Source organism: Orcinus orca, chromosome 1 (genome assembly GCF_937001465.1).
Source record: "Orcinus orca chromosome 1, mOrcOrc1.1, whole genome shotgun sequence".
Taxonomy (NCBI): domain Eukaryota; kingdom Metazoa; phylum Chordata; class Mammalia; order Artiodactyla; family Delphinidae; genus Orcinus; species Orcinus orca.
Genome location: NC_064559.1, coordinates 35,622,318 through 35,866,110, shown reverse-complemented (window position 1 = coordinate 35,866,110; position 243,793 = coordinate 35,622,318). Strand labels below are relative to the sequence as shown.

Sequence of the window (243,793 nt, the reverse complement as noted above, 5' to 3'; positions counted from 1 at the left end):
TTTGCTCATATCAAACATTTCCCTCATTTTATTTACAGCCACACAATGTTAGGCAAGGGTCCCTGACTAGTTAGCAGTCATGGAATGCGTCGAATAATAGTCACTTGTTGCTAATAATCACATTTAAAAAAGAAATAGGTTTTACTACTTCGAAAAGATACATGCACCCCAATGTTCGCAGCAGCATTATTTACAATTGCCAGGAGAGGGAAGCAACCTAAGTGTCCATCAGCAGATGAATGGGTAAAGAAGATGTGATACACAGACACACACACACACATATACATACAGTGGAATACTACTTGGCCATAAAAAAGAACAAAATTTTGCCTTTGCAGCAGCATGGCTGGACTTGGAAACCATTATGCTAAGTGAAATAAGTCAGACAGAGAAAGACCAACACTGTATGATCTCACTTATATGTGGAATCTAAAAAATTCAACAAACCAGTGAATATAACAAAAAAGAAGCAGACTCACAGATATAGAGAACAAACCAGTGGTTACCAGTGGGGAGAGAGTGGGGGAGGGGCAGGATAGGGTAGGGGAGTGGGAGGCACAAACTATTGGGTGTAAGACGGGCTCAAGGATATTGTACAACACGGGGATTAGAGCCAATATTTTGTAATAACTGTAAATGGAAAGTAACCTTTAAAAACTGTATAAAAATTTTTTTAATAAATTTAAAAAAAGAAAGAAGTAGGTTTTGAAATCCTTACTAGCAGTTCTTTCTGTCCCTTTTCCCCACCCCACCTTGGAACTCCAGAGCCAAGTTTCAAAGGGGTTTAGATGAAGGATTTATTCCCTGGCCCATTTTTTTCAAACATCAAGGTCTCAAAGACTGTCAGTGAATTAATTTAGGGCTCTGCCAAGTTAGAGAGAGAAAAATTATATTCACCCTGAAATCCATTTAGAAGAACTAACTACTTCAGGACACTTCAATTTACCCTTCAGAGACTGGGAACAAGAAATGGCAAGTCGTTTGGAAAATTAGCCTTCCTAGGCCTTTAGCGGCAATCAGAGGGCATTGAATAAAAAGGTTTAAGGCCTGAGTTGGGGGGCGGGGGTGGCCTTAGGGAGCTTAACTGCCTGTGGATGCATCAGAGCTGCAGCTGGAGGAGCCCCCAGGCTGGACTTTATTTGCTCTTTCCATTCAGCTCTGACAAGGAGAGAGGCTGCTGTCAGAGGCCTAAAGAGAGCATTCCTCAGGGCGTCCCAGCTTTCATGCCGCTCTCATAAAACGGCTTTTCAGGGAGGATTAGTAAGCAGGTTTTGAAGAGATTGGCATTCCTCTCCGATCTGCTAAACAGATAATGAGGATTTCTAGTCATTAGAGCAATGATACCAGAGCAAAATTCCCATGACACGCACCAGCATGAAACCCCTCTGGGAAGTGCCTGCCGTGTGGGCGGGCATCAAAAGCCCCCCCCCACCGGATCCTTGAAAGCGAACTTGAGGTTTCCCGCCCACCCGCACAACGTGGATCCCCTTGTCTGGAATTTAGTTTTCAGCATATTCAACACAAATTTGGACATGAGGAAGTAAGAGGTTCTCAGAGTGTTGAAAAGAAATCTTACATAGAAAAAAGTCCTCTAATTTCAGGTGTGAACAATTAGTGATGAAGTGACAAGGGCAGCATAATTCGGTGTCCCCAGCTGTCAGAACTGGGATCACAGCTGTGAAGGTCCTCTTAGTTTTACAGAGGCGAAAGCTACCTGTCCTAAGCCACTTAGTAAGTTAGGGGCCGCGCCAAGACTAGGACGCACCCAAGTGTTCTGAGACCCAGCCCTGGGCTCGTTCCTTGCACAAGGGGTTAGTGAGCCCCTTCCATGTTCAGGCAGTACCCACAGAAGCATGGGGGAACCCCTGTAGTCTCATTTCAAATGATGCAGAAATGAAGCCTGTGCTACTGGTCGAGGTGTGGGTGGGTTGGTGGGGGGAGAACTGGCTCTTGAGCGAAACACACCAGGTTTCAAGTTCTGACTCTGCACCTCCTACTAGGTGGGTAATCTTGGGCAACTTACAGGAGCCCTCTGAGCCTCAGTTCATTTATCTGAAAAAGTAAATATGCCCACCACACAGAGCTGTCATGAAAATAAATGTAAAGGAGATTAACATTTCTGAAGTTGGTAGCCCTGGTGCTTAATAAAAGTTGGTCCCCCTCCTATCTGTTGCCACCTGAATTCCTTTATCCTAGAACAAAGGGGGTGGTTACAGACTACATGCATGAACAAAGCATTGCTAAAGTGTAATCAGTGACTTAACAAATAAAAAATACACAGGAGATCCTACTCTGGCCAATAACAGAGTCTGAGGGCTTTAGATGTCCAGGACGAAGGGCATCTCTAGTCTGATTAGAGAGTTGAGGAGAACAGGAAAAGGTGGGAGAAAGGAGGCCAGGGCAGGATAGACCAGAGATGTCCAATAGAAATGTAATGCAAGCCACGTGTGTAATTCTAAAAGTTCTAGTAGCCACATTAAAGAAAATAAAAAGAAACAGATGGCATTCATCTTAATAATATATTTTTTGAACCCAATATATCCAAAATATGATCATTTCAACTTGTACTCATATAAAAATTATGAATGAGATATTTTATGGGGTTTTTTTTCTAAGTCTTCAAAATAAGTATGCACGTTACACCTACAGCACATCTCAATTCAGACTAGCCGCCTTTCAAGGGCTCACCATATTGGACCACGCAGGTGTAGACAAATGCCCATGCGCCAGCCACTGTGCTGGGTTAAGAGGTCTAGGACTAGAGCATCGTTCCTGCCATCAAGGGTCTCGCTGTCTAGTTTAGGATCTAGGACAAATGGGGGAAATTTGTATTCAAAAATATACATTTGTCTGCAGGTTCTCAAGCTACTTATCATTAGGCACTAAACCTGCAGCTCAATCCTTTTCCTAAGAGCCTTAGACACACCTTAACCACATGGACAATATTCTTTCCCATTGTCCACATAAACAGCTGTCAGATTATGCATCTGATTTTGGGGTTTGGGACATCCAGCACCCTAGGGAGCAGTTTAAGGGAAGGGGGAGGTGTCTTGTTCTCTAATCCCTTTAGGCTATAGAGCACCCAGTTCATCCTTGTTGAGCCCAGATTCCAGGCAAGTAGGAAAGAAACTGAAAGCAAAGTCTCAGCCCTCCTTGAACCGGTTACCTGTCTCTTGGGCCAGAAGCAGCTGCAGCAGGAGAAGCCATCCATGCTGAAGAGGCAGCTGCTCTCACCAGCTGCTCTCTACCACCCTACCCTGGCCTCTTTCCCTTGCCCCTCCCTTGAGAGCCTCTTCATTTCCTCCACTGCCTGGCTGGGCTCAGAGGGAAACACACCACCCCCCGAAATGAAACACCAGTGGCTGGCGCTGCTCGCAGAGCAATCTTCATGCTGTGTCGGTGTGGCCTGAGCAAAACCACAAGTTGAGATTTGCTTTAGATTCCCTAGTGGTTTTTTGGAAACCTTTCTCCCTTTCTGCAATTCCACCCCTGCTCCCACCCTGAGGTCCTTCCTTAACTATTCCTGCTGAGAAACTAATTCCTACTAAGGAGTTAATGATGACTCAGTGGGCCATCTTTCCCAGGGGTATTTGCATCTCTAAAAGACCGGATAAAAAGAATAGCTAAAATGTATTGAGTGCTTGCTGGGTGCTAGGTGCTATGCTAAGAAGCTAATGACTTACCCTAGGAATACGTGGACAATGGTGGAATTTCAAGCAAGCCAACACCAGGTGGAACAGAGGTGTCTTCCTGGTTATTTTAAAATCGTACCTTGTAGACAACTGCTATGCAAGCCTCCTAGGGGGAATAGTCAGTGGAGGATGTAGAAGGTCAGCACTGTTTTTTCCTTAACTTTGAAACTTTAGAGCCATCTTCTTTGTTTATGGATTGGGGGTAAATGTATGGATTAGGTTTGTTTGTTTTTATCCACTCATTCAATCAACAAATATTTATTGAGTGCCTACTCTGAGCCAAGCACTGGGTTAGGTGCTGGAGATACAGCAGTGATCCAGACAGCCAGAGCCCTGCTCTCCTGAAGCTCGCAGGACAGTGGGGGGAGACACACAATCAAGAAACAATAAAAGAGAATTACAGGGCTTCCCTGGTGGCGCAGTGGTTGAGAGTCCGCCTGCCGATGTGGGGGACGCGGGTTCGTGCCCCGGTCCAGGAAGATCCCACATGCCGCGGAGCGGCTGGGCCCGTGAGCCATGGCCGCTGAGCCTGCGCGTCCGGAGCCTGTGCTCCGCAACGGGAGAGGCCACAACAGTGAGAGGCCCGCGTAACGCAAAAAAAAAAAAAAAAAAAAGAGAGAGAATTACAGATTGTGCTCATCCCTGCAAACAAAATGGACACGGGAGGGTGATGGAGATAAACCAGGGAGCGGGGAGGAGGCCTCCGGGAGGGGGTACGGTGGTATTTTCCAGCATCATCCCTGTGCTCCTTCTTAGCCCTATCTGCTCCTTCTTCCTCCTTCACCCACCTGTGGCTCTACTCTTCTCCATCCAAGCACACTCCTGGGAGTTCTCGGCCAGTTTCATGGCTTTAACCACCTTCTATACATCTCGCAAATTTATATCTCCAGCCCCAACAAATCCTATGAGAGCACCAAACCCATAAATTCAACTGTCAACCTCATTATCACCCCTGGAAAGGCTACCAGCGTCTCGAAATTAATATGCCGCAAAAAAGACATTGATTCTCCACCTCCCCCAACTTGTTTCTGCTCTCCTGATCCTGTACTCAGAAAAAGACACCACTATCCCCTCCAACAGCTCAAACGAAAAGTTTAGGAATTGTTTCTTTTTTGCATTTTTAAATATTTGGAATAGGTAATTATGATAGGCAGAATAATGGCCCTTAAAGATGTCCATATTCAAATTCCTGGAATCTGCGAATGTTACCTTACATGGCTAAAGGGACTTTGCATGTGGGGTTAAATTAAGAACCTTATGATGGGGAGATTATCCTGGATTGTCTGGGAGGGTTGAATCTAATCACAGGAGTGCTTAAAAGGATCCCTGGCTGGCTTAGCATCACTAATCATTAGGGAAATGCAAATCAAAACCACAATGAGATGTCACCTCACACCTGTCAGAACCGCTATCATCAAAAAGACAACAAATAACAAGTGTTGGTGAGGATGTGGAGAAAAGGGGAGGCTTGTGCACTGTTGGTAGGAATGTAAATTGGGACAGCCAATGTGGAAAACAGTATGGAGATTCCTCAAAAAATTAAAAATAGAACTACCATACAGTCCATCGATTCCACTCCTGGGTATTTATCCAAAGAAAGCAAAAACACTCATTAAGAAAGATATACGAAAAAAAAAAAAAAAGAAAAAAGAAAGATATACGCACCCCTATGTTCATTGCAGCTTTATTTACAATAGCAAGATATGGAAGCAACCTAAGTGCCCATCAGTAGATGAATGTATAAAAAAGATGTGGTATGTATACATACTATCAAATATACTCAGCAATAAAAAAGAATGAAAACTTTGCAACATTTCAACAAGAATGAAATCATTTGCAACAACATGGATGGACCTAGAGGGTACTATGCTAAGTGAAATAAGTCAGAGAAAGACAGATACTGTATGATTTCACTTATATGTGGAATCTAACAAACACAACAAATGAACAGACATAAAATAGAAACAGAGTCATAGATACAAAGAACAAACAGGTGGTTTCCAGAGGGGAACGGGTAAGGGGAGAGGAGAAATAGGTGAGGGAGATTAAGAGATACAAATTTCCAGTCGCAGGGTAAAGGAGTCACAGGTATGAAATGTACAGCGTGGGGAATACAGTCAATAATAATGTAATATCTTTGTATGGAGACAAATGGTAACTACACTTATTGATGACTACACTTATTGTGGTGATCATTTTGAAATGTATAGAAATATCAAATCACTATGTTGTGTAACAGGAACTAACATAGTGCTGTCGGTCAATTATACTACAAAAACAAGCAAACAAACTGATAGAAAAAGAGATCAGATTGGTGGTTACCAGAGACAGTGGGTGGGGGGAGGGGGAATTGGATGAGGGCAGTCAAAAGGTACAAAATTCCAGCTCTAAGATAAATAAGTACTAGGGTGTAATGTACAACATGAGAAATATAACGAACACTGCTGTATGTTACACATGAAAGTTGTTAAGGAGTTAAGGAGTAAGTAAATCCTAAGAGGTCTCATCACAAGGAAAACATTTTTTTCTATTTCTTTAACTTTGTATCTATATGATATGATGGATGTTCACTAAACTTACTGTGGTAATCATTTCATGACGTATGAAAGTCAAATCATTGTGCTGTACACCTTAAACGTATACGGTGCTGTATGTCGATTATATCTCAGTAAAACTGGAAAGAATAAAAAGGACCTCTGGCTGTGGTCAGAGGGATATGACTATGGGAGGACATTGGAGACATGCAACATTGCTGGCCATGAGCCAAGGAAGATGGGCAGCCTCTAGAAGCTAGAAAAGGCAAGGCAACAGATTTTCCTCTACAGCCTCCAGAAAGGAACACAACCTTTCTAACACCTTGATTTTAACCCAGTGAAACCCAGGTCAAACCTCTGACATACAAAACTATATGATAATAAATTTGGGCTGTTTTAAGCCACTGCATTTGTGGTAATTTGTTATAGCAGCAACAGAAAACTAAGAAAGTAACATAGTCACATGATTCAAAATTCAAGAAATACAAAATGATGTACAATGACAAGACTCCTTCTCACGCTGCCCCCACCCACCTAGTTCCCCTCCCCAAAAGTACCCAGTGCTACCAACTTCTTGGTATACTCTTCCAGAGATATTTTTGCATATATAAGCAAATGGGACTAGATGTATTTTTCCCCTTTTATTATATACCAATGGTAGTATACTGTACATACTGTTAAGACATTTTTTAACACAAAGATATATACTAGAGATTTTTCTTCGGAGTTTTTCATTGTTTTATTCCGGTTCCACAGCATTTCATTGAGTAGATATACCATAATTATTCAGACAGTCCCTTTTTGATGCTTATTCCCAAGCTTTCCTATCACAAACAACACTCAATGGAAAAAAAAAAAACAACAACCTTGAACTAGCAGCATTTTGCACAGGACTAAGTGTGTCTGTGGGACAAATTCCAGGAGTCATCCTAGATCCTTCCTTTCCTTCATCCCCATCCAATTCAGTGTCACATCCTATGAGTTCTATCTCCACTTCTTTCCTAGTACTCCATCTCCGTCCGTTTCAAGCCACTATCATCTCTGGCTGGAGACAGCACAGTGGACGCATCTATGTGAGAGTTTGGTATGGAAGTTTGCATCTTGCCTAAGTTTGCATCTTGCCTAAGTTTGCATCTTGCCCTTTCAGGGAAGAGCTCCCTTAGGACCTTGGTTTTCTTGTTTCTGAAATATGATCAATGAGACTAGCTGTCCTGATTTTGTGTGGATAAATGAATGGTGTTTGCCAAGACTTTAGTGATGGAGCTCCAATTAGAGGCTCTCAGATAAAAGAAACTTGCTAAACCTGAAAGGAAGATCAGACAAGTATCTCGGTGTCCTGGAATAGACAACTTTTTTTTTTCTTTTTGAATAACTACTTTGGGAGGGGTCCATAAGCATTAAGAACATACATAAAATGACACACCACCGTTGATAATGAAAAAAACAGCATTTGATCATTTCCAGCTTTATAAATTTTTAAAAAATAATTCAGTTACAACAAAAAAAGTTTAGATACTTTAGCAAGTATCACCTTGCAGGACCATAATCACATTTAAGCCACTGACTTACTCTTAATGGAAAAAAGTCACACTGCATCTAGTTACTGTAGTATTTCTAAGCATAATTACAGCAGATTGAATGCAATGTGATATACACCAAAATTCATATGGATGTCATATAATGACAGCATTGTACAAGTAACATTAATGACCTCCAACAAACACATTTTAAATTAGACTGGTCAAGCTAAACGGAATGTTGGAGCCAAACAGAAATGTAGTGGAATTCAGATTGTCTAGTAAGACTTGAAACTATACATTAGGATGACGTAAAAACTAAATACTGGTAGAGCCCTAACGAAATACCAGCAGTGACAGTTACAGCCCTCTTAAAAGCTTTTAAAAATCTAGCAAATAAAGATAATACCATTTTTGAGAGCGTATAAAACTTTATATACTTCAGCATAACCTATTTGCTTTAAATCAGGCATTTATTTTTAAGACTGGGAGTATATTCCAGCTGTTGCTTTTCATGAAATTTTAAAATTAAGAGGATTTAATGCTGGAATGCAGAATCCTCCTTGGGCATAAAACCCCCAAAATGAACTGTAAATATATCTTGGTTCAGAAAGCAAGATATTTGAATCACTTGAAGTTTGCAGTACTAAATAAAATAGCAGCTAAGCTGTTTGAAGGGCCAAGCAATGATTTGAGGACTGTCCTAATTCAGTGCCCAATGCTGCAAGTAATCTATGTATAAAACTCCTACTTGTGGGCTTCTCTGGTGGCGCAGTGGTTGAGAGTCCGCCTGCCGATGCAGCGGACGCGGGTGCGTGCCGGTCCGGGAAGATCCCACATGCCGCGGAGCGGCTGGGCCCATGAGCCATGGTCGCTGAGCCTGCGCGTCCAGAGCCTGTGCTCCGCAACGGGAGAGGCCACAACAGTGAGAGGCACGCGTACCGCAAAAAAAAAAAAAAACCCAAAACTCCTACTTGTTACAGCGGGCCATGGAGAAAGTCAGAAATACTTTTCGATTTCAGGCATAAATTAAGGAAATAACACCTAATAAGCTCGCTTGCTTACAGCACAAAGAAACACTGGCAAAACTCTTAATTCCTAGATGCATGTGCTGTTCTCAGTTTTATTTTTTGTTTTAAAGTTCATTGAATAAGAGGAAGGGAACTGGGGAAAGGAGGAGGACTAAATGAAAACATTTTAAATGGAATGGAACGAGTTTGGCTCTTAAATATCTGAACAATAAGATTTTTAAAGGAGCTACCTAGGTAGCCAAGCAGATTAAAACAAAGTTGCCTGCACGTAGTTCAAACACAGTTTACCTGGCATAAATGAAGACCATGGAACAAACATCATCTTTTTTTTTTTTTTTTTTTTTTTTGCGGTACGCGGGCCTCTCACTGCTGTGGCCTCTCCCGTTGCAGAATACAGGCTCCGGACGCGCAGGCTCAGTGGCCATGGCTCACGGGCCCAGCCGCTCCACGTCATGTGAGATCCTCCCAGACCGGGGCGCGAACCTGTGTCCCCTGCATCGACAGACGGACTCTCAACCACTTCGCCACCAGGGAAGCCCTACACATCAACTTACTTGCATCTCTAATATGTGTTTTCCTCTTGTGGGTTTCCAAAACATCTAACGGACCAGGAACAAGGTAAGAGTTTTTAGGAGTGGAGACAAATTCACTTCGAATAAGACCCTGAGATTAAAATTCTGCCTTTATTCTATTTAGCTACAGCCTAAACCCTACCCTGAGGGTGCTTGGGGAAATTCCAGGATGGGAACTGGTTCAGAGAGTCCAGTCCTCGTAGAGGAAATAAAAGTAGTCAAGAAAGGAGTACTGCCGAGGTGAGGCCCCTGTCATTAGAAATCTGAAAATGAAAACCCAGGGAGATAACCAAGGAAGGCATCAGATTTATGTCACGTTTGCCTAAGCATAATCTCTCTTCCCTTATAATAAAAATTTTAGCAGGTATTTATTGATCATTTATTGTGTGTCATGCATTTTCACAAATGCTTTTATTTCATCTTCCTAACATCCCCATTTTCCCATTTTACAGATAAGGAAACTAAGGATCAGGGAGAATTTTCATTTTCTAGACTTTAAATGGTTGAGCCCCTGATCACACAGTAAAAACTAAGGACATGTGGAAACCTTGATAACATTCTTGAACAGTTACAATACACATAAGGGTAGATGACCTTCACAATGAATTTCAGTCTGTTAATACGCACAGTAATATACACATATGCTCCAGACAGCAGTGTTGTGTAAGATCGCAGACTCTATAGTGAGACTTCCTGGGTTCAAGCCTGGTTCCATCATTACCAGCTGTGTGGCCTTGGACAAATTCCTTTATCTATCTGGGACTATTTACCTTATGGGGTGGTTGAGAGGATTACATGACTGAAGATATTTAAAGCACTTAGAGCAGTGCGTGGCACTTAGTTAATGTTGGGTACCTGTCCCGGTTCATATGGTTTAGCCCGGGTACCAGCCCTGGGCTGGGTGACACATAGAAAGCACTCACCCCAAGGACGGTCTCCTGGAATCCTCACATCACCCAACAACGAAATCATTCTTCCTTTTCTACAGTAGAGGGGTCTGAAACTCCAAAACTACCCCAATGTCACACAATCATCTAAGTAGCAGCATTGAAATCCAAACCCTGCTTTGCCTGCTTTTGAAGTCTGGGCTCAGTAACAAGCACAGAAGCTGGCGGTGCTGGCGTGTGTCCTGTTCTCTGGCAAATCTGAGACATGATCTGCTCTTCCTGCTTACAAGTACAGGGACCCGTGCACACGCATGCACAGGCACACGCACATGCAATATTCCAGTGGGAAACTTCCCCCGCACCTGTGCCTTTTGCTGACTATACACCCAACAATTTCTGGTCTGAAAGGCACTTTCCCAGAATGGAGTTGACAGCGGTTTGGGAAATGACTCAAACTAATTGAATTCTTGACATGGCGAGATGCTGGGGACATTGGATCCTTCTTATTTCCAGCTGCGTGAAAGCAAGAAGCTTTGCCAAACCAAAGAAGAGCAAGCCATGGGAGAGAATACATGTTCAGTGCCAGATGCTCTTTATAGCAGTAAACAAATGGTTCGACCACCATAAACTTTTGATTTTCATAATTCAGTGTCTGGGTGGGGGAGGGTAACAAGCAGAGGCATGCATGGGAGAATTTTTGCACCTGTCAACAATACAATAATGATACTGTTGAGAGGTCCCTTGAAGACAAAACAGAAACACTTGCAAAAAGTAAGCAATGACAAGATTTCTCGTCACACAGCTCCTTACCACCATACTCCATCCTGCACACACCCCTCTCTCTTACAATTAAAAGGCCTCAAAATTTCCACCATGTAGGAAATTAGTCTCTCTCCCTCTCTTCCCTTTTCCTCCTCCTTCCCATCCTCTCTCTGTTTTTCTCTTCCAGGAAGAAACTCTTGAATGTCAAACGCTAGACATTATCTAGTACAGACCATCAACTTGAAAGTCAGGAAAACCTGGGTTTGAAGCCTTGTTATGGCACATTATGCAAGTTACTTAAACCCTCTGTGATTCAGTTACCTCATCTGTAAAATGGGCTTAAAAATAATACTTACCTGATAGGACTGGTGTGAGTACTGAATGAGCTAATGCTTGTAAGATCCTTAGGGCAGAGGCTGGCACATAGCCTATGCCGCCAACATGTTCCTTGTAGTATCACCCAACCCACCCTCTTCATTTTACAGACAAGGAAACAGGATTTAGAGAAAAGTGATCTATCCAAAGTCATATGGTGAGTGAATGGCAGAGCCAAGTCTGGGTCCAGGCACCCCATCCAGGCCCCCTTCCTGCTGTACTACACATCGCATAGTATATTTCCCGCCAGTCATCAACTTCGAGCAGAACGAGGTTGGGACGTTTTCCAGTTGGCCATGTCCGTGCTGAGCTGCTGATGTCAGCAGAGCCAGGGCCACGAGCATCCTGGGTTGCTGGCCCCACTGTGGTCAGGGGCCGGCTGAGCGTGAGGGCAGGTGCTGCTTATGTCTCATAATGACGCACGGTCTCCAGGACTATCAAACCCTGCTAAAGCCAATTTCCACAGAGCACTGAGCCACCAGCCTCTTATTATTAATTTACATTCTGGAAGCTGAAGCTCCAGAAAAGTTGACTGCACAGTGTCACCCTCAACAGCTTTCAAATGTTCTGGTAACACAAAACCTCTGCTTCCAAAGCAGCCTCCAATCCACATCCGTGAGGCCTGAGGTGCTGCACGCTCTCTGTCTGTCTCTCTCTCTCTCTCTCCCCCCGCTAGGACCCTCTCCCAGTGCTGACAGACTGCAGAGACCGGATCATTGTCTGTACTATGACCTGTTTTTGCCCACATGGTACCATTTCACCCCAAATGCTCTTCCCTCTCCCTTTTCGTAAAGAACACACACACACACACACACATACATACACATGCGAACTCACACCATCACCCACGTGCCCAAGGGCTCTTGTTCCCTAGGGGAAGTGTTCAAATCGTCCACAACAATATTTGGTTCTAGCGTGGGAGGATCAGAAACCTGCAGCCGGGGCAGGTGCGGTTCCGGGTGTTTCCAGAGATAACAGACCCATTAGTTCTGACAAACGTTCCCACGTTCCTGCCTCTAATCTGTGCCAAACTTCCCAGATCCAGCCAGAGCCTGGAGCTCCTCGCAGACCATCCAGGATGTCTCTGATCTAGTCAGTGGCCGGGTGGCCACCGCTGCACAGACCAACAAACTTTTTCTCACGTGTCAGCCAGCCACACCCTCCACTCACAACAAACAGAGGCAAGGGGATATGGGAACTAAGTGGCCTGGAAGATGGGAGGGGACGGAGGGATCATGGTGATGATAATGGTAATTCTGTAGCAGAAAGATCACTGGCCTGGAAGGCAGGAGGCCTGAGTCCCTATCCTGGCCACTGAGTGAAGTGCATGCTCTTGGGCCAGTCACTTAACCTCTCTGTGCCTCAGTGTTCTCACCTGCTATAGAAGTGGGCTTGCCTGGAGGGTCTGAAGGAAATCTCTCAGGGTAAGGTTTCCATAGTGACCATCTTCAGTCCCGAAGGCACATATGGGCAACTAGGGGCAAACCACGGCAGGGCTCAGCGCTAGCCAGAATTCTCACCACTTCCAGCCACTTCTGGCTCACACTTTCTCCCCAATGAAAGGTCAAAAGGACGGACTCCTGGAAAGTGGGTAAATGCCAAAGAGGAGTTGTTCACTTGGGGGCAGGGGTCAAGGGTCTGGGCTGGTCCCCGAGTCCTTTTGATGTCCTTTTTAACATTTTTGGAGCCCAAGGCAGGGCCCAAGTTATCTCCAAGCTCCAAGTCCACCTGCCTCTTGGGCTTCAGAGACGGAAAGCAGAGCTCGCAGCAGCAGTTAAGAGACTTGCCAGATGGCTGGCTGGTCATGGCAGAGCTGACCTAATCCAGGTCCCCTACCTCCTACTCCAGAGCTAGGAAGTGTCGGCATGTGTGACAGCAGTGGTGGCCTCTGTGACAGACAGTGTCAGCTTGTGCTGCAGGCTCCCCCATCACTGAGGCTTAGAGGCGGTGAGGGAACAGTGCAGGTTCCCGTTCCCCTTCAACCTTAAGGATTCAGTTCACCCTTCTTCTCCCACTTGACATCTGCCTTCCCTTGCTGACTGTCCAAACTGTAGACTTGACATTGCAGCACCAGGGCAGAAGCAACATCCTAATGTACTCTGTTAGCCAGGACCTACAATTGCATAGAGTCAAATATCTAGAATATAATCCTTTCTAGATATAGCTCCTAATGACTCTGTTTCTCTTATTAAAAACCTTGACTGATACAGATAATGAAGATATGACACGTCAATATTTGTGAATGCACCTAAGGCAGTCCTTCAAGAACAATTACAGGCTGAAATGTGAGTATTAGAAAAGCTGAAAATCAATGGTCTCAACAACTATTTCAAGTAACAAACAAATAAAAAAACAAGAGAACCACAAAGCAGAGCAAATCAACCCAAAGAAAGTAGAAGGAAGGAAATAATAACTAGAAGAGTGGAACATTCATACAATAGAAAAGTCACACAATAGAGAAAATCAACAAAGCCAGGAATGAACTCTTTACAAAGATTAATCAAACTGGTAAACCTCTAGCAAAACTGTTCAAGAAAAAGCAAGAAAATACACTTAACAATATTAGAAATAAAAAGTAATATGTTACTAAAGACGCTACAGACATTAAAATGATAATAAGAGGATATCAAGAATCATTTTATTTTGATAAATTTGACAATTTTTTAAAATTGGCAAATGCCTTGAGAAACAGAGCATGTCAAAACTGACACAAGAAAAAAATTAGAAAATATAACCCTCCAATATCTATTTAAACATTGAATGAATACTCCAATATCTATTTAACACTGAATGAATACTCCAATATCTATTTAACATTGAATGGATACTCCAGTATCTATTTAAACGTCGACTCTATTATTAAAAACATTTCCACAAAGAAAACTCCAGGTCCAGGCAGCCTCATTGGTAAATTCCCTCAAACATTTAAAAAAGAAATAGCACCAATCTTAGACAGACTCTTTCAGATAATTGATAAAGAAGGGACACTTCATAACTCATTTTATGAGTCCAACATAAATTTAATAACAAACTTGAAAAGGACATTACAAGAAATGAAAATTATAGACCAGTCTCTTTCTCATGAATGTAGACACAAAAGTTGTAAACAAAATATTAGCGAACAGAAACTATTTGTGTTTCAAAAATCACTGAACTGTACACTTAAAAGGGTGAATTATTGTGTATAAATCATATCTCAATAAATCTGACTTCTAATAAAGAAAAAATGGATCTTAACTCACACATTATCAAACTTCCAATAGATTGTAGATATATATAAATGTGAAAAGCAAAACAATAAAGCTCTTAGAAAAAACATAGGAAGATGTCTTCATGACCTTAAGGTAGGCAAAAATTTTTGTAACAAGTTCTTTAAAACTACTAATTATCAATCTAAGATCAATTTGACTACACTGAAATTCATATCTTCTGTTCATCAGAAAGCACCATTAAGAGAGTAAAAACATCTGTCACAATCTGGGAGAAGATATTTCTAGTACATATATCCAACAAAGGACTTTATTCCAGAATAAATAATGAACTCGTACTAATCAACAAGAAAATTGTAGATAACCCACTTCACAAAAGAGGATATCCAAATGTCCAATTTTATTAGTCATCTGGAAATACAAATTACAACCTCAATGTAGCCCACTGCATATTCACTAGAAGACTAAAGTGGAAAAGGTAGGCAACAGCTGGTATTGGTGAGGATACAGAACAACTGGACCTTTCAAAACATTGATATTGGAAATGTTAATTGATACAATCACTTTGGAAAACTGTCAGTATTTACTCAAGCAAAACACTTGCAAACCCTATTATCTAGCAGTTTTACTCCTAGGCATACATCCAACAGTAATAAGTACACATGTTCACCAAAAGACAAGTACAAGCAGCTCTATTAGCAATAGTCAAATACAGGAGACACCCCAAATATCCATCAGTGATAGAATGGATAAATAATGATGATATATTCATACCACGGAATACTAAGGACAATGAAAATTCTACAACAGCATGCAATAACATCATGTTGAGTGACAAAAGCCAGATAAAAAAGAATTCATACCATATGATTCCATTCATATAAAATTCAAAAATAGGCAAAGACAGTATAAGCTGTTAGAAGCCAAGAGATGGGTTATGTTGCTGTTTTGTCTTTTTTTTTTTGAGATTGGTTACTCTTAAGGAAAGTCTCAATGACTGGCAGGGTGGTTGAAGGGGTTTCTGGCAATGGGGTTGTAACGTCTGTGAAAACACTGTACACTTGTGATTTCTGTATTATACTTCAATAAAAAATGTTTACATAGAAAAAATTAAGTGGATGGGATCATGGCAAAAATTGTTGTATCCATTTAACCAAGGAAAATTGAGTAGGGGAAGAATTAGCTTTAGGACAGAAGAAGATTTCAAGAATCTGAGCCCGTTTGCCAAAGATCTGTGTGATTTTCCTTCAGGCTCCACCATTAGGTAGAAGGACTGACTGACGTCGGTCAGCGATTTGAAGAGAGTGTCACAGAGACTGACCAGTCCTTTATGAAGGCAGAGTCTTATGGCATTCTGGGCCTGGGATAACCCTGCTTGGCTGCTGAAAGGGTGACCCCAGTGTTCGACACAATGGCCCAGAAGCTGGTGGATCTACCCGTGTTTTCTGTGTACACGAGTAGGTAAGACCCATCAGCCCCACCAGGTTAAGGTTATGACTATAGGGAAACAACACGTCTAGACTTAGCAGTCACAACACCTGGGTTGGAGCTCTCGCTTGGTCTTGTATCAGCTGTGTGATTTGGGGCAAAACACTTACCCTCTCTGAATATTGAGAAAATGGGGTTTGCCTCAAAGTCGTTGAAAAAAGGACTTTGTAAACTATACCACACTGGAGTAATTAAAGAATCTCTGGGACTGGACATTCATTTATGCAGTGAATAAATATTTATCAAGCCCCTATTATGTGCTCACCATGCTGCTAGGCACTGGGAACACAATGGAACAAGAAAGACAGTCCCTGCCCTCAAAAAGCTTAATTCTAGTGAGAGGAGGTGCGGGAAAAAAAATTCAAATGTTAGCTGACAATAAAATAATTACACATTAATGGCTGGAATAACAAAATGTAGTATATGCATACAGCAGAAAATTATTCAGCCTGAAAGAGGAAGAAAATTCTAACAGTAGTGGAATTCATAGAGACAGAAAGCAGAATGGTGGCTGCCAGGGGCTGGGGAAGGAACAAGCAGGAAGTTATTGAACGGGTATAGAGTTTCAATTTTATAGGATGAAAAGGTTCTGGGGATTGGTTGCACAACCATATGAATATACTTAACACTACTGAACTGTACACTTAAAAATGGCTAAGAGGGTCGATTTTATGTGTTCTTTGCCGATTTATACAATTTTTTACATTGCATGTTGTGGTTGGAAAAGGTCATGAGACTCACCAGCCCTCGGACACATTTACCTGGGGTCCTGGGAGGGTCAGGGAGGAGATTTCTTACCTCTCTGACTCCTTCCCAAGAAAACTTGGCCTGAGCTTACCCTGTTTCAGCAGAAGCGCATTTCTCTCGCTCTCCTCTCTCACATGGAGAGCTTTGAATCTCCTCCATCACATGGCTTCCTCTCCAGCCTGATTGCAGTGGAGACCAGGCCTGGACGGAACTGTGAGTAAGAGGGCAGGCGTCTGGACAACCTCGCTTCTGCCCTTCAGAGCTTCCTGCTCCCTTTCAGCCTGGAAAGATGTGAATTGTGGTGGAAAACAGCAAAGCCTTTGCAGTCAGACTGACCTGGATTTAAATCCCCCCCTCTTGGGACTTCCCTGGGGGCTCAGTGGTTAAGAATCTGCCTGGCAATGCAGGGGACATGGGTTCGAGCCCTGGTCCAGGAAGATCTCACATGCTGCAGAGCAACTAAGCCCGTGCGCCACAACTACTGAGTCTGCGCTCTAGAGCATGGAAGACACAACTACTGAGCCCACGTGCAGCAACTACTGAAGCCCGCTTGCCTAGAGCCCATGTTCCACAACAAAAAGAAGCTACTGCAATGAGAAGCCCGCGCACCAGAACAAAGAGTAGCCCCTGCTCGCCACAACTAAAGAAAGCCTGCGTGCAGCAACGAAGACCCAACACAGTCAAAAATAAATTAATTAATTAAAAAAAATAGAAATCCCCCCTCTTGCATTACTTCATCTCCATGAGCCTCATTTTTCTCAAATGGACACTAGGCTGACATAAGAATAAGATGAGGCAAGAAAAATTCCTAGCACAGCGCCTTGCATAAAGGCCATCAACAAACATCAGCTCCTCCCCCCTCGTGCCTTGAAAACTGTTTTCCTTGGATTCCCACAGATATCCACTTCCCTTCCCCTTTACTGCCCTGCATACAGGGCCCCAAGTTTTGTCTTTCTCTGATCCTTTTCCTCCTGAAAACAAATCATTTTTAGGTCCTATTTCTGCAGGATCCTGCTAGGTGACAGAACATATTCTGAGAAATCAACACAATATTAATAAATATTCAAGCTCCAGTAAGTCACTTCGTGTTCAATGAGCGTCTTTGCCTAACACAAAAGAGTGAATACTGTGGAAATTCCTGGCACCACCATAATAGTGGAGAAGATACTTGGGGCAAAGGAGTCTTTGGGGGTGCCTCAAGTTGCGTGGTGAATGCACACCCCATGATGGTCCTGGCCTTGGTGCTGCATGAGTTCTGTTTGATCAGATCTGTGGTCTCCATTTCTCACCTCCTTACCCCTTCTATCCAAGAAGCTGGAGGATATTCACAAATCATTGAGCAGAGTTGTTTCTATTGTTTGCCCAAGAGGCTCCGACTAATCAGCTTGCAGCAGTCAGAAGCCCTGGTCTCAAAACTCAGGCTGATATTTCTGCCTATCTAGGTACTTGGTGTGAGTGACCAGACCAAGAAGCAGGGGCCTGGCTGAGGCTCGCCCCTGAGGTTTTCCAGTGGCCCTTCCTTGACAATCTGCCTTTCTTTCCATGTAGTGACACAGGAGGTGGTGCAGGTAGCAAGCTGATTTTCAGAGGCTAGGACCACTCCCATCTCTCTGGGAACATAGATTGAGTCCCAGTCACCAAACAAGTCTACTGGCAGATTGCAGTGGACACGTAAGCATCCTCCACAGAGTAGTTACAGAATGAGGGAAGAACTCATAACAGGCTCAGCTGAAATTGGATTAACTAAATTGACCTGAATGAAACTGCTGGTCACTGAGAGAGGATGCTGGGAGCTGGCTGCATGAGGCTAGAATATGGAGGTGCTGAGCAGAGGGGCAGGACGGGGCAGCAGACACATGGTACCAACACTCAGCTTCCTTTCTTGTACATGTGGTGTATCTTCAATTCAACAGAGAGTAAATACTAACACTCGGCCAACTACTCATTCAACATTAATTAACATGTAAGGCAAGGGTTGAATGACACAGGGGTGCAAAAGCGAATTGGACTCAGATTTTGCCTTCACAAATCACTGCAGAAGATGACACCTATACACAAACTACTACCATGTAGAGTAGAAGGTGGTCAGTACTCCATGAGATGGACCACCAAAGTGGCCCAGACCAGAAAGGGCAAGACCACTTCTATCTGAAGAACTCCTCAAGGGTTTCATGGAGGGGGTGGCATTGATTGAGTCTACACACACACACACACACACACACACACACACACACACACACAGAGGCGCGGAGCAATCAGGGAAAGTGGAACTAGATTCCTGCCACATACCTAGCACTATACTAGACAGTGCAGGAATTCAAAGAAATGTAATTCAAGTTTCAATTCAGCTGAAGATAAGTTCCTGCAAGGGGACAGGCATGTGCTAGGCACAGAGATACAAAAGCCAAAAAGGCTCCAATGTTTACTGTCTACTGAGGGTTTTTCAAACTGTAAGGATTTACCCATTTATGGGTCACGACATCATTTTAGGGGATCGTGACCTACATTTTTTAATGAAATGGGCTAAAATAGAAAATATCAGAGTGGACTTCATATATTAAGGTTAAGTACAGTGTCATGAAATTTTTATTTCCTGCGTGTGTGTGTGCATGTGTGTGTGTGTACTGGGTCAAGAAGTAAATATATTTCCTGCTATGCATCTCAGTCAAAAAAAAAAAAAATATATATATATATATTGAGAAACACTCATGTGGTAAGAGAGACCAAAATGCAAATTACTAACGTGCTTCAGCAGATTAGAGAACCCAGCAGAGAGTGAGAGCTGCTGGGGTGCCAGGGAAGCTTAGGGGGAGAAAGGGGAAGGAACAGGTAGGAGTAGCTGACGATGCTTCCTTTGTCCTCAGAATCCAGGTGGGAGGCACCATGATGTTCTTCTCCGAAGGCTGCAGGCCATTGTGGACCCAGGGACCTCCCTCATCACAGGCCCCTCAGGCGGTAGCAAGCAACTGCACAGACCACTGGGGCAGAGCCCATGGACAGGGAATTGGGAGGCCTCTGAATAGATCCTCTGTGTTCTATTTTTGTACACTCTGGAGTGTGTCAACATCAGTGTCTTGCCGGATGTCACCTTCACCATCAATGGGGTCCCCCACACCCACCAACCAACTGCCTACACCCTGCTGGTGAGAACTGTTTCCTTATTCTGCAAGTCACAGGGCCATCCTCACACGGCTGCCACTTCCCCTTTCCAAACAGTTGCCTGTACTCAGGGTGCCTTTACCCCTTGCCCCCCTCCCATCTTATCTAGCTCTGAAAGCATTCCCCTTGGGAGGGGTGGTACTGCCGATGGCAGAAATGCCACTGGGCTGGTTCTAACTTCCTGTTCTGCCATGAAGCAGCAGCAAACCTTGGACAAGCCATTTAATGAGGTTTTCTGACATTGTCAGGTAGGACTTTTCAACTGACAAAACTTAATCTCTTCAACCACCAAGTCAGACTGGGATATTATTAGCCCATTTGATAGATGAGGATACTCAGAGAGTTAAATGGTTCAAGATATGAGCTGCTAGAGGTAGGGGGATACAGAATAAGGTTATATCTCTTCTAACATTCAAGTTAACATTCTCCTCACACAAGAAAATGTCTTGTTGCAGGCGATTGGTAAGTTTGGAGAGTGAGGTAGAAAGGGAACTTCCAGGTGTTTTGGAAACCTATGATCCCAAATTTTCAATATCGCATTTCTTTGGCGACACATTTTAACACACCAACTTTGCCCAAGAGTCACCTGCAGCATCAGGGTGACTGCACCAGGATGGAAACACTAAGGTGTAGACAGAGGGCTTTCCCTACCCCCATAACTTGATCTCCATTCACCCCTTCCCAAAGCCACCAAATATAAACAGACAATGCAAGTGAAAACAAATGTTTTGCTTTAAAACACAAGCTTCATGTCAAGTCTCCTAAGCTCCTCCAACAAAGGAATTGTAGAGCTGCCACTGTGAACATGATGCTGAGGACAAGCTACACATTTCAACTGTGCCAAGTTCATTAGTCTATACACCTTTCCCCACTCCAACACCCCACACTCTCTCCCCTTCACCCTATGTGAGTCCCTGCTCACATGCACACCCTTCCCTGTACCCATTACGGTGCTATTGTCCTTTTATGCTAGCAGTTCTTGATCAGAGCCACCTTAATCCATCAAGGATGCTGTCATAGCTTTGCATTTTTGTCCCCTTCCTCTCAAGAAGACTCTTGAAGCTCTCAGTGAATTTTCCCAAACCCTCATCGGCAACGTCAAATTTCAAATGGTTGTTGGAAAGACAACTTCTGCCTGTTAGACCCCAAGTCTTTACCAAACCAAATAAGGTTGGGACAGTTATACTCCTCTCACGGATCAATGGATACCTACTTGCCTTATAACTTGAAGGAGCCACTCGAATGATTCTTCCCAGAACTCAAGAGAATAGCAGTGGCTAGCCACTTACAGAGCAATTACTCTCCCTTAAAAAATTAAATTGAGCTTTGCTAGAAACTAAAGAAACCAGAATTTAAGCCAAGATCTTCTAATGCCAAACCTTTTGCTGTTCCAGCCATGCAACGAGGTTTCAGTTTTCCCAATCGTTAAGATGGTGGTAAGGAGTGGAGGTGTATAACAGATGAACAATTATCAAAATTGCAGAACTTAGAAGCCAAGACCCACGTATATGAGATTGTGCAAACACTTTTTTGAGTAAACATGTATAGGTATACGAAACGGAAGAAAGAACCAACCAGCCAAAATTGTGAAGCGGCTGTCCAAGGCCATTTGGTATAGCTACCACTACTACACAGTACAGCCTCTAGACAGCACTACTTCCTTCTTTCCCTATACGTCATTTATATTCTTCTTTCCAATTCCAGAAATTCATGGATGGAATGAAGTTCTTAATCAGTGGTTTTCAAGGTTCTGACATCCAACTTCCAGCTTGGTCCTTCTGGACCCTAAGCAATGTATCATTAAACAGTTTTATTGCCTTTGACCATGGGAATAACCATGTGGGGCTGGCCCCAGCAGTCCCCTAAGCAGGGGCCTTGTGTCTGTGCCAGCCCCCCTGGAAATTCACCTGGGCCTATTAGGTTGGAACATTCTCCACAGCTGTCAAAGTTCTTTTCAATAGAATGCAGTTTTTCCAGAGCTGCAACCCAAATTAGAATGAAACAGAGCATGAGAACACACACATACACACTCACACACATACTTCATATACCCACATACACACCAACTCCACCAACATCATAATGGAAGAATTAAGTTGTATGCCCATACTTTTTATCGCTTTTTGCTAATGTTTTATTATGGAAACTTCCGAACATGTGCACAAGCAGAAATTATAGTACAATAAATCCCTGTGCAGCCCCACTCAGTTTCCACAACCCATCAACACATGGCAGGGACTGTTTTATCTGTTTCACCAGCTACTCCTCTCTTCAGCCCCACATACCTGGATTATTTTGAAGTAAAATTCTTAGCATCACATCATAAATCACCACATCAAATATTTATCCATAAACCCTTCTAATACAGGTATCCCCTGCTTTTCAAAAGTTCACTTTATACCACTTTGCTTTTATGAAAGACCTACATTAGTACCTGTTTTCCCTAAACTAAAGGAATCCAAAGAGGATTTTTGCACTTATGAAAAAAAGACAGAAATCGAAAAAAGCAGTCAGTGTTTGTTTTGCAGCAAGCTTTTATAGAGGCAGGGCATACCCAAGCAGTGAGAGTGGTACCACCAAGCTCCTTCATGGGAACTACACTCAGCATCTGGGCATCAAGCCTCCATAGCTTTGAACTGTATCTGTGAGCATCTGAGCTTTATCTTGATTTAATTTGTGTGTCCATTAGCAAGGTGTGTCCATTAGCATATTTTCATAGGAAACTTCTACTTTCAGATAGCGAGGGAAACCAGTATTCTTTTTTTTTTTTTTTTTTGGTTAATTTTATTCAAGCATAGTTGATTTACAATGTTGTGTTAATTTCTGCTGTACAACAAAGTGATTCAGTTATACATATATATATATTCTTTTTCATATTCTTTTCCATTATGATTTATCACAGAATATTGAATACAGGTCCCTGTGTGGGAAACCAGTATTCTTAAATGTGCTGTCCGTGTTCAGATGTTTCCTATTGCCTCATAAATGTTTGGTCATTTTTATGGTTGACTTGTTTGTGTCAGGATTCAAGGTTCACAAAGTACATTTGTTTGAAATGTCTCTTTTCATCCATAGTTGCACGTTCTGAATTTCACTGGTTGAAATCCAGAGCTGTCATGTAACAGGTTTGTCTGAGTTCATTGTTCCTATAAAACGATAGTTAGATCTAGAGGCCTTATTTCGTGGAAGGAACACTTCATAAATGGTGCTGGGTACCTCTACTGTATCCCATCGGGGACAGATAACGCCGGGCGCCTCTCAATTTGTAACGTTAGGACTGATGGGTGGGTTCCCGAGTTGTCAGCCTCATCCACCCACGATAACGTTCCCTTCAGCGTTTGACCTAAAGGTTTCAGCAGCCATTGATGATCCTCGCTTAGATCCACACTATCACTAGGGGCTGAAAACAGGGATTTTTCTAATTCTATTTTTCCTCCTGTATTTGTTAGCTGGAACTCTTCTATAAAAAACAACCCTTTCATTAACTATTGTCCACTATGAGGTACAGCTCATACAAGAAGGGCAAGATTACCTGCTTCTTTCCCTTTATTTATCAGTTTTCAGAATAATGAGTATGTTTCAACTTCCCTGCCATTTTTTAGTGCTCAGATCACCCCACGTTTAGCCAGTGGGCGCCGCTTCAATTTAGCTCCTGTGAACTTTTGACTTGACCTCAATACAAAGAGATGTTCTGGGCCCGTTTTCCCACAGTTCTGGTTCCTTGCAGTGTGTTCATGTGTTTGTTGTAAATGAAAATATTTCACAGTACATGGGAGGGGTGTGGTTGGAGAGAAAGAGAGAGGGAGAGAGAGGCTCTGAACAAATGCTTTTCACCTTTGGGAACCAGGGCCCATCCTAAGTGAGCTGATATGGGGAATCTGGGTCTAAGGACCATCCTTTGCCACTAGGAACAACTTGTCTTTCTGTTCCTTCCTTTCAATGTTGCTTTTTTCAAAATGGAAATATCTTCAGCGTTTTTCTTATTCTAAAATATGTGAAAGTCCCCCATGAGCCTCCTACTCAGAGATAAGCATTACTATCAATCTGAAGTTATCTTATGCAGACTTTTTTCCTTGCATATGTTATCAGAGATGGCTGTTGGTAAGGAAATCTTTTTCTTTTCTCATTTAACAGTAGATTTCCCATCAGTACATTCTTCTAACTCATTCAGCACAGTGTCAATCTATTTATCAAACCCTCTCTTAATAAATATTTGTTCTGTGCCAGGTGCTAAGAGAGACACCCCAAGACCTGCAAGACAACTGGGGCAGGCCCTGGCTGTCACTTCTGGCAGCAGAGGTCGTGGAAAACACACCAGGCTTAACCCTAACCCTAAGCCTGTATCTACATCTGGGCTCCACCCCTCACCAATCTGGCATCCTTGGCTAATTACTTTGTGTCTCTGGGATATTCTCCCTGCAGAGCTCTTGGGAAGAGTTGAGCCTATCTGGATGGAAGCGCTTGGGTCATAATGTTAGCACCCCTTCCCTCTAAGCATCAGGATCCAAGAAGTTCACAGCTACACACATGCACACACTTTTTTTGCTTTGTTTTTACTCTCTTTTTGCCTGTATATATATATATATATATATATATATATATATATATATATATATACACACACACATTTTTTAAACTAAATTATTGCTTTCAGAGCAATATTTAAGCAATTAAGTCAAAAGCATCATAGTGGGGCTTCCCTGGTGGCGCAGTGGTTGAGAGTCCGCCTGACGATGCAGGGGACACAGGTTCGTGCCTCGGTCCGTCGGGAAGATCCCACATGCAGCGGAGCGGCTGGGCCCGTGAGCCATGGCCGCTGAGCCTGCGCATCTGGAGCCTGTGCTCCGCAACGGGAGAGGCCACAACAGTGAGAGGCCCGCGTACCGCAAAAAAAAAAAAAAAAAAAAAAAGCAACATAGTGGAGTGGTCAACAACACAAGCTCTGTGAGGGCGGGCGCCAACCTTTAGAGGGCATCCTGCAGACTTTCTCCTCAAGGGTGACATGGGCAGCAACCCTGATGTGCTGGCCTAGAGCCTGGGGGTCCAGGAGCCTGAGTGGTGGAGGCTGAAGTATGAAAGTGATGCTTCAATCACATCTGTAGGAAGTGAAATCAGCCTCAGTCCCAAGGCTGCCCGAACCCAGTTCTGCTCTGAGCACTCTGGTCCCTCAAGGCAGAAGTGATGCTTTCAGTCAGTGTGGACTAAAATCCTGCTGCCTGTGTAAACCTATTTAACCCTAATAGCTGCTTTGGGTTTTCCACAACTGACCTTGACTCTTTGTGACCTTCACATCATTGGTTATTACCTCTGAAATCCAGGACCGTGTCCCGTGTCCCACGTCTGATACTAGCTCACCACCTCTCAGGGATGGGCCAAGAAGTTTGGCCAAAGCTTCACTGTGCCCTGGGAGCTGTTAAAGGATGCTGTATTCATCTCCTAGGGCTGCCATAACCAAGTACCACAAATTGAGTGGCTTAAGACAACAGAAGTCTATTGTCTCACAGTTCTGGAGGCTAGAAGACCCAGATCAAGGTGTCAGCCAGGCCATGCTCCCTCTGAAATCGTAGGGGAGAAACTTTCCTCACCTATTCCAGACTTCTGGCTGGAATCCTCGGCATTCCTCGGCTTGCAGCTGCATCACTCCAATCTCAGCCTCCGTCATCCCATGGTGCGTCCCTGTGTGTCTCTGTCTCTGTGACTCTTCCCTCTTATGAGGACACCAGTCACATCAGATTAAAGCCCCATACTACCCCACTACGAACTCATCTCAATTTTAATTGCACCTCCAGCGACCCCATTTCCAAATAAGATCATTCTGAGGTACAGGGGTTCAGACTTCAACCTATCTTTTAGGGAAACTCAATTTAACCCGTAACAGATGCTCTGCTAACTGACTGCTCTTATATTTGACTTTTGGCTTCTTAAAATCCTTTTAGGAGTTTTCGGTGTTTTGTTGTTCTTTTCTTGTCTTTTCTCTTCTTTTCTTTTCTCTTCTTTCCCTCACAACAAATCTGTAAATTAGGCAGAGGAGGTTTTCTTACCCTGTTTTGTAGATGGGGAAATTGGGTTATAAAACAATGAAACCATTTATCAAAAGTAGAGATGGGGCTTCCCTGGTGGCGCAGTGGTTGAGAGTCCGCCTGCTGATGCGGGGCACACGGGTTCGTGCCCCGGTCCGGGAAGATCCCACATGCCGCAGAGCAGCTGGGCCCGTGAGCCATGCCCGCTGAGCCTGCGCGTCCGGAGCCTGTGCTCCGCAACGGGAGAGGCCGTAACAGTGAGAGGCCCGCATAACGCAAAAAAAAAAAAAAAAAAAATGTAGAGATGAAGGTAGAATTCATGTCTCCCAGCTCCTAATCCACTGCTTCTGATTCATCCTCCTCCCCCACCCAGGTAGTTGCCAGTTCAGGATATCTCAAAGGCAAGGATGAAAGGTAGATTCTAAACAGTCCCCCTAATAATGTTTACTTGTTAAAATAAAAATGTATAAGCTGCTGAAAAGTTAATGGTTGCTGACCCCCAAAAGGATTCAAACAGCATCCTCATGTCTGCTCCTACATGGAGATAAGACCTTGCCAAAGGGTTCCGGGGAGGCTGCTGTTTTTGTGTGTCGGGCATCACTTCCTTTGAGGAATTGTTCCCCTCCTGTTCTAAGTCCTATGGCCTCTCCTGGTGGTTCCTGGGTTCCCGTCATCACCAGTGACATTACAGGGGAGGACACAGGCCTCAAGTCACACCTGTCAGACTCTCTCTCCTGGCAATGGGAATCTTGAGTGGGACCCCACAGGACAGAGGGGCGCCTGGAGCTGAGCCGTGCATGGCAGGCACACAGAGCGCCAAGGTCTCAGGGCTACCCTGCTTCTGTCCTTCCTACTGTGTCTGTTCTCAGCTAAAGAACTCTGGCACGTGCATCTCACTGTAAGAGGGGGGCTGGGATGACTGTCCCGTGTGAGAGTCGGTGGCCTCAGGACTGTGAAGTCTGCTCTTTTCTCTAAGGAAAGTCCCAAAGCATATCTCAGTGACTTTGGCTGGGGAACCCTTAAAAGAAGAACTTGTGCTTAAGAGGATGGTAAGGGGAGAGAAGCTATGTGAGAACTTACCCAACACCCCACACACTTGGGGTGTGTAAAACACATCAGGGTTTAGAGCTATAAGTCCAGGCCTCAGGACCATAGTGTGCCCCCTCTCCTCAGCTTCAACATCTGCCCTCATCTTTTCAACACTTGCCAGGTTATGACATAACACTAGCTTCTATAACAATGAAACCCCCAAATCACAGTGCCTTAGCACCATCAAAGTGTATTCCTCGTTCATGGAGAGGCCAGTTGAAGAGTCGATGATTCAAAACCCTGGGATCCGTCTGCCTTGTGGTTCCCACATCCCCTAGGACCTCAGAGTCATTCTACTGTCCTGTGGACAGGGATAGAGTATGGCAGCTCCTATAAGAAGTCTTCCCAGGCCAGGTTTGAAAGAGGCCCAGTACCAGCGGGACACTTCTCTATATCCATTTGACTTGAGCTCTATGGGACCAGGGGCTCTGTCTTGTTCACCATTCTGTCCATTGCTAAAATGTGGTCCATGACCATGCCTGTCTATAGGGGGTGGGAAATGGCAGTGAGCTGCGGCCTGGCGGTGTAAGGGGGCTTGAATGAACACTGGTCGTTTCTGCCTCACCAGGCCTCTGGCTGGGATCCTTTCCTTTCTCCTGATTCTTAAATGTGAGTATGTCTCAAGTTCTGCCTCAGCCCTCTTCTCCCTCTCTCATTCTCCCCTCTCCATTTCCTTACCCTCTCCCACATCGGGGATGATGTGTCTCTGCTGAGTGCAACCAATGGAGACAACCCCTGTGTCAACATCTCTAAGCAGACGACCTGTAAATTTATGACCTTTTCAAATTAGCTCCTGTATCTCTGTTTCTCATCCTACACTATCTAGCCTGACCTCTTGTCCTACAATTCATTCATTTACCCAAGAAATATTTATGGAGTCCTATCTTGGGCCTGTTTCCTTAAGGGGAAATTTTTTTTAAAATGCCTGAGTCAGAAGCTTATATTTAACATTTTATTGGGAAGTTCAATTCAAAGGAAGTAAGAAAGGGGGAAAGGGAAGTGAAGAAGAAAGAGAAGGGGAATAGATACAAGGAGGTGAGTTTCCAAGCTGACTACAGATTTGCAGCAAACACAGGCACCTCCAGCAAACTCTCTGCATGGCAGCAAGGCGGTAGACTGAGGGCAGCTCAGAATGCACCATTGGCAGGGAGGTGGTGAGGGCCAGAGGTGAGTTTGAACCATGTCTTATTTCCACTGATAAAATACAAGTATCCATTTTGTGTCCCCCAAAGGGTCTGACACACTCAGATTATTGAATGAATGTGTGCAAGAGGGAAGAAAGGAAGGAACTTCAATGCACAGTGTCAGGGCCTCCCCTGCAGAGTAGAAGCTGGACGCCATTTTCCAGTGGAGCGTGTGTCAGAGGAAGAGAAGGGAAGTTGCTGACTTTTGATCCATGCAGACAGAGGAAGTGGGGACTAGAGCCTGAAGGTGGTTAGTGACTTGGCTTCCAAAGGTGTTAAGGGTAGTTTTCAAACATCCCCTAAAAGTATAAATTTCAGTCCCATATTCAGAGGCTGTAATGACTAGCTGAGGAGAGTTCACTTCCCCTACCCAAAAGCACCCATAGCAGCTGTCGGGCCCATGGTAACTTTTACATGTTCTCTGGAAGAGGCTCAAATGTGCCTCTATACCTCTACAGATACCCGTCTCTCTCCCTCCCTCCCTCTCTCTCTCTCTCTCTCTCTCTCTCTCTCACACACACACACACACGTTCATTTAAAACCTGATCTCAGAAAAGCAGAAGAATGGGGGGCAGGGGATTCCAAAGGGCACCAAATTAAGGGCAAACTGGCTGTCATAAACCAGTGGTTGTCCTGAGGGCGAATGGAGGCATCCTTTCCAAAGTAAACCAAGTGGAATATGTCCTAGAATTTTTCCAAATTTAATGTATCCTGTCCAATACTACACTTCATGGAAATCACTGCACCCTCCCTCCAGGCATGTTTGCTAGTGAAACAAAGAAATGAGCTTCAACTGAAGCTTTTGTTCCACCAAAAACTCCTCTCCGGGGCCTGTATCTAGCACTGCATGTGGCCTAGTGTGGGTTCAGGGATATTAAGTCCACCCTTGAGGAATGTATAGTCTACCCGACCAGACAGACCTAGACAGTAGCAAAGAAGCAGCGTCAGAGACTCAGATTGGAGAAAAGGAAGAACTTTTTGACGGTGAGGACTATTAAACAAAGGATGGAACTCCAAGGAGGAAAAACCCCATCTCAGGAGGACTGTGGGAACGGAGGGGCGCATCAAATGTATTATAAGCCTTAAAGGGATCCATCTGGGCGTGTCTAAACTCACTTTATTCCCGTTTAATCTGCCAGCCATAGTTACCCAAGGCATAGTTCCAGGCAGCTCAAATCTGCCTCACACTAACGTTTTAACTTCCTGTAGTCTCCTAAGAACTTCGGGTTGGGTCACACATTCTCATCTGAGAGGCACAGGGAGATGTCAGGACTTGCCTCCCATCTCACAAGTCTGGTTCTGTGTGTGTGTGTGTGTGTGTTGATGTGGTGTGTTTGTGTATGTGTGTGTAGATGTGGTGAGTGTGTGCGGTTATTAAAGTGAGGGCAAGGTGTGAGGACTAGAGACTCTCCCAACCAGGCTGATGGCAGGAGGGAATCTACTGCACATGTGAGTCTGATAATTCAACCAACAAAAGGGCCCCTTTCCTGGGCGGCTTCCAGCAACAGAGGCAGAAGTTCCTAAAAGCAGCCGGACGCTTTTTATGGTGCCCACAAACTGGTACGTTTCCTTGCAGACCCTCTGACCCACAAGGGCCCACCCTCATGCCTCCTATGCCTCACTCCCCCCAGGACCAGAGTCCCTGTAAACTAAATTCTCAAGGGGCCCCAAATCCAGTCAGCTCGGAAGCCTGGCTTTCCCACCCTCCCACTCCCTCCACCCACACGGCTGAGGTCACCCCAGCCCAGCCTCTTTTGCAGCTTTCCCAAGTTTGTGCACGAGAGGGAGAGGAGGAAAACTCAGAAGGAAGTGGCTTAGCCTCAACAAACTCTTTTTTCCTCCCAAAGCCTTTTTCCTCTGACCCGGCCGAGACTGCTGCTCTAAGAGGAGACCCCGACCCAGAGGGAATCCCCGCCTGCCGTCAGAGGCTGAAAGGGCCCTGGAAGCTTTGCTCGGTTCCCGTCTATTCCAGCAGCCCCAGAGGTATTTGGGTTTTGGGGTATAGGGAGGAGTGGAGGCAAGGGAGGCTTAGAATCTGTCAGCTGCAGGGTTTAGATCCAGCCCAAAGAACACCCACGCCTGAGTAACTCCCAGGGGGTGGCAGCGAGCCAAGGCAGAAAGGACTCCCTGCCCAGCCAGGGGAGTTGGGGCCCGGCTCGGGGCTCTGCACGGCCGGCTGTCAGCAGCAAAGCGATGCAGCTGCCGGCACAGTCAGAGAAGGGCCAAGCAGAGACCGGAGCCCTTCAGCAGGGCTGTGTCCTGCTAGCACCCTGAGTCTCCTCGCCACTTTGACAGGGCACCTTCTGGGAGGGAACCGTGTCAACCCAAGGGTCTCATCGGGGAAGGGGGAACCCCTGGAGTAGGAAAGTGTCCCTCTTGTTCTAAACTGTAAATACGCCTCTCAGCACAGCTCTGTGATGCTTGGGGAGCCAATGAGCAGCGTTGGACAGGCCCGGATGTTAGTCTCAGCTTGCCACAAACTAGCTGTTCCTGACTCTGAAATCCACTGGGCTATGATGGCATGTTTTTAACTGCAAAGTGTCCTATAGTTGCTAGCATTGTATATGAATAAAAATAATTTCTTTGGACTTACAGATCAATCCCCCACCACAGGTCACATGGAGATAGTAACTTACCTATATCCTCAGACCTACATAGTGCGTGGTAGGCATGCAGTCCATGTGCTGGATGGATGGATAGACTGATGGACGATGGACAGATGAATGGATGGATGGATGGACAGAAAGATGGATGGATAGATGACTGTTTATTGAAGACTCAGTATTCCCGGCATGGGTCAGACTCTTTGGGGGGATACTGAGAGGTGTGAGGCATTGTCCTGCCCACTGGGCACTGAGAGTCTACTTGGGGAAATAGAACTAATACCCCCAGAGAACTTAAAGAACAGGAGTGCTGAGCCTCCTGAAACCAGGGCTGTGGGTACACTTCCCGGAGATAGCAGGTCTAAACCTGCTAGGATTTGGGTGGGTGAGGCAGACTTGTAAGCCTTCCTGCGAGGCAATAAAGACGTATGCTCCCCGATAGCCTCTTTTCAAAGGCAAACTTACTTCAAGATTGTAAATCCCATTTATGTTTTAGGGTGGATACATTTGTTATTTTCCAAAGCATGGGAGCAGAGAGGGGAGGCAGTGACGTGGGGTAAGATGGTCTGAGGAGGGGAGGCTTTGCCTGCTTCAGAAATCTCAGCTGCCCCCCTGCTCACTGCCTCTCATCCCTCCCCCCGTCAGCAGAAATGACACCTCACCCAACACCTCTTTTAGGCGGAAGGTTGTGTCTGCATCCCGGTTGGGGCCAGGAGGGTAGAGAGAAGCAAAGTGGGAAGGTAAAAGCATAGCACGTCCAAGAGTTCTTAGAAGACTGACTTTAAAAAGAATGTGTTGCATGGGGTGGGGACACTGAGGAGGCATCAACTGCATCTTTCTCACTCCCTGGGCACTGAGCTACACTGAGCTTTGGCAGATGGGCAAGGCTAGGGCTTAGAGGTCCTGCCAGGCAAGATGGGGAGAAGAGTTAGCCACGTGCAGTGGAGAACAGTCCCCGGCAGACTCTGCTCTGTTCAGACCTGAGCTGGCTGAAGGGGGGCCCTGCATTGCAAACCTGCTTTTCACTGTTACTTAACAGTGGAGGGTGATGACTCAGTCTGGCCTCTAGGAGGATGCACTGGTTTAAAGTATCTGAGTCAGCTGAGTGGGAGGAAGGAGGCTTAAAAGGACAGACATTGCCAAAGCCCAGCCAAGGGCAGAGCCCAAAGCATACAAGAAAGACCTTCAGCCACAGTCTGAAATCTGCACGTGGTTCCCTGGTGAGCCCATCCAGTGTCTACCCTCAAGCCACCCTCCATTGCCAGTGATGTAGTCCTGGTCACCCTCTTGCTGCTAGTTATCCTGGGACCAACGACCAGGCTGTTTTATTTTATTTTATTTTTCAAACAAAAGGGCTCACATATTTACTACTGAACCAACCTGCTAGTGCAGAAGCATAGAAACAAAGAGGAAAATCATTTTTCCCAGTAGAACATGTCCTGCTGTCCAGACAGTGGACAGCTAAATATGGTAAGATGCCAGTGACCTTGATACAGCATCGATATGTGGGCCGTCTCGTGTGTGATTCCTTACAGACCCAGCTTGGCTCTTCTCCAATATCTCCTCTTAGAGTTGTACCTGATTTTATGACCAGTTTTCATGCAAATCCATTGGGAGAGTGGGACAATTCTGTTTTTGTTTCCTGGCCAGGAATTGCTTGATCCTGAATGTCTTGTGAGAAGGCATGGCAAGGAACAGAGTCAACCACACACACCAAGCTGGTGGAGAAGGGAAGAGAGAGACAGGCTATTGCAAACAGCAGCCTCAGCCAATCCCTGCCCTTCTGGCGGGGTGTAGGGGAATCTGCATGGCAGCAGACCTTGAGGGCTCAGCCAGAGGAAGAACTAGGGCAGTGGTGGGTGTAGGGGGCTCAGAGTAAAGGCTGAGGTGAGTTATAAGAATCTGGAGAAGAAAAGACTCAAGTAAAACTCCAAGACTTTAAATCTCAGGAGGGCTGGCAGGTAGCAGAGGAACTGAGCATTCTTTCTGTGGCTTCCAGGAGAAATCCACCCCTAGTGGAGACAAGTTCTGTGGGGCAAGTCTGGCCATCTTTCCATGAATATGGTGCAGGTGGCTCAAGCACTGGGTGGTAGGTCGGACTAGATGAACTTTGGGGTCCTTCTGTAGTGAACTGCAGAATGATCCACACTGGTAGCTTGAAATCAGCCACGGTGGGAGTATTTACACCACAGAAAGCGGCAGGCACTACAAATCAGGTATCTGCCCCCCACCGTGTTTAACCGTTTAACCAGGTCTTTCCAATTTGCTCTAAGAGCATGACACATGCCACACTGCAGAATCAGCCACAGCCATGAGTGATGTCTATTTTACCCACAAGGGAACAGACTCACCAAGGTTAAGAAACTCTCCCAAGGTCACAAATATATGGAGGTGGGATGAAAACTCTGACTCCAAAACTCATGATCACTCTGGAGTCCCAGGAGGCCTCTCTCTCCTGCCCCAGACACAAAAGTGACTTGTCCTGTCAGGAAGTCACACTCAGATGTCTTTGGGCTGCCATCCTTCCACCTGCTCTTTATAAAGAAATGTTGGGCTTCCCTGGTGGTGCAGTGGTTGGGAGTCCACCTGCCGATGCAGGGGATGCGGGTTCGTGCCCCGGTCCGGGAGGATCCCACATGCCGTGGAGCGGCTGTGCCCGTGAGCCATGGCCGCTGGGCCTGCACGTCCGGGGACTGTGCTCTGCAACGGGAGAGGCCACAACAGTGAGAGGCCCACGTACCGCAAAAAAAAAAAAAAAAAAAAAGAAATGTTGTCTTTATTTGATATATATATATATATATATATATATATATATATATATATATATATATATATATTAGATGTAGTGAGGAATTCCAGGAATTTAAGCTAGGAAACTGGAGTTCATGCCACATACACTGAAAAATCCTCACCAGGCTTTTTTTATTTTTTAAAAATATTTATTTATTTATTTTTGGCTACATTGGGTCTTCGTTGCTGCGCGCAGTCTTTCTCTAGTTGCGGTGAGCGGGGTTTACTCTTCGTTGCGGTGCACAGGCTTCTCGTTGCAGTGACCTCTCTTGTTGCAGAGCACGGGCTCTAGGTGCATGGGCTTCAGTAGTTGTGGCTCACGGGCTTAGTTGCTCCGTGGCATGTGGGATCTTCCTGGACCAGGAATCAAACCTGTGTCCCCTGCATTGGCAGGCGGTTTCTTAACCACCGCGCCACCAAGGAAGCCCTATTTGATATTTTTAATTACAATAACAACTTAGACTTGTGTAACAAATTTTAACAGAAGGCATATATAAAATAAAACAATAGCTCCTTGCCTCTAATCTACCTTTCCCCACCTCCTATTAATCATTTAGTATGTATCCATAGCTTTCTATGTATTGCAGGACAAGCATACATATAATATTAAACATATAGTCACACACACAGGGTTGTTGTTTTTATACAATTGGGATCATACTATAAAAAATGTTCAGTGATTTTTTTTCCCTTAAACTGTCATATTTTTCCACTTCATTACTTCACTCATTTAAAAACTGCCTAGTATTTCAGAGTATGTATGGATCATAATTTATGCCAAGGGTCTTTTATTGATGGACATTTAGGTTACAATGTTCTTCAGCAATTATCTTTGTAAAAATGTATGTTTAAGCATACGTGTATTTCTGTTGGATAGACTCCTAGAATTAGAATCTAGGGTATATGCATATTAAATTTTGATACTGTCAAACTGCTGTCCAAAAAAGACAGTGCCAATTCAGAGTCTATCAGCAGTAAACAAGAGTTTTCCCCCACCCACTTGTCAACACTAAATATTATCATCAATCTGTTGAATTTTTGCCACTCTGGTGGGTAAAAAAGTGGTATTTTTTAACTTTGCATGTCCTTAAAAATTAGTAAGTTTAAGTGTCTCCCAAAGCTCACTACTTATCATTTATAAGATCTCTACTGGTTACTTATTCGTATTCTTTGCCCGCTTTTATGTTCTGTGTTGTCTTTGATTGTCTGTAGAGTGCTTTACACATAGTGGATATCGATCCTCTGTTATACGCATGCACTTTCCACCTACCCCGCCCTCAACCCCAGCTTTCCCTTCATACGCACACCAGCTCTGCTGCACCATGTCAAACCCGAACCATCCAGCCCCCCAGACTCTCCGACAGGGGCACCAAGTGGCAGGGTGTGTGATCCTCATTCTAGTTTCACAGAAGGTGGTAAGTAGGACCTAGCAGCTAAGAGCGTGATCTCTGGAGTCAGGCCTGTATTCAAGTCCCAGTTCTGCCACTTACAGACCGTGCTTTTAGAGATGAACTACATACTTAACTTCTCTAAACACCTGTTTCTTCAGTGGTAAAACAGAGATAAGAGTAGTATCAATCCCACAAGATATTTCTGTGTGCTAACGTTTCTTGAGCCCTTAATTAGTGCCATAAATGCATTATAATAATGTACTATGTGTGTTAAATGTAGTATAATAATGTATTCATTTATTAACCTCCCTATGTTTATTTGCATATTCGCAAAGTGCTCTACAACACCACCAGGCGAGTAAACCTTAGCTTATAGTGTGAGCGTTGACGACTCCACATGGCAACGTGTGAATCTGCTCCCCTCTGCCTCAGGATGCTCTTTTGACCCCTGTGGTCAGTCCACACACGACGGCTCCTGTTCAGCAGCCCATTCCCTTGGCTTCCACTGTGGCTCTTGTCACTTTGGCTGCCTTTCTCTCAATCCCCTACAGCTCTACCAGGGTTTTGTTGGGGTTCACCAAACCTGAGCCCAGTGCCCTAGATCCTGTGCACACAGATTCTATGGTTCAAACTCAGGACGTCAGGGGGCAACATGGCACAGAGCAGCCTTCTCTGGCCTTTGACTCACACATTAACTCATCCGTATACTACCTGTGGGGCCTTAGATGAGTTATGAGTGACTTGGCTTCTCTGAGCCCCCGTTGTACTCATCTCATAGCTCATGATTTCCTAAGCCCTACAGAGCAGCCCCTGCAGGTGCTCAGCCAATGCTGGCTCCCTTCCTACTTCCCCTGCCTCCCTTTTGTTCTGACTCCCTTTCCAGGGCACTCTATTGGCCTTTGAGGCTAAGTTAGCGGGTTGTACCAAAGCCTTTAGGAAAGAGCTCACCCTTGCTCCCCTTCCTGACTGGTAACTGATGCTTAGAGACACATGCCTTTCAGAAGCTTCTGAGTCACTTCTCCCTTGGCTGGTTTCCTTCTGGGCGGTGACACCCATTACAAAATACCAGCCCCTGTTAATACTTTGAATTCTCTTCCTCTGCCTGTCTGAAGCGTGGGAAATGTTTGACGAATGAATAAATGAATGACAGAATCCTTGGTCTGTATTCATGACCCATCTTAATCTTGCTTCCTTTCTAGGCTTTTCTCTCTCCACACTCTTCGCCTCACCCTTCCCTGAAGCAAACCATCCACCTTCTCCACTCCCCTGTTCCCAGAGCTTTGATATTTCATTTCCTCCTTGGAAATATCACCCCCAACTACATGTGTCATTTCCTCAGGGCCCAGTTGGATTGGCAGCTTCTCCCCCAGCCCTGAATTCTCACAGCAGTTTCTTGGGGCCTCTGCCGGGACACTTGACATTTTCTCTCTGCTGTAATCACTCACCCCTTTCCTTTCTCCCCTGATGACTCCCTGGAGTGGGCTCCTATTTGCTTTGTCTTTTGCCCTGGGCAAGGCTCTCGTGGCCCAGTCAGTTACACTCCAGTAGATAAAGCATTTTTCAACCAGAAGGGGCCTCGGGTCTTTGGGGCCCAGATGGCTCATCCTCTAGTTGGAAAGCCAAGACTCAAAGAGGGGAAGTAACTGGCCCAAGGTCACACAGTGGCAAAGTGAGAATTAGAACCAAAACCTCAGGACGTCCAATTGAGAGCTTTTTCCCAGTGCCAGGCAAGTTCAAGCTGACCAACTTTTGCTACCTCAACCAGGCAGAGTCAGATCAAGGTTAACTCAATGCATCTACCACATCCAAGGTCAGAAGACCCAGGAGTTGGGAATAGTATACATGTGTGTGCGCATAAGGGTCGAACCAAGGAGCCAGTTAAGCATAATTCCCTGAGACAGTTTTGCTTTATCTTGTTAATAATCATAATATATATACATATATAATTTATATGTATAAAACAGACATACAAGTATTTTTCTCTTATAGGAACAATACATGTTTGACATGTGTGTTGTTAAAAAAAATTGGAACGTACTAAAAAGTATAGAGAACAAAGTTAAAATCATAGTTTCCTACCACCCAGAATTAACCACTTACGTTTTTTATATATTTCTTTCTAGATCTTTTTCCATGCAAGTAGGAATTCATTTCAATACTGGGGGGGCGGTATGGTATGTACAGTTTAGCGTCTTCTGTTTTTCATTTAGATTCTGTGGCGTAAGCATTTTCCCACGTTATTATAATCTCACAAACTCCATTTTAACGACTGCTTAATAGTTCATCGTGTGCCATGATTTTTTTTTCTTTATTGTTGGATGTTTATAAATGACGCTGGGAAAGAACATTCTTGAACAAGAGGATTTGCCTGCGTTTCAGATTATGTTTTTAGGACAAATTCCTAGAAGTGGAGGGCAGGGACATGTTTAAGGCTCTCAATACTCACTGCCAAGCAGCTTTCCAGAAACATGTACCAGTTACACCCTCACCAGCTGCATTAGAGAAGAGCCTTTTGATTCTGCCAATGCAGCAACACCTCGGGCTGAAGGAAGGCCACTCTTCCATCCAAAGCCTCTCAGCAGTCCTAACAATGGACCCCTTGTCCCACCCCCATCTCCTCTTCCCTCCATCCCTGGCTCCAGGCTTGGAACACAGGCTGTCTGCGAGGCCTCTGTTCAGTCCAGTCCAGCCTTGGTGCTCCACGGGGTTGGTAGAGCTGAAAGGTAAGAGGTGTGCCTGTCCTACAGGGCGGGGCCACCATCCTTCCAGCCTCAGGGAGACCCCCAGGGGGGGTGCGGAGGTGGGTGTGTAAGGGTTGCTGAGTCATCCGCCTCTTTTGGCGAACAAACCCATCCGATCCCAGGACAGAGTTCTGCACATGACGAGGGGAAAGTAGAGACCAGCCCCAGTGACAATGGCCACAGGGTTACTCTGGCCAGCATGTAGATGACTTCTGTTTCCCTACAGGCTCTGAAGCCCCTCCATGAATCCTCAGAAGAAGGTGGACCTCAAGCTCATCATCATCGGAGCCCTGGGGTAAGCCAAGTTCAGCTCGGGGTCTGGGGGTTGGGAAGAAGACCCTACCCAAGAACAGTGAGACGTCCTGTATGTGCTCCCACCTTGCATGGGTCCCTTTCTGATTCAGAGTGGCACCAGGGAGGGCATTCCACCCCAGGGAAGGGAACTGAGATGGGAGAAAGAGACTGGGAGTCAGGCTACCTGGTTTCTGACCGCAGCTCTGCACTTAACTCTGCAGTAACTAGGTGTGTGAATTAGGCAAGCCATTTAGCATCTCTCTGCCCTCCTACCTCCTGCCACATTCAGGAAAGACCTGAACCTTTTGCTGTGAGGCACTCAGCTCTCTGCAAACTTCTCTGCTCACTTTGGTCCCTGCTTCTTGTGTCCATTCCCTAGTATTAGCAAGCTACTCAAACTGCAAATGTTAGAAATTCAAAATCTCAGAGAGAGACAGTGGTGAGAGGGTCATGGTAAGATGTTGAGAAAGGTATGGATATGTGTGTGTGTGTGTGTGTGTGTGTGTGTGTCCACATGTGTCTGGGTTTTTTCCTTAGTGTTGGAAAGACTTCCCTCCTCCACCGATTCGTGCACAAGACATTTTATGAGGACTATCAGACCACACTGGGAGCTAGCATCCTCTCCAAGATTATCATACTGGATGACACAACTTTGAAGCTACAGGTGAGCTGCCCTCTCATTCCCTCTTCAATATACACACCTGAATATCACCCCACATTCCCTGGACGGCCACTCACACAGCAATGTGCACCAGGAGCTAGAAGAGTCTAGAGCATAGATCAGAAAACTTTAATTCATGGGCCAAATCTTGTCCGCCATCTGCTTTTGAAAATAAAGTTTTATTGGAACACAGCCCTGCCCGTTTGTTTACTCACGGTCTCTTTGGTTGCTTTCACAGTGCAACAGCAGAATTGAGTAGTGGCAACAGACGGTGTATAGTCTGCAAAGCCTACGTTATTTACTATATGTCCCTTTACGGAAAAATTTACTGATCCCTGATCTAGAAGGAAGAGCATTAATCCAGAATTAAGAGGCCCCACCCTAAGGCTCAGGTTCCCTGGAAAACTTGCCAAGTGGACTTGGGCAAGTCACTCCCAAGGTCCAAATCTATCAGGTGGAAGAACAATGACTGTCCTGACGCCCCAGGTGGAAAATGAGGACTCAAATGTGAAAGTACTCTTGGGATGTTAAATATTACTGCAGAGATTCTGTAGTGTACATGGGTGACAGGGTGTGTGATGCCCATGTGTGAAAGGACCTCGTGCACCTGTGCCAGGGCTATCTGCCCCCTACCCAGAAAAGGAAGCTTTGACATGATGTGACCTGGTTGGGCATACCTTCAGCCACTCATCACAGCCCCATGGAGCCTCTGTTCTTCCCCTCCAGATCTGGGACACAGGAGGACAGGAGCGATTCCGCTCCATGGTGTCTACCTTCTACAAAGGCTCTGATGGCTGCATCCTGGCTTTTGATGTCACTGACCTGGAGACCTTTGAAGCCCTGGAAACCTGGAGGGATGATGTTCTGGCCAAAACCATTCCAATGGAGCAGTCCTACCCCATGGTGGTGCTGGGGAACAAGATCGATCTGGCAGACCGGCAGGTACCGCTGACTCATTCATTCATTCATTTACCAAACATGTGAGGACTGGCTATATGCCAGGCACTGAGTTAAGTCCCACACATACAGAGTTGAATCAGGCAGAGTCCTTACCTTAAGAATTTCACAGTCTAGTAATGGATGCAGATAATTTAAAGACACTTATGATACAATAAGATAAATCATAAGCAATCATAGAGATACACCTTGGATATTTGGGGACCATAGTGAAAGGCCATCTATCTACTTAAGCCCAGAGTATAGAAAGGGCTTCCTATAAGGAAGTGGGTTCCAGGCTGAAGAAACAGCAAGAACAAATGTAAGAAACAGAATGATGTGAGCCGAGAGCCGAAGGCAATTTTGTCTAGAGACAGGGAATGGAAGAATGAAGGCATCAGAAGTAGGCAGGTGGGATTTGAATTAACCTGTAGAACAGTATTTCTACCCAGGGTCAGATAGGGGGTCTGCAGTTATGCATTCTTGAAACTACAAATTTTCTGGGAAAGTAGTAATACAGTATTTATTTCTTATTAGCTTAAGCATATTCTATATCACCTGGCCAGCCACTTGACAAATGATGTGCTTGCTCCATGGCTGCGGTGACCACACTTATGTAGGTGTTCACCACTGCAATGGCATTGAGTAGAGCTCTGTTCATCGTTGCCTACTAATGAGAAAAGAATAAAAGTAGACAATTTATAAAAGATGCTCTTGTGCCAAACAAAGCCCAAAGGACACCAAAAAGAGCGTCTGAACAAGTTGTCTTAGTGTTTCAAATAGAGAAAATAAATGGGGTTCATATTTGAACCACATTTTCACAAGTGTTCAAATGGAGAAAAGTGATAGGAGAACTGAGGCATCATTTGGAATGATGGGTGGATGGGTGGATGAATGGATGGTGGTGCTTCCAACTAAACTATTACCACCATAAAGAAGAGCCTCTTGTTCAGAGAGAGAGATGAGTTTGGTTCTGACACGCTGAGTTGGAGGAGCTTGGAGAACAACTAATTGGGAATGACCAGTAGGCTTTAGAACACATAAGAATGAAATGTCAAAGGAGAAGTCTGTGCTGGAAATAGAAATCTAGAAGTCATCAATTCTATGGGAACTTCAGGTTGCAAATTTAGTGTCAATTCTCTAATTACAAATATCCAATCTCAAATAAGAATCAAAGTCCTAAGTTCATTCACAGCCAAGGGGTCTCTCTTCTTCCCACTGGGGCCAGCTGCAAGTGAGAACACTGTGGTCTAGGAGGGGCATCTCATTGCCAACTTTATGTGTCCACACTTCCTCCCCTTCTCAGGATAATTTTGGTTTCAGACCCCATCAGGAATGAAGCAAAAAGAGGGATAAGAGGTCAGGAGAAGCGAAAACACCCTTATTTGACTGGTACTGTCTTAAGATAGTTTGTGCTCTCCAGGCCCAACAGGTATTTCAAGCTGTCTCTTGGTGGATTACTCCTTTGGGTCCTAAGAAGCCTCCACTGGGAGCATTTAATTGTACCTCCCCTGACAAGGGTCTTGCATATTCTTCCTCAGCTCCTAATGTAGGAGCTTAAGAGCCATCCTCCACTCCATGGGGTCCCCTCCTCCTGCAGACACTCTTCCTGATGGGGTTTACAACAGCTCCAGGCTGGCTAGCTCTCTGTGGAGCCCGCCTCTCTTTCATAAGGCACACCCATGCATTCTGGCTCCATTGTAGGGCCAAGGGTAATTCGTTCTCAGTGCAGTCTGTCCTCTCTCTGCCCTGTTGCCTTTTGCCTTAAATCCCTCAGATGCAATCAGATACCAATCCACTGTAGCCACCAAGCTCCAGGGGTCATATGTTAACCTTTCCAAGTGGCCTCCTTGAAGCCCTCTTTTGGCCAGAGGTGAGGCCTTACATGGTCTCCCTCTTGGGAGGGGTGTCCCCCCAACACAACTCTCTGCCCCCCAAAAAAAATCCTTTCTAACCTCCTTTTCAATCCTTTTATTCCATGCCGGGGTGTTAGAGTCATCTAGCAGATTCTTGGCCATGAACCTTTGGAAATGTGCACGGTCCCAGGGGTGGTCTGTCTCCCAGCCAACTTGATACCTGGCATCGATCACACTGTAGTGTCTCTGCCAAAGCTTCCATTTCACATCTTGCTTCATATACCTGCAAGTCGTGGGGTGGGCAGTCGAGGGAGTTCAAGACTGAGAGCCCGACGTTTCCTCAGTGAAATAAGAGGCACCATCTTCTGTTGAGAAGGGAGCCCAGGAGGAGTCTCAAGAATCATGGTGAAGCTGTGCCAGTCACTCTGCAGAGCAACGGGTGAAGGGGCTAGTCAGGGACAAAGACCAGAGCTGATGGGCAGAGCAACGGGTGAAGGGGCTAGTCAGGGACAAAGACCAGAACTGATGGGCAGAGCAACGGGTGAAGGGGCTAGTCAGGGACAAAGACCAGAACTGATGGGCAGAGCAACGGGTGAAGGGGCTAGTCAGGGACAAAGACCAGAGCTGATGGGCAGAGCAACGGGTGAAGGGGCTAGTCAGGGACAAAGACCAGAGCTGATGGGCAGAGCAACGGGTGAAGGGGCTAGTCAGGGACAAAGACCAGAGCTGATGGGCAGAGCAACGGGTGAAGGGGCTAGTCAGGGACAAAGACCAGAACTGATGGGCAGAGCAACGGGTGAAGGGGCTAGTCAGGGACAAAGACCAGAACTGATGGGCAGAGCAACGGGTGAAGGGGCTAGTCAGGGACAAAGACCAGAGCTGATGGACAGAGCAACGGGTGAAGGGGCTAGTCAGGGACAAAGACCAGAGCTGATGGACAGAGCAACGGGTGAAGGGGCTAGTCAGGGACAAAGACCAGAGCTGATGGGCAGAGCAACGGGTGAAGGGGCCAGTGAGGGACAAAGACGAGAGCTGATGGGCAGAGCAACGGGTGAAGGGGTTAGTCAGGGACAAAGACCAGAGCTGATGGGTGACACCAAGGGCTCGGGAGGCCAGGAGTTTGAAGTGGAGTCTATGTTGTGTTTTTCTTCAACAGTGGTACATGGGGTAAAAGCCAGGGACCTGATGGAAGGTCTTTCCAGACAAGAGTAGCTGAAGAACAGAGCTGCAAGGGGACTCACTGAGAACCCATGGAGGAAAGAGGAGAGACAAGAAGAGGCTGAAGAACCAGGAGGCTGTCAGAGGTTGAGGAACAGGGCAGAAGGAGGGAGGGGAAAGGAGACCAGACAATGGAGGCCCTGGGTCTGGGCCTGGGAAGGAGAGGCTGAGTGGAGAGAAGGTGAAGACGGCTACAGGGGAAGGAAGTATGAGGCTCTCGTGAGCGTTGGGGGCTGCATGCAGAGGAAGCTTCACGAGATCGCAAGTGTTCAGTGAACCAGGGGGTACCTGGCAGGATGGGAGGCATAGGTGACGACTCAGAGGGGTAGAGGGGGTCCAAACCCAGCGGAGGGGGATGAGCTTTGTTCTGCAGAGAGAGGAAGAATAAAAGTTTGAAAGAAGCAGCAAAGACCCAGGCAAGCCCATCCAGGTCTCTGGGGTCTGTACTGAGTAGGGTGTGGAAATAACCCGCACTGGAGAGGGTGACAAGGGAAGGGCTTGAAGGGAGGCAGGAGGAACAGAGGTAAGGAAGTGCTCGCAGCCATGAAATGAGCACAGGGAAGTGGAGAGGAGGAACTGGAAGTGGGGAGAGCAGAGGGACTTCAGTCCAGAGACCCAGGATCGTGGAGCTAGAGGTGAGGCTGGGAAGCGGCTGCCCTCAAACGGCACAGACCCAGCAGGGGACACCGCCAGTCGCTGAGAGGCACACCCTGGGCTTGGAGATCCAGGCTGGAGACGCTCCCCGCTTGCACAGGGTTGAGTGGATAAGAGCTGAGGGCCACCGGAAGGGGCACCTTCTCTGGGCTCAAATTCATGCTCAAATCCGTGTGTGTCCTTGGCCAGTTCCAGCTTCTTTGTGAAATAGAGACCAGACTCAGATTTCATGAGGTTGTTTGAGGATTATAGGCAATGATGCCTACAAAGCACGTGGCAATCTTAATACATGGAAGTGACTGTTACCCTCCTTAATTTAGTATCTCCAAGGTGTGGGCTGGGAAGATCGGGAAGCTCTTCCTACTTAACAAAACGAAAATGAATATTTAAAACATATATGCTAGATGTGGGATGATGAAAAAGCTGTGGAAATGAGCAGTGGTGATGGTTACACAAAGATGTGAATGTACTAATGCCACTGAACTGTACACTTAAATATAGTTAAAATGGTAAATTTTATGTTTATGTATATTTTACCACAATCAATCAATCAATACCTCACCAGGATAATTTTAAAGAAATTACTGACTTAGATTTTTCTTAAAACCCCTACACCTTCTACACAAGGTAAAAGTGAAAAAAAATTAGTTTATTGGAAAGAACAGTTCTGCTAGCATCTATGCTGCAAGGAATTTATTCACTAGGACGTGAATTCTTTGCTCTACACTCAGGCAGTTTCTAACTTACTGCTGATTCATAACACTGGGATTATGTTTTCTTTGTTATTTTTGATTGGTTTAAGATGTATCGGTACACTAATCTTAACACACACAATTGATCATTTTAAATGCATATGAAGTATGGGGATATATGTATATGTAGAGCTGATTCACTTTGTTATAAAGCAGAAACTAACACACCAGTGTAAAGCATTATACCCCAATAAAGAGGTTAAAAAAAAGAAAAAAGGAAAAAATAATAAATAGGGGCTTCCCTGGTGGCGCAGTGGTTGAGAGTCCGCCTGCCGATGCAGGGGACGTGGGTTCGAGCCCCGGTCTGGGAAGATCCCACATGCCGCGGAACAGCTGGGCCCGAGAGCCATGGCCGCTGAGCCTGCGCATCTGGAGCCTGTGCTCCGCAACGGGAGAGGCCACAACAGTGAGAGGCCCACGTACCGAAAAAAAAAAAAAAAAAGTAGTGTATTGTCAGCCAAAACAAAATCAATGGAAGTAACACTTTCAAAATTTTCATACTTCCCATGTCCCCACGGCTGACACCCTGAATTTATTTCCACAGTCAGAGCCTAAATTATAAATAGCTGTTATTTTATAAATAAAGGAAGACAAGATGATTTTAAAAATCATGAAGCTGTAACTAGAATTGGAAGGGAAAAGTGCTGTGTGGGTCATTTTCTTCCCAGGGCGACATTCTGAGGTTGAGTGGGAGAGGTGAGGGATATAAAAGGAATGTTAATTTGCAGCACAATCTCAACTGATATTCTAGAGTGTGTATTTAATCACTCCATAAAAACCAGACAGAGAATGATCGGGGAGAAATGAGAGAAAACGTCTGTCATAACCGGACTCTGGGCAGGCCCAGTCACTGTCAGTGGTTGAGAAAGGACAGACAGATCATCGGGCTGTAGGTGTGGGCTTGTCTTCCTAGCTTTGTCTCTGGGTGACCTTGGGCACCAGTCTGGGCTTCAGCTTCTCATGCCATGGCATATGAAGAATCTCCCTGCCTCTTGGAGAAGCAGAGACACTTGACTTCATTGCAATTTACTTCCATTTTTACTGCAACTCCTGAGCACCAACGATGTGCCCAGAAAAATGCTCATTAGCTGGTGGCAGTAGGATATAAAGAAGGGGGAGCAATAAGAAGGGTAAGTCCAGTCCTTGCCCTAAAGTCTTTTTTTTAAACTTTTTTTCCTTTTCTTTCTTTCTTTAAATTTATTTTTGGCTGCATTGGCTCTTCATTGCTGCGTGTGGCCTTTCTCTAGTCGTGGCGAGCGGGGGCTACTCTTTGTTGCGGTGCACGGGCTTCTCATTGCCATGTCTTCTCTTGTTGCGGAGCACGGGCTCTAGGCACACTGGCTTTAGTAGTTGTGGCGCACAGGCTTAGTTACTCCACAGTACGTGGGATCTTCCTGGACCAGGGCTCGAACCCGTGTCCCCTGCATTGGCAGTTGGATTCTTAACCACTGCACCACCAGGGAAGCCCACCCTAAGGTCTTTTAAAGAACTTTAAAAGATGCAAAACCTTTGGGATTCCAAAGATGCCATCAAGGTATTATTATAACATGTTAATTTCTAATGATTATTTATTTGTGTGTTACTAGTAAGGACAATAATAATCAGCAACTCGGCCATCCTTGATTCCTCATCCACATAGTTTAGGATTTTCCCCGATCTGTTAGGCTTCCTGGTTGTTCACCAGATCAAGGGCATCTATGCTCCACAGAACAGAGCAGCTGTGGCCAGTTCGGGGGCCCCTCGCCCCAAAAGGCAGGAGGACCTTAGAGATCAGAGGCCAAGACCATGGCCTGGACTCTCTCCCTGCTCTGCTGAAGTGCAGCAGCTCCAGGGAGACTGAGCGTGGGGGACCAGAGGTGTCATCTGGGCTCCCCAAAGGGCAGGCTGCTTAGCTACCCCAGTTTCTACCCTGCAGTCTTAGGAAGCGAGCCTCACAATACCAGAGCAATGCCACTGGACAACAGAGGCTTTGTGAAAGAGAGCCATGAGTCCCTGGGGCCTGCTGCCACTCCTGAGGCCAGGACAGCAAGGGCCAAAGAGACAGGGGACAGTGATGGTTCCTTGAATCCCAGTAAGCTAGACTTTCCAGAACCTGCAGGAGACAATGTGACAAGGAACAGTCTCAGATCTCCCCCTGGCTGCCCTGGGTTCAAGGAAAGTGGCAGAATGATTCTTTCTCCATGAGAAAAACCTTGGCTCCCTTAAAGTGAAATAATGGTTAGAAAGTATCAGGCACAGCAAATATCAATATATAGTCATTCCCTCTTCCCCAAAATAATTGATTAGACTAAACTCAGGAACCAATGTCTTTGGAAGTAACCCACTGGCTGCCAGAGCATTCTCCAATCTAACATCCTCAAACTGTGGTTGGCGTTTGCATTTGGGTAGAGCCGTATTCATTCAGCCTGTACTGAGTGGTTCATGGTGCCAGGCCAAGAGCTAAAAGTCCTGACCCTGAGTTCAAGAAACCTGCAGTCCTGTGGGAGAGACAGACCAGCAGAATTCTTGTGCAGTGCCCTGAAGAGGGCAGTGCAGATGCCATGGGACCACTGAGCTGTGGCTGGATCCAAGTTCTGCCTTCCTTAGCTGTGTGATCTGAGGCAAGCTGCTGAACCTCTCTGAGGCTCAGTGTTCTTATCTATAAAGTGAAGCTAAAAAGACCCATTTCACAAGGTTGTTAGAGGATTAAGTGAGTTAATATGATCAGATGTCTAACCTAGTATCTGGCCCAGAGTGGGAGCTTATCAACTGTTCCAAAGACTCTACCCTGGGGAAGAAGGGTTAACAGGGACTGAGTCTCTGCCCAGCAGCGTGGGCCTGGTCAGCCAGCTCAGGAGAAGGAAGTCCTCCCTCCCTGGCTAGTGTCTGTTATGTCCACCTCCCTTTGAAGGGACTGAGGAAGGAGTCAGTGGCAGGAAGAAGCTCCTAGTGTAGGCCTTAAGAAGATGGCATAGTTCAGAGGGCTCTAATTCTTCCAAGCCTGTATTCAAACCCTGCTCAGCCCCACACACTCCAGTCCTCGGACTCCTCATGTGTAAAATGGAGCTAATAGCTACTTCATTGGCTTATGTTAAAAAATAACACGTGGGGCTTCCCTGGTGGCGCAGTGGTTAAGAAGCCGCCTGCCAATGCAGGGGACACGGGCTCGAGCCCTGGTCAAAGAAGATCCCACATGCTGCAGAGCAACTAAGCCCATGCACAACTACTGAGCCCGCGAGCCGCAACTACTGAAGCCCATGTGCCTAGAGCCCGCCCTCCACAACGAGAGAAGCCACCACAGTGAGAAGCCCACACACCGCAACGAAGAGTAGCCCCCATTCGCTGCAACTAGAGAAAAGCCTGCGCACAGCAACGAAGACCCAACACAGCCAAAAATAAATTAATTAACTAATTAATTTTAAAAATAATAATAACACCTGTAAACTTACAGACCCATGGAAGGTTCTTAATAAATAAGAGTGGTGGTGGGGAAGGTGGGACTGTGATGATGGTGGGGATGGTGGAGATGGGGACACAGGAACAGTGATCATTTCTTCCCCTCATGCAGGTGCCACAGGAGGTAGCCCAAGACTGGTGTAAAGAGAAGGATATTCCCTATTTTGAAGTCAGTGCCAAGAATGACATCAATGTGGTACAAGCCTTCGAGATGCTGGCCAGTCGGGCTCTGTCAAGGGTGAGTGGCAGCTGCCAGCTGCCCCCTAGGATGGGGCAACTCAGGAGCGTCCAGAAAAGTATATATTGGGAGGGACGAGGGTGGGACAGGACTGCTCATCATCTTAATTAATCAGTTGTTGAATGGGCTCAACAGTATTCCAATTCTGGAACCACAGAATTCCAGAGGCATAAAGCTTCCTTAGAATCCATCATCAGTGGTCCCTCAATCCGGCTGATTACCATTTGTGGAGTTTCTAAAAAATACAGTTCGATACCTCACCCCTGGGGACTCTAATTTAGTAAGAGTTTGAGAAGTAATGCTCTAGTTCAGTCCTCACTGATGGGAGAGAAGCCCCAAGGTGCCAAGTATTGGTCCAAGTGGAATAAGGAAGCCTGCGGGAGTTGCTGACATCCTCCAATCAAAATGATGGATAGATGTAGACCACTTGGTGCAGTCTCTCAACAAGCATGTGTTGAGTATGTCACGTGTGTCAGGTCCCGTCCAGGGCTCCGAGGTCCCTTGCTCTCATAAGGGAGACAGATCGGCACAGGAGTGGCTGCAGTGCAGGCACTGTATGGTGGGCAAGGACTGGTGATGGGGCCCCAGAGGAGGGACACACAGCCCACACTGCAGGGGAGAGAAGGGGGAGAGAGAATAGGAAGATCGGAGGTCACCTGGAAGTATTAGCAGGGTTTTAATACCATTCTGATATAGAGTTCAGAAACTCTGAAGAGGGTCCGTGAGAGATTTGCACAGGGAGGGGCTCAGCACGTTTCATTATTCTGCCATATGCAATCAAGGTGGGCTTCCTGGAAGTGGGGAGAAGCTCATCACGGCAGTGATTCTGAATTGAGGAAAGGAGCGAATGAGGATGGGCAGTCGGAGGGCTCCCCTCTGTGGAAGGGCCTGCTGCCACGGGTCTGCCTGGCCCTGCCCTGTGGGTTGTCCACAACGGAGAGGGCCAGCAGCCACCCCTAGCAGCTGTCCAGGGAGAGGGCTCGAGCTTGCCACCCTTACACCCCGTTGCCTGCATCTCGGAGGTTGCCCCCGTGTGTTATTATTCATGCTTCCCCTCCCGGCCCCCAGCCCTCACTGTGTCATGTTAAAAGGAAGAAGAGGGGTGTCTATCTCTAGCACATGGTCAAGAAGTGCTGCTCTATCACACAGTCGGGGATACAGGTGTGCCTGCTCGTGCCGTCCCCTGGAAGGTGAGGGATGCTGTTTGACCTCATAGCGTGATACGTGATCACTGATCCTCCACAAACACAGTGCAGTGATCGCCAGGTGCTCGGTCACGGGGAAGATCCCTCAGCCCACAGCCAGTGTCTGTGTGTAGTTAGCAACTGTCCTTTCTGGAGAAGGAGTGTCCTTCATTCTTGAAACTATGTCCTTCCTGCTGTGTCACTTTTATGACACAGTGATGTGAGTGGATGGTAGTTTGTCTGCTGGTTTTTCTTTTCCATTGTCCTTACTTGGCAAAAGAATGGATTGGCGACCCCGTGTCAGTCCCTCACAATGATGGGGGAAATTTACCGATGAGAAGTTTGGCGTTCACGGGTGTGATACCCGCAGTCAGACTGACCTGGGTTTGATCCCGCCCTCATGCTTTCAAGTGGACCCCTGGGCAAGACATATGACTTCTCTGAGCCTCAATTTCCTCATAAGATGGAAATAATTCCATCCCATAAACGTTCTTGAGTTGTCAGGCTAGGGCTGGAGATGTGGACCTCAGTGGCCCCATGGTCAGGTAAAGGAGTAAGGCATCCAAAACCGGAGGTCATGCAGAGAGAACAGGCTTGCGGTTGCCAAGGGGGAGGGCGGAGGGGAGGGAAGGTTTGGGAGTTTGGGACTAGCAGATGCAAACTCGTATATATAGAATGGAGAAACACCAAGGTCCTATTGTATGGCACAGGGAACTGTAGTCAATATCCTGTAATAGGCCATAATGGAAAAGACAGAACATATAGATTTCCAAAAGAAAACAGATAGACTGTCATGGAGTGAGGTAGGTGCCATGGGCTGGGGCGGGGAGGGGACACGGCCAAGGCATCGAGGTGACTCAGAGGTGCTGGTGGCGAGGGCGGGCAAGGATGCCTGCCCAGAGAGGTGATGTGTGAGTTGGAGGTTGAAAGGTCATATGCAGTTTGCGTGGGGGACACCGTAGGCCGTTGAAAGCACAAGCAAGAGCCGCAGAAGGGCGGAGAGAAGGGCGTGGCAGAGGCCCAGGCGTGAGTCCACAGGGCTCACGTGAGGGACCACTGTGGGCTCCGTCTGTAAGAGGAAGAACCGTGGCATGGAGGGAAGTGGGGCCGCTGGGCCGAGGTGAGCGATGGGGCTCTCAAGGCCAACAGCACCAGACCATGAAGGCCTGGTGAGCCCCAGCCAGACCTTGGACTTCATGCTGTAAGCCCATGACCTCTAGACCTGCTACCAGACTCCCAGGGCACACAGGGGCCCAGTACGGACCTGGAGGCCAGCAGGGCGCATCTTCCAGCAATGTCTCTATTATTCAGAAATCTGGAAGGGAAACATTTCACCCTAAAATAAACATAATTACTGGAGCACTGAATGTAAAAACTCACACGGATTTTTAAGGTGAAACTGGAGTTTCCAAATCTATACTTTAAAATCAAACAGGAGTTTTCAAGGACATTTCCTACAAGTAGCTCTCCCCTCCTTCCCAGGGAGGTCATGTGCTCATTCACACCAGCCCAGAGTATTTGGAGAGGAAGACGTGAGAGGTGCTGCTAGAATAAGGAGGGAGCCGCAGCCTGGGGTGGGAAGAGCTGGGCTCTGAAGCCGGGTGGGTCTGGCTTATTTCCTGGCTCTACCTCTTACTCACTGTGTCCCTGACAAGTCATACAGCCTCCCCTAAGCCATCACTTCCTTCCCTTTAAAGTACAAGTAATAGTATCTTCCTCGTGGGGCTGTTGCCAGGGCTAAATAAAATAATATGGTAGCACAGAGAAGGCATTAAATAAAAGGTAGCTATTTTTAAATGAAAGCTATGGCTAAGGGCTTTCAGCAGGGAAGTTTCATGCTGCAGGGAGGATGTGCTTGATGGGTGGTTCAGAAAGGTCCAGGCATGAGAGGATGAAGACGGCAAGGACGGGGTAGATTAAAGAGACTTTGGAGGGAGAACCGTCAGGGATTGATGATGATCAAATGTAGGAGAGAAGGAATCAGGAGCTGTTGAGATTGATACCGAGGTTTCTAGCTTGGCAAACGGAGGGATGATTGATTAGTGATGCTATAGACCAAGATAGAAAAGAGAGGGGAAAGCAAAAGTGTCACACGAGGAGGAGGCAATGGAGCACATGGCATTTGGGGTTCCTTGAGGTTCCTTGGAATGTCTGAGTTCTGCAGTGAGCTCTGGATGGAAAGAGCAGCTTACAGGTAGAGTGTCAGAAGAGGTACTCGGTTTACATTTTGAAAGGAGAGAAGGTAGCTAGTTACTTTAGTTTCCCAATCTGGCCACTTTCAAGGATTAGGGTATTTAGTTATTCCAAAATATGACTAAGAATGCCCTCATAATCAAAGAAGGGACACCCACCTGCTTTGGGGGATTTGGGATGAAGGGATTTTGCTCTTACCAACTTGGCAATACCATCCCTGCTGGGGCCCGGCGTGAACTGCAGCACGGAGGCCGGTTCCTTTTGGATTAATTAGAGAAAGACAAACTTGCCACATCCGGGAGGGAAGCAGGCTGACAGGCAGGTAAGCTTAGTGAAATTATAGGACTTTTATGAGGTCCTCAGGATGTAGGATCTAGAGTCAGGGCTATGAGGTGGCCGGGCTTGGAGGGGCAGACTCCCACAGTCACATCCCCACTGAAATGTGCATTAGGACACTATGGTGTTACTTTACAGTTAGACATGCACATACTTGCTAAGATGACTGGGGTCTGGAGAAAAGAATTACACAGGAAATCTAATAATGGACTGCCAGTGACTTGGAAGGTTTGCAGGAAACCTGAGGAGGGAGATGATGCCCTTATCGAGTGAAATGATGTCATAAATGGGAAGAGCTCAGGGCTGACTTGGACCTGGGGACGATGTGACTCTTATTGGGTAAAGAGAGCTGGCATGAAGACCTCAGGCTTTGCTGGTGTGTAATGAACGAGGGCGTTTCTCACACCCTCAAAGGCAGCATTGTTTGTTCCTCGAATAAAGTGCAAAGCAGCTCAGAAAGCCCTCAGCTTAGACTCTCCCTCCCAAAGGCTGGCCTCGAGGACAAGGCACAGGTTCTGTTCATGATCCCAGCTGGGCCTTCTGTGGACGTGAGGGTGAGGCATACTCAGGGGTGATGAATCAACAGGCCCTGCCCCCTGGGTCCAAAAGACCCAGCTAGGAGAGTTCCTGATCCCAGGCAAGGTCTCTTTGATGTTTATGGTGAGAGGGGGACCAGGAAAACACAAAAAATAAGAGAATCTTTTCAAAAGCCTGTCTTTCTGGGAGAAGTGGATCAGTCAGCTTAAAAAGGGACTTAAACAGCAATGCTCTGCTCCCCCTCATCTCTCCCTGTGAGGCTCAGAGTGTCAGTGGAGTGAGTGGGCCCTGCAGATGGGGCCAGCTGGAGGACTGGATGGTGTCCCGGGCGGTGCAGCCCCGAGCCCGCACAGCAGACCTGGGCAGTCCTGGGGGAAGGAGCCTCAGGAAACTCAGGGGAGGACTCTGCTCTTTCAGGGTGAGGGGCTGGGGAAGGCCTGTGGTGCGCTGGGCCGGCTCTGCCAGCAGTGGGCTAGGATCCTCCCCAGCGGAGGGGAAGATGGAACTGGGGTGTGGAGACATCCCCAGAGGGACAGGCTTTCATTAGGAGACACTGCCCCTGACTCCCCAGCACTAATCTTTCCTAATGAAAAAAATATATATATATAACAAATAAAATTCTAATAGCTCCAAAGAATTTGCTGAGGGCTACTCAAGGCCCATCATCCCGGCTGACTAAGGGTAGCTGGTGCTCTGCTGGCCCGGACACCCTACCAGGGAGCGGGTGAGAAATGGGGGCTCTTCAAGAAGCAAAGGGCTTCCCTGGTGGCGCAGTGGTTGAGAGTCCACCTGCCGATGCAGGGGATGCAGATTCATGGCCCGGTCCGGGAAGATCCCACGTGCCGCGGAGCGGCTGGGCCCGTGAGCCACGACCGCTGAGCCTGCGCGTCCTTTGCCTGTGCTCCGCAACGGGAGAGGCCACAATAGTGAGAGGCCTGCATACAGCAAAAAAGAAAAAGAAAAGAAAAAAGAAGCAAACAGTGGGAAGAAGGGCTGGGTCCCAGGCCCGGTGCCCTGAGCTCTGTGCTGTCAGGCCAAGCAAACAGTGGGAAGAAGGGCTGGGTCCCAGGCCCGGTGCCCTGAGCTCTGTGCTGTCAGGCTAACCTACTGCTTGCTGTATGGCAGCAGCAGCGAGTGACGGGGCATCATGGGACCTTCTCATGTGTCTTGGGGGGTGACCATCATGAGGGTGCCGCAGGCAGGTCTGACACAGCCTCCTGGGGTCCGGAGTCACCGGCACTAAGGGTTTGGTTGACATTCGCCAGCTGGGCACCATAGCCGGAGCCCAGGAGCCACGGAGGAGAAAAAAATCAGTGAAGGCACAACCGCTCTTCTGGAAATTGTCCCCTCAGAGGGGCACTTGAGACAGACAGCCCCACAGGGGGCTCTGTCCAGCTCAGGTCCGCACCAGCGTGTCCACTTACCCACTAACCCTCACACACACACCACCGGCTGCAGGGAGAACATGAATGCTGGGAGCTCGGAGACTGGGGGGAGGCTTGGCCAAGGAAAGAGATGTGATCCCTCGAAGAAGAGACCCTTCAGTGTGTAGAACCCATCTCCTTGAGGAAGGATGCCCTCACCCTTGAACCAAGCTGGGTGGGTCATAGGTGAGGAGTGGCCAGCTGGGTGGGGAGAGGCTTGTTAGACTGAGAAGGGGCTTTCTCTGGACCTCGTTGGGACAGGAGACTTTGGGAGGGTGGGCAAGGAAGCAAAAAGCCCCAGTAGAAACATTGAGTCTATTTTAGGGAGGGATCCCTGGACATGGGAAGTTCAGAGGATGGTGGGAGGTTGAGAGGTGGGCACGGTGAGAGAAGGTTGGGGTGTGGGGACGTTTGCAGGGAGAGGTTTCCTGCAGAAATGAGGAGTGGGCCGTCATCATCTCTGCCTGAGGGCAAACATCACCTCAGTTGTCCCCTCTGGAGAATGGCAAGTTACGGGACCTGGTTGGAGGTCAGGAGACCTGGGCCTCTAATGCAGCCGCCCACCTGCTCTGGGCTCCTGGGAAGGAGCTGGAGGAGGAGGTGAGGAAGGAGGGGGCGGGGAAGACTTCCTCCCCACCGGGCCTCAGTTTCCCAACTGCACAAGGTGGGGGAACAGAAAGCCAGACCACCATCGGCCATTAAGAAATAGAGGGCAGTGCTTCCCTGGTGGCACAGTGGTTGAGAGTCCGCCTGCCGATGCAGGGGACATGGGTTCGTGCCCTGGTCCGGGAAGATCCCACATGCCGCGGAGCGGCTGGGCCCGTGAGCCATGGCCGCTGAGCCTGTGCGTCCGGAGCCTGTGCTCTGCGACGGGAGAGGCCACAACAGTGAGAGGCCCGCATACCGCAAAAAAAAAAAGAAAAGAAATAGAGGGCAGGTGGAGCTCTGCCTGCCAGGATGCGAACGCTGACTCCTCTTTTCCTTCTCCAGTATCGAAGCGTCTTGGAGAATTACCTCACAGACTCCATCAAGCTCTCACCAGAAGACCAGTCCAAGAGCAGTTGCTGCTGACTTTCCAGACTCCCACTCTGCACACCCAGGGACAGAGCACGCGCAGGGCCTGGTCATCCTGGGCCCCCACCAGCCCCACTGCCCACCCAAGCTCAGATGGCAGTCCAGGCTCTGCAGCCAGAGCCCTGAATCCCTCGCATCTGCACTGGACCCAGAACCAGAGGGCGGCCCTGCCTCAGGCTGAGTGTAGAGAGGCCAGGGCTGGGCCCTTGAGCCTGGATGAAACTCCGGATGTCACAGCCAAACCCCAGAAGAGTCACGATTCCCTCGCGGACTCCAGCTTTCTTGCCACACTCCCTTCCCAGCCACACCCCTGCTCTAGAACGCACATCTCTGCAGACAGGCCGCTCTCTCTGGAGTCCTGTTATATTCTCCTATGGACTGGCCTTCCTCAGCCCATCCACCACCACCCCCAAGAGCCACAGCACAGCTTTGGACAAGGGTGCAGCTCAGGCTCCCTCGTAACCGGGGCCAGGGAGTGAGGGTCTACCTCAACCCCTGGCAGCAGCTGTTCAGGCCTGGGACACCCCCTGTTTGTCCCCTCCAGAATGCAGGACTGAGGGAGCGCAGGAAAAACCCACCGGGGACTGGTGCATTTCTCCCTGCTGGTGCTCAGGCAACTCCCATAACTCTCTTTGAGCTTCAACTTATTCATCTGTCAAATGGGAGTTGCATGTGCCCTGCCCACGTCAGTGTGGTTTTGAAGACCAGAACCTCTGCTTGAATCTCAGTTGCTCTTGTTGCGATACATTTACTATTCTTTCAACAAGTATTTCTGAGTATCTACTATGTATGATGCATTGAGGTCCAGTGACAAATGTAACCAACCTTGCTCTCCTGGATCCGACATTCTGGCGAGGGAGAGAGGCAGTAAACACAGAATGTAAACAGGTATTTTCAAACAGCAGGTAAGTGCTCGAACAAAGTGAAACACGGTAATGGGATAGAGAGGGACAGGGGGTGGGGCTGGGTGCTGTTTCAGACAAAGTAGTCCATGAAGGCTTCCCTGGGGAGGCGACATTGACTCAAAGGCTAGAGAATGAGAAAGGGGCTGCCACCTGAACTCGACAAAGAACATTCTGAGGAGAGGTTGCAGCAAGGGCCAAGGCCCCAGGTCGAGGACAAACTTGCGTTCCAGGAACAGTGAAAAGATGAATTTACCTGAGGACTCAAAGCTGCTGTCCCAGAGAAAAGCAAAGGGGACCCCGCCCTCTGGATGACTCCTTGAGTGTCTGTCAACTGGCCAACAGAGGGCAGCAGTGATCCTTTCCTTCCAGCAGAGCAGAAAGCGGAAGCTCCACGGGCCCATGAAGAGCTGCAGTTTTCCTGTGTAGATGCTCAAAGCTTCTTCTCGGGCTCTGGGCATTTTCAACCCTTCGAGATTTGTGGCGCAGGAAAATCCCAGTTTCTTAAGCCTACAGAGAGACGAGCAAAAACTGCAGCATCAGTGATTCAGGCAAGAAATCTGCATCAGTGACAAATACTAGAAGAGGGGCCTGGGAAGCTCACGGAGTCTCTGTCCCTGCAATCTCTACAGCCGTAATCTTCTTTTTCTTCTGGCGATAAACAACACAGATAGAGCCCAACCTGAAGGGAATAGGCAAGATGACCCCGCAGGGTCTCCCATGACCACATCCATGCCCACCACAGAAGTCTCCTGTCTACACAGAAGTATTCTTCCCTGAGCTCCCAGCAGAGCTGGGGATGTTAGCCTATGACTTCCAAGTGTCATCTGACACTGAAGATATGAGGTGGGAGTCAGTAAGAAAGTCTGGGGAACCCCTTCTCCCCACCCAGCTATGAAGGAAGAATTGCTTGTCCTGGGCAGAGGCATGGACCTGACATAGGAGCAGGTGGCCTGGAGCACACTTTTGTCTCTGTGTCCTTCATGGGGGTGGCACCCTGCACATCACACAGGCTCTCCTAGGAGTCTGTCGGACTGTGGATTGGACGTGTGGTGCGTGGGCGTGTATGCAGCAGCCCGTGCGCTGCAATGGACGTAGGAACCATTCTAAACGTGCACAACAAATAACAAGTGTGTCTTTCTTCGTTTTAATCTTTTGTGGTATTTAGTTTTTAAAGTTTTTTTTTTCAATATCCCCATAGTTCAAAATTCAAAAGATAATAAAAGGGAAGACAGAGACAACAAAGAGTATAATAGGAACAGTGATGTAATTGGCAGGGCCCAAAATGAAAATGCCCCACCCCTTGGCCAAAAATCATGAGGAGTTCCGAGACGGTGACACTGGATCATTAAACCAAGCGTGGGGTCCTTCTGAGCGCAGGGGGCACACACCCAGGAAACTGCGCCTGAGTAAGCACTATGTTTTCAGTGCCCTCCGGAATGACAGAGCCCTGGCCAGGCCCACCTGGGCCGCTTGGAGATAAAAGGTTCTGTCTTTGCAAAAGCCACGTGGAGATTCAACACCAGCCCCAAACCACGCATTTTGAATCTTCCCCAGAGTCAGGAGCCAGGACTGAATGTTCACATGGGGGGTGGAGAGTGGGGACCTGAGGCCCACAGCATCCCTCCTATCAAGACTAGGGGACATGCTAGTGACCAATCTCCAGGGCAAATGGAACTGAGCCAAAACACTGTGGGCCGCTCCACACCCCTCCCCCACTCCTGAGTCTGAGACTGACCCTCGGTTCCCAGCCAGTAGGGGCAGGTATTCGCAGAAAGAGGCAGGATGTGGGGCTGCAACTCCCGGCCAAAGGGAGCCCACTAGAGCCTGGCGGGGGCGGGGGGGCGGGGCAGCCTGTCCCAGGGCCCTGTCCTCAGCATTCTTTCAGAGAAGAGGACCTAGATTAACAAGACTGCTCCAACCAGGCTGCTCCTCTACCCACTACAGCCCTCCTCCGAGGGGCAGCTCCAGGCTGCTAGTGAATAAGCAAGAGAATCCAGGCCAGGGCTCTGGGCAGCACACGCCCATGCGGCTTGGAGAAAAACAAACCCAGATCTTCTCGCCAAATAAACCTGGCCGGGCCCTACTGGGCGCCATAGTGCCCAAGGGGATTTGGGGAAATGCTGTTTCTGCATTTGCTCTTTGCTCAGCAGAGGCTCCCACTGCATCCACAGCCACAGGCAGATGCCGCAGTCAGGCCCGTGGCAGGTGCCCACAATGGGGTCTTGTTCCCAGGAGCGCACAGTCCAACGGCAGCCTCAAAGCAGCCACGCTGGCAACAACACCAAAACTAGTTGCCGCGCACAGCAGACACAGCTGCGACAGTGGACCTGCGTGAGGCCAGCCCTGCTGCGTGCGCACCTGGAGGCTCCCTCTGCAGTGTGTGCTGGCAAGGCCGGAAGTTTAGTTCCAGTAGAGGGCAGCGGCCTGTACCAGGACACTCTGTGCATGCCTGTTGGGGGCGTGGGGGGAGCAAGGGCTTAGAAGATCAGACAGTAGTTTTCCCTTGCTGAAGTACAGAAAAATTGTAACTAAGCTCATAGGCTTGGAGGGGAGCAAACAAAAAACCAGGTGAAGGGGTGCTGGCAGTGAGGGGACAGAAACACTGCCAAGAGCCCTCCTCATACCAGTGAGTCCTCCACAACAGTCCACGGAGGAGGGCATTGGCCTCATTTTTCAGATGAGGAGACTGAGGCTTCCTCTCCCGCCACTCACATCCCGCCATGTCCTGTCAACACCTCCTCGTCCTTGTCTTAAATTCATTTCCTTCTCCCCTCATCCTCTGCTCCAATGGGTCCAGCCGATCACAAGCCTTGCCTAGACCACACTTCCCTCCCCTTGAGCCCCCTGCCTGCCCTCTTGTCCCTTCCCTAACCACTCCACATGGCAGCCATCGCAGTGGCCTCCACAGGACAAGTTCCTCTTGTGACCTACAAGGGCCCACCACCGCCAGCCACTGCCTGCTTGTCAGGGCTCAGCTCTGGCCACAGTCTCTCTCGATGCTGCAAAGGGAGGACTTTCTCTCAGTCCCCAGGGATGCCTCTCACCTCCGCGCCCCGCCTGGCAGGGGACCTCTGTTGGGAACTCTGGCCCCTCTCTAGTCCTTCACCAGGCCAATTCCTCCTTAGCTGTTAGTTACCAGCTAAAGCATCATTTCCTTCAGTAAGGATTCCCTGATACCAAGACCAGGTTAGGGACCCCACCATGTGCCCCCCCAGCCCCCCTTATCACAGTGCCAGAACAGTAGCTCCACTAGGGGCAGGGATTTTCATTGGTTTTATTCACCACCGTCTGCCTCATGCCCAGAGCAATGCCTGACAAGGGTTGGGACTGGAGAAATATTTTTGGAAGGAAGAGCTCCTGCAGTATTTTATCATAATTGTTTGTCTGTTTGCCCTTAGACTGTAGTGTCCCTGAGGGCAGGGCTTGTTTTTTTTTTAAATTAACTTCTGTTGAAGTGGGCCTGTTTTGATTAATCATTTTAACCCCAGCACTCAGCATAGAGACTGGTGCATAGTGGATGATAAATAAATACTGTGGAATAGAATAGAATACTGCATAGGTATTTTTTTTAATAACAATAAAATGTTCTATGTAATGACATGGAATAGATAGCTGAGATTCATTGTTATGTGAAAAGGCAATGGCAGAATCATGGGAATAATATGCTATCTCTTCCATAACAGGAGGCTTAAATAAGATTTTATGTTCATCTTTGCTTGTACATAAAGAAAACTCTGGAAGGATGCATGGAAAATGGATAAAAGCAATTCCCTTTCAGAGGGGGACTGGGCAAGTGGGAGTCAAGAGTGAGAGCAAGACTCTTCCTTGTATAATTTTGTACTTTGAACTTTGAACTCTTTGAATTATTACATAATCAATAATTTAAAAGAAGGAAAATTAATATTGGTGGAAAAAAGTACAAGCAGGGAAAGAAGCAAAACTCCAACCAGGACCTAGCTGCCTCCAGTCAGTCCATCCTATGGCCTTGAATCCAAGGCTGACAAACTTGGATTCTGCCACCAGAGGGTACACGACTAAGAAATGCTCCAAGCTTACATGCTCTGGCCAAGATGCCAAGTCCCCTGGGATGTGGTGAGATCATCTCAAGTTCTCTTGGTTCTCGTGTGTCCTATCGGAGGATCCTGTCTCCTGGGATGTTAACTAGTAACTGAGCGATCATTTCCAACATCAGAAGCTCAGTTCTGGAGATAAACTATCAAGTCTGTGCACTCCTTTGTGAATTACCACACTTAGAGGTAGGAATTTCCCAAGGTTAATCTCAGGGCTTACCAGTTTGTCAACACCCTGGAACCCCCTTTCCTAAACCCAGCACTGACCCCTGGAAAGACACTACTCTAGCTTATAGGCTCCAAAGTAAACTGGTACAACAATTTTTTTTGGATATATTGAGTAAGGCACCACATACAGGCCCTCCAAACCTGCAATTCCACCCTGCACATGCACAACCCTTGCTGGTGCACCAGAGGTCATGATCAAGAATTTTCTCCCACAGTCAACATAATACTAAACAGTAAAAAGCTGAAAGCCTTCCTGCTAAATTCTGGAACAAGATAATGTTGCTCACCCTCACCACTTCTATTCAACACAATATTCGAAGTCCTAGCCACAGCAATCAGACAAAAAAAAGAAATAAAAGATATCCAAATCAGAAGGAAGAGGTAAAATTTTCATTATATGCAGATGACATGATACTCTATATAGAAAACCCTAAAGACTCCACACAAAAAACTATTAAAACTGATAAATGAATTCAGCAAGGTAGCAGGATATAAGATTAATATACAGAAATCTGTGGCATTTCTTTACACCAGCAATGAAATATCAGAAAAAGAAAGTTAAAAAAAAAAAAAAAAAGATACTGTTTAAAATTGCATAAAAAAAAAATTCCTAGGAATAAGTCTAACCAAGGAGGTGAAAGACTTATATGCTGAGAACTATATATAAAACATTGATAAAGGAAATCAACAAAGATTCAGTGAAATGGGAAGAGCGTATCCCATGCTCTTGGGTTGGAAGAATTAATATAGTTTAAATGACTATACTACCCAAAGCAATCTACAGATTTAATGTGATCCCTATCGAAGTATCCATGACAATTTCCCCAGAACTAGAACAAATAATTCTCAAACTTATATGGAACCACAAAAGACCCAGAATTGCCAAAGCAATCCTGAGGAAAAAGAACAAAGCTGGAGGCATAACCCTCCCAGACTTCAGACAATACTACAAAGTTACAATAATCAAAACAGCGTGGTATTGGCACAAAAACACATATAGATCAATGGAACAGAATAGGGAGCCTGGAAATAAACCCACACTCCTATGGTCAACTAATCTTTGACAAAGGAGGCAAGAATATACAATGGAGAAAAGACAGTCTCTTCAGCAAGTGGTGCTGGGAAAGATGGACAGCCACATGTAAATCAATGAAGTTACAAAACTCCCTCACACCATACACAAAAATAAACTCAAAATGGCTTAAAGACTTAAATATAAGACATGACACTATAAAGCTCCCAGGAGAGAACATAGGCAAACATTCTCTGACGTAAATCATAGCAATATTTTCTTAGGTCAGTCTCCCAAGGCAAAAGACATAAAAGCAAAACTAAACAAATGGGACCTAATCAAACTTATAAGCTTTTGCACAACAAAGGAAACCATAAACAAAATGAAAAGGCAACCTACGGAATGGGAGAAAATATTTGCAAATGAAGAGACAACAGGGCTTAATTTCCAAAATATACAAACAGTTCATACAGCTCAATATCAAAAAAACAAATGACCCAATCACAAAATGGGCAGAAGACCTAAATGGACATTTCTCCAAAGAGGACATAACATAACATATGGCCAACAGGCACATAAAATATCCTCAACATCACTAATTATCAGAGAAATGCAAATCAAAACTACAATGAGGTATCACCTCACTCCAGTCAGAATGACCATGATTAAGAAGTCTACAAATAATAAATGCTGGAGAGGGTGTGGAGAAAAAGGAACCCTCTTACATTGTTGGTGGGAATTTAAATTGGTGCAGCCGTTATGGAGAACAGTACGGAGGATCCTTAAAAAACTAGAAATAGAGTTACCATATGATCCAGCAATCCCACTCCTGGGCATATATCCTGTAAAAAACATAATTGGAAAAGATACATGCACCCCAAAGTTCATAACAGCACTATTTACAATAGCCAAGACATGGAAGCAACCTAAGTGTCCATCAACAGATGAATGGATAAAGAAGATGTGGTATATATATACAATGGAATATTACTCAGCCATTAAAAAAAGAGTGAAATAATGCCAACTGCAGCAACATGGATGGACTAGAGATTATCATACTAAGTGAAGTAAGTCAGACAGAGAAAAACAAATACTATACGATATCACTTGTATGTGGAATCTAAAAAATAGTACAAGAGAACTTAATTACAAAACAGAAACAGACTCACAGACATAGAAAACAAACTTATGGTTACCAAAGAGGGAAGGGGAGGGGGAGGGATAAATTAAGAATATGGGGGCTTCCCTGGTGGCGCAGTGGTTGAGAGTCCGCCTGCCGATGCAGGGGACGCGGGTTCGTGCCCTGGTCCGGAAGGATCCCACATGCCGCGGAGCGGCTGGGCCCGTGAGCCATGGCCGCTGAGCCTGCGCGTCCGGAGCCTGTGCTCCACAACGGGAGAGGCCACAACAGTGAGAGGCCCGCGTACCGCAAAAAAAAAAAAAAAAAAAAAAAAAAAAAGGCCATAATTATGGACGCCTAAAAAAAAAAAAAAAAAGAATATGGGATTAACAGATACATATCACTATATATAAAATAAACAACAAGGGTTTACTGTATAGCACAGAGAACTACATTCAATATCTTGTAATAACCTATAATGGAAAAGAATAATATATAGATAGATAGATAGATATAGATATATACATACACATATATAACCAAATCACTTTGCTGTACACCTGAAACTAACACAATATTGTAAATCAATTATACGTCAATTTATTTTTTTTAATATTTATTTATTCATTTTGTTTTTGTCTGCATCGGGTCTTAGTTGCAGCACGTGGGATCTTTCGTTGTGGAGTGCAGTCTTCTCTCTAGCTGTGGCGCACAGGCTTCTCTCTAGTTGTGGCACGCAGGCTCAGTAGTTGCAGTGTGCAGGCTCTCCAGTTGTGGCACGCAGGCTCCAGAGAACCTGGGCTCAGTAGTTGCGGTGTGCGGGCTTAGCTGCCCCACGGCATGGGGGATCTTAGTTCTCCAACCAGGGATCGAACCCACGTCCCCTGCATTGGAAGGCGGATTCTTAACCACTGGACCACCAGGGAAGTTCCAACTATATTTCAATTTAAAAAAAAGAATTTTCTTTTTAGTATTGTTTGTAATAGCAAAAGAATTTTTAAAGAAAGAAAGAAACTAGAAATGACCTAGATATCCTACAGGAAATTGGATAAATAAAATGTGGTATATTCAAACAATGGAATTTCACAGCAGTGGAAATAAATAAAGCACATATATCAACTGGGTGAATCTTAGACGCTTATAGAAGATAGCAAGCCATAGAAGACATACTGTAAACCATTTATGTAAAGTTCAAAACTAAAGGATTTATCTTCGTACTTATTTATCACAAATGCATGTGGTAAAACAACATAAAGCAACAAAAGGCATGCAAACAACGGAATAATGGACCCCAAATTTAGACAGTGGTTACCTTGATTGGAGGTCGGAGTGGGGGTAAGCAGAGGGATGCAATAGGGGCCAGACACACAAGGCACCTGGACGATGCTGGGAATGATCTATTTCTGCATAGAGTTGTGGAGCCACAGGCAGTCATTTTATTATTACACCTTGCATCTTAGATGTATGTTACAGGCATTCTTTTTAATGACTCAAGTATTCAAATTTTAAAATTTCAACCACAGCCTGAGCTTTGGCGTCAGGCCCACCTGGGTTTGAATCCTGACCTTCTTTTCTTAGCTGTGTGACCTTGGGCCTGTCACCTGACCTCTCAGAGCTTCCAAGGTCTCATCTGTATGTGGGGATAATAATGCTTACCTTGAAGGGTTATGCATGTGCTATGCCTGCTCGTAGTAGATGCTTAATAAATGGTGGTTATTACTGGATCAGGAAGAATTGCAAGGGTGTTGGTTTAAATCTCTTATTTAAATAATAAAGTGAATAAAGACATAGGATTCTAGGATCACCATTGTAGGTTAAGGGCACAATGAATGAGGATGCAATGAATAAACAAGTGAGGGAACAAACAGAAAAACTCATTCATCCTATTTGTACCTCCACATCTTCTCCCCTCAGTGACTTCTGGGACTCAAGTTGCCTGGTTAGCATTGTGGTCACTTAAAACAAAATCCAATTCTCACGCCTACCCAGGGCATCTGAAAGCAGGCAGCTGACAAGCTTAGCCCCAGGAAGATTCTGTCTCCACCCTCCAATCTGGACCAAAGAGAGGACCTTTGGGAAGAACTCACTGCATTCTCCCTATGCCACGCACCTGGCACAGTTCTGGGCCCATAACAGCTGCTTTTGGGGAGGAGAGGGCTTTGGTCAACAGGGAGCTCCCCAGACATTTGCAGCCTTGGATCCATCACTCTTGAATCTGTGGGAGATTTCCTTGCCCTTAAAGTCTCAGCAACATTTGTTTTGTATACAATGACAGCCCATGATTGGAAAAAATTAAGTGGATTTCCAAATCCTGAAAATGGGAGAGACTGATGTTTTTAGGGCTTCTGAGAATCTCTGCCAGTCTCTGATTTTATTTTATTTTTTTTCCTGGTTCAGGCTAGATCTAGGGGAGAGAGTTACCTGTGGAATCATGGACAGAATCATTGATTTGAAGTCAGGTTATTTCAACCAAGCTTTTGTGTGGACTTGAGCCATTGTGCCTAGCCTCAGTTTTCTCCTCTGTAAAATGGGGACAATAATTATTTCTTGAGGACTTCCCTGGTGGTCCAGTGGTTAAGACCCTGTGCTTCCGTTGCAGGGGGCACAGTTTCCCTGGTAGGGGAACTAGGATCCTGCATGCCGTGCAGCACAGCCAAAAAAATTACTATATCATTATTTCTTGGTCATTTCACAGGGAAAGATAGAAAAATGATAGAAAGATAAAATAAAATCATGAATATGTTAGTCATTTGGAAACTATACAGCTCTACATAACATGGTGTAGAGAGAGAATGCTGGATTTGGAGTCAAAATACCTTCGCTGGTTGGTTGTTTTTAAGCTACCAAATATATTTTGAGGCTTATTATGTACCAGGCACTGTTCTGAGCACTTTATGAATGTTAACTGGGAGATGGAACATACACAGATAATCACGTAAGGTGTCCAGAGGAATGAGTGTAGTGGAAGAAGGATAGAGTGGGTGTCTGAGGCTGTTCAGGCTATTGTAACAGAATACTAGACTAGGTGGCTAATAAACAACAGAAATTTATTTCTCACAGTTCTCGAGGCTGAAAGTCCAAGACCAGGGGGCCAGTATGGTCAGGTTCTGCTAAGGACCCTCTTGTGGGTTGCAGATGGCCACCTTCCTACCGTGTCCTCACAGGGTGGAAGGGACAAGCTTGTTCTCTGGGGTGTCTTCTATAAGGGCACTAATCCCATTCATGAAGGCTCCACCCTCATGACCTAATCACCTCCCAAAGGGTCCACCTCCTAATACCATCAACTTGGGGGTTAGGATTCAGCATATGAATTTTGGGGGAATACAAATAGCAGGGCAAGGAGATATAGTGTGACCATGGGCCAATGATGTCATCTCTTTGAGCCTCTGATCTCTTATTGTAAAATGGAGCTGCTGAGGCCTTGCCTACTCCAACAGTCTAGGAGCCAATCAAATAAATGACAGAAGTGTACATGGTACATAAACTGTAAAATGCTATTCCAATGCAGGGATTGTGGAATTTGTTGTTATTTCCTCTGTTCCTGTGGTACTTGGTTCATATCTCTGTTTTAGTATGTTCACCATTGTTTCATAGTTGGCCATGCAGGTCACTGTGTCTCTCAATAAACTGAATTTTTGAGGGCAGGAACAGACTCATGTGCAAAGTAAGTATGAAACAAAGATGTAATTATCCATATCAATAATCTCTATTTAATGAGCCCCTACTAGTGCCACACACTTCACCTTCAATATATCTTATTATCTCTGTTCCCAGAAAGAGGCTCAGAGGCTCAGGGAGGTGAGTATCTTGCCCGTGGCCATTCACCAGGGAGTGACAAAACCAGGATGCAAACTTGCATCTCTCTGACTCCAAATCTATGATCTGTCACCAACCCCAGTCTGTCACTGGGTGTTATTATCCATCACACAGCAAATATTTAATGAGCACCTGCAATGTTCTAGGTGCTTTACCATGTGCTGGAGACATGGAGATGGATGAGGCAGGTGAGGTATCTGCCCATATGGAAGACAGAATCGGTAAGTTATCAAATAAATAAGAGAGGTACAGCTTTGATACTCTGGGAGTCCTATCCAGGTGGGGAGGCAAAGGAGGGCCTGTCTGAGGAGAGGACTGCAGAGCCGAGCCCTGAGCGATGAAAAGGAGGGAGACGCAAGAGGGAAGAGATATGGGAACATATGTATATGTATAACTGATTCACTTTGTTATAAAGCAGAAGCTAACACACCATTGTAAAGCAATTATACTCCAATAAAGATGTAAAAAAAAAAAAAAAAAAGAATCTGGCTTTCAGAAGACCTTGGAGGAAGAGCCAACAAAGAAAAGAAGCTGAGGTGTGAATGAACTAGGAATGTTCTCCAAGCTGTAGGGCAGCCAGGGGCCTGAAGAGTCATGAGAAAGGGGACAGTGGTAAGAGGTGAAGTAAGAAAGGAAGGCTGGATCTGCACCGTGCAGGGCTTCATAGACTGTGGAAAGGAGCATGGGGACTAACAGAGGCTCCCAGGCAGAAGAGTAATGTGATCTGAATGTGATTATGTTTTAGAAGAGATATTATTATTATTATTAGTTTAAATAGCATTGGAGTTTGTGAATAGTAATTATAACAACGTTTTTTTAAAAACATGTTTAGAAGACAAGAGACAGAGGGGAGAAGAGGTCAGGGAAGGCAGACGTAGGCAGGGAGTAGGGACAGTGGTTCAGCAAATGATTTTTGCAGGTGTTTCCCTTCGCCTGAGCTTCAGCAGAATTCAGCCTCCTTTATCTTATATACCGGGTTAGCCAAAAAGTTTGTTCAGGTTTTTCGTAAGAGTGTACGGGAAAATCCAAACGAGCTTTTTGGCCAATCCAGTATACTAATAATGGGCTGTAAATGGAAAACACTAGATTTCCGGGGCGCCACTGTGAGAGGGATCAGGTTTCTTCCCCTTTCCCTTCCTACCCCGAAGAGAGAGGTGGCCTAGAACCCCAGGGCTGAGGGGACCCATCTGCTGCTGTCTGGAGCAGTCTGGAGGATGCTTCTTAAAACCAGCCCTTTCTCCCCAGGGGCAAGGCTGTTGATTTCTAGATTCAGTTCAGTCTTGGCCAGAATGTGGCCTGGGAGTCAGGCCTTCTGGGTTCTTATTGTGTAGCCTTGGCTGCCCTCTGGGAAATGGGCAGACAAACCCAGCCTCATCCCTGCTCTACTCCCATGAATTTGTGAGTAGAAAGAAGATCCCCACAGAGTAGGGACAACAGAAAGGGGAGATGGTACTGCTGGGACCTGGCAGAGGCCTCAGATGTCTACACCACCCCTTTTCTCCAGTTCAGATGTCTACACTGCCTGTCTTCTCCACCCCATCCCTTTTACTATGCTCCTCCCCAGTCCTCTTCTCCCTCCTGGAGAGGAAGCTGATCCACATCTTAGGAAGCTGACAACAAGCAAAGGAAAGAAAACTCCAAGAAGGAAGAATTTTAAGAAGCAAAAAGATCTAATTTGAAAATTTCTGGACAACTGAGTAATCTCACCCATGCAAATTACACAAGATTATGTGAATTGTAATGTAAATCAGTGTACTGGCACATTTCCTCCTCTATTTCCAATCTCAGCTCTTTGTACCCCTGGAGGTGTCTGGGGTGAGGGGATCCTGGCAGAACCCCCGGTGCTGATGCAAAGCTTGCAGGATTGAGTTTTCCAACCTCTCCCACTCCCAGACTGCAGATTTCTTTTTTTTTTTTTTTAATACATCTTCATTGGAGTATAATTGCTTTACAATGTTGTGTTAGTTTCTGCTGTACAACAAAGTGAATCAACTATATGCATACATATATCACCATATCCCCCCCCCCCTTGAGCCTCCCTCCCACCCTCCCTATCCCACCCCTCTAGGTCATCACAAAGCCTTACTTTGGTTCTGTTTCCCTCCACTCAGGCCACAAGGCATCCCTGGAAGGGACCTAGGAAAAAAGCCTTTACCAACCCCCAGCCCCCAAGACATCCCTTGTCCTAGTGGCTGGACAGCACATTTATGTACCATATTCAGAGATGATGGGGCAATTTTGACGGAGGGAGGAGCTTAAAAGAGACTTATGCAAATAGAGCTTCTTTATGCTAATGATATGCAAATACAGTTGGTTTTCTTTCCTTGGTCCCTGGAGCCAAGCAATGACTTGTCTATGTGCAGTGGACCGAAAAGAGGCCCAGAGAGAGAGCTAGAGAGAAGGAAAGGGAAGAAAGAGGCCTGAGAGCCCTGGCTGACAGCCCCCACCCCAAAGTCATCTGACCCCTGGGCAAAGAACAGCTGACAGGGCAGCCCAGGCCGCCTGGAGGAAGCACAGAGCTCAGATGGGTGGGGGTGGGGAAGTATCACCTGTGCCCTGAGCTTTCGGGACAGGTGCTGTCCCCTTCTTTCCCTGTGGGGAGTGCCTCTCACCACCTCCCTCCATCTGTATAGAGATTGTCTCTCTCTCTCTGCTATTATCTCCTACAATTGCTCATAAATGACAACACCCCCCAGCAGCCCGCCCAGCACTTGAACCCCTTCTGGCCCAGGAGGCTTGCCTGAGGATTAGCTCCTCTTTGGAGAGTCCACAATAGCCCTCCATATCCTTTGTGCCACTGTTTGCTGCAAATATTGAAGCTCTCTCCTGAAACCCCATTACAGGCCATCGGGACAAAGGCTTCCCACGGGTCTCCAGGACAGAGCCAGTGCCAGGATGTTCCTCGATACTATACCCGCTGCCTCACCTGCTGCTTCTTCTCCAGTTACCCCCAAAGGGAAATAATCCACATTCACACCAGGCATCCCTGCGCAAGGCAGTGGGCAGGCAGACGCAATGGTGCTCACTCCCAGGCTTGCCCATCAGAGGGGAAGTGGGGAGCTGGGCATTCTGGGGGTGAAAGGGGTCACAGGCAGTTGGGAAATGGAAAGATCTGGGGCGAGAGAAACTCGGTGGAGTTCTCGGGTGGAGCTGAGGACATAGCAGGTGCACCATGCGCTCCTTTGCCATTGGGCCCTCCCAGATGCTTTACCTCTGCCTGGAACATTCCTCCCTCCCTCTCCCCAGCCTAATTTTCAGGGGCTAGTTTTATTCATCCATCCGGTCTCACCTCAGATTTTGCCTCATCACCTCCTCCAGGAAGCCATCCCTGCTTCCCAAACTTAGGTGTCCTTCCTCAGTACTTGCACCTGGTATTATAACTGCCTGCTCACTCTCTGCTTCCCTTGTCCCTCCATCACCCAGACCTCTGAGGTCCCCAGGGCAGCTCATCATTGCGCCCTCATGTGGCACAGCTCTTAGAGCATGGCAAGTAAATATGGCTGAATAAATGAATGATTGAGTGAATTCAATCAAGTGTGGGCTATGCCTGGTCCTTGAGTCCTCAGAATTCTGACTAAAATGGTGTTTTAGCCCCATAAAGGGGCCTGGGGAGGGAAGGACCAAGAATCTCTCAGTACTTTCTACGGAGACTCCTCCATTTAGTGAAGGGCACTGGACTGAGTCCACCAACCAGGAGACACTGTACAAGTCTCTGATCTCACCAGAGCCTCAGTCCCCTCATCTGGCAAATGGGAAGAATGACACTGGGAAGGTGAAGTGGGAGAATGCTCTGAAAACGGCAAATGAGTTGATACACGAGCGTTACTTGAAGGGATGTGAAGGACCTTGGCTCGGGGTGAGGGGACCACCTCACGAGAGGAAACAGAGCAGTTTTTCAGGTTGGCACCCAGCTGTCACCCAGGAACAGGTGCTGGGTTGGAGACACGGGGTCCTGCTTCCAGGTCTGAAGGTGGCAGGTGCACCTCTTGGGAACCTTGGGAGGCAACCCTGGAGTCTGAAAGCCAGCTGGCCCTGCTTTTCCACCTGCCCTTTCACTCTCCCAGTTACTGTAAGTGAGAAGCCTGGTCAGACGGGCCAGGGGCTGAATCCAGCCACTTAATGGGCAAGTTCTTCATTTCTCTTTGCCTCAGTTTCCTCCTCTGTAAAACAGAAATAATAACAGTGCTACCTCACAAGGTTGTTGTTAAGAAGCTTAGTTGAGTTAACTATACAAAGTATTGAGAACTGCTTCCAGCACCTCACAAGCTCTCCATAAACACAAGCCATTGTTCCTGTCTGTCCCCGTACACACCCTCACTTTGTTTCAAGGAAGCACAGAGATCACCCTCCCATTTTACAGAGGGAGAACCTAGAGAGGTTCCACTGGAACCGGAACTTACTAGAAGTTAACAGTGGTTCAGGAAAGGGAGTTAGACAAAGACCTAAGGTGTCCCAGTTTCTACTCCCATTTCCTTGTGGTTTCGGACTTGAATAAAATTCTCTCATTACTTCATGTCTATTAGTCCTGGCCACCCTATGAGTCAGCGACAGAGGTTTCTCCTGTGTCCCTCTCACCCTCTTAGCAGTGCTGGGCTATAGACACCCTCGAAAGATAAATAGTGGGATGGCTGATGTATTGAGAGATGGACAGCAAAGCAGAAGCAATCCCCTGATCTCACCAGGCTCCCCAGGGAAGCTGAACTATGGAGCCCATCGCTCACCAGGGGTGTCTGGGAGCCCAGATGCCCAGCGGTGGACAGCAGTGCCCAGGTGACTCTGGCAGCCGCAGGGGCTCAGGGAGGGTCCCTGACAGGCCTGGCAAGTTGGGCCAGGGGCACTGGTTCTGAGACAGGAGATTTCCCCAACAGGACTGTCAGAGGTGAGGGCAGCCTGGGCTGCTCAGCCTACCGACAGGTCTTTAGTCATATGGAAGGAGGACCCTGTGGAAATGTGGCGGCATGCCTGAAAACTGGCAAGCAGTCAACTCTCTAGATGTTTCCCTGCAGGAGCACGGGGGTAGTTGGCGGGGAATGGGGCACCGCCACCCAGGAGTCTGCCCTGGGCAAGCTTGCTCCACAAGGAGAAAGGCTTTCCAAACAGAAGGGACTCTCCACTCGACCTCCAGCTCAGGGGGACAAGTCCTTGCTCGTGGCTTCCCCCTATGCTAAGCAAGTACCAGGCATACAGCAGACAACAAAACACACCTGAGGAATGACTGAATGAACTGTCCTCAAAAAACACCGGGATAGACGCTTCCACAGCCTCTTCCTGGACCCGTGTCAGGACCTCACAGGTCCCTTCCTCTCATCTCACCTCAGTCCTTTCAGCTGCCGTTTAATCTCTGATTGCTGGGTCAAGAGTCTAATAAATAAGCCTCTCTAAGTTCTTGGATGGTGATAAGGTGCCCCCTCGGCCTTCTGTGGAATAAGTAATCCTAAAAATATCTTTCATCACTTCCTTGGCTCTCCTCTTGGCCCATCTCCAAGGCCTTCCTCAAATTTCCTCCTTGGACCCAAACCTGAGTGTTCCTGGCTGGCTCTGCCAGGGAGAGAGCTCTTGTGTGAAGAAGCCTGGGGTGCGGGGGGGACGGACCCGGAGGTGAGAGCAATTTTCCGCTTCAAGGGCCTCCAGCCAGGGGATTGCCTCCCTGCCTGGGTTTCTGAAACTCTGCTCATTCAACCGGTCTTATCTAACTGCCACCAACCCAGACTCCTTCCCGGCATCCTGGGAGATGAGTCCCTCCCTGGCAGGGTACAGTGTGATGATCGCATGCCCTGGCTCTCGGCTCTCTCCCTTTACCATTCCTAAGAACTCCCCCAAGGGAGCCTGTTCGAATGCAGATTCCCAAGCCCCATCCTCAAAAATTCTGATTCCAAGGATCTAGGGTGACGCCCAACCAGCTTCGTTTTAGGAAGCCCCCCAGATGCTGACGGTCCAGGAATACTGCTCATGGACCATCTCCCCAGGAGACCAAAGGGTCGAATGAGAGGTGGACAGCTCCTACAAGGAGGCAGAGACCTAGTCTTGCTGCCCATGCCAGGCAAGAGGCAGATGGCGAGCTGGGGGCCAAATAGAAGCAGGATCTTGGAGCTGGCCACCTTGGGAAACGGAAACCCTCTCGCACCAGCCCCCAACTCAGGTCCCAGAGCATCAGGAAGCCAGAGGAGAGAGGAGCAGGAAAGCCCCCAGAGGAGAAAAAATGCTGTGCAGCTTCTGCAGTGACAGAGGTTTTCCTCCATCCCAGGGCAATGACGGGGCAGAGACTGGCTGCCTAGTTGATGAAGTCTGGTTGCTGGGTGATGGGGGAGGATGGGGCAAGGGGAGCGAGTGGCCCCTTGGTGACCTGTAAGGCTGTCCAGTTATCCCTCCAGTCTCTGCCTCTCTGTCTTTTGGAGTCATTCTGATCCCTGAAACTGACAGCCCAGCTCAAGGCTCCTGAGCTTCCTGACTGCCCCTCCAGGTCGCCAGCCCACAGAGGAGCAGCAAACGCCCCACCATCGCCCTTTCACCCCATTGGTCTCAGGACCCTCACCACAGTCCCACAGTCCCGATCCACCCTTGATTCTGTTAGTCTCTGTGCAAACCCACCGCACCCAAGGGGAGCTGCCTTCTGGGCAGCCTGGTGGATTTAGAGTTGGGAGGCCTGGCCCGCTAACTAGCGGTGCGAGCTGGGGCAGCCTCCCGGCATTTCTGAGCCCCAGTTTCTTCATCTGTAAAGTGGGACTAATAATCCCCACCTCCAGAGTGCCCGTGAGGATCAAATGAGTGCTTGGTCAGTCAAATGCACGTTCTGTTGACTAGACATCCCCTGTTCAGCCTCAGCTGGCCCAGCCTCGTCACTCTTCCTCAGATACCCTACCCTCTACACCACCCTCACACCTTCCCTGTACACACCCAAACCCTAAGCATCTCCCGAAGCCTGCAAACTCCAGCCTGCAAGGAGTTCTTCTATTGCTCCCCAAATCAGGGTCACCTGTCAGTCTCCTCTCCCCACCTAGACCCCATGCTCCCCAGGTGCAAACTCTACGACTTGCCAGTTTGATCCCAGCTTAAATGATCAGATTCCAAAGAAGTCAAATGTCATAAAATACACATCACACAAACCATCCCCAAATTCCTCCCTCTCTAGGGACCTGGAAACTAGCTGAGGATTTTATAGTATCAGGTGATCTCATGGTGGGTGGCCCAGCACAGAAATTCAGGGTTGGGGGCATTCCAGTTGGTGGCCTGCCAATCAGTGTTCACGATTCCTATTTGGGGGTTTTGGAGAAAGAAAGAGACCCTCCCTGGTAGTGCTGGCCGCTGGCAGAGACCTTTGTGCTTACAGCCAAATGGACCGGCTATGAGGACCTGGGGCATTTTACTTTACTTCACTTTTCAGAGCACACAGAACGTTAGAGCTGGAAGGAGTCTTAGGGGCCAGCAGGTCCCACAGCCCCTCCCACCTCCACTTTACAGTTGAGGAAACAAGGAGTGTCCGGCCCAAGGTCACCTCAGGAGACAGGGACAGAGCTAAAAGTCTCGATTGCCTAGCACTCTTGTCTCACTGGGAACTCCACTGGGAGGGAGAGAGGCTAAAGAGCTATGAAATGTACAAAGCACTCTAACATTTGTCTTTTATTTAGTCTCCTCTAACCTGTGAGGTAGGTATAATCAGTAGCATTCTAATTTTACTGTTGTGGAAGGAGGCTCAGAGCAGTTATGGTACCTGCCTAAGGTCACACAACTGACACGTCTGGAGCTCTGTCCTTGGAGCCCATCATGGCAAGCTGTATTACAGACCTGAACGCTTTTGTTTCATTGGGCTTAAGGGAAAAGGGCCCTTTGCCTCCTAAGTGGGAGTGGGAGAGTGGCCATTATAGGAGGTGGGAGGAAACCTCACTCCATAAAGTCTTACCTTCACAATATCCTGAGGAGACCGTCCCCAAAGTTACAGAGCCCCTGTAAGTTAGTGAGTGGTAGCTCTTGGAACCAGGCAACATGGAGATCTTCTGTTCTTGGGTGGTTGCCTCTCTCTGTAGTCCTCCACCTGTACATAAAAGTCCCATAGCAGGGACAGCTGCTGTGACCCAGAACCCACTTATTCATTCACTTGCTCATTCAACAAACACCTACTGAATGCCATGCACGTGCCAGGCAGTGTGCTGGCACTGAGGATGCTCAAGTGACTAGGACAGTCAGCAGAGCTCCTGGTGGGGCTGAGGTCCTCCCCGGTCCTCACCTCTTGGCCATTAACCTATATTCTAGTGAGGGAGACAGATACATAAATAAGGACTTGACCATTCACTGTGGTAGGTGCTCTGATAAGGCTGTGCAGGGGCTCTAGGAGCCCAGGGAGGGGCACCTGGTCCAGGCTGGGGGATGACAGATGGAGAAAGTGGGCTGAATTCAGAAGTGTGTGTAAAGGTAAGCCTGGCAAGAGAAAAGAAAGGGCATTCCAGGAAGAGGGTGCAGACAGCATGAGCAAAGGTGTGGGGAAACAAATAGCATGGCATGTGTAAGCTGTTTGTGTACACTTAGAGAAAGATCTGGAAGGGTGTATCCTCAACTGCTAGGGCTGGTTATCTCAGAAAATTAGATTACGGAGGCTTTTGCTTTCTTATTTGCACATTACCATTTTGTTTGAAATTTTTACAGTGAGCAGGAATTACTTTCATAAGCAGAAAAAAACAACACACAAAGAATGTTTTGTGTATGATAGATCTGAAAAAGCACGGTGTTTGGGGAGTGTAAAATTGGAGGAGAAAGTACAGGGAGCTGTCAAAAGTCCCCAGGGCCTGGAACAGCAGCGGGTCTGACTCTAGCCCGCAGGCAGTACCTGGAGTGCTCAGTAACTGGGTGAGTCCTTTCCTGAGAAGGCTCAGGGCAGCTGGAGCTGATGTATTCCACCTAGAGCTCCAGGGAGCAAGCAGATCCCTGGGGTTCTGGTGCCCCTCAGCTAAAGCTCCCACTTTCCTTTAGGTTGGGACCCGTGCTGAGCTCTGGCGGAGAGGTGATTCCACTGGTAGCATGAGGGGTTCTAGGCTCCTAATCGGGGTGTTTCTCTTGGCCCCTGTCTCTGTTTCACTACCTCACTCCCTAGCCTGGAACTGGGCTAGACCAGTGAAGGACGAAATACCTGAAGCTCTTTAAACAAGGTCATTTACAACAAAAAAATATTTTGATCTTACCGACCTTTCAAAGGAGTTTTCTATAGACATCATTTTTTTTTAACACCCTCAGTATTAGTAGGCTCTTTCTCTATTTGTCCTTTGCCAGAGAAGGAGGAAATAACTTGCAAGCTGTAACTCAGGTATATCATTCAAACACACACATACACTTACAGTTCCTTCATCCATTCAGCAGGGTCTGTAGGAAGGGGCTGCAACAATGTCTCCAATCCGGAATAACCTCTCCTTCACTGGTGTTTGGAATTTTATTTTAGGCTTAGGTACTGCTCATCCTCTTCCTATAGCTTCTCCTTTTTCTCCCCCCCTACTACAAATGCCTGGGAAGGTTAGGCTCGGGTTAGATCTCAGCAACTTAACGCAGGTTTGTTGGTGGTGCATATTTTCTCTGCAGAGATCTCAGACCAAATTGGTATTATTGGTTCCCCTGCTTAAAGAGCTCAGAAGGGGGAGGATGCCTGGGGACAGATCAGGGGGGTACGGGTTGGTGTGCCTTACCCATGCCCCCCTCCCAGTGGGGACTGTGAAGAGTCTCCCAAGAAAAGAATGAGAGAGGTCAGCTGTTCAGAGGAGGAGCTTGGTTCAGAACCAGTCCCCAGTATGATCACTTCCCTTTTGGTTAGAACTGGGTGGAACTGCTCCCTCTCCCCTGAGGGGAGGTCTGCCTTCAGAGCCTCAGTAGATGAGGATCAGCTCCAGGAGACAGGGACATGTCTTATTCAATGACACCGCTGATGACAGAGATGACAAGTTGCAGTATCAGGGTGGAAGCAGCACAGGAGACAGAGGGATGTTTCAGAGAATATTTGATTTTAAAAGTGATGATGTGAAAAATCATCCATTACCGATCAAAATCACATCACTTGTGCCAGGAGACAAAACACATATTTGGGAGGCTATTGAGGGAAGAAGGACGGATTAGGGTTAAGGCGGGGTTTCCCTTACCTAGCTGTGTATTTGAATAGTTTACAAAATACTCATGACCATGTCCCCCCAGACACAGGGACTCTGAATATCTGGGAACAAGGCCTAAGAATCTGTACATTTATTTTCTGAACCCTCCGGGTGGTTCTAAAGTACAGCCAAGTTGGACAAACCTAACTGTGGTTAAAGTGAGAGCGGAGGCTGGGGGAAAGAACCACTGGGTTAGGGCAGAAGGGGGAAGGGAGCCCAGGTCTGAGAGGGAAGGACTGGAGGGAGGAGGGAGTTCTGTGTCCCTTTCTGGTGACCTCCTGATGCTGAGATGAACCCGGACTTGTTTCAGAAAGAAATTTCCCACAGCTCATTCAGCACCCCCCACCAGAAGCAGAGGCTATGATGCGGAGGGGGTGGGGATGGGAGTGGGGTTTGCAGAGAGGGGACCAGCCCACTTAGCACACTCTCCCACAACCAACGTCCTGATAAAAGGGCCAATTTGAATTTCCCTTCAGGGCCAGGAGAATGGACTTAGAGTGGTTTTCTGGGTCCCTCGGATCCCACTTCCCATTTCCCGCCAGTGCCTGAAACGCCTTTGCCCAAGTCTCAACCACAGGGCCTCCTGGGGGTAGGGGTCGGGGAGTCAGAGAACCGAAGCCAAGGGGAAAACCTGGCAGATCCCAGAGCCTTGTGTTTACTCAGCGATTCTGCAGGGTGTTAGGCGGGGATGGGGGCCGGGGTGGGGGGGCGCATATTACAAACAAACCTCAACACAGCGGGTAGTGGGATGCCTCATTCACATGAGCTTTTGAGGAAACACACAATGCTTCCCTGACACTTCTCCTGAACCTGTTCGGGTCCCCCCTCCCCCCTTTCCTAACTTTTGTTATTTTGAGTCTTCTGGCAGCTGCCTTTAGGTCTCTCAGTATGTTTAAACCTTTATTTAGTATGACTATTTTTTACATGTCAGCTCTGGATAGTGACACACCTCCCCTCAGGGAAGGACGGGAACCGACACCCGACAGATCAATCCGCCCCCGCGCCCCGCCGCGCATCTTTCTCCCATCACAGCATTGTCTGTATCCCGTCAGAGTTTCCGTGCTGTACCCGTGATTAATTCTAAGAATGACTAAAAATCTATGGCATGTATTTAAAGACGCTGCGCCCACTGAGCACATCGGCCCCTGCGGGGACGCGGTCAGGACTCCCTGTCCTTAGGGAGCCTCGGTGGAAGTCGGAGAGGCACAGGGCCGGGAGCCTGTCGGCCCCATTCGGAGATAAAAGTCGGAACAAGTCAATACCGGTAGAGGCAGCACCTCGGTGGAAGGCGGTCCAGTTACAGTGTAACCGGACTATCAGTTATCTAGTGTAAATGACTGGTTATCAGATCCTCCTGGTGTGGGTTAGGGAGGAGGGGGAGGACGAGAAGAAGGCAGAGTCCTCAGTGCCTGGGGTGGGAAGATGTAAGGGGTGGATGTGCCCGAAAGGGCAGCTCCTTCGCAGCCGCAGGAGGAGGCTGCGGTTGAGAAAGCTTGCACTCCCTCCACGGCACGCTCAGGTCTCCGGAGGGGGTGGGGGTGGGGGGCAGCCCTATTCACCTTTAGCCGTTCAAGGACACACAGAATGGGCGCTGAGATGTTGATCATGCCTTTGTAAACACGGTGTCCCTGCAGGTAATGAAGATTAGATTTGGGGACTTGTTTTCTGGTGGTTAGGAAAAAAGTCTGACTTTATATAAAACAGACTGTTTCACAAAGAATGCAGGACCCATTATGCTAAGGGAAAGAAGCCTTCCCAAGAGTACCTATTGTATGATTTCATTTATGTGAATAAAGTTACAGAAAGGCCAGACTAATCTATGGTAGAAAGAAATCAGAAGAGTTGTTTGGTTTTGGTTTGGGGGGAGGGTGGTACTTATTAGGAAGGGGCCTGAGGGGACTTTCTGGAGTCATCACCGTGTTCTGCAGCTTGATACGGATTTGAGTTGCACAGGTATATGCGTTTGTCAGAACTCATCTCTGGCCCACAAGATTTGTGCGTTTCGTTGTGTGTAAAACTTATCACGAAAGAAAAAGATAACTACAACAAATATTGACCTCTTGTTCATGATATGATGCTGACTGACGTATTGGCCTAGATGGATCCTGATGTCTGCGCCTCACTTTATTTTTTTATTTTGTTTTATATGTAACTATAGCTGATTTACAATATTGTGTTTCAGGTGTGCAGCTTCAGATTCTTTTCCATCGTAGGTTATTACAAGACACTGAACATCGTTCCCTGTGCTATACAGTGTGTATCTATTAATCCCATACTCCTAATTTATCCCTCCCCCTCCCCTTCCCCCGTTGCTAACCATAAGTTTGTTTTCTATGTCTGTGAGTCTGTTTCTGTTTTGTAAATAAGTTGATTTGTCATTTGTTTCATTTTGAACAAATTAGAAAGAAAATTAGAGGAAACTAGAAGGAAAATTAGAAAGGGTGGTGCTAATTATTCATATGGTAATAATTTTACAGTATAAGGAAAACAAGCAAAATATGGCATTTGTGTATACCTATCTTGCTTGTGAATGTTGTAGTCTAATATAATTGGCAAATTAATATTATGAAGTAGTTAGAGGACTGACTTCTAAGACAGACTGCTTGGATTTGAACTGGAACTCCATCATGTGTTACCTTTGCGTGCCACACACGGGGGGTACTCTTCATTGCAGTTTGTGAGCTTCTCATTGCCGTGGCTTCTCTTGTTGCGGAGCACAGGCTTTAGGCGCGTGGGCTTCAGTAGTTGTGGCACATGGGCTCAGTGGTTGTGGCTCGCAGGCTCTAGAGTGCAGGCTCAGTATTTGTGGCTCATGGGCTTAGTGGCTCCGTGGCATGTGGGATCTTCCTGGACCAGGGCTCAAACCCGTGTCCCCTGCATTGGCAGGCGGGTTCTTAACCACTGCACCACCAGGGAAGTCCTGAGCACCATTTCTTCTTAATCTCAGTTAGTAACACAACTCCATTTCTCACCTACTTGCTAGTCCCAGGGAGACTACAAGACTAGAAGCTACCAACCCACAGGGTTCTTTCTCGACCCTAAAGACTCCCAACCCTCCCCCTATCTTCTCATTCTAAGCAGGAGACAGAGGTGAGGCAAGCAGGAGGGCTGAGCCCTCGTCCAAGGAGGCTCTCCTTAACTGGGGATATCAATTATAAAGATTCTGCTGTTGGAGACATAGAGAACCGACATATGGTTGCCAAGGGGGAGATGGGGTGGGGAAGGAAGGATTGGGAGTTTAGGATTAGCAAATGCAAACTATTATAGATAGGATTGGTAAACAACAAGGTCCTACTGTACAGCACAGGGAACTGTATTCAACATCCTATGATAAACCATAATGGAAATAAAACTGAATCACTTTGCTGTATAGCAGAAATTAACGCAGCATTGTAAATCAACTATAATTCAATAATTTTTTTTTTTCAAAAAAGAGAGAAAGGGAAAGGGAAAAAAAGATTCTGCTGTTGGTGAAACACAGGGCTGGGAGTCCCAGCTGCCCCAGACTGGGATCCAGAGACTGGGTGTGTCTGATGAGCTGGTGAATCAGAGGCCCTCCAGTCCTCTATTTACAGGAGAGGAAGAGTTCCTTTGGTCAAGTCTCTGGGGCAGAGAAGGAGAACCCAGGAAATGGGCCTCTACATCCTCTCTTCTGAGCCAAGCCCTGGGGATCAATCCAGCCCTTACACAAACAGGGTGCGGGACTCCAAGCAGAGGCTGAAGGGGCTGTGTTCTCATCACACTCGGGGCCTATGTGTACGTTAAAGCCTAAACTGCCATGCAGTGGAGAGAGAACCCCAGCACAGTGGATGGCAGAATACAGGAGTTCTTCTCTCCTACAGCAGTCTCAAGGTGAGCAGGCTACTGGAGCCCTCAGCTTCATGAGGTCATTGATGAGCTCAGATCCCTTCCGTCTGTTCCTTCCCCACTTGCCAGGCCTTTATCATCATGCATGGTAGGTGCTAGGTCACCAGTATGGCTGGTGGAGGAAAGAGCGTGGAGAAGACACGCCCAGCACCTGAAGGCCCAGACCTGGAAGGCACTCACCTCATTCTAGGCTGCATGCGCGAGGGCTCAGTCACGGGGTGAGGGAGGCTGGGAAATGGAGTCCAGCTTGCTGCTGGGTGCCTCACAGTAATGCTGGCTCTGGTGGTAGAGGGCTAACAGTCTGCACCACGGCATCACCAGGGTTGGGCCAACACAACGTGACACAGACTGGAGAGAAGCCACCACCCATGCTCCTGCGGGACACATGGAGTGGCTGCCAGACACAGCGTGCACTGAGACATTGGAGCCTCGAAGGCGGGAGCTCCGGGAAGCCGCAGAGCAGAACTCCCCGGAGGAGCCATCTCTCCATGGTGAGGGGGCAACAGACAGCAGGGATGAGTTTGGAGCAGAAAAAGCCACCCAGAGACCCCCGGAGACTCCCAAGCCTACCCACAGGAAACTGCAACCCAGGAGGGGATTCAGGCCCTGAGTCATAGGGAGGGGGTTCAAGCAGGCAAAATGTGGGTAAGTCACAGTATTATGGGCTCACCAGCTGGTGGGGTGTGGCTGCAAATGAAGCACCTCTTTGGAACCCTTGGACCTTCACAGAGCAAGGCTGAAACCACAATAAATGATGGTTCTTCTATAAGTGCCCTGCGGCAGGACCCAGGATGGGCTCTCAGTCAATAGGTAAGCGCTCATTTTAATAGGCTTAGTAGATTTTGGTCTGTGAAGGACACAAGAGAAGCAAAACACCCAAATCCTACGCTCCAGGAAGGTAGGCTCGTGTGAGCCATCAGAGCCAAATCCCTAAGAGCACCTGGTCAAGTGGTCAAGTGTCTCGTTGCGGTTATCACCTGAGAGAACTACAGGAGTGTGAGTGCAATCAGAGCAGACAGGGCCGGCTTCACGGAGGAGATGTGGTCTGAGCCGAAAGACCTGGAGAACTGAGAAGGGAAGGGAGAACATTTCAAGCTGCATGGGGACAGCGTATAAGAGAAAGGACAAGGTCGGGGGGGGGGCCTCTGGAAATTGCCAGACCCTGTGCTAAGTGCACTTCGTGCATTACCTTGCTTAATCTTCCCGATATCACTCTGAGGTAGATGCTGTTATTCCTCACATTCTGAAGATGAGGAAACTGAGCTCAGAGAGGTTCCGTAACTTGCCCATAATCACACCGCTTATTCCTAGGGAGCCAGAGCCAATCCCAGGACACTCTGGTGGCAGAGTCTGCTCTCAGCCTCCTTGCCAGGGCCAGCAGTGGCGTCAGAACATCCAGGCGGACTTGCTGCTGCTCTTGGCAAACAGCCCCAAGGGTCACATCGAAGGCCGAGGCCCCACTGCTCTGAGCTCCCTTCTCAGTGGAGCAGTCCAGGTCCTGCCCGCAAGCCTGGCACCCTCCCTGCCCCTGAAGACGTCTTCAGTGGGAATCACAGCCAACGAATGTACCAGCAGGACAAAACAAGCTAAATGCTCAAGAGGCTCCCGGAGAACAATGAGGCTCTGTGAGCAGCCCAGGCCGGAGCGCAGCCCTGGAGGGCTGACAGGAACTAGCCCCGGCCAACTGAGTTGTCCTGAGGATTCCACAGAACCCGTTCATGCTGTGGCCTGTTCCCTGCACTCCAGGGCGACAATGTGTACTTCTTGAGCCTTGGACCCCAGAGCCACTCAGCCACCCTCCGTCATACCCACCTCTGCCTGTTAAGCTGGGAGACCCAGAGAAGTGCTCCCAGCTGAGGTCCCAGCGGGCTGGCCCCTGGTCCCCTCCTGCACCGTCACACTGGGGCCACATTCTCAGGGAACTCCATGAACGTCTCACACCCCCCTGACTCCCAGAGGGAGAATGGGGTTCAGGCTGGTCAGGACTGACCAGGCTGAGAAGCCCCGAATGTGTCCCAGGCTGAAGCCCTGACTTGGTCCCAATCCCCCACCCAGAATGGACAAGCCCTTTCTTCAGGGCTGAAAACCTACCCCTGACCGTGCTCCTACCTCTGCCTGAGCCTGTTGTGAGTGGTTCTGGGGAAGGAGAGGGAGGAATCAGGGTGCTGGGTGCCCTGACCTTGGAGGGTTGAAAAAAACACAGCAAAAGAGGCTTACTTTGGGGATAATTTTCTGGACTTGTCCCCCAAACACAGCCCCTAGGGAAAAACTCAGGGTAGACACCTTCCCCTCAACCATCCCTTCTCTCCAACATGAACTGAGGGGAGTCCCAGCTGCAAGACTCTGTTCTTGCAAGGGCTGCCCACACCGAGTGCAATTCAGCCCTGGAGAGTCTGGTTTATTCCTTAGGCAGGAGGGCTCCAGGACCCAGAGGGTGAGGGGACTCACCCCAGCCCAGCCTCCCTCAGCTACAGCAGGGCAGCAGGGCGAAGCAAAGCACCACAGGCAGAGGGTCATTGGGGAACGTGTGGGATGAGGAGGGAGCAAAAGCAAGGGTGTCCCACTCCCTTTCAGGAAAGCATCCCTGTTCTTGTTCAGCACCCACATCACGGACACAAACACCCGCATCACAGACACAAACACCCACATCACGGACACACACCCCCACATTCCCACTCACACACTCTCCACTTGGCACCTCCCAGAGGCAGGAGGGGCATAGGGGTGGGAGCTCCAAGGCCCAGGTACAGATAATGTCCTGATGGTTTTGCTCTGTTACAGCAACCTGGGAGAAGAGCCTTCTCGAACCTATTCTGCCACTTGGCTGCATCCCTGGGAGACTGGGAGGGCAAGGCCTGCGAGTAGGAGCTCAACACTCCTGGCTCTTGAGACAAGGGAGCAAGGGTCATTCATGGTGCAAAGGTGATAAAGGTTGTCACCTGGCTGGGGTGTGGCCAAAGGGCTGAGAGCAGTGGGTAGTGGAGAGATGATAGAGATGGGCAAACGGCCGGGCGGTCATGCCTGAAGGAAAGGAACTTGCCTTACAAAAGCACTTCCCTTTCTGCCATGTGTCCCCTTTTACAGATGAACAAACTGAGCCTCACAGAGGTTAATACTTTGCCCGCGATCACATGACCAGCAAACCCAGAGTCAGGATCTCAGCCTAAAGTCTTGGTTCTTCCCACTGTGTCCTGATGCTTCTCAAGTACATGTGACACAGTCACTGACTTAAAAGAGCTGTTAGGGAGACAACACCTAGAAGACATAGAACACCTCACCTTTGGCTGGTTGGGGTTCAGGGAGCACAGCTGTCAGCACTTAGAGAAGAGAGGCCTGTGTGGTCAGGGGTGATGGGAAGGATGATTTGGGAGGACTGGACTGGCTGGTGAGTGACAGATACCTTCCAGTTTTACTCTCCTGGAGAATGTGGGATAGGAAAGGGGAGACGAGGAGGCATCATTTTTATCGATAACTTTCCAAGGTCAACAGAACTCCATCTTCTGACCAAATTCTCTTGCTGCCCAAGCTAGACCCTGGAGCTAGGGCAAAGCCCTGGAACCAAGATTGTCAATTCCATGTTTCTCCAGCTATCTCAGTTCTCCTAGAATTGGGGGTTTAGTTCCTCTATACCCCACCCTTGGAGGCAGCCCCTACACCAGGTTAATAAGTGCTTGGCTTACGGGCCCGAAGTCAGAATTGCAGTCAACATGAATCGCCTGGAACTCACCCCCTCCTCACCTCCAGCCTCGTTTGCAGCATTCCCGGGGCAGCGTGAAGTGCCTTGAACACCTTCACCCAGTCCACCAATTTCTGGTTCTGAGCAGAATCGTCTCCGTGCGGAGGCTGCAGGACCAGTGCACCTGGGAGCCGCATCCCCTGGGCTCCCAGGCCCGACACTGTAGACCTGTTTCCCCCAAACCTCTCCCTTAACAAAGTGGCTGGTGCCCGACGAGCAGGGCAGTCCCTCTGCAGCCAGCACTCTGGATATCCAGCGTCTCCGGAGAGTGACCAAGCAATACTGAGAAGGAAGGGGGGAGGGGTCACCAAGTAATCTACCCGCTTTGTGGAGAGAGAGCTTGGTTCGGGCTTCAGGGCCAGGCTGGAGAGCTAGGCTGGGATCCTGGGTCGAGTCCTGCCTTGGCTCTGACATTGCCTCTCTGGGTGACCTTGGGCAGGTCCCTCCCGTCTCTGGGGCCTCAGGTCTCTCATCTGTAAAATGAGGGAGGTGACTCAGAACCCTAAGACCCATTCTTCTTCTCCCAGTTCTATGGTTCAGCGACACTCCCGTTCCTCCGGCCTCAGATGCTGGGGGGTCTTGGCCAGCTCTGGTCTGACTTTCTCCAGACAGTTCCTGTCCTTACCCTCCACCCTTCAGAGCCCACCCTTAGGTTCCTTCCAAAATGCTGTCCCTCAGCCCTGTGACCATGTGTATTCTGGGAAGCCTCCCTCTGCCTACTCTTTTCAGAGTCTTGGCCTCCCGAGGACTGGCTTTCATAGGTCTTGGTCACCAGTACCTAGCACAGTGCCAGGCACATGGCAGGAGCTCAGGTTCTCTGAGTTAAAAGACCAAACACAGGTTGGCGTCACTGCCACTCACCTCACCTCCCCTGTCTCCTGACCGGTCTAAGATGCTCATCGCTGGGGCACTGAGCCCCTGGCTTCCCTGGGAAGAGAGGTGAGAACTGGCTTCTGCTTGGGTATCTCTGCAGACCTGCCAGATCCCGTGCACTCAGGAAACTGGCAGCCACAGGGCCAGGTCAGATCCTGCCACTGCAGGCCAAGGTGCTGAAGATCTTTCTGTCTCCAGCCTTGAGGTGTTTGCTTAAGCCACTGGGCTGCTCTGCCCCAAACATGATCCTGCCCACACCCTTGGCCCAGGCCCCATGCAGGGCACAGGAGCAAGAAGCCAGCAGGTGCAGATAAGGCCAGATGTGGCAGGATTCATCTCCTTCTTGGGGTCTAGCCTCAGTTTGCTAATCTGAAAACTAGCTGTTCCTTAACTGGACCAGCTCGAAGGTGACATGTGTCAGGAGGGAACTTTATCAATACTTTGGCTTTATCTGCGTAACTCAGTAAATCCCCAAAATCTGTTTGGTATGAGTGTATGTGTGTTTGTACACGCGCGCGCTCTGAGATGTGTTGAAGAATAGGGCTGGAGCTCTGGTCAGACGGGAACTCAGGGATGGGCTTTAAAGAGAGAACCTGGAATGGAGTTGGGAGTCAGACTCTTGGGGACAAGATGGGACTCTCCCTATAAAAATAGTGCTTCCAGGACAGTCCCTATCCCACTTCTTCCTGGGAGTGGCCACGTGGAGTTTAGAACTCAGGTCTCAGGCTCTGGACGTGATAGGCCCTGCTATGTCCCCTCCTGGGGAAAGCCTTTCCCAACCTCACCCCATCTCCTCAGCCTCTCCTCTGCATGGCCATGGCACTCTGTGTTCCCATGTGACAATGGTCTCTTCACCTCCCTGTCTTCCCCCCAGAGTGGGATCTTCTCAGGGCAGGGGATGGGCCTTACTGATCTCAGTATCCCCAGGGCAGCATCCTGGCACTGGATAGTGGTTTTTAAGTGAATGAATGAATGGATGAACAAATACAGTTTTCAACTCTAGGGGTGAGGCTGGAGTAGGTTGTTACCAAAGGAGAATCTATACACTCCAGAGAAAGGTATAGGGTTGATGCTTAAATGCCTTCACCATGAAAAACAGGCAATGATTTAACAAAAACCAAGACTGTGAGCTGCTAGGATGTTGATGTGCTCTTTGCCCTTTGCTCTTGGTTTCTGAGTCTGCCTCTTCTTCTCTGTGTTGTCATTTCTGCCATCTGTCTGTCTATCTCTCCATAGCTTTGTTTTCCCTCCACCAGCCCTAACTGTGTCCCATAGTTTAATTCTATCCAAGATACCCTTTTGAGTCATCAGCCTCTCTCCCTCCTGTCCTCTGCTTCTCCAGCCTCTGGTCTGGCTTCCTCCTTCCTGGGCTTCCCTCCCATGACTGTCCCCAGACTCTGAGGCCCCTGCCCATCTCCCTTGGTGACTTCAGAGAACCCTCGTGGCTCATCTATGCTTTCTGTCTCTATTATACAAGATCTACCTGCCCAGAACTTTGCTGAGACAGTTGGAGAAGGATTAGGGAGGACAGTGAACAAGTTCCCAGCCCCAGAACATATTCTGGACGCCTCTGCCATCTTCATCCAAGTTACCTTGGGAGATATACCTCATGGGGAGGCTGAAAGTGTCTAAAAGGTGGAGTTTTATAAGGTGACTGCCATCCTTCGCTTTGTAGGTTCAAAGATTAAAGTGATAATGTGGACTAAGCATAGGATTTGAAGCCATAATATCCAAATTAGATTCCTGCCTCTTCCCTCCAGGTCTTTGTGACCTTGGGTGAGTTATTTCACTTTAGTCAACCTGTTTCCTCCTCTGAAAAATGAGAGTAACATGCCTACCTCACATGGTTGCTATGAGAATTAACCCAGATAACCTGTGTGAAAACCCAGTGTCATTATCAAAAGTCAATCAGACTCAGGGGAGACTGATTCACATGAACAAAACTCACATTAGACCAATCAGTAGACCAGAATGTTCATGGGTCATTTAAAAGAGAGAAAGGTACCTGCAGGCATCCCCAGATGCTCCAGTAATTGGGCAGTGCATTCTCTGCACTGAAGGAAACAAAGTACAACCAAAAGGTTTCCCTGGCAGGCATGGTATCCAAGCAAGGGATCTTAGTTGTTTGATCTTGGTGGCCACTGTCACCTGGCTATAGGGGGAATCTGATAACTTGTCCACTCATAGTTTAGAACAGGTCACGCTACCCATGCCACTGGAGAGTGCTGGAGATGAATGGGCAAATTCTGGCCCTCTGGTTCTACTTTGTTTGAAGATTCCATCACACAGTCATTCACCCATTCCACGAATCTATATTGAGCTTCTACTAAGTGCCAGGCACTCGGCTATGTGGTAAGCATACGGAAGTGAACGAAACAGGCGCTTCCCTGCCCTCCTCATGGAGTTCACAGTCTTTGGAGAAAGACTGACAATTGAATGCATAACTTCCATCCATTGTGATCAGTGTACTATTACCATTGTAGCAGAGGGAGCCATGGGCACATGGCAGCTAAGCCAGTGCAGGGACCTGGGGAAGGGCTGCTGGAGGAAGTGTCCACCTGCCCTCAGCAGGTGGCAGGACACGCTTGGGTGGCTTGCCTTCCAGCTTTCTTCAGTCATGTTCAGGCCCCTAGGTACACCCTGACAACTCTGAGTGACCTTGGGTGTTTCCTTAGTCCCCACAAGCAATGCATCTACAGACTCTCCCTTGGGCTGGGCTTGCAGACAATTCATTCTTTTATTCATTCAACAAATATTTATTGAGTCCCTATAATGTGCCGAAGCTAGCTCATTTCTCAGCGGGACTTTCTCCTTAACTTCCAGGGTGCCTTACTGAAGCCCCCTGTACTGATTCCAGCCCACCTCAGAGCCTCTGTTGTCTTCTGGAGAGGTGGGAGGACAGTTCAGGCTAAGGCAGTGCAGCCCCAGATGCATGAAAGAAGGGGATCCTGGCACCAGTTGGGGAAATATGTCAAGAAACTCCCCCAACCCAGCTGTCTGCCCTTCCTGAGGTTCTCCCACAGTGCTCAGTGAGCACGGGGTGGGTGGGCAGCTCTAACCCAGAAGGCAGGCAGCAGCCTGAGCAGAACCACAACCGAGGTGGACATTCATTCATGGAAGTGACAGAGGCCTATGAATTAGAGATTTGCTAGCCTTCAGGTCACCTTACATATAATTGTTGTAAGTACAGTTTCTTGAGCGCCTTTACCATATCCCAAACCCCCATGCACCCCTTGCACCCTACCTGGGAAGTTAGGAGGGCAAGGAATACTTTCCCCATTGCACTGCTGGATAGATCAAGGCACAGAGCTTACAAGTGACCTAAGGCTGAGGACAGAGCTGGGAACCAGGTCTCCACCACTGCCCCAAACCTCTCAAGGACCCTCAAGGCCTTCCAAAACATGGCTTGTGGCCTTCCTCAGGGGTGTTCAGAGGTCTACTGTCCCCCTTCAACACCCCCCTCTCTCCAACGTTCAAAGCAAGCAGCCCCAGGACCCTACCTCCCTGGGGGCCTCAATGGGTCCCATTGTCCAAGAAGCTATTTGGCTTGACCCCAGCCCCGTAAGCAACAGGACGCAAGCTTGGAGAGGGGTCTGCCTTGTCCCCTGCTCAGCCTCGGCTGGCCGCCTTGGGGGAGCCTGTGAGGCCGGGGGCCCCGCTGAATGTGACCTATTGTCTTCAGGGTGGATTTAGGAAGTGCCAAGCTCCCATCAAACAGCCCTGCTCCTCAGGTAAAACAAAAAAAGGGCTGTTCATTTGGGACCTTTCTTCCCTTATCTCCTTTTCCTATCTCCTCAGGCTTAGCTATGGTGTAGTGTTCAAAACCACTTCCCCTCTGAGCCAATCGGAAGCCGGGGCTCACCCTGTGGCCCTGAGGTAAAGTTATTTATAAACGCCTCCCTGGATTATTTGAGCAGAGCCCTTTCGCACACCTCTGGAACACCTTTCGGCTGCCCGCTCCCCAGACACACCTGCAGCCCTGCCCAGCCGGCTCTGCTCACCCACTGGTAAGCCCCACCCAGCCCACCCCCTGGGCTGGGGGTCATCCCTGGAAGAGGGCGGGCACCGGGGGCAGTGAGAGGAGGGATGACAGGAACCAGCCGATCATGGCGGTGGCTGTTTGCCAACCTGGGCACAAGTGGGAAGGAGGCTCTGGGCCCCCTGGGTCTGAGAGCAGCCCCCAGCCCTTCACCTCGGAGAAGCCCATTGGGTCCTCACTCCCATGTCAGGACCTTAGCTGCAGGGCAGGGGGCCGAAGGGAGCTTGTGGGATGGAAGGTCCGGTGGAGGAGGTCTGCCGGACCCCCAAATGGGGTGAGGAGAAACAGCCAGCTCCTTTGCAAGGGCTTCTTTCCTTTGCAGAGGAAACAACAAAAATATTGGAACTTCCTCGGGGCGCCAGCCTTTGAAGCTGCTGGCTGCACCTCTCCCTTTCTTTTCAAGTCTTGGAAGCCAAAAGCTCTTAATGTTTGGCTCACCGGCCTGCTCTGTGTGGCTGTCTACCCCCTCCTTCTGCCCCCCAGACGTCCTCTTGCACTCGTTCGCTTCTCCACCAGCTCGAGGCCCCTGCATGGGCTGCGTGTGTCCCCAGTGTCTCCATGAGTCCTGAGAGGTTGGAGGAGGTGGAGGGAGGGGAAAGTGAGAATTAGGAGAGGGTGAGCAAGGGACTGGCTCCGTCAGGCAGGCAGGAGCAGGACCCAGGGACCCGACTCCCAGGTGCATGCTTCAACTCAGGAGGGGTGGGACCAGCTCCACTGGCTCCCAGCCTCCTAACTCCTCATCCTGCAGCTCTGAGGGGCCCCAAATCACCCTCAGGCAGTGCCCCCACTCCTCAAAATCAGCCCACGGGCTCCCCAGGCTAGGCCAAGCAAATCTTCTATCATTCTAGCACAACCCACCACCACCACCACCACCCCCTGCCGCCATGACACTTGACTCCACTGGGTCTGAGCACCGGGAGGAAGACCAGCTTTAAGGCCGTGCCCCTCAGGGTGGCACAGCACCCCAAGTCAGGCAGACCAAGAGGGGAGCTATCCCCCCGATGGCTTCACTCACATGGACACCCCTCTCCCAGAGCCCCACGGCCCTCCCCAGCCCTCCCTTGGCCCTGGCGTTCAGAACCCGGCAGGACCCTCCTTGGGCAGCACGCTGGGAGACCAGCGCACATGGCTCCTTCACCACCAGGATGGGCTTCCCGGGCACCTCCCAGAGCCTGGTTGACTGTCCGGAATGCTCAACTGTATAAAGCCTGGGGGTAGAGGTAGACTCTTTTTTTTATCTCTTGATGTCCAGAGTCTTCCCAGGGATGGGCACATACCAGGCACTTAGTGAGCGTGTGCTGAACTGAATCAAACCACCCAAATCTGATTCCAATGAGCTCCCTGAGGGAACGAGGGTCCAGCTCAGCACTGAGCAAGCTCTTCATTCCTTGAACCAGAGCAGCGGGCCCATTACTGGGGTCCTTGTACACTGGCCTACTTCCAAGTGAGACTCACCCTAGTCTCCTTACAGACCTCTAGGCATCTAACCTTAAATGTCCATTTCGGGGACCCATGACCTTGGTCAGGTCTCACTGCTGGAAAATGCCTTTCTGCTGGAGCTTATTTCCTCAGCCCAGCAGCCATCCCCAGCAGGGAAAGCAGAGAGGAAGGGGTGAGCAGGCTTAGAGATAAAGAGTGGGGATTTGGGCAGGTAGCAGTGACTCTCTCCCCTACAGGGGATACCAGTCCCTAGAACAGCCAGAGAGCAGGAAGGCAGAGCAGGGACATCTTGTGCTCCCCTTCTCATTACTGAATTAGGCTGGGGTGAAGAGGGGGTGGGAACTTTTCCCAAGAAACATGGGGACAGTAGAAATAAAAGGAGTAGTGATAAAATGCCTTGGAAACTCACAGGCCTCTATACCCTCACTCCTTCCTGCCAGGGATGTGGTCACCAGCTGAGACCCCAGCTCTCCTCTCCTATCTCCAGCTCTCATCCCACCCACGCTGTCACTCAGAGGTGGCCCTTTCCCTCTGGTTCCCACCCTGGATGAGGCGGGGAGGAACCAGCAGCTAGAGCAAAGGGGAAACCTGAAAGTGACCTTTCCTCTGCCCAGAACACAGCGATCGCCCAGGTAGGGACCAGTGATAAGAAGCCCAAGCTGCATTGGCCGAGCTGGGGTTGCTCCCGTGCCTGGCACATGTGCACATCAAAGAACACCCCCAATCACACACACACACACACACACACACACACACACACACACACACACACTCACTCACCTGGCAAGGCTGAGGAGGAAGCCAACCTGGGCCACAATGACAGGATCACCTCCAGACCTACTGAAACCCCACAGACGGGTTCCTCGTCTCCCTGCTCCCCAGATGTCCTGCCTCTTCTACAAAGATTTTTTTTCCCAGTCCCGGGAAATTTTGAAGGAACAAGGGCATGGGGAAGGCAGGGCGGGCGGCATGTAGAAGCAGATGGGAAAAGGAAGGCCAAGAAAGTCAGAGTGACTTGCCTGAGGTTGCAGAGGAACAAGGAAGAGACCCCTCCAGAATAATTGGAGTAATAATAACAGTCTGAATTTGTTGCTCACGTACTGTGGCCAGGCACCATTCCAAGACTTTCTATGCATTAACTTGGGCACTGTGCCCAAGCCCATCTCTGCCCACTGTATTCTCATGGGCAATGTGACAGACCTAGTCAGAAATATGACTTGGAGGAGATTCCAGTGGGCTTTCTATTGAATGAGTTCACTGTGGGGGAATTAAGATTTTGATGAAGCCCAAGAGGGGGGCCTGCTCTGCTCTGTGCCCTCCCCACAGAGTCCATTTCCCCTTTGTTCCCACCCCCAGCTCCTTAGCTCTGCAAGACTTCCAGATCCCCCTTGCCCCAGATGTGACCCCATTCCCCTGCCAAGCCCGGGGAATTGTCCATACACCCACCTCTCCTCTTCCCTTCTCACCTTCTACTTCCCCTGAGCCTCACGGGCCCCCCTCTAGGTCTCTCCAGCAGCTCAGGACCCGCCCTCCTTACCTCCACAGTGGGGGAGGGGCGGGGGCACCCTTTGTTCCTCAATATTGTCACATGGCCCTGCTGTTTCTCCCTGATCCGGTGGGGGATGGGAAGCAGTGGAGGGGCTGACACCGTTTGACGGGAGGCCAGAGCCGGTGATACACACCTATGGCAGTAGAGCCCTCGACTTTTCAGCCATGCTGACATCATTTGGCAAAGGCCGTGTGTTTGTTTAACTAGGGATCAAGTCTTCACGTTCCCTATACCTCTCTCCCTTTATTGCCCCCTCTCTCACCTTCCCACCCCTAACCTAGCACTGTAGGAGCCCTCTCTGGGGGTCCCCGGGAGCCCCTGAACTCTCTGAGAACGCGGGGATCATCTGGGAGAGGCGGTGCCCCCACCTCGTTGCCAGCTCACCCTTTTCCGCCTCTCCCTCCCATCCCCCTCTCCTCCTAGACCTGAAGGACTGGCTGGGGATGAAGTAACCTCCCCGCCTAAGCCCCACCCTGCCTCAACCCCTATTCTTGGAATGAGTAAGTATGATGAGGGTACCTCCTCACCAGGAGCCGGGGCAGTTGCGTGGTTGCAGATTTGCCACTCTGTCTGTCCCTATCCTGGGAAAGCCAAGGCCAGGAGAGGAGTCAAAACCCCCAGCAGAGCCCTCGCGAAGGTCCTGTATCACTGGCTGGGATGGAAGGTCACCAGGGTTGTCTGATGCCACTCAGGGATGCCAGAGGGCAGGATCAGGGTTGTCTCTGGAAGGTCTGGGCCCCTTCCAACAGGAGCACTTGAGTTGGAGTCAAAGGCCTGGTTCAGTTCCCATCCCGCCTCTGAGACTCAGTTTCCTCATCTACAAAATGAGAGAGCTGGACTTGCCTAGACCTCAGGTTCCCTCTGGGCCAAGCTTTCTGAGGCTGACGGGCTGCTGGGCTCTCATTTTTGTACATAGTGCACACTCAGGATTAGGAAAGCTCCCAGAGCCTTCTCCCCTTCAACACCCTATTTCTGGAATAAGATGAGGAGCGTATGGGAAAAGGGGCAGATTTTGCATTCCAGTAAAGCAAGGGATCTTCTCTCCTCTGTCAGCCTGTGTAAGAGGGAACTCCCGTAGCATCTCACCCCATTTGTATAAAGCCTGCCCACAGGGGCAGAAACAGTCCTGCGTCATCCAAATTCATCTGTGCTCTCAGAAGAATTTCCAACACCGTCACCCGCTTTCCTGCCTCCCTTCCCTGGAAGCCAACGGTGGTGCACAGGCTGGACAGGTCCCAATAAAGGAGATTCAAGGAGAAAGAGATCCCAGGCCAGGGTGGTCAGGAAAGTCTTCATAGAAGAGGAACAGGTAGGCAGGGAGAAGGAAGAGAGGGAGGAGAGGGGAGGAGGAGGAACCTAGCAGGTCTTAAGGAGGGGCAGGGCTAAAAAGGCAGAATGAGTCAGGACATCTCAGGTAAGGAGGAAAGAGTGGACAGAGGCCCTGAGGGGAAACCGAGGAAGCTTGCTCAGGGGATGCTGAGTGGACAGCTTGGATGGAGTGGGCAGACCCAACCTACAAACCTACTGAGCCCACCAAAACAAGGCCAGGTGCTGTAAGGACGAACATGCCAAAATAAGGAGTCTGGGCTTGATCCTCCTGGAAATGAGGAAGCTGAGGTTTTCTGAGCAGGGGGTGTGGGCTGGGGAATCGGTCAGAAGGCTAATGCAGTAGTCCAGGTGTGAGATAAGACCTGAGAGAGACACCGGAAGGAAATAGCAATGGGATTTGATGAACTACTCAATGTGGAGGCTGGTGGGGAGGGAGGGAGAAGTGTGCAGGGTGGGGAAAGGTGCCACTGAGGAAATGGGGGAATGGGGGGGTGGGGAGCCGGGTTAGGAGGTTTAGTACGATCAGACACTGCCAACCCCTCTGCCCACAAACACACCACTGGAACTGGGAGCCTTTGAAAGTAGCCTGGGAAGGGGCTTCGGGTATCACCGCCTGCTGCTTAGCAAGGAAACAAGATCTCCCATCGCCTCCTCTTCCCTCTTCTGCTTCAGCCCCCTTGACAATTCTGGCTATTGCTTTGCAAGTGGTCTGTTCGGTGGCCAGGCATTGACTCCCCAAACGATGAGTCTTCCTCTGAAGCCGGGCTGGAGCTCTGGATTCCTCCAGAGGGTCACGATCCCCACTCATTGCTCCCAAAGGGCCCGCCAGGCAAAGCACCTAGAAAGTCGGACCCTTCCTGATCCGATGAGAGGGTGGGGAGGGGAAGGAGGTGCGAGGCCATCCTGCTTTACCGGGGCAAAGGGCTGGAAGCCTCTGAATAGTCTCTCCCAAGGGGAAGGAAGCGCTCTCCTATCTTAATCATAGTAATCATCGCCGTTCCAATTTACTGGGTGCCCTTAGGAGACCAGCCACTTCACAGACATGATCTCATTGAATCCTCATGGCAAACACCTGGGACTGTTATTATCCCCATTTACAGATGAAGAAACTGAATCTTTGAACCCAGGTCACTCTGGCTCCAAAGCTTGTGCTGTTTACCTTATGCCACTCAGTCTCTCACTTCTCCCATTGAAGTGTCTCACATGCCATTGCTCTTATTCTCTTCTGCCCATGTCTTCTCTGAAACAGCATTTATTGATTCACTCAGCAAGCATTTGTTGGGTGCATATTAAGTGCCCAGGCAAGGGCCTGGGCACAGACACTGTGGGCAGCCTCATTCCCCCACTTCCCTGCCCGTTGGGTAGCATCCGTGGGGTTTTGCCAGACACTCAGCCCAAGCTTACAGGTCCTGGTGGGCCTCAGGGTCCTGCGACCCCCCGAGTGGAATGCACCAGCCTGACCTTCATCCACCTGGGCACAGTCTCATCCACAACAGCAACTCGCGTTTGCATCACTCTTGACATTTTACACAAGGCTTTCCTGTCCATTTATTCATTTGATCCTCAAAAAACCTTGTGAGGTGGCTATGGTACCCCAGTTTTACTGATGAGGAATCTGAGGTTCAGAAAGGCAATGCTGCCCCTTCCACCTCACCAGTAAAGCCAGCACTAGAACCCAGATTTCTGGGCCCTTAGTTAATGCATTTTCCACCTCTTCCCCGGTATTCTCTTCTACAAAAGGCATCAACCAGCCTGCTCCCCTCTGATAACCTCTCATTCACCCAGGTTCTCCCCTAGGAAGCCAGTGGGGGAGCATCCTGAGACCCCCGTGTGGTTTCTCACTCTTAACTCCATCTTGAATCTTTTGCCAAACTGGCCACGGCCATCCCACACTCCCCACCTCGCAGACGTAATCTCCCTCTAAGCCTGTCCCTTCTCTTTCTTCACCCTCCTTCTTCCTCTGAGGTCCTCCAGGTGGGCTTCTCCCAGCTCTGGGGGGCAGGGGACAGGAGAGCGGACCAGCAGTTTGAGGATGGAGGAGGGAAAGATCCCTGCAGGGAGCTCCTCTGGGCCTCAGGGGCCCTGGCACTTAGTCCTGCCCTGCTCAGCTCCTGGAACGCCAGCAAGGTTGCACAAAAAGCTGGGAAGAGAGGCACCAGTACACAAGGGTGGAGGAAAGCTTAGACACAGGAAGCCGCGGGAGAGCCAGCCGCTGCAGACCACCTTGATTTCCCCAAACACACCATTGTCCCCCTGGGGAAATCTGTTGGTGAAGTCCTAGGTGGTTCCTTTAAGAAGGGTCCTCTTGAGGTCACCTCAGCCATCCCCCCCCCCCACCCCCAGGCAGGCTGTTTTCTCTCTTTCTTCCAAGCTGACCGGCTGAATGGTATGAGACATTCTGCCAGGGAAACTGAGGTCTAGGGAGGCAGAGGGGCTTGTGGGGACACCAGGGGACGATGTGGGGAGGGTGGTAAGGGGGAGGGGGCAGAGGATCCACCTGCTGAATCCCAGCTGTGACTCCTGCCCTTGCACTCCCACCTCCTTTTTGCCTGGTGTTCAGCGAGGGTGATGGTGATGTAACAGGTGTGGAGTGCCAGCCACGTGCTGGGCGCCAAGCAAAACAGCCAGGGTGAGTGTATGCATCATCCGTGCCTGGGAGGCAAGGCCACCAAAAGAAGTGAGTCTGGTGGAAAGACTTGAAAGAGGGAAGGGAGGCACCTTGCTGGCTGGGGGCGGGGAAGACAGAATAAAAGTCTGCTGAGCTAGGATTAGAGAGAGAAGGCCCAGGCAGGCGCTGGGAAGGGATGCCCCTCGTTCTTCCCTACTCTGCTTCTCCCAAAGCTTGTAAATGCCCCAGACATGAGCCAGCCCAGGCCCCGCTACGTGGTAGACAGAGCTACCTACTCCCTCACCCTCTTCGATGATGAGTTTGAGAAGAAGGATCGGACGTACCCACTGGGAGAAAAACTTCGCAATGCCTTCAGGTAATGTGGCCCAGAGCCCAGACTCCTCTCTCTTCTACTCCCCACCAAAATCTTCCTATACCAGGCCATGAGTCCGGTACCAGTGTCCCTAAGACAGGACGCGGGGAAGCCTCGGGGAGGTGAGATTCTGAACCCTGAATGTGAGATCCTATGCCTCAGCTCTACTGAGACCCCCAAGGAGGATGGGGAGTGGAAGCAAGGACCATCCACAGGCTCAGAAGGGTTGTAACCATCCCCAACCCCCTGCGTGAGGTCTCGCCATATTCTCAGTCCACTCAAGTCTCTCCTGGGATCTTAAGGGAGCTGGAGAAGGGCATGCTACCATAGGCGGGTGGGGAGCTGCAGAGCCTTTGCTGCTCCTGTCCCTTCTCCTGTCCTTTCCTTATCAAGAAAAATCTGAAGCCTCCCCCACCCCCGTGCACTTTGTCCTCTTTCCCTCCTGGGTGCTCCTTCCTTCTCCTGGTCCAGACAATGCCCAAAGACAGCCCCTAAATTCCTGGGCTCTCCTAAAGGGTACCTGCCAGGATGTGATCTCACCAGCCCCTGGGCTCTTTCCTCTCTCAGATCCCTGGCACTGTGCTGGCGGGTAGTGAGACCATGCCTATGAGGAGGGGGCTCCACAAGGGGATCTATACCCACACTCCAGGAGCCTGAGGCTACGAGCTTTATCTTCCCCCTTCCCAGACGTCTGGCAGACCTCCCTCAGGCTTCACCGGGGTCTGGTTTGCTCTTCCTCACTTCCCTGGGGAAACAGCTGATTCAGTTACCTGAATTGAGGTCACTGGCAATGGCTGAAGTAGAGATGCAGGTGGAACTGGTTCAGACTGGGGGAATCACCCAGCTGAGTCTTCACTAAAAGCCTCAGCCCAACCCTACCTCTCCTGGGAGGCTCCACCTCTGCCCGGTTACAGTCAAGACCTTGGGTGCCACAGCTGTGTCCCTCAGGCAGGCGGGCTCTGCAAGTCTTTGTGCCCAAAGAGTTTAAGTTTGGGTTGTTGCTGTACGGGAGGGATGAGGGTACCTGCTGTTGTCCTAAAAGATTAGGATGATGGATAACATAAGGCGATGCAGGGAGCTAACAATTCCCATGAGGCTGGCAGGAGAGCCTTGAACAGTGCCTGGCACTCAGAAGGTGCTCCAGTAAATATTTGTTTAATGAATGAATGAATGAACGTCTAGAAAACCAACCTCTCTCCGTCCACTTCCCGCCTGGCTTCTGGAACCTCTGTATGGGTGTTTGGCATCTGTTCCCAGTTCTGCTCTCAGGCTTCAGATTGCTTTGCTCAATATATGGCAGGCTTGCAAGTAAGGCTGGGCATGTACAAGCCCTCGAGTGGGTTGTTTTTCTTCCCCAGCCAGCTCTCCATTCACGGGTCCGGTTTTCCCTGCCACAAACAAACATGAGAGAGTTCCTGCAGGCCTGATTCTCTCTTAGGACAAGCCTTTAGAGATACTTTAAGCTATCTACTACCAGTCCAACTCCCCATCCAGCATCCCAGGGATGGGAGAGGCACTACCCACCACAGAGGAGACTGGGGAGTCAGATGGTGATGGTGATGCGGTTCTGTGAAGCGCTGGTTGGGACAGAAAATCTACCCAGACTTTACAGGGTACAAAGCATTGCCTGTGTTGATTTCAGTTTTGGGTGACATCCAGGGGACCCAGTGTCAGGGAAACTATTGTTGAGCAACAGCAAAGAGCAGGAATTTGTGCTGGGCAGGAAAGGAGGCCTAATCAGAGAAGGCCAGTGAGTCACCCGATGGGCCCTGAGTATTTGAGTTCCCTCAGCTGGGAGAAGAAAAGCAAATGCCTGCCCGCCCCCCTTCTAGTCATCAATCCACCAGCTGTCACCCTTGAGATTGAAGGCCCTTGTTTTTACCACTCCTGAGTTTCTAATGAAAGGACTTCAAGGTGTTCAGCAAACAGGGGAGGGATCAACTCTCCCCACCCTGCGTTAACCAACAGTTTCCCCATTCTTCCCTCTCCTGATGAATTAACAGGGGAAAGAACTCCAGCACTCGAGTCATCACACACAAAGGATAGTAGGTCAGCAGAGGTGCACCCTGCAGGGACAGTGGAGCCTTCCTTTGGGGGGAAGTTCTAAGAAATATGGCAGCAGCCCCCACTCAGCCTGAGTTTCAATTCAGGCCCATTCTTTCACTTATTCACTCATTCATTTCTTCAACAGATATTTACTAAGCACCCCAGTGTAATGCACGAAGTATACAAAGAGAGCCAGACTTCTCTCCATGTTGGGTTTACTGTGTAGTGGGAGAGATAGAGGAAAAGCAAGAAATTACAGCACAAGGTACACACAATGCTGCAGGAGCCCAGAAGAGGGTGCCCGGGCCTGTGTTCAGTCAGACCAGAGCAAGGCCATCTGAGGTGGAGGCTGGACTTGACACCTCGGCAGGCTCAGCCACCGCAAAATCCTTGCCTTTAGGCCGAGTCTCATAGACTTCCCAGGTGAGCAGTCAGCGATCAGACCTCCAGCTAGCGCCCAGGGCATGGTGACGGCTCTCAAGAGGAAGTCCTGCCACACAGTGTGGGTGCTCACTGAATTTTGCGTGAATGAGTGAACGAATGGATGAATGACCAAGAACAGGATATTATAATCTATTCCCGACTCAGAGCATCCAAGCTGTGCAGTGCTGACCGGAAACCTGCCCTCTTCCCCTCCAGATGTTCCTCGGCCAAGATCAAAACCGCACTGTTCGGGCTGTTCCCCGTGCTCTCTTGGCTCCCCAAGTACAAGATCAAAGATTACATCGTCCCTGACCTTCTGGGCGGCATCAGCGGTGGATCCATCCAGGTCCCACAAGGTGAGGGGACCCCCTCAGCCAAGCCTATTTCTCTCCCCACCCCACTCTCTGTGACCTCCATAACCCAACCGTGCCCCTGGATGTTCACTGTCTCGGTCTTCTGCAGGCATGGCATTTGCTCTGCTGGCCAACCTTCCTGCTGTCAACGGCCTCTACTCCTCCTTCTTCCCCCTCCTGACCTACTTCTTCCTGGGGGGTATCCACCAGATGGTGCCAGGTAAGGCCTCTCCCCTCTCAGCAGGCAGCTGACCTGGACCACAAGGCTGGGTGGTGGGTGGCGAAGGGGGTTGGGGTGATTTCCCATCTGCATTCTCCTCTAGCTGGTGCTGCTTGGTCCTGGAGGGACCATCACTGTGCATGTCAGTCCCAGGTCTTCTGTGACCTTGGAGAAGCCACTTAGCTTCCGTGAGCTCAGTTAGCATGACCTGTTGGGTCTCCCTCCCTGGAAGGTGGGGAAGACTTGGTGGAATAAGATATGCCGTGAAGTGCTGAACAGATGTGGGAAATTACCATCTAACTCCCAGACTGGTCCCAGCGGACCACTTCAGGGACACATGGAGTTCTCTGGTGCTAAGTGAGATGGAGAAAAAGGGCCTGACCACAAGGCCTGTTTCTGGCGCAGGCTCTGCTTATATTTCCAAGCCCATTTCCTCATGTGTCCAATAAAATAACATTAACAGTTGGGGTGAAAGCACATTGAAGAGTTGTAGATCATGGTTGGATGTGAACGGTTACTGTTATGCTGGAGAGGAGCCTTGGAGGCATGGGGGTCGGGAAGCATTCCTGGGCCCCTTTCTGGTTTCCACGGGTGTGGTCCAAACCTCTGACTCTTGCTGGCTGGGTGGGGCACCACAGGTACATTTGCCGTTATCAGCATCCTGGTGGGTAACATCTGTCTGCAGCTGGCCCCAGAGTCGAAATTCCGGGTCTTCAACAATGCCACCAATGAGAGCCATGTGGACACAGTGGCCATGGAGGCCGAGAGGCTGCACGTGTCGGCAACGCTAGCCTGCCTGACTGCCGTCATCCAGGTGAGGGGGGCGGCCTCCATCTCTGCCGGGGCCCCACCTCAGGAAGGCACCAGCCCACCCTGCCCCTGCCTCAGAGTCCCAGTTTTGACATTAAAGCTGACTTAGGGCTCTACGTCCTCCCTCTTCCCCACTTCGAGGCTACAAAGGACCTTGAAAATTCAGAGCATCTCTCCTTCCCTGTCTCCAGCAGGTGCATAAGACCAGCATCTACACCTAATAAAACTGTCCTGAGCTAATGACTGTCTAAAGGACTTCTGGCCTCTCTCCACTACCCTTTCCAGTGCCCAGCTCTCTGCCAGCACAGTCTTCCAGTTTCTTTAACATCACTTGTCGCCCTCCTTGGAGCTTCTTCTGCTCCAAGCCACAGCATCACCTGCATGACATAAATTACATTTCCACCACATGCAAAGGACTCTGCTAGGTTTTATGAAGGCAAATGCAGCAGCACAGAATGTAAGAGCAGGAAGCAACCTTGGAGGTTTCATTCATTGCTTCATTCAGTTAATGTTTTGTGGTTGTTTCACTGTGCCAGGAACTGGGCTAGGCTCTGGGGATCAAAGATATGTAAGAAAGAGGCCCAGTTCTCAAGGAGCTTACAGCCCAGCAGAGGAAGTAGCCATATCAACAGATAGATGTATAGGCAGTTAGGTCAGCAACATAACGGGGCTATGTACCAATAGCTTCAGGAACGCCAAAGAGAAAGTCAGGGAAGGCCTCTCCTCAAAGAGAGGAGGTGACATCTGAGCTCAGTCTAAAAGGATGAGTAGAAGTTGACCAGTAACCAAATGAACAAGGCATGGAAGGGACAGTCCAGGCAGGGGGAATAACACCCCCAAGGCATTGAGACCTAAGAGAGTGTGAACTGACCAGGGAATGGCAAGACAAGGAGTTTGGTATGGCCAGAGGGGGGGGCCTTTGGGGAATGGACCAGAGAAGAAGCTAGAAAGGTAGGCAGGGGCCAGACAATGAAGTCTGAAGTCCGTCCCCTAAGCAGTGGCTTTGGGTCTGATTGGCGGTCGGTTTGGACCACTCAGACTATGGAGAAGATGACGGACGGGAGGTAGATGAGAATCAAGGCAGGGGACCTGTTGGGAGATTATGCAGAGGTCCAGGCAAGAGTGACAAGGGCCTAGACCAGGGTGGCAGCCAAGGAGATGAGGGGGTAGACTTGCGGAACATTTTGGCAGGAACAAAATGTACAGGGCTTGGTGATAGATTGGAGATGGGGGGTGAGGGATGATGGCTCCCAAGTTTGTGGTTGGCCAGCTGGGTGGGCAGGGGTGTCAATCACTGAGAGAGGAAACACTGGTGAGAACCAGGTTCATTTTACAGATGAGGAAACTGGAGCCAACGAGGTGAGGTGTCAGAGGCTAAAGGTCTGCTGGCAGGAGAGGGCGAGACAAGGTCATGATGGACTCATTTCCCTAGAGCTGCTGCTATCCCAGGGCTGCACGGAACTCCAGCCCTGGGTTTGAGCCAGGCAGGTATGGGAGCTGCTGACCCATCTTGGTCTCTCCCCACCCCTCTCCTCTCAGATGGGCCTGGGCTTTGTGCAGTTCGGTTTTGTGGCCATCTACCTCTCTGAGTCCTTCATCCGGGGCTTCATGACAGCCGCTGGCCTGCAGATCCTGATCTCCGTGCTCAAGTACATCTTCGGACTGACCATCCCCTCCTACACAGGCCCAGGGTCCATCGTCTTTGTAAGTCTAGGAACGCACCCCTGTGAATAGAGAGGGGCTTGAGCAGACACGTGAGCCGAGTTCACTGTCTTAAGAAGTTCAGAGAGGATTCCAAGAAGTTCCCGCTTTGGGAGGGAGTGTCAAACACGTGACCTTGAGGGCTTGCTGAGGTTCTCTGTGGTTAAACCCTGCAGAAAAGCAGAGGTACACTCTCCATCAGCTCCCCGTTCCGGTGCCTCAACCCCTCCCTGCCTGGGAAGTCCTTCCTTATGTCTAATCTCCATCCCTCCTCCTTTAGCTTGAACTCTTTCTAGAGAAAGGGGAAGGGAATCTGCATTCCCATCCCAGTATGAGCTCCAGACATGCCCTTTGGGAGAGGGTGGTGGAAAGTGGAATCCTGAGAAGGATCTGGATTCTGCTTTGGTGAGAGCTGATGACATCCCTTCATTGGCTCAGATGCTGGGTGGGAGCGGTATGGGAGGAAGGGGTGGGAGCCCATGAGCATGATGCTGTCTCCCACAGACCTTCATTGACATTTGCAAAAACCTCCCCCACACCAACATCGCCTCGCTCCTCTTCGCCCTCATCAGCAGCGTGTTCCTGGTGCTGGTGAAGGAGCTCAACACCCGCTTCATGCACAAGATCCGCTTCCCCATCCCTACAGAAATGGTCGTGGTAAGGACCTTGCCCAGGGGTGGAGGGCTGGGCCCCAGGCAAGAGAGGCTGTGAGAAAAGGAATCCGGCTCCAGTCAGAGCCAGGGGAGCCCCTCTACCCACCCGGCCCCCGGCCCACTCGCCCACTGTGAGCCAGTAGGACAGAAGTCAGGGGTGAATCTTCTCCTTCCCCCTGTGTATGGCTCCCACTCTCCCTGATCCTCAGGTTGCCCCCCCTCAAGGAGGCAGGGGAATGGGATCTGGGGTCCCCAAAGAAAAGGGAAGGCTTGAGAGGTACCCCTGCCCTGGCCCCAACTTAGAGCCAATCCCAATTCTCCACTTTGGGGTTTGCAGGTAGTGGTGGCAACAGCTATCTCTGGGGGCTGCAAGATGCCCAAAAAGTATCACATGCAGATCGTGGGAGAGATCCAACGAGGGTGAGTCCAGGTGGCTGGGAAGCCTGACCCCACCCCCACTGCACCGCCCCCAGGTTCAGAGTCAGAGATGAAATGAACTCTATGAAAGTACATTATAAACTCTGACACTGACCAGCTATGAATTATTACTATTACTTACTATGGAGAAGAGCCACACAATGCTGGCTGTTTCCTGACGGTGAGTCGTGAAACACGCCCCGCGAAAGTCTCAGTTGACGGATGCTGTTAAAGCAAAGCCGCTCTGGTCAGCCCTTCTCTGGTTCTTTGCCTTGCTCTAATACATTGGCTCTTTTACCCACGTGGAAAGGAAGCTGTTAGGACTAACAAAATTCACTGAGCGTCTACTCTGTGCCAGGCACCACACTGGGCCCTGGGAGGGGAGGGGAGGTGCTTATGCTGCAGAGTTGGAGCAGGCCATGGAGAAAAGGCCCACAGCACTGGGGGCTGCGGATATGCGGACGAGTGCGCGTAAGGAGTCCAGAATCTGGATGTGAACAAGTAAGGCCCTACCGCTTACTAGCTCTGTGACCTCAGGCAAGTTATGTTCTAAGCCTCGGATTTTTGCTTTGTCAAGGGGAGTGACGGTAGCGGCCCTGCAGCGTGGTACTGAGGATTCAAACCGGAAGGGCTAATTCATGTAAAGGCCCTGGCACAGAGTGGGGCCCAGCCGGTCCCTGTGGGTTGACGAAGGTCGCGGTGCCCTCCCTCTCCTCATACCCTTGGGCCCTGCCTCCTTTCTGGCTCCCTGGCAGGTTCCCCACTCCCGTGTTGCCTGTGGTTTCACAGTGGAAGGACATGATTGGCACAGCTTTCTCCCTGGCCATCGTGGGCTATGTCATCAACTTGGCTGTGGGCCGGACTCTGGCCAGCAAGCACGGCTATGACGTGGATTCTAACCAGGTAGGTCCGGCCACCCCCCAGCAGGGCTGAGCAGGACGGGCCAGGGCCCACAGAGGCCTGGCAAGAGATGTTTGGGGGCTCTGGGCTTAGGTGAGGAAGGCTGCCTGCTAGTGCGGAGAGGGGGACTCGAACACCAAGAGGCTGACTTCTACCTAATTGGGAGTACGTGGCTTTAAAGCAGTCGGGTCACTCTCAAGTTCAAGATCCAGCTTGCAAGGACAACTGTGTTTGGTCTGTACCCTGCACCCCAGCCCCAGCTTCCAATCCTGTGCCCACAGGAGATGATCGCCCTGGGCTGCAGCAACTTCTTCGGCTCCTTCTTTAAAATCCATGTCATTTGCTGTGCTCTCTCTGTCACTCTGGCTGTGGATGGAGCTGGAGGAAAATCCCAGGTGAGCGCTGGACCAGGAGAGTGTGGGAGGGGTGGGGGAGTAGCAGAACAATTGCCCCGGAGAGGCCAGGCCACCTGCTTCTCCAACCTTCCTCTCCCCTCCTTAGCTTCCAGTCCACCAAAGGCATCTATTGGAAACAAGACAAGAGCGAGAATTTCACACCTATGCCCTGTTTCCAAACTCTTTCTCTGAATAGATGTCAAGCCTGTGCGTCTCCCTGGTGGTGATGATCACGATGCTGGTCCTGGGGTCCTATCTCTACCCTCTCCCCAAGGTAAGAGCACAGCACGAGAGCAGAGGCCAGCAAGAGGCTCCAGTAAGAGCAGGCCCTGAGGGCTGTGTGGTACTTTACAGATTACCAAGTGCCATCATTGTCACACGTTGTCCTAGTCACAACCTGAGAAGTAGTAACGCAGGTTTTACTCTCCCCATTGTACAGGTGAGGGAAACTGAGGCTGACAGGGTCTAGGTGATCTGCTTGTGGTGACAAGGCTCACAAGTGCAGGGCTGGTCACAAACTCCAGCCTTCTGACCTCAGAGTCCACACCCAAGGCAGTGTTTACAAGTCAGTGTGGGCGCCTGGCTAGGAGGGCTCTAGGCACGGGCCGTGTGGGGATGAGGGAAAAGAGGACGGGCAAAGATGGGGCCAGGGGCCCTATGACTCTAGCACCTGCACTCCAAGCCTAAGATTGAATGCAGAGCTTTGGGGTCTCTGCCAGCAGAGATGTTCTAGAACTGCAACTCTGTCCTGCCAGGTTTCAGGGTCAGGTGTTTGCAGGAAAGGCAGGAAAAAGGGGACACCCCAGGTGACAAGGAACAATGTTCTGCTTCCCCAGGCTGTGCTAGGAGCCCTGATTGCTGTCAACCTCAAGAACTCCCTCAAGCAACTCGCCGACCCCTACTACCTGTGGAGGAAGAGCAAGCTGGACTGTGTAGGTATTGGGCGGCCTCTGGGTACGCGTTGTGCCCTTACCGCCTCCTCCAATCCCACAGCCCTGTCATTTCTTCTGTCAGTGATCCCTCTGGTCAGCTGCTTGCTGATTAGCATAACCGAGTGCTGACAGCTCAGGTTTTTTTTGTTTGTTTGTTTGTTTTGTTTGTTTTTTGTGTGGTATGCGGGCCTCTCACTGTTGTGGCCTCTCCCGTTGCGGAGCACAGGCTCCGGACGCGCAGGCCCAGCGGCCATGGCTCACGGGCACAGCCGCTCCGCGGCATGTGGGATCCCCTCGGACCGGGGCACGAACCCGTGTTCCCTGCATCGGCAGGCGAACTCCCAACCACTGTGCCACCAGGGAAGCCCCAGACAGCTCAGGTTTTGGAGTGAGACATCTTATGTTCAAATCCTAACTCAGCTGTTCACTGGCTTTATGACCAATGGCAAGTCCCTTAACCTCTCCGAGTCCTGGCTTTCTCATCTGTGAAATGGGTATCTTATACTCTCTAGCCCCCACCTCAGGATGCTTATGAAATGAGATAATACAAGTAAGGAGCACATTGTCGAATTGTATCTTGTGTTCAATAAAATTTAGCTATTATTATTTTTATGATTTATAGTTCCAAAGAAAGCTAAATGAAATCATTTTAAAAAACAAAAAAACCTAGAACATAAAGCCAGCAGACCAGGATCTTAAGCAGATTACCAGACTTCTCTGGAGTTCTGTTTCCTCATCTGTAATGCGGGTGATGGTCATGGCTGCGTCACACACTAGCTCTGAGGATTAAATGAGATCATAATGGGAAAGCCCCATGTAACCATAAAACAATCAGCAAACATGAATTATTGTTTTGATTAGTCACATTCCCAACGCATCTTCCACTGGGCAGTGGAAATGAGGCTACCATATACTGACGACACTGCCTCATCCCCACTTGAGCCCCACCATAAGCTGTGAGAAAGGATTTACTAACCTCCTTTCAAGATGATGAAACCAAGCCTCAGAGAGGTTTAGTAACACATCAAAGGCCACAGAAGTAGTAAGTGCTAGAGTCAGGACTGGAACCCCAAATCTTAGACTCCAAACCTCTGGACTGGACTGTCTCCTAGGGGAGAAGGTACGCTTGCACAGTATGAGAAGGAAATCCTTAAAGCCAGAGAAGTGAGTGGTCCATCTGGGGTCCCCCAGGGAGTGAGGGATGAGGATAGGGAGAAAAATGACGTCCCAGTTCCCACCCCGAAAGATCTGCTTTTATCACATCCCAACAATCCCCCCCACTGTGACAATAATTCCTGATATTTACATAGTGCTTTGGGTTCCCATCTGATCTTCACAATTCTGTACAAGAGTGTGGGCAGATTTATTTCTTTCAGAGGAACATGGGGGACTCTAAAACACCACAGGAGGCAACTGTCAAAACTGCATCCAGGGCTTCCCTGGTGGCGCAGTGGTTGAGAGTCCGCCTGCCGATGCAGGGGACATGGGTTCGTGCCCCGGTCCGGGAAGATCCCACATGCCGCAGAGCGGCTGGGCCCATGAGCCATGGCCGCTGAGCCTGCGCGTCCGGAGGCTGTGCTCTGCAACGGGAGAGGCCGCAACAGTGAGAGGCCCGCGTACTGCAAAAAAAAAACCTGCATCCAATCCTGTCCCCAAACGCACACAACCAGGCCCCAGGCTATCAGATCAGGAAACGTAGCTGAGCACGTGTCCGGCACACAGCTTACTATCAGATGGAGGAATGGAACTCAGGTTTACTGAGCACTCACTGGGCGCCCATCACTAAGGCCAGGACCTTATCTTCCTTAACTCTTTCATGAAGCTGGTATTATTATTCCCCCTTTGTGAATTAGGCAACTAAGGATCACACAGCTAGTAAGTAGGAGAATGAAATTTGGAACCCAGGCATATCTGACCCAAGACTCATACTCTTCTCACTGAGCCATCCTGACTCCCTGTGTATGCTGGGGTTGTCTATTGACAACCAGACAAGATCAGGGAGCCACACTCAATCTAAGGGAAATGGGCAAGTGTAACCGAAGCTCAGTTACATAAAACAGTGCAAAAATGGCATGAAAAGGGAAGGGTGGGTCTGAAGTTGTGCTAGCAGAGAATGACCTAGGCTGGTCCAGGAAGACTTCCCCAAAGGGGCAGTTTTCTCCCCAGGCCTGCTTTGACGTCTCTCTCTTCACAGTGCGTCTGGGTGGTGAGCTTCCTCTCTGCCTTCTTCCTGAGCCTGCCGTATGGTGTGGCAGTGGGTGTCGGCTTCTCCACCCTGGTTGTGATCTTCCAGACCCAATTGTAAGTAACAGCCCCTCACCCCAAGGCACAGCAGTGGGGCCCCTGGGCCAGTCTGCCAAGGGCTCCCACGTGAGGCCTGGCCCAGCCCACTGCATACTGTCACCTTCTGGACCTGGCACTGGAGGGGCTGCCAGGCCCAAGGAGAGCCTGGCCCAGCCAGGACTTTCGGCACAGGCTGGGCTACATGACTTCCCACATCCTGAAAACCCAGGGGAAGCCATCACAGTCTTGGAGGGCTGGGGGACCAGAGAAAGTGGGAGTCAAGCAAGTGGATGAGACTCAGTGTCCTTTCAAGGGTGCTACTAGACCCCAGACCAAATGGAACCCCACCTCAAGGGAACAGCAAGTCAGAGGACAGCTACGTCCTTGCTATAAAAACATTAAGTGGGCTTCTCTGGTGGCGCAGTGGTTAAGAATCCGCCTGCCAATGCAGAGGACACGGGTTTGAGCCCTGGTCCAGGAAGATCCCACAGCTGCGCTCTAGAGCTCTCGAGCCGCAACTACTGAAGCCCGCGCACCTAGAGCCCATGCTCCGCAACAAGAGAAGTCACCTTAATGAGAGGCCTGCGCACCGCAACGAAGAGTAGCCCCCACTGGCCGCAAATAAAAAGAAAGCCTGCCCGCAGCAACAAAGACCCCACGCAGCCATAAATTAATTAATTAATTTATTTATTTTAAAAAAAAATGAAGTGAAACAGACCAGGGGGTCCAGGTCAGGGCAGGAAGGATGCTGAATATCCGGGAAACCCTGTCTTCTCTTCCTGAGAACTCAGAACCAGGAAGTGGTGACTTTAGGGCCCCGTAAGAATGTCACCTTGTTTACTCCCCACCCTTTCTCCCCCCTGAGCCCCAGCCTGGGAGCTACGTCAAGGAGCTACCTGTCAACCCTCTAATTATAGCCCAGACACAGGCCATCAGGCATATGTCTCCAGTGCAGAAAGACAAACACAAAAACCCCAGGGTGAGGAAGGGACCCTCTCCTGGCCTGCCTCTGCCCAGCCCCCAGCCCCAGTGTCCCTCCAGGCCCATCCGCTAATAGCATTCTCTTATGTTTTTCTTTTCCTTCTTCATCCAGTCGAAATGGCTATACTTTGGCCCAAGTCATGGACACTGACATTTATGTGAATCCCAAGACCTATAATAGGGTGGGTAATCCAAGATTGTGACCTCCCTCTTTTGCCCTACCCCCACCCCAAATAAAAGGGTTTTTAAAAAAAAAAAGCCAATAAAGATATTGCTGCTAACTGAACCGAGTCTTCCTGCCACAGGCCCAGGAAATCCAAGGGATAAAGATCATCACTTACTGCTCCCCTCTCTACTTTGCCAACTCAGAAATCTTCAGGCAAAAGGTCACTGCCAAGGTAAGGCTCAGTCCTCTGGTGACCAGAGGGGCTGGACAGAGCGTGCCTGGAAGATGCAAGAAAAGGAGCTGGGAGCTGACAGCAGGCCACTTCCAAAGAGGGTGGAGGTTAAGACTGCTCTCTGCTCTCTCCCTACAGACAGGTGTGGACCCCCAGAAAGTATTGCTGGCCAAGCAAAAATACCTCAAGAGGCAGGAGAAGGGGAGAAGGCTGCCCATACAACAGAGGAAATCCCTATTTATGAAAAACAAGGTGAACTGAGGCTAGAAACAGCCCATGCCCTCTCCCCTGCCGTCTCTGATCTTGTTACCTGGTACCCCACCTCCCAGTATCTTTGAAGTCAAAGATATCAAGTCTCTGTGGCCGCTGCCTAGTGGGTATTGCCTGGTGGATATCTTCTCCTTCGATGAGGAGCTGTCAGCTCTTAGGGTAACCACTGAACTCCCACAGCCCGTCCTCATTTTCTGGCTAAGATAGGATATGCCCGTGGACTTATGAGCAATCCCATACGGGGAGCAGCAGTGAATTTCCTGGGGTACCCAGCCAACCTAGATCTAGCAAGGTGGATGTAGGTGTGGGAGTTCTGCAGAGAAGGCAGACATGGATAAATGCGAAAAAGGAGCTCAATTGTTTCCAGAGGGCCTTTCTCTCAGAGCAGAGTGGGCTGAGGCTTCGGTGCCTCTCTTGGAAGGGTTGTGGGAGACCAAACGTGCAGGCCCCACCTAAGGAAGGGGCTATGGGAGATGCCGGTCCTATGGACTTTTGGGGGCTTATATTCACCACCACCAGGTTCAGTTCCCTCCACCCGCATGCCCCTTGCCCCAGCTTCAGCCACAGCAAAGTCTGACTGAGTGTGATGGCCCCTGACTCTGCCCTCCTACTCCCGCCCTCCAGACTGTCTCCCTGCAGGAGCTTCAGCAGGACTTTGAGAATGGCTCCCCAACGGACCCCAACAACAACCAGACGCCTGCTAATGGCGCCAGCGTGTCCTACATCACCTTCAGCCCTGACAGCTCCACAGCTGCCAGTTGTGAGCCCCCGGCCTCTGCTGAGCCCAGTGACATCCTGGCCAGCGTCCCACCCTTTGTCACCTTCCACACCCTCATCTTCGACATGAGTGGGGTCAGCTTTGTGGATTTGATGGGCATCAAAGCCCTGGCCAAGGTGAGGCCCTCGGGTGGAGGGAGTGCCAGCCCACCCCCCAACCCTAACCGTCACCCCTGCCCCCCTACACTCCCTTTCCTTGGAGCCCTCATTTGAACCAACTGACCGAGACAGCTCACCAAGGAACCTAACAGCTCCTAAGATCCCTTTTCCCCAGATGCTACCAGGACAGAATGCTCTCTGCAGAGCAGGCCCAGACAGCACGAGGCAATGCCTGCCTGGGGAGGGATACCAAAGCCAGGCCGCTGGTCCACCCTGTCCTAGCACCCCTCTGTAACACAGTCCACACCAAGTTCCCTCTCAGGCTGCCAGGAACCCACCCCAGGATCCTCTGAGTAGAGTTCAGCTTGGCCCTGGTTCGTGGTCTGCCCTTCCTTCCCACACTCACCCAGACACTCTAGCGTCAGCCGGTTCTGGCCAACAGAGGAAAGAAGACATTATATCAGTGCCTCACATCCTTAGACCAAACACACAGCTCACAGGATACCTTGAATAAATGTATCCACCCGATAACTTTTCAGCGGCCACTTCCGATGACAAGGAGTCGGTAAACCTCAGAGGCTGGCCCAGAGAGAAGCAGCCCAGAGAAACCGAGGGGTACAGAGAGCACATAGGCTGATGGCATCACCAGCCAGGTGCACAGAAGGCTCCATCCCCAGCCCTGGGCTCAACCTGCTTCCCTAGCCTGGACCTGGCATGAAGCCGGGCAAAGCAGTAGCCTCTCTGGGCCTCGGTCCTCCCCTGCAGTTTCTGCCTGAAGCCACGACGTCAGGAAAGAGGTGGAGTCCAGGACTCTAAGCAACTGAAAGAAAAGATCTGGCCCCATAAGAAGGGGTCATGGGGACTTTAAGTGGCTGCCTCATTGGCAAAGCCCCACGTCCACCCCGCTGTCCAGAGGAGCAGTCAGCCAGCACTCCAGGGAGAAGTGCTGTGCTTTGCTGCTATTTTTATCTTTGGCTGCCAGGGCTCTCGGGGCTACTTATTTGTTTGGCTCCCCCTCTGATGTGCGTTTTGTGAATCGGTTTTCAGGCCCACTCAGAACATTCCTTTCCTTTTGTCTCCCTACCCAACACCCTCCCGACTCCTCTAGCTGAGCTCCACCTACGGGAGGATCGGTGTGAAGGTCTTCTTGGTGAACATTCATGGTAAGAGAAGGAGGACGTGTAGGCGACTGGAGGAAGGCTGGCAAGGGGCTGAGGTGGTAATAGGTGGGTGGGATGCTGAATAGTGAGTGGGGTAGAAATGAGAACAGCCAAATGTTCCCCTAAACTACTGGCTGCTCATAAGCGTTTCGGGTACAAGTTAGAAGAGACTACAGCCGGGTTAGAGAACATCCTAGAGGTCTCAATTAGAGAGTGGGGGGATCATGGAGTTAAGAAATGACAAGTAGGATTCTAATTTGCCCACCACTAATTTGCCATGTATCTTTGGCCAAGTCACTTCATCTGTCTAGGGATCGATTGCCACCTACATAAAATGAGGCCGACTAGATAAATTTGGGAATCTTCTCCAAATCCAAAAGTCTATGAATAAGCACGAAGCATAGATATACCATAACTGTCCAGGGAAGACACAGATAACACAGTGTTATACACACACAGTCTCCAGGGCCCACACACACAGCCCCAAACCGTGTCCACATCGCAGTGGACTTTCACCTCCAGCATGTGTGCAGAGTGCAGGGACACGGACGCACAGCAAGAGCGCACAGACACACAGGAGAAAGGGAAGGGCCACATGCTGGCACACCCCGTTTCCCGCGGAGGGTCAGCAACTTCCAGCAGGCCTAGCCAGCTTCGGCGCTGGCCTGAGCACAGCCCAGGCTCTGTGCAGGCTCCGTTCAGGAAGAGAGTCTGCACTGGCAAGTGACCTGCTCTGTGTGTGCTCCAGAGTTAGAATCAGAAGCTCCCGCCGACCCTCACTAGACACTCCTCAGGAAATCATGTCCAGGATTGGGTAGGAATAAGGGCTCTTCCACACACTGGACATTGTAGGAAAGGTCTGGATAAACAACAGGAAGGACGAACCCTCAAGGGACAGAATGGGCAAACGTTTTAGCCTTTCCCACTCGAATCACCACAAAGTACCAACTCCCTGAATCAAACTGCTTCCTTCTGCCCTGGGGTGAAGGTTCAGCATCTTCAAGCTCATGTTGCCCTCTGCTGTCCAGAACTGATACTGCAAAGCCAATGAGAAGGCTCTAGGATATAGCAAGAGCACAGCCCTCAGGCCTCTCTCTCCATCTCCCTCAGGCCCTCTCACCATTTTCCCCCAACCCCAGGTCCTGTCCACGGTGGTGTTAACCTTTTGAAGGTGATCTTTCCCTCCTTCCAGCCCAGGTGTACAATGACATTAACCATGGTGGCATCTTCGAAGATGGGTGTCTAGAGCGCAACCACGTCTTTCCCAGCATACACGACGCAGTCCTGTTTGCCCAGGCAAAGGCCAGGGAAGTGGCCCCAGCACGCAGCTTCCAAGGGGTAAGGTCCCTGCACCTGAGGAATCCTAGGCCATGGGTCACTGAAGTAGCGGGACGGTTTGGGTTCCAACACCAATTCTGTCAATTAACGTGTCTGAATCTCAGTTTTCTTATCTGTGGAATGGGTACTCTAAGGTAACATTATCTACCACGGGATTTTTCTTTTGTTTTGGTTTCAAGATTAACTGATACTTGTATCTTTTACGTCACTTGAAAGAGCTTTGTATATTACAAAATCCTTATTAATATCAATTTCCAGATCACACAAACACCCAAAGCACAGCGGGTTATGCCTGGCATTCTGGCATTGCTCACCCCTGCTATTCCTTCGCTCTTTCTACAAGAGGCTTTGGGAAAGGGAGGGGAGTAAGCCTGCCTGTTTTAATTTAGCAGAGCTTGGAGATTTCAGGCTGGTGATGGATGAAGAGTGTGGATCAGAGTTTTGTCTCAGCTTCTTGACATTTAATTTACTAGCTCAGTAAGTGGTATGCAAATGAGCTACAAATAACACTGTCTACAAATAACACTCCAGAAAGCTGGGAGGCAGAAAAAGCCCAACCCATTGGGGTCCCTGCCCAGGCATCCCCAGCCGACGCCACCTCCCAGGCTCCCCTGCCAGCTCAGCTTCTACCCTTGGCCTCCCAAGACTCTGTGCCCCAGTCCATGAAACAAACCTCTTCTGCCCTCTGTGGGTCATAAGAAAGGCTTTTCTGGCCCTAGAGCAACCATTTGCTGTTTGCTTTAAGAGACTGATGAAGGTGAAGCCATCTGTTCTAAGCGCTGAAAGCCTGCCCAGGGAAACACGGGGCCTGGCGCCTGCCTACCACACAGAGGGAAACTGTGAGAGCAGCGGCCTTTCTAGCCTCATGCACCCTGTCACCAGAGCAAAGAGAGGGAGATTCCAGAAGAATCCTCATCATCCGTTATTGCACAATGTCTACTATTTACAGTTTATATATTCTTAAAAATGTATATTATATGTATTGTATATTTAACTATTACAGAACATATTCATATCTATAAATGATACACACACACACCCTTTTCAACAGCATGGTGAGGTAGAGAGCCAGCAAAGTGAGTCTGATTATCCTACTTTTACAGATGAGGAAACAGATTCCCAGAGAAGGGAAATGGATTCGCAGGTCAGGCAGCTAGCCAGTGATCCTTGTAAGCTAGGTAAACCTTCCCTGCCTCTGAAATGCCCACCAAGGAAGCCCACCCTGATGTACACCTGTCTGCTGTGAGGAGGAAAACCACAGCTGTGCTGTATTTTGAGAGGCAAATGAGGGAGGTGAGGGAAAAGTCAAGAGGGCAGGTTATGCATCAGAGCACACGGTGCCCCTCACCCACCCCAGAGGCTGCCATTTGTGCCAGACCGTCACTCAGTTACTGCAGCTCATTTTGCACTTGTTTCCCCCATCCAGGCTCCAGTGGACCCCGAGCTCTCTTTGTATGATTCGGAGGAGGACAGTCCCAGCTGCTGGGACTTAGAGCAGGTAAGCTGAAGGCTGGGGGTCAGGAGGAAAAGGAAGGAGACCTTCTCAAACCCAAAGTGTTGGCTGGGCTCTCCCATCTCCAAGCCAGAGCAGTCACCTTGAAGGCAACAATGTATCCTTCTCATCTTTCTTTTAATAGCAGATCTTAATTCTTCTCACTCACTGAAATGCATCATGGGGGAAGGGAGAGTCACTGGACCAAGTCCTGGATAACTAATATCTATACTTAACTCTGCAACACACCTGCTACTTGACCTTCGGCAAGCCACATAACACCACCAGGCCCCAGTGTTTATCATTGTGAAATAAGGGGAATATGGGGAATACCTTGTCCCATCTACCTAACAAGATCAGTGGGGGTTGCTCTTGTTCTCTGTAAATTCAACTGGTATTTATGGAGTGCCTACTACTTGCCTGACACTATCCCAGGGTGGGCACACAGCAGTGAACAACACAAAGACCCCTGCCCTTGGAAAACTTACATTCTGGTAGGATCAGATGAATTCTAGGGATATATGAGGGATACAAATATTACTGCACGTGGATGGGCTTTAAGAGCTAAGAGCTATGCAGGTGTGAAGTCTTACTTCACGTAAAGCCCTATGGTCCTGACATGAAAAGTAGCCCCACCCCAATGCCCTGAATTAAAAGAAACCAGATCACTAGGTTTAGAGGAATTTGGCTCTGGGTCTATTAGAAGTAACATCTCACTTTGTGCCTCTTCCCATTCTTTTGGGTATGAGTTCCATGGTCCTCTAAACATGTCTCTGGGGGTGCTGAGGGCATGCGGGAGGCATTAGGAAAGAGAGCCGGGGCCACAAAGATTTGGCGGATGGATTTCTGGGTCCCTGTGGAATCTCCAGCACATTCCAAAAGCCTGAGTAGGACCAAAATAGCTTATCAGAGCAAGAAAGGACTTCAGAGCTTGTCTGATCTCAACCCTCATTTTACCTAATAAAGAAAGTGGAACGAAAAAGGAGGGCAGGACCTGTGAAAGTCACACAGCACACCAGAGGTGATTCAAAGTTAGATTTCAAGCATCTTCTCTTGTCACCTCTGTACCAGTTCACCTCTTAGGCTGACCCTGCCTCTCCCCGGTTCACATACGCACGTGCACACACTCACACACACTTCCTCAAAATGCCTCTTTCTGGCCGGGGGTTCATAGGGTCACCTGGCGATTGCCACCACTCTGAACCCAACAGGTCTGATGCTGTCTCTCCCCCTCCCACTTCCTCCCTGTGGCCCTGCAGGAGATGTTCGGCAGCATGTTTCACACAGAGACCCTGACCGCCCTGTGAGGGCCCAGCCGGTTCCCATGCTGCCTGCAGAGCACCTGGTACCTGGGACTCCCATGAAGGATGAGCCTGGGATCATGGAGAGTGGCGGGTAGAGGAGAACACCTCCACCGGGACTCCAGTACCTCTCCACCCTCCTCCTCCTCTCTCATTCCCCTCCCGGCATCCCTAGAGCAAGTCAATCTCAATGGCAGGGAGAGACACCTCTTCATCCTTCTGCTGACCCTCAGGGCCCCAGCCAGCAACAAGCAAGCCTCCTTCTCACTCCACCGCTCCCACCCGCGCCCTGCCTGTGGCAGCTGACAGGACCCCCGACTGCTGGACTTTAAGACTGAGCCAGGAACAGAGAGGAAGCCGTGTGCTGACGTAGAGTGCAAGCTTCGAAAGTGTCCTGGCGCCAGCATGGCTTGGTGTCCGATGGTGTCAAGCTGTCACAGGACACAGAGACGAACTTGCTTAGGACTCTGTGGTTGCCCTCTCCAGCTGCCCAGTCTGTCTCTGGCAGCTCTGTACCCCTGGGACCATGTGCTCCCACAACCCAGGTATCTCTGTCTTGGTGACTATGTCCCCTTCTTCCTCATCTTAAGGCTGCTGAGACCTCCACTACTATTTAGCACATCAGACTCTAGCCTGGGGAGTGGCTACCAGAGCTACCTCCCCAGGGGCAGCCCACCAAGGTAGCCACATCAGCCTCCTGAAACATTATCACTCCCCCTGCCCTCAAGGGCTGCTTCCTTCTACTTGAGACCAGGTAGGAAGCCAGAAGGGACAGGGGGGTAGCTGGCAGAATCCTCTGGCAACCCAGCAACAGATACTAGTTATTCTGCACAAAAGCTTTCCCTCTTTGTACTGGAGATGTGGAGGGGCAGGGGGCGCTAGTACCAATCCAGGGCCAACTGGTGGGACCTGGGCCTCGACAGTCTCCCTGACCTTAGAAATGCGTCCCCCCACTTGGGAAATCTGCCTTGTTCTCTTCATTTGGCAAAGAGCCAATGAGTTTAACTCTCCCTTATCAGCTTGGGGCCTGAATCGTTCAGCCAGGAAAGGCAGGACACCCCACCAAGGGCATATCCCAGCTGGGTACCAAGCATGGAGAAGTGCTGATCCAGACTGGGCTTTCCTCCCCAGGGATTCCTTAACAAACTCAGGACCTGAGGCCATCTCCTTCCAGGAGAGATGAGAAGAGGGGTTAAGTTCTCTCTATATATAAGAAGGTAGAGAAACCCCACTGTTGACTTGAAAATAAATAGGTTCCATGTGCAAGTGTTTGAGAAATTTTCCATGGAAGTGCACCAAAAACCTTTTGGCCTCTCCCCACTGATTCTCCCAAGTTCCTTCAATGAATGATCCCTGCCCAACAGGATGGGCTGGCCCAGCCTGGAAAAATGTTCGAATTCCTAACTTCAGCCTGACCTCCACTGTGTGCCTGTGCCTTGAGTGAGCTGGTCAGCTAGCAAGTCTTCGTAGAGTTAAAGGAGGGGGTGCTGGTGAAGAGCCAACAGATTCTTGGCCTACAAGCATTGCTTCTTTGTGAATTCATTATGCCATCTGGCTGCCAATGGAACTCAAAACTTGGAAGGCAGAAGACAATGTTATCTGGGATTTACCGTGCCCAGCACCCGAAGTGCCAGATTTCGAGAGGACAAGAACCATAGCCAATGAAAACTCACCCTCCCCTGCTCCACCTCCTGCAGAGTCCAGCTCAGGCCCAAGAGGTGTGGGAAGAGCACAGAGCCTCAGGACATCCCAAGTTAGAGGCGCCTTGTGAACCAAGTGTCTAGAACCCTTGAGGACTTGATGAAGTGACTGTTAACCCCCAGGCCAGCCCCAGACCAAAAGGTGATTGCTGACTCACAGTGGCCTGGAGCTGGGGGCTCAAGGAGGGATCCTGAACCATGTCCAGGGGTGTAGGTACTCACAGAGACCACAGTGGATGTAAGATCGGAAACACCTGGGGTGGAGGGAGGCCTTGAAGAGAACTTCACTGTTAGAATACTTTGGAAAGAACATAAATTCACCCAGACCACTCACTGGACATGACTGAGGCAGGAAAGGAGAGCAAGATAGTCAAATAATCCAGGATTTCAAAACTTCTGAATGTTCTTAGTTATACTGACCAGCAATGATGTGGTTCCTGGAGAAGACCGGGACTCTTGAGATATTTGTGTAATTTATTTAATTTAAACACCATTCTCCTTTTGTTCATTTTGCTAATAAAGTGGTTTTGAAATGTGAACAAGTGCATGTGTTCGGGTGGTTTTACAGAGAGGCAAAACCAGTCACCTCCAGGAAGAGGTGGCTTGCTTTGCCCTGTCCTGGGGAAAAGAAACAGAAAGCTAAGACTTCTTGAATCTCCCAGCTGCTCTCCAGGTTCCGGTTTTCCACTCCTGAGAAGGAATAAACGTCCATGATCCAGCTGAAGAGCAGAGATTGGGGCACGACACCTGGACTAAGGGATCCCCATACTCAGGACCAATTCCCAGAGCCAACTCTGTGATTTCTGTGGCTATCAGGGAAGTCAAACTTCCACCATCTCTTCTGTATATGCTTCACGTGCTAATTCTTCAACATTCATGAGATGTCTGTTAAGGGCCAGTCCCATCAATACTCAACAAAGCGGGCTTCCCTGGTGGCGCAGTGGTTGAGAGTCCGCCTGCCGATGCAGGGGACACGGGTTCGTGCCCCGGTCCGGGAAGATCCCACATGCCGTGGAGCGGCTGGGCCCATGAGCCATGGCCGCTGAGCCTGCGCGTCCGGAGCCTGTGCTCCGCAACACGAGAGGCCACAATAGTGAGAGGCCCGCATACCACAAAAAAAAAAAGAAAAGAAATACTCAACAAAGCTTTCAGAATCCTTGGTTTGGAGGAGCACACAATCTCCGACATTTCCCTCCCCTGTTTGTGAGACAATGCAAGGAGCAAAAGGCCAAAGGACTCAAGTGTCCAACGAGCTAGGCTGATTCTCAACTTTGTTTGCTAACTGTAGGAAATGGGAGGAAATAAGAGGAATCACAGGGCTTCCCTGGTGGCGCAGTTGTTGAGAGTCCGCCTGCCGATGCAGGGGACGCAAGTTCGTGCCCCAGTCCGGGAAGATCCCACATGCCGCGGAGCGGCTAGGCCCGTGAGCCATGGCCGCTGAGGCTGCGCGTCCGGAGCCTGTGCTCCGCAACGGGAGAGGCCACAACAGTGAGAGGCCCGCGTACCGCAAATAAATAAATAAATAAATAAATAAAATAAAATAAAAAGAGGAATCACAGAAAAAGAGCAAAGGCTTGAGGGAGATAGAAATAGAATGAAGTGGAAAGAGATGGAGGGCTAGAGATAAGAAAGATCAGCGGGATAGATGCATGGAAACAAAGAGATCAGGAGAGCTAGAAAAGGGAGAAACGGGTGAAGGAGGAAGAGGATATATTGCAGAGACAGAGAAGTCACTGAGTTCCAAAATGATAATTTATGTAAAATAAACTAATCTTGCTTTATCATGCTATTCAACTGCCCTGCAAGATCTGAGTAAACTGGCAATTAGCAACCCTCCACTTTGAATTTTATATATGTTTTTAATGATGCTATCTTAGCCTGAACCCCTCCCCCCCACCAAAGTAGAACATGAGACAGAAGCTTCCATATAGGTATTTGGGAGGTGATCCCAGCAAGCGGGAGTGAAAGGCAGGAGGAGTGAAACAGGGAGGGAGGGAAGGCCAACAAAAGAATGAGTTACTGAGATAGCCCCTGTGGAGGGCAACTGGGGCTCCAACCTCCTAGGAGCTCTGCAAAATGCATCTCTAAACTGTCCTGGAGAAACATTTAACCATCATTCCCATCTTCTGTTGGTCAAGGGTGATCCCTTGGATATTAACTCTCCAAAAATTATGGGTTGCATGGACGTGAGCACAGAGCAGTTCCAAAGGGGTCCAATGCTGTGGCATCAGGGAAGCCCCCCAGGACAGGAGGGAAGAGGTGTGCGTGAGACCAGCAGATAAGACTGCTCAGAACTGTTACCCCAAAAGAGGCTTCGTAGGAGAGTTTCAAGTGGCGTAAAAGTGGCATCTAAATCAGATGCATTTCTTTAACTTATCTTTAAAACACATTTTTACCTTTAGTTGTAAAACTACAACATGGCTTTAGCAGTCTTTGGGGGAGTAGTGTCAAAACTTCTATGTTAACTAGACGTTGTGGCGATCATTTTACAATATATACAAATATCAAATCATTATGTTGTACACCTGAAACTAATATAATGTTATATGTCAATTATATCTCAATTTTTAAAATTCTATAAGATGATCATCTCCCCATTCTACAATGGAATGGAGTATTTTAAGACTCTGCCTTCCTAAACATAGTTTCTAATACAATTCCTTGTTAAGAAGAACCAGGCCCCTCAGAGCAATGGCTGGTTCCAGGGCCAGGGTAGGGTAGGCACAAAATGAGTCTGAAACAACTTTTTATGCCAGAAGGCAAGGAACTGTTAAATAAAAAAAAAGATGGAGGCATATCACAAGGACCAGATTCAAGCACCTTCTACTAACTGAATGTAGGGTAATTTGGGCACCAAAACAAACACAATGATGAATTTTAAACCAATAAAAACAAGAATTGATTCTATACCAATACTAGATAGATAGATAGATAGATAGATAGATAGATAGATAGATGGATGGATGGATAGAAGATAATTCTAGAGGATTTCTAGTATTTTGTAACATCTGGAAGCTTTAGTCCCCACCTATAACATTTTTATGATACAGTTTTCTTATTCAAGGATATAATTTTCCATTTTAATCTCCTTTTGATAATCTAAATAGTGTCTTCTCATATAGATCTTACACATTTCTCAAGTATATTCTTAGTTATTTTTTACCTTTTTTATTGCCTTTCCCATTATAAATGGAATCTCTTCTTATATTTTCTAACTCGTTGGTGATTGCATATACAAAGGCTATTGACTGTTGTATATTAACTCTGTACCCAGATTACCTGCTGAATTCTCTTACAGCACTAATAGTTTTGTAGTAGTTTGGCAGTCGATTATTTCAAGTTTGCTAGCTATACATCCTATGTGTACAAGTAATAAACATTATCAATTTATCTCCTTTTCAAATCTTTATAATGCTAATCTCTTTTTCTTGTTTACTTGTCTTGTCTAGTACCTGCAAAACTAATACTAAATAATAGTGGTGATAATAGACATCCTTTTCTTGTCTCTGACTTTAATGCTAAAGTTTCTGCTTTTTTCTCATTAAACATGATTCTGGCTTTAGTACTGGAATATATATTTTATCATTTTAAGACTTTTGTCACAAAAGGATCTAGAACAATCAACGTCTGACATGACAGTGTGAGGAGCTACACTGATCAGCTCCCCAGTGAAACTGGTAACAATTTTTTAAAAAATTTAAGCCTGTAGATATGGTCCTAAGGGCAAACAACATATGAAGAAATATCTATTCAAGAAATAGCTATTAGAAGAATATAGATATAAGACATTAGAAGAAAACACAGAGGTAAATTTTCATGACCTAGGATTTGGCAAAAAAAAAAATTCTTAGATATGACACCAAATGCATGAGCAAGAAAAGAAAACACAGGTACATTGGACTCATCACAATTTAAAACTTCTGTGCTTCAAAGGACACCATCAAGAAAATAAAAAGACAACCCACAGAATGGGATAAAATATTTGCAAATCATACATCTGGTATCTAGAATATATAAAGAACTCTTGCAACTCAAAAATAAAAATACAAATAACCCAATTTTAAAATGGGCTAAATATCCAAATAGACATTTCTCCAAGGAAGATATTCAAATAGCCAATAAGCACATGTAAATATCATCATCATTTGTCACCTGGGAAATGCAAATCAAAACCACAGTGAGTTATACACATACACACATTCTTTTTTTAATATTCTTTTCCATTATGGTTTATCCCAGGAGATTGAGTATAGTTCCCTGGGCTATACAGTAAGACCTTTTTGTTTATATGTGTGTATAACTGAGTCACTTTCCTATACAGCAGAGATTGGCACAACATTGTAAATCAACTCTACTTCAATTTTTAAAAATTAAAAAAAAAAACCACAGTGAGGTACCACTTCACAGCCACTAGGATGACTAGGATCAAAAAGTCAGATAATAAGTATTGACAAGGATGTGGGGAAATCAGAATCCTCATACATTGCTGGTGGGAATGCAAAATGGTACAGCCACTTTGGAAAACAGTATGGAAATATATCAAATGATTAAACATAGAGTTACCATATGACCCATCAATTCCACTCCTAGGTGTATATCCAAGAGAAATTAAAACATAGGTCCACACAAAATCTTGTACATGAAGGTTTATACCAGGATTATTCATAATAGTCAAAAGGTGAAAATCCAAATGTCCACCAATGTATGAAAGGATGAATAAATGAAATGTGGTATATACATACAATGGAATATTATTCAGTCATAAAAAGGAAGTACTGATACATGCTATAATATTGATGAACCTTGAAAAATATAAGTGAAAGAAGCCAGACACAAAAGACCACATATTATATGGTTCCATTTATATGAATGTCCAGAATAGGCAAGTATTGATATACAGAGACAGAAAGTAGATTAGTGATTGCTTAGGTCCAGGGAGAGTAAGATGGGGGGAATTAGGGATGATGGCTAAAGGGTACAGGGTTTCTTTTTGAGGTGATGACAATGTTCTAAAATTGACTGTGTTAATGGTTGCACAGCTCTGTGAACATATTAAAACCATTGAATTGTACACTTTAAAAAAAAAAGAAATTTGACATCTAGACACCTTGTAGTGAAGCTTAAGAACACTAAAAACAAAGAGGAGTCCTTGAAAGGAGCCAGAGAGAAAACAGTTCACTACAAAAGATCAATAATTACATTGTCAGTCAACTTCTCAACAGGAAAGATGGAAGCCAGAAGACAGTAAACTAATGTCTTCAAAATGCTAAGAGAAAACAACCATCAACTTAAAATTGTTTACTCAAGAAAATTATCTTGCAAGAATGAGGATGAAATAAAGATATTTTCAGATAGGCAATAATTGAGAGAGTTGACTGTCATCAGACTTTCAGTAAAGTAGCTTCAAAAGGATGAACACTGGGAAAAAGAAAAATTATTCCAGAAGTAAGGTCTGAGATTCAAGAAGAAAGATTAAACAAGGAAACTGGTAAACATACTGGTAAATATAAAGAAACTGTCTCTATATAATAATAATAACTAATTTGTGGCATTTTAAAAAATAAATTTAAAACCTAAAATAAATAAAAAATAAAATAATGAACAACAATAGCATATAGAGAGAAGGAGACCAGGGTTAAAGCATTCAAATGTCTTCACATTTTTCAGAGGAAAAAGGTTACAATATTAAATTCAAATTTATTAAATATGAGTACTAAAATTTCAATAGTAAATCATAAGACAACAAAGAATATAATTTCCAAACCAGTGGGGCAGAGGAGAATAGAATAAGAAAAAAACCCACATGATGAAAGTTTAATTAATTGTTTAAAAAGGCAATACGTGGGGAGAAAGAAGCATAGAAAAGGTAGTGCTAATAGGAAGATGATAGAAATAAGTCCAAATACAGAAGAAATCACGGAAAAAATGTAACTAAACTAATCTCATTAGTAAAAGAAATTGTTGATTAGATTAAACTTTAAATTCAGAGGTCCTTCTAAAACATAAGGACAGGGATTCCCTGGTGGTCCAGTGGTTAAGATTCCGTGCTTCCAATGCAAGGGGCACAGGTTTGATCCCTGCTCGGGGAACTAAGATCTCACATGTCATGCAGTGTGGCCAAAAATGTTTTTAAAATGAAAAAAATAAACTAATTAATTAATTAATTAATTAAATAAAACATAAGGACACAAAAATGGGAAAAACAACCTATACAAGATAAATATTAACCAAAAGAATGAAATAGCTATATTATTAGCAGACAAATTGGTTTTAAGACAAAGAGATTATGAAGCATAAAAAACCACTATGTCATGATAAAATTTTCATCAATTCTAAACCTGAATGTACCAAATAAAAGTCTCAAAATAAATAAAGCAAAATTGATTTTTTTTAAACTGAAAATATGACAAATCCACCAACAAAATGGAAGATTTCAATATACTGTCTCATTAAGTCATACAGGTTTTTTAAAAGTAAGGTATGAAAGAGTTAAGCAATAAAATAAACAAATTTGATTTAATAAACAGATGGAATTGTACACACAACAATTAAAATTTACACTTCTTAAGTACACATGAAATATTTACACAAATTGATCATACACTAGGTCCTAAAGCAATTCTCAAAAAATTTCAAAGCATAGGTGTCATTCCACATTTTGTGACATAATGCATTGAACTTAAAAATCAGTTACAGGGCTTCCCTGGTGGCGCAGTGGTTGAGAGTCTGCCTGCCGATGCAGGGGACACGGGTTCGTGCCCCGGTCCGGGAAGATCGCACATGCCGCGGAGCGGCTGGGCCCGTGAGCCATGGCCGCTGAGCCTGCGCGTCCGGAGCCTGTGCTCCGCAACGGGAGAGGCCACAACAGTGAGAGGCCCGCGTACCACTAAGAAAAAAAAAAAAAATCAGTTACAAAAACATAACTTGAACAAAAAAAAATAGGCATTTAAAAAGCTTTTAAAAACATTTCTGAAAAACTCATAGTCAAAGAAATTATATGGAAACTTTAAAACACTTAGACCTAAACAATAATGAAAATACTACATATCAAAACTTGTGGTACATAGGGAAGTATGCTTCAAAGTAAACTTATAGCCCTAAAATGCTTTTGTTAGAAAAGAAAAAAGACAAAAATTAATGAGCCAAATATTCAACTATGGTAGTTGGAAAAAAAAACAAAGAAAGCAAAAGAAAGGAGATAGTAATAATAGAATAGCTAACATCCATTGAATGGTTACTATATGCCATGTACTCTTCCAAGCCCTTTACATGTATTAACTCATTTAATCTTTCCAACAATTCTAAGAGGTACATAGTGTTATTATCCCCTTTTTACAGATGAGCAAACTGAGGCTCAAAATTTTAAGTAAAGGGCTTCCCTGGTGGCGCAGTGGTTGAGAGTCCGCCTGCCGATGTAGGGGACACGGGTTCGTGCCCCGGTTCAGAAGGATCCCACGTGCCGCGGAGTGGCTGGGCCCGTGAGCCATGGCCGCTGAGCCTGCGCGTCCGGAGCCTGTGCTCCGCAATGGGAGAGGCCACAACAGTGAGAGGCCCGCGTATCGCACAAAAAAAAAAAAAAAAAAAAAAAAAAAATTTTAAGTAAGGTTCCCAAGATCACTCAGCACAACTCCATGAATGTAGAGCGCCTAGGAATTTAACCCAGGCAATCTGGCTCCAGAGCTTAAACTCTTAGCTAGTATAAAGTTGAAAACTTAAACAAAATGAATAAATTGCTAGTAAATATAATATACCAAAATGGAATCAAGAAAACAGTAGAAAGCCTTAAAAATCCTATAACCATTAAATGAAATCAGCAGTTTAAAAGCTTTCCACAGAGAAAATACCAGGTCCAAATTACTTTATTTTTTAGAATTATTAGAAAAATATCTTAGGTTTTTGGTCCTACTTTACATTCACACTCTTCCAGAGAATGCAAAAAAAGGCGGGGTGGGGAGGAAGGTCAATCCTTTAGTAGTTTAAATGTGGTAGAAATTTCCCTTTCCTTCCCCTTCCCACCTCTCCTTCTCTCTCTCTCTCTCTCCCCCTCCCTCCTTCCCTTCCCCCCCCCCCAGCCATAAAAGCAGATCATCACGGTCCAACATGGCTGCTAGAGCTGCAGCCATCACATATGAGGATGGAGGAAGAAATTTAAGCAGAATGTATCTGCTTATCCTTCATTCTCCACATTCAGTCACATGGCAAACCTGGTTGCAAGGGTCTGGGAAATTTATTCTTTTAGATGGGTATCAATGTGTTGAGCTCAAACTCAGGGTTCTTATTACTTAGAAAGGGGGAAAGAATATTGGGGCAGCTAGAAATCACTACAATATTCTCTAATTAGATTTCTACTATTCACTTGATATCAAACCCAAAACAGAAAAATTACAGGCCAATCAAACTTGCAAACAGAATTGCAAAAATCCTAAAGGAAGATGCAGCAATGGGTTTATCCAAGTTGAGTTTATCCCAGGAATGTCAGGGCAGTTTACATATTTTAAACTTATTAATGTAATTCATTACATTAACAGGCTAAAGGAGAAACATGCTCTACCTGACTTTGAGATGTATTTTAAAGTTATAGTAATTAAGACAGTCATATTAGCATAGAAATAAACAAAGCAACCAATGGAACAAAATAGAGAGCCCAGTTTTCATTCATACATGAAAACTTAATAAATGAGAGAGTTGTCCTTGCAGATCACTGAGGAAAGGACAGACTATTTAATGGATGTTGCTGGGAAAATTGGTTATCTAGTTGGAAAAAAAAAAAATTTGACCTGACCTCATACCATTTACAGAAGAAACAATTCCAGATGGATTAAGATCTTTGATGTAAAAGGCAAAAGTTTAAAATTTTAAAAAGATAGCATTGGGCTTCCCTGGTGGTGCAGTGGTTAAGAATCTGCGTGCCAATGCAGGGGACATAGGTTCAAGCCCTGGTCCAGGAAGATCCCACAGGCCACGGAGCAACTAAGCCTGTGTGCCACAACTACTGAGCCTGCACTCTAGAGCCTGTGAGCCACAACTACTGAGCCCGTGTGCCACAACTACTGAAGCCCGCGTGCCTAGAGCCCGTGCTCCGCAACAAGAGAAGCCACTACAATGAGAAGCCTGCGCACTGCAACGAAAGAATAACACCCGCTCGCCGCAACTAGAGAAAACCCACGCACAGCAATGAAGACCCAACACAGCCAAAAATTAATTAATTAATTAATTAATTTTTTAAAAAAGATAGCATATCCTGGTACTGGCACAAAAACAGAAACATAGACCAATGGAACAGGATAGAAAACCCAGAGATAAACCCATGCACATATGGTCACCTTATCTTTGATAAAGGAGGCAAGAATATGCAATGGAGAAAAGACAGCCTCTTCAATAAGTGGTGCTGGGAAAACTGGACAGCTACATGTAAAAGGATGAAATTAGAGCACTCCCTAACACCATACACAAAAATAAACTCAAAATGGACTAAAGACCTAAATGTAAGGCCAGACACCATCAAACTCTTAGAGAAAAACATAGGCAGAACACTCTATGACATAAATCACAGCAAGATCCTTTTTTGACCTACCCCCTAGAGAAATGGAAATAAAAACAAAAATAAACAAATGGGACCTAATGAAACTTAAAAGCTTTTGCACAGCAAAGGAAACCATAAACAAGACCAAAAGACAACCCTCAGAATGGGAGAAAATATTTGCAAATGAAGCAACTGACAAAGGATTAATCTCCAAAATATACAAGCAGTTCATGCAGCTCAATATCAAAAAAACAAACAACCCGGGCTTCCCTGGTGGCGCAGTGGTTGAGAGTCCGCCTGCCGATGCAGGGGACGCGGGTTCGTGCCCCTGTCCAGGAGGATCCCATATATGCCGCGGAGCGGCTGGGCCCGTGAGCCATGGCCGCTGGGCCTGCGCGTCCGGAGCCTGTGCTCCGCAACGGGAGAGGCCACAACAGTGAGAGGCCCGCGTACCGAGCAAAAAAAAAAACAAACAAACAACCCAATCCAAAAATGGGCAGAAGACCTAAACAGACATTTCTCTAAAGAAGATATACAGATTGCCAACAAACACATGAAAGAATGCTCAACATCATTAATCATTAGAGAAATGCAAATCAAAACTATAATGAGATATCATCTCACACCAGTCAGAATGGCCATCATCAAAAAATCTACAAACAATAAATGCTGGAGAGGGTGTGGAGAAAAGGGAACCCTCTTGCACTGTTGGTGGGAATGTAAATTGATACAGCCACTATGGAGAACAGTATGGAGGTTCCTTAAAAAACTAAAACTAGAACTACCATACGACCCAGCAATCCCACTCCTGGGCATATACCCTGAGAAAACCACAATTCAAAAAGAGTCATGCACAACTGTGTTCATTGCAGCACTATTTACAATAGCCAGAACATGGAAGCAACCTAAGTGTCCACCAGCAGATGAATGGATAAAGAAGATGTGGCACGTATATACAATGGAATATTACTCAGCCATATAAAGGAACGAAACTGAGTTATTTGCAGTAGATAGATGGACCTAGAGACTGTCATACAGAGTGAAGTAAGTCAGAAAGAGAAAAACAAATACCATATGCTAACACATATATATGGAATCTAAAAAAAGAAAAATACAAAATGGTCAGAAGAACCTAGGGGCAAGATGGGAATAAAGATGCAGACCTACTAGAGAATGGATTTGAGGATACGGGGAGGGGGAAGGGTAAGCTGGGACAAAGTGAGAGAGTGGCATGGACATATATACACTACCAAACATAAAGTAGATAGCTAGTGGGAAGCAGCCACATAGCACAGGGAGATCAGCTTGGTGCTTTGTGACCACCTAGAGGGGTGGGATAGGAAGGGTGGGAGGGAGGGAGATGCAAGAGGGAAGAGATATGGGGACATATGTATATGTATAACTGATTCACTTTGTTATAAAGCAGAAACTAACACACCATTGTAAAGCAATTATACTCTAATAAAGATGTTAAAAAAAATAAAATAAAAAATCCTTCAGTCTTAATGTATTTGCCTGGAGTTGCAAAAATGCAGTGTTAACATTGATATCAAAAACACTTTCAGCGAATTCCTAAACAGACGCAAACACTCTCATCTAATATACTTCAAAACAATGTCTATAGACAGAGCAATATTGTTCCAATTCAAATGAAATCAAGCCAGGGGGTGCAGAGCTTCCTCAATGGAATCTAAGGGAATGGTAGTCAAGCCCTAAGCTTCAGAGGAAGCGAGAAGTAGATAAAGGTCTGATAAACTTTGTTCATTTATTTGCCTTTCCCCCTTTTATTTGGTCTGTTGTCATCTAGAAAGGGATTTACGAGTATCTCAAAGCAGAAGATCAAGTGCAGGCAAGACCTTGCACTAACTTGCCTGGAACCCTACGCTACGAGCTACAGGGCGAGAAACCACAACCCCCAAAAGGCCTTGCGGGCCTGGGGCGGGGCCGTCCCGTGGATTGGTTGTCCTGCATCTCCAGGCAAGGGATGATTGGCCAGCCCTGGGAATGGAGTGAGACTAAGGCAGTTGCGGGAATTAGAGCAGTGACAGGCCGAAGATCGCCGGCTGGGTATTTAGGTCCAAACTCCAGCCCGCCGACTGGCAGCGAGGAATTGAGAGAAACATGGCTCGGCCGTACGTTTGCCTGCTGACCCTGGCGGCTGTGCTACTGCTAGGTATCGCCGCCGTCTCCAGATCGAAGGGCCTGCGGGGCAAGGGCAAGGGGCATCAGAGGGCGCCGCGAATCCCTTCTCAGTTCAGCCAAGAGGAGCGCGTCGCAATGAAGGAGGCTCTGAAAGGTGAACCTGGGTCCCCTTCACCACTTATTCTCATATATAGGTCGCTGTCTCCTCGGGCCAACCCGCGACTCCCTTCTGCCGCCACAGAGGTCGGCTACTCGAGCTCGAGCTCCGCAACGCCCCACCGCCGAGCCCTGGCCCCATTCACGGCACCTCGTGCCCGGCTTGGGGAGCCCATTCTTCTCCTAGACCTGGCTTCTGGGGACTCCAGCGTTCCCAGCCTACCCTGGAAGCTTCAACTTTGCCCTTATCCACACTACCCCACCCCCACCTCCGCTTGCCTGGAGCACGGGGGTTGGCCACAATCTGATCTCTTTTGGAAGAGGTGGCTGCCAGTGTGTCAGGGGGTCATCACTGCCTTGGGGAGGACGGGGCAGGGCAAAGAATCCCTCCAACTCCTGCGTGAAATCTCTGGCCCCACCCCTGCTGGAGGTTGGACTGGATACCCTCCTCCCTCATTTGGGGGGTGTTACCCCATCACTGCCCAGCTCCTCTGACTGCCCCCTTGAATTCAGGCTGGGGGTACTGGTCACTGCCAATGTAGGACTTGCTGGAAGATGGGGATTCTTGCCCCTCTCCAGGTCTCCTCCTTAGGTGAAGTGATAAAGGAAGGGTCTAACGTCTTTTTAAATGGCACAATTTTAGGGATCTGAGGGTGCAGTCCCTTAACCTGACACTGGAGGGGACCCCCTAAACTCTTCCCCCCACACTCGAGGTTTCTGTGTGGAGGGGGAGTAGGGAGATCTAAGCTGTGGTGTGAAAGGGTAGGGAGAGATGCTGGGGGTGAGGGTGCTGTGTTCTAGACCCCTCATATTATCCCAGTATCCCCTGCCCCCCCTTCCCTCACCCCATGCCCCCAGTTCTGTGGCAAATCCAGATTGTGAAAATGTACAATAAATGTGTAATGAGTAAAAAAAAAAAATACAACAGCTTTTAACTTTGAGAGTTTTCACTTGTTAAATCACTTAAGACTAAATAATCTGAATCTTATCTACAGATAAGGGAAATTGAAGTTTAGGTCAGTTAAATGATCTTCCCCAGCACCCCGCACCTTGGAGTAAGCACTGGGTGACAACATCTAGTGCCTGTAGTTTCTAGATGGCTCCAAAAAGAGGTGTGGAAGTATTGCCGGGGTGTGAGATGTTCCTAATTTCTTCTCCTAAAGGACATCTCTCCCCTAGACCGCAAACCAAGGCTAAAAATTTATTTACCTTCCCAATCTGCGTTTTCCAGGAGAAAAGAAGAAAGTTTCTGTTGAGTGCTAGATCCTGTGGTATAATGAGATCCTTCCTCACCATTGGGCTTAACGCCAGTCTTTTCCCTTCCATTAAGTGATGGATTAAAAGAAACTGCCTACGTAAACATGTGCCAGCAGATGCAAAAGCTAGCCCTCATTGTTAAATATAAATTGTGTTTGTGCTGGAGCGATAGGCCTGGGAGGCAGAGCAGGGCTTTCCCAAAGCATCATAGTATAAATAGTTCTCTGAAGGGCATTGGGCAAGCAGCTCACTAGAGTCTCCCTGCACAGAAGAAAGCAAAAGCTAGATTAGAACCTAAAAAAGGGGCCTCATAGCAACATGGCTTAGAATGCTGAGCAGGGGACAAAACACCTGAGTTCAGAACTTGAGTCTGCCTCTCCATCTCATGTAGGCAGTTTTAGTCTTTTTGAACCTTGGCTTCCCCAACTATGTGGTAGGCTATGACGCAGGGTTGACTCTTAGCAAAACTGAGTACAGAAGTCAGAGGCCCTCCCTTGACATCAAGCTGCCCTGGGTGCCTTTGTTCCCAGTGTTTTCAGACAGCCATCTAATCAAATAATTTCATGATCCATGTGTTTCTGCGCCCCTCCCCCCCCCCCCCCCCCCCCCCCCCGCTGTTTGCATTTGATAGTGGAACTCTTTAAGAATGTAAAGCCTTCACCAAGGGATCAACCTAGTGGCAACTCAGCAACTGAGACTTCCGGGTAGAGTGGATGAGATTGTTTATGACTGAAGAGCTTGTTTGGGAGCTTCTAAATCCACCCCTTCCCAGGCATCATGTGCCCAAAAAGCTGGCCTTGGCTGAGAGAACAGTGAGACTCTGGATGAGCCAGTCTAAGAGGAATATGCCTACTCTCTGTACAGAAAAGCACACAAAGCTTCATTCTCGTAGGGACCCAGGACAGCGGGCTCCTTAGATTCATTGAAGGGAGGGTGGCTTCAGAGGCAGAGTGAGACCTTAGAAGCAATTTATAGCAGCTTCCCACTCAGGGTCAGGATATAAAATCTACTCCTGTCTGACCTCCCCCACCCCATCCCATCTCGGACTTTATTTTCCTTTAAGAACCATATTAGCCTAAATAAATTCAAAGAACTTGAGTTTAAATCCCAGTTCTACTGCTTGTTTCTGGACGGTCTTGAGCAGCTCACCTAACGCCTGTAAGCTTGTTTCCTCAGTTTCGAATAAGGGAAAACGACAGTGCCTACCTCAAAGGATTGTATTGCCCTCCACCATAAGATAATGAATGCAAGAGAACTTTTTATGTACAGAGGGCTGTGGAAAAATCAATGGTTGTTATCATCTTCCATCTCTGACTCTGATAGGTGCCGTCCAGATTCCAACAGTGTCTTTCAGCCCCGAGGAGCTCAACACGACAGCCCTGGCTCAGTTTGGAGAATACATTCATAAAGGTCAGCCACAAACTGTGCACAAGGGGCAGGAGAGGTAGCGCTGGAGACACGGTGCTTTTACGAAGTGATAAAGAAGTTTAATTTGTGACTGACCACGGGCAACCTAATTTGTATGGGCCTCTTTTGACCAAAGTTTGTACATAGTGGGGAGCAATAGAAGGGAGAGTCCAGGACTTAGAGTGGACACAGAGTAGAGACTATAGATTTGCCCTTTGAAGAACCAAGGCACATAGCTGTTGGGTTGGAGTTTGAACTCTCCCAATCTTTGCCCTAAATATGTCAGTCAATACATATAATCTAATCAAAAGGTAGGACTAGGAATTCCTTCTCCCATAGTTGCCAGAACTATGCTCCATGCTCCTCCCACTCCTACCTCCATACACATACCTACAGCCCACACATGTGCACATCCCACCTACCCAAGCCCTACTCCAGATTCATTACTAACACGTTTCTGAGCTTCTAGGCAGTCGACAGCTTTGAACTATCACATCAGTCCTCTCCCCCTACCCCACTGCCCATGAGCTAAAGAAATATGGGTCAACGGAAAAAAGGAGACTTGGAGCTCCCCCTTCCCATAGAAAAAGCTCATGGAAAGTAGTGAGGCCACTTTCCTAAATCAAATAAAAAACATCCCCCCTCAAGTCTCAGGCGGGAGGGGCTGGCAAAGGCACGGCAAGTAGCCCCCTCTCTAACACTCTGGGGATGGGTGGATCTGGGATCAATCCAGCAGGCTGAAAGTCTTCACTAAATAGGAGATAAAAATCAGGAAAGAAATGTACAGTAAGAGTAGACTAGGTAAGCTGGCTGACAAGAAAAAAGCATATTCTTTGTTTTTGTTTGGTTGGTTGGTTTTAGGTATCCACAGAGGTATATATGGATTCTTCCAACACAGCCCAGAGGGAGATCAAAGTTCTTTCTCCCATGTTTCTAAGGCCGCCTGTGTTAATACTTATCTATAACCAGAATAGTTGACCCTGGGAACACCCACACCTGCACACAAAATTGTGGTCATATGCTAGACAGAATAATCTTTTATCTCCATATAACACAAACATTAAAAGTATTATTTTGTAAAAGAAAACTATCTCTGATTTTTTAATATATATATAGTGGTCATGTTTGGTTCCAAGTAATTTGGATACTGGGGCCTATTATATTTAAAATTTAACACAGTCTTCATCTCCGTCATCCTGTAACATGTATTTGTGACAACATTAGAGGTCAGACCAAGCCAGATATTGAGCTCTTATCTGTCATAAGGGTGGGGTCTTGATATGCAGGTTATTACACAGTAATAGCACATTATAATATAGGGAAGAGGTATTTCAGAGATTGGGCAAATCAGGAATCAGACTGGCTTTGTACCAGAAGGCTTCCTAAAGGAGGCTGCATGTTTTAAAGGGAAAAGAAAAAAGCAGGGAGAATCAAATGGTAGGAAAACCAAAAGCAACTGTTGAATCTGGCTTTCTCTCATTGCTTTTCATCTCTCTGCTTCTAGTCTTTCCTACTGTGTTCAAAACCAGCTTTATCCAGCATGAAGCTGTGGGAGAGTACAGCCACCTGTTCACTGTCCAAGGCTCGGACCCCAGCCTGCAGCCCTACATGCTCCTCGCTCACATTGATGTGGTGCCTGCCCCTGACGAGGGCTGGGACGTGCCCCCGTTCTCTGGGTTGGAGAGTGATGGCTTCATCTATGGTCGAGGCACACTGGACAACAAGAACTCTCTTATGGTCTTGAAACGCTATGTTCCCTCTGCCTTGGAGTCCTAAAGATTAACCCAGGAGGGGGGTGCTTGGCTAACCCCTGGGAGGCAGGAGGCTATGGTAGAAAGAACCTAGGCTTCAGGATACCTCGGTTCCAGTCATCAGTTTGTTACTTCCCTAGGCCCCGATTTCTCAAGTGTGAAATAGGGATTAGAGCAGATGATCCCCAGGTACCCTTTCAGCTCTGACACTGATAAATTTATGCTTTTCTCTAGGTGGTAAAAGTTTCATGCAGAGCTCTGCTTCCCTACATCCCATCCCCTGGGACCATTTTAATTTGTTCTCTCCAAAGAGAGTCTATCACATCCTAGTCCCATCAGCCCTATTGCCAGCAGCCAAATGTCTCTGATGCCCGTTGGTGCCACACCTTAGAGAATAAGCCTTTCTCCTCTTCCATTGTCCTTCTGTCCCCCAGGCAATCCTGCAGGCCTTGGAGCTTCTGCTGATCAGAAACTACGTCCCCCGAAGATCTTTCTTCATCGCTCTGGGCCATGATGAGGAGGTAGAACCCCCTCATCCTATACCTATCTCTGGGTCCCCTATTGGGGGAGGGAGTATGCTTCGCCCTGGTCTGGTTTGCTCCCCGGCTGCACTGTCTCCAGGATATGGCGTGGTAATTTGCCAACTTCTCTGTGTATCTGTCGCCAGAAATATCTAAGGACTTTGACCAAAATGCAGATGCCCGGGCTCTGTGCCATAGATCCGAATTTGTTGTTTTTTAAAGACTTTTTTTTTTTTTTGCGTTACGTGGGCCCCCCACTGCTGCGGCCTCTCCCGCTGCGCGGGCCCAGTGGCCACGGCCCACGGGCCCAGCCGCTTCGCGGCACGCGGATCCTCCCGGACCAGGACACAAACCCGCGCCCCCTGCAACGGCAGGCGGACCCTCAACCACTGCGCCACCAGGGAAGCCCAAGACTTTTTTTCTTAAGAGCAGTTTTAGGTTCACAGCAGAAATGAGAAGATACAGAGATTTCCCTTATTTGCACAAATGCACAGCCTCTGCCAATATCAACATCCCCCACCAGAGTGGTATGTTAGTTACAAATGATGAACCTACACATCATAATCACCCAAAGCTATAGTTTACATTAGGGTTCACTCTTGGTGTTGTACATTCTATGGGTTTGGAAAAATGTGTAATAACATATATGGTATCATTATGGTGTCATACATATTTTCACTGCCCTAAGAAGCCTCTGTGTTCTGCCAATTCATCCCTCTCTCCTTCCCCCAAACCCTGGCAACCACTGATCTTTTTACTGTCTCTATAATTTTGTCTTTTCTAGAATGTTATATAGTTGGAATTATACAGTATATAGTCTTTTCAGATTGGCTTCTTTCACTTAGTGATATGCATAGATCTGAATTTTTAACAGACTCCCTGGTAATACCTGAGGCAGGCACGTAATCCATCAGATATGCCTAGAGAAGGACTGGTGTGATGGGAAGAGAAATAACAGGGAGATCAACGAATGTGTTTTATTTCCAGTGATGCCACTTGCTTTGACCCTGGGCAAATCACTTCACGCTCTGGGTCCCAGTCTCTTCCCTTGTGAAATGAGGGGAATTGGGCCCTTCCAGCTCTGACACTCCAGGATTCTGTGAGGCAGGATTGTCAAGGGCCCTGCCCCCCAGGAAGAAGCCTGGGTGGGGAGGCTCTGGAGCTGCCAGCTATGCTGAATGGGTCTCTATGAGCTACCTCTGGAGGTCAGGCTGAGAAGGACTGTGGCTCTGGGTTCAATGTCTGCAGGTATCAGGGGTAAATGGGGCTCAGAAGATCTCAGCCCTCCTACAGGCAAGGGGCATCCAGCTAGCCTTCATTGTGGATGAGGGGAGCTTCATCTTGGATGGTTTCATTCCCACCCTCCAGAAGCCCTTTGCCATGTGAGTAAAGCACCCCAGCCCCCAGCTTGGAAGGCGTTCTCACCCCATTAGAGTTGACCTCAGCCTGGTGTCTCTAGACCATGAGAAACAACTCTTTATTTTACTCCTCTTGCTTTAATCACCCCGATCTTCGACCAGGTCTGGGCTTCCCTTTCCCTTCCTCCTCTAGAGTACATTTTGTTAAGCAGCATGAAGCTGACCTCCTGGCCCACCAGACACTGCACAGATGGGCCTGGGGCCTATGGGATCATTCAGGGTGGGAGGAGGTCAGGAGGGCCCTCTCTGACCCTCTCCTACAGGGTTTCAGTCTCCGAGAAGGGTGCAATTGACCTCATGCTGCAAGTAAACATGACTCCAGGCCATTCTTCAGCTCCTCCAAAGGAAACAAGCATTGGCATCCTCGCAGCTGCTGTCAGCCGGTAAGCAATTCCTGGCCCTGCTCCCTTGCCAGACTCAGGCTGGAAGACCTGGCATTTTCCCACTTTGAGTGTGAGGAAGCTAAGCTTCTTGTCCTGAAGCTGGGCTGAGAAGCCCCCGTGGGGGCTGCGGGAAGGACAGTGGGTTAGACATCAGAAGAGGATCTATCCATTATGGCAAGTAAGGGCCAGCAGACAAAAGCTAGGTTAGGTAGCTGGAATAGTCCAAAGTCCAGGCCTGAAGTTAGAGCTCACAAGCTGGAAAAGAACTGTCTAAATTCTCCAACTGCCCTGGCAAGATAACTAAGGCAAATAAAGGCTGCTGGCTGTGGGTCCAGGTCTATAACAGCAGAGCTTACCTCTGGCCGGTTTTCTTGCAGAGTAGGAAGAGGAATTATATTCATTCAGTTAAATATTTAACTATCTACCATGTTCAAGACTTTGTGCCCAGTGATGGGCATACAGACAGTCCCTTTCCTCTAGGAACTCAACAGTTAGTGGAAGAAACTGATAATTTGTCTGCAGTGTGGTAGGTGCAATGAGACTGGGGGTGCCTACCTTGGGCTTGGTAGACAGGGACAGCCCCACTTGTGCTTTGAGATCTTGGAACGGTTGGATTGGTGGAGGTGATGGGGAGGTGAGTGGGAGGCCTCCTGGCCAGGCCTGTTGAAACCTCCTATCTCTCTCCTTCTCTTCAGACTCTGCTGGTCTTAGACTGAGTTGAGTGAGTCTTGAGAGCTCCATTTCTCTTCCAGACTGGAGCAGACACCAATGCCGAACATGTTTGGAGGCGGGCCGTTCAAGATGGCATTGCAGCAGCTGGCAAACGAGGTATGAGCAGGAGTCTCACAGACCCCTTGTCAGCTGTGGAAGAGGAAGAAAGGGTGGCGGAGAAGTTGCCTTTCGAGCAATAAAGGAGCCCTACTGCTGACCAGTGCTCTGCCCATTCTCCCCTGTTCCCAGCCTGTGGCTGAGCCCAAGATGCGGGGATCCAGCTTGTTCTTTGGGGCTCTTGGTGCTCAGGCTGAGAACCTGAGATCTAACACCGGGCAGCCTGAGGGAGCTGGTTCCCACTCATCCTTGAGGCTACTGCCAAGTGCCCTCAAGGCAGATCCAAAGTAGGGAGAGATGCAGGCCCCAGAACAGTAAGCCTGTTATGCTGACCCCTCTGAAATCCTGCTGACCTGCTGCTTTCTCTTTCAGTTCCCCTTCCCGACCAACATAGTCCTGAGCAACCTGTGGCTATTTCAGCCCCTTGTAAGCAGGTAAAGTTTTATCTTTCTGTCCCTCATATCCCCCACCCCAAACCTACCCACTTCCCAGTCCCCTCTCTTTGGCTTAACTGGGCCTGACGAACCATCCCTCAGCCACCAGACACTACCTCTAATTCGTACATAGGACATCCCTCCTTGTCTTAAAGATCTCCAAGGTTCAGGAAAGGGGTAGTCCAACAACCCATTCTTTCTTTCCATTGTACAATGTCTTACCTTAGTCCTTCTGCTTTAGGTTGATGGAGAGGAGTTACATAACCAATGCGCTGGTCAGGACCACCACGGCACTCACCATGTTCAATGCAGGGGTCAAGGTAACACCACCTGGTTCCTCCCACACACCCCTCCATCCTTTGGCTTTATCTCCTGGCTTCTCCTTCCTTCTCTGGTTACAATTTGAATAGTAGGAAGGCCCAGTGCTGAACTGTCCTGTGTCATCAGATGGGTAAGCCTCAAGAGCAAGCATTCTAAGCTGACGTCTACAAACTCCGTGAAATTGCTGGACAAGTTTCATATATGTGCATTTCAGGGGCCCCCTCAGGTTCTCTGGGTCTGTACCCCTTCAAAAAAACAACCATTACGCTGGTGTGAAGAGGCATTATTTGGGAGTTAATTCTTGTGACCTATACTCATTCAACATGTAATATATTAATTTAGCATTTTGGTCACATAGGCTTAAAGATTCCCAACCTCCCTACCACATTTTTATTATTCTTCCTCATATTTTGGAAGATTTATTCACCTCACAAATTTAATGAATGATGAATATATTTTCCCCTAGTGTTACCCTGAATTGAATGAGAGAAACTCACCTGCCATTTAAAAAATCTATAACATTTGTGATATACATAACACTTAAAATACATACACTGTCATTCCCCAAAATACAGTAAATATTGGGTGGCCTTTGCAAACGTAAATTCTATGAGGTTTACTTTTTTTTTTGGCCACGCAGCGAGGCTTGTGGGATCCTAGTTCCCCGACCAGGGATCAAACCCCGGGCCCTCAGCAGTGAGAGCGCAGAGTCCTAACCACTGGACCACCAGGAAACTCCCGAGGTTTACATTTTATAGAAATAAGTTTCAGGTGAAGCACTACTTTGATAATTTTTTTTCCAAGAACTACTTTTCAGCAAATTGGTCTACTTCCAGTTGGACCAGCCACTAAGGGGCTTGTCTGTTTGAACTAGCCACGCTAGCTCGCCTGGGCTGAGGCCTTTCTGAAATCTGGAAAGGAGTTAGACCATTCCAATTTCTACCAGTACCACCAGCACACATTCAAGGAGCACCATTCACCTAGAATACAGTGTGGCCTTGTGGAGCCCTGGTACTGTGCAGCCCGGGTTGAGTGTAAGTGAATGGTGCCTCAGAATTCACTCCTGACGTAACTGTGTGTGTCAGCCAGGCCCGAGTGTGTCTGGCGTGTCAGCCAGGCCCGAGCTGGCTTCACCAGCTGCCTAGAGAGTTCACCAAAATAACAGTACTGTGTCCTTGCATTTGAATGGTGTTTTTATCTGTCCAGAATACTTTCACATTTGTTATTCCATTGGGTCCTCCTCACAGAGGATTATTGCCCCAATTGCCAATTGAAAGACAGAGACACAAAGAGGTTGTCATTATTCAAAATCACATGGCTAATTTATAACAGCCAGTTCTCCTGTCCCTAGCCTGGTGCTTTTTTTGCACGATACCAGTTCAAAGAAAGATAGGCAATTGGGGAATCTGTTCTCTCGCGGGCTCTGGGGGAAAATTCCCTCCATAGCTTAACTCTCTTCTCCAATTAGTCTTGGATTTTTCCTGGTCAAACAGAGAACAGAGTCAAATTTTGCAGCTGGATGTGGGAAATCACCATCACCGTCACCACCACCATTATCATGATCAACCCCCTGAGGGCCATGATGCGGCCTCAGATGCTCTGGGTGCCCTATCCTGAGTAAGGACTAACGCTGACCGCTGCAGAAATGTCCTGGGTGCCCTGGGAAAGAGCACACACAGAAGACTGCCTGTGGCACTGCATGGGGCCAAAGCAGAAGTGTCCGTGCACTCCCAGAGAAAGCAGTCTTTCTCTGAGCATCTCTCTGTGACCCCCTCCAGGACCAAGAAGCATGAAAGTCTGGCCTGAAGCAGAGACACACCTCTAGCGTTGAACACATGTCAAGGGCCCAGAGAAGACAGGGGCTGACTGAAAAAATTAAGCCTTGGATTTTTCAATCAAATCAGCTTCCTCTCCCCTTGCAGGTGGTAGTTGGCACTTCCTGGGCAGGGGTCAGGTGTGGGGGGCTTGAGGTCGGCTCAGCCAGGATTTGTGGGTCTCTCTCTAGGTGAATGTCATCCCCCCTGTGGCCCAGGCCACCGTCAACTTCCGAATTCACCCTGCACAGACAGTCCAGGAGGTACGTACCATGTGTTCCTGACAACTGAGTCAGCATCAGTGAGATGTGTCTGTCGGGACTGGGGTGGAGCTGCAATCCCAGGGCTGGCCCAGGCTCTCATTTGTTCAATGATTTTTCAAAGGCTTCCTATGTGCCAGGTGCTTGGCTGGGATAGGAGATCTCTGGCTTGGGGGAACTTGGAGTCTGGGGGTGGGAGATGAATGATAATAATAAGTGACAAATAGGAAATGATAACAATAGTAGCAAACACAGGCAGTGAACTTTCTGTGCTCTTGGCACTGTTCTCAGGTAGACACGTACTCATTTAATCCCTACAACCACTCTATGAAGTAGGAAATATATTATCCTCATTTAACAGGGAAAACAGAGGCACAGATAAACAGAGGAGGTAAATAACATGCCCAGGATTATACATCCAGCACTAGTTCCGGAGTCTGTGCTTTTAGCCACTACACTATACTTGGATTATAACAAATAGGGCTGAACAAATTACCACAGGACCAGTGCACAGAAGGGGGCAGATGCTACCTCTGAGGATCAAGAAAGTCTTTTGTGATCACTAGAAATTTGAACTGGGACTTAAAGACAAATAGGACTTTGCTAGAAGTAAGACATTCAGAATACAAATAAAGTCTAAAGAGTTGGATAACTTGGGGGAGAAGTAATGGAAGATGAAAATGGAGTTGTAGTTTGGGGATCAAGGCCTTGTATGCCATGCCGAGGAGTTTGGGCTCTAATCTGTGGACAAAAGGGAACTGTCAGAGGTCTTCAAACAGGGCTGTGATAGACTCAGATTCTTTTTTAGGGAGACAGTGCTAGTGGTGATGCTGAGGAAGCCCTGGAGTAAGAAGAAACAGTTAAGCTGTTACAACGTCTCAGGCAGTGGGTATAGAGGTTTGAACTAAGGCTGTGGTCATGGGGTGAAGAAGGTACCCACCAGAGGTGGGTGTGAGGGTTGGGTTCAGCAGGTTGTGTGTAATGGATGTGGGGTGAGTGAAAGGCAGGATGGCCCCACGGTTTTAAACCTGGGTAGTTGGCCAGGTGCTGATGCCTTTAACCAAGATTGGGAATTCAGGAAGAAGAGCAAGTTCACAGAGAAATAAAAGGGTTTAGAAATTTGAGAAGCTTCTAATATATTAATAGGCAAGTATAAATACCTCAGATCTAGAGAAAGAATGAACTAGAGATAGAGGCTGGAGTATTATTAATTGAAACCTCTACAGCCAATAAAATCCCGTGGGAAGGGTGTGTGAAGTCTGGAGAGAAGAGGGTTGCGGACAGCGCCTTGCAATGTTCTGCTATGAATATCAACTTTAAAATCATAAAAATGAATGTATAATTGCAAACCGTGATGAGTGCTATGAGGAAAGGGGGCCGGGTGCTATCACAGAATATAACAAGGAACCAGACCTTGTCTGTGGGGTCAGGCAAGGCTTCCCTAAGGATGTGATATTTGAACTGAAAGCTAAAGGGTGAAAAGAAATACACAGAATGTTTGACATCTGTAGGAAAGGCTAGCTTATTTAAACATCAGGTTGAGCTAAAAAGAATTTCGAAGGTAAATCTGATCCTTCTGAAAAGGATCAAAAAAAGCAACCTAACAACTGTCAGATGAATAATATGTTCCAGGATTAAGCAAGGTTAAGGGTCAGGTCATCGAGGGTCTGCCACATTTAGACTTCTGTGGTCCTTTCTCCCTGGGGCCTTCCCTACAGAGGATGTTGTGTGTCCTCACACAGGGTGGGAGGCACACCCCTCATTGCAGGGGTTGGGGGGATGAGTTGACAGCCAGCCCAGAGTCACCCAGCATTGGCAGGGATCTGGGACAGTGTAAGCCCTGGGCTCTGCTGCTTTTCATCCAGTGCCAACCTTTGTCCTCTCCCTGGGGACTCATGGGACCAGGAAATCACTGAATTCCCCTCACTGAGCTTCTTTCCACCAGTTTTTTTTCCATCCTCATTCCAACTCCATGCCCTTTCCACGGGCTGTTTTCCACCAGCTGGGGCTTTCATCTCCCCAGGTTCTGGCACTCTTCCCTCCTCTCCAGTCCCCTGCCACAGTGGCCTTCCTTCCCGGCCTATCTCGTGAAATCTCCGGAATCCTTAGGCCCATCCTGCTCACCTGCCCCAGGGAGGAATGCAAAGCCCCTGTCATCCCAAAAGCACGCAGCACCTCTTTGTCCTGGTCACTCCTCTCCCTCGTGCCCCAATTCCATGCATCAGGCACACTCCCTGCTGGTCTGAGGGCCGAGGGTGCAGAGCCTTGCGCTGGATCCGATGGAAACATAAATGGCTCCCAGAGCCCTCTTCCTCCATCTTTAGCTGGTCTCTCCCATGTCGTGGATGTAGATAGGTCTCCGGCACCCATCTGTGCGGAACAAGCGCCTTCAGAAATGTAACAGGCTTCCATGTAGAAAGGAAAGTTTGTTCTGCATGGGCCTCAGGGAGTAGAAATAAGGCCACTGGGAGATACTTCAGGGAGCCCCCACTTAAAGGAGAGTTTTGGAGTATGGCATCTTGGATGGTAATGAGCTTCTCAGAGGCTGGATGTCCACCTATCTAGAGTGTTTTACAGGAAATTCCTTTCTTCCTTCACTGATTCATTCACCAAGTGTTTATTGAGTGGCCACTATGGGCTAGACATTCTTCCAAGCACTTGGGAAAATGGTGAACAAGCCAAGATTCCCATTCTAAAGGGGCTTAGGTGCTAGTGGGTAGAGACAGCAGGAAGCAAGCGATCAAACTGAAACCCAAGAAGGAGCAAAGACCTGGGGGCAGCATTCAGGCAGCAAGAGCACAGGCCTCTAATCTCAACAGAGATGAAATCCTGCTGATGTGTCTTGTACTATTTTATCCTGTGGACTCTACAGAATATTTAAAAAATAAATAAAAAGAGGTGGGGGGGAGGTTAGATGCTACAGGAAGCCATATCTCAGTTCATTATTAGGAAGACATTCATAACAGGGTTGTTCAAAGGTGGAATATATTAAAACACATGACGGTGAGCTTTCCGCCCCTGGAAATATTCAAGGACAAGCTGATGACAGCCTGTCATAGACGATCTAATGAACAGCCTTTCAGTAGGATAGAAGCTGGTCTTGCTATCAACGAATTCATCATTCACTTGAGAGGAAAATACAGCTTCGCATAAAATAGAAAAGAGCTCAGAGAAATGAGGGATCAATGTGCTCTACAGTGACCCTTGAGGTCCCTCTTACCATTGATGAGTCCCTTCTCTTAGTCCCATCCTTGTGCCTCTGATTATTGCCCAGGGTGGTCCCTCCATTCTAAACAGGCAAATAACAGCTACCATACATGGAGTGCCAGGAACCAGCCTAAGCACGTTACATATATTCCGGTAGTGGTAACAACCACCTTACCAGGTAGGTGCTACTATTATCCTCCTGTTAACAGATGAGCAAGCTGAGGCACAGGGGTTAAGCAGCTTGCCGAACATCACACAGCAGTAAGTGGCTGTCTGTGGCACAAAGTTTGGTGTTACTCCTCAGTTTTTTACATGCCCCTCTCCATGCTCAGACTGCCTCTTGCCTCTTCTCCATCAGTTTCATATCCTTCCTTCAAATTCTGGCTCAAAATTCATACCACAAAGGAATCCATCTTAAATGCACACCACGCTCTTGCTGGCTCTGCTCCACGCCACCTCAACCTGTAGGTACTTTGGAAGCAGTAAAGCATCATCCCGGTGAAGTCAGACCACGTTCAGATACCCAGCCCAGCAATACCAACTGGATAAACCTTGGGCAAAAGCTCCTTAATGAGACAACTCCCATTGTTACTTCTATTGGTTCACATCTTTTAAAATGTGTGTATCCAACGTTCATTGCATGCCTTTTATGTTCTTCGTACTAGAAATACAGAAATGAGGTGTTTGGGTCAGGACCTATCCTAACAGCTGGTGGGAAACCTGGGCTCTTGTGCTCATTGAGGGTGGTCCAATCTGTGTGCCGTCTTCAATTTCTGGAGGCAGGACCCTTAAAGTGAGTTGGGACAGGGAGCAGCAGACACTTCTAGGGATGACTTCAGGAACCTTTCCAGTGGGTCAAGAATATATCCAGACTATATATTAATTCTTGTAGCAGAGTATTAGGGACATAAGTGCTAGAGTGAAAATAAGCTCTGACAAGTGAATTGGCTCCTACCCCTAATCCAACAGCAGGGAATTTGGTTTGCTTTAAATGGTGGTTTCGAAGCCAGAAGTAGGAACCCTCATTTTCTTCCCAGACTCAGCTCATAGCATGCTTCTAGGGGACACTGACCTAAAAAGTGGTCCTCTTGAGATAATGCCCCCAAGCTGTGAGACAGACACTCCCCTTTCTAGGGCAGAGACAGTTCTAAAACAACTGCTGATCAGATGGGTTGAGACTACTGCTGGGACTTTCCCTGGGTGGCTGAGTGGGCTTGGGGGGCCACCCTAAGTCAGCTGCCTGGTCCATTCCCACATGGCTCCACGGGACCTGATCCTCAGGGTCTGGTCTACATCCTGCCTGGGACCAGGACTTTTGCTGAGTTCAGCTCTAGTCATTTCAGACTGAATTTTCTAGAAGCTTCCTCAGGTTCCTTCCTGAGGAAAGGAGGCACAGAGAGAAAACTTGAATACCAGTCCCCCAACTCCTGACTTCTTGTCTGTTGAGCTCATCTTCCTGGCTCCAGTGCAGTCGGTTTCAAAGAGGAAGCAGGGATGCCCAGAGAGAAGAAAGAAAGAAAGTATATGACTCTGTCACCATCCGTCAGAGACTCTCCCTGGCTGAAGTGAGGTCATCACATCTATCCCCCTGTCTCGAGATGGTTGAGATTTCCACTGTGCTGTCTCTTCTACATTTTCACCCAGCCCATGGTTCTCAACCCAAGGGAAAGGACCCAATTTCCTGATTTTCCAATCCCCCACCTGCCTCGTGGCTGTTAAGGCGACCTCCCAAACATTTAACCTAAATCTACCATGCTGTAGATTTCCAGGAAGACCAGCCCTTCTATCTCCTACAACCAGTCGGCTGAAATTGAGGTCCCAGTGCCAAAATGAGTCTCCTCTGTAAACTCCAGGGCTCTGCCTTGCTGGAGAGAAATCAAGACTGTTTAAATTCATACAGTACTTGGATAGCAGATTAATAAATCGAACTCCCTTTGTTTCCCCCCTCAAGGTCCTAAAACTAGCCAAGGACATTGTGGCTGATGACCGGATCCAGTTCCACGTGTTGAATGCCTTTGACCCCCTGCCTGTCAGCCCCTCTGATGATCAGGCCTTGGGCTACCAGCTGCTCCGCCAGACCATACAGTCTGTCTTCCCGGAAGTCAACATTGTTGCCCCAGGTAATGACTTCATCAGCTGTGGCTGGGGGGAGGGGGGGCTGGAACTGTATCCTGTCTAATATCCACTGCCCCACCCCCACCCCAGCTGTTCAGCCTGGAAACAGCTGGCTGCTTCCTCTCCTGATGGGACTGGAGCTGTATTTTCCCCTCTGAGTAGAAGTGAAAAAGCAAACAGGAAAGGATCAGAAACAATAAATTAGGTCAGCCAAGCCTGGGTCCTTGCTTAACCTAGGCCAGCCAGTCTGGCATGGAGGAGAGGATCAGCTCCGACTCCCCCTCCTCTGGAGGAGCCCCAGAGGGGGCCAGGTTCCCCATCTGGTTCTGATCCATTCTAGGATAGCAGCTCAGCAACAGAGCTCAAAATCCGCAGCCCAGAAACTCCTCCTGGCCGTACCATCTGAATTAACCTCCTTCACCTCTCCCAGTAGCAGCGCCGCTACACCCCTTTCCCAGTCTTCTGGCGTACCTTCCAAGTCTATGCTGTATAGACGGTGGTTCTCAAATTTAACAGGAGAAGAGGATCACCTAGGGAATTTATTAAAATGCAGATTATGGGCTTCCCTGGTGGCGCAGTGGTTGAGAGTCCGCCTGCCGATGCAGGGGATGCGGGTTCGTGGCCCGGTCCGGGAAGATCCCACATGCCGCGGAGCGGCTGTGCCCGTGAGCCATGGCCACTGAGCCTGCGCGTCCGGAGCCTGTGCTCCGCAACAGGAGAGGCCCGCATACTGAAAAAAAAAAAAAAAAAAATGCAGATTACCTGGACCCACTCCCAAGGACTCAGGTTAACCAGCTCTGGAGAGGACCCTGGAATCTGCCTTTTTAACAAATACCCCAGGGGATTCTGACACTGGAATGATGACTGACCACAGTTTGAGAATCTGTGGTGTGTGATGTGAGGAAGAGATGCTCTGATGTGAAGACCTGTGTTCACTTTCCTTTTATCTAGCTTTAATCATGGATTCTCTCATTTTCTAAGCTAATATTAATACTTAGGACCTGCCCTTGTGCTAGGCATGGGCCCTTAAAGAGATTACAGTGAAATTCTGCACCCATAAGCTCCTCGGGTGTGGGGAAAAAGAGCAGCCTTGTTTTTTAATCAACTTAAACCAGATCCACTCCTCAGAAATTCAACCTCAGACATTATTGAAGCCTCCAAGCACCACCACCACCACCTGAATCAGGCCCTTGGGGTCTTATGCGACAGCATATCATCAGGATCCCTTAGTCCGTGATCATCGGTCCTTGTGGTTGCCTCTGAGACATCCATTGTCCTGGCCACAAGGTCACTTCAGGTTGCAGATTTCCTCGGATTCCCTGGCCTGTCTAGGGGGTGAGATCTTTGACTCTAGACCCAAGAACATACCCTGAATGTACCCTCTGAGATTTGCTACCTGCTTGGACTCCTGCCACAGAGCAGGGCCTGGGTCCCCACCACCTAGGAACCCTCGCTTGCACACTCCCAGATTCTCCACTCTTGGCCCTCAAAGGCTCCCTATCTTACCCTCTCCTTTCTGGGGCACCTGCCATAATCCCATCAACAGAGTTGGGCTTTTACAGAATAAAGATAGGCAGGCATCAACTGGCAGAAATCCCCAAAGCCAGGAATTGTGAAGGGGCTGATTATCCATTTAAAACCAGGAGTGGAAAGTAGAACAAAACACAAATTACCATCGCAGATCATCCCACCACACTTTAACTGATGTTCCAGGGCGTCTTTCTTTAAAGAACACTCCTACTGGGGAATGGGGTGACCTGCTACCTTCAGGAGAGGGGGACACTAGAGAGTATCCTGGGACTTTCCAAACCTGAAGTTTGACTCTAGGAAGACAGACTCATCCTTCAGAGGACAAGAATAATAGGAAATTGTGTTCTACTTGAAGAAGATTGCATTTTATAGCAGTAAAATTCCCCCAGAGAGTGTTTATTTCTGACCTGGGTGATATACAAGAAAACTCAGGCAATAAGGAAGATGTACTTAGATTTCTGGATATCTAGATTTCTAGAGTAACCTGGCTATGGGTATGAAATGATGCTGTTGGCCTCCATGGTCATCACGGAGAGAGGGCACGTTGGACCATTCAAGGGATGTCTCATTAATGCCTTTGGGAAGATATCCCATGTTCCTGGCTGAAGTGGTGTTTTAGAAAGGTTTTGAGAATGGGTAGCCTGAAGGACAAAAATTCATAGTCTCAGCCTTCCAAGGAAGGGCCAGACATCTTCTGTGGTGACACAGGGGTCCCAATTGCCCAGGTAGCCCACCTGCCACCACTTCCCTGGCTTGGCTGCTCACATAAAGCCCCATTCCTCTTGATTCTCCCTTTCTAGGTACTTGTATTGGCAACACAGACAGCAGACACTATACGAACCTTACCACTGGCATCTACCGGTTCAATCCCATCTACCTGCAGCCTCAGAGCTTCAGCAGGTGAGTGAATGCAACAGGTTTGGACAGCTTGGTGGAGAGAGGAGATACATCTGACCTGTCCCTTTCCCACACCGTTCTTCTGACAGTCCACAGAATGGGAGAAACCCAGGGTTTGCACAAACTAAAATAAAGATATTATGGAACCCAACTGGCCAATTTTCCTGAGCACCAGAGTCTTGCCACTCCCCAGAATGAGTGGAAATTGGTGACTCTTTTCAGGGATGGAGATAATCAGATGACCGGAGAGAACCTGGAAGAATTAGGACCCTTGAGCGCTAATCCCACCTCTTCCTCCCTTTGAGAGAGTGCTTCCCCTCTGGATCTCATTTTCTCCCCCAAGAGGGGGTACTCCAGAGTTCTCAATTTCCAGTCAGTGAAATGCAGACACATTTGAGGTCAAAGGTGGGCTTGTGCTTTGAATTCTCAAAAGAAAGCACAGTGTAGGAGTCTGAGACCTACGCACTAATTTCAACTACTGCATGTGAATTACTACTTTGTGGGTTCTTCAGCAAATTTTTAGTCCTGGGGTATGGGGGGATGATTGCCATTTACCTCTCTGCTCTTTACCATATCCAGCTCCGATTTCCTCATCATAAGTCAGTTACCAATAAAACAAAAATATTTCAATATGAGCTTAAGAACAGATTTCATGGGGGGTGTTCATTTTTTAATGGGGGTAGGGGAAGGTAGCTATTCTTTATTTCCTTTCATCTTTGAGGTTACATGTGTGGTTATGTTGTGTTGTGTTGAGGCAGGTTGTGGGCATCGGATCTGGAGGTGAAGTTCTAGGTGAAGTAGAGAATCCATAGGTACCCTGGGCAGTTGCCCTCCCTATCCACTTGTGCCCCTAGTAATGTGGGGTGGGGGATGGCTGGCTTAGAGATAAGTCTAGCTGGAATTCTGGCCTTAGAATTAAAAGATAACTTTCCCTCAGAGGAGAAATTATCAAATGGATTCCAGAGCAGGAGATGATTTGCAGTCCCCAGGAGTTTATTATTATCTGCCCCCACTGTTCTTCGCCATGGACACGGATCCTGGAGAGATGACCAACATGTCATATGAAACTTCGCTTCCTACAAAGGGCTGCTCCCACCTTGCCCACTTCCTACCCCTGGAGGGTCAAAGGCCAATGGCTTCAGGGGATGTAGGGTGGGGAGTGCTCTGTAATAACACTTGTACTAGAGCAATGGACTCTCCCCCCCAAATCTCTTTCCCTCAGCATCCACGGAATCAATGAGAAAATCTCAGTCCAAGCCTACGAGACCCAGGTGAAGTTCATCTTCGAGTTCCTCCAGAATGCTGACGCAGACCCAAGGCCAGTTCCTCACCTGCACGAACTGTGAGGTCGGGGAGCCAGCTGGATCAGGGATGGCTGATGCTGGGCCAGGACTAACCCAAGGGGGAAGCCAGTGTTGATGAAACTTTGGGTCAAAGTCACATTATAATGACCTCACCCACCTGCCTTGCTCACTCCTAAACTCATTCAACACTCAAGAACAAGGCCAGGGAGAAGGGGAAGGCCAGCAGGAGCCCGGCTTCTCCCTTCCTCCCGGCAACTCCATCCCTCAGCCAACCAGCATTTACTGCCTTCTTGTCACTACCTTAGAAGGTATCTGGCCTGTCTGTCTCACGCTGGTGATTTAACGGCTCCTTGTTAAGTCCTGACTGAACAAATGCAGATTTGAAAAGTATCAACCAGATTTGACCTTCCACAAGTGTTTAATTTAGGGCACGCTTGTTGGGCTGCCTTTTCCATGGCCTATATATTTCTTCTTGCTGTAATTTCCTTTCCTCCCCCAGCCCCCGCCCCGTCTTCTTGGATTGTTTAGCTGGCTCTTCATCTCTCCTCTCCTGCCCCTGCACCCCTCCCCTTATCCTCCCTTTTATTCTACCCCTGGAGGAAGACTTAGTCAAACTATGATACTCCCATAATTGCCACAACAATTGGTCAAATAAAATGGTCTATGCTGCATCAGCTGGGGGGTAAAACAGAGGCAGGGGGCTTTGGAGGAACCCCAGACCTCCTGGTTCTGGAGGCTGGAGCCTGGAGAAGAAAGCCTCTGTCCTCGGGCTCCTCCCAAGGGCTCCCTGGGCTTTGCTCCCTCCCCTGCCCTGTTCCTGCCACCTGCTGCTGCTGTCCCACCCCAGGAGGCACTAATCTGTGGAAACATTTCCCTTGCACATCCCATGGGCTGAGCTCCCAGGAGAAGGGCAGCCTCTCTCTGGAGCCCAGGACCAGCAGGACGCTGGCATCATGTCCTAATTCAGACTTATCAAAGAGAAGTGGAGGACATGGGGTGGGGGACTGCCTGGAGGGGCTCTGCTCTGGCTGGTGGGGCAGGGGGAGGGGCGAGCTGCCCTCCGTTAGGGGACTGCAGAGCTCCTGTTTTTTTTCTCTGGAATCTAAGCCTGAGCATATTGGAATCTGCTCAGTAGCTGTCAGGTGGGGAGCATTGAAAGGCAGCATTTCTTGGCTCAAGGCTGGGAGCTGTGCTTTGTGGATCACAAGGGAGTCAAGGTCATGGAGGGAGACACAGAGGGAGCTGAGACCTGAAAGACTCCCTCTTTTTTTCCTCTCCAGACAAGGACCTTCCATGCCTTCCTGGGGTTTGATGGCAGTGGGCTCCTTTTCCCTCCTCACAATGCCCGGCCCCTCCTGCCTGCCTGTGGATGTGAGCTGTTCTTAGGAGCTGGGGCCTAATGGAAAGTGTTAGAAACACAGTGCAGGAATTATTTGAGGTTTTCTGCTACTCCCCCTAAGATTCACATTCCTTCCCTCACCCTCCCTTTTCTGGCCAATTCAGTACTCATTCAGCCTTTGTTAGAGGGTGAGCTGAAGAACAAAAAGGATTCTTCACATTTGCGCAGAGCTGTACAAAGTGCTTTCACAACACCTTATCTCATCGGAGCCACATAAGAACCCCCGTGAAGAAGGCATCATTTTTCTTACAGAGGAGGAGTTGGTTCTCAGAGAAGTTACGCATCTAGCTGGAGGCAGTTTCAAACCCATGTCACCTGGCCCCAAGCTCATTGTTATCCCATGATCCTTTGTGACTGATGAAATCTACTTCCCATTGATTATCTTATTTAACACTGACAATCACTCCAAAGGGGTTACTGCCCCTGTTTTTAACAGATGAGGCAACTGAGTCTCAGAGGTTAAGTAATTTGTCATGCAGGTGTTAGGGGCAGAGTCTGTCTGCATCCAAAGCCTGTGCTAGTAGTACTGAAGAGGAAACTGAGGCTCGGAGAAGTCATTTGCCCAGATTACACAGTCCTTAAGGGGCAGCCTTAGAATTCAAATGCAGCTCAAAAATCCCCAAGTCCAGTGCTTTTTCAGTCACACCACACTGCCTGCCCCAAGAACCTGTGGTGTCTGGCTCATTCATTCTGACCCAGGGAGATCTCAAGGACAAAGACTGTTCTACTGTTGGATTTGGTTCTTAGCTCAAGCTCTCTGTTCCCCTGGCTGACCTCTCCCTAGTCACATCTCTCCGTCCGTCTGCCAGCATTCCTTACACACCCACCCCCTGCTTCTGGGTTCAGCTCTTCCCCCTTCTTGAGTTTGGGGACAGCCAGGTCTCTAATGATCTGTGGGATAACTGGGAGAAGAGTGAGCAGGGAACCCTGTCCCTGTCTGGTCTCACCACTCTCTTCAAGCATCAGAAACAATAGTGTTCTGAGCCCCCGGAGTGGGAAGGAAAGCCTTGAGAGGGAGCTGCTCCAAATCCTGGCTCTGAGAACACAGAAATTCCAGCCCTGTGTCCCCTGAAGTTTTCTGGAAAGAGCAGCTGAAAGTGCTGGCCAGAACAACGTGAGCCCTAAGATTCTGGGCAGGATGGGCCAATGAACCTGGGACTTTCCTCCACCCCTACCTTCATCCATCTGCCACTCCCCAAGTCCACCTTGAAAGAGCTTCAGCAGATAATCACAAGTGCACAGCACACCCCCATCAAGGAATTAGCTCAAGCTTCTCACTCATACCTCCCTAAGGTTGGAAGGAAGACAAAATATTCATAAGCAAAGAGAGTGGGAAAGGAAAGGAGTAAATTTTGGCTGAAGTCCCTTGATTTTGAGCCTGAGTTGCTGAAAACTTGGCCATTCTAGACCCAGTATTCTTTTCTTCCAGAGGAAATAAGAGAGACAAAGTTCCTACTGAAGAGTTGGACACTTCATTAATTTTTTCAAATTTTAAACCTAATTAAATATTTTAATAACAATGAAACTATTTGCAATTTTTGTGTTCAGTGTCCATGAGGCTATCAATAAAAAGGATAAGTATCATTTCATATATGTGACATCTAGACCTACAAATGTAAGAATGCTATAAATTACTTAATGCTACAAAATGTTCCTCAACCACCATGTGCAATGTTGCAGATATTACACTAATTCATGAGTTCCTACAAAACCAGAAATTGGGACTCAAAGAGGAGCAAGATAATGGTCGCTCAGCACTCCTGGGAAATAACATGTCGTGCAGGAACCTATTACCGTCATGCTATCCAAGAGGAAGGACTTGACAAGTCAATTTTCTTTTCCCTTAGCTAAGCACTTTGACAGCTGAATTCCTCCCTGCACTCCAAAGCTAGTCTGTCTCCAAAGTTCACAGTGACACAACACACAAACCTTCAGGGCATTTCAGATGTAATTTTTTTTTTTTTCTGAAGACACAGGGCAATTTATGTAGAAAAGCGTTTCTCTGGGGCCTGAACTATGTTAGTCTTAGAAATATGTGTTTAGGGTGACAGGTGCTCTGTGCCAGCACTGAGTGCTGAATCCCAAGTGACAGAAACACCTCTAGGTTTTTAATAGATTTAGTTCTTTTGTGGCTGTAATCTATGGTACCTTCTAAAGCATGAAGCCCAGGGCAAGGAGCTCTCTTGCCCAGGTCTAAGAGATAAGGTCTTATTTTATATACCCGATGGTGCCCAGTCGGAGGAATCAGGAAGGCCTCTGTGGTAAGGAGGTCATGAATAAGCTAAGACTTCAAGATTGAATAAGAGTTAACAAGGCAAAGAATTGGGGAGAATGGGGTGGGGTGCGGTGGAAGATGTGCCAGACATAATAGAGTGTGCAAATGAGAGCCTGCTGCCTTCAGGAAACTGAAAGGAGGCCTGTTTGGGCCTTGTAAGTCAGGATAGGAATTCTGGAACTTGACTTAGGGACAATGGGAAAGGGAAGAATAGTTAAGAGGTTATTTTTCCTTCCTTCCATCTTTCCATCCTTCTTTTCTTCCTTTTATTCCTTCTTTCTGACACTTACACAGTGATTACTCTATTCCAGGCACTGTTCTAAATAATTATATGTATGTATATCTATATCTAGATATAGATAGATTTGTGTGTGTATAATCATTTAATACTAATAATTACCCTAGGAAGTAGGCTGTTGCAATGTAACAGTTGAAAAATCGAGTCAGTGGATTGGAGAAAGGTAGGTGTATTAAAAAGTTATTTAGGTTTAGTCATTAGGGAAATGCAAATCGAAACCACAAGCGATACCCCTTCACATCTACTAGGTTAGCCATAATTAAAAAAGAGGAAAACAACAAGTGTTGGTGAGGGTGTGGGGCAATTGGAACCCTGGTGCCTTTGCTGGCAGGAATGCAAAATGGTGCCGCTGCTGTGGAAAACTGTTTATTGTTTCCTCCAAAAGTTAAACATAGAATTACCATATCACCCAGCAATTCCACTCCTAAGCATATACTCAAAAGAACTGAAAACATGTATTCAAACAAAAGTTTGTACTCCTAGCAGTACTATTCACAATAGCCAAAAGGTGGAAACAAACCAAATGTCCATCAACAGGTGAATGGATAAACAAAATACATTGTATCCATACTGTGGACTATTAAGTCGCCATGAAAAGCGATGACACTTGCTTCAACATGGATGAATCTTGAACTCATTATGTTGAGAGAAAGAAGCCAGACACAAAAGGTCACATATTACGTGGTTCCACTTTTACGAAACATCCAAAATAGGAAATCCATAGAGACAGAAATCAGGCTAGTGATTGCCAGGAGCTAGGGGGAGGGGGGAGGGGGGAGTGATTAATGATTAAGTGGTTTCCTTTTGGTGTAATGAAAATGTAACTAAATAGAGGTAATAGTTGCACAATATTGTAAATGTACTAAATGCTAACTGGATCGTATTTTTTTAAATTGAAGTATACTGATTTAAAATGTTTCACGTGTACAGAATAGTGTACACGTGAAACATTTTTCTTTCATTTTAGGTTATTCTATTTTTTTTCAGATTCTTTTCCATTATAGGTTATTACAAGATATTGAATATAGTTCCCTCTGCTATACTCGTTGTTTATTTATTTTATATATAGTAGTGTGTATCTTTTAAACCCAAATTCCTAATTTATCTCCCCCCCTTCCCCTTTGGTAATCATTAGTTTGTTTTCTATGTTGGTGAATTGTATGCTTTTATTTTATTTATTGAAGTATAGTTGATTTACAAAGTTGTGTTAATTTCTGCAGTACAACAAAGTGATTCAGTTATATATACATTCTTTTTTTAAATATTATTTTCCATTATGGTTTATCATAGGATACTGAATATAGTTCTCTGTGCTTTATAGTAGGACCTTGCTGTTTATCCATTAGCAAGTGAATTGTATGCTTTTAAATGGTTGATTTTATGTTATGTGAATTTTACCTCAATTAAAAAAAAAAATCAATCCAACAAAAAGTCTTTAGGAGGTGGAGCCAATGGATGGCACTTGGTGATTGATGGATGGTAGGGAGATGGAGAAATAGAGGAAGGAGTCAAGAATGACTCCCAGCCAGCTGACTTGAGCAAATAGGAGAGTGATTACCTTTACTGAGAAGGGGAAGACTGAAGAAGGAGTAGATATCTAGGAGATGATGAGCTCCATTTCAGATATGACAAGTGGGAAGTGTTGAGGCACCCAAGTCCGGAGCTAAGAAGAAAAGTCTAAGACAAAGATATTTGGGAGTCATCAACATAGCAACATAAATTAACACTACAAGAATAAATGAGACTCAATATCTAAGGGTCTGATCAAGGAAGAAGAACCAAATTTGTAAATTTAAATTAGCATGTTAAAAGACACGTCTGATAAGGGACTGTTATCCAAAACATACAAAGAACTCTTAAAACTGAACAATAAGAACCCAAACAACCCAATTAAAAAATGGGGCTTCCCTGGTGGCGCAGTGGTTGAGAGTCCGCCTGCCGATGCAGGGGACACGGGTTCGTGCCCCGGTCCGGGAAGATCCCACATGCCGCGGAGCGGCTGGGCCCGTGAGCCATGGCCGCTGAGCCTGCGCGTCTGGAGCCTGTGCTCCGCAACAGGAGAGGCCACAGCAGTGAGAGGCCCGCGTACCACAAAAAAAAAAAAAAAAATGGGCCAAAGACCTTAACAGACACCTCACCAAAGATCCACAGATGGCAAATAAACAGGTGAAAAGATGCTCCACATCATATGTCATCAGGGAAATACAAATTGAAACAGTGAGGCACCACTAGACACCTGTTATAATTGTAGGCCAAAATCCAGAACACTGATGACATCAAATGGTATTGGGGATGTGAAGCAACAGAACTCTCTTCCATTGCTGGTGGAAATACAAAATAGTAGTCACTTTGGAAGACAGTTTGTCAGTTTCTCACGAAACTAAACAAACTCTTACCACGTGACCCAACAATCGTGTTCCTTGATATTTACCCAAAGGCGTTGGAAAATTATATCTACACAAAAACCTGCACATGTATGTTGACAACAGCTTCATTCATAATTACCAAAACTTGGAAGCAACCAAGATATCTTTCAGTAGATGAATGGATAAATAACTGTGGTACATCCAGCCAATGGTATATTATTTAGTGCTAAAAAGAAATGAATAGGCAGAGCACAGAGGATTTTTAGGGCAGTGAAAATACTCTGTATGATAGTATAGTGAGAGAGATATATCATTATACATTTGTCCAAACCCGTAGGATGTACAACACCAAGAGTGAACCCTAAGGTAAACTATGGACTTTGGGCGATTATGATGTCGGCGTTCGTTCATCCTTGGTGAAAAATGTACCACACTGATGAGTGGTGTTGATTAACGGGGGAGGTTATGCACATGTGGGGACAAGGGGTATATGGAAAATCTCTGTATCATTCTCTCAACTTTATTGTAAACTTAAAACTGCTCTTAAAAAATAATCTTTGGGCTTCCCTGGTGGCGCAGTGGTTGAGAATCTGCCTGCTAATGCAGGGGACATGGGTTCGAGCCCTGGTATGGGAGGATCCCATATGCCGCGGAGCAACTAGGCCCGTGAGCCACAACTACTGAGCCTGCACATCTGGAGCCTATGCTCCGCAACAAGAGAGGCCGCGATAGTGAGAGGCCCACGCACCGCGATGAACAGTGGCCCCCGCTTGCTGCAACTAGAGAAAGCCCTCGCACAGAAACAAAGACCCAACACAGCAAAAATAAATTAATTAATTAATAAACTCCTACCCCCAACATCTAAAAATAAATAAATAAAATAATCTTTAGGGAATTCCCTGGTGGTCCAGTGGTTAGGACTCGGTGCTTTCACTGCCATGGGCCCAGGTTGGATCCTAGGTCAGGGAACTAAGATCCCATAAGCCACGTGGTGTGGCCAAAAAGAAAATAGTCTTTAAAATAGTAGACGGTGTCAGGAAAGGCATTAAAAATTAATATAAATTTTAAAACATAAAGCCTCTATGTTCAAGGACTTTGTAGCCTAGTTGGGAAAACAAACCCAACACATCAAACAATACGTCTTAAGTTGTGTAACTTAATCATCGAAGACTATATTTCATCTTTCACCCTCCACTTCTCTACATGCGTGCAGCCACACGTTGAAAACTCTGCTGTTCCTGGAAATGCCACAGTCTCCCTTGCTTACCTGCCATGTCACTCAGTTTCCTCTAAATAGAATGCTTTTCTCCTCTGTTTTCAATTCTTCTGGGCATATACTTAGCAGTGGAATTGCTGGGTGATATGGTAATTCTGTGTTAAGCTTTTTGAGGAAATATTGAACTATGTCCACAGCAGCTGCCCCATTTTACATTCCCACCAGCAAACGGACAAGGGTTCCAATTTCTCCACATCCTCACCAAAACTTGTTATATTTTCTGGGTTTTGCTCCTCTTTTTTTAATGAGCAACCTAGTGACTGTGAAGTGGTATCCCTTGTGGGTTTTTTGTTTGTTTGTTTTTAATTTATTTATTTGGCTGCGTTGGGTCTTCGTTGCTGTGCATGGGCTTTCTCTAGTTACGGCAAGCGAGGGCTACTCTTCATTGTGGTGCGCGGGCTTCTCATTGCGGTGGCTTCTCTTGTTGCAAAGCACCGGCTCTAGGCACGCAGGCTCAGTAGTTGTGGCACATGGCCTTAGCTGCTTCGCGGCATGTGGGATCTTACCAGACCAGGACTCGAACCCATGTCCCCTGCATTGGCAGGCAGATTCTTAACCACTGTGCCACCAGGAAAGCCCTCCCTTGTGGTTTTGATTTGCATTTCCCTAGTCACTAACCTAAATAACTTTTGAATACACCTACTTTTCTCCAATCCACAGACTTGGTTTTGAGCTGTTACGTTGAAACAGCCCACTTCATAGAGTAATTATTAGGATTAAATGAGTCAATATGTAAATCCACACAGGAAGATTCAACTGAAGCATCTCCATGTCTTTGAAGACTTCCAGAGCCTTCCAAGTGTTCAGTGTTTCCTCCTATGACAAAGGCATATTGTTCTAATATGTAGCCTTGATTGAGAACCACAGGGTTGGGGCACTGTTCCCCAAACTGGTCAGATCATGGGAGTCATCTCGTGCACTAATTAAAAGGGTGGATTTCCTGGCCTGGCACCAGATCTTTGGAAACAGAATTTCCAGGAGAGAAGCCTGGAAATCTATATTTTAAAAGAAGTGCCCACAGGAGATTCCTATGACCAAGCCTGTTTAGGAAACCCTGGGCTAGCAGACAATCAAAGGGCAGTAAACACAGAGGGCATTTTGAAACTAGATAATCTGGTTTGCAAAATATGATCTTCTTGCATCCTGTCTCTGGAAAGATCAAGCTTACTCATCTTTGGCCGATAACTTACTACAGGAGTGCTGCCCCCCAGACTATCTCCCCACCCACGTCCATGCGACAGAGATGGTCCATCTTTAACACTTTGCAGTTAGGAGTGCCCTCACACTCTGTGAAGTCTAGACCTCAGTGTGAGTCCCAGAGAGAGCCTGAGCTGCCCCTTCCAGATGCCTAATTCTTATTTGTGGCTCTTCCTCTTTGGTGAAATCATACTAGTCCTTACCGTGTGTGGGAAATGTTCCAAATGCTACGGTATCACTAATATTCACAGCATCTCTAAGAAAGAGAGTAGTGTCTCCATTTTTTAGATAATGGCTCAGAGACATAAAGGAGTTTGCTCAAGGTCACATACCTAATATGTGACTGAGCATGGATTCAAACCCATGTGATTGCAAAGCTGTGGCACATTCCACTCTGCAACTCTGCCTCTCTCACAGATTACTTCATCTCCCCAGTTATAGCTCACCAGACTATTTTGCTTGCTGTTAACTCTTCCCAGTTATACCCAGTAATTTCAGAACTGCAGTTCCAAAATACCGGGAACCATCCAGCCTAAAGGAATCCAGGGAGAGTACCCAGGGGGCTTTGGGAAAGGAGAGCTCAGTTAGAAGAAAAGGGGATGGTGAGAGCAACTAGCTTTGAGCACAGATGGCCACACTTCCCCATCCACCCCCATCACTACATCCTCCTAGAACTGAATAAAGCCGGAAGGGGATATCACCTTAGCTCAGGGCAGCAGGAAAGAAGTTGACCTCTGGGAGGGAGATAGCTGGGGAGGGGTTATAGCAAAGGGAAAAATGGGAGGGGGCAACCCTTCCCCAGCAGAAACAAAAGACAGAAAACTTTCCAGCCATGTCAGGCTAGTCTTGTGACTATACCATGCTAGTTAGGGGATCCAGGATTTACAGGGCTCTGGAATTTTGTAACGTTTCAGGATGCGCATCCAGGTAGTTCGTGGAGAAGCCATTGGTAGATAGCGGCTGTTCCTGAAAGAAGGCCAAGGGACCTGGAGGACCTCAGGATGGAAGCTAAATGAACCATATATTAGAAAAGTGCCAAGCAAGACTGAAGAGGGCCGCCCACGGAGGTACTTCCCTCCCAGGCTCCTCCACTGGCCCCTGGCCAGTGATCAACACCTCCTCCTTCCCCCGAATCCTCCACCCCCGCCAACAATCTCATACTCTAAGCGAAGCGCTGTGCCTGCTATACAAGTGCCATTTCATGACACTTCATCAACCCCTCTCCGGCTAAACTGCTAAGTCCCCAAGCTTATCCTATATAGAAAATTCTGGAGCAGCTTCTAGCCTCATTGTCTTCTGGAGGGAGGGGATGCTGTGAGGTTTTTGCAGTGTTGCAAGGGAGCAATTTCTCTTCTGTAGTCATGGGAGTTGGTCAGACTTCTGACCTGACCTGGTATCAGCTATAGCTGAAGGAGGGGAAGGAGAGGACAGTGGAGAGAAAGATGGTGACAGAACACTGTGAGAGAACACAACAGGCCTGGGGAAAGACTTCCTGGAGATGAAGGGGCTGGCAGTGACTCAGTGGTCTTTCATCTTCACGATGGATATTATAGGCCATAACGAAGTTAAAGCCAGTTCTGAAGAAGAAAGTTCCTTATTGGGGAGGTAGGAATGAGACGCCACAACCAGTCTCAAGGCATCTCCTTTGGAAAGGAAAAGTGTAGAAGAGCTCTCTCAACTAACAAGCTTTAAGAGTAAGCAGGAGGAAAGCAATTATACCCCAATAGAGATATCTACAAAAAAGAGTAAGCAGGAGGGAATTCCCTGGCAGTCCAGTAGTTAGGACTCAGTGCTTTCACTGCCGGGGGCCCCAGTTCAATCCCTAGTGGGGGAACTAAGATCCTGCATGCAGAGCGGCTCGGCCAAAAGAAAAACAAGAGTAAGCAGGAGTAGCGCCTGCATGACCTTGGAGGCTTTTGCCATACAAAGGTCCACTGTGATGCTCAGAGACCCTTACTGTCTCTTTGACACCACCGCCCCCTCCACCTCCGAGTCTCTCCTTCTGAAGTATCTGGCTGGCTTGCTACCTGCTTGTAGTTCCTGTCTTTTCAACTGCGCCCTCTGCTCCCTACATCCCTGCTTCTCTCTTCACAGACTGTAGCTGTTTCTGCTTTTTTCAGTAGGGAAGGGCTGGGTGTCTTCCCCTTCCCAAGGTCACAGCTGGCTGGGCTGGAAGGAAATCTGCTCCCTCTATCCCCTTTCAGTGTTTGGCCCTAGGAATCAGCGCAACACAGGGCAGACTACCTGAATGAGTCTCATCCATCATTCATTCCACATATTTATTTAGTACCTACTAAGTGCTGGGAGCTGGGAGTACACTAGTGATCAAAATATAGTCTTGTCCCAGTGGCCCTGAGGCTTTGGAAGACCCCAAAACTGGGGCCTTCTGTATTTATATACTCATAGAAATATCTGCAGTACCCGTAACCAACAAAGAACTCATATCTGAAATGTATAAAGAAATCCTATAGGGCTTCCCTGGTGGAGCAGTGGTTAAGAATCCGCCTGCCAATGTAGGGGACATGGGTTCGAGCCCTGGTCCGAGAAGATCCCACATGCCGCGGAGCTACTAAGCCCATGTGCCACAGCTACTGAACCTGTGCTCTAGAGCTCCTGAGCCACAACTACTGAAGCCCATGCGCCTAGAGCCCATGCTCCGCAACAAGAGAAGCCACCGCAATGAGAAGCCCACACACTGCAACGAAGAGTAGCCCTCGCTCGCCGCAACTAGAGAAAGCCTGCGCACAGCAACGAAGACCCAACACAGCCAAAAATCAATAAATAAAATAAATTAATTTTTTTTAATCCTACAAAGCAATAAGACAGAAAGCCTAATAGAAAGTGGACAAAGAAATGGACAAAGTACTTGAACAGATATCCAAATAGTAAATAAATATATGAGAAGGTGCTTAATCTCACTGGTTACCAAGGAAATGCAAATCTGAACCACCATGAGATACCACCCACCAGAATGGCTAACATTTTTAAATCTTTATAGATCGACAGTACAAAGCGTTGATGATGATGTGGAGCAACTGGAATTCTAAGACGCTGCCAGCAGGAGTGTAAACTAACATGAGCACTCTGGAAAATGATTTAGTAGCATTTATTGACACTAAACATATAAACATAGCCTATGACCCAGTAAGTCTGTTCCTAGGTATATATCCAACAGAAATAGAAACATAAGTGTATCAAAGGACAGAAACAAAACGGTTATAGCAGCATTATTGATAACAATCCCAAACTGAGAACGACCCAAATGTCCACCAGAATAATAGAAAAATAAATTGTGGTATATGCATTTAATGGTGACAAAATAAAATTCATATTTTATTCCAAGACAGGAAAAATTTAAACAAAAAAGTTTTCTCTCCCATTTGGGCCTCCTCCTTCCCCTTTAGTGTGTATCGTGCGTCTGTATTAACCAGACCTCCTTAGGAGATAACATTCCTTCTCAATCTTGTAAGGGGTCATGATGACCCACTGCTTTATACTGCAGATCTGGATTGCGTAAACTGTCAATATGTCATTTGGTGTATAAACCTTTGTCTCAAAAACGTATATAACTGTGCTTTGACCTTTAATGGGCAGAACAGTCCTCAGAGGTTTCTGAAAAACTGTCTCCTGAGTTATAATCCTCAGGTTGCCTCGAATAAAATTTTCTATTTCTTTCTTAGATTGACTATTGATTAATTTTTTCATCAACATCTGCAATGGCATACCATAGAGCAATGAAAATAAATGAGCTACTGCTACCACAACAATATGCATGAATTTCACAAACATACTGAGTGAGAGAAGCCAGACACAAAATAGTACCAACTGAGGGACTTCCCTGGTGGCGCAGTGGTTAAGAATCCGCCTGCCAATGCAGGAGACACAGGTTCGAGCCGTGGTCCGGGAAGATCCCACATCCCACATGCGGAGCAACCAAGCCCGTGTGCCACAACTACTGAGCCTGCGCTCTAGAGCCTGTGAGCCACAACTACTGAGCCCGCATGCCACAACTACTGAGCCCGCATGCCACAACTACTGAAGCTCGTGCACCTAGAGCCCGTGCTCCGCAACAAGAGAAGCCACCGCAATGAGAAGCCCGTGCACCGCAATGAAGAGCAGCCCCCGCTCACCGCAATTAGAGAAAGCCCATGTGCAGCAACGAAGACCCAACGCAGCCAAAAATAATTAATTAATTTAAAAAATAGTACCAACTGAATGGTTTCATTTTATAAAGTTCAAAAGCGGATACAACTAACATATGGGATTAGATAGAGGTTAATTTGGGAAGGAAGGTGGCATAGTGACTGCGAGGAGACATGCGGAGGGCTTTGGGGGTGCTGGTAATGGTCGAATTCCTGATCTGGGTGGCCATTATACAGGTATGTTCACTGTGTCGTAATTTGTTGACCTGCACACTTAGGATTTGTGCACTTTCCCATAGGTCTGGTATACTTCAATTAAAAAAAAAACTCACAGGAAAGGGGGAACTGTTAAAGGGGGATAAAAAAAAATAGGAGGTGGGAAGGGAATAGAAGGCATATCAAGATTTTACATACAGGTGGATTAGCCGCGGCAAGATGAAAAGGGAGCAGGGAAGACTGTTGAATGGAGCAGGAACTGTTTCCAGCCCCTGACTGAAAAGTCTCCAGATACATCAACCTTAATTCCCCACCCATCCCTACACCACCTATTGAAAAACTGATCCTTTGGAAGAAACCCAATGTTTCCTAGTCTAGCAGTTACTTCTGTCTCCAGGCGGAGAGACTCAGTGTTTGTAGCCAAAATTAGAACCCCAGTTTTGACACTGACATTTTCTCTACTAGGTGCTGTGAGACTTCAGGCCCTTGATGCAAATTCCCAGCAGCTAAACTGGAATAATCCTGAGGACTAGAGTGGGAGGTGAGGAGCTAGGTTGTACACGTTTGCCATCCTTGCCCAAGGGAATCACCTGCCTCTGTTGCTGTGTGTGCTGGGGGGTGCGTGTACTTCGGAAAGAGGAAAGCGCAGCCAAAAGCTTCATACCCAGCACTGTGTTCTCTCCCCAGGCACTCCTCTACTCCAAAACCCATCCAGGGGTCTAGAGTCATGCTCGAATGCACCCCTTAGCCACTTTCCGGGAGGAAAATGACAGGAAGGAACCACTGGTCACAGGTTCCACTGACAAGAGGGGAAAACCTGGGGGTGGCGGTTCCTTTATGGGGGAGGCGGTTCCTTTATGGGGGAGGTCACACCCCCTGCACAAAAACATCCCCAAAAGAACCTGTACTGAAATTGCGTTAGAGAGGTAGAGATACCCCAGGGAGGAAGTGGCAAACGGCGAAATGGGAACACCCCTCTTTGATCCCATAAGGTGCGTCAGGGAAAGTTGGACTTCGTTTAGGCAGGGACGGAGACATCTCTTCCCATGCTGCCACCAGGATCAGTGGGTCAGAGGAAGCCAGGCTCCCCCCCGCCCCTACCTCAGTTGCTGCGTGTGGGACCACAGCGGTGAGTCTGACCTCTCTTCCCGCCCCTTTCAAGGCTGGGACTTTATTAAGGCCGGTTCTATCAGGCTGAGCCACGCGCTTGGAGGAATGCGGATTCTGGCGGAAGCGCGAGGAGACTAGCCAGCAGGAGAGGAGCTGTGTCCGAGAACAAGGTAGGGACGGTTCTCTCCGGGAACCAAGCGCGGGGTTAAGAGCACGGGGATGGCTGCTTGAGGCCCGGAGGTCAGAGCTGGCTGGCTCCACGGGGAGGTTTCCCAGTCTCCCCGGCTCAAGGAAACATTCAAGATGCAGGGATAGACGTGCACAGGCGAACACGGCTTTAAAGAGCGAGGAAAGGTCCCAGCGCGGCGGGGCGGGCCCGAGGGAGGTGGCAAGGCGCCTGGAGCGGGAACCTCAGGCAGCCGGCGGATGGGCGCTGGGACCCGCGAGCCAGCCTCTGGCTCCAGTCGCTCCTCGCACTGCGTTTTGCTGGCGCCCCGCCTCCGCGGCTCGAAGCGAAGGAAAGGGGCCAGGCCGAGTCTGAGCCCGCCCCCTCCCCCGCCCCCGATTGGCTGCTGCAGTTGTCCATCCAGAATCTATTTTTGATCGGGGGGGTGCCACCCAGTCTGCCCCAGATCACGTTTGCCCCTAGCAGCCAACCAGTCGGGCCCAAGTCCCCGGGCAAGAAGCGATTGGGGGCGAGTGAGCTCGGCCCCACGGTCCCCCGTCCGGGTCCCCCAGCCCCCGCCCGGGAGCAAGGCGGTATATCCTGCACTCCCTCCCTGACCACCTCCCCTTCGTGGAAGCGGAGCGGCGGCCTCGCAGTAACGCAGAGGCGAAATGTAGCGAGCCGGGTGTCGCGGCTGGACGCTCGCCTTGGCTGGGGGTGTGGGGGGCACGCCGGAGGCCGAGGAGGACTGCCGAGGAGGAGTGATGAGAAGAGGGGGATCCCTGCACCCCCCAAGACCACGGGTCCCTGCTGCCACACGCCAGGCGCCCCTCTTCCTCCCCAGCGAGGGGCAGGTCAGTCCTGTTGGGTCTAGAGGGTGGGTGGCGAGGGCGGGAGACCTGGAGCGCAGCGCATTTGCTGAGTCTGAATCGGGGAAAGGCGGGAGGGCCACCCAGATACCTCTCCCTCCCGGGGTTTGGGGATACTAAGACGGTCTTTTTTGTCCCCTCCTCAGGGCATCCTGGGTCACTTTTGCTTCTTTCATCCCATGGCCTTAGGCCCATCTGAAGTCTCAGTCACTGGAAGGAGTGGTGTGAGGGACTGGCTTCTCTTCCTTCGAGCCCCCCTTTCAGGTTAGGTGACCTGCCAGGAAGACGGGAGGAGGAGGGAGGGTCAAGTTTTAACAGACTCAGAAACTTTTCTGGCAAGGGGCAGTGGACTCTCTTGCTCAGAGGTTTCCTCCTGGATCTCTAGTGAGGGTTTTTGAAAGAACCACAGGACAGTGTTTCAGGAGACTGGAAAAGGGAGTCCTGGTGACGTGAGTGACTAGAAAGAGAAAACAGTTCCCATGGGCCAGTTACTGGAGTTTGATCCACCCTTTCCCAAACAGGAGTTGACTAATTGTGTGTGCTTGGAATACTTAAGGACCTATTCATCTTTCCTAGGGAAATTCTCTTTAAATTTATTTTTTACTTGTGAGAGCTATTCTGGTGAGCTGGAATAGGGTGGGATCAAGGCCTGGGGATTTCTTTAGGCAAGAAAAGTGGGGCCATTACAGCTAAAGAGACATGCAAGTGCATGGGAGCAAGTGCATTTTGGCTTATGCTGCTTTGCTTTTTATTTTGCTTTGTTTTATTTACTTATTTATTTGGATGGTGCTTTTGTTTTTTGTTTTTGTTTTTTAAGAATTACATTATATCCAACTCTCAATAACCCTGGGGAACAGGGTGAACCTAGAGAACTGAAATGTGTGCATAATAACCAATAGTTTTACCGTCTTTCCCTTCAAACTGAGATAACACCCTTGTCCTATCTGACAAGCTCACAAGGCCAAGAGCAGGGGGAGAGAAGTAGGAACAGAGGCCTAGATCCAAGTCAGTGTCTGAGCTTTCTGTAACACTGTTGACTCTCAAGGGCAGGAGTGGGTAGGCCTCTGGCTCTTGGCCTTGGTCTGGCAGCCTTGCCCCATTGCCCAGGAAGTCCTCCCAGTTGTTGGTTTTTTTTCCTCAGGGGCTCAGGGGCTGGGGCTTTTAGGGGTCTGGGGTCCCTCACTCAGTGATCAAATTCTCCCTGCTTATTTGCCCTGTGTGGCTGTAAACAATCACTTTCTACAGCAGGGTGGCTACAGGGAGCTTGTGACTGAATTTGTAACTGACCCCACTGGGAGACCACACCTTAATAATCTTGGGTTCTTAATGGGCATTCAAGAAGGGATCTCCCCCAGGACATCCCTTCCCATCCCCGGTCGCTGAGAAGGCAATGCCAGGGTCTCCTGCGCAGCATCTTCCTAATCCCAGGCTGGCCACATCTCATTGCTGTTGACATCAGTGGTGGTCCCTGTGAGGCAGTGGGTTGCCTGTTGGGAACATGGCAGGGATAGTGCCCTCTGGGCATCTAGATGTCACAGGGCAGGAATGGGTGATTTAATGAAAAAAAGGAAGGCAAATAGCAAACTCTTTATACCTGCCTTGTGGGAGGATTCTCCCAGTAGGAGCTGTCCTTTGCTGTATCATAACATTCTCTTTTTCTTGTCTTCTTTCTTCATACATAAGGTGTTCCATACAGATTCTTGTGACTTTAAGGACCAGGGATTTGGGAAGGTGCAAAGTCTTCCCAGGAAGGAAGGACATCTCTGGAAAAAAGGAGAGAGACAGCAGACAGTGCCCTGGGACCAGCAGAGCCCGAGGAGCTGTGGGAAGCTGAAGGAGCCCAACCAGAGGCGGGGGAAGGAGCCACAGCCCCCGGCCGAGGCTGCCTTCTGAAAGATCTGAACTCAAGCTACTTTAATGAAAGAAGGGCCACCTCAGAGGGCACCCCAGACTTAGCTGGGCTCTTCTACTCTGGATGGCCCTTGCTCTGAGAAGCCTGCACTGAGAACCAAAGAAGTTAAGAGGCCAGAGAAGCTTCCCCCAAGCACAGCGCTGGCCAGCTGGGTCAGGCTTCTGCACCCCTAGTGGCCGGCTGCAGAGTCTGGTGAGGAGTTTCTTGCTCCCCTCCAGCTCGTGGCTTCAGTGCTTGATGGGGCTGCCTGTTGGTGGATCAGTTTTTGCAGCACCTGATAGGAGCGGAGAGCCGTGGGAAGAGGTCCCGCGGCGACCAAGCCTGGGTTCACCCCAAGACTAAGTTCTTTCCAGAGTTAGAAAGGGAGAAAAAGCAAACAAAGAGAGAAGAGTTCCCCCTTCTCCTCCTCCCTTCCCGTCATGTCCTCTAAGCCGGAGCCGAAGGACGTCCACCAGCTGAACGGGACTGGCCCTACTGCCTCACCCTGCCCTTCGGATGGCCCCGGGCGAGAGCCCTTGGCCGGGACCTCAGAGTTCCTGGGGCCTGATGGGGCTGGGGTAGAGGTGGTGGCGATTGAGTCTCGCGCCAACGCCAAGGGGGTTCGGGAGGAGGATGCCCTGCTGGAGAACGGGAGCCAGAGCAATGAAAGTGACGACGTCAGCACAGACCGTGGCCCCGCACCACCCTCCCCGCTCAAGGAGACCTCCTTTTCCATCGGGCTGCAAGTGCTGTTTCCCTTCCTTCTGGCAGGCTTTGGGACTGTGGCTGCCGGCATGGTGCTGGACATCGTACAGGTAGGACCTGGGGAGGGCAGCTCTTGACCCTGAGCCCGGAGCCACCTTTTCCTCCCGGGAAACTGTCTCTTGGAGCTTTTCTTCCACCTCCCTGTCAGAAGCAGCTGCTGTTTCCTGGAGTACTTTTCCCTTTGGATCATGTCCTTGGCTGCTTCTTCGTCTAGTTACTTTCTACAGAAGCCTTGAGGAAGCTCAGTAGTCCCAGGGAGGTGGTCAGGGCAGTATTGCTTAACAGAAGCAGAATTGGTTCCAGAGCTCAGGCTTGGAAGAGGAGAGATGGAATTAGGGTTGTTACCTGCCGTCCCTCCTGGGCATTTCTGCTGAGCCCAGCTCAGTAGGAGACATTTAGATAGGTCTCCTCTTTATACTTTCTTTTCGCTTTACTTTGGGGTTTCAAGGATACCCACAGGAGAAAGCTCAGTTTCAAGTCTCCCCTTCATCCCCCTGCTGGGCAGGAATTTGTCTAGCTGCCAAGAGGGTCTCAAATTAAGTGGGAAGGTTCTTAAAGGCATTTTGTGTTGCTTGTCTGCCTGTAACCTTGGCAGGATCTTGCTGGGGATTGGGGGTGGGCACATGCTGTCTGATACATGATTTGCGGGGGTGGGGGGCGGTGTTGGTGTGATGAGACATAGAAGTGCTAATTGTGTGACATATATGGGGACAAAATATAATCTCTCATGGAATCTCTCAGGAGGACATGGAGTTCAGCATCCCCTCCCCTTTTCCCATCCAACCCTACCAACGATGCATGTGGTAGTACAGAGAGTCCTGCTGGCAGGTCTCACCAGGCCCTTGTCCCAGGAAACAGGGTGGTTGGTTCTAGGTGGTTCTTTCAATGGTGTCTACCTGGACCACTTTGGCTTGAGTCCTTAGGAGAACACTGCAGCTTTGGTTGCTAATGAGGATGACATTTATGTCATTCCGGCTCTCTCCCCTAACCTGTTATCTGGGGGATTGTTCCTCATGCCAGAAGCTAGGAAGGCAGGCTTTGGATTCCTCCCCCTGGTAGCTGCTCCTTCTAGGGCAGCGAGTGGAGGTAATGGGAGGAGGAGAAATGAGACCAGGGTAGCAGTTCTCCACCTCTTCCATCCCTTTCCTGTGGCCTTGGTTTTCATTCTAAGAGTTTTCCAGTTCTGGTTTGGTGCCTCCAAAGGGTATAGAACCAGGATCTGGTGGTGACCTGGGAAGGGGTTGTTTTCTTTTGTGGATAGTAAGAACGGTAGTGGGGAGCATCTGTTGGCCTCTTCTGTGGGCCCATGAGGTAGGAACCGTAACCATCTCCATTGTGTAGATAGGGAACCTGTGGCTCAGAGGGATTAGGTAACTTGTCCCTGGTCATCTGACTCGGAACCTATGCCATTAACCTCTATGGCCTTCACCATGGCTGTGGTTCGCGAGTTGGTTAAAGGCTCTGGGAGGGGTCTGCTCTCTTTGTCTTTCCCCGAAGAACAGCATAGACTGGAATCGGGAACAGCTGGAGTTACATTCTAAAATGAGCAAAGAACAAAAGTTCTTAGAGGGCCCCTCCCTCCCCCCATCTCACACACTGAAAAGACTTCTGACACCTTGCCCACCTCCACCCCTCACCCATGGTCCTGAGACACTGAGAAACCCAGGTAGGGAATCTTTGGAGCCTGACCAGTGTGCCCACAGAGGACCAACATTTGCCCTCAGTGTGGCACCTAGGCCCACCCCAAAGCTAAGGTCCAGCTGGTATGGATGACAATGGCTGGTTTGTTCTTGTCCCCGTCCCCCCAGCCTCCTGCCACAGCTGGTCTGGAGCAGGCCCTGCAGATGGCTGCAGTTATGTCATGGCAGGGGTGGGAGCAGAAAGATCAGGGACCACAGGGAGATTCTTATTCCATATCTAAGGGGGCAAAAGCGGTGTCTGACAATCTCGGATTCAGGAAAAGCAGGACAATTTCTAAGGATTCACACGCATTCCCCCTTCACAAGCTAAGATGACCTTCAGTGGGACAGAATCTGGGGCCCTAAGAGGCTGGGGCCATCAGGAGGAGCTGGCTGTAGAGTATCCCCAGTGTCTCAGAGCAGCTGAGCAGAAGGCCGTGTTGGTACAGATGTCTCCTTGGTCCAGGGCACCCCCCTTTTTTCCCCACTGCTGCAGAAGCCCCAGTCTCTTCCCCAGGCCCATTTCTCTCTCCTCTTATCTGCCCTCCTCTCCACTCAGCCTGTAGAACCAGCCTCTGCAGTGAGATAAGGGGCTGGCGTACTGGCCAAAAGTAGGAAAGGTTTAAGTGGACTGCAGTCTGCTGCAACTTCCCCACCGTGGCTGAAAGTTCCCATAGCATTTGGGAAGGAAAGCAGGACTGGGCCCAGTGTTGGAATTGAAGGGGGTTGGGATCTGGGAGCCTCCATGCTGCAGATGCCCTGCCCCACCTCCTGGTTTGGTCCTAGGCGGCCGCAGAGCATCTCACTCCCCTCTTCTGTCAGCCTTTTGAGGGATGGGGGTGGCAGGAGGTGGTGTGCCAACCTTCACTGGAATCCCCAGCTGTGTTAAAACAGGTGAGACTCCCAGCTCCTTATCCTGACTCACTTCTCGCTTGCTGAGGATCCCAAGGAAAGGAGACACCCCCTCCCCGAAATACCTCCTCCTCTCGCTTTTCTTTCCTGCTGTGTATACAGAAGAGTCTACAAAGGTGAAAGTGGATGGCAAGCATGGGCTTAGGGAAGTGGAGTGGGAAAGAAGCGTTCCTCTCATGGCTGGCCTGCCCCCGTGGCTGCTGGCATTCCTGGCTAGGACACTCAGGTTCCACATGTCCACCCCTTTGATCACACTTTGTACAGCCCTCTGTACCCGGGTGCTGCCCTGAGGCCCTTCTCCTTGGACACCTAGAGGATGTCTGCAGGTGGCGGGGGAAAGCCTCAGGTGAAGGTTGGGTTTACTCTAATCTGAGCTGACTTAGTCCTCACCCTGAAAGGTAACTCCAGCCCACCTTCCCAGGTTCTCCCACAGCCTGGTTCTCAGAGCTGCTGGGGATCTTAGTCTTCTTCATGTCCTTGACTCCAGCTTTTCCAGGCTGTGACTTTCTTCCCTGCTGCTGTCTCCCTGGAGGGGAAGGCTCAGGGCAGAACACTCAGAGGCAGGCAGGGGTCTGTCTTTGAGGCCAGAAGAGGTGAGGGATGGAAGAGGCAAGATGGAAGTATCAGGATGAAGTAGCAGCAGGGCCACTGAGGTGTGAGACTTAGGGTGACTGTTCTGAATTGGGATTATTTCTAAGTGTGAAGGGAACTGATTCATCCCTGAGCCCCAAAATATCAGGGCCCAGTGAGCCCTCACTCCCCTGTATCCACGGACAGAGAAGGAAAGGGAAGAAGAGCTGCATTTCTGAGAAGCAGTGTCGATGTGTTCTGTCCCCGCTTCCCGCCAAGTGCTTCCTGGAACGTGCCCTTTTCCATCCCCAGCAGAGCAGGAAGGTGTGGGTGAAGGCTTGGCTGACTGGTTTGACCTCAGGGGCAGGCACTTCCAGCCTGGATGAACAGGATGGGCCTGAATTAGGCCAAAGGAGGAAGGAGAGACACTGTTGGGCCCCTGCCCATTCTACCCACTCCTCACCTCAGGGCAGCCTGCTTCTCGGGCTCTCTCAGAGCCGTGTGTGTGTGTGTGTGTGTGTGTGTGTGTGTGTGTGTGTGTGTGTACACATACATGTCAGAAGCTCCCCTGTCTGAGCTGTGTCTTTGAGAGGCTTTGGTGGGTGAAGAAAGTATGTGTGTAGGCATTGGCTACTTTGACCCGAGTGCCAGCTCAGGGCGTTGCTGGGTAGGGGCACAGGGGGTGTGAGGTTCCGGGCTGTATCCTGGCTGGCCGGGAAGACTTCTGCATAGGGCTGTCATTGCAGCCGCTGGTTCTCCTTTCCTGTCTGTCCCAAATCTTATCGCTGCTAAAACCCTATCCCTTCTAGGTCCTTGTGTAGTTGAAGGAGAGGGTGCCTGTGAGCTGGGAGACGCAGGGATTTGGGAGTATTTATAGTGGCAGCTGGAGGGGCTTAGCTGAGCTTCATACATTTTTTTTCTTAATCGTAAAGACAAACAATATACCTTACAAACAATTCAGAAAATATTGCTGGCATACACTTGGAGTATTTCTTTCCATGCTCCTTCACTCTGCCAATAAGTACACATATTTTACATTCGCCTACCTGGAGATCAAAGCTTTTCACAGAGCCTGCGGCTTGGAAGCTGGGAGGGGTAGGTGTTATGCAGTGAGGAGGGGATACGAGGCTGGGCTCTGGAGCGGAGCTTCCAAACCACCCTTATGGGTCAGCCACCCTTATGAGGGGCGGGGTGGGGAGCAGAGAGAATTCTTCGTCTCTGGAGCTGCGTGTCCAGTTGAGGTGAGGGAGGAGGAGGTAGAGCTGAGCACAGCCTTGCCTGCTGGGAGCTGGTGCCCCAGAGCTATGTGCTGGCCTTGTCCAAGAGCAACAGTCCCGAGTTCCTCCAGCGTAGACGGGGCTCACTGGGGCTGCCTTCTCTTTGGGGGCCCAGGGATGAAAAGGGATTTGCATCCCTCCTGGCTCTTCCTGTGGGTGCCTGAAAGCTCAGCAACTGTGGCTGGGGGACAGGCGGTTTCTTTCCCATCCTTAGTTTTCAGAAAGAGCCTTCCCTAAAAACGTCCTGCGCCTTCCACCAGTGAGGAGCTAGGCCAGGAGCTCAGGTACAGATACGCTCCAGCCCTAGTGAGATGAGCCCTTCCCCTGGCTCCTGGTAGGGACTCCCCCTGCCATCAACACCCCACACACACCCACAAAAAGAACTCTGACAGGAAAAGAGAGGTCCTTGCCTTTATAGGACTCCCCAATGTCCAGCCTCCCCTGGACTCTAATCCTGGCCTTAGCCCCCTCTGATTTCCGTGCTCCTCTTTTTTTTTAACTGTGGTAACAAACACATAAAATTTATCATCTTAACCATTTTTAATGTATAGTTCAGTGCTGTGAAGTATGTTTTCACATTGTTGTAAAACAGATCTCCAGAACTTTTTTATCTTGCAAAACTGAAACTCTACACCCATTAAACAAACATGAACTTCCCTTTTCCCCCTCCTCCTAGCCCCTGGTAACCACCATGCTACTTCTATTTCTAGGAATTTGAATACTTTAGATGCCTCGTATAAGTGGAATCATATAATATTTGTCTTTTTGTGATTGGCTTATTTCACTTAATATAATGTCCTTTTTTGTTTTTTTTTTTTTGCGGTACGCGGGCCTCTCGCTGTTGTGGCCTCTCCCGTTGCGGAGCACAGGCTCCGGACGCGCAGGCTCAGCGGCCATGGCTCACGGGCCCAGCCGCTCCGCGGCATGTGGGATCTTCCCGGACCGAGGCACAAACCCGTGTCCCCTGCATCGGCAGGCAGACTCTCAACCACTGCGCCACCAGGGAAGCCCAATATAATGTCCTTAAGGTTCATCCATGTTGTTGCATGTAACCGGATTTCCTTCCTTTTAGGGCTGAATAATATTCCCTTGTATGTATAGACCATGTTTTGTTTATTCATTCATCTGTCAGTGGACACTTGTGTTGCTTCTACCTCTTGGCTATTGTGAATAATATTGCTATTATTCATGGATGTACAAATATCTCTTCGAGGGCTTCCCTGGTGGCGCAGTGGTTGAGAGTCTGCCTGCCGATGCAGGGGACACGGGTTCGTGCCCCGGTCCAGGAAGATCCCGCATGCCGCAGAGCGGCTGGGCCCGTGAGCCATGACCGCTGAGCCTGCGCGTCTAGACCCTGTGCTCCGCGACGGGAAAGGCCACAACAGTGAGAGGCCCGCGTACCGAAAAAAAAAAAAATCTCTTCGAGACCCTGCTTTAAGTTATTTTGGGTATATACCAGACGTGAGATCGCTGGATCATATATTAGTTCTCTCCTTAATTTTTTAAGGAACCGCCATATTGTTTTCCATAGTGGTTGTACAATTTTACATTCCATCGACAGTGCACAAGTGCTCCAGTTTCTCCACATCCTCACCAACACTTGTTACTTTCTATTTTGTTTTGTTTTTTAATAGTTGCCATCCTAATGAGTATGAGGTGATATCTCATTGTGGGTTTGATTTGCAGCCTTGCTCATCATTAACTATAGAGCTGTCAGTGCTGGAATTGCCTTTAGGGACCATCTGATCTGGTCCCTGAAGTGTACCTTTTATAGTCAAGAGCTCAAGGCCCTTATAACTTGTCTAAGGTACCCCTGGCTGGTCTCTGTGGGAGGATGTTGGGGACACAGCATGAGGCCTATCCTTGTGGTCTCTTGTGGGAGACCCACGACTCTCAGTCCAGTGCCTTTGCTCATGAGAGCACTTTGCCTCCTGACCTTGATGCTCTGATCAGCCTGCGTACCTCTGTCTGGCCTCCTGACCCCTCGCCTCTCCAAACCTGAAGGCTTTCCATTCTAGAAATGGATAAAGGCACAGGGAAAGGAATCCACATTGCCCTCGGGGGCAACACAGTCCCAGCCTTTTTTGCAAGTCTTCAGTTTCAACTGCAACTAAAGTAGCTTTCAAATAACCAATCCTGGCTCCTACATTTTTCCCACTTAGCACTAAGGAGTGCAGCGCTCTCTGAACCTCAGTTTCCTCATTTACAATGTGGGATAATAATAGCTCCTACCTCACTGGGTTGTTGATAGGATCTAATGAGGAAATGCACGTAGAGCCTTAGGCTGGCACATGGTACAGACTTAAAAGATGTTAGCTGAAGAAATAGGTAGGAGAGCCAGGCCTGATGGTCTCAGGGCTGGAATCCCTGTCTCCTGACTCCCAGTCCAGGGCTCTTCCTTGCAGGGGTACACTTACCTTTCCTAACTGAGAGATTGGGGCAGGTCTGTAGGGTGAGAGAATGCAGAGGAGGAATGAAAAACCTCTTGCAGACCAACACTCTGAGGTTTGGGGGCCTTAATTCAGAGCCTGTTCTAAAGGAGAGCTGCCGTGGCTGAGGCACAAAGCCCTTGGAGATAGATAGAAACCAAACAAACTCTCTAATCTCCTCAACCCCAGCCCCATGGAGCCCAGTGCTCAACAGCTGAGACAACACCGCTCAAGGCTGAGGCCACAGAGAAACCAGACTGAAGACAATTGGAAGGGAGATCGCAAAGGAGTTCTGGGGTGTAAGCCAGCCCGGGGTGACTCAGCTGTGTGGGTCCCTGCCGTCTTCTCCCCCAGCTCCACAAAGCAGGCAGAAGAAGCAGAGACGGGCTAGGGCCTCCTGACTGGAAGGGACCCTCCACGTCTCCCCTGTTCTGGGTGGCAGGAGGGGGGGCTTTGTTGTTTGGAGTACCACGGACTTGGTTTGCTTCCAGGGTTCCTGGAGGAAAGGCGTCTGATGTGCTCACTCCCTGCTGATTCCATTTTCTCCTCAAGCCCCTGCTCCCAGACTATCCAGTTGTAACCGAACAAGGGCTCGTGTGCCCACAGCCCAGAAAGCCAAACTCTGACAGCAGGTTCGCAGCAAAGTAAGGGCTGACTGCAGGGCACCGAGCAAGGGAGTGGGAGACAAGCCTCAGATCCACTCCCACTTGGTCTCTGAGTGAGGGGGATTTAAAGGGGAAGAACAAAGAAGCTGGGGTTAATCATCATCTTGTGACATTTCTTAATTGTACTTTTGGGACTCAGAGTTTAAGAGTCTATGGTCCGGTGGTCCATGACCCAAGGGTCTGTTAGCTCATTTTGACCTAGAGAAACAGCCTGAGTCTGTACGTTAATGATGTTATGATTGACCTCAGCAATCTTAGTCATCTGACTCTGGCTGATTGGTGTTCAGTTAGCACAGGATTGAGGTCAGAAGGGACAAGAAAGGGATTAAAGTTTTGGATAAAGACATTAATCATAACCTTGGAACAGGAACTCGCTTTTAGGAGGACTCAGTTTCACGTTCAACCTCGATGCCAGCCCTTTGGGGCCCTGAAATGCCTGGGTTCTGTTTTCACCTTGCAGCACTGGGAAGTCTTCCAGAAAGTGACAGAGGTCTTCATCCTGGTGCCTGCACTGCTGGGGCTTAAGGGGAACCTGGAAATGACCCTGGCATCAAGGCTTTCCACCGCAGTGAGTGTCCTGGCTGGGAGGAATGGGGCACACAGAGGACTCGGGGGCAGCACAGAGCCTGACTAGGAGATCACCACAGGCCTTTCTCAAATGTCCAGGTCTGCAGTGTGGGTCTGGGGTGGAAAGGAGTAGGGAGACCCCAGGCCGGTTGTCCTGCTCCTGGGCAGGAGCTCCCTGCCCAGAGTGGTTCCCAGGCTCGGTTTCTGGATGTCCCAGCCATCCTTGGCCTCTTGCCCCACCCCCTGCTTCGCAACCCGCCTCGTGACTGTTTGTGCAGCTTTGACAGGCGAGCATCATGCTGGTCCCTCCACCTGCACAGATGGGGGCCTCCTCTGATCTCCAGCCCTACTCTGCAGCTGGGCAGGAGCAGAGCCAGGCCTTCCCAGCCCCCCTCCAATCCCATTCCCTTTCCCCCATGGCAGGCTGCTCTTCTGTAAGGGAATAGATGAAGAGGGGCTTCTCATCACTCCCACCTCCCCAAACTCTTAGATCGGCCTTCATGGTTCGGAGACTGAACCAGATACAGGCCCCATGGGGTGGGAGGCAGGAAGCAGTACAACTCAGGAGCCCAGGGGAGCCAAGTGACAGGGGTGTCCCTGCACGGCCATGAGCCTGGAGAAGGCAGCAGAGAGAAGTGGCAGCCAGCCTAGCCCTCCCCAACTTGCCCTCCTGGCCGATTCCCATGCCGCCTCACTCCTTCCCAAACACTCTCGTGGCCTCCGTCCTGCACCAGCAGCTGACCTTTCTCCCCTAAGATGGCAAGCTGGCTTCAGAGCCAGGGAAGGATCAGGTCATTTTAACCCATGTGGGAATGAGCTGCCCAGGTGAGCAGGGCAGAGCATGGAATCGGCCTCTGCTCAGTGGCTGTACTGAGAGGAGGGGAGAAGAGGAGGCTGCCTTGGGAGCCCCCTTCCCAACCCCAGCCAGAGGCAGGAGCTCAAGGCTCTTTTGCTCCTTCCCTCTCACCCCAGCCCCTCGACCCTGCTTCACTTTCCCTGGGGGTCACGTCCTGTTCCCAGAGTCTTAGGTCACATGCACTGCCTGCTGATCCAGGCAAGGTCCTAATGGATGGAGCTGCAGGCCTTTTCCAGCCTGGAGCTCCAGACCCTCGTCCTCCCTCTCGCAGGCCAACATCGGGCACATGGACACACCCAAGGAGCTCTGGCGGTTGATCACTGGGAATATGGCCCTCATCCAGGTAAGAGAGCAGGGACCAGAGACAGCGGGGCTAAGCTTCCTCCCTGGTCAGGAGTTTGAAAGGCTTAAGTCAGCCCCTGCCGGCTCCTGAGTAAAGCTCCAGCATCCTGCCGAGCTGGCTTCTCCCAAAGGGACTCCAGGAGGTAACCAGGTTTCCCAGGAAAACAGCCAAGATGGGGGAGACCCCAGTATCTCCACTGTCAGTTCTTGGCTTCCGGTGGTGCAGAGGGCTTGCGTCCCCACAGATCAGACTCAGGAGGAGACCCGGGAGTGCTGACGGTCCTTGACTGCTGTTGTCCCATCTCCCCATGAGGCCACACAGGTTCCGAACTGGGAGTCTTCCCCGTTGAGTCCCAGGCCTTGTGTCTGGACTGAAGTCTCAGGCTCTATTGAACCTCCCCCAATCCCCAGAGGGACACTCATTCAGCCAGTAACATGTCCTGGGTTCCTGCAGAGTGCACTACCCAGTACTGGTGTCTGGTGTGAAACTAAATAAATAAAGACATCATTCCCGCCTGGGAGGACTGGACAGGCCAGCCCCGCCTGCCTCCTGGGGCTGCTGAGGGCAGGAAGAGGTCTGGCTAAGTGCACAGTGACCTCAGCTAAGACACGCTCTGCTCTCCGAGTTACCACTCCCCTCCTCAGGTGCAGGCCACGGTGGTGGGCTTCCTGGCGTCCATCGCAGCCGTCGTCTTTGGCTGGATCCCTGACGGCCACTTCAGTATCCCACATGCCTTCCTGCTCTGTGCCAGCAGCGTGGCCACGGCCTTCATTGCCTCCCTGGTACTGGGTAAGGAAGGGAAGGGAGGGGCAGGGGCATAGGAAGGGCTGCCCCAGGGGTGTCAACTAAACCTCCAGTCTCTCTTTTTGTTGGTTGATACCCCATTATCTCTTCTTACCCTGGCTGGCCCCTCTCCTTCCTCCCCAGGCATGATCATGATTGGAGTCATCATTGGCTCTCGCAAGATTGGAATCAACCCAGACAATGTGGCCACGCCCATTGCTGCCAGCCTGGGAGACCTCATCACCTTGGCACTGCTCTCAGGCATCAGCTGGGGACTCTACCTGGAGCAGGGTGAGGCTGAGGCAATCAAGGGTGTGACCAGGGTGGACTCCTGGGTGGGACTGGGAGAGATGGTAGTGGGCTTGCACATGTGTAAGGATGTCTTCTATGTTCTTAACTGTTTGGTGGGAGCACAGTTTGTAATAACTCCCTGCCTTAGAGAGGTGAGGCTAAGTACTTATCTCAAATTCATGCAGGCAGCGGGAGCAGGGGTGAAAGTATTTGAGAAATATGCTTGGTGCTGTCTATTCTCACTTATCTTGGAGGGGTAAGGGGGAAAGGAAAGGAGCTAGAGGCTGGAATCTGCTTGCAAAATGAAGAAGAAGAGGAGAGATAGGGATTTCTGGGGAATCTAAGCAAGAAACCTAGGATCTGGTCTGTGCCCCTAATAAGTTCAATATCTGAGGAGGTTTCACCTTGGTTTCCTTATCTACAAATGGAAAAGGCTGGCCCCATCTACCTCCCGGGTGTACAGTGAGCATCAAATGAGGTAATACATTTACTGGCATTGAGTGTGGTGTTACTGTTGGTCAGTTGGGGCATTTGCAGGCTGAGCCAGGGGGAGGCTGGGAGCAGGGAGCCGCAGTGCTCACCTCCCTCCCATCTCTGCCTCTCTCAGATGTCTGGCAATATATCTACCCCCTGGTGTGTGCCTTCTTCGTGGCCCTGCTGCCTGTCTGGGTGGTGCTGGCTCGACGGAGCCCAGCCACAAGGGAGGTGTTGTACTCAGGCTGGGAGCCTGTCATCATTGCCATGGCCATCAGCAGGTAGGCTCGGGCTCTTGATGCCCACCCTCCCCCTCCCCCCTCCCTTCCACAGACTCACTTTTAAGCCCCGGAAAGAGGAAGTGTGGCACAGACCCTAGAAATGCCTTCAACACTGGATCAGTCACATGTCCTTCCGGTGCAAGTGACAGAAGCCATCTGAAATGGGTTTCATTAGAAAGCAGAACACACTGGCTTAGAGAACTAAAGAGGCACAGCTGGATTCAGGGACATAAATGATATCATTAGGGCCCCAGTATTCTCCATGTCTCAGCTCTGCTTTTCTCTGTGTTGGCCTGCAGCTTCAGGTTTGCACTTCCTTACGCTTACTGATGCCAGCAGGGATTCTTTCTCTCAACAATTCTGCAGAGTCCCATTATAGAATGTCATTGGCTGTCATCCAGTCATGTGGCTATCCCTGAACCAATCACTGTGGCCTTAGGGATGTGCTGCTCTGATTGGATGGGCCTGGGGCCTCACCATCATTGGAGCAGTGTCACTCGAACCACAGTGACTGAGTTTGAGAGAGGTGGTTCCCTGAGGAAAAGTCCAGCACTGTTACCAGAAGGGGAAATCATACTGAGCAGGCAGAACAGCAGGCGGCTCCTCTAGCCAACTTGGGAGGTGGGTAAAGGAGACAGCTGCCTGCCCCAGTTTGCTCCGGGTGCTGCGCCAGTGTGTATGTCAGGAGCATCAGCTGGTCTGGCAAGGGGAGGCGAGGACTGGAAGGACAAGGGACTCCTGGGAGCCACCTTGCTGCCCACGTCCAGATGGACCTGTACCTCTCATCCCGAGGTCTGGAACAGAAGCCTTCAGTGGTCTTTGTGTCTTGTCTTTGTGTCTGTGTAGTGTGGGAGGCCTCATCTTGGACAAGACTGTCTCAGACCCCAACTTTGCAGGGATGGCTGTCTTCACACCTGTGATTAATGGTGAGGTCTTGGCATTAGCTGCCTAGGGGAAAGAAGAGGGCGGGATCAGAGGATTTAGGGGGCTTTGTATCAGTCAGGGTTCTAGCAGGCAAGAGAGTCCAGCTCAGATAGTTCACGACTTGAACTGCTACTTGAAACTGGTTACTGGAACCAGCGCATGAGCACTGGATGCCTGGGTCCACGCAGAGTTTTGGAGAGGGGCTGAGCCAGGCAGGGCCTTGTCCCCTCGGCTGTGTCTGACCGCAGGTGTACACTCTGCATTGATGGAGAAGGCAGGCTCCCTGAGTCTGCAGATCCACCTGTGTCCCTTCCTGCACTCTCAGCCGTGTTAGGAGTACGTGGAACTGCCACCTCTCCATAGCATGGGGGATGGGAGGAGCCTGGAAGACTCCCTGGAAGGAAGGGTGTCTTTGTCTTCCTTCTTAGTGTCTCACTCTTTTCCTGGGGTCTGGTGAATGGGTCGTGCCCTCCCCACTCCCCACCCCCACGTCTCAGGTCTTATGTGTCTCCGCAGGTGTTGGGGGCAATCTGGTGGCTGTGCAGGCCAGCCGCATCTCCACCTTCCTCCACATGAATGGAATGCCAGGGGAGAACTCTGCGCAAGCCCCTCGCCGCTGCCCCAGCCCTTGTACCACCTTCTTCAGTCCCGGTAATGCCAGAGTCCCCACCTCCTAGGTTCACTCCATCACTTCAGAAACAGCTGGGGCCTGCATATGTAGGTTCTTCTTCTCTGTTGGGCTGTATGTACCAGCTGTTCTGGAGGGCAGAGCCCAGGCAGGAAGGCTGTCCTTTCCTGGGTCACCCTGGGGGTTGGGGACCATGGGATGGAGACATAGAGATAGTCAGCTGTCTGCTGCCCTGGAGTGTAGCGTGGTACCTCCTGACTTCGAAAGGCCTCTTGGAGCCCGTTCTCCTCCTCCCCTTCTCCTCCTCACACCATCTCTCCCCTGGTTCCAGATGTGAATTCTCGCTCGGCCCGGGTCCTCTTTCTCCTCGTGGTCCCAGGACATCTGGTGTTCCTCTACACCATCAGCTGTATGCAGGGCGGGCACACCACTCTTACACTCATCTTCATCATCTTCTACATGACAGCTGCACTGCTCCAGGTACGGACTGGCAGGGGCACGGGGGCGGGGGCCAGGGCTGCCCTGCACGGATGGGAGGGGAGGTCCAGGTTTGGCCCAGAAAGAGTCTTCCAACTCTTTCTCTGTGACTGTGTGGCCAGTAAACACTGGACAGAGGCTCAGGAGAACAGGCTGTAGTTCCAGCAAGGTCACTAACATGCTGTGTGACTTTTGCTCAGTCATTTTACTTCTCTGAGGCTCAGTGATACATTTGTAAATTGAGAGGAGTGGACCAGAGGTGGTGGACTTCAGGCAGGTGCCACCCCCACTATCCTGGCCACACAGCTCCATGTGGTTCTGTTCACATGCTGGGGTTCCTTGGGAGATTTCATTTGAATAAAGGGTTTCACAGCTTGAAAACATGTCAAAACCACTGCACTAGATAATCTGTTGGATCCCATCCAGCCTTGCCATTCTGTAATACTAGGATGCTTTCTCCCTGGCTTTTTATTACCTTTTTTTCAACTTTTTGTTCTGAAATAATTATATATTCTCAAGAAGTTGCCCCCCAAAATGTAGAGAGATCCCATGTACCGATCACCCAGTTCCCTGCAGTGGTAACATCTTGCATAATTATAGCACAACATCAAAACCAGGAAATCAGTGTTGGTACAATGCACAAAGCTATTCAGATTGCACCAGTTTTAGTATGCACTCGTGTGTATCTGTGTGTGTGTGTGTGTGTGTGTGTGTGTGTGTGTGGTTCTATGCAATTCTATCACGTGTACATTCATGCAACCACCACCACAGTCGAGATACAGAACAGTTCCATCACCACAAGCCTCCCTTATGCAACCCCTTTATAGCCAAACTCACCCTTAGTATCACATTTTCAATTTCTACAGATTTGCTTTTTGAATAGGTAATAGTAGTCACATAGTTCAAAAAATGTGTAAGGTTCATAGTGAAACCTCAGTGAAAAGTCTTTTCTCTGCTTTTTCCAGCCATCCAGTTCTGTTCCTCACAGGCCATTGGTGTTATCTGTTTCTTTTTTTTTTTTTTTTGAAGTATAGTTGATTTACAGTGTTGTGTTAGTTTCTGGTGTACAGCAAAGTGACTCAGTTTTTTATATATATATATATATATATGTGTGTGTGTGTATATATATATATATATGAATATATATATATTCTTTTCCATTATGGTTTATTACAAGATACTGAATATAGTTCCCTATGCTATACAGTAGGACCTTGTTGTTTATCTATATCTGTTTCTTATGTATCCTTCAAGTTTATTCTATATTTATGGAAGCAAACACACATATTTTTATTATTTTCCTCCTTTTTTTTAAACACACATGTAGCACACTATACATACTGTCCACACCCTGGTTTTTTCACTTAATTCATCTTAGAGATCATTCCACACCCATATGTGAAGAGCAGAACACCCTGATTTTTATGGCTGCATTTTCTCCTGTTGTGTAGACGTGCCACAGTTTCATTTAACCAGTCCCCTATTGGTAAGCCCTTATCCATAACTCCAACCCCTCATCCCCGACTTTAGAAATGTTGTGTGTTAGGACATCTTAGCAAGGGCTGGGCCAACCACATGCAGTTTCCCCGCGGCAGTTACCCAAGTTGCCACGTTGCATTGTGAGTTGGGGTGAAGCACACTCGGTGGGAGAAGGGAAGGTGTGTGTACTGAGGGTCTGTGGCTGGAGGGTAGCCCTTGGCCACGTCGGGAAGGATGGGCCCGGCTTCATTCCCCATTGTGAACACGCTGGGGGACACTCTCACCTCTACTGTCTTCTCTAGCCTGTGCAGGGCCGGAGCACGGCACTTGATCCCCTCTAAAGGTTCTTCCTGACCCCCTCACTGCCCCCTCCCAGCCATGTGTCCCAGGGCCTGCTCGGGAGGCTGGAATGTGGGGACAGCTGCTGCCATTCCCTTCGTGGGAAACGTCCCGAAGTCCTTCTGGCCACGCTCTTTATTTGGGATGCTTCTGCAGCTGCTGGCCAGGGTGTGAAGTTATGGGGGGCTGGCCCTCACCCAGGGCTGGGGCCAGGGCCACAGGAGTCCAAAGCAGCTGTGTGTGGGGCAAGGTGGAACGTGAAGGTGCTAGAACTGTAACCTCTGGCTTCCTTGGAGAGAAGACAGGAGAGCAACCAGGTTTGCCTAAAAATAGGTATCACTTCTGGCTTCTGGATCCCCCAGTGGCCCTGGTTCCGGCATCTGAGCCCCTCAGGGCAGAATTTGCATACCACAGTATTTACAAAGTACAGTCAGGAGTAAAACCTCCCAAATGACTGTGTTGGAGCTTTACCGTTAGAAACCGTTTCATTCTCACGCAGATGCAGTCATTTGGGGATCCCCAAATGTCAGGAATCATGCGGACTATATCAAAGACGCAGGCCAGCCCACTCCACCAGAATATTTTAGACCGAGTTCATCACCAACTTAAAAGTGCGTGTGAATCTTGTTAAAATGCAGATTCCGATTTAGGAGATCCAGCGTGAGGCCTGAGATTCTGCATTTTTCAGAAGCTCCCAGCTGTTGTTGATGCTACTGGTCCTGGGCCCACTAGCAAGGTTCTAATCTAGATCATTCTTAATTTTCTGTAGTAATGGAAGAAAAGCAAGGGCACAGATAAATCAAAGCAGCAGATAATCCAAAACGTCTTTTGAATTGGTGTGCACTGTCTGCTTTGTATTTAGCCGACTCATTCTTAATTCTGTTTTGCTAGGACTAATGTTAAAATAAACTTGCATTCTCTGAGCCCACAACAGCAGAATGGGAAGGGTCAGGAGGAAGGCAGCTTGGGATAATCAACTGTTACTCAGACAGCTGTGCCGGCAGCAGCCTCAAACGCCGTCCTTATTCCACTCTGCTCTGGGACAAATCCCTGTATGAAAGGCAAACTCCAACCCCCAGTCCCCTGCTGGGCTCCCAAAGAGGCCAACATGGCAAGAATTGGAGTGACCTGAGGATAGGATGACCCAGAATTAGAGGCAAGAGGGCTGAATTCCTGCAACCAGTGGGATGTCAATTAGGAAGCCTCTTGTTTAGTAAATTTGGGAGCAGAATGTAATGCTGATGTGGGAAACTCCACGGGGTAGGGGCATCTTCCTTCCCAAAGAACTCGAATTACTCCTGTCATCTGTTCAAGGTGGTCACTGTGGGGTGAAGGAACATAGAGGGGTTGCTGAGGCAGAGGGACGAGCTGTCCCAGCTTAAGGACTGTGGATAGTCAAGCCTTGTGATGCAATGAATGGGTTGATGGCATGGCCTCTGTCTCCCCCTGGAGAGAGGGGATGGCTGCAGGCTGGGCCCTTCTGTTTCTCCAGGTGCTGATTCTCCTGTACATCGCAGACTGGATGGTGCACTGGATGTGGGGCCGGGGCCTGGACCCGGACAACTTCTCCATCCCGTACTTGACGGCCCTGGGGGACCTGCTTGGCACTGGGCTCCTAGCACTCAGCTTCCATGTCCTCTGGCTCATTGGGGACCGAGACACGGATGTCGGGGACTAAGCCTGGTCACTCGGCCTTCTCTCCACCTCTCTGCACTTTCTGTGTGAAATTTTTTTTTGGTTTCTCTTCCCCCACCCCACCCCACTTGACACTCCCACCTCTTTCTAGGACTTCACTTTGATACCAAATTCTCATTATTTTCAATGGGAATTTTTATACATTGAGCCAAGTTTGTAGAGCAAGAATTCAGGCAGGACAGATGGACTGAGATGAATAGTACAAGTAGATTTTTGAGACAATCACCAAGTGCAATTTCATGGTGGGTGCCTCCAGGTGAAGTGGATTGGGGCAGGGGTTTCCATCTGGGATCTGGGGACATTTGGTTTAGCTTTAGCAAACTCAGCCTCAGTGAGTGGGCTCTGGTTTTGGGGGTTTGTCTTTGTTTTCTTTTTTTCTTTTCGGTTGAACAGAGGGATAAATGTCACTCTCCCTTCCCCTCCCACACACACATACTTTTTCTAGAAATGGACCAACTTCAAAGCACTAAGCAGGAGACAGCTGCTCCTGGCCCCAAATAATCCGAGCCCTATTCTCTACCCTGCTCTCAAAGAGAATGAGGTGAACTCCTTAAATTGTGTACATGCTCCTTACCCAATTGCCTGATAAATACCACCAGCCCCTCCCTTTGATCTTTTTTCCAATTGATTGTCTCATCCAGGAAGATATGAGCAGTGGCCTGGGCTCCCTGTTGACCCGTGTCTACCCATAGTTTGCCAGGATCTACATCCTCCCTGGGCCCAGAGAACTGATTATCTCTGTTCAACCTTTATTTCTAATTACTTCTAAGCACGACCTTTCCCAGAGCTTGCCGGGTTGGGTTCCAAGATTAGGGACGGAGAATGGGTATGTGAAAAATGGTTGGGAGGTTGAGGGCAGCCAGGGGTGTTTCACTGCTGCTGTTCTCCTGAAGACATAATCACGTGGTCACCTTAGACCCTGTCACTTCCTGAAATCGCTCATTCTTTCATGCCATGGAGGTCAGTTTTCCTTTCTCTTGGCTTCTGCCCACATTCATCATTCATTCACTCATTCATTCATTCAGCAAATACACAGCCTCCCCAAGAGTAGCTCTTCTGCAGGCACGGTCTGAAACATTTGTTGAGCGCTATCTGTTGAGTGCCTACTACGTGTCAGGTCCTGTTTGCACAGGCACTGACTAGCCAGCAGTAAGGGAAACACGGTTCTAACCTTGCCTCGTTCCTAGATATAAAGGCCATGTGCCCTTTTCAATCTGGCAGAGAGTTTCCTCGCTGTATTTCCATCTTTGTCACGGAGCCAGCTTCCGCCTCTAGATTCCACTCCTGGATCCCACTTGCGCACAACACTGACCACGGCTAGAGCCCCTAGCCCCATTGCTCAGCCACTGCTGATTTCCCTAAACTCCCCTTCCTCACCCTCCCTTCCCCCCATCTCCTCACCAGCCACGCAAAAGAGGATTCAGAACTAGAAGGCTGGATATCAACCAACTGCTTCCACTTTTCTCTGCCCAGCACAAGACTGGGAGAACACTGGAGTCTCTGCACCTTCCCCACACGTTACCGTGAGCAGATCAGGATTCTGTTGTCCACACTCACATGTACAAATCTGGGCATTTGGATGCAGGTTTTTTTCTAGCCTGTCTATCCACAGCTTTCCCTTAAGCCCTCCGCTCTGTAGCCTAAAGGGCCCCTCTCCAGGGGAAGACTAGGCAGTGACCCTGACTTTTACCACTACCATGCCTCATCCCAGGAACTTGCCCTTTACTTCCAGAGACTTTCCTCTCCCTCCATTTCCACCCAGGCCACCTTCCAGAGCCTAGAACTTTAGAATTGGAATCATAGAGGTTATCTAGCTGGGGTTGTGTCCAGCAGAGTTTATTAACACCAGCCTGGCCTTGTTTCTGCTCTTCCTCAGGCCTTCTTTCGTCTTGTCTTCCACCTCCAAACCCATTTGCACACAGACTCTTATACAGGCACCAAAACCAACTCTTCCGCCCCTGAGGCTGTGCCCCTGTGGTGTGCAGTCACCCCTGCCCCAGTCACTCACCGCTTCTTCATCTCTGGAGTTCAGCCAGGCTGCCCTGGGGGATTCCGGAGTGTCCTTTGCCACAAAAGCAAGAAGGTAGGCGTGCCCCAACCCCTGAGTGTGTGAGCAGAGGGAGGACTGCGGGGTGAGAGGGAAAGAAAATGGACTTCATGACTTTCATGGAAGATCCATTTCTTTTCCCCCGATTGCACAAACTGCATGGACTTGTGGCCCAGCTGTGAGGAGCAACATTGGTTTACGCTTCTATCCTTAAAAAGTTACAGAACTGTGTCCTACGACAATTATTTATAGTGACTATAACTGAATTGACAATGTCAACGTAACTGATAAATTATATTTGGTAAAATAAAGAGGACGTTTATTTAGGTGGCTGGTGGTTCCTGTGTGTCTCATCAAAAAGCAGCTTCCACTGTTGCTTTGGGCCCCCTCTGTAGTCCCACCCCCTCCTCGCACAGAAGTGGAAAGGGGCCAGAGTGCAACAAGAAATATTTCTTAAATACAGAGATGCGTGATAGAAAACATCAGCCATTTATTGAGAAGCAATCAGTGCTGCTCTGGGACATATTCCAGAAGCCTTACTCTATCCTTGCTCTCCACACACTGACTCAGCCTCGGTTGGGGTATTGTGCAAAGGGTGCAAGCACCTATGGGTTAAGATTCCTTCCCGCCAGAGGTTTATAATCTGCTTGGGTCAAATAATAATAGCCATTCTTTGCTGAGTACTTGCACATGCTTTCACTGTGCTCAACCCTGTAAACTCTTAGCAATTTACAATTGACTGCAAAGGGTTTAGAGTCAGGCGTGAATTCAAATCCCAGATCTTCTGCATTGATCTGTGTGACCTTGAGCAGACCATTTACCCTCTCTGAGCTTCAGTTTCCTCATCTGTACTAATACGTATTTCCTAGGGTCGTTAAGCAACTTCAGTAAGATAACTGACATAAAGAACTAGACACTGTGCCTGGCATACACTAAACCCCAACATGCTAGTCAACTCTGAAGTGAGGGGGAGGTGGGCCAATGACTAGGCAATGTCAATACTATGACCATAGGGGTAAACCGAGGGTGGCTGGGGAGCAGGCAGACGGAAAGGACACCTAACCAAGTCTTGAGGGGCAGGGAAGTCTTAGAGGAAGCCAACAAGAATAGGAGCAGCATGTAGAAGGAGAACCATCCTGGAGAGGAAACAGTAAGCTAAGCAGAGACGTGAGCCTGGTGCTTTGGGGAACTACAAATTGTTCGCATGACTGGGGTTTGGAGGGCAGGGGGTGATAACACAACCCTCTGAGACACGCACACGTTTGTGACGAAGCAGTTTTTCTGAGATGGCAGATAGGGAAGGGCAGAGTCACGGTGCAGTCCCACCCAGATCCGTCTGACTCCAAAGCCTCTGCTGGGAACCACTGCCCGAGCAGGACACGCTCCCCCAAGGATCCTTGACAATGATATAAATGACACAGTGCTGAGCATTACCCAGCTTGGTGATCAGCCCTTTTTTTTGAGATATAATTGACAAAGTTGTAATATATTTAAAGTATATAATGTGATTTAATATATGAGTACATTGTGAAAGGATTTCCCCCCATTGAGTTAAGTAACACATCTATCACGTCACATAATTACCCTTTTTTTTCTAGTGAAAACATTTAAGAAATCAGCCTTTTATAAGGGGCCTGGACTCTGGGACTAACTCTTCAAAGCAGTAATATGTTAGTAAGGCCATTAAGGGTTAGTGGAAAGAGGATAATTGCTTGTTAATTATTATTTGTATAATATTTAATATATAGTATATTATACTCTATGATATACTTTTAAATAATAGCCTCATTTACAACTTCAATATTATCTCTCAAAACTTTGCAAAAAAGATATTATCACCTTTTTACAAGCGAGAAACTGAGGCCCAGAGGGGTTAAGTGTCTTGCCCAAGGTCATAGATTCACACCCAGGATTCTCTCAGCCCAGTGCTTTCCCACCATGCCTGGAGCCAGATGAAAGAGGTGTCCAAGGTGTCCCTGTGTAGAGAACATTAAAACGTACTGAAATGGTCAAAAATACTGTGCCTGTTATCTGTTTTGCCCTTGAGACACCTTGTATTGCTGTAAAATGATAATTGTCTACAGAAATAGACAATATCTTCCAGTGGACATTTAAAAACAGGCCTCCCAGGCGCCAGCCTATCCCTGATGATATTTTTGCAACATAATTACAGGCAACACCACCAACCCTGAGATCAGTCAGCTGACAGTCTCCTGAAATCCCGCTGTCTCCAGCTAAAATTCAGTAACTGAACAATCACAGTATAGTGCTGTTTAGTGCACTATATGTTATTACATTATCTAAAGATAAAATATTTTAATATGACTCCCAAGAAAATATATGGCTTGATTAAAAAAATTTTTAAGGGCTTCCCTGGTGGCGCAGTGGTTGAGAGTCCGCCTGCCGATGCAGGGGACGCGGATTCGTGCTCCGTTCCGGGAAGAACCCACATGCCGCAGAGCGGCTGGGCCGGTGAGCCATGGCCGCTGAGCCTGCACGTCCGGAGCCTGTGCTCCGCAACGGGAGAGGCCACAACAGTGAGAGGCCCGCGTACCACAAACAAAATAATAATAATAATAATTTTTTTTTTAAAGCTAGTAAGAAAACCAATTGCAGGGAGTTCCCTGGTGCCCTACTGGTTAGGATTCCCGGCTTTCACTGCTGTGGCCCGGGTTCAGTCCCTGGTCGGGGAACTGAGATCCTGCAAGCTGCGCGGCATGGCCAAAAAAATCCAAAAAAACAGAAACAGAGTACCTTCCTGCTAGGAGGAATGGAACAGCCTAGAAGGCTGGTGCCCCTGGGCCTGAGGAATAAAATTAGCCTGGGTGGTTAATGTTAGTGTTTCTCCCCTTCCACAGGGTCTCTTTGACAATAGGAACTGTCTGACTTGGTTACTTCTCATGAAAACACCTCAAACCCCTACCAGCTTGAACTCTCAGTTGAAATATTACATTTAAAGGCCAGACAGAACCCAAATGAATGGATGATTGCGTCACCTTTCAAATATCACTTAAAAAAATCTATGTAGTGAAGACTCAATTCCTTTGGGAAGGAGCAGGAATGAACTGTCACCCGTATCCTCCCTTGGCTTCGATTTTGTCTCTCTCCCTCTATTACTGGCTTCTCTGCTCTCTCCCAGGCTCCCCCTTCCCTTGTCTCCCCACCCCTTCTTCCCATTAAAAAAAAAAAAAAAAACAGAAACAAAATGCAGGAATGTGAGAACCAGTTGGCCAGAGAGAAAAAAAATTCTAAACATAATTTGAAAGACTTTATGGCTATATTCATGTTTAGTTAGGTTGGGTTGACTAATATTGTCCAGTTATTGGTGTTTTCTTTTACAAAGTTAAATGAAAATAATCCCAAATAAGTAAATATTTTGTCATATTCAGAGCATAGTATAAGTTCCTTATTTTGAACATACTAGAACAAATTACTTATGTTGAACATTACAGAAATTATTTTCTCTTAGCTCCTATCAAAGAAATGTTGAGCAAGTAGATAGAAAACCTAGCTTTAAGGGAGCTCCAAATTGTGACCTGCCTGGGACACCCACATGTTTATCCATCCTTGACTCTGCACAGGCTGTCATATGTGTGACTTTCAAGTACATTACCTAAATTGTTGACTACCTCACAAATTACTCAGAAATCAAGTATGTATCTGGTTTTTAGGAGTTAGAAATCTGTGGGAAAAGTAACTAAGTCAAATATGAAATATTAACTAAGATTACCAGGCCAAAAATCAAACCAGCCTTTGATACAGGTTCAGGAAGGTGCAGGGGAGAGATGTCACCATTGCCTGAGGTATTCTCAGGGGACCCAATCCCAAGCCTGGAACACAGCCACTGATCTTCTCCCTTGGGACTCCCATGCTATGGAGGACAGAACAGCACATCACGTGCCTACCTAGGCTTCTACATTCTCTATCTTTTGCTTTGCTTAGCATCCAGGTTATCTTTTTCCTGTGTCAGGGTCAAAGATGGTGGCCAGAATCCTCTGGGATACCCCAGGGCATCACTAGAATTCTCCTACTCCTCCAGTGAGGCACAACTGCCCACTGCCTTCTCCAATCAAGGCAGATTCTTATTTTTTGAGCTCAATAAGTAAGACTCATCATGTCCACTTTTGGAATGAGGCAACTCTTGGAAAACATGCTAAGGATGCTATACTCTTCTTCTGAGAAGTCATCACCCTACTTTCCTCACACAGCTTAATTTTAAATATAATAACAAGCACAAGCTTTAGAGGTAGACATAGGTTTGAATCCCAGCTTTCTCAGCTCTTTTGATCCCCAGTTGTTCCTTCTGTAGAATGGGACAGCAATGCCTTCTCTGTGGGGCTGTTGAGCACACAGAAGTTTCAATAAACAGAAGCTCTTATTATTATTATACAATGTTGATTAAAACGAGAAGAGAAATACTCAGAATATAGAGTTTGGGATGATATGAAGGAACTAGTGAATTGAGAAGTTAATAGACCCGGACCCACCCTGGATTCTGCTCATTAGTGCCGTGGGTGCAGTTGAAGTTGGACAAAGTTGTGCAGTGTGGCAGACCAGCCAGGTTCATAGGTCTCTGTTGGGTAAGTGCACTGTGACCCTGACCCGGCTTCATCTTCAGTGGCCCGAAAACTCAATCCCATCCAGAAGTCATCTCAGGGAGGCTGACTTAGGCCCACAAACTCACAGAGGCCTGTGCATAAGACAAGATGGTCAGTGGGCCTGACACACATGTAAGCCTGACCAGCACATTCCCTCCCTGGAAGGAAACTACCCAGGAAAAAGGTGATCAGAAGGTACTCAGAGAGTTGGGAATCTTAACAGAGAAGTTTGTTTTATAACTTGAAAATATAATGGTGTCAGGCCTTGTTAGTCAGCTGCAGAGTCTCCACAATAGGGACACCTGACAGACAGCCAGATATTCCCTTAAGACTAAGGTGTCTGCCAGACAGAAGCCAGAGATGTGTAGCCACTCTTCTCCTCTCAATGTCTCCTTTCTTTACTTCTAAGACTGACCAACTTCCCTTCAGATCAACACATTTCTTCTTTAGATATGTTCATACTCCAATCAGTCTAGTCTTCTGCCTAGGAACCTCTCATTACATGTTGATTTTAGAGTTTAACACAGTATTTCCAAGTTCTTGGTGGAGGGGTGGGGGGTTGTCAGTGGGTAACTAAGGGTGGCCTATGGGTACAATAGTCTCTGGCTTGCTCCCCTCTTACAGAGTTGAAAGGTCATAGAAAATTAGAATCATCTGTGTTAGAAGGGAATGCCTTCATTATACAGATGCAACTTTCTCAGTGACACGTTGACAGTTGGGGCCACACACTCAGCTCTTTAAACCAAAAATTCTCCTCTACCCCTTTTCCTATCTTCTTTCCCTGGTTTTATTTGGGGTGGATGGGAGGGTATCCATGGAAGAAGGCAAATGTGGCAACAAAAGCAGTAAAAACTAGGTTATAATGTTTTCCCTGGATACTTCCAGGCTCAAAGCTAGCTGCAGACTCTTGGGTACAAGTCCGCAGAGGAGTGATTGACACGTTGCCCTTTGAGCCCACCAGCCTCTCTCCAGAGGGTTTCCTAGGGTGCCTTGCTGCAGAAACTTCTGGCTGAATGCTTAGCTGGGTCACAGGCATTCCTGTGCTTCTGCTTCCTGTGCCCAAAGCAATCACCACAAAGTTATGATTACTTAAGTGAATCTGGAGTTTGGGGCTTAGGGACAGCTGCAGCCCCATGGCCTGACCCTTCTCTGGGTCCATCCCTTCCATCCGTGCTCCTGGGCCACTTGCTGTATCATTTCAGTCTCCATTTCATGTTACAAAGCATTTTTCCACTTTCTTCCTAGCACAGGGGTGGAGGCTATGGAGATTATATAAACTTTCTCTTCTTTTTTTTTTTTTTTTTTTTGCCACGCAGTGCAGCTTGCAGGATCTCTTAGTTCCCCAACCAGGGACTGAACACAGGCCACAGCAGTGAGAGTGCCAAGTCCTAACCACTGGATCACCAGGGAATTCCCTAAACTCTTTCTCTTCTATTTGAAGTCAAGCTCCCAAGTTCTTAGGCGATTTCCTAGTGCTGGGTCACTTCTTTAATAAATATTTATTGAAATCATATGGTAGTCATCACCAACCTGAAATTAGTGATGTAATAAGCTATACGCCACCTCCTCTAGGTAGGGCTCTTGCCAAAAACGTTTTTCCAGAATCTAATCTTGAGAAAACAATCAGACAACCCAGAACATGGGTTGACAACCCAGACTCTCTACAATACAACTCTTTAAAAAGAAAGTCAGTGTTATGAAAAGCAAAAAAAATGGCAAGGGATTACTGTAGATTAAAGCTCTCCAATAGAACCGTCAGTGATAAGGAAAACAGTCCACGTCTGAGCTGTTCAATATAGTGGCCACTATTACATGTGGCAACTGAGCACTTGAAACGTGGCCAGTGTGACTGATGAGCCAATTTTAAATTTATTTAATTTCCATTAATTTGAATATAAATAACCACATATGGCTACTGGCTCCTGTATTGGACACAGCATAGTTCTACATTAAAAAAAGACTAAAGAAACAAAATGACCAAATGCAATGCATGAACTTTTATTGGATCCTGGATCAGAGGAAGGGAAGTGAGAAAAAAATATTTCAAGGGATATAGATAAATGTAAATTTTTTATGATATTATTGAGCTAAAGTTAATTTTTTTAGGTGTGATAAGGGTAACGGTATTGTTACCAAGTCCGAGCTCCTACTGCTTGCCGCACAACAGGCCAATAAATGGAGAGTTGAGTTCTTGGGGCACGGAATAGCGACTATATTTGGAAAGCCAGATGACCAAGAAGATGATGGACTAGTGTTCCAAAGAACCATCTTACCCTAGTTAGAATTCAGGCTTCTTTTATACTAACGGAGAAAGTGGTGTGGTTGGTTGTTGAAATGTCTTGGTGTTGGTGATGTAATCCTTTGTGCTTGCAGCTGTCCACATAGGTCAGATCACCATGTTTCTATAAACCTCCAACAGGACAAATGTTATTCTCTGTTCTGCAACTTTTTATCTCTATATGAACGGAAAAGTATTATACTTACTTTTAAAGGTCAGAGCCTGGACTTCCCTGGTGGCAGAAGTGGTTAAGAATCTGCCTGCCAATGCAGGGGACACGGGTTCAAGTTCTGGTCCGGGAAGATCCCACATGTCGCGGAGCAACTAAGCCCGTGCGCCACAACTACAGAGCCTGTGTGTGCTCTAGAGCCCGCGAGCCACAACTATTGAGCCCACATGCCACAACTACTAAAGCCCATGTGCCTAGAGCCCGTGCCGTGCAACAAGAGAAGCCACTGCAATGAGAAGCCCGCGCACCACAACTAGAGAAAGCCCACACACAGCAACGAAGACCCAATGCAGCCAAAAATAAATAAATAAATTTATTTTAAAAATAAATAAATAAAGGTCTGAGCCTTGAGAGTGCACTATCCTGTATATTTCAGGTGATAGGCAACATTCTTAACTTACAGCAAAAGTAACAGAATACAAAGGTTAAAGTAAAAGAAACAGATCTAATATGGAGTCAGATTTGTTCTTCCTTATACAGTATTTTGGTTTTATAGGAGAATTTAATTATTAGGGCCTATGTACTAAAGTATTTAGGGATGAAGTGTGTGCTACTTACTTTCAAAAGGTTTGATATGTATACACAAAGAGACAAAGCAGATGAGGCAAAATGTCAGTAATTGAAAATCCAGCTTTAGGACATACTGATATACATTATACTCTTCTTTTAACATTTCTATGGGTTTGAAATTTAAAAAAAAAAGTGGGAAGTAAAAAGGAGAGAGGCAGGCACCAATTGGAAGTGTGATAGTAACAGAGCAAGGCTGACCACTTCCCCAGCTTCCAAAAAGCTGTGTTCCAAACATGTACATGTAAATCTGCTGTTGGCACTCTGAATGTGCTTTCCCTCTCTCTTATTTATGACTGTCTATCTGGGAGACTGAAGCTTACTATCGAAGAAATACAATACCCCTACCCCCACCAAAGGAATTGTCACTCCTTTAATAGAAACTCTGTGACTTGGGGGGATACCAGGAACTTGCTAATCTTCCCTCTTAAATCCTCACTCTTCACACTTCTCATTTGGCAAACTTAAAGTAGCTCCTCTTACAGACAACCGGGGCCAAAGCCAAAATTTTGTATTTGAAATGCTTGTTTACTTTGCAATGTACTATTTGCATATAAGTTAAATAATTTTAAATTGGTCACACAGTTAAAGGAACACAGATCAAACCGATTGTAAATGCTCCAGGTGATGAATAAGGGCTGCAATCATAAGGGAAATATTCCTAAATCGGTTGATGCATAAGTCAGGCTTTAAAGCAGCATTTCTCAAAGTGGAATCTGGTCTGGGTATCACCTCAGTACTTGACAAAAAGGCAGATTCCCCTGGGTTCTACCACAGCCCTGCAGAGTCAGAATGTTCATATTTAACAAGCATCCCCAAGTAATTCTTATGCACACTAAAGTTTGAGAACCCAAAGTATGGTAAGATTTAGGTGTGTGAAAAGAAGCCTGAAGGGTATTCTGATAGGTGAAGCACCCTGAGCGAAGATACAAAGTAAAAATGAAATTGGGCTTTTAAAGAGCAGAAGGAACATCACCCTTTGGAGGGGGAAGATTCCCGTTTGAGATCAGGTGAGATAGAGTTGTTAGGTAGGGTGGGGCTTTGGACACCAATTCAGAAAGGTTGGACAATTTTTGGATAATTGGTAGACAATGAAGGAACAATGATGTTTTAGGAAAATCATCCTGGCTGGTTGTACAGGATGCACTGAAGATTTTAAAACACTAAAATCAGGGAGATCAATAAACAGGTTTCTGAAGATGATCCAGGTGCGAATAATGAAAGCCTGAACATGAAAGTGGCACTGGATACAAAGCATAAAGGATGGGTGGGAGAAATGTCTTTGAAGGAAGGATCAGTAGGATGTGGTGACTGACTTTTTAAAACGGAGGGGCTGTAGAGGAATGTGTGTAAGAGGAAATATTAATAATGCTCACTACTACACACTACTATATATAAAATAGATAACTAATAAGGACCTACTGTATAGCACAGGGAACTCTGCTCAATACTCTGTAATGACCTATATGGGAAAAGAATCTAAAAAAGAGTAGATATGTGTATATGTATAACTGATTCACTTTGCTGTGCACCTGAAACTAACACAACACTGTAAAGCAACCATACTCGAATAAAATTTTTTTTAAATGCTCAAGGTCTACAAGCAAAAACAAAAACCTAATAACATAGTTTTAAAATTGGCTAAGGAGTTGAATAGATTTTTCTCCAAAGAAGACATACAAATGGCCAAAAAATACATGAAAAAACATTGAATGTCACTAATCATCAGGGAAATACAAATCAAAACCACAATGAGATATCACTTCACACCTATCAGGATGGCTATTATTAAAAAAAAAAAAAAAAGACAACAAGTGTTGGCGAGGATGTGGAGAAATTGGAACCCTTGTACACTGTTGGTTGGAATGCAAAATGTTGCAGCCACTATGGAAAACAGTATGAAGTTTCCTCAAAAAACTAAAAATAGAACTATCATATGATCCAACAATCCTATTTCTGGGAATTTATCCAAGAGAATTGAAATCAGGATCTCAAAGAGATGTTGGCACTTCCATGTTCATTGCAGCACTATTTACAATAGCCAGGATAAGGAAGCAACCTAAATGTCTATCAAATGATGAGTTTAAAAAGTAGTATATGCATACAATAGAATATTATTCAGCCATTACAAAGAAGGAAATTCTACAATAAGCGACAACATAGATGAACCTTAAAAACATTATGCTAAGTGTAATACCCAAGTCACAGAAAGACAACTACTGCATGATTCCACTCATACGCGGTATCTAAAATAGTCAAATTTATAGAGTCAAAGAGTGGAAGAAATAGTGGTTGCTAAGAGCTGGGGGGAGGGGGAAATGGGGAGTTACTAATCAATGGGCTTAAGGTTCAGTTAAGCAAGATGAATAAATTCTAGAGATCTGCTGTACAACACTGTACCTCTCTTGCACACTTAAAATTTTGTATTTTTTGTATTGTATTGAATACTTTAAAACTTAAGAGGTAGATCTCATGTTAAGTGTTCCTACCACAATAAAATAAAAATGTTCAGGTCTGAAGCCTGAGTGAAAGGAAGAAATGATGAGGCCAGTGACAGAAATAGCTGTTTTTGTGGTGATGCAGTGAGAGGGAGGCTCTGGCACGACAGCCAAATGGAGGCACCTTTATAGCAGTTGAACAGAACTGACTGGAGATAAAGATATAAATAAAATTTAGACAAAGAGAAATTTGAAGCCAAGGCAATTCACTAAAGTAAAAAGTTTAAAGAATGATCAGCTCAAGGACCAAGACTGAAGCCTTAGGAAATTCTTAGGGAGTGATGGGATGGAAGGAAACCATGAAAGAAAAAGGCGATCATCACAGAAGTAGGAGGCTAAACAAGAAAAAGTGTCACAGAAGCCGCGTGAGAAACAAATTTCAAGGAGTTGTCAACTATGTTAAAGCCAATGGGAATTGAGAAAAGACCATTGGAAAGGGAACTGAGACATTCGGAAAAGATGAGTAGCCTAGCCTGAACTTCCTTACCTGGGTAACAAATATTTTGGGCTAAATATATTCATTGTGAACCGTGCTGATGTTCTCTCCTCACAGAACGTAAGAGGTAGCCTATCAAGAGATCTAACCAGGGCTGTTTTCCCATTGCCCTGTTGCTTTTACTTCTATTCCTGGGAAAAGTATAGAAAATGGAACTTATTTTCTTTGCCGTGAAGCTCATGTCCCCTTAACTGCTACCTAAAGGGCAGGCAGGTCAGAAAAGTTACAGGCTAAAAAATTAAAAGTATTTGCAAAACTGTAGTTTAATCGTTATTCATGAGCAACAGCAACAACTGGAGGAGGGCTGCCAGTGTACTCCAATTAGCTTCCAGCCCAAATGATGTGATGACTAGAGATTGTGGAAGTGAGGATGAGGAACCGTCTGTTGTTTTCTATCTTTACTGCAGTAGCTAGTTATTAAATATTAATAACTAACATTTAACGACATGGGTTTTCCTAAGAGTCAGCCTTTTAATCTGTCCTTGAATTTGACTGATATTGGGTCTTTGGGGAAAAATATAAGAGCTAGGCTTCATCATGTTCACAAGATCCTGGATATGTCCATCCAACTGAAAGAATAGGAAATAGATTTGGAGCATGAGGGATGAGGCTTGAGCTTTTATTAGTGGAATAATGTATGGCATCTATGGAATAATTTTTAATCTTAGCTCCATAAAACTTTTAAAGATAGTGAGAAATCTACCTGGGGACGGATTTAGGCAGGTGAAATCATGTCGAACAAATCGCTTCTGAAGGATCTTCTCTATTCCAGAATTATTTTAAAATAAGATTCCAAACGGTTGAAAGGATTTGAAACTTTGCGTAGTTTTTTTAAAAAGAAAAATAGTGCATTAACTACACTTCCCAGGAGGCCAGGCGGGCGAGTCTCCTCACTCGCCTACTTCTCTTCACCGCGAGGTAAGATGGGAAATGTAGTGCCTCAAGCAACGCTGCACGTGACGCACGCGGAGAAAGGCGAGAGGGACTGCGCCGCCTGGTGCGGTATGGGGTCTGGGGAGTCTGGTTGTGAACGTCTTTTTCCCCAGAATTTGGTTTTTGCAGTGCGGGGAGGGCTCCCATCTTCTCCCTGACCGTGAAATGAGCTGGCCTGGGTTCATTTGCCCGCCGGAGCAACTCCGGGGAAGTCCCGGTGGGTGAGACACCGTGGTGCCTCATCCAGTTTCTCGGTAGCCGGGCGGGGAGGGGGAGAAGGTGAGAACAGCAGGGGGCTAGCAGTTTGCGCCCTGCGCCCCACCCAGGCTGCGGCCGCCCGGGGAGGAAGCGCGTATAGGTTGAGTGCGAAGTTTCCTTTTTTGCTTTCTCGTCAGAGAAGCCCCAACGGGCGGTTCGGCGGGAATGCCAAACTTCAGTTTGAGCGGGGTCGCGAGCCAAAGGGTTTAAAATAAGTTACTCCCCCCACTTCCCGCCGCCGTATAACGTCCATCCCGCTAGCCATGGGCAGCCGCGATCACCTGTTCAAAGTGCTGGTGGTGGGTGACGCCGCAGTGGGCAAGACGTCCTTGGTGCAGCGATATTCCCAGGACAGCTTCAGCAAACACTACAAGTCCACGGTGGGAGGTGAGACGTCGCTGCGGGGGCGGGGTAGACGAGAGGCCGGGATCACGGGACTTGAGCCGCGGACTCAAGTGGGGTGGGGAACGGGGGATTTGGTGTCTTTGGGTCCTTCCTCGGGCCTGGAAATAGGTGTCTGGGATCCTGAAGGGAGGCATGCTGGTGTTTGATTTGCATGCCTCTCTTGGGTTTCCCCCAATTAAGTTTTCCCAGCCTGAGCTGATTGTCTGGAAAGAGAGCAAAACTGTGACGATGGGAAATGAGGGCGGGTGGATGAGAAAATGAGCGATTCCTGCGTTTCGCTAGGGAACTCAAGTCTCCTCCTGCAGCCTTCCTAGCGGTCACAGGCACATCTCTGCGATCAGCAGAAGCAGCTGAGACCCTCTGGAGCGCCTGGTTAGGTACCAGTTGGGGCTGTTGTCCTGCCCCTCACGGGAGTTACAGACAGCTGTTGAAGGAACAGAAAGGTGTTTAACCTGGCCTCACGGAGCCTAGCTTTGTTATGGAAATACCTGCATGGGAGGGCCCCTTGGCCACACAATCAGATGCTTATCAGGGCTGAAGAGCTGTGTGTTTTTTGTCCATCGATTGCTTAAATAAAGACTAGGAATTCTTCCTAGTGTAAAATATACCACTTTTCTGACCTATCTTCCCACACACACACCTTTTTCTCTCAAACTGGGGAGATGAAGGAGGCAGGGAAGACAAAGAGTTAATTTCTTTCTTTCCAGTTTGGCCTTTGGACTCAACTGTCTTTTCAGAAGTAGAAAAATGCCTTCTAATTAGAAGTTTAGATGGGAAGAGCTGGTGAAGAGGGAAAGTAACAAACATTTATTTATCTCCATTAAAAGAACATTTTTTAAGGAAAAAATTGCAGTAATGTAAGTTTTGAAATTGTGTGCTAGTGTTCATTCTGGAATTTTTTTAAATTAACATGCATTTACATTGCAGTTAAAACACCCTCCTTAAGAACATTCATCAAGGGCTTCCCTGGTGGCGCAGTGGTTGAAAGTCCGCCTGCCGATGCAGGGGACATGGGTTCGTGCCCCGGTCTGGGAAGATCCCACATGCCGCGGAGCGGCTGGGCCCGTGAGTCATGGCCGCTGAGCCTGCGCGTCTGGAGCCTGTGCTCCGCAATGGGAGAGCACAACAGTGAGAGGCCCGCGTACCGCAAAAAAAAAAAGAGCATTCATCAAAATTAAGGGTTTAAAGTTTCAAACAAACAAAAGTTTCAAAGATTGTTTCCTGACCATTCTGCCCCACACTGCTCAATAATATGAGCTTCCCTATTTCATGAATTTGGTTTAAAAGTATCCCACTAACTTTTAGCAATTGTTGTAGTTTTCCTTTAGTAGAGAATATAATTGACTGGCTAATTTTTTGTTCAGTGTTTATTCTTAATTTTCCATAGCTTTTATTTCTGTCATAGACGTGGAGAAATGTATTTCCAAATCTCAGAAATTATCCTGTTGCCGTCCTTATCAAAAGCTCTCCCCCGCAGCCTTAACTCATGGACTCAGCATCTACAGATGTGGCAGTAGATTCCAGCACTGTTCTTAAGCATCATCCATGGAGTATCTTCTTCCTGGTGAATCCTCTGGGACCTTTTCACTTTATCCCGTTCCTGCCCAAGATAATTCCTACGGCCTTATGGAGAATGTAGAATTCCCTGAGGGTGTGTTTTTCTCATAATACAGTTGGACTAGAAACCAACACTGAAATGTGGAAGATGCAAAAGCCAACCCACTTACCTCATTTCCCTCTTCTACCCCATCATCCCTTCCCTGAGAAAACCCCCTAAATCTCCCAGAAACTGTTTAACCTGAGATTAGGAGTTGTTTTTATAATTACTCCCATCCTCCTATCCCCAGTCTTAGAGACAAGTAGGATCAAATACATTGATTTGATGAGAGAGTAAAAGCTGGAGATGCCTTCAGAGATGCATGTGAATTACCTGTCCCACACTTAATACATGAGTGTGGGCTCATCTCAGTCCATTGAGGGCTTAAAAGTAACCAAACAAATAAATAATGAATGAATGGGATTGGAGTTGTGTGTCTCTAGGGTTGTAATTGCATATTTGATATGACTTTGTGGATTTTTTAAGGTAAATTTAATTCAAGTATATTATACATAAATTTTCAGTGGATTTTGCTCTGAAGGTTCTCCAGTGGTCTGACTCAGAGATGGTGCGCCTCCAGCTGTGGGATATTGCAGGTAGGATGGATAAGACTGGACAAGAACAAGGAAGACATTTTGGTTTAACCAACAAGCTCTCAGAGAAAGAATGGGACAGGGAGACCAGAAGTTTTCTCCTGAAGCTGGAATGATTGAACTGCTCTGAGGACATATAAGCTGAATAGATGTAGAGCTTTTGTAGATGTTTTCTGTAGATGTTTTGCCCTGAATAAATGTAGAGCAGTCTCTGTGTGGGCGAGGGTCTGGCAAAGTAGTGAACTGTCCAGACCGTAGGTAGATGCTCCCACAGCAGGGGGAGGGGGTGCTCCTTCTAGGTTTTCAGCTGACCTTGGTGAGAAACAAGAAAAGAGAAGACAATAATAATAATAGCTAATCCTTATTTATTATGTGCCAAGCACTTTCCTGAGCATTTTAGATTCACTGACTCATTATTAATCCTTACAACTATCCTATGATAAAAAGCTACTGCTTGTTTCCCCACTTTACAGATGCTTAATCTGAAGCACCGAAAGCTTGACTTGTCTAAAGTCACATAGATAGTAAATGACAGAGCAGGGATTTGGAATTGGGTGATCTGGGCGCAGAATCTGGACTCACCCACTACGCATACTGCCCTCTTTCCCACAATGAAGATGGAAAGGGCAGGGTGTCAGGGAGGGTTCCAAGGCTGGCTCTCAGGATCACCTTCTCAAGAACCGTCTCCTTACTTCCCAGGGCAGGAGCGCTTCACCTCTATGACCCGACTTTACTATCGGGATGCCTCTGCCTGTGTTATTATGTTTGATGTTACCAACGCCACTACCTTCAGCAACAGCCAAAGATGGAAACAGGACCTGGACAGCAAGCTCACACTGCCTAATGGAGAGCCGGTGCCCTGCCTGCTCTTAGCCAACAAGGTATGTGGTCGATCTTGGAAAATGGCCCCTGGCCTCAATCCGTGGGCAGAGAGTAAGCGTGTCTAAACTGCACTCTGATTGTGGGTATCCACTTGCCCTTCTCTACCTCCTTTCAAGAGATGTTGAGACTTTCTTTGGGAAGAATGTTGGCTGTAGATTTCAGATGCTGCTGTTCTAGCCATGGGTGGAACTGTTTTAAATCCACACGTATCTGAGCAATGTTTCTATTCCCAGGAAGTTTATGGTGTTGCCTTTTATTTATTTTCTTTGCCAGTGTGATCTGTCCCCTTGGGCAGTGAGCCGAGACCAGGTTGACCGGTTCAGTAAAGAGAATGGTTTCACAGGTTGGACAGAAACATCAGTCAAGGAGAACAAAAATATTAATGAGGCTATGAGGTGAGTAGCTCATGCTGTTCTAGGGATAGGCACGCAGATTTACCCATCTTCCACTGCAGCCCCTTGGACCTCCTTTCCTTGTTTCTGAGCAAACAAGAACAGACTGAGCCACTGGAATGCCAGCTCCTGAAGGTCAGGGATGCTGTCTTCTCTCCTGAGATAATTGGGGACAAAGGGGCATTTAAACCTTGTGGCTTTACTGAGTGCCATCTGGTGACAAGACAGATAATATCTGCCGTTTCTCCATCCAGCTTCTCAGCCTTGTTTTTTATTTGTTTTTTAGAGTCCTCATTGAGAAGATGATGAGCAATTCCAGGGAAGATATGTCTTTGTCCACCCAAGGGAACTACATCAACCTGCAGACCAAGCCCTCTTCCAGCTGGGCCTGCTGCTAGTAGCGTTTGGCTTGTTTTCCCTCCCAGTTCTAGGAGATCCTTCTCTTCCCTTTGGTTGCCCACCCAGCAGTTTTACTAAGTACATTTGAACTGTCTGCTGCTGACGGTCCAGTAAGGAGGGCCATCATCACTAAGAAAAGACACGTGGGACCCATGGGCATTTCTGCTGCCTCTGCTGCAAGTTGCCTGTCACTTGCTGCTGGCTCACGGGGCCCAGTCAGTGCCTTCCGTCCAAAAAAAGATCATCTCATCTCTCAATTTGTGATCTGGGATTTTGTGGGAAGGATTAGAAGTCAGCATCTGTGTTTTACGGATCATAATTCGCACCTACTTTTGAGCATATTTTTCCATTTAATGTATATTGATATCTCAATCTGATAGGACTTCAGATTGCAAGGAAAATGAGATCAAAGGTCATTTCCCAAATTCCTTGTTGATCATTGCTTTCAGATTCTTTCTGTCTTGGACTTTGAATTTAAACACCTGATTCTGAGATACAGGAGAAATGGGGCTGGATATCTATGGGTTTAGGGCTACTGGAGGTAAACCAAAAGTCACTATTTCTTTAAGCTTCTCAAGTCATATTAGCTTTCTTTTGTCTTGGTTTTAAAAATAGTTAACCTTTTAAATGATCAGTCTTTGGTTAGAGCGATTCTTTCCCCAAAAAATTAATTCTCACTTTAAGGTTTTCTAGTGTCTCTCTCCCAGTGGGATGGGGACAGGGTTTGCAGGTTGATGTCTTGCCACGTAATGCTGCAAGTGACATCAGCTGGCCGTGGTACCCTGAACTAGGTCTATTCCTCACAGCTCTGGGAGTCTGAATGGAAGAAGAAGGTCAGGTTAACAGAACAAAATCCTATGGGGCAACTTGCTTAGGAGCACTTTGGGTGTCTAGCACTTAACAGCCATAGAAAATAAATATTATGTGTAGACCTTTGCCTGGGGGTGGAGAGTAGATAGACAGAAAATCATTAGGTGATTTAAGTGCTAAATTGGGTGGAGTTTTTAGTATCAAATCACTTCTAGACAGTTTAATTTGTTAAATTCTCACAGGATGGTGATTTATAACCTGCCCAACGTTATGAATATTCTTAGTGAGCTCAGGCTTAGAGCTCTTTGAGAGACAGTTACCTAAATAAGTGTTCTAAGTCAGTGGTTCCCAAATCTGACTAATGAGAACCACCTGGGAAGTTTAACGATTTTAAAATAAAATGTTTTAAGATTTCTGTTTCCCAACCTCAAACCTACTGAACCAAAATGTCCAGGGATGAAGCTTGGGGATTTGTTGTTGTTGTTTTTCAGAGTTTCCCAGGCAATTCTGATCAGCCCGGTTTGGAAACCCTTGCTGGAGAACGTGGTAAAGATGCAGAGACCCAGACCTTCCCTGGGCTTCTGTAGGCTCCATTAATTCTCCAGGTGATTTTGACACACACCAGACTTTGAAAAGCACTGTCCTAAGAGAGCTCAGAGGCCAAATATCAGAGCCTTCGGTGGTTTGTTTGTTTTTAATGCCAGTTGTTACAAATTTTGCACAATCTTCTGAGACCTTCAGGTTCTCTTTTGTATTACTCTTTCCAGGTAGGGTTTTTATTACAATGATTCTGAAAATAATAGTGGAATAACAAGTTCTCTATGAAAATAAAATTGATTTTTATTCACTGGTTTGAACCCCTGAAAAATCACAAATAAATGGGAAATAAGTATTGTATTGATGGTAGTTATTGGCCTTCAATGTGACTTCGTTATTTTATACTGATAGAGTATTGTGGAAATGGAGACTTTATTTTTTAAATACCTTCTTTAAAAATGAAGGTAAGGGCTTCCCTGGTGGTGCAGTGGTTGAGAGTCCGCCTGCCGATGCAGGGGACACAGGTTCGTGCCCTGGTCCGGGAAGATCCCATACGCCGCAGAGCGGCTGGGCCCGTGAGCCATGGCCGCTGAGCCTGCGCGTCCAGAGCCTGTGCTCCGCAATGGGAGAGGCCACAACAGTGAGAGGCCCGCGTACCGCAAAAAAAAAAAAAAAGAAGGTGGTAAGTGTTATTCTGTTTATCTGTTAATTTACCAGTACTGATTGCCTCATTCCAATTCAGAACTTGATGTAACTTCTCAAATACTGCAATGGTGACCATTTAAAAAACTTGAATATGCTTTCTTTTCCCACTTGCTGACTCAGGATATTCCTGCCTTTTCAAGCATTGCTAGAGGCTGGGCTGCCAGCCCTTCTGGATTTTCTCTCCCAGTTGGTCAACGTTATGGCCCTGAAACTAATTAAAGAAGAAAGTGAAATATTTCTCCTTATGTTCCTATCTATAAAGAAAAGGGAAAGCAATTAAGATAAGGAAGAAGAAAATATTTACATGGTTAGAAATGTGATTATACTAAAAATAATTAGATCCTATCATTTGGATGCTACCTCTTGGGTAAAAATTGTTTGGAACATGGATATCATTGTAGCCCTTCCCTAGAGAAATTTCTGTATTTGAGACAAGATACCCCTTCAACCATCCACCTGGTCTGTGGCCAAAGAGAAAACATAAGCATTCCCTGCAGACTGTTCTAAGAGACCCAAGGAAAGGCTGAGAACAGAGCTGTGGGACTGTGACTGCCCTGGCTTTCAACTTTGAACAGAATAGCTGAGTGATCAAACAAGCCAGGAAAGGAACCCTAAGTCAAGGAAGGCCCCTAAGCATAAGTGATGGTTTGCTGTTTTGTACTGCTAATGAGCCGGAATTGCTCCAAGATACTGTTACTCACTTTCCTTTCCTATTGCTAGGGAATATTTGGGTTCCTTATTTTTCCCTCTTATCTCCAGATTTAACTGTTTTCTTTAGATGGTCTGTCTTCTGTCCTCAGGACACTGTCCCATCTAACAGGAGGCTCTTCCTGCCTGTCGTCCTTTTGTAGGCAGTGGCCTGCTTTTGACATGATCTAAGGCCATGGTTAGAAGATGTAAAAATCTCCATGGTAGGTATTCTGTAAAATCTAGTGATTAGATTGCTCAGGGAAATAAACCTCTGTGCCCTTTTCTCCTTCACCCCGCTTGGTTCACTATGTATAGGAAGAGGCCTCAGCTGTGTACATGACTCATTTATTAAAACCAAATAACCCCCAGGTTGGAATGGATAGGAAGCCACTAGACAATGTGCATTGGGGACTTCCCTGGTGGTACAGCGGTTAAGAATCCGCCTGCCAGTGAAGGGGACACAGGTTCAATCCCTGGTCTGGGAAGATCCCACATGCCGCAGAGCAACTAAGCCTGTGCGCCACAACTACTGAGCCTGCGCTCTAGAGCCCACAAGCCACAACTACTGAAGCCCTCGTGCCCTAGGGCCTGCGTGCCGCAACTACTGAGCCTGTGTGCTGCAACTACTGAAGCTCATGTGCCTAGAGCCTGTGCTCTGCAACAAGAGAAGCCACCGCAATGAGAATTCCGTGCACCACAATGAAGAGTAGCCCCCACTCGCCGCAACTAGAGAAAGCCCATGCACAGCAATGAAGACCCAACGCAACCAAAAACAATGATAAAAAAAAAATGTGCATTGGAAAGAACTTTACATGTATTTTTGATTCAGCCATAAATACCAGAGACTTGAGAATATATCTACATATGACCTTTGTTGTTGTTAGAAAACCCTGCCTTCTCTTTGGCTTTCAAGCATAATCTGAATTCTGTTTAGTTTTATCTGCAGGTTTCAGTATAATACTGGTATTGCTCTGTTTAGGGTTCTCCAGGGAAACAGAACTAATAAGATGTGTGTGTGTGTGTGTGTGTGTGTGTGTGTGTGTGTGTGTAAAGGGATTTATTACAAGAATTTGGCTCATGTGATTATGGAGGCTGGCAAATCTAAAACTTATGGAGCTGATGTCCCAGTTAAAGTCCCAAGGCTGGCAGACTGGAAGAGCTGATATTCCAGTTCAAAGGCCACCAGGCAGGAGAATTCTCTCTTACTCAGGACAGGGCCTTCAACTGATTAGGTGAGGCCCACCCACGTTAGGGAGAGGAAACTAATTTACTACATCTACCAATTTAAGTGTTAATCTCATCCAAAAACACCCTCACAGAAACACCCAGAATAATGTTTGACCAAGTATCTGGGCACCCCATGGCCCAGTCCAATTGAGACACAAAATTAACCATTACTTGCACTTAACGGTACTTTACTATGTGATGGTGCTGTTTTGATAACTTTTCTTCACACTCAACTTTAATTTGATTCACACTCATCTGATTAGGAACTAACTACATATTAATGGGAGTAAAGAAGAGAAAGCAGATAGGAAAGGAAGACGATAAGATAGACATTTTATGATTTATCATGATATGAGAAGGGCAGCCCAGTAGCACTGGATACCAATATCTGACTTGGTATAAACTCTTCCCTCAGCTCTGTGAGTTGTGTATGCTTCTTACACTATCTTGGAAATAAGAAAGCAGATAGTTCTCATTTTATGTTTGAGGGAACAAATATCTCAAAATTTGACTAACTGAAAGGCAGCTGGTTGAATTCGTAATAAAGCCAAGACATAACTGCAAATCTTCAAATTCCCCATCTCCATTCTGTCATTTAGGTTTCTGTGAAGAATTTGACCTGAAAAACCTATTTTAGAAAATAAGCCCAGACATTTAGAGAAACAGAACTGGCCCCTTTTGGGTTTGAAACTCTTAGTTTGTGTTATATAGACTTTGAGACCATGTTCATGTGTTGAATAGACACGTGTGTAATTAACTTTGGAGCCAAATTAAGTGCAGGTTGAATAGCATGCAGCACAGATATGTCCTGAGATGTTTGACAAGTTCCGCTTACTAAGATATGTCTCCCAAGTGCAGTGACTGTTATTTAATTTTGAACATCAGCTTTCTTGTTTGCAAATACAGGGATTAAAATGTTTTTATTCTTTTCCATTGTAGTTTATTACAAGATATTGAGTATAGCTCCCTGTGCTACACAGTAGAACCTTGTTTTTTATTTTTTATATACAAGTACAGGGATTTTAACAGCCATTTTATTTTCGACTGTTGTTGCCAGTAGTTGACATCTGAGTGTTTCTGTAAGCCAAATACATATTCTTCTAAGCACTTCACATGGATTATTTTTATTTTCACAATGACCCTATGATTCTACATATATAGACATTTAAGGCACAAAAATTAAAACTGCTCAAGGTTAGACAGCTAGGGAGTGGCGAACGGATTTTTTTTAATATTGCTTCTGGGTTTTTTTTTTAATATAAATGCGTTCATTTTTGGCTGCGTTGGGTCTTCGTTGCTGCGTGTGGGCTTTCTCTAGTTGCGGCGAGCAGGCAGGGGCTACTCTTCGTTGGGGTGCGCGGGCTTCTCATTGCGGTGGCTTCTCGTTGCAGAGCACGGGCTCTAGGCACGTGGGCTTCAGTAGTTGCAGCACACAGGCTCAGTAGTTGCGGCACACAGGCCCTAGGGTGGGCGGGCTTCAGTAGTTGTGTCTCGTGGGCCCTAGAGCGCAGGTTCAGTAGCTGTGGCGCACGGGCTTAGTTGCTCCATGGCATGTGGGATCTTCCCGGACCAGGGCATGAACCCGTGTCCCCTGCATTGGCAGGCAGATTCTTAACCACTGCGCCACCAGGGAAGTCCCTGGCAAACTGATTTTTAATCTTAAGCAGTGTGACTCCAGAAACTCCCTTTACTATAATACACTGCCTACCTTTTTGTATGTGTATGTTTTGATGGTGGCATCCTTGAAGTTTTCCCACATAAATATTCAGTAAGGTGGGAACAGAGTAATTTATTAAATGGATATACAGCTTTTCAAATACTTTTATGATGAAAAATTTAAACCTACTCATTAAGGAAAATGGAGAAAAGAAGGAAAATCCAAACCACTATAGACCCAAAACCCAAACAAAACCTCTATTTACATTTTGATAAATTTGTGTTCAGTCCATTGTTTTTAATGCAAAGATTTTTTTGTCATATATTTGTATTTACACTTAAATCATTTCTGATTACATACCTTTTATGTATCCAGTATTGCAGTAGGAGTTGTGGGGGATATAGAGATCTATGCCATAGAACTCCAAAGAAGGAGGGCAAGAAAGGTTTCTTAAAGGGAAGTAGGACAGGAGATGGGCACCAATCGAGAAAGAGGTGGGATAGGATTTCAGGTTGGGAAGAAAGGAGGTTTCAAATTTTTACACAGGTTTGAGAAGTAGCCAGTAGACCAAAGGGCTCATGTTGTAGAGCAGAGGGAAATAAGGTTAGAAAGACTGTGGACAGATTATATAGGTCATTAATTAAGCAATAGTGGCACATGTACCATGTGCCGGGTACTTTATTAGAAGCACGGGATGAGGCCTGGGGAAGAGCGTTCAGACTTTATCATGGGAGCTGTAAGGACGTATTGAAAATTTGAGTATAGGAATGCCATGAGTGCTGTGCTTTAGGAAGGTAGCATTGTCTGTTGTATCTACCACATATTCCAAAAAGAGAAGAGAAGCTGTTGCAGTAGTTTAAGCACGAACTGGTGACAAGGGACATGGCGAGTGAAAAGTGAATTTGAGAAATGCAATGAAGAAAGAATCAAGAGGTGTCTATACTGAAGACAGTGAGGGCTTGGGGTGGAGTCAGTGGCACCAAGGGGTTGAGCTCAGGTGATTAAGAAGAAGGTGCTTCTGGCAGAGGTGCAAGAGTCAGGAAAAGAATGTGGGTAGGGGAGCTAATTTGTTTGGCGTAGATAAATTGAGCTTGTGGGTATTCAAGTGGAAATATCTGTTAGGCAGTCAGGATACTCGCTGGAACTCAGAAGCAGAGGGGCTGGCAGTAGTTGGTAGAATGATGCCCATACTGGGCATGGTCGGAATACATCAGTTCTCCTAGGAATGGTTAGGAGATAGTGGAGAAAGAGCGACAACGCCTTGGACATTCACCGTGGTCAAACATGACTGTCATCACTGTCACCTTTTCTCCATCTGTATGCTGTGGGCAGTGTTTGTTAACTCTGTTCCCAGGGCTCAGGGATTGTTTTGTTCTAGTGGAGGAACAAACCAGCTGTTGGATTTGGGGTTTTTCCTTCAGTGAAGACAGTGTGATCCATGCTGCCTCCCAGAGTGCTTCACAGTGTCCAAACTATTATACCTTCGCAAGGGGGCCCTTTTTGTTGTTATTGTTATGCCAATCATGTGAAGGCTGTAAGGACCAATATAATTATCCCCATTTTACAGGTGAAGAAGCAGAGGCACAGGAGTTTAAAATTTGCTGAAGGTCACCTAGGTAGTAAATCACAGTGCTCAAGGCCAGTAGTTTTCATTACAAGTTCAGTGCTCTTTTTTGTTATACCTTGGGGTCTCCGCTTTCAGCACTGTTCACTTAAAAGTATTTGTTGGTGGTTTAGATGGATAAGGCTCTGTCTTCTTCAATGTTACAACGGCAAGTTTTCTATGGATTTTATTGGTGGTGAGCAAAGCAACAAGTATTAGTCTTCTGGGGTTTCTTCTTCAATTTATACTGGATGTCAAGTTGTACATCCTTTTTATTTCAGTGGTAGAAACCCATCTAAACTTAGGTCTTAACATTCTAAAAGTAGAGAGGAAGATGGAAGTCTGGAGCAGAAGAAATATACACTTGAGAAAATGAATGTAAAAGTTAAAACTGGGGACTTCCCTGGTGGCGCAGTGGTTAAGACTCCGCGCTCCCAATGCAGGGGGCCCGGGTTTGATCCCTGTTCAGGGAACTAGATCCCATATGCATGCTGCAACTAAGAGTTCACATGCCACAACTAAGGAGCCCATGTGCCACAACTGAGGAGCCCGCCTGCTACAACTAACAAGCACGCCTGCCACAAGTAAGGTCCAGCAAACCAAATAAGTAAATAATTTTTTTAATAAAATGAAAATAAATAAATAAAAGTGAAAATTGACTTTGGCCCAGTTTTTTTCTGGCTGTGACCTGAGGCAAGGGAGCATCCTCTTTAACCATGCACCTATCTCCAAGCAGGATTTTGGCCTCTGGGGTTACAGAAAGACTAACCAGACACACAGCTCTTCTATCCCACCCTTTCTTGTGAGTATTGTGATGGGGCAAAGAGTCAGCAGGTTGGAAGTAGAAGAGTAAAAAAGAAAATAAAGCCTGGAGAATCTTTCTTTAACTTCCCGGCAGGGTCTTCAAAGACAGGTCCCTTTCTGAGCTCCTGTGGTCAGTAGAAGCAGTGTCTATCTTTAGACCTCGTTGGCTGTTTTTCATGAGGCCACAGAACTGGAAGTGCCCAGCACAGAGTAAGTGCTCGAAAATTTTTACGAAGCTCCCGGCAACTATAGCATAGCCTTGAAGGAAGTGGGTCTTTTTTTTTTTTTTTTTTTGCGGTACGCGGGCCTCTCACTGTTGTGGCCTCTCCCGTTGCGAAGCACAGGCTCCGGACGCGCAGGCTCAGCGGCCATGGCTCACGGGCCCAGCCGCTCCGCGGCATGTGGGATCTTCCCGGACCGGGTCACGAACCCCTGTCCCCTGCATCGGCAGGCAGACTCTCAACCACTGCGCCATCAGGGAAGCCCGGAAGTGGGTCCTTGATAGGGTTAGGGAAGAGCCATTAGGCCCATCACCCACACGCTGCCAGGTTTTTTGTTTGTTTTTTATTTATTTATTTGGTTGTGCCAGGTCTTATTTGCAGCAGGTGGGCTCCTTAGTTGCGGCATGAATGTAGGATCTAGCTCCCTGACCAGGGATTGAACCCGGCTCCCTGCACTGGGAGCTCAGAGTCTTAACCACTGCGCCACCAGGGAAGTTCCTGCCACTTCTTACTGTCTTTAACATATGCAGGGGAGACGGAAAAGGCTACTTCTCAAAATATAACTAAAATCATAGGAGAAATTAAGCATTGGGTTTCAAAGCCCATTAAATCTCATTTCCAGGGAGAAAGAATAACTGTCTTTTCTGTCTCCTGAGCCTGTTTCGTTTTCACAGTTTCTCATAGTTTTATTACATGTATTGTCTCTTCAAGGTTAACCGACATGCATCTAAGATCTAACCTGTCATATGATCAGTGTCTTTCTTCAGTTTCCTACACACTGGCTGTGCTTGAGACGTGTCCAGGGAAGATTCTCTGGGGATGCACTGGAAGGATCTGACCTTGGAGGTTGCACTCCAGGTTCTCCTGACAGGCAGGGAAACAGTGCCAGGGCTCTTGTAGGCATAACTCTGTACTTGCCCACTAAAAAGTAAACTAGAAGTTCAAGTCTTACGTTACTTCCTTCTTAAGAGACAGTGTTTGTTGAAATACTGAGCGAATAAACAAGCACATAGAGGGAAGACTTTAGCCAAAGCTGAGATGAGGAGAGATATAGGCTATGACCCTCACCTTGGAAGAGGAAGAGCCTTCATTCAGTGGCCATCTATATATAGGCCTGGAAGTAAACTACAATGCCAAGGCCTGGAAGACCTGTTCTGAACTTTCCACCTGCCTGGACATGTAGACTATGGCCAGTTCCTTTCATTACCTAATAAGTAAGTAACAAGAATTCCTCTGCCTCATCTCACGATAACAAATATTGGTATTTGCTAAATAATGGCAATCTGACCTAATAAAAGAGCCTCCAACAAAGTCACTCGTGATCACTGCACCACTCCAGCCTCTGCACTGGCATTTTGACAATAATATGGATGACAATACACTTAGTCAAAACAGATTCCAGCACCCATTATGCCCCATCAAAAAAAGCAAAATAAATGTTGACAAGATACGGAGAAACTGGAACCCTTGTGCACTGCTGGTGGGAATGTTAAATGGGGCACCTGCTATGGAAAATAGTGTGGAGATTCCTCAAAAAATTAAAAATACAATTACTATATGATCTAGCAAATCCACTTCTGAGTATATGCTCCAAAGAATTGAAATCAGGGGCTGGAAGAGAGACTTATACACCACATTCATAGCAGAAATTATTCACAATAGCCAAAATCTGGAAATGACCCAAGTATCCACTGACAGTTGAATGGATAAACCAAATGTGGTATATACATACAATGATATATTATTCAGCCTTTAAAAGGTAGAAAATTTTGATACCTACTACAACATGAATGAACCTGGAGGACATTATGCTGAGTGAAATAAGCCAATCACAAAAGGACAAATCCTGTATGATTCCACTTATATGTGGTTCCTTGAGTAGTCAAATTCATGTAGACAGGAAGTAGAATGGTGGGTACCAGGGGCTGAGGAGAGAGGGAATGGGGAATTAGTGTTTAATGAGTATAGAGTTCAGCTGGGGAAGACGAAAAAGTTCTGGAGATGTGAATGTACTTAATGCCACTGAACTACACAAGTAAAAATGGTGAATTCTATGTTATGCATTCCTTTTTTGCTATCAACAATAGCATTCAGGGGTGAAAGGGTGGAGTGACATGGAAGAGGAGATATATATATAACTTTTTTAATGCTTTACTGGTGGACTGTGCTATTCTCTTCCCTTAGGGAAGCCAGATTTTACAAGGGGAGACTTTCAGGAGGCAATAGTGATGGGTTGGTTTGTTTGTTTATGGAGTGTAGCTTCAGTTGGTTATTAACAGGCTGCCTGTGATAGGGATTGAAGTCTATTTTACAATGGTCAGGTAAACCTTGGCCGTTCCCATAGGGATCCTGAGCTCTGCCTCTGAGAGTTTTATGCATCCAACAAATGTTCATGGATTTAAATGGAATGATCTGAGTTACCCTCAGTTATTTGACTTGAGTCTTGAGGCAGCCCCTCCCCCATCCCCACCCAGGGATAAGGGACTGAATTTAACAAATACTTACATTGCACTTACTGTCTGCCAGAGACTGTCCAAAAGCCTTTTCATATATCAACTCATTTAATCCTAATAATCCTATGAATTAAGTACTATTGTTCCCCATTTTACACATGAGAAAACTGAGGCAGGCACAGAGAGGTAAAGCTATACAACTGTTAAGTGGTGGACCTAAGGTTCAAACTGAAAAACCTTCTGGCCCAGCGCTCATGCTCCTAATCATTAGGCCCCGAAGGTCCATGTCTGGGACTTTAATGACCCTGAAGTGATCTCAAGGTCCAGAATGGAGAATGGAAATTGGTGGTTAAATTATTCCTTGCCTGTGATCCTGCCTCCCTGCTCCAGCAGCGGTTGGGCTCCTGAGGTCTAATGCTTAAGCAAGGAGAAGGGGCTTGTGGGTTTAAGGTCAAAATTTTTGAACCTATGGAATTTCCCTCCAATTCAGAAGCAGCCCCTTGCTGACGAATCAGCTGCCTATCCCACGGGTTTTGCTATCAGTGGAGTTTCTAGATGATCAAGGCAGGCGAAATGATACATCATTAAGCTAACATTAAATGATATTAAACTCTTAATAAATCTTTTTTCCTAGTCATCCTAAGACGCAAGCCAAGACGAATCTGCAACTCTGGAGTGGAAACCAGGGGGCGGGCCGAGCAGCGACCATTTTTGTTTTGCGGCCGTGCGCTCTCAGAGCACCTTGACTAACAGGACCTCACGGAGGAGGCGGAGCCTATCAGTGAGTGGGGCGGAACCTGGAAGACGTGATGATTCAAACGGACGAATGAGCTCTGCGCATCTGGCAGAAGCCGCCAATGACCGGTCGTGTTGGGGCGGAGCCCACAGGCCCTAGTGGCTTTGGTTGTACGGCGGCTTTGGCGCATTTTCGGCTGGTTTGATTCATCCATTTTGAAGAGACAGGGGAGCGGGGGGCTCGTCTGATTAAGGGGCCCTGAACCAAGGAGCGGCGGCGTTTGAGAAGCCAGCAGCTCGGGGTTCGGCGGCAGCGGCCCCCTCGGCCGAAGTTGGGGGGGGTGGGGCGCCGAGCGCGCGGGGTGGGGGGGGTCCTGGTCTTTGGCTTCTCGACTCGGTCCTGTTTCGACAGCGAACATGTCTCGGCCTGTCAGGTCAGTGCGGAGTCCGAGGCCTGGAACGGGCTGGAGGGGGTTGGGGTGAGTGGTGAAGGAGTGGGGGACAGAAGCCTAGAGTCGGCCTTCTCCTGTGCCACGCGCGGCCTCCTCCTTTTCGGGGCCAGCGCGCGCCCTTGAGCGTAGGGGGCCTTGCTGGCCCGCGGGGCTGCGTGGGGGTAGCGGCCGCGCGCCCATGCGCGCGCTCCTCCCCGCCCCGCGCCGTTGCAGGGCTCTGGGCTGCTTTGCTGCCTCCCCCACTCGCCGCACTGGAGCGGGCGGGGTGTTCCCTGAACCTCCGTCGGTCGGAGGGGGAGGGGTGTGAAGTCAGCGCCCCCACCCAGGCCCCACCTCCTCCGGCCCGGCCCCTTGGAGCCGGCCGCGGGGACCAGCGGACTGGGTCTCGGACCCCACCTTAATGGGGGGGGGGGGCGGAGACGCCGTATTGTCCCTTCCCCCCTCGGCTTGCGTGGGGGTGGGGGGGGACTCAGCCCTTTTTCTCTAGCGGACGGGGGTGTTCCATGCAAAGCAGGAGGGGCAGCTCTGCCGCCGGGCCCCGCCTCCGTCCTCCGGGTCGCTGCAGAGCCCCGCCTCTCGGATCAGGCCGGGCGTGGGCGGGACGCGTTCTTTTTCCCTCCGCAGCCGAGAGAGTTCGGGACTAGGCCCTGGAAAATGACTGCTGTGTCCCCCCCAACTCGGAGTTTTGAGCTGGTTAACCCCCGCTCCCCCGCCTCGAGTTCGCTCTTTGCCTCCGACTAGAAATGTCCTTCCTCGGAAATGTCCCTACTCAGGGAGGTGTGGGTTAACTGCACGACCTAAATCCCGTGTGGTTCTCGTTCCCGCTACCTCTCCTCTTCTTCGGCGTACACGTCTCGGATGTTTTTGTAATCTTATCTTTACCTCGAATAACTTTAATAATAAACGGGCTAGATTCGGTTAATCGTTAGACTTTATTCTGAGAATTTCAACAAGTTTGCTGTTCCCCAGCGGACGGTGGAATCGCCCTTGGCCGTCCTCCCGGCTATCGTATGGAATGTGCCATTTATGGAGGGGTGTGGCTTAATCCAATCTGTTGAGGCCTTACGAAGGAGAGCTGTTGCAAATAAATATTACTTTTAATATAATGTACTTGGCGCTTTCAATGTAAGGAATTAGCTGCTTTGCATAGTGCTTTATGGATAAATAGGTTTAGTTTCTAAATGTTTTAATAGTTGTTGCTTCCCTTTCTTCGTTCCAAGTTGTGAGGAACGGAAGTATTTTGAGCTAGAGCTCTAAAGGGAGGTTTGGAACCCCGGAAAGGGTTTTGTGCTACACCGTTCTGTCTGCAGACTAGAACAGCAGTCTCCGGCTGGTGGGGGTATGGGGCTGCATGCTCCTACGCTCGGGGTGGGCGTGAGGAGAGTGCTAACTAACTACCTGACAGCTTTTCTGCCTAATTTAAACCCACATCTCCGATAACTCACCATCGCCACCGGGAAGAGTTTTGCCTACTTTTTGGCACGGAGTCTGAATAGATATTGCAAATTATAGTTTGCATACTTTTTTTGGCATAATAAATGACCAGTGTATCCCATCAGTTTATGAATAAATGACCAGTGTATCCCATCAGTTTATGTAGAGTATTTTCTTTAGGATCAGGAGAAATAGACAATATCATAATAAAGATTTGTTTCATCTGGATTGGATCTTCTGTCTTCTGGGAGTAAATTACTGTGTGGTGAAGTTGGACTATTACTTTTCTTTACCTTTTAACTGCAGTTCACTAGGTTTTGATGACTTTTAATTTTATTGTTGTAATTTTACTCATTTGTCTGAGTTTGTGCTCCCAAATTTAGACGCTGGAACACGAACAGAACTTTTTTTTCTTGAAAACTTGGATTTTTAATGTCACCGGGTAGGAGTAAATATATTAAGCACGTTCTAATCAGTTTTTTGAAGGCATTGGGATTTGTGCACAACTTTTTTCTTGCTCAGTCTGTTAAAAGTAATTTTAACTGTATATTTGCCCCTAATTGAAGAATGGAGTTAATATATTGTGGGCATTTTTGGGTCACTTTCAAGTTATTAATTTTAAAGCAACTTGGTTTTTGATTATATATTTTAGTGAAGAAGTCTCTTTGTAACTTTTTTGAAAGCCTTTAACATACTCTTGACCAATAATAAAGCAGAAATAATTAAACTTGACTTTGGTGGTTTGTTAAATTTTGCAATAAAAAAAGTTCTGCCTTAGGGAAGTGCTTTTGTAATTGAAGAGTCTGTGTACTTGAGGGAATGTAACAAAAAAAAATAGATGTTGACCCAATATCAGAATGATCAACCTTGTTTAAAAACAAACCAAAAACAAGCATGTGTTGGAAAATGTGTCTCTGCAGCTTCTTTTGGGATATGTTTCTGCCCTTAGGCCTGTATATAATTTTGAGGATTTTCTGCTTTTCATTTTTTACTGTGACTATTATTTTCATTTTAATATTAACCTAAGCATTTAAGGAAGATTTAGAAATGTACTAATGGCTGCTTGACACCAGTTTCCAAATGAATGGAATGATGAACTGACCGGCTACAGCAGGGTTTTCCGTAGACGTGTGCAACACATATCTAAGTTTTGTTCACACTGTATTACTTTCACCTTTTACAGTATCTGACTCATATATAAATGAGAGCTGAAATATTTTAGGCCTTGGATTCAAATTTATAGCGTAAAATTGCAGTCTTAGAGCCAGAAAAAAAATTAGGCAAATTCATTTTACGAGTGACTTAATGTGGGGACCTGGACAAGTGAAGTGCCTTGCATCACACACTAGTAGATGCCAAGATTGGGCCTAGAACCTAGATTCTTAATTTACAGCCCTGCTTATCCTCATCCTCCCCCCTTTCCACATAATCGCTTGTTTCTTCTACCAGATAAGTGTTGATGTTATTTTAGTGTATGGCACTTTTAACTTTTCAAAATCCTTTCATGACTCTTACCCTTGTGAGGTAGGGAAGAAAATGCTGTTACTTTTGAAAGAAAGCTCAGAGATTTACTAACTTGCCCAGCCTAGAAACCAGGTTTTTTGAAATTTACCTTCGTATATTCTTCAGAGATCTTCCTCCCTTATTGAAAATGGTCCAAATCACTCAGATCAGTCTGTTTGCTCCTTTCTTTATAATGTAAGTGTACCTGATGTCTTGTCTTCTTTTGTTTAGTACTTGAGACTGCAAGGAACCTTTAACATTGAAAGTTTAGATGTGAAAGCATAGGCTTTTACAGATTGATATAAAATTTTTTTGGTCATTTTTTATTTATGTTGAGAATCAGCTTCCCCAAGATTCCAGACTGCTTTCTTTTCAAAGAGAATTCGGTTGGAATGTGTGTGGATTTCTAAAAAAAAATTGATATTTTCTCTTACCAGAAAATTAGTTTCAAAAAGCCCTCGGTTAAAGGGAAAAACTTGGAAACCTGAAAATTCAAGGTAGCTTGGAATTAATGATACACAGGAAGACATTTAAGAGTTTAGTATACTAGTAAATGTGGTTTTAGATGAGCCTGGTTCCTTGTATCTGATCTTATTCTCTATGTCCAGGTTGTGTGTGTGTGTGTGTGTGTGAAAGAAGTGTGATTTTATTAACCTTTGATCTGTACATTTATTATTACTTTCATGTCACTTTCTTCTAAAAAGACATAAACTCTTCTGTAGACTTTACCTTCAAAGATATCTCACATAATAACTTGGAAAGCCTGAATAATGGGGGAGTTAATTTTATAACAACACTTAAGTATTCAACATTTCCCAACATATATGTCTTTAATCTGAAAATTACAAGAAGACAATGTTGGGAATTCCCTGGCGAACCAGTGGTTAGGACTCAGCACTTTCACTGCCGGGGCCCAGGGTTCAATCCCTGGTTGGGAAACTAAGATCCAGTGTGCGGCGAGGCCAAAAAATAAATAAAATGCCAAAAAAAAAAAAAAGACTTTAAAGTTTGATTTTTTTTTTTTTGGAGTAATTACCAAATAAACATTTACTAAGAGTAAGTGCAGAGTCAGGTACAGAGGATTTCACTTTATCTTGTTTTATCCTTATTACAACCCTGTAATAGAGGATTTTTTAAAAATTCCCATATAGTAGATGATGAAATAAGCTTAAATAATATGTTACTCAAGGTCACAGAACTGTGAAACAGCCAAGATTTGAACCTAGATTTTCTGAATACAATGCTGGCATTCTTTCTGTGGCAACACTCTTCCCTTCCTAGTGTTTGGCATGAAGATGGTCAAATGCTATTTTATTTTGTAATCTCCAAATAATGGTGAGTGCATTCTGTATGCACTGGTTTTTAAGCTCTATGTAGAAAATACTTGAGGGGAAATATATGGCCAAAATATTTTAAATAGCAGTTTTTTCAACTTACTCTTCAAAACAGTTCTCAGAATAAGTTTTAATTAAAAGCCTTTTTTTTTTAACTAGAACTGAGATTAAGTCCAGTTCCTTCAATTTACTACTGATGACTTTTAAGTCTAGGAGCTAAGGCGTAGAAATGACAGTAAAGCTGGATTTAGACTGCATGAGTCTTACCTATTTAACTCTCCATTAGATTTACATTTATTGTATACATTTGATTCACGTAGAATGTTTTACAGGTTCACAATCCTTAGTTTGAAACCATTGGGGACTATATGTGTTCAGAAGTTCAAATTTTTTCAAAAATTTAAAAAATGGGGGCTTCCCTGGTGGCGCAGTGGTTGAGAGTCCGCCTGCCGATGCAGGGGACACGGTCATGCCCCGGTCCGGGAAGATCCCACATGCAGCGGAGCGGCTAGGCCCGTGAGCCATGGCCCCTGAGCCTGCGCGTCCGGAGGCTGTGCTCAGAAACGGGAGAGGCCACAACAGTGAGAGGCCCGTGTACCATTAAAAAAAAAAATTTAAAAGATAACAGGGCGCCTATACTGTATATATAATGTACCATCACCAGGTCTGGGGTAGTGCTCCTATAATCAAACACATTAATCTCTGTGGTAAAACCTAGGAATTTTCACACTAAAAGAAAATCCTAAAAAGCCCCTCTTGTTTGCCCCACATATGTTTACCACCATATAAATTATGAAAAGACTTGGTTGTCAGAACTTTTTGAATTTCTAAATTGTAGATAAGAAGACTAGACCTTTAACAGCACAGTTCCTTTCTCAACCTTCAATTTTAGAAAAAATAAAATTACTCGAAACTCAATAGAGCCATCACTTAATGAGCAACACTTTTTGTGCCAATTCTGCCGGATACTCCTCATGTTTTTCAAAATCTTGAACAACTCTGAGCAAGGTATATATTATCCCTTGTTTCATATGTGAGAGGGCAGAGGCTTAAATTAAGTAACTGATCCAGTTCACCTAACCATTAAAAAGGAAGCAGGAATTCAAATAGAAGTTGTGACCAGTGTGGTCTTTCCAATCAGACACTGCCACGGGGTGTTAACTCTTTCTTGTGGTAGTAGCACATTTGGGGGTTATGGTTCATAGCAGGACTTTGGTGGGGAAGACCAACTTTAAAGTGAGCGGGGGGGGGGGGGGCGGGGTGGGTGGAGGAAACGAAAATTTTTTCGAAGGAATAAGAATATGAGAAGGGGTTAATTAAAGGAAAAGACACCTGAACATAGAGGAAAAAGCACTGAAGTAGTGTGAGGCTTTAAAAATGGGAGGAAACATGAATGTTAGATAAGTGGCATTTAAGTGTATACATAATCAGGGACATTTCCCCCTGACCAAAGTAAGTGAATAGATTCCAAAGCCACCTAAAGGACACCACAGAAAATTAATGGGCTCATTTTACGTACATGTATAGATGCAAGAATGCCAAACGGTATTAGCTAACTGAATCCAGTATGTATTAAAAATACATATGATCAAGTAGCATTTGTGCCGGGAATAAAACTTAAAATCTGTCACTGATTCATATTAAAAGACCAAAGGAGAAAAACCATAGCATTTGAAAAGATTCAGCACCTATTATAAAACTCGTCAGTATATTACAATTAGAAGGAAATTAAGATTAATAAATTGGGGTTGATTTAATTTGACAAAAGTTACCAAGATAAGTGGTTGAGTTTTAGTGTTTGAAATCATTGCAATACAACTAGTTAATAAGGAGAAAGTAGTTTTGAATAAAGAAAGGGAGATTAATTTTATTTATGTTTTTGATCTGTTTTCCCCAGAAATATAAAAAGGCCACCATTCTGTGTAACTCTGGGACACCATCTGTGTTACATCCACATTATAGTCCATGTGAATAGTGCCCCTCTGGCACTTAGAGACTGCGGTGTTGTGGTCAATAAGAGAAAACATTTGATTTAGTATATGACCACTTTGGTCAAAATGGGGCATCCCTGTGTTTTGTTTAAAAAATATTACTATCTAGGTTCTAGGAAGTGGAACTGATTGTTACAGAATTACATTGCCATATTTTAAAATAGTATCTAAATAGCCATAATTATAGGTCTTTAAAATATTTTTGGTGAAGAGACCACAGGTTGCCAAAGTGTTTCAACTGGCTATAGCATGTTTTCAGGTGCTTCTTAGTGCCTATCTACTTATTGAACTGTGCACCTGTTCAGTTACCTGCAAAGCAGGGTGATCTTCAGGGAGATTTCATGTGTCAAGATAAAATGGCCCAGAAGATGAATTACTTGAGAAACTAAAACTTAGCTCCACTGAGAAGTAAAAATCCAGCCGGCTATTCATTGGGCTGGGATAACAGACTATCTTCCACAGATATGCTACAACTGGCAAGATTTATAACAATGCTTCTTTGACTACTGCTTTCCTGGTACGAAAAGATTCTCTAAAATCAGACTGTCAGAAACTTACGGTATTTGAAATTATATCAATCAGAGTGAAACATCACACTTTTGTCAGGAAAAGCTAACTCCTTCTGACACGGAGAGCTATCTTGATTTAACATTTTTAGAGCTTCAAATGAGGGGTTGCTGGGCACAAAATTCACATCTACCTAAACTTCTTTGCCAAGAAATAGGACCCAAGGTCCACTTCACTGTCTAGACCTGATGTAGACCCCTTTTCACACAGTCTGTTGTGCTTTGAGCCTATCAAGGCACTGCTTCATTTAAGTTTCACCTAAATTGTACCCTTCCCCAAATACTTTTAAAGTTTTCCTCTGTTTGGTGAGATGCTCCACACTTCTGATGTTCCATCACCTTTATTGTAATGAGTCAGTAAATCTTTTTCAGGCTACAGATTTGTCCCTGGTAGTTGGGTTAAGACAATTGGAAGAGTTCACTGAGAGTCCCAAGACTCTTGCTGCAGACAGGACTACTTGGTAATGTGCTCATCTGAGACCCCTTTAATCTCACCTGCTTGAGGTTTACTCTGTTCCTAATTGCATAGTTTTTGCACTAAACTTCCTGTTGGGAAAAACCTAGCCCATTTTATTTACACAATACTTTGTTATACTCAGAAATTTGTGTGTGACTTTTAAATAAAATAGTATACTATATGGAGAGAATATGGTGGAACTGAATGTATTTTGGGAATAAGGAGTGCCATATAAGAGTTCATATTTATTCATCTGGACTGAAGTATTAGCAAGTTGATAAATTTAGGAGGGCATTGTGACAACTATCTCAAACATATACCTGCCTCATCATTCAGAACTCCTTTATTCCCCTTTTGTGCAGAAATTTACTTTTTCCATTTGAAAAACTTTAAAGAGCTATTTCCTGTAATGTTCTTGATTTTAAATATTTACTTTAAAATTTTTGCTTTCTTGTATCTTGTGACTGTTTTTGAATTCTGTTTAATTGTAGAAAGCAGAATGATATAAGATGCAGTCAAAGCCAAAAGGAACGTGAAGCTCAAAATAAGCAACTGTGAGAAATTAACCTGAATTGAGTTTAGGTATCCCGGCTTCTATGAACTAATTTTCTTATATCCTGAGAAAACTTGGCATATGAAGAATCTTGAGGGATAGAAGAATGGAGAGAGGTAAATGTCCTAAGTTTTAAGGACATTTGATAGGCAGAAACTTTAGTATTTAGCCTTGAAGAAAAAAGTGGAAACTGTCGCACAAATTTTAAGGGCTGCTCTATGCAAGAGGGTTTAGATTTAGACCATGGTGATCCCAGGAGCTAGACAAGACAGAATTGGTCAGTGGACTTTAGAGGCAGATTTCACCTCTCTGAGAACTGTCTCATTATCCGGTTTTCTTGGAATTATTTGCCTTGGGAGATCATGAAAGGTTCTCAGTCATGCCCTTCCAGGGACATTTGTTGATAGAATAACACGTTTTGGGTAAGATTGGATTAGATTGTCTAAGGTCCAGTAGCTGTAATACACCTGGTGGTGTATCACCCTTCCCTCTGTCCCCCACGGGCCACCAAACTTTGATAGGTGTTATGAGTGCTTAAGTTTAAAAAAAGTGGTTTTCTTTTTTTTTTTTTAATATTTATTTATTTATTTTTGGCTGTGTTGGGTCTTCGTTTCTGTGCGAGGGCTTTGTCTAGTTGCGGCGAGCGGGGGCCACTCTTCATCGCCGTGCGCGGGCGTCTCACTATCGCGGCCTCTCTAGTTGCCGAGCACGGGCTCCAGACGCGCAGGCTCAGTAGTTGTGGCTCACGGGCCTAGTTGCTCCGCGGCATGTGGGATCTTCCCAGACCAGGGCTCGAACCCGTGTCCCCTGCATTAGCAGGCAGATTCTCAACCACTGCACCACCAGGGAAGCCCCAAAAAAGTGGTTTTCTTAAAACAATGAATTAAAATAGGAAGAGATGTTATACTTTTGTGGCCGTGGATTAATAACAAATCGTTTTTTGTAAAGGTGAAACTAAAAACTACTTTGGAAATCATTTTATTCTATAGCAGTGGCTCAGACTTTTTTGATGAAGTTCCTATAAGATATACATTTTGCATTACAATTTGCTACACACAAGAATACAAATACCTGAAACAAGTTTCAGGAACTTGCCAGTTATTTAGGTGTAATTTTCTCTGATATTTTCTATTTGCTTCTTTTTCTTTTAAAATGCTGGTTATAGGGAATTCCCTGGCAGTCCAGTGGTTAGGGTTCAGTGCCCTCATTACCAGGGGCCTGGGTTCGATCCATGGTCAGGAAGTAAGATCCCACGTGAGCCGCAGCCAAGAAAATAAAGTGCTGGTTATACATCAGTAAATTGATTTCAGGACCCAATAGTGGGTTGTGACCAATAGACTGAGAAACATTGTTCTAGATGTTTATCACTTAGGTGATTAGTGAAAAAAGCTATGTTAGCTATTTTGGGTTTCTCAAAACTTAGATTTCAAGTGCACTTTAAGTGCCTAATGAGAAAATTGCTGAATTCTAGAAAATTAGCTAGGTGTTTCTTCTTCCCTGCATTGGTCAGAACAATAGGACTTCTTCAGGGTAAAAATGGAAGATAGCTTGATTGAGCTAAATAATGTAGTAAATTGTCAAAAAGTCTCTCTGATTTGCCTTGAGAAAATGATTTTGTGTTCTTTAATACAAAGCTTAGGGTGTCAATAATTAAATGTGGGTTTCTATTTTAAAGTTCTGCTTCCTCACCTGGAACTTAATTGTTTCTCCATATTTTGATGTGCAGGTTTGTTAAAGAGTAGCACTGAATTTTGTGGTTTTGTTTTCTCATGTTTAAGGTTCAAAGGGTTAGATGAGATCATCTCAAAAAATGTGGTAGTTTCCATATCTGAAATACTGTTGATCCTTGATTCTTTAGAATGTTAGTTTTACATACCTCACATTTCAGGAATATTATTGATTTGGTCTTGGATGGTTGCTGCTGTAAGAAAGAAAAGGCATTTTGGGGGGTAGACTTACCAGTATTTAGTAAAAAGAAGTTGATGATTAAGAGAATGGAAGAAAAAAAATCCTATTGCTTGAGTTATCCACATTTGGTGCCAAAAATGGATCTTTTAGTGTTCTTTGTCTAGCTTCCAACTTTACCTTTCATTTTTGCACTTTGATGCAAAAGTAAGGGCTTAATCTCAAAGCCCTCTGGTGATCATCCAGGAATTGGTTCATTTGTGACCAAGGTACCTTTAGGATCTAAATATAGCGATTATATCAGCTTTTAAAGTAAGAGCAGGAACATAATTGAAGTTTTTTTTTTCTTTTTTTTAAACTTATTTATTTTTGGCTGCGTTGGGTCTTCATTGCTGCGTGCGGGCTTTCAGTGAGTGGGGGCTACTCTTCGTTGTGGTGCGTGTGTGGGCTTCTCATTGCGGTAGCTTCTCTTGTTGCAGAGCACGGGCTCTTAGGTGCACGGGCTTCAGTAGTTGTGGCGCACAGGCTTAGTTGCTCCGTGGCATGTGGGATCTTCCCGGACCAGGGATCGAACCTGTGTCCCCTACATTGGCAGGCAGATTCTCATCCACTGCGCCACCAGGGAAGCCCCTTAATTGAAGTTTTTGTGTTCTTATAGTTTCTATTTTAAACATTTGTTTTCCTTACTGGGTTACAGTTCTCTTTTCTAGTGCAAACTTTTAGACTTACTTAGATGGAACTCCAGTTGATCTGAGTGATAGAAATCGATCTAACTTAAATGGTGGACTTAAAATAGCTACTGTTGCTACTTTCTCTGGCCTAAATGGCAACTGAAAACTTTATCATAAAGTTGGAAATAATATAAAAATAGGGGGGTATTTTGATATTGCATTTTAATGAAATGAGCAACAAACTCTTAAAGACAATCTTTCTAAATAGCACTAGAATCAGTACTCTAAGACATAACGTTTTTATTTTATTTTATTTTTTAAGACAATGGTTTTAAAAGGAGCAGCTTAATCGTGCTGTTCTAATAAATAAGAGTGTTACTTGTGTATTTACATGGGTTCAAGATTGCAGTAGTAGTCTGGGTGGAACAAGTAAGTGCTTACAAGAAATAATGGCTGCTATTTATTGGATAACTGTGTACCTGGCCCTCAGAAACAATCTTGAGAGATAGGTATTGTTATTCCTATTTTACAGGTGAGGAAACTGAAGTTCAGTGAGGGCAAGTAACTGGCAGAGCCAGGATTTCAACCCAGTTTTAAAAATCTGTGTTTTTAACTTTTATGCTATATTGAAATTTTGTGTTGTCCTCCCAGTTCCAGTTTTTGATGCTCATTTTACACTGAAGAGTTGGTTTAGCTTTGGCATTTAATTTAAGTAATAAAAATGAGAATGATTCTTTGTTTTTAGCTAGAGGTAGGACTTCCTATGCCTTTAGACTTAAATATTGACTTCTTAATTTCAACTTTGCGTAGGAATAAGTTCATCAAAAATGTATATCAACCCTGAATAAGGTAAATCTCTAAGTAGTGGAAAACAATATGTTTTGAATAAGCATCTTTAGAAAGCAAAAAATGAACCAAACTATTATTATAAATCATTATAATGAGTTTTTGTGAATGACCCTTGTTATCATAGATCTTTTATTTAAATTATTTATTTTTGGCTGTGTTGGGTCTTCGTTTCTGTGTGAGGGCTTTCTCTAGTTGTGGCAAGCGGGGGCCACTCTTCATCGCGGTGCGCGGGCCTCTCACTGTTGTGGCCTCTCTTGTTGCGGAGCACAAGCTCCAGATAGGCAGGCTCAGTAGTTGTGGCTCATGGGCCTAGTTGCTCCGTGGCATGTGGGATCTTCCCAGACCAGGGCTTGAACCCGTGTCCCCTGCATTGGCAGGCAGATTCTCAACCACTGCGCCAAGGGAAGCCCCTTTCATTTAAATTATTTTTTCTTTTCCCCTCTTTAGCATTTATAGATGGATTTTTTTTTGGACTAGTTACCCTTAAGGCAAGAGTGCTTCTATATTCATATTTTGCTTTACTCAGGTTTTAGTTTTTGTGATAAATAACATTTATTATGTAAGATAATTCTGGCCATTTTCACATAATTGAAAGTTAAAATATTTTGTGTTTCAAGGGAAGCAGTAGTCTTTCAATTTAGTTTTGAAATTTTTTAATTTAATTGCTTATATAATGTCAGTATAGTCTGTGTGACATTTCTGTAGTTTTCCTGTGTTGAAAACTAGGATAGAAAAAAATGTACTAAATAATTGCCTTTTAAATCTTTCTTCTTTTTTTTGGCCGCACTGTGCAGCTTGCAGGATCGTAGTTCCCTAACCAGGGATTAAACCAGGCCACCGCAGTGGAAGCGCCGAGTCCTGACAACTGGACCTCCAGGGAATTCCCCTTTTAAATCTCTTAGGTTTTAAATAACAAGTTTTTCAGTTTGGAGAAAACTAAATTTTCTTTTGTAGTTGGCAGTGGGATTAAATGTCTGATAAGTTGAAAACTCCAGTGGTACATGCATCCCCTCTACTGATTCCCTTTCCCACACTAATCCTCTGCAGATGCCAAGTCCAAGTCCATTCACTCATCAAGCCTTCCTTGAATTTGGTGTTCCAGATGAAGGAGAGGCAACCCCTGTCCTCAAGATGTTCACATTTAATAGAGAAGACAGACATTTAGTAGTTTATGTAGTATCAATAAGGGAGTAAAGTTGTTGAGAGGTGAGGTTATATCTGATATGAGTGAGAGTGATATGAATAGCATTCTAAGCAAGGGAGCTACATGACCAAGTGGTAAAAAAACAACCTGATTGGTGGAATTAAGCCTCCTGGGGTTGCTTGCTTGTTAAGTGGCAAGAGATGAGATCTTAAAAATCTTTAAGGAGATTGGATATTATCCTCTAGAGTATTTTCTAAAATTAGGTTTCTAACAGAGCTCTTAAAATTTGGTCCTAAGAGGAAAAAGTTCAGAAAACATTTGAGTGCCTACTTTTTACCTTGTTCTGTACCAGAAATGTGGATATAAGACGTGATTATTACTTTCAAGAAGCTTAGATTAGTGAAGAAAACAAATGGTACGGTGGTACATGTTAAGATATATGGTGTGCAAAAGGATAGTTGACCATTTACAATTGAAAAAGTCGTCTTTTTCATTAAACTTTGATAATTTTATTTAATTTTATAGAGCAGCTTTTTAGATCTGTCAAGCAACTTAGGTCATCAGTTCCAACAGATGAGGAACTGAGGCCCAGAGAAGTAAGTGATTTGCTTGAAATTCTAGAACCCAGGATTCCTACTAACAGATTCTTTATCTTGTACTATATAATTCCTTTTTGGAGTGTTTCTAGTGATAGACTAAGGAAGTAACTATATCATTAGTAAACTGTTAGGAAGTTCTTTATATTGAACCCACACTTAATCTGATCACCAAAGCTAACATGTTTTCCCTTTTGCAGGTTAAAAATCCCAGTTTATTCAGTAGTTCTTCATATGATCCTTTGCCATATGGTTACCCTCCTTTATATAGTCTCGTAGGATGTATCTATTGATATCAGAAATTGATACCGGAAATTGTACCAGTATTTTAGCTGCAATTCCACCAGCTAACCTAAAATTATTATGCCTGCGATTTCAAAACCTGTACATAATTGTTAGAGATAAAGATTTAAAACTCCCTCTTCTGGATCCTTTCTCCCTAGTTTCATGTCCCATTTTCCTTGATCCTAAGTAATGCAGAAAATGGTCATCTTTGCACTGTGTTCATAATACTGTTTTTCATGGCATCTGTCATTAAAAATCCCTATTTCCTGGAACATGATAAGCATTTGGTTACTAGCGCCCCCCAAATAGGGTTTTTTTTAAGAAAAAATATTTTTATTTTATTCTTTTTTTTAAATTGTGGTAAAATAACATTTACCATTTTAACCATTTTTAAATGTACAGTTCAGTAGCGTTAAATACATTCACATTTTTGGGCACTCAATTTCCAGAACTCTTCCTCTTGCAAAACTGAAACTGTACATACCATTGACTCCCCATCCTCTACTACCCCACCCCTGGCAACCACCATTTTACTTCCTATCTCTATGAATTTGATTAGGTAACTCATGTAAGTGGAACTAATAGCAATATTTTTGAAATTAACTTTACTAATAGAATGGTATCTTTAATATATAAACTCAGTTTCTTATAACAAAATATAGTTACAACATATTTTATAGTTTTGCATCTTGACTCATTGAGGCAGTAAAGTCAGAAGATAATTCATTGTTGGTAGACTAAAGAAAAACAGAATACAAAATTCCTTAAGAGCCTTTCTTTTTTCTTTCTTTCTTTCTCTTAAATCAAGGATGTGGCTATACCTTCCTCCACATCTGAGCCCCAAACATGTGTTCAGAATTCACCCCACCCTATCATTTTTTGCATATTATATAGAAGTTCTGCCTGCACTTGAATTCTGACTCTCCTGTTCTTGCATTTAAATGGTGTCTTAATCTATAAAACCAGGAATAGTCCTCGACTTAGGTTTAAGTGTAGTTAGTGGCATGTTTCCCTTATAGTTCTTTCGGTTCACTTGTTCAGTTTCCATTTAGTTACAGTACATCTAAGGCTCTTTTAAGTTCCAGGCTGTTTGGATACTAACATGGAAGCTCTTATATCTCTCTAAGAGAGGAATTTTAAACTTTTAAGTTTAGAATATGAAGTAGGAAAATGGAAATCAAATTTGTTTGAGATATTAAAGATGCCTTACCTAGTAAGAAGTACTTAAAAATCACTGAGTCAAAAAAAAAATCACTGAGTCAAGTAAATACATAAATTTGTATCTTTAATAAATGCTCTTTAGGGAGTTCCATGTAGCCTAGTAGTTAGGATTCCAGGTTTTTCACTGCTGTGGCCCGGGTTCAATCCCTGGTCAGGGAACTAAGATCCTGCAAGCTGCGCGGCATGGCCAGAAAAAAAAAAAAGGTCTTTAATAACGAGCATCTTTTGAATGAATCCATTTTTTTCCATCCCTTCCTATGTAAGGCTTAACTTACCATCACCATAGGGACGGTAAGTTAATTAAATATAATTAACTATTATAATTAAAAGTCACTTTGCTGTGAAAAAAACTCAGTGCTAACCTTATTTATCAGGTGTACACGTGTGTATATCAGTAAGAATAAAGTAACATTTACAGTTTTGGTTTGTGTGCATGTGATATCATCTCTGTATAATGAATATTTATGGTAGTTTGGCTTATTTTGCTGTTTTATGTACTTGTGGGAGGTGGGAGGTTGTTTTGTAGGAAAGGATAGTATTTGGGCTATGCCTCAGATGAGCAATATGAGAATTGTCATTTGAAATACTTTGGGTTTAAGCTATACTTTCCTATAACAAAATGTGACATTTTTTGGCTGAGTTAGGGGCTTGTTGAAAAATAAATTTCAGAGAGCTAGTTCTAATTCTGTTTGTGAAGTAGAAATGTGGGTTCTGATATCTTAGAAAAGTCCTACATTTTTGTGATCTTAATTAGAGTCTCTTCTTTCTACAGAAATAGGAAGGTTGTTGATTATTCACAATTTCAGGAATCTGATGATGCTGGTAAGTTTTGTGATTTCAATAAGTTGTAAATTCGACTGACTAGTGGAAGAATACCCAGTTTGTGTACATTCTTATTATTCTTTTGAAATAGGTTTCATTTTTTATTTTTAGACTGTTGGTGTATATAAATTATGTCAATCTGTGTCACTCAAAACAAACGTTGAACTTGCATGGATTTTAACTTTTCCTTAGTAAATCATTGAAAATAAACACTTGAATAATTTTTTTCTTATCTGGTTTTGGAGTCCAAAGTTTAAATGTGCGATAATTGTGATGCAGTGTTTATTAGTTTAATATATCTGCTGCTATAATCACGGTAAAACTCATACATTTTAATAGGGAGTATGTAAATTTTTTGCATAATAAAGTACGATGAGAGTATTTTGTGAAATACCTTTGATTTGTGAACTAACTCAGAGTGAGTAGTGCATCTTAAATTGTAGCCATAAAAGGTCTTTTTAGAGTATGTCCTTACTCTCATTTTCCAGGTGTGTTTACTATTCTTTTTCCTTTATTTTTTTAAAATCTAATTTTACTTTATAAACATAATATTATGTACCTTGGAAAAACCTAGAAAATGCAGCAATGTATAAAGAAGAATAAAAACATAATCCACCCTCCCAGAGGTAATACTAATATTTATTAAATGCTTACTAAATGTTTGCACTTACTCATTTAATCCTTAGATCATTCCTGTTAAAATGGGATTATACTATTTTTATTTCCATTTTACAGATAAGGAAACTGAGGCAGAAATATTATTCAAAGTCCTTTAGCCAACAGATGGCCATTTTAACTTTTTTGTCCTTTTTTTCCTTTTAAATATATAGTTGACATCTTGCTATAGAATTTTGAGTTCTGTGCCCCTCCCACCCCACCCCTACTTATCTTTCTTGTGTTACTAAAAGTTTACGTTGGTTAATGGTTGTATGGTATTCCATAATTTATAATTATCCAACCATTTAATAATTGCTGAAGCTTCCGACTATTCTAGATACTCACGATTATATATGATGGTGTAGTAAATAGTTTTGGAATAGTCACTTTTAAAGGTTTTATAGGACTTTTTAAATTGGAGGTATTTTCCTCAAGTGCCAGAGTGTGCTATATATAATACTTTAGTTTAAAAGTAATTTACTTGATAACAGTAATTATGTTAGGATTGTAGAATTGTGGGTTCTTTACAGTCTAAAATGCTTGTAATATAACCAAATTACTATAATAGTTTCCAAATAAATATGAAGATGTGGAAACATGTAAAAGTCTTTAACAAATTAAAAGGCTAAAAAAAAAGGCTAGAATATAAAGTAAGATATTTGACTGTGGGTATATTAAAATATACACATGAGGACTAGAGAGTAATATGCAAAAATGGAAATGATTGAGTTAAGGTGGAACTGGAGTAGAAAAGATTTTTTTTTTAATGAAAGAAAATTATTTAGGAAATTCTGCCCTCTCACCTTTTAAATAGCATGAGAGAATTATCAGTAAATAGAGTGGTAATTTTGACATGTAAAAATCATAATATAGTTCATTGAATTTGAAAAATACTTTGTTTAGATGAAGATTATGGAAGAGATTCGGGCCCTCCAGCTAAGAAAATTCGATCATCTCCCCGAGAAGCTAAAAATAAGAGGCGATCTGGAAAGAATTCACAGGAAGATAGGTAAGAGGCATAAGTCTGATTCTTCTTACACTGTCACCACTCAGATGAGGATAGTGTCTGGTCTCTAAATTGGTAGAATCTTCAGTTACTTTGGGAAAGTGCTTATTGTTCACTTAATGTTGTTTTGCATGTTTCATGTTATCTCAGACAGTGCTTCTGAGTCTAGAGGTGAGCCTCTTTAAGGTCATGGAATCCAAGGTGAGCTGCAAGTTTGCCAGAATGACTTTGGTGCTACTTCAAACCTCTGAACACAGGCAGAAAGATTGTTTAAGTATATAATTTGTTGCCCAAGGTTAGTATTGGCATTTTCATTGTAGAAATGGCAAAGAATAAGTGGCCTTTCCTATTCAGTCACAAATCATTGGCAGAATCATAACTAAAGCTTATAGAATGTTGCATTGCCTGCCGGGTTTTACTATCTATAGTCAATTCTACTTTGTTTAAATAATTTAATCATTTTGGGCTGTTTCCTTTCCCTTAGTTTTATAAATGAATTCAGATGAGTTGTATTTTTAACTGTAATTGCCTCATGAGACGAGGGTATTGTAGCTTTCATCTCTGCTCTTACAGCTATACACATGGATTCACTCTCGTACTCAGTGTAGCATAACTTTAAGACCTTGATGGTGGTGGTGGTGATGATGATAGTTACCGTTTATGATTATTATGTGCCAGTATCTATTATATGCTAATTTATATCCATTATCATTTAATTCTCACAAAACCTTTATTAGGGTAAGTAATATTAACTTAGAGGGGTCAGTGATTTATCCAAGGACCAGCAAATAGACCAGTAGGTTTTGAAACCATGTCTGTTGGACTCCAAAGTCCATTTTTTTAACCATTAGGCTATACCACTTCCAAACAATACTATTAAGTATGAGCAGTTCAAAGAAATGAAATAATAATTCTCACTAGTTCTTCTAAGTTATTTACTTTTGAGCACTAAAACCACTATAATTCCTAGGCAGAAATCTTTCCATTCTGAATTCACAGAATGCTAAGTTTGTAAAAATAATACTAATTAATAAATGTACCTAAGTATTTTCTGTTTGCTTGAATCGCTAACATCTAGTATTTTCTTTCCTGGAGAATTTCAGAAATCTGGAGAAATTTTGAGGAAAAATAAGACAAAATTATACTGTAGGGAGACACATTTTTCATAGTTTCATAATATATCTCTCTAATCCAGTTTTATATAGCAGCCCAACTTAGAACTATATTATATTTATTTTATTTCTCCTAGGAATGAGCATCTTCATGGCCTCTTGTAATGTCTCATCAATATAATTGATATCTAGCCTAAATTTTTCCTTGTTGCAGTCATCTGGCTTTATTACTCTCTGCTAAGTGTCCAGGAATGGTTGAAATAAATATAGCTTTTGTTGCCATTTGTATTAAGTGCCTTGTACGTTTATTCCCTTAGACCAATATTATGTTGCTTTTTGTGTTGGTCTCTACTTAAACGTTTAGCTTTTACTTGACTTCACTGTAATGGTGCTCAAGGATTAATGGTCTCTATAAACTCAATAATAAAAGAACTAGAGGAAATGATACCGTTCTTCATCATTGTAATAGACTTGTGAATTAAATGCTTACTTTGCATAAGATATTTATATAGAACAGTCATAGGTTTCAGAATTATAGTATATTTGGATCAGATTACTTAGTAAAGAAATGTGTTCGGTTTTTCTTTTTGCTTAGGAATCTTGGGTTCAATAGGTGGTCATTTGAGTGTGGTCTAAATTACAGGAATACCAAAAGAGATTTACAGGATCTGCTGTTTGAGAAAAGAAAGCTATCAACTTTTATGTGACTTTCTTTTTTTGTTTGTCAGGATTTCTCATGGAATCATAAAATTTTAGCGCTGAAGAGTACAAGTGATTTCCCTAAGATCATACAACTAAATAATTCATGACAAAGACATGAACATAGAACATAGAACATAGAACATAGAACAAAGAACATGAACATAGAACAAAACTCTAGAACCCAGATTTCCAATTTAAGATTTGTGAAGATATAAAATGTGCATCTTTGTGACCTAAAAAGTTATTTTATAAAACTTTTCATTGAAGCTCGTTAACTTCTTATTTTACTCTGCAGTGACCTTTAGCTAGCTTTTATTTTCTCCATGATACAAGGCAGGCCTATGTGTTGAGGTTTCTGATGTATAGAAATATTGGATCCTAAATATTAATATTAGGAGGTAATTAATTGATTTGTTTTCATTTTGTTTTAGATAATTTTTTTAGGCATATTGTAATTTATATAACTAAACTCCAGTTTCCTTTAATAATTATAAAGGTGTTTTCTACATCTATATTTGGGGCTATCCATTTACTTTACCACCATTGATACATTATATAATTTATTTTCAGTATATTCATACTTTGCCTCTGACAACAAAAAAATTTTCTTAGTAAATGTTCTCCTGAACCAGGTCTTATCCATAGGTGAAAAGTTTTTAGCCTGTGTTGAGATAACCTTCTTTTTTTCCTTTGGGTCTTCAGAGGGAGCAGTGTTTTCTAAAAGTAGATAAAATTGTTCTTAATCACCAGCATTCCTATGAAGTAGGGAAATAATGCAAGCAAGCAGTTCCACTCCTCAGCATCTGTTTGAATATTTTATGTATAAAAGAGGTTTTCTTCGGCGTTCTTCTCCAGTCAGATACCAGAGATTTACGTTCACTTGGATTTTGATCTAAGATTTTTAATCTTTTCCCCCTTCCGCTTACAGTGAGGACTCAGAAGAAAAAGATGTGAAGACCAAGAAGGATGATTCTCACTCAGCAGGTAGTAAAGAATTTTTAATGTAATAGGTGTAATTCTATTTATATATTTATTTATTGGGCATTTTAATAAGTGGTTTTATTATAATGCCAGGCTCTGTGGTAAATGCTGCATTACGAACATTATGTGTTTTCATCTTCAAAGAGCTCACAGTGGTTCTCAATCCTGGTGGCTTATTGCAGTTTCCTATGAAGGAGGTTTGTTTTGTTTTTTGTTTTATTTTGTTTGTAGGTTTTGTTTTTAGTTTTTTTTTTTGCGGTACGCGGGCCTCTCACTGCTGTGGCCTCTCCCGTTGCGGAGCGCAGGCTCAGCGGCCTAGCCGCTCTGCGGCATGTGGGATCTTCCCGGACCGGGGCACGAACCCGTGTCCCCTGCATCAGCAGGCGGACTCTCAACCACTGCGCCACCAGGGAAGCCCTGTTTGTAGGTTTCAAAAAAAAAAATTTTTATTTGGCTGCGCCAGGTCTTAGTTGCATTGCCGCGTGCAGGATCTTCATTGCAGCGTGTGGGATCTAGTTCCCTGACTAGGGATCAAACCCGGGCCCCCTGGATTGGGAGTGCAGAGTCTTAAGCGCTGGACCACCAGGGAAGTCCCTATGAAGGTTTCTTTGTTTTTTTGGTTTTTCTAATTAATTAATTTATTTATTTTTGGCTGCATTGGGCCTTCATTGCTGCACGCGGGCTTTCTCTAGTTGTGGCGAGCGGGGGCATCTCTTCGCTGCCGTGTGCGGGCTTCTCACTGCTGTGGCTTCTCCTGTTGCGGAGCACAGGCTGTAGGCGCGCAAGCCTCAGTAGTTGTGGCACACAGGCTCAGTAGTTGTGGCACACCGGCTTAGTTGCTCCGCGGCGTGTGGGATTTTCCCGGACCAGGGCTTGAACCTGTGTCCCCTGCATTGGCAGGCGGATTCTTAACCACTGCGCCACCAGGGAAGTCTGATATGAAAGTTTTTATAATGTACTTAATATCCATCCCATCCCAGGACTTCTCATTCAGTAAGGTCTAGGTGGGATGTTGGGGCTTTGTTTTGTATAAGTATTTACAGATTATTCTCATGCATAGTCAAAATTGAAAACCATTTACATGAACAAATAAAAGATATCAAACTAAATAGAATAATAAGAATAAGGGGGAGTGATGACTCCAGGTTGGAAAGCAAACAACGATTAGTTTCAATCTGACTCTTTTTAGCTGGGAAGTAGACCTTTGAAACAGTAGCCACAGAGAAAGTTTTTTTGTAAGAATTCTAAATTAAAAGAATTAATGAGGGGCTTCTCTGATGGCGCAGTGGTTGGGAGTCCGCCTGCCAATGCAGGGGACACAGGTTCGTGCCCCAGTCCGGGAAGATCCCACATACCGCGGAGCGGCTGGGCCCGTGAGCCATGGCTGCTGAGCCTGTGCGTCTAGAGCCTGTGCTCCGCAACGGGAGAGGCCACAACAGTGAGAGGCCTGCGTACCGCAAAAAAAAAAAAAGAATTAATGAGGAACTGACTAAATTAAATGTTAAATCCTGATTACTCATTGGTATTTAATTTTTAAAATGTAACTCTTAAAAGAATTGAGAGTTTATCCCATCTTGCTCCCAACCATTTTAGTTGTGGTCTATATTCCCCTGCTTTTGCCTTCCTGGATCCCCCTTTAAATGAGACTGCTGGGCTTCCCTGGTGGCGCAGTGCTTGAGAACCTGCCTGCTGATGCAGGGGACACGGGTTCGAGCCCTCGTCTGGGAAGATCCCACATGCCGCAGAGTGGCTAGGCCCGTGAGCCACAACTACTGAGCCTGCGCGTCTGGAGCCTATGCTCCGCAACAAGAGAGGCCGCACAGTGAGAGGCCCGCGCACCGTGATGAAGAGTGGCCCCCGCTTGCCACAACTGGAGAAAGCCCTCGCACAGAAATGGGGACCCAACACAGCCAAAAATAAATAAATAAACAAACCAATGAACCGACATTTAAAAAAAAAAATGAGACTGCTATTTAGCTAATATGTAGAGAGGGTAGACAGAGTTCCACTGGATTCACTCCACTGAGCTATTTTGTGTTCGTTTTTTTCTCAAGTCTGCTAATTGTCTGAAAATAAATTATATTAACCTTTTGCACTAGTGCTGTTGTGATAATGTAACGTACACTTTCATTCATCTGCCTTGTGAATCCTAATTTGAATCTCTTACATTTGTAAGCATTTGAGCAATTCAAGATGAATAACTCTGTACTAGTGTTAAGCTACTGTGAGGTGCGTTTAGTTTTGAGTCTACCAAAGTCGGTTCCATTCCGTGTGTCTATTTGTCTTCAGGTGAGGTTTTGGGTAGTGAAAGTGATGACTTGAACACTGACCATGGCAAAGCTTATAAGACTCGAGTGTTTCTGGAAGAGTAACAGCTAAACCTTAACAGAATAAGGGAGCCTCAGAGTCCAGGAGAAGGGCTGTAGGTAGAGACTAATAAAAATATAACTTGGTCTAGAGCCAGTAGGCTGGCATCCTGTTGTTTAACCAGATTTATGCACAACCACAACTGTGTGTTGAAAAGAACTTTTAATTAATAAACTATAGTATATGAAAGTAATTTTTTTATAAAATTGTATTGAGATCTAATTGATTTTATTATGTGTTTTAAAGATTTCCCTCAATCTCCTCTAAACTGAAATGGCCACACCTCATTCATTGAAAAGGGATAGTAGTTTGGCATTATTTTAGATTCTGTATGTTTTGTATCTTAGAATAAATATCATTGGAAGACAATCTTCCCCTGTTCTACTATTTAAAAATATTTTTCTAACTAGTTTCTAAAAACTGTAGATAGGTTGGAATGTGATTGCGAATTTCAGGGCAAAGCAATGATACAAGTTTAAAGTATGTTATAGGAAACATGTGCTCACACCTTAATTCAGCTTTATTATTACTTAGAACTACATGCCTAAGTTATTTCATATGTGCTAGTGGGTGCACAGTCTTATTCAAGCTCATTCTTTGAATTTTAGCTCTTTTGTGTATTTTGTAGAAATTTTTAGGGATAAAATTTACCCTTTTTGAATGAAATAAAGCTGCAGGTTATATCTCATATCGGCTTTTCTAGTCAGCTGTCAAATCCATAACTCTTTGATCATTGCATTATAACTTGGATATTGCAGAGGACAGTGAAGATGAAAAAGAAGATCATAAAAATGTGCGCCAGCAACGGCAGGCAGCCTCTAAAGCAGCCTCTAAACAGAGGGAGATGCTCATGGAAGATGTGGGCAGTGAAGAAGAACAAGAAGAAGAGGATGAGGTGCCATTCCAGGAGAGTACGTAAAGCTGCCTTGTTACTTTGGTCGTGGTTGTAGTTTGTGACCTCGATTACTTCCACGTGTTTGTGGATGCTCAGTGTTAAAATCAGTCGCTTAAATTAGATACTAACTATTAAAAGAGATGACTGTTTTGATATCTATGTATATTTTAAAAGGTTCAGAGATTCTCATGATCGTTATGTCCATCATTTCTAGTCAAATACTGAATGAACAGTTGTTAGACTAACAGTTACATGGTGGGTGTTGTGATTAAGATTTGTATTTTGGCTTGGTGGAGAAGGGTGTAGACCTCTCCTTGCAAAAAAAGGTGTTAACTAAATTAAGATGTTTCACAGGTTACTCAGATTAATTAATTACATGTATATCTGCTTTGTATGTAGTTTTCTTACTTCATTTGTTTATACTTGGGCCAAACACACCAAATCAGTTGTTTCATTTCCCTAGTCTCATCAGGACTATATAGGAGTGATGGAACTACCAAAAGTTACTTGATGGCTTCAGTTTTTATCCAGATTAAGTCTTATCTTTTCCTGTTTTCTATGTACTCTTCAAACAAGTCAGTCATGTAACCCTCATGGTGCGTGCTAAACCATTTTACAGGTGGGGCCAGTGACAGCTCCAACCAGATTGGTAGTATCTGCAAATAGAATCCAAGCGTGTTTGACTTCCAAATCCATTCTCCATTCTTAGCACTCTCTCCCTTTGTTCACTTGGAAGGCTGTATACATTAAGTTGGACGTTGAAATTCTTCTTTCCTCTCAGAAGATTCCGGCAGTGATGAGGATTTCCTAATGGAAGACGATGATGATAGTGACTATGGCAGTTCAAAAAAGAAAAACAAAAAGATGGTTAAGAAGTCCAAACCTGAGAGAAAAGAAAAGAAAATGCCCAAACCCAGGCTAAAGGCCACAGGTGAGCTCTGCAGAAGTCAGATTAAATTACTGCTTTAAAAAATTTGAAGAACCAATAAACCTCTACAGAAGTTCTTCATTAGGGCTTGGCATTGGCCACGTACTTAACAAAAATAAAAGGATCCTATGTTCTATACTTGGAAGTATCACTTATTTATTAATAAGGACTCCAGCCCCTCTGAAATTCTGGTGGCTTAGCCCTGTTCTTCAACTACTGCCATACGAGAGGCAAGATTTGGGAATGACCTATTAGTGTCAGGTACAGTGGTAGAAACACCCCACCAGCATAGCTGTTACTGCCCTTTTTCCCCACTGATATCACAATCCTAGCAGCTAGTAAAGACTTGAAATTGTGAAAATACACACCTACAGTAATACATTTAAGTTCTGTGTTCTGATCCCTACACCATCCTCTGTGCTAGCAAAATAAAACCACACTTGACAGCAAAGATTCATTTTCTTTAGGCCCTTGTGGTTTCTACCAGGTATTCTCCTATTTGAAGCTAGTTTGTGATTAAATCAGAAAGCTGGATTTGCTTTTTCTTTATTCTAGCAAATAGAACTTATACTCATCATGTCTTACTGTTAGTAATGATGGAACTGTTAAAAGTTATTTGATGGCTTTAGTTTCTATTCAGGTTAAGTTGCATCCCCTCTTCTTCACCCAAGTTTTAAACATAAACAATTTTTAGTTTCACAAGCCACTAAGGATGATGTGCAGTTTCTATAGCATCCTGTTTCTCTATTGTAAACATTACTGCTAACATAACATTACAGTGTTGGTTAAAAGGGTTTGGAAACCTGTACCCACCTTCATTTTTAGTAAGTTAGGGTGTTGTCTTTATAGATTTTTTTCTTACAGATTATTTTCTTTAGTAGCTGATTTTGTTAAAGATGCTTTCTTCCCTTCCCCAAATTGGTATTTTTCTTCTTTCAGTGACGCCAAGCCCTGTGAAAGGCAAAGGGAAAGTGGGTCGCCCCACAGCTTCAAAGGCATCAAAGGAAAAGACTCCTTCTCCCAAAGAAGAAGACGAGGAACCAGAAAGCCCTCCTGAAAAGAAAACATCTGCAAGCCCTCCACCTGAGAAATCGGGGGATGAAGGGTCTGAAGATGAAGCCCAGTCTGGGGAGGATTAAAAGTGATGATGGTTTGGGGAGAGATTTTATTAAAAAAAAGAGAAAAAAAAAAAGAAAAAAGAAAAAAGAGGGAAAAAAAAAGAAAACCTACTTAAGATAGAATATGGTTTTGGCTATGGCTTGACTCATGGGCTTTCAATGCTTTTTTTTTTTCCTTTTGTTGAAAATAACATTTTCTTTTTCTTTCCTTTTTTTTTTTTTTTTAAGAAAACCATTGTATGTTTAATTTACCTTTTTTGTCTATGGGTCTCTTTGTCACGACCCCCTCTTTTCCCTCCCCCTCTTTCCCAATGAAAGCCATGTTAAATTAATCACTGGATTGACTGCTTCATCTTTTTATTTTTAATGGAGGGTATGCCACAGTTGTAAAGCAATAAGATTTGAGGTGAACACTATGGAAATTTTGCTTTTTGCTAAATGGTAGCAAGTTAAACAGTAATCAGAAAACATAGAAGGTTTTAGTTAAAAATGATTGTTTCTCTACCTGAACTTTTTAAGAAAACAGTTGTCATCTAATACAAGTTTATATTCTATATACAAAAATATGGATGTCTAGAAAAATCATGACTTTAAACTTCCACTGATGGGGTAGGTAGGAGATAAAGATGAATTCAGAATTGTTACTAAAAGTATTCATGTTTTTTTATCCTGGGGCAGCACAGGGAATTGAGGTTACCTGACCTTGTTTGAGGGTGTGGGTTATTTTTTTTTTTAATTTCATCACTTGTTATCTCTAAGAGACTCGGAGCCAGTGATCCTTTATCCTGCTACAGTCTTTAAGGAACTTTAAAAAAAAAAAAAAAAGCAAGGGCCGCCAAAACTTAAATCTTTCTTGATTTTCTATTTCATTCTCTAATGGTTCATGTTTTAAAATATATATATGTATCTATTCTGTTTCTTGGATAAAATTTTACCAAGGATCAAAAGAAGAAACCCTAGAATTTAAATGGGGAGATCTATATATCACAGTGGATTTCTTCTCAAACTGACAATGTTTAGGTTTTAAGCAAATAAAGTACCAGTTAATGTGAAACTCAATCACAAAGACTTGACATTTTTGCTTTATGAAAACAGAGAATTGAAATTCTTGTATGCCATAAATGTGCATTCAGATCCCATGAACCATGCTCTCTTTTTATCTGGGGATAGAGCGTTTTCCTTTTCATACCCCTGTCTTCCCATTTCTTCGTAGAAACATGGTATGAAGTCATCTCTTGGATTCCTGCTAGGACATAGGACACTACTGCACAGCCCCACCACTAATATCTACCAGCCCTGCTCTAGGACATGAGTTCTCCTGGCTCTGTTCTTCACTTACATTACATCCTGTGCTTGACGGGAGTGTGTTAAATGCTGCTCCAACACTATTCAGTCAGCAGTTATCTTTTTACTGGTGCCCTTGCTCACTGCTCATGTTGCTTAAAGCAGGAGTTTAAGGGGCTCTGAGGGGCTGGAGAAACCATGTATTCAGGAGGTCTGTGTGTAGTTGATAACAGCCTTGTTACATGCCTTATGAAGGCAGTCACAAGACAGATCTGTAGGTTTGCTCCTCCACATTCTGGTACCATGAGCTAATGGGAACAAGGTTTAGGGGGTCTTAGTGTGCTAATAAGTCGAAAAATTAGTGAAATTTAACCTCTGCCTTTTTATCTAGATTTGCTTCCTCAATATTTACTACGCAGTTTTCTTTTACCTATTGAGTTACAGCATAGTTTTCTCTCATACAACCTGGTTCTTACAGATGTTCATAGAACAAAGGTTATTTAAAGAATATTTTTACTCTGATTTTTAAGACAGTGTAAGGAATATCCTTATTCTGTGATTTTTTTTTTTTTTTTTTTAAGAAAGCTCCCAGTGGCAGAGAGTCATTTCACTGTTGCACTATGTGTGTTAAAGAATGAATTTGGAGATTTTAGTACTCGGCCAAAAATGTAAAACTTGAACATTAAGTAGCAATTGGATTATTATCTTTCATGAAGGTTAACTTTATAGTTGTGAACTTTGTAATGAGGTGTTAAAGATTATTCTGTTTGCTATATGGGTTTGTTCAGGTATTTTAACAAGAAGGTTTGTGTTCACGTACTGAAAAAACCTATCAGTGTTTCCACCATGCACTTCTATTTGTAGGGGTTTATAACTTTGAGTCTTACATTCCTAGTAACATTTGTGCTTTCCTTAGGTTATATTTCGTGAAGATTGGGGGCAAGTGTCTTTTAAAACTTTAGCCTTGGTATTTTATGTAACACAGTCTCTGTAATATATTAATCTGCACTAACATCTCTGTGATATATGCACATCCTTTAGGGGTAATCACATCTTCTAGGTTATTTGTGCGCGTTTGGTTGGGCTTTTTGTTTGGGATCCCTTTTTTAAAGATTAATTCATGAGATTGAAAAATGTATTATATATTTCTAATAGACTGGACAAAGGATCTGTGTCCCCAAGAAAGACAGGCTCTGAATGACCTTTGTTTTCTCCACTTTTTGCTAATGATTTAAAACACTCTGGTCTTCCCCTCAAATCATGCATGCCAATAGGACAGTTGTGGTGTCTCAACTGGAAACAGGTGCTCAGTAGTCAGGCTTGATAGTGATGTCAGAACAGGTTACAAGCGATAAGCTGATAGCGACTGGCCATTGGCACCACCCTTGACTAAATGCCCTCTTTCTCTAGTGTGCCTATGGTGAGGTGGCAGTAGCATTCACTGTCTTGCAGTGCTCAGGAAGTGGGACATTCACTTTGAACGTGCTTGTTTGTATTATCTCAATTCTCTATGTTAGCCCTGTTAGGTTTACCTCTGGAACATGGATTTCGGCAGCTATGCTAACTGACACTACGTTCTAGTTCTTAAGATTCTTTTTTTCAGACCTCCCCAACACGCACGCACACGCACACACACACACACGCACACCACACACACACACACACACCCACCACACACCCCCAGAAATGGGTAGCTTCCATCTTATTAAATCTATTTGTAGCCTGCTGCTGCTTTTAGCCTTCCCCACCTCAGATTATAATCAATGGAGTGGGCCCAAAGGATACATTTTAATTTCAGTAATGGTATATCTGTCCTGCTTTCTAACACATCTCTCCCTTTCATCTCTCCATGCCCTGTTGAGTCCATGTAGGAAAATTAATGGCTGTGTCCTCCTTTATGGAGGTAGTGAGTGAAAAATCTTTAAATCTGGAAGAATAGTAGTTGATTTCCCATGTTGGAGCTTTGATGCTTTTTTTTTTTCCTCACAATAACTGGTTTGCTCCAGGTTCAACCCTCAGTTCAATACTTACTCTTGGTACTGGTTCACATAGCATTTTCTTACAGGTAACTAATCAAGAGTGGAATTTGAGGTTACAATCCAGTAGTTTTTGACATTCTTGTGGATATGATCAACTAAACTGAACTTGACACTTTTTCTTTAACGTTTTATTTTTTTTTAATCCATGAACATTCAATAACAAGTGGCTTTTAGAGTAGTGGTTGAGGAAAGGGAATAGTGCTTTTTTCCCTTTCCCTAGGAGGTGTTTTGAGAGTGTTAGAAAGGCAGGAGCAACAGGGAAAGCTTTATTAAAGGTCATGTGGCCGTTGTGGCTTTTATGAAGAAAGGGAGTTTTGATTTGAGCAGTTCTTTCTGTGCCTGCATCGCCAGGAGCTATGCTGAGGAGAAGAAACTATCACTTTAGGAGTTTGGAAAGGAAGAAACCTGGCCTGTGGTTTTCATGGCATAGAGACAGATACTTAGAAGGAGTGACGCTTTCTGTCACGGGATAGCTCTTGAGGTTGGAGAGTTGTCCTTTTCTCTGTGCATGGAGCTGGATTTATTTGAAAAGGGAGTTAGTTTATTTGAATATTGGGATATCAAACTACCCAGAGCCAAATTTCAATGTGCAACTCATTTTCCCTTTTTCTTGAGATAAGCTTGATACAAAATGAGTCTTTTTGAGTCCCAAATCCCTAAATTACACTTTTTTTCAAAGCCTAATTCACAGTGGTGCTGTGTACTAACCACTATTGGGAAAAATCTTGTAAACCTGCCTGTTGCCATGCCAATGGAGTGACTGAACTGGTGACATCTGTTTGAGCATGCTTTGTGGCTGGTGGAATGCCACCATTGTGCATACACTTTGTACATCAGGGGTGAAGGGAGGGTTTTCTAGATTATGGGGGGAGGGTAAAATTGGGATTTTTTTTGTTGTTCTTTTTTGGTGGGGTGTAGGGGTATAGTACTCAGCTTATGCCCTAAATAACTTGTATAAAAACCCCTGAAGTATTGTGTGGGTGTGTGTGTGAGTGTGTGTTTGTTACATGTCTGGCAGTTAAACCTTTGTCTTCTGGAAATTAGTGAATTCTTTTCTTCTTTTCCTCCAGAATTATTTGTTACAAGATTTGTAAATAAGAGCTCTACTTAGTTTGTTTACCAAGAACATGTTGCAGCAAACCTTCTACACCTGATTCCCTCAAGGTTGAAGGAAAGACTTAAGACTTGCCAGGTTAAGCAGCAGCCAGGTTCTCAGTAATTGTTCACCTTAATTCATCTTTCAGACTTCATTTTGCCAGCTCTAAAATTCCCAGTCTTCCTTAATTGTAGTCCTTAACCTTTTACGTTCTGAGCAGGAAGGGTAAAAGAGAAAAACCTGCTTAAATGTATTTAATTGTCCTTGGGCTGAGACCAGGGCATCCCTTAATACTGCAGTGTTGCTGGGTACATGTGATCAGACACCGAGGGTTGGGCATTCTTGCAATACCTTAACAGTGCTGAAATCTGCAGCATGGTACTAAGGAAGTTAAAGTTTGAATGTAACCACTTTATTTAAAAAAAAATTTTTTTTAATTTAAATGAAAAGGGGTTGAAGTGAACATGATTTTGTTGACCATGTTCGTGAATTATAGATGCAACATGCATTGGTAGACTTGTGTGATGGTCTTTTGTGATACTTAATTTTTACATATCCCAGTCTCTGTATGTATCTACATAGACAAAGAAAAAAACAAATTCCTGCTTTCTCTTATTGAAGGGTTTCCAGGACTGCGTGTCTGTTCCTGAGCTCTGTTTTAAGTATGTGTATCCTTTGCTTGTATTTTGTATTAAAAAATAAGAAAAAGAACCCTTTATTGTTGAGCATGTTGGCATTGTCCCTTTTATTTTTTTCTCTTTTTGGGACACATGAAGCAAGTTATTCTTTTTCTGTATCTTTTTTTCTTTTGTAAACTTTTTTTTGTTTTGTTTAAAAACGGCTTTATAAAAGGGCTTTTGTAACCCAGATGCGTGCTCTGTGTACTTCTTGTAATACTCTCAAGCAAATACACTGACTTACTATACAGCTGATCACCTTGGTCTGTCAGCTCCCAGTCCAGCCTGACTTTAGGGGGAACCCACTATCTGAATGAATTCTTTAGAAATTAGCAGTGACCATCACTGGTGCTGGTAACAAGAAAAGTATGCCTTGTCTTAATTAGTACTTCGGAGTAAGGAATCAAGAGAGGCAGTATATTCGTTAACTTGATTAATCAAGGGAGCACTGGGCTTGGTGCATGAGGATCCCTAGTTAGCGTTGCTTCTTGTGTTCATGTCCAGGTTATGAAGTCTTATGGAGGGAAAAATTCTTTAAATAATCATATATAATAAAGGATAGTATTTAGACTCATAAAACAGACATCTGCGTTCAATTTCAAATACCTATAAAAACTACACTATCTTGCAATTTATAGTTAAGTATTATCTCTTAGATGGAGAATATGGTACAAGATACTGTAGCTGTTAGGGATTTTATCCTTTTCAACCTTTCCCCTTGTTTACATTCTTGCCTTGTCATCTGAATATTGTAATTAACATACAAACTCACCTTGGCTTTGAAATTAAGTGCTTTTTGCATGCTGTTACCCTTTAGTGACTAGCTAACTTGGCATTTCTTTCTTACATTGTTGTTTATCCCAGGTCAAAGTTTACTTCAGAAGAACGTTAACCAGCCACTTTTCCTCATAATCTTCAGGTGTTTTATGATTAACATTATCAAATTTCTGTTTCAGTACAATGCTGAAGAAATAGAGTCTGGTTTAAAGGACTTCAAAAACCATCAGGTAGGGCTTCCCTGGTGGCACAGTGGTTAAGAATCCGCCTGCCAATGCAGGAGACGTGGGTTCAAGCCCTGGTACGGGAAGATCCCACATGCTGTGGAGCAGCTAAGCCCATGTACCACAACTACTGAGAGCCTGCGCTCTAGAGCCCGCGAGCCACAACTACTGAAACCTGCGTGCCTAGAGCCCATGCTCCGCAACAAGAGAAGCCACCGCAATGAGAGGCCCGTGCACTGCAACGAAGAGTAGCCCCTGCTCGCTGCAACTAGAGAAAGCCCGCGCTCAGCAACAAAGACCGAACTCAG

At 46.6% G+C, this 243,793-nt stretch overlaps 7 protein-coding genes, 2 long non-coding RNA genes and 1 pseudogene across 32 annotated transcripts; 7 read left to right on the top strand and 3 right to left on the bottom strand.

Moving 5' to 3' along the window:
• Positions 1 to 15,705: 15,705 nt before the first annotated feature.
• On the top strand, positions 15,706 to 23,370 carry CTSE (cathepsin E). Its single transcript, XM_049706648.1, is given in 7 exon segments — positions 15,706 to 15,720; positions 15,844 to 16,040; positions 18,363 to 18,485; positions 19,679 to 19,957; positions 20,031 to 20,045; positions 21,678 to 21,856; positions 23,309 to 23,370. Coding segments are annotated over 7 exon segments (870 nt in total).
• A 6,175-nt stretch (positions 23,371 to 29,545) lies between these two features.
• On the top strand, positions 29,546 to 69,264 carry RAB7B (RAB7B, member RAS oncogene family). Of its 5 annotated transcripts, none has more exons than XM_033410574.2 (8): positions 29,546 to 29,715; positions 30,114 to 30,249; positions 38,018 to 38,086; positions 38,623 to 38,749; positions 39,473 to 39,688; positions 47,710 to 47,835; positions 65,881 to 65,955; positions 68,578 to 69,264. In XM_033410574.2, the coding sequence occupies exons 3-8, from the start codon at positions 38,034 to 38,036 to the stop codon at positions 68,983 to 68,985; spliced, it is 1,005 nt and encodes a 334-aa protein (XP_033266465.1). In that variant the 5' UTR covers positions 29,546 to 29,715; positions 30,114 to 30,249; positions 38,018 to 38,033; the 3' UTR covers positions 68,986 to 69,264. The 5 variants fall into 5 exon arrangements, with proteins under 5 accessions (XP_033266465.1, XP_033266463.1, XP_033266464.1 ...); XM_033410572.2 differs by having other exon boundaries at positions 29,546 to 29,826; XM_033410573.2 differs by lacking the exon at positions 29,546 to 29,715 and having other exon boundaries at positions 30,011 to 30,249.
• On the bottom strand, positions 32,019 to 33,149 carry LOC125960528 (60S ribosomal protein L39-like; annotated as a pseudogene).
• A 7,478-nt stretch (positions 69,265 to 76,742) lies between the features above and the next one.
• On the bottom strand, positions 76,743 to 79,201 carry LOC125960529 (uncharacterized). Its single transcript, XR_007470278.1, has 2 exons — positions 78,492 to 79,201; positions 76,743 to 77,483 (listed from the first exon to the last, which is right to left on the bottom strand). It is a non-coding gene; the product is annotated as an uncharacterized LOC125960529 (long non-coding RNA).
• A 9,037-nt stretch (positions 79,202 to 88,238) lies between these two features.
• Positions 88,239 to 116,860, top strand: SLC26A9 (solute carrier family 26 member 9). 10 transcript variants are annotated; one of them, XM_049694726.1, is made up of 22 exons: positions 88,239 to 88,338; positions 91,783 to 91,859; positions 95,249 to 95,672; positions 98,355 to 98,494; positions 98,601 to 98,711; positions 99,350 to 99,525; positions 101,061 to 101,225; positions 101,727 to 101,879; positions 102,213 to 102,295; positions 103,048 to 103,195; positions 103,474 to 103,587; positions 103,784 to 103,861; positions 104,424 to 104,519; positions 106,714 to 106,820; positions 107,896 to 107,965; positions 108,089 to 108,181; positions 108,320 to 108,433; positions 109,076 to 109,345; positions 110,436 to 110,490; positions 111,680 to 111,825; positions 113,252 to 113,323; positions 114,577 to 116,860. In XM_049694726.1, exons 3-22 carry the CDS (start codon positions 95,548 to 95,550, stop codon positions 114,622 to 114,624), a joined length of 2,364 nt encoding a protein of 787 aa, XP_049550683.1. In that variant the 5' UTR covers positions 88,239 to 88,338; positions 91,783 to 91,859; positions 95,249 to 95,547; the 3' UTR covers positions 114,625 to 116,860. The 10 variants fall into 10 exon arrangements, with proteins under 10 accessions (XP_049550683.1, XP_004282484.1, XP_049550702.1 ...); XM_049694748.1 differs by lacking the exon at positions 88,239 to 88,338 and adding an exon at positions 97,861 to 98,138 and having other exon boundaries at positions 91,547 to 91,859; XM_004282436.3 differs by lacking the exon at positions 91,783 to 91,859 and having other exon boundaries at positions 88,246 to 88,338; positions 95,530 to 95,672.
• Positions 116,861 to 127,829: 10,969 nt separating this feature from the next.
• On the top strand, positions 127,830 to 160,572 carry PM20D1 (peptidase M20 domain containing 1). Of its 2 annotated transcripts, none has more exons than XM_033410593.2 (13): positions 127,830 to 128,137; positions 130,720 to 130,806; positions 132,308 to 132,540; positions 132,989 to 133,075; positions 134,324 to 134,457; positions 134,757 to 134,876; positions 135,629 to 135,704; positions 136,077 to 136,138; positions 136,380 to 136,458; positions 138,465 to 138,536; positions 143,692 to 143,860; positions 146,186 to 146,285; positions 160,078 to 160,572. In XM_033410593.2, exons 1-13 carry the CDS (start codon positions 127,963 to 127,965, stop codon positions 160,091 to 160,093), a joined length of 1,410 nt encoding a protein of 469 aa, XP_033266484.2. In that variant the 5' UTR covers positions 127,830 to 127,962; the 3' UTR covers positions 160,094 to 160,572. The 2 variants fall into 2 exon arrangements, with proteins under 2 accessions (XP_033266484.2, XP_004282485.2); XM_004282437.3 differs by lacking the exon at positions 160,078 to 160,572 and adding an exon at positions 147,505 to 150,510.
• LOC125960530 (uncharacterized) lies at positions 134,552 to 139,014 on the bottom strand. Its single transcript, XR_007470280.1, has 2 exons — positions 138,545 to 139,014; positions 134,552 to 135,737 (listed from the first exon to the last, which is right to left on the bottom strand). It is a non-coding gene; the product is annotated as an uncharacterized LOC125960530 (long non-coding RNA).
• An 83-nt stretch (positions 160,573 to 160,655) lies between the features above and the next one.
• SLC41A1 (solute carrier family 41 member 1) lies at positions 160,656 to 184,602 on the top strand. Of its 5 annotated transcripts, none has more exons than XM_049694755.1 (15): positions 160,656 to 160,776; positions 161,221 to 161,296; positions 161,443 to 161,548; positions 161,918 to 162,035; positions 164,584 to 165,606; positions 173,549 to 173,656; positions 174,783 to 174,854; positions 175,499 to 175,643; positions 175,782 to 175,928; positions 176,536 to 176,683; positions 177,530 to 177,609; positions 178,124 to 178,258; positions 178,567 to 178,715; positions 181,030 to 181,141; positions 182,023 to 184,602. In XM_049694755.1, the coding sequence occupies exons 5-15, from the start codon at positions 165,232 to 165,234 to the stop codon at positions 182,253 to 182,255; spliced, it is 1,704 nt and encodes a 567-aa protein (XP_049550712.1). In that variant the 5' UTR covers positions 160,656 to 160,776; positions 161,221 to 161,296; positions 161,443 to 161,548; positions 161,918 to 162,035; positions 164,584 to 165,231; the 3' UTR covers positions 182,256 to 184,602. The 5 variants fall into 5 exon arrangements, with proteins under 5 accessions (XP_049550712.1, XP_049550710.1, XP_033266479.1 ...); XM_049694753.1 differs by having other exon boundaries at positions 161,918 to 162,885; XM_033410588.2 differs by lacking the exons at positions 160,656 to 160,776; positions 161,221 to 161,296; positions 161,443 to 161,548 and adding an exon at positions 161,621 to 161,884 and having other exon boundaries at positions 161,949 to 162,885.
• Positions 184,603 to 195,862: 11,260 nt separating this feature from the next.
• Positions 195,863 to 202,113, top strand: RAB29 (RAB29, member RAS oncogene family). 5 transcript variants are annotated; one of them, XM_049694782.1, is made up of 6 exons: positions 195,863 to 195,940; positions 196,267 to 196,516; positions 198,656 to 198,727; positions 199,424 to 199,605; positions 199,880 to 200,001; positions 200,285 to 202,113. In XM_049694782.1, exons 2-6 carry the CDS (start codon positions 196,393 to 196,395, stop codon positions 200,394 to 200,396), a joined length of 612 nt encoding a protein of 203 aa, XP_049550739.1. In that variant the 5' UTR covers positions 195,863 to 195,940; positions 196,267 to 196,392; the 3' UTR covers positions 200,397 to 202,113. The 5 variants fall into 5 exon arrangements, with proteins under 5 accessions (XP_049550739.1, XP_004282488.1, XP_049550742.1 ...); XM_049694785.1 differs by having other exon boundaries at positions 195,893 to 195,935; XM_033410489.2 differs by lacking the exon at positions 195,863 to 195,940 and having other exon boundaries at positions 196,391 to 196,516; positions 198,673 to 198,727.
• Positions 202,114 to 212,027: 9,914 nt separating this feature from the next.
• Positions 212,028 to 242,674, top strand: NUCKS1 (nuclear casein kinase and cyclin dependent kinase substrate 1). Of its 2 annotated transcripts, none has more exons than XM_033410564.2 (7): positions 212,028 to 212,273; positions 227,573 to 227,622; positions 229,183 to 229,288; positions 232,028 to 232,083; positions 235,206 to 235,358; positions 236,127 to 236,273; positions 237,210 to 242,674. In XM_033410564.2, the coding sequence occupies exons 1-7, from the start codon at positions 212,257 to 212,259 to the stop codon at positions 237,407 to 237,409; spliced, it is 729 nt and encodes a 242-aa protein (XP_033266455.1). In that variant the 5' UTR covers positions 212,028 to 212,256; the 3' UTR covers positions 237,410 to 242,674. The 2 variants fall into 2 exon arrangements, with proteins under 2 accessions (XP_033266455.1, XP_004282489.1); XM_004282441.3 differs by having other exon boundaries at positions 212,030 to 212,273; positions 236,124 to 236,273.
• The last annotated feature ends 1,119 nt before the right edge of the window (positions 242,675 to 243,793 follow it).

What these genes read in the sequence shown, in the direction of transcription:
- SLC26A9 (XM_049694726.1), top strand. Translation starts at nt 95,548, where the DNA reads ATGAGCCAGCCCAGGCCCCGCTACGTGGTAGACAGAGCTACCTACTCC. An exon ending in GCATCAAAGCCCTGGCCAAG is followed by an intron (nt 109,346 to 110,435) that starts GTGAGGCCCTCG and finishes CGACTCCTCTAG; the next exon opens with CTGAGCTCCACCTACGGGAG. An exon ending in CAGCACGCAGCTTCCAAGGG is followed by an intron (nt 111,826 to 113,251) that starts GTAAGGTCCCTG and finishes TCCCCCATCCAG; the next exon opens with GCTCCAGTGGACCCCGAGCT.
- NUCKS1 (XM_004282441.3), top strand. An exon ending in AAGAATTCACAGGAAGATAG is followed by an intron (nt 229,289 to 232,027) that starts GTAAGAGGCATA and finishes TTCCGCTTACAG; the next exon opens with TGAGGACTCAGAAGAAAAAG. An exon ending in GGATGATTCTCACTCAGCAG is followed by an intron (nt 232,084 to 235,205) that starts GTAGTAAAGAAT and finishes TGGATATTGCAG; the next exon opens with AGGACAGTGAAGATGAAAAA.
- PM20D1 (XM_004282437.3), top strand. Translation starts at nt 127,963, where the DNA reads ATGGCTCGGCCGTACGTTTGCCTGCTGACCCTGGCGGCTGTGCTACTG. An exon ending in ACAACAAGAACTCTCTTATG is followed by an intron (nt 132,541 to 132,988) that starts GTCTTGAAACGC and finishes TCTGTCCCCCAG; the next exon opens with GCAATCCTGCAGGCCTTGGA. An exon ending in CTGCACAGACAGTCCAGGAG is followed by an intron (nt 138,537 to 143,691) that starts GTACGTACCATG and finishes TCCCCCCTCAAG; the next exon opens with GTCCTAAAACTAGCCAAGGA.
- RAB7B (XM_033410574.2), top strand. Translation starts at nt 38,034, where the DNA reads ATGAATCCTCAGAAGAAGGTGGACCTCAAGCTCATCATCATCGGAGCC. An exon ending in TCGATCTGGCAGACCGGCAG is followed by an intron (nt 39,689 to 47,709) that starts GTACCGCTGACT and finishes CCCCTCATGCAG; the next exon opens with GTGCCACAGGAGGTAGCCCA. An exon ending in CCATATGGAAGACAGAATCG is followed by an intron (nt 65,956 to 68,577) that starts GTAAGTTATCAA and finishes ACCCCATTACAG; the next exon opens with GCCATCGGGACAAAGGCTTC.
- RAB29 (XM_049694782.1), top strand. Translation starts at nt 196,393, where the DNA reads ATGGGCAGCCGCGATCACCTGTTCAAAGTGCTGGTGGTGGGTGACGCC. An exon ending in CTACAAGTCCACGGTGGGAG is followed by an intron (nt 196,517 to 198,655) that starts GTGAGACGTCGC and finishes ATAAATTTTCAG; the next exon opens with TGGATTTTGCTCTGAAGGTT. An exon ending in AATATTAATGAGGCTATGAG is followed by an intron (nt 200,002 to 200,284) that starts GTGAGTAGCTCA and finishes TTTGTTTTTTAG; the next exon opens with AGTCCTCATTGAGAAGATGA.
- SLC41A1 (XM_049694755.1), top strand. Translation starts at nt 165,232, where the DNA reads ATGTCCTCTAAGCCGGAGCCGAAGGACGTCCACCAGCTGAACGGGACT. An exon ending in ATTGCCATGGCCATCAGCAG is followed by an intron (nt 176,684 to 177,529) that starts GTAGGCTCGGGC and finishes GTGTCTGTGTAG; the next exon opens with TGTGGGAGGCCTCATCTTGG. An exon ending in TGACAGCTGCACTGCTCCAG is followed by an intron (nt 178,716 to 181,029) that starts GTACGGACTGGC and finishes ATTCTCACGCAG; the next exon opens with ATGCAGTCATTTGGGGATCC.